At 37.5% G+C, this 288,358-nt stretch overlaps 6 protein-coding genes, 1 long non-coding RNA gene and 1 other non-coding gene across 9 annotated transcripts in view; 6 read left to right on the plus strand and 2 right to left on the minus strand.

The window, feature by feature from the left end:
* Positions 1 to 13,366: 13,366 nt before the first annotated feature.
* On the plus strand, positions 13,367 to 13,945 carry ARL14 (ARF like GTPase 14). The gene has a single exon (XM_070946021.1). It carries the CDS (start codon positions 13,367 to 13,369, stop codon positions 13,943 to 13,945), a length of 579 nt encoding a protein of 192 aa, XP_070802122.1.
* A 21,348-nt stretch (positions 13,946 to 35,293) lies between these two features.
* On the plus strand, positions 35,294 to 65,881 carry KPNA4 (karyopherin subunit alpha 4). Its single transcript, XM_070946199.1, has 17 exons — positions 35,294 to 35,691; positions 45,099 to 45,143; positions 45,881 to 45,970; positions 46,058 to 46,087; positions 46,182 to 46,234; positions 46,831 to 46,926; positions 47,034 to 47,119; positions 49,922 to 50,008; positions 51,467 to 51,636; positions 51,722 to 51,766; positions 52,670 to 52,801; positions 53,105 to 53,233; positions 58,326 to 58,430; positions 60,714 to 60,785; positions 62,054 to 62,216; positions 62,430 to 62,524; positions 63,974 to 65,881. Exons 1-17 carry the CDS (start codon positions 35,623 to 35,625, stop codon positions 64,070 to 64,072), a joined length of 1,566 nt encoding a protein of 521 aa, XP_070802300.1. The 5' UTR covers positions 35,294 to 35,622; the 3' UTR covers positions 64,073 to 65,881.
* LOC139318912 (small Cajal body-specific RNA 7) lies at positions 53,340 to 53,688 on the plus strand. Its single transcript, XR_011600562.1, has one exon. It is a non-coding gene; the product is annotated as a small Cajal body-specific RNA 7 (non-coding RNA).
* Positions 65,882 to 77,474: 11,593 nt separating the features above from the next.
* TRIM59 (tripartite motif containing 59) lies at positions 77,475 to 83,827 on the plus strand. The gene is made up of 2 exons (XM_070945569.1): positions 77,475 to 77,592; positions 81,095 to 83,827. The coding sequence occupies exons 1-2, from the start codon at positions 77,494 to 77,496 to the stop codon at positions 82,274 to 82,276; spliced, it is 1,281 nt and encodes a 426-aa protein (XP_070801670.1). The 5' UTR covers positions 77,475 to 77,493; the 3' UTR covers positions 82,277 to 83,827.
* A 5,047-nt stretch (positions 83,828 to 88,874) lies between these two features.
* Positions 88,875 to 128,623, minus strand: SMC4 (structural maintenance of chromosomes 4). Its single transcript, XM_070946453.1, has 24 exons — positions 128,565 to 128,623; positions 126,837 to 126,975; positions 125,720 to 125,898; positions 125,015 to 125,206; positions 123,322 to 123,498; positions 116,138 to 116,302; positions 115,713 to 115,840; positions 113,601 to 113,741; positions 113,064 to 113,214; positions 110,770 to 110,934; positions 108,940 to 109,173; positions 106,118 to 106,303; positions 103,504 to 103,665; positions 102,094 to 102,319; positions 101,922 to 102,001; positions 101,430 to 101,582; positions 100,544 to 100,670; positions 98,034 to 98,223; positions 95,252 to 95,396; positions 94,622 to 94,795; positions 92,937 to 93,119; positions 90,706 to 90,938; positions 90,159 to 90,342; positions 88,875 to 89,345 (listed from the first exon to the last, which is right to left on the minus strand). Exons 2-24 carry the CDS (start codon positions 126,964 to 126,966, stop codon positions 89,169 to 89,171), a joined length of 3,882 nt encoding a protein of 1,293 aa, XP_070802554.1. The 5' UTR covers positions 126,967 to 126,975; positions 128,565 to 128,623; the 3' UTR covers positions 88,875 to 89,168.
* Positions 128,624 to 129,432: 809 nt separating this feature from the next.
* Positions 129,433 to 196,310, plus strand: IFT80 (intraflagellar transport 80). Of its 2 annotated transcripts, XM_070945021.1 has the most exons (19): positions 129,433 to 129,611; positions 137,335 to 137,551; positions 141,092 to 141,202; positions 142,691 to 142,759; positions 148,047 to 148,156; positions 150,566 to 150,655; positions 152,278 to 152,415; positions 163,179 to 163,358; positions 170,364 to 170,482; positions 171,110 to 171,184; positions 172,379 to 172,542; positions 176,256 to 176,320; positions 177,383 to 177,518; positions 186,735 to 186,882; positions 187,719 to 187,890; positions 190,161 to 190,250; positions 190,429 to 190,601; positions 192,084 to 192,207; positions 195,702 to 196,310. In XM_070945021.1, exons 4-19 carry the CDS (start codon positions 142,732 to 142,734, stop codon positions 195,813 to 195,815), a joined length of 1,926 nt encoding a protein of 641 aa, XP_070801122.1. In that variant the 5' UTR covers positions 129,433 to 129,611; positions 137,335 to 137,551; positions 141,092 to 141,202; positions 142,691 to 142,731; the 3' UTR covers positions 195,816 to 196,310. The 2 variants fall into 2 exon arrangements, with proteins under 2 accessions (XP_070801122.1, XP_070801121.1); XM_070945020.1 differs by lacking the exon at positions 137,335 to 137,551 and having other exon boundaries at positions 129,561 to 129,611.
* Positions 196,311 to 210,417: 14,107 nt separating this feature from the next.
* Positions 210,418 to 211,086, minus strand: CUNH3orf80 (chromosome unknown C3orf80 homolog). Its single transcript, XM_070946126.1, has one exon. It carries the CDS (start codon positions 211,084 to 211,086, stop codon positions 210,418 to 210,420), a length of 669 nt encoding a protein of 222 aa, XP_070802227.1.
* A 73,223-nt stretch (positions 211,087 to 284,309) lies between these two features.
* The window catches only part of LOC139318834 (uncharacterized), a 6,699-nt gene continuing 2,650 nt past the window's right edge, over positions 284,310 to 288,358 (plus strand). The window contains exon 1 of the long non-coding RNA XR_011600535.1: positions 284,310 to 284,338. This is a non-coding gene — a long non-coding RNA (uncharacterized lncRNA). The remainder of the gene's footprint in view (positions 284,339 to 288,358) is intronic.

Below are 288,358 nucleotides of genomic sequence, written 5' to 3' on the forward strand. Positions count from 1 at the left end.
TATCATCCACATAAATTAATACAAATTCAATATGATCATTACTCTTTTTTACAAAGAAACAGTTATCAGCAGTGGTGGCGTTGAAATCCATGGTCTTAAGTACTTTTACCAAACAATCGTACCATCTTTTGCCAGATTGCTTCAATCCGTACAGACTCTTATTTAATAACCAAATTTCGTTCTTATTAGTGTATTGACTGTGTGGTGCTCTTACATATATTTCCTTATCTAATTTTGCGTGTAAGTATGCAGTCTGTATGTCATATTGAAACACGTCCAGATTGAGTGTAGATGCTACTACAAGAGCTGTTTTGACACTCTCTGTTCTCACTGTTGGTGAATAAGTGTCAGTATAGTCTTCTGGATATTTTTGTGCATAACCTTGTGCAACTAGTCTGGCCTTGTATAAGGTATTACCTCCTTCCAAATTCTTAATTTTATAAATCCACCTGGTACCTATAATTGTTTTATCCTTAGGTGCGATCGCAGGTGTGAATACATTTAATCCTTGTAAACTTTCCATCTCTTTTTCCATAGCTAGTTCCCATTTTTCTCTTTCTTCACGGGGAAGTTTCAATACTTCCTCATATGTATTAGGTGTTATTTGTTCTCCATCCATATGCATTATGTAATCTTTGTATTTATTTGGTATTTGGTTTCTATTGTTTCTAATATTTCTTTCAGGTTTGCTATGGTTGTCATGCAAATATCTGGCTTCCTTTTTTGTTAATGTGTCTGTCTTTATTTTATGCTGACTATTTGTCCAAGTTTTGGTTTTGTTCTTACTTTTGTTAATATTTTGATTTTCTGTTGTTCCTTCCTCGCAAGATATATTATCTTTGCTTTTATTAGGAAATATTTCATTAAGGTGCAATTTAGACCAATTGGCCTGCTCATGGAACACAGCTGTTCTGGATACTATAAATTTGTTATTATTATCAATGAATCTGTACCCTTTGGTTCCAGTTTCGTATCCCATGAATCTTAATCTCCTGGATACGTTTTCTCCCTTTCTCCTCAATTGTTTAGGTATGTGTACGTCTGCAGTAACTCCAAATATGTGCATGTGTGCTAATTTGGGTTTTCTATTGTACATCACCTCATATGGTGTCTTATTCACAATACTGGACCATGTTCTATTTTGAGTGTAATTTGAATAATGTAAGGCTTCTGACCAAAATTGTTTGCCTAAACCAGCATCCTCTAATGTGCATCTAATCATGGTTTGTAGTGTGGAATTCTTTCTCTCTGCAATCCCATTTTGAAATGCAGAAAATGGATTGGACGTGAAATGTAGCATCCCTCTATCCTTTAACCATTGGGAGAATTCTTTAGACATGAATTCACATCCCCTATCTGTCATAATTTGTTTTATTCTGATATTATGCTGTGTTTCTATGCGTTTGTAGAATTCCTTAAATTTCTGAAAGGTTTCATCCTTGTGCTTTAATGTGTAAACAAAACCATAGCGACTGTAATCATCCACTATTGTTAGGAAGTAACGTTTTCTATAGGTAATTGATGGAGTTAATGGACCAACTAAGTCCATATGTACCAAATCAAAAATATTGTTAGTTGATCTGTTAGATTTTTTTGGTCTGGGACTGGTTTTTAGTTTGGTGGATTTACATACTGAGCATTCCAAATAATTTTCACAATTTTTTATTTTGACACCTTCTGCGTGTTCAGTCATTTTTTGTACTACGGGAAAGCTTGCATGTCCTAACTTCCTATGTAAGATGTGAGCACACTCATCATGAATTGGTTTACCTATTTTTGGTTTCTTCTCATTGTGTGTATTTTTGTTATCATGAGTTATTTTACATTCATCATTGTCACTGTTACTGACATTTTCATCATCTGCTTCAATACAATCTTCCATATTTGAATCAATGTTATGTAACCATCTTTCTTTGGTTATCAGATAGGGTAGACCCCCTTTTATCATCACAGTACCTACATTTGTTTTGTTCTTTTCTATAGTTGCTTTCCCCTTTGAGAAAACTATATTGATGTCAGATTCTCTGCTTAGTTTTATAGCACTCAGTATGTTGTGAGGTATTTCTGGGATTAATAATACCCCCTCTATTTTCCCTAAACCAGGCAAGGTCACATTTCCTCTGCCTAATACTTGAACCTTTTCTTGATTAGCTACCTTTATCACAAACTTATCTTCTGTAAATGAAGTTAATATACTTTTGTTGTTAGTGGTGTGATTTGTTGCACCAGAATCAATAAGCCAATTATTGTTCTCATCTTGTTGTGTTCTGGTGCTGTCTTGTTTATTTAGCCCATTTAGTGACCCAGATTTTCTCTCTTTTGAATTTTCTCTACCCCCTCTACTTTCTCTGTAATTTGGTGGACTTCTATATTTGTGTCTATCTGTGGAAGATTGTCTGTAATTGTATTTGCTCCTATATTCTGGCCTATGTCTCTCCCTTGGGACTTTGGGACAGTCTCTTCTACTGTGTTCCCTGGATCCACAATTGTGGCATCTAAAGGCCTCATTATATTTATCTTGAAAGACTACTTTCCTAAAAGATTTGTGTTCTGTTTGGTTACTGGAACGATTTTTTCTTGAATTGTCTTCTGCTATCAATTTGTTAGATAGACTTTCTATTGATAAATATCCCAAATTAATGGTATCTAAGTGTGACATAAAGCTATCCCATGATGGATCAAGTGAATTGATAATAACACTTTTCATTGTTTGATCTGAAATCACTTCCCCCCTCAATTGCAGCTCAGCTCTTATTTTGTTTAGATTTATCAAATGCTCACTTATAGAAACCCCTGGTTTCACTCTAGAAGAAAAGAAATCCTTAGACATTCTTGTGGTTGTGGCTACGCTATCGCTGTGAAATAGATTAAACATGCATTGAATTATTTCTGATACAGTTAGGTTTGGTTTGATGCTATGATACATTGCAGGAGACACGCTAGAAATTATTATGAAAAATGCTCTATGATGTAAACAATCTATTTTTAAAGTCCAAGGTCTTCTTGGAGGACTAGTTATAAAGAATAGTAAATTTTCTTTCATGAAAATAACCTGAAGCTGTTGGTACCACTCTTGTAAATTAATGCCATCAACTCTAAGTTTTGGGAAGTCACTGGGTAAGTTCCCCACATTATTTTGTCCATTACTTACAACCTGAGGCAGTCCGTGGTCTCTCAAGTGCAGGAAATTACAGAACGGCATTGGGATGCTTGTAACGAGTCTGCGCGGTTCTCTGGCCAGTTCAAGTCTTTCGGGGCCGTCTACGTAGTTTTGCACATGCGCGTTGCTCATTTCTTCTTTGGCGCCGTTGTGGAAGGTTCTCTCCATTTCAGCTCTCTCGATCCGCTCCTCTTCAGATGAGTCGGTCTCTGGCTCGGTTTTTGGGGCTTTGGTGATGGCGACGGTTCTTCTCTTTCTCTTGTGTGCGCTGGCACTCGATTCTGTCTGCGGTGTAGGACGGAATCGGCATGGCTCTCTGGGCTCGGGTGTCGTCGTTTTCGAAGTCAGGATGGGAGCGTGCAGGTCTTGAGTTGTCGGTTTGATTTCTTGCTTCTTCGTTGATGTCTTGGAGATTTTCAATCTTGGCCCAAAAGCAGCAAAAAGCGTTTTCATTGCTGACTTTACTTGAGACTTTGTTAAATCGTCTTCACTTTCTGATTTTGGTTCATCTGAAGAGTTTGAGACTTCTTTTTCACTTTCTTCGTCTGATAGCGTTTTTCGCGCCAGAAATTTTGAACTGAGCGTTTTGATTGGCTCTGCTTCACTCTCTTTTGAAGTTCGTTGAAACCAAGATGGCTGCCATTCAAAATTTCGCGCGAGGTCACATCTTTTCTTTTTTACAACTATTTTCTCAGTAGTCATTTCACTCACAGTTTTTTGATCTTTGGGTTTTTCTTTAATGACGTTTTTCTCTCTCGCTGCTCCGCTGTTCCTCAGCATCTCCTGGAGGTCCGCGATGAGGCTTTCATCATTCTTTTGGCTTTTTAGTATCTTTAATATCTCTGACCTGAGTTCGTTATTTTCTATCTCAATTTCTTCCTGGTCGTTGTTTTCACTCATCAGTTCTTCTTCTTCAGTGGTGTATTCTTCGGATTCTCTCAAAATCGCATTAGTGGATTTGTTGATCATCTCTTGATCAGTTTCTATTTCTTTGCTGTAGGCCCTGGTGTTGGGCCTATCTTTCTTGGACATTTTTAATTACTTATTGAGTCAATTAACCATCCTCTGCTACCAACTTGTTGCAATATTTTCAGGATCAGACTCAATAAAGATAATAGAAGTTAGAGATTTAAATATATTTCTCTTTAATCATAATAGGCATTCTATATTCGCTGAATATTCAAGATAGAAGCAAGGAAAATGGGGAGGATGGCTCCTTATATATACAAGGGGTGGAGCCAGGAATGGGAGTGGTAAATTATGAATACATTAAAGTCCAAAGAATAAGTTAACCCCTGATGTTCCATATATACATTATTTACACATTAGAGAATAAGGCATTTACATCTGACACACAGAATGTTATTAACTTCCCACCGAAGTGGTACCTATTTACTACTTGCATTTACATGCTTTCGAAATGCTAGGTTGGCAGGAGCTGGGGCAGGCAGCGGGAGCTCACCCCGTCACACAGTACTTGGGTCTCGAACTGCTAATCTTTTAGTTGACAAGCTCAGTGTCTTAACTGCTAGGCCACTGTGTCCTCACAGAGAGTACTAAATAGCAGCAGAGAGATACAAAAAATTTAATGTCTCACGAATTTTGGCAGCCCAAAAGTAGAATCTTTATTTTTTTTTAATCTCCTTTTTCCTTTTCTTTTTCCTCTCGCCAACTGTCAATCCTTTCTCTTCTCTCTTAAAGTAAAGACTCACATGAGCTCAGTTTCTAGTACATGTAAATGTAATAGCAATAGCACATACTTACATACCGCTTCACAGTGCTTTACAGTCCTCTCTAAGCAGTTTACAGAGTCAGCATTTTGCCCCCAACAATCTGAGTCCTCATTTTACCGACCTCAGAAGGATGGAAGGCTGAGTCAACCTTAAGCCTGGTGAGATTCGAACTTCTGAACTGCTGGCAGCAGGGAATCAGCAGAAGTAGCCTGCAGTACTGCATTCTAACCACTGTGCCACCACAGTTCATATGTTCATGGAAACAATTAAAAAGGGTGGGGGCGAGTTGCCAATGTCTTCTTCCAGCATTTCTCAGTTTAAGGTAAAGCCCTGGGATTTTTCCTGTGATTGTACATCCAGGTTCTAACCAAATTTTACTCTTCTTGGCTGAATTCCTTCACTTCACTACAAGACCAGCTACCTCTTTCTGCCATCTGGTGACTTCCCCAAATCCTCTCAGCTTACAGTTGTCCTTCTTCAAAAGAAAAGGCAAATTTACCATTCACTTGCATTCAAACAGAATTATACAATAAGCTTTCATCACATCTGCACCTTTCTGCAGCTGAGATTTCTAAAGTGGCCAGAGAAGAAATAACTGGGAAGATGTCAAAATCTTTGAAATTAAATTTGCAAACTCTTTAAAACTTATTTTTTCTTCCCCTCATTAAAACTTTATCTTCCCCCCTTTAAAACTTATCTTTCTCCCCGTATCCTTTTTGCAACCAGATCCTCTTTACATTCACATCGCCCATCCAATTTAAGCCACATATAAACAATAATTAACAGGGGATTAATGAAATCCCTCTAATTGGTTTAGTTTAAGGAAGTGCTTCATTGAGCACTGATTTCTCCCTTCTCAGATCATTTTGTACTTATATTACTTCAGTATAATGTTTTGCCATTTTTTGTATTTTGTTCATTTCCCAACTAGCTTGAAACAATATGAAACATTTATTTTATAACAATCAACCAATCTCTACATTCCAAACACCAAGAGATCCTTTCATTGTATTGTCTTCTTACAGAAGTATACCAATTCTTCAAATATCAAATTATTCCCTATTAGTTCATATTCTTGTTTTGATACATAGAAATAGTTTCTCTTCTTATGATTAAAATAATATGTCTTGAAAAACAATGTTCATTTCATAACATATTTTGCTTTTAAGTAATTCTTCCTTTAAAGCAGGGGTGTCAATCTGGCCCACAGGGTGCTTAGATCTGGCCTGCAGGGCTGCCCTGGAAACAGTGAAGGACTGGTCCATGGTGCCTCTGCCAGTGAAAACGGCGCGCAGCCCTCCCAGGTCCCGTTTTTTGTCGCAACGACCTCCTGCAGCCCTCTGCTAGCGAAAACAAACCTTCATTTTTGCTGGCAGATGGCTCAGGCCACCACAGGCACCCCTGATACGAGTGATATCAAGCTGGCCATGCCCACCCGTCCCCTGAGGTCAAACATAACCCTGATGCAGCCCGCAATGAAATTGTGTTTGACACCCCTGCTTTAAAGGCTTAAACACTTTTCCTTTTTGAAGCATGACTAATATTTCTGCCTTTTTGAAGCATGACTAGACTAATATTTTGAAAAAAAAAATACTTTATCTCCTTCCTAATTTATATGTTCGCGCCCATCAACATTTTGCAAAATTCTGTCTCTCACCCAAGCATTTTCTTTATTATATCCCTTGGTGTTTGCATCTAATTAAACCTAGATCTGATTGAACCTATGGCCATGTTCCACATCTTTAATCTAAAAGCTTTAAATCAGATAGCTTGTCATTAAGTTTTGAGACGAGCTATCCAAAAGAAGAAGACTTTTTTACATTTTGTCAGATTCCTCTAATTAGCTAATTATTTCTTCTGTTCTGATCCTGTACATCAGCCAGCTCAGGTCCAAAGTCTGCAACATATTTTATCATCAAAAACTTGCTCACTGTGCATTACAGTGTCAGAAACATGCTAGTAGTCAAAGCAACCTCTGAAACCTGAGAGTACAATTCTGTTAGTTGTTTATTAACTTGTTCAACTTTTCCTGCCCACTCCTTTTGGACTATATTAGTTGACTTATCCCATTTTGCCCGTACTTCTGGTTTGCATTGTTTACCTTGATTTTCTATTCAGTCATTTGTCTCAACTGTGCTTGATGTCTACATTCTCCTCTGGAACCTGGTCGTCCTTCGCCCTATCTTCTTCATAACTAGAGTGAGGTGCTCTTCAGCTGAATCATCCATGTAAGCCTTAATTCTTCTACCCTTTTTAGAATTACCTTTCTTATTCATCTACTTAATACTATTCCTGTCTGTTATTTGACTATTCAGACAAACATGAATGGTGAAAATGATCAGACAAGGTGAGCTGGGAAGAAAGCAGTGTTCCAATATCTCAGCGATTACCACAAAGAAGAGGGAGTCAAGCTAGTCTCCAAAGCACCTGAGGACAGGACAAGAAGCAATGGGTGGAAACTAATCAAGGAAAGAAGCAACCTAGAACTAAGGAGAAATTTCCTGACAGTTAGAACAATTAATCAGTGGAACAACTTGCCTCTAGAAGTCGTAAATGCTCCAACACTAGAAGTTTTTAAGAAGAGATTAGACAACGATTTGTCTGAAATGGTGATAGGGTTTCCTGCCTAAGCAGGGGATTGGACTAGAAGACCTTCAAGGTCCCTTCCAATTCTGTTATTGTATTCTAAAGCAATCAATTCAATGTACCATGATTCCCAGTTACTAACCATGCCTTCCCCAATATTTTTTTTAAAAGAAGGATCCTATCCTAGTTGGGAGAGGAGCATTACAGATAGTCCTCGTGTTACGATCACAGTTGGGAAAAATTGTGCTAAGCAAGATGGTTGTTAAGTGAGTCACACCTGCTTTTACAACTTTTTTTTCCCATAGTTGTTAAGCAAATCACTTAAGTTCTTTAGAGAATCACATGGTCAGTTAGCCAATCTGGCTTTCTCCAGACTTTGCTTGTAAGAAGCTGAATGGGAAACTCACAAATGGCAATCACATGACTCCTAGACAAAATCTCGCCAGACTGAGGGCTCTACTATCTGTATCTAAAATATACTCTGTGAACAATTAAGGAGAGGCTATCTTCACTGTCTTTACAAAATTTTTAAAAATGGTAAAAGAGTCCCTGTGGATTTTTGTTATTTATTTATTTATTTATTTATTTATTTATTTATTTATTTATTTATTTATTTATTTTTCATATTTGTATACCGCCCTACTCCCGAAGGACTCAGGGCGGTGAACAGCCATAATAAAGACAAATACATATAGAAGTTAAAAACTATTAAGAAACAGATTAAGTAATTTAGGCTCAAAGATTAAAAAACATCCAAATTTATCTAAAGAGGTTTAAAACCCAATTTAAAAGACAGTTTAAAAGCCAATTAAAAAGGGAGAGTTAGGTCAGACCAGCTTGTTGGAATAGAAATGTTTTCAGGGCTCGGCGGAAAATGCGTAAGTCTTGGATGTTTCGTAACTCCGGGGGAAGCCCGTTCCAGATGGTAGGTGCCCCCACAGAAAAGGCTCTTCCCCTGGGGGCCGTCAGTCGACATTGTTTGGCCGACGGCACCCTGAGGAGTCCCTCTCTATGGGAGCGAACTGGTCGGTGAGAGGCTATTGGTGGCAGGAGGCGGTCTCGTAAGTACCCTGGTCCTGAGCCATGGAGCGCTCTAAAGATAGTAACCAAAACCTTGAAGCGCACCTGGAAGACCACTGGGAGCCAGTGCAGTTCGCGCAGGAGGGGGGTTACATGAGAGCGCCACATTGCTCCCATTACCACCCGCGCGGCCGCATTCTGGACCAGTTGGAGCCTTTGGGTGCTTCTCAAGGGGACCCCCATGTAGAGAGCATTACAATAATCCAGGCGTGAGGTGACAAGGGCGTGAGTGACCGTGCGTAACGAGTCCCGATCCAGAAAGGGATGCAACTGGCGAATCAGGCGAACCTGATAAAAAGTCCTCCTGGCTACGGCCGTCATATGCTCTTCAAAAGACAGCCGTGAGTCCAGGAGGATGCCCAAGTTGCGAACCCCATCTGTGGGGGCCAACGACTCGCCCCCAATAGTCAGAGATGGCGCCAACTGACTATATCGGGACGACGGAAACCACAGCCACTCGGTCTTGGATGGGTTGAGTCTGAGTCTGTTCCTCCCCATCCAGATCCGTATGGCCTCCAGGCACCGGGACATCACCTCGAGGGCATCATTGGGGTGGTCTGGGGTGGAGATGTACAGCTGGGTGTCATCAGCGTACTGATGGTACTTCACCCCAAAACCACGGATGATCTCACCCAGCGGCTTCACATAAATGTTGAATAGAAGGGGCGAGAGGACCGATCCTTGTGGCACCCCACATATAAGGGGCCTCGGGGTCGAACTCTGCCCCCCTGTCAACACAGACTGCGACCGGTCAGAGAGAAAGGAGGAGAACCACTGTAGAACAGTGCTCCCCACCCCCAACCCTTCCAACCGGTGCAGCATGATATCATGATCGATGGTATCAAAAGCCGCTGAGAGGTCTAATAGGACAAGGACTGAGGAGCAACCCCTGTCTCGAGCCCTCCAGAGATCATCAACCAATGCGACCAATGCTGTCTCTGTGCTGTACCCGGGCCTGAATCCCGACTGGAACGGATCTAGATAATTCGATTCATCCAGGTACTGAGGCAGTTGTCGTGCAACCACACTCTCAACAACCTTTGCAACAAAGCGAAGGTTGGAGACAGGACGATAATTTGCTAATACAGCTGGATCCAGGGAGGGCTTCTTGAGGGGGGGCCTCACCACCGCCTCTTTCAAGACGGTGGGAAAGACACCCTCACTCAAAGAAGCATTTATAATCTCCTGGAGCCAGCCTCGTGTCACCTCCCGGGAGGCCAGTACCAACCAGGATGGACACGGGTCCAATAAACATGTGGTCGCCTTTAGTCTGTTCAGTATCCTGTCCACGCTTTCGGGAGTCACAGGATCAAACTCTTCCCAAATAATATTCTCAGGACCTGCCCCTGTCATCTCCTCTGGATCAATCCAGTCAGAGTCTAGCTGTTCACGAATCTGAGCAATTTTGTCATACAGATATTGTACAAAATCCTCAGCTCTACCCTCCAAGGGGTCTTCCCGCGTCTCTTGATGGAGCAGAGAGCGGGTCACCCTAAACAGGGCGGCTGGGCGATTATCTGATGACGCAATAAGAGTAGAAAAGTAGTTACTCTTCTCTACTCTTATCGCCACTAGGTAATTCTTAATATGAGATCTTACCAGTGTTCGGTCAGATTCAGAACGACTAGCCCTACAACTGCTCTTTAGGCGTCTTTTCCGGCGCTTCATCTCCCTCAGCTCCTCAGTATACCAAGGAGCCAGGTGAGACCGGCGCCGGGTCAGAGGCCGCAAAGGCACGACTCGGTCTAAAGCATCAGCCGCCGCCCTATCCCAGGCAGCCACTAAGTCCTCAGCCGAGTCGTGTGCTAGAACCTCAGGAAATGGCCCAAGCTCCATCTGGAATCTCTCAGGATCCATCAGGCACCTGGGGCGGAACAACCTGGTCGGTTCCGCCTCCCTGCGGCGGGGTGTGGCGGTTCGAAGGTCCAGGCGAAGGAGGGAGTGATCTGACCATGACAAGGGTTCAATCACTATATCCCCTATCTCGAGATCACTCAACCACTGTCCAGAGACAAAAACAAGGTCCAGTGTGTGTCCCCCCATGTGAGTAGAGCCATAAATTAAGTGGGTCAGGTTATGCTGTCGTTGCCGACTATAGGGGGCAGTGCTTATCTCCATTTCAAGGCCATTGAGCCAGTGCTGTCCGAAGACATTTCATGTGGCCAGCATGACATTGCAGTGTGATGTTAGCTTCCCATTGAAAGTCACCCAGAAGTGGTACCTATTTATCTACTTGCATTTGCATGCCTTTAAACTGCTAGTGCTGTGGCTTCTTCACCGCCAGCCCCTCCAGCAGCCGAATCAGAGGAGAAGATGGCATGGGAGTCAGGGTCAGATCAAGGCAACCTGAGAGCTCGGAGGGGGAAGAAGGAATGGAGCTGGCAGAGAGAGAGAGACAGAGGCCATCCGGAGATGGGGCGAGGACAGGAACTCAAACCATCATGTGGCACTTGGGTATTGAGCCTGGGCTGTCGGCTTTCCAGCTGACAAAACCAGCATCTTAACACAAAATATCTGAACTAAATTGCCTCTTTACTTTTCTGGAATATACCCTCTCCCACCTGGGAATCCATCTCCTTGCTACATTCCATTATATTGGGTGTGCAATGGAGGGAGCCCATTTCAAGGCTATGCTGAGTATGCTTTTTCTGATTGTCCAGCTGAGTTTGTTTTTTTTATTTCTTGTTTTATTTTAATATTTGCATGTGTTTTCAACTGTTTTTAATGTTGTGAGCCGTCCAGAATCATGTGCTTGAGAAGGGCAGCTATATATGTTTCTGCCCAATTCACATGTTCTAACAGCCTTCCTTCCCTGTAATGCTTTCTTAGGGACAATTAGATTAGAGGTGGTTTTCAGCAGGTTCTAACCAGTTCTGGAGAACCAGTAGCGGAAATTTTGAGTATTTCGGAGAACTGGTAAATGCCACCTCTGACTGGCCCCATCCCCATCCATTCTCTGCCTCCCGAGTCCCAGCTGATCAGGAGGAAATGGGGATTTTGCAGTAACCCCTGCCATGCCCACCAAGCCATGCCCACAGAACCGGTAGTAAAAAATTTGAATCCCACCACTGAATGAGATACAATGGGTCACTTTTATCACTATTATTGCTACATCAAAAGTGAAAAAGTGGGAAGGAATTGTAGCAAAACCAGAACTTCAATTGCATGACTGAGGCAACATCTTGATTTTTGCACTGCCCCCACACAGCCCTCAACCTCAGAGAGAAGTCAGTCTCTGATGAACATCTTTGCTTTGCTAAATGGGTATGATAAGTTATTTCATTCCTATGCAGTCCAGTTACTGAACATCTACTGAGGGAAAAAAAAGCATGACCAATTATAATTTGGCGCCTGTAAAAAAATAAATCAAGAAAGCTTGAAAAATAGGGTCTGACAATGATAGGAGTCTGGGCAGAGAATGTCACAGAATGGGTGCTTCAATAAGGATATTGCACAGGTAGTTCTCGACTTACAACAGAGCTGGGGTGGCACAGTGGTTAGAATGTAGTACTGCAGGCTACTTCTGGTGATCACCAGCTGCCAGCAGTTTGGCAGTTCGGGACTCACCGGCTCAAGGTTTACTCAGTCTTCCGTCCTTCCGAGGTCGGTAAAATGAGGACCCAGAATGTTGGGGGCAATAGGATGACTCTGTAAACTGCTTAGAGAGAGCTGGAAAGCACTGTGAAATGGTATATAAGTTGTGCTGTTTCAGATAGTGAATTATAGTGAATTAGTTACCTTAAGAATTAAGAGCTGTCTCCTTAAGAGATTGCATTGTGGGAGATGTAGAGAGAGATTGCATTATGGGAAATGTAGTCCATGACTACTGTGTGGCTGATTGGCCACTGAGGCTCTCTGCCTGGGTGCAGAACAAAGACCTGGCTATTTTGAACTACCACAGAAGAGAGAAGCATGCTTTCTGAACAGGGGGACAGAACTACTGTCATTTTACACTAGGAAATGGGACAGATTATGAAATAAGGATGAATCTCACCATGACTTACCATGACTCATCACGATTGTAAGTCTGTGATTCTTGAGGATACCCTAATAAACAATATGTATGAAAACCTATTTGCTAGAGTTTATCTGTCTGTTCCCAGTGGAGCCAGATGCCTGGGGAACAGAATATAGGTGCTATTGCTATTGCTAGTGACCGTTCAAAGTTACAACGGCACTGAAAAAAGTGACCTTTTTCACACTTATGACCGTTGCAGCATCCCTATGGTCACATGATCAAAATTCACATGCTTGGCAACTAATTCACATTTATGGTTGCAATGTTTTGGGGGTCATGCGATCACCTTATCCAACCTAATAAGCAAAGTCAATGGAGAAGCCAGATTCACTTAACAACTGTGTGATTCACTTAACAACCCTGGCAAGACAGTTTGTTAAATAGGGCAAAGTTTACTTAACAACTGTCTCACTTAGCAACAGAAATTTTGGGTTTAATTGTGGTTGTAATTTGAGGACTGTGTACTATAATATTGTGAAAAACTATACTTACCCTTATATTAAGAGTAATATGTCTAAAGAGAAATATCACAAGAGCAAAACAATAAAACCTTTGTATGTATTGTACCTTGGCATTAATCAACTTCTGTTTTTTATGTCAATATAAATCCGCCTTTAGATAGCCTGTAAAATTCTGTTTGCAGGTAAAGTCATAAAACAAATACATGCCCAACCTTATTCTTATTACAAAGCAGAAACCTGATATTTCTGTTGCTTCCTCTTTTACCAGCCATTGTTTCTCTGAGCCAGACACCAAACCCATAAGAAGAACAGCAAACACAACTAACAAATGGGGCTTATAAATTCTACACAACTGAAAATCAAAGAAGCCCAGATTATAATGTTTGGACTAGATTCATCTGGGAAATCCACGCTTCTATACAAGCTAAAATGTAATGAAGTCTTCCTAACAGAGCCAACAATTGGTTTTAATGTGGAGATGATTAAAACATCAAAAGATATGACCTTAACAATATGGGATGTTGGAGGTCAGCAGAAAATGAGGACTGCTTGGGACAACTATTTGGAAGACATGGATTGCTTGGTCTACGTTGTTGATAGCTCTAACAAGCGGCACTTGGAAGAATCAAAGAAAGAGCTGGAGCTTATTTTAAAACATGACAATATTAAAAACGTACCTGTGGTTGTACTAGCAAACAAGCAGGATCTTCCTGGAGCTCTGAGTGCTGAAGAAATAACTCAGAGACTCAACATGAAGAAGCACTGCCAAAACCGAAACTGGTATGTACAGCCTTGTTGTGCACTTACGGGACAAGGACTCTCAGAAGCATTCCAAAAAGTGACAAAATTTGCAAAATCTTGCATAAAATCTAAACAAGAGGGCTTTGCAATTTTCAAACAACTTTAAACTATCATTTCATAATCTGGATAATTAATTCATTGCTGGGGTAGAACATTAGCCTGTTCATTAACCGTCAGATTCTGTAATATGTTTTCCTATTTTTTCATGAAAGTGAAACATTTGTGATAGAGTTCGGGCCAATTGCTCATGTCTGTTGGCCTTCAAAAATATTCTGTTGCTGTACGGAAAGAAATATAATTAAATCTGAAGTATGAAACTGCAAAAAGAATAAAGTCAGCCACAGTATAAATGGTTATGTAAGTGTGTGTGTGTTTCTGTACATGTCATCCATTCTGCATCCAACAATTATGCAATAATTAATGTAACAATTTTGAAGCTTCTGCAATAAGTAATTGGAAATGATTAGACAAAACCCAACTTGTCATTAGTATGCTATTACTATAAAATCAAATAAAATATAGATTTGCAGTTCTGCCCTAAAGTTTATGCTAGCATGTCTTCCACACAAAGATAAAATGTTCAATATAATATATAAATTGTAAAAATATGTTTTATTTTAATTAAACCAAGTAAAGTGCACAAAAGGGTAAAGTGTTTACTTTTTTATTTCCTTGTTTTACAGCTGCCTAAAGTAATTATATCATATCCAGGGGTGGGTTCTAAATTTTTTTACTACTGATTCTGTGGGTGTGGCTTATTTTGTGGGTGTGGCTTGGTGAGGGGTAATGTGATTGGGTGGGCATGGCCAACTTTTTTTTTTTTTTTACTTTTAAAAGCATTTTTTCTACAACCTTAAGAGATTGCAGAACAAAATGCTTTTAGAAGCCTCTGACGATCAGGCAACTCAGCTGGGATTGCCAGAGGCTTTTAAAGGCATTTTTTTCCCCTACAACCTCTTCAGCCGAAGATGTTGCAGAAAAAAATGCTTTTAAAAGCCTCTTACGATCCCAGCTGTGCCGCATGATCATTAGAGGCTTTTTTTTTTTAACTTTTAAAAGCATTTTTTCAGCCGAAGAGGTTGTATAAAAAAATGCTTTTAAAAGTAAAAAAAAAGCCTCTGATGAGGTGGGCAGGGTAAGCAAGTGGCAACCGGGCTGGGGACCGGTTCAGGGGTGTGACCAACTAATGTTATTACCGGTTCTCCGAACTACTACAAATTTTTACTAACAGTTCTTGCAAACCGGTGTGAACCAGGAGCAACCCACCACTGATCATATTCTAAAACAAAACAGAAAAGACTTCACATAGAAAATCTTTAATATAATGTTTCTTTAATTTTCATAACTCAATAGTATCCAAATTCTCTTTAAGAATTCATCTAGTATAAAACATTTAATACTACTACTACTAATAATAATAATAATTTTATTTCTATACCGCCCTTCTCCCGATGGACTCAGGGCGGTGTACAGCCTATTAAAAGCACAAAGACAAACAGCAATTAAAATAATTTAAAATTATTAAATAATTTTAATTATTAATACTAATTGATACCGGAGATATTTTGTCCGAATGGACAATAAATTCTCCTGCAAGGTAGGTTCACAAAGAACACAAACCACAGCAGTAAATAAAAGGAGTCTTTTAACAGTTTGAAGTCTTTACTAGGGAACGCATTCAGAAACATACATTCCATTTATTGCATTTTTAGTGATATGTGTATAAAATGTACAGAATCAGAATCTCGGTTTTGCTTAGCCAGGAGAATACATTGTTAATTTGAAACATCTTTTATACTGGAAGAATGTAATGAGTGTTTGATGCATTGCTTTGTTGGAAAATGCTTCATGATGCTTCATATAAGTCATAATAGGTATAATAATCATTTGCATTAGTAATATGAAATTCCCACTTTCACTTGGTTTCTAACTATCATAGAATATCATTGGTAATAAAGCATTTGCACCTATAAAGAGGATACCTGTGAACAGGTATCTTATAGAGAGACATCTATTATGTTTGCATATTTTTAATGTGTTCAAATGTAAAAAGTCTGCCTTGGTTGAATTTTTCTCATTCCAGTCAAAGGACTGCAATGATTATATGGTGATCAATTAATATTCTTGCCATGTCTTTCCTAAATATAAAAGCATCTTCATATCTTCTTTGTTTTTCACCCCTGAGTAATAACAGGGTGATCTGAGCCAACCCCTGTCCATCTCAATTCTTTGATGCCTAAGATGTCAGTGCATAGTCATTTCATTTTATCTTTTATTGTCTTGAACTTTTCCATTTCATGCTTCTTACACTCCATGTTCCCCCTATAATTTGTATAACTTCAGATTTTCTTTTTTTGAATGGCAGTATCAGCAACTCAACATCCCGAAGGCTTTAATCTAGCCACATCGTAAGTGCCATTAGAGTCTGAAAGATCCTCAGCTCTTCTTCAATAGTAGGTTAAGTGCCATCAGACTTTGCTTAATGATTCAGATTTATTTAATGACCATGGCAATTCACTTAACAACCATTGCAAAAAGGACATAAAATTTGGTTGTTCATATGATGAACCACTGTACAACCAACTGAAATAAGTAGGATTGACTAGTGATAGGTTAAGGCCCACCTCAGGGGGGGGGGTTCTACTTACCTTTACTACCAGTTTGCAACGGGCCGCGCATGTGCGCACACTCTTCTGCGCATGCGCAGAAGTGTTCTGATGACGTCAGGGTCAGTGGGTGGAGCCTCCTGTCAGTTTTACCACCGGTTCTATAGAACCGGTGCAAACCGGGGGGCAACCCACCACCAGCCCACCTATATTACTGAAAGTAACTGTTATAGCATGCATTTAAAGTACTTCAAGGTGAAAATTGTTTGGTGCATGTATATCACTTACAGGTTACTTTGCCCCGTAAAGTTACTGTACAAATAACATTTTCTGAGCTTTAACGTGTTGTATTATAATTATGGTGTCATATTAATCAGTTTTGAAAAAGATTTCAAAATTCTGACTAACAATGCTAATCATCATGTCAATATGCCCAACCATCATTTAAGCCAAGGAAATTATATCAGAGGATGTTATGATGGGGAAGAGTTAAGTATGATTAAAGGAAATGTACGATATCCAAAAAGCGATTGCTATGGTGATGAAGCAATGCTATGGCAACATTAAAAAGAGAAATGTCAGTGTATCCATACTCATGATAGAAACCTTAACCCATTGTATAAGCTTTGACAAGGGGTGATGAATCTTTTTTTCTTCCCCCACCCCAGGAGCGGAAAACAATGGATCTCCAAAGGTTGTAGACCTTCAACACTCAGCACACTCTACCACTGGCCAGCAATATGAGCCCCACCCTTTTCTATGTGCATTGTGATGTCACACACATGGGGAGCTTATGGCATGATGCTATAACACTGCAAATGCTGTTGCCACCATAACACTGGAGATTGAAAATAATAGTTGGAGGGTCATAGATGAAAAAAATCAAATCAAAGAGATTATGTTTCCATCTGATCTCCTGAGAAAGGCACCTGTAATGTTTTCTAATATACTGAGATGAAAGTCAGTTCCTTCTGCCCCACAGACTAGGTTAAAAGAGGCATCTTTTCATCCTTTCCATATTCAGATCCCCAGATCAAAGCATCTTGGAAGAAAGGCAAGGAGAACTGGTTCTGACCCATTTTCAAGATTTAAGAAAGGTCACCTAGCAACTTCCAGGGAATAAATATCACCTCTCATTTTCCAAAAGATATTAAAAGGAACTTCACAACAATCTCTCTGACTCTGTCACCCTTCTTGGCTCCAACTGTGAGTGTGATAATAATATTGTCAGATATCTTGGGCCTTTCACAACTGTCTTATTACAAAGCAACATCTTTCTGAATTTTTTTTTTAAAAAACCTGAAACTTTTACATTATGTACATAGACTACACATGCGAGATATGTTGAATTGATGAATAAAAGATTTAATGAATAAATAAAATACAGAAAGAGGCACAAAATGAAACAACAACATGGTTTTGCATTATTGTTTAAAAGAAAAGATAGGAAGCCATTAAATATTTTACCCAGGGGTTGTTCCTGAATCAACACTTGGCTTCAGTTCTTAAAGGCAACAAAGAAGAATTTGGCCAGTGTCAGAGATGTAAGATTGTACTGACCAGCCAGCAAGAGTTAAATATATATATATTTAAAACTCCATATGTCCTGAAAAAGCCATTAAAAAGTAGCAATGTATTCAGGGGTGGGTTCTACTTGCCTTTACTACCGGTTTGCAATGGGGCTGCGCACATGTGCAGAAGCGTCCAGATGATGTCAGGGTCGGTGGGTGGAGCCTCCCACCGGTTTTACTACTGGTTCTATAGAACCGGTCCGAACCAGGGGCAACTCACCACTGAATGTATTAATATATCTATAGAAAAACCAGTATAATAAAACATGGCTTAAGGATTTCACTGCATCCGATTCACATGCTAACTTTAGGTTCCAAATTTTAAATTGACATGAATTTATCTATGCTGTATTTTTAAAACTGAGCTCAAAATATATAACTTCAGTGTTGTTTTCTTTTATACATCTGTGTACTCACATTAGACACATAAACGGAGACTTTTGGGATACCCTGTATAAATAAACTGTCTGTGATTCCACAATTCTGGAAGAAGAAAGAAAAAAAATGTTCTGAATGGATCAATCAATATTGGTTACGTGGAGGTAAATCTCATCTGAACTGACGAGAAAAAGGAATTCAAAAAGATGGGAATGTCATATATAAATCCAAGGAGCACCTGCAAAATAAATAAATAAATAAAAATCCATTACAGACTATTATGATGTTATACAGTAACTGTATATCCGTAGAAATCTTAAATACACAAAACAGTTGTGATTTCATCCTCCACTGGTTTTAATACATTTCTACAATTGAACAATAATTTAATAGACATTGCTCTGTACTCATCTCTTCATTTTTCAATGTAACTTCTGGCATAATTTTTTTTCTGCTGTGTTTTTCCCTCTTATCTTGCCTCAGTTCCCTCCCCTTCTCTTTCTTTTTTGTTCCATGAATCCAAGATCATCTTCTTTTTAGATGAATAAGGTATTTTAATAACAAAACAAAAAAAACCCCACATATAACACCAAACTCTCATTTTATTTTCCACCATTTTCCTACCTATTGGTTGTGCAAGGAGTTCTCTTCCTCTCCAAATCAAATCTGGCTTCAAAAAGGAAAGAAGTCCTTAGAGCAAAAGCTGAGACAAGAATTAATCAAGTCTTCACTGCTGCACTCTAGTTATTTTTTAAAAATCCCACACTCCTATATTTCCTATTATAATAATAATAACTTGTCATTGTACATATATACACAGTATACCCATACAACGAAATTCACTTAATACCCAAAGACCAGGTCCAACACACAAAACAATCCCCAAACACCCCACCTACCCACCACAAATTCCCCGCCCCTAAACCACCCAAACATCCACACAACAGACCAAGTAATGCTATCCAAGAGCTCACTGATGGTGGCCCTTTAGTTCATTGTTGAGTGCAATTATAGCTCTGGGATAAAAACTATTCAGAAAACATGCAGTCCGAGTTTTAATTGTTCTGTACCTTCTGCCACAAGGCAACAGTCCAAAAAGATTGTAAGCAGGATGGGAAGAGTCTTTGAGAATGCTATGCAACTTCCTCAAACAGCGAGATTCGAAGATGTTGTCTTCAATCTTACAACTTGCATATTAAAATATGATTGACATATATGTGGCCTTGTGCTCTGATCACATAGCATATGTTAATTAGGCTGTCCATATAAGCATGCCTGTGTCACGTTTTTATTGTGTGACTAACCATTCATCATCATCATCATAATTTTAGCCGTTGTCTATCCATTGCAGGATGAAGGCCTCTTCTGCATGTTTCCAACCTATATGGTCCTGAACTTTCTTTTGCTAATTGGGCATGCAAGACTTGCTGATGTTGAAAATCCATCTTGTTTTAGGTCTCTTTCATGGACACTTTTTATCAAGTGGGACTAACCAGTGGTTCCAACATTCAGTTTTACTCTCTTATAATCCCTACTACCAACCTAGAATAGGCCCAAGCATTTAAAATCTGCTTTGTTACATAAACCATTACTAAACTAACTAAGCCATGAAACTTGGTTTTCAAATTACAGTGGCTGTAATCACCCAACATACTAACATATATGTTAACTAGGACTTTATCAACTCTCTGGATAGTAATCCATGCATCCAGTGAAGAGAACTGCAATTCATAAAAGCTTTTTTGCCATAAAAAATAGGTTTTTTGCTTTTTGCAGAAAATGTCCGATATCATCTGATAGGCATTTTATAACTTCAACATTATAATATGTGATATGATTAAAGTTAAGAGCTTTGACATTTATGGCTTTATTGCTTAAGACAAATGTTGATCTACTAATTTTGAAAATATTTTCAGATGTTATTCATTATTTATCAGAAATGCTTTTATGTTGTTTCAATTATTTCAACTCTTAGCAATTCACAAGCAATAAAATAGTATATTAATAATATAATACTCAAATAATCAAAATCCAGCATAATAATGTGAGTTTGTCAGCCTGTAAAGCAGAGGTCTTCAAACTTGGCAGCTTTAAGACTTGTGGACTTCAATTCCCAGAATTCTAGGAGTTGAAGTCCACAACTCTTAAAGCTGCCAAGTTTGAAGACCTCTGCTGTAAAGCATAGCAAAGTTTAGCATCAGAATCTATGGCTACATCCTAACTTCTGACTATTCACATCTCAGTTCCTGAAGTCACATTTTCCAAAGCTCCCACCAGAAGCAGGAGCACAAATCTTCTATCTGTTGGAAGGGGATTTTCCATAAAGAGGAGCTCTTGCAGAAAATGTCTGCAGAAAAGCAGCAATTCAGAAATCAAACCAGGTTTTTGGACTAGTCACACTCTGGCCATGATATACCCAACTTAAGAGAGCACCAAGGCTTTTGGACTGATTGAGATTACATGGACACACTGTACAAATTGGCATCTCTGCAGTGATATCATCTCCATCTCTGAAATGGCAATTAAAAGAACATTAAATAGGCACTAAAACCTATGAAGAGAACTTCCAAATATGAATAGTTTTCAATTTCAAGCAAACCTGAATTGTTCTATTGGTTAGAAGATAAAATGTCACATTTTGTGTCACTGCTTTGAGCGAGGAAGTCCCAGGACTGGTTTCATGGTCTTGATTCTCTTTGCCAATTAATTGAGTTAATTTCGTTGGGACTTGGCCATGGTTTACCAAGACACACTCTGCATCCAGTTTCCATTAGAAGGGTTGGAGTTCTACAAAACATGAGGACAAGGAAGCTTCTTGACCGTAGGAAATCTTGCCTCATCTTGGCTTCTGACCAGGGGTGGGTTCTACTTACCTTTACTACCAGTTCACAGCGGGGCCACGCGTACACTCTTCTGCACAAGCGCAGAAACATTTTGATGACATCGGGGTCAGTGGGCGGAGCCTCCCGCCGGTTTTATTACCGGTTCTATAGAACCGGTGCAAACCGGGGGCAACCCATCACTGCTTCTGACTCTTCCCATTCTCAGTAGAGAAAGCATGGTGCCGTCATATCTCTGATGTTTTAAATTAAGCACCCAATTGTGAATGCATAGATGTTTTTATTTATTTATTTTTATCATGCCTTTATTATGATTATAGATAACCCAAGATGGCAAATTTTCCTCCTCTTATTTTCCCCACAACAACTCTGTGTGTTGAGTTAGGCTGAGAGTGACTGGCCCAAAGTCATCAGCCGGCTCTCATGTCTCATGACAAGATTAAAACTCTCAAGCTCCCAGTTTCTAGCCTGATGTCTTAATCACTAGACTAGACCAAACTGGACCTCAATTTTAAAAAGCATCCAATGGTAATCTTGGGAAGTAGGACAGTGATTGGATCCTGTTTTGTTTTATTATTCAGCTGGCCAGTGGTGTATTCTTTGGTGCCCCATTTAAGATACTTTCCATTGTGAAGTTAGAAGTAATGAGAACTACAGCCTGGCTCAAAACTGAAAGAAAATTATATTAATATAGTTGGGATCAAAGCATATCCTGAAGACTCTGATGGAGCATAAGAGATATTTGGAATATAGGGAAAGGATTTAGAAAGCCCAGGGGAGACTTCAATTCCAGCACAATATTCATTCCTGTTTTGGGTTCCAACCAGCTGTGCTCTTTTCCAGCATATACCATTCCATCTCTTAAAACATCATTTGATAGCCTTAATGGGGTGCTTAAAATCCCTTTAATAACAAGAACAACAAAATTACACATTCAAATATCTTCCAATGCCTTCCTCTAGGGCATCATCAATTCTACTTTGTCCACATAAATTTCTATGTCCAGAAAACACATTTACTACAATATTACAATTTAGCATACAAAGATACTTGACAGTTAAAGCCTTTCAAAAGAGCACCATCTGGTGGTCCATTATATTCACTGTTAGAAACAAGCAAAAAAACAAAACAAACCCCAATAAGTTTAAAAAGATGGAATTTTAATTGGTACTTTTTTTAAAAAAAATAATAATTTTAGTGATTATTGAAAATATACTCTGCAAGATACACTGAGAAATTATTTCTATTAATTCAAACATCAGACAAATGAAATGGCGCTGCTTGTTTCAAAATTAATTTGAATTTCAGTGGTTATTTAGAAAAATAATAGGTATATTTAGGTTTTCTCTGATCAGGGATAACCCCTAGTGTCCAAATGATCTTGCTTTTGTTGCAAAAATAGAAAAAGTGCTTTGTTATCATCTTCTTCCAGAAACATTTTAGACTTCCCAGTCCAATTTACAGTCTGTTTATATTAATTTAATGAAAAGAAGGTCTAGGAGTGACATGATACCAATGTTCCAATATCTAAGGAGTTGTCATAAAGATGGAGTCAAGTCTATTCTCCAAAGCACAAGAAGCAATGGATGGGAACTAACTAAGGAGAGAAGCAACCTAGAACTATGGAGAAATTTCCTGACGGTTAGAACAATTAATCAATGGACCAACTTGCCTCCAGAAGTTGTAAATGCTCCAACACTGGAAGTTTTTAAGAGGAGATTAGACAACCATTTGTCTGAAATGATATAGGGCTTCCTTCTGAGCAGGGGGTTGGACTAGAAGACCTCCAAGGTCCCTTCCAACTCTGTTATTCTGTCTGGTGGTTTTTCACTTCAACCACTTTCTATGTCCAACCCCACTGTTTTCCAAGATCAAATTTTGCTAGATGCAGATAGTTCTTGACTTATAACCATTCCTTTATTGACTGTTTGAAGTTACAACAGCACTGAAAAAGTGACTTATGACTGGTTTTCACTCTTACAACCTTTGCAACAACCGCATGGTCATGTGATCAAAATTCAAATACTTAGCAACTGGTTCATATTTATGATGGTTGCGGTGTGCCAGGAATTATGTGATTGCCTTTTACAACCTTCTGACAAGCAAAGACAATTGTGTTACTAATTTAACAACTGCAGTGATTCACTTAGCAACTGGGTCAAGAAAGGTTGTAAAATAGGGCAAAACTCACTTAACAACTGTTTCACTTAGCAGCAGAAATGTTGGGCTCAATTGTGGTCGTAAGTCAAGGACTAACTATATTATCATCTGCTGTTTCTGAAAAACAGTTGCGTCCTCTACAAAATTTGTTGCAGGAGTCCCTGTTCAAATAATTGGAATTTTCTTAGAGATGCTAAATATATGGCTTAAAAGCAGGGGTGAAATGCACCTGGTTCAGACCGATCAGGTGATCCAGTAGCGATTGTGGCAGGTGGTTCAGAGAACCGGTAGCGATGGCGGCGTGAGGCTCCGCCCACCCACCGGGGTGTCATTACTTCCTGCTTTTAAAAGGTAAAAAAAAGGCTCTGACGATCGCACACCACAGCTGTGATCATCAGAGCCTTTCTTTTACCTTTTAAAAGCATTCTTTTACAACCTATTTGCCCGAATAGATTGTAAAAAATGCTTTAAAAAAGTAAAAAAAAAAGGTTGGCCATGCCCACTCAGTCATATTACCCCCCCCATCAAACTACACCCACAGAACCGATAGTAACAAATTTTACATTTCACCACTGCTTAAAAGCCAAACTCAGCCTTCAAAGTATCACTTGATTTTAATCATGCTTAATACCTGCAAAATGATGAGAATACCATTTATTTTTCCAGTCAGGCTTTTAAACATGTACTATTCTTTATTCATTTGCTTTTTTTATATTTTATTTGATTTGCATGCTTGCTAGTTATATTGCTGAAATGATAATATGATAGATCATTTTCTGGAGATAGTAGTACCCTATAGCAGGACAGACAAAAGAATTGATTAAATAAAAAACAATGGTAACAAAACCAGTAAGAATTTTCAAGTACATGAAATCTACTTGTAACTGCAGAATACTAAAGAAAAGTTTTTTTTTTCCTTTCTCTGCAACACCTTTGCATAGAATGCTTTTCTTAAGAAAACAAGAATCACAGAAGTTCAAGAATTGACCACAGTGTAGATCTGAGGTAAGCAGAAGGAGTGGGGAGAACCAGGCTGAGAAACTGCCTCATGTAGGGCTACAGTCAGCATGCCACAGAATTTAGAACGTAAAAATGAAAGGAGATTGGTAAATATTGGAAGTACTCATCAAAGCTGAAGTGTAACAAATAATCATTACAGTCTTTACTAATATGACTCACCAAAGGTGAGTAATCCACTCCTGTAATATTGAGGGAGAGGGAAGGAACAAAACTCAAAACAATCTGTATAGCTTTTTCTCGGTAAAGATATTTATCACTTATATCTTTTATGTACACTGAGAGCTTATGCACCGAAGAAAAAATTGTTGTATGTCCAATCACACTCGGCCAATAAAGAATTCTATGCTATGCTATGCTGTCCTGTCCTGTCCTGTCCTGTCCTGTCCTGTTTTATATAGTGATAGCAACCATTGAGATGCTGATGATCATGGTAACTGAAGCACTCCTCAAACCTATATAAATAATTCAAACAAAAAATAGACATTATTTTCCTGAAATTTGCCTGGACTTGCTTTTCCTGCCAAATAGCAAATTCACAGCCATTGCTTGCTCCCTGATCATTTTTCTGTCTTGATTCACATTTGCAGCAACATAATTTTATCAGTGCCATGATAGCTTGTGACCACTGACTTGAGAAAGAAAATGAAAGTCCACTTCAAAACTTTGTTTACTGCTCACTGCATGCATGCTATGTTTAACCAAACATAGTACATTTTGGCAATTTGGCGATTTCTTTTAATAATAAGTCCTTAAAATAAATGCATACATAAGAAAGTAAGAATAGGCTAATGTTTTGTCCTATGCCACAATGTGGCTTGCTTATTGTTGATTCAGCATGATTCAACAGACCATAGTTAAGCAAACTTTGCTTCAAGACTGTATGAAAATCCAAATACAAATAAGTATTAACCATTTGCATAAAATATATGCTAAATGTATCTCTGGTTTCCATTCCCAACGCAGTTGTCAGAATCTGGTCTTGTAGTTCAACTGTGAAGCTGGTAGGGAAAAATTAAAAAGTTCTTGGTTGGTATTGAGACTGGGTATTATTGCCTAGTATTGACTCCCAATAATATCAGTGAGGCCAATGGCACTTATAAACCAGAGGAGGTCAGATACTTCTTTATGCCTAAAAATTCCCTAAACAAACTTCCTTCCAGGAAGTGCTCACCTTATGAACATTTGCTTAATGACTGCTCAAAGTTACAGTGATGTTGAATAGAGCATAGATAGATGCAGCTGGAAAGGTGGTCAACAGTATTAAGTATCTGGGAGTGCAGATAACTAACTATAATGAGCCTTGGTGGAGCAGCGGACTAAAGCGCTGTTAGATAGCACTTAGCTGCCAGCTGCCTGCAATTACTGCGAGTTCAAATCTCACCAGGCTCAAGATTGACTCAGCCTTCCATCCTTCTGAGATAGGTAAAATGAGGACCCGGATTGTGGGGGCAATAAGCTGACTTTATATAAAAAAGAACACCGCTTAGGGGGGCCCGAAAGCCCTACTAAGCAGGTATATACAAAAGTATGAAGGCTATTGCTTAACGCATTGTAAGCTGCCCTGAGTCTCCGGAGAAGGGCGGCATATAAATTGAACCAATAAATAAATAAGAGCCTTGGTGGTACAGGGGTTTAAAGCACCCTGTTATTAAGCTTATTAAGACCAGCTGCCTGCAATTACTGCAGGGTTCGAATCTCGCCAAGGCTCAAGGTTGACTCAGCCTTCCATCCTTTCTAAGGTAGGTGAAATGAGGACCCAGTTGTGGGGGCAATAAGCTGACTTTGTATAAATATACAAAAGGATGAAGGCTATTGCTGAGCACATTGTAAGCCGCCCTGAGTCTTCGGAGAAGGGCGGCATATAAATCAAATTAAAAAAAAAATAAAAAAAAATAAATAAATCTGAACTGGTCTCTCCACACATCATCCTTAGTGAAGCGTGCAAACCAGCGTCTGCATTTCCTATGTCAGATGAAGAGAGCACATCTTTCTTCTTCTGTCCTGGCCACTTTTTAGAGGCACAATTGAGAGTGTTTTAACAAACAGCATCACTGTTTGGTTTGGTGGCAGCAGTGCCTCAGATAGAAAGTCCATACAGAGAGTGGTAAGGACAGCTGAGATTATTCGGAAGCTCGCTTCCTGTTATAAAAGATATTGCTCATAAGCACTATGTGCTTAAGAGCTCAAAGCATTGTTAGAGACCCCCCCACACCCACTTTACAGTTTATTTCTGTTGCTCCCCTCTGGGAGGAAGTTTCAAAGTATTTCTAGCATGACTGCCAGATTCTGTAACAACTTTGTTTCCTATGTCATCCATCTGGTAAACTTACAAGATTCATTTTTCTCACCATGTATATTTATACATCCGAACTAGACTGTATTGTTTCTCTGGGTCATATATGTGGATATATACATAATTTTCTATTTATTTATTTTATTTTGTCATGTTTATTATTATTATTATTATTTATTAGATTTCTATACCGCCCTACTCCCGAAGGACTCAGGGCGGTGCACAGCCAGACAATAAAAACACATACAATACAAAATTTAAAAAATAGAATAAAATCAAATTAAATAATTTTGGCCCCGACAAATTTAAAACCCCAAACTTTTAAAACCAATTTAAAATTGAATATATAAATACTAAAAGATATTTAAAATTTTAAAAATCTTTTATAAAAGAGGGGGAAAATTAGGCCAGGCCGGCCTGGTGAAATAGTAAGGTCTTTAAGGCGCGGCGGAAGGTGCGCAGATCCGGGATCCTCCGTATCTCTGGGGGGAGCTCGTTCCAGATAGTAGGTGCCCCCACAGAGAAGGCTCTCTCCCTGGGGGCCGCCAGTCGGCATTGTTTGGCTGACGGCACCCGGAGGAGCCCCTCTCTATGGGAGCGTACCGGCCGGTGGGAGGCTATTGGTGGTAGTAGGCGGTCCCGCAAGTACCCGGGTCCTAAGCCATGGAGCGCTTTAAAGGTGGTAACCAAAACCTTGAAGCGCACCCGGAAGACCCCCGGGAGCCAGTGCAGCTCGCGCAGGAGAGGTGTTACATGGGAACGCCATGTCGCTCCCATTACCACCCGCGCGGCCGCACTCTGCGCCAGTTGGAGCCTCCGGGTGCTCCTCAAGGGGAGCCCCATGTAGAGAGCGTTGCAATAGTCCAGGCGGGAGGTGACAAAGGCATGAGTGACCGTGCGTAAAGAGTCCCGATCCAGAAAGGGACGCAACTGGCGAATCAGGCGAACCTGATGAAAAATCCTCCCGGTCACGGCCGTCAAGTGCTCTTCTAAAGACAGCCGTGAATCCAGGAGGACGCCCAAGTTGCGAGCCCTCTCCGTGGGGGCCAATGATTCGCCCCCAATAGTCAGTGATGGCGTCAACTGACTATATCGGGACGTCAGAAACCACAGCCACTCAGTCTTGGATGGGTTGAGCCTGAGCCTGTTCCTCCCCATCCAGATCCGTACGGCCTCCAGGCACCGGGACATCACTTCAAGGGCATCGTTGGGGTGATCCGGGGTGGAGATGTACAGCTGGGTGTCGTCAGCGTACTGATGGTACTCCACCCCGAAACCACGGATGATCTCGCCCAGCGGCTTCACATAAATGTTGAACAGGAGAGGCGAGAGGACCGACCCTTGCGGCACCCCACATATGAGGGGCCTCGGGGTCGACCTCTGTCCCCCTGTCAACACAGACTGCGACCGGTCAGAGAGAAAGGAGGAGAACCACCGCAACACAGTGCCTCCCACCCCCAACTCTTCCAACCGGTGCAGCATGATACCATGGTCGATGGTATCAAAAGCCGCTGAGAGATCTAACAGGACCAGGACAGAGGAGCACCCCCTGTCCCGAGCCCTCCAGAGATCATCAACCAACGCGACCAATGCCGTTTCCGTGCTGTACCCGGGCCTGAAGCCCGACTGGAACGGATCCAGATACGTCGTTTCATCCAGGTGCTGGGGGAGCTGTTGCACGACCACACTCTCAACAACCTTCGCAACAAAGCGAAGATTGGAGACCGGACGATAATTTACCAACATTGCCGGGTCCAGGGAAGGCTTCTTGAGGAGAGGCCTCACCACCGCCTCTTTCAAGGCGGCGGGAAAGTCACCCTCACTCAGCGAAGCGTTTATAATCCCCTGGAGCCAGCCTCGTGTCACTTCCCGGGAAGCCAGTACTAACCAGGAAGGACACGGGTCCAATAAACAAGTGGTCGCGTTCAGTCTACCCAGAATCCTGTCCACGTCCTCAGGGGTCACAGGATCAAACTCATCCCAGATAACATTCTCAAGACCTGCCCCTGTCTCTCCCCCTGAGACTACCCAGTCGGAGTCCAAATCTTCCCGAATCTGAGTGATTTTGTCATACAGATACTGAACAAAATCCTCGGCTCTACCCTCCAAGGGGTCCTCCCGCGCTTCCTGGTGGAGCAGGGAGCGGGTCACCCTAAAGAGGGCGGCCGGGCGATTATCTGATGATGCAATAAGAGCAGCAAAATAACTACATTTCGCTGCTTTTATCGCCACTAAGTAATTCCTAATGTGGGATCTTACTAGTGTCCGGTCAGATTCAAGAAGACTGGCCCTCCAACTACTCTCTAGGCGTCTTTTCCGGCGCTTCAACTCCCTCAGCTCCTCGGTAAACCAAGGAGCCAATTGAGATCGGCGCCGGGTCAGAGGCCGCAAAGGCACGACCCGATCCAGAGCACCAGCAGCCACCCTATCCCAGGCGGCCACCAGGTCTCCAGTCGAGGCGTGTGCCAGAACCTCAGGAAATGGCCCAAGCTCCGTCTGGAATCTGTCAGGTTCCATCAGGCGCCTGGGGCGGAACCATCTGACCGGCTCCGCCTCCCTGCGGCGGGGTGCAGCGGTTCGAAAGTCGAGACGAAGGAGAGAGTGATCTGACCATGACAAGGGTTCAGTAACTATATCCCCTATATCAAGATCCCTCAACCACTGTCCAGAGACAAAAGCTAGATCCAGCGTGTTTCCCCCTGTGTGGGTAGGGCCATGAATTAACTGGGTCAGGTCCATAGCTGTCATGGAAGCCATGAACTCCCGAGCCATCTCTGACGTCTCACCCACGGACGGCAGGTTGAAATCCCCCATGACCATAAGCTTAGGGGTATCAACCGCCACCGCGGCGATGACGTTGAGTAGCTCGGGCAGGGCTGTTGCCACGTGGCAGGGAGCCAGGTACGTGATCAGCAAACCCATCTGAACCCCATGACCCCATTTCACAAAAAGGGATTCACAGCCGGCTGTCTGAGGAACAGTGGCCTCCCTCGGTCTCAGACCTTCTTTAATGATAACCGCTACCCCCCCCGCCCCTCCCCTGTGACCTCGGCTGATGGAATGCTTGGAAACCTGGCGGGCACATTTCAACGAGGGGAACCCCCCCCTCCTGGCCCAACCAGGTCTCCGTAATACCTGCCAGGTCCGCACCCCCCTCCTGCACAAGATCACAGATGAGGGGGGCTTTATTTACTACGGACCTGGCATTGCACAGCATCAGCCGAAGGCCTGGGTCCTGAGGGTCTATGCAACCTGAGGAGCGAGTAGAGCCTTGGGGGCCGGAGCACGCCACCGCTCGTAGACAGCGAGTGCGCACTCCCCTAACACGATATGGCCCCCTGCTCCCGCCATATCTACCCCTCCCACCTACAGTACTGATGTTCAAAAAACTATCCGGACAAGCTCTAACCCCCCCCTCGATCCCGGGTCCCCCATCCCCCATGCCACGCTTCACTGCCAGACCCGACCCTCCCCCTTGTGGGTTATCCCCCATACCCACAGCCCGAATTCCAATCTGACCCTCCCCCTCCCTAGGACCCCTTAAAAATTTGACTAAAAATTTTGTTAGAAAACCCCTCAATCCCCTCGTTTTCACATGCCACCTCTCTGGGTCCCAAAACCCTTCCTTGAGGTGGGCCCTCGATAGTGAGGAGGGCCACATCTGCGAGAAGGGGGAATCTCGCAGCGCAAGAAGATCTGCAGTCGTATACATCTCCAAAATGCAGCGATGGAGGCCCAAAGCTCAGACAGGGGACTTCACAAAAGATGTAACACAGCCAATTGTTCATCGATGTGCTGTTGGTGTCTCAACTGTCCTCCCACAACAGCAGGAGGGTCCTAAATTATCTCCTCCAATGGGGGCGACCTCCGGCCCGCCCTCTCACGGCGGAACCCCACGGGGCCGTAGATTGAAAAAGTTCTCCCACAGACAAGAGTCATGATGTAATAGAGGACCCCTCAACAGTTGCATCAGTTTGGCTGACCATGGTCGGAAAAAAGATTTATCAATCTATCAGTCAGTCTATGAGTCATGCCAGGGGCGAAGATGGAAAATCCTTGGCAAAGTCTTATACTCAAGATCATATTCAAGTAAGTCCCGATGAAAAAGGGAAAGAAGGGAAGGGGAAGAAGGAAGAGGGGAAGAAAAGGGGGGGGGGGGAGAGAGAAGATTCCCTCAATTAGGGCGAATAATAAGCCCATTTAGGCAGACACAGTACCTGGGAGGGGGAGGAGTGTAGTGTATATTGGTGGTGGTGGCCTTTTGAGAGCTGTATGCAACAAAATTTCATTTTAATGTATGTTGATTAGTGTACATTCGAAGTGACAATAAAGTTATTCTGAGTGACTTGCAATTGGTCCTCACAATTATTGCCATCACAAATCCCGTGATTGATATTTGAGTGCCCAGAAACTAGCATATATTTACAATTGCAGCATCCTGTGATCACCATTTGCAATTTTCCCAAAGGCTTTCCAATAAAGTCAATGGGGGAAATCTGGATTCACTTGTCTGTTTTGCTCAACAGCCAGTGATTTACTTAATGACTATGGCAAAACAGTTGTAAAATTAGATATGATATGATATAAAGACCATATCACTTAGTGATGGAAGTTTTCCCTAATTGTGTTTGTAATTGGAGGACTACCAGTATAGGTCCAATAAATTGGTTTAGAAATCTGTCTGATCATTTTGGTTTGCAAGAGCCCCTTTTGAAGATCCCCCTTTGTTAAGAGATTCACCCATCTCACACTGTTCTTTTGTGTTGCTGCTGAGTTAATGAATACATTTCTTCAGGAATCATTTTTGACTGACTCTTCTGGTGTTTAGAAAATTTGTAAAGTCATATATCTTTTAATTGTTAATTTTAGTATTAAGTTTAATTTCTTTTTTATTTTCTTCTTAGAACATTGGTTTTAGTGGTTGCTTTTTATTGGTGAAATGACTTCCAGGTGAGACAAATATTTTTGGATTTTTAATTTTATTGTCTTGAGTACTCAATTGAAAAGGAATATAAATGAAACCATTAAGCCTGCATGCCACAAAAACTCTCAGTAGAACTAGAAAGAGGTGGCCATTAATATATTTCAATGCTTTAATTTCTTCCACAGGCAAATTTTCTATTTCACTGGCAGCTAGGTATGTAACAGCTGCAATATTACCCAAAATTATTAAACTTCTTGGTTCTAAAGATCATTTACACAGTTAAAATGGTAAATGTTTTATACTGAATTGGTAAAGATGTGATACGCTTGGTTGTTTTGCATTCATAGTATAATAGCACTGGCTACAAAATAATAAAATAGTTTGGATTTATTATACATTCTGATTAATACTGTGAAATTCAATTACATTATTTTCTGCATTAGGAGTGTCCATAGACACTCAAGATAGTGTCAAGATAGTGGTCATATCCATGTGATTTTACCCCCATTTTGCATTGTTTGAATTAAGGTGTTCTTTTTAAATCTTTTGCAATCACAATTTACCAACTTATTATATAGTTCTGGAATGACAAGAATACAAGATAGTATTGATATATGTATAATTATGTGCTTATGAGAGGTTTTTTATTTAATCAATCGATTTATATGGCTGCCAATCTTGCAAATATGACTCTGGACAGCTAATAACACATTGAAAATAACAATATTAGCAAAAGGTAATTGTTTGATCATTGGAAATTATTGTCAATTAGATGTTTGTGTACACATACAGAAGGCTATCATTTTATACATGAATGTTCAGAAAGACCAAGATATTTACTTCTATGTATTATTTAAATACTATTTAAATATTAATTAGCATTTAAATTTATATTAATACATATTGTTTATTAAAGATATATATATTATATATTTATTATTTAAATATTGTTACTATTGTTGCTAAAACTGAATTCTAGATTGTTTCTAAATATAACAGTACAAGTATTTTTCAACTAGCTTCTCTATGGATACAGTGATACAAGTTTCTCCCTCCCTCTGTCAAAACTGGAAAAATGTGAGATTAAAAATCTTGCAAAGAAGCCTTTAGTTCTTCCACCTTGCATTGGAATTTCCAGATTTTAATAGATGTTACTTACACCCAAAATTAAGTCAATGATAAAACTGCACAAATAGTAACACAGTGATTTATTAATTCCAGAGATGTAAACATGTTTAATTAGAATGTATATATTAACAGTAAGTTGTAAAGTAATCCTTAATTCAGACACATTATAAATAATGTATGGCTAAATAGAGGAAAACAAAGTTCTTTGTGTTACGGCCGAGGAGGCTGAAGTCAAAGTACTTTTTTTCTTGCATGCCTTCTAGCCGATGCTTGCTATTGGCTCTCTGAAAAAAGCTTTCTACCAAAGAGGCTCTGGATGGATGTTTTACAAAGAGACACATCCTATAGATTGGGTTGGACTGGTCTATATTATTACATTATTTCTATGTGACAAATATATGGCTGACACGCAGAGCTATTCTAAGAATTAGTTTAGAAAACTAAACAGAAAACAAAATGTTCAACAGAAAAAACTATACATGCTTTATTTAAATTTATTTAATAAATTTATTTATTTCCAATGTTATATTGGAAATGCCCCAATATATTTCTATCGTAGAACTAAAACAGGCTCAATTTCTGTTTAATTGTCTAGAATGGTATTTTTCTACGAAGGCTTGGATAAATGCCACAAGAGATTAAAGGGTAAAAATTATTGCAGGCACCCAGCCATTTGCTTCCATTTCAGCACTGTTTATCCCCTTAGAGATGCTAGATAATAGAAAAATATACATCTCCGCTCATTGGGGAAAGGGAAGAAGAATCTGTGGCTTTTGTCTGTCATTAATTTTTATAATTCTTTAGGAGCAACTATGCTGCCAAAGGAATGCGGTGGTTCAGTGATTAAGACGCTGAACTTGTTGATCGAAAGGTCAGAAGTTCAGCGGTTCGAATCCCTAGTGCCGCGTAACGGGGTGAGCTCCCGTTACTTGTCCCAGCTTCTGCCAACCTAGCAGTTCGAAAGCATGTAAAAAATGCAAGTAGAAAAATAGGGACCACCTTTGGTGGGAAGAAAACAGCGTTCCATGCGTCTTTGGGGTTTAGTCATGCCGGCCACATGACCACAGAGATGTCTTCGGGCAGCGCTGGCTCTTCGGCTTGGAAACGGAGATGAGTGCTGTCCCCTAGAGTTGGTAACGACTAGCACATATATGCGAGGGGAACCTTTATCTTTACCTTTATGCTGCCAAGGTAACTAACGATGAAAAAATGGCAAAAGAAAATTTGACAATCAAGGTCTCATTTGTCAAATGGGATGGCAAAACAATAATGTTTAATTACAGGTTGCATTCTTCACATGTTTTGTTTCTGGGTGTTCCTTAAAATTTGGTTGGGACAATGCAAAGGAACCACAGTATCTGTGGCACATTCAAGTTCATTTCACCTCAAAACAAGTGTAGTTTACATGAATATACAGAACACTAATGTTAAAGATAGTTTTTGCTTCAAGTTAAAGTATGAGTTTGTCTTTTAGATGACAAAAAGGCATTTATTCTGAACAGTTGAAATTTCTAGTAGTAAGAGAAACAGGTTCTGAGCATCACAATGGGCCCAAAATATCAATTTTTTTATACTACTACACATAAAGCCACACTGGCCTATTAAAAAGTTTTCAAAATAGCCTCAGAAAATATCACCATTGTAACAATAGTATTAAAACCCCAATATTACCAGTACAATTGCCACTCACGATGATCTTCTGGCTTCCTAAATACAAAAAAACGAGTATCTGTTTTAAGAAATCAATACGGTAGATGATGATGAGGAAAATGTTCAAAACTATTTTTTTAAATTAAAATGTGTTAAGAAGCCTTAATACATTTAAGTCCTAACTCCCTCTTGAGTTGCATCCGACGGTGCACTTTTAACGCTTCAATATTTATTCTGCAAGCCATCCGAAGTCATTTTAGGGTGAATGAAACTGATGCATTTATAAATAAATAAATGCATAAGCTGGTATCAATAAATATCAACTTTCCGTGCGTAAGTGAGAGGCAAAGCCCGCTCGCTGCCTTTACTAAACCGCCACTAGAGTTTTCTGAACGGCCTTTTTCCTCCCCCCCCCACTTCGCCCCTCCCCCCTCCCCGAAGCAGGGAAGGAGAGGCAACAGTTGCAGGCACTCCCGACTCCGCCCAGTTCATTTGCTTCCTATAAGAAGGGGAGGCAGGAATCCATGAGGGAAGCGTGGACGTCACTAAACGTTCTTTCGCCGCGCCTAAACGGCTGAAATCCTTTTTTTGGCCGACGTCAGGAGCCCTGGCGGTCACCCCTGCTCTTGAGATGACTCCCGGGCGGCCGGCTCTCCCTTAACGAAGGGAATGGAAAGCTCCGCCAGCGCGCGCCAAGCCCCTCCACCTTTCCGCCTTCCTTTTCATTTGCGTATGTCTCTCCACCCAAGGGCTCCGGCGTCCCGCCCCGCCGCGGAGGATTAGCCAATCACAGGGTGGCGCTGGAGAGGGGGAAGGCGTGGCCATTGCCCTCTATCCGAGAGAGAGGCTATAACCTCCTCCCCTGCCCCCCCCCGCCCGTCCCCTTCCCTCCCCTCCCCCATCTTTCTCTCGCTCGCTCGCTCTGCCTTCGCTACCGGCACATTCCGCCGCCCTGAGAAAGGCCTAAAAGGCAACGGGAGCGGCTGGATCAGGCAGGGGAGGCCGCAGCCGGCTTCTTAGTTTGTCATCGGGCCAGGCCGGAGCCGAAGGCGGCTCGAGGTAGGGTTAGTCAGCCCGCCGCGGTGCCGAGAGAAGCCGGGGAGGGAGGGGGGACGGACGAAGAAACGACAGTAGAACCGGGAAAGAAGGACCCGGCCGGGTCCCGGGAGGGAGAAAAAAGGACGAAGCGAAGCCGCGCTCCCTGCCTCCCGCCATGGCCGACAACGAGAAGCTGGACAACCAACGGCTGAAGAACTTTAAGAACAAAGGCCGCGACCTGGAGGTAGGCACCCCTTTCGGAGGAGGAGGAGGAGGAGGGTCCGGAGCGGCCCCGCCGATCGCTCCGAAGTGGGTCCCGGCTGGTTTGGAGGTCGGAGATCGGTTGCCCGGTGGCGTCTCTGCTAATCTCCCACGTTAGCGGCTCGGAGGGGGGGGGGCCGACCGGCCCATCGGTGGGCCTGCTTGAAGTGCCTCGAAGCGAGGCCGGAGCCTTCGCCGGGAAGGGAGGAGGGCGGGTGTGGGGAGGGGGGGGAAGGAGAAGGAGGGTGGGGTTCGCTGTGCTTCCCTCGCGAGGGACGCGTCGACACTCAACACCCTGGGCTGGGAAGGGCCGCGGCCTAGTCTGCCGCTCGGCGGCGACGGCATGGAAGGTTCCGTTTTTCTTGCTGGCCGAGACCAGGAAAGGGGATGCTGTCCTCCTTGCCTTTTCTACTTGGGGTAGGCGTGGAAGAATGAGGCCTTATTAGACGCCCAAGACAGGAAGGCGAGGAAAGGAGCAGCCCGAATGCCCGGAGCTGATGGAAGAGCCCCTTCCTCCACTCCCCCACCCCGCCCTCAGCAGCCTGACATGGAAATGGCCTGTCAGATGACTTGTTTTTCTCCTTTCCCCCACCTTTTTTCCTCTTCTCTTTCCCTGTGATCTGCATCTTGCCGTGGAGAGAACCAGATTTGGAGCCACACAGTTGCACAAATGTCCTTCTGCCTACTACATTATTGAAATTATTCTTTTTTTAAAAAAAAACAAACCCAAACTACTTTGTACTATAGTTTTCCCTGTTCTGCAGTGTTAAATGGTAAATCAGGCGATTTTTCATTTAGAATTGGTTCACTTTTGGTTGCGTTTACAGTACCCACAGTGAGTTTTTTAAAGTGAAATCTGAATATTGAACCTTGTTCTGTGAGCCAATGACTTTTACAAGTATTCCCTGTTCCAGCCTAGCCTCAGCCTGGAAACAAATGAAATGAAATTGGCTGGTCATTCTGCATGTAAAGATACCTTGACAAACAAACAAACAAATAAATAGAATGCAGAGTTTCCCGTGATTGCTCAAAAACTGCCATTGGATATGGTCAGTGATGGAAGGTACTACAATGTAAGCAGCTTGGTTATTGTTTCTCATTTGAGTAGAAATTTCTTTTAAATTGTATGAATTTAGTTTGCAGTTTCTCAGATTTCTATCTCAAATTTTGAATTATGTCTTAACAGTGATTTCAAAGGTGAGAATTTATAAAAGATAAATTGTCTCCTAGTGACTTTGAAGACATGTCTATATAGTTAGTAACAACATGGAATTGGTCTTATGCAATATTTTTTCAATTTCTTTGCCTAGGCAACAGCCCTACTGATGTCTCATCCAAGTACTAAGCACATCCTTAGCTTTTTGAGATTGGCCAGAATTATTTAGGTGCTGTATTGTGGGTTCATTAATTTTCATCACAAGATTATTAAAATATGCCTTTAACAAAGTTGGTGGCAGTATTGAATAAAAAGAATAATATGACCAACAATCTGATATAGCATGGTCATAAAATTTTCTCCTTCAGTCTAGGATTTCATGAATTCTTGCTGCCATTTCTACCTCCTTTATAACATAGTATTTATCATGCATCTGAACAGCATATTATTTAGATTATATGCTCTTATGTCTCACAGATGGCTGGCAGGTAAACTACCTTTTGAAAATATGGTCAATGTATATTGTATATTTAACATTCTGTTAGTATACCTGCTTAGCTGGCAAGAAAGTACCTTGATACGGTTTTATTTTCAATACGTATCTAATATTTCACTCCAGCTCTGCTTTAGAGAGGATTATAAGTAATAGCTTATCTCTATTGGAAAATATAATTTCATGAAGTTAACTAATTTGGTTCCATGAGTAGTGCCATACTAATTCCCTCGACTTCTGGGCGCTTTCACAGAAGGTGTATATAATGCTAGGAAATGCTGTGAATTCTGGTATTTTTCATGCATAGTTAATAGCATGTTATGTGAGCATTAATTTTTTTCACAAATGAGATGTGCTGAACATCAGCGAAGTTTATTTTGGAAGGTTTTATTCTAAAATTAGAAAATGGAATTAATCTGTCACCCATTGTTAAGGTTTTGTTTTTTACATAATGTGAAAAATAAAAACATTGGTTTTAATTTTACTAGATGAAAAGGAATCTGTAATAAAAGCAAGCTATCAAATGGGAACTGAATGCATCTGAGTTCTTTGTAAAGTTGAACTGGAGCTCTGAGGTATGGCTCTGTCATTCAGGGGAACGACTGAGATTTTTAAAGTTTTTTTTCTGGTGTTGAGATGAAACTTTTTACATATCTAATATGTTTGTACAGTTCCTAACTAAATGTAAACTTGGTGTAGAATTGTACTTCAATGGTAACCAAATGCTTGAAAATCACAAGCTAACATAAATTGTCCACTGCAGATGTAAGTCCAAAGCTTGTGCAGTCTCATTTAACTTGTGGTATGTTGTTCATTCTAAATTTTATAAGAGACAGCTATGTTCATTCCTAAAGATTAGAGAGAGTAAATTAAGCTGGAATCGACAGAAGGCCGAAAATTAGAAGCACAACAATATTTTCTGATGAAAATGTGCTTTTGCTATTTTCTGCCAGTCTATTTTTTTCATGCAGGAGGTTAATGAAAGGGGTATTTAAGGGCACCTGGGAATTCTGCTTTCCTGCTTCTGTGGAAAACAATCTTCCTTACTCCAGTATTTCAAAATAAAAATCTTCAGTGCGAAGGGGATATCATTCTTGAGTCATCTTTAAGTTTTGTGACATTATCTGGCTTATGAGGTAATAGATGTATTATATATGATAATACATTAGACATGCTAATAAACAACGTGTTACTTTCAGTTATCTCTAATTTGATTGCTATCAAATGATTTTTATGGCTCTATGGTTAAGGATGATAGGAATTGTAATCCAACACAATTGGAGGATATTAGGTTTAGCTATTTAAAACTAATTAGCTGTACAATATAGTTGAATGTACTTTTCATAAACAGTCTTGAAAAGCTGCTTAGTAGCTGTGATTGCAAAATAGATTTTAGAATTGTTGCGGTGCATCTAGTAAAATTTCAAATGAAATTGCTCTACGCCAGTTTATACTGTAATTCTTTAATAAATTGTGTCACAGTTGCATCATGTACCATCATAGAACTTTTACAGATGTTAAAATCATGGTTCAATTCGATGTTGTTACCCCTCATTAGTAGATCTTCATGTGGCAGGGAATTGGAGCATGGACCATCCCCTTTTTTCCTGATTTGCAGATGAATGTGGGCAGATTAAAGGTTTATTTGAGATACTTCTTTGTTCTAAATATCTACTACTTTTCTAGGGGATGCATTATTTTAAAGTTGCAGAAGATACAGACAGAAGATATAGTCACATTAAGCTATTCTGGGAGATTTTTTTAATCATGTGTTCTAATAGAACTAAAAATACTGCCATCTGCAACAATTTCTTGGCTTGCTATACAGATGGTGATCGATTGACTCTTTTACTGTAATCAGATTTCATATTTACATTGTAACTTATTGGTTTGCCTTCTTGAGCAATTACCATCTTGATGTGATTGGAGAGCTCAGTACTTCATTGACCCTGAGAATGATCTTAGTGAGAACCTCAAGTCCCTCTTCCCAGTAAAGGAGAGGTGCAGCTAAAGGTTATCCGCAGGAAGACTTTATCCAACTCAAGATTTTAGCAATATCAGGGAAGTCTATGAGAAGGAAGTATAAAACCGAACTTAGAAGAAACAACAGCAAAATATTTCTGTGTTTAGCCAGGATAACTCTATGGGCCTAGCTAACATTTTTGGACATGATTTTATACCATATGATGAGATTATCTAAATGGAAGGAACTGTTAACTATTCTAGTTAATGGGGAAGAATGTTAAACTTTATAAGTAAATCTAAAAATGAAGATATGGCCAGAATAAACCTTCGTTTTAACAGAATAGGTACAAGTGGAACATAGAATGTCATGCTCCTAAAAGAAAAATTTGGAAGTGTGAACACAGAAATTAAACACATCAGATTGGAAGTTCTAGAAAGAGTCAATTTAAGATAACCTAAATTGGCCCCTTTAAATAGAATTTTACATGCAAGAAATCCTGCAAAGTAATGGAAACGCAGTAATATTTAAATACTTTTAAGTGTGTGCTTGGTTATACCCCTATAAATGGCAGAGTCACACATTAATTAGAATTCTAGTGAAGATCAGTATTGCATAAGCATATACTCCTGTTTCAAACACAGTAGTGGAAGAAACAACAGTTTTATGAAAAATTATGTTATGGTATGTTAAAATTTAAGCAAGAAAAAAGACTTAATATTGCTGAAGGGTGATTGGAATACAAAAGTTGAAGAAATGGGGAACATAAAGCAAGAGGATGATTTGAATTGAGTAAATACACTAAAGCAGGAGACCTTTGCTCTTTCCGCCATGACCTTAAAACATGGTTATTTCGCCTGGCTGGTTTGGACTGAAGGGATTTTAAAGGGGATTTTAATGGTCTTTTAGAATCCTATTGGGTATTTTTAATATTGTTTTTGCTTGTTTTTATTATTGTGAGCCGCCCTGAGTCCTTTCGGAGATAGGGCGGCATACAAGTTAAATAAATAAATAAATAAATAAATAAATAAATAAATAAATAACCCAAAAATCAAAACTTAATTTATGCAACATGCACAGGTGGTCCTCCAGTTGAGCCTGGCACTTACATTTATAATGGTGTAAAAATGGATCACCATGCGACCGTACCAAATTTTATGACATTTTTCAGAGTCATTTTCAAAACTGAAGCAGCTAAAAATATTTTAGCATTTTAACTGGAAAGTATCTAAGCAGCTTTCAGAAAAGCTATTATGGTTGCTAAAGAAAGCTGGAGTATGGAAGCCTTTAGTTACAAGAAATATCTGTGATAGCTGAATGCTACCTATTCAAAAAAATAATAAAAATACTATATCTTGGTCAACAATATCAACAAGTGTGGATATGGTAGAACTGAAGTAAACTGTTTTAAAAGAAAAAGAAGTGAGGAAAAAATATGTCCAAGCTAGTACTGAAGAGTAATGGTGGAATAGATATGATAGAGGCAACTGAGATCAGAGGAAGATGTAAATATATTGAAACCCTTTACAAATTAGATTATAGAATGACAATTATAGTAAAAAGTTGATTTAACAAACCATTCAAAAGAAAAGAGTGTTAAATACAAATTTCCATTAAAACCCAAAGCTACTTATCATTTAACATATCACACACACATACACACGCTGCTTCTTTGGTGTTTCCAAACCGTTTTTCCCTTGGCTCTTATCTTCCCAATACTGCAGTCAAAACTCCTGGTAGTCCACCCATTCCTCAGTCTTCCCAAATAATTCCAGTAATTTCTGAATTGCCTTTTCTCTGGGCAATATTTCCAGTGCTTCCCATGCTTTGCCAAAGTTCTCACTAACTGTCCACTCCCCCAATCTTTGTACTTGTGTTCCAGAAATGTAAAATCAAAATCTCAACAAAATTCACCTTTATTTCAGAAGGGTGTCTGGACTCACCTTTTGCCTGTTGCATCCAATTTTTTTTTAAAATAGAAGTGTTTGTACAAAAGAGAGAGAAAAATATATGTCCAGTCCCCTGTGAGGTATGAATGACAATCAGTTATCTGTCAAATGGACACCAGATATAGATAGCTGTTTAAAGTAATGTAGACAAAACATTTAAAATGATACTAAGCTCTGTATTAAAAAAAATGTAGCAAAACAGCATGTATTTCTTGTCCTAAGACAAGAAATGGAAGGGAATATATGCATTGCCAAATAAAATACCTATATAGTTTTAATATTTTACAAAGAATAATGTTTATATGGGGAAATGAGAAAGGAGCATATAGGTTTCAGAAAAGGCAGAGGGATGAATGAACTGGTGTTTAATATAAAGAGAGAGAGCAAGAGAATTTGAATTTACACTTCTTGCCAGAATTTAAAATATATTAAGACGATTAAATGATTGATTACTCTTTGAAAATACTTTATATTAGTTCTAGAATAAGAACTGCATTTGGAAAAAAATGGCTTGGAATAAAAAAGGGAGTAATTTAAGGATACACGTTGATCCTGTATCTGTTACATAATTACTGAATTAAAAGGCTAAAAGATAACAGCTATAATCAGAATTGAAGATTGAAAAGCTAACAGATTGAAATATGCAGTTGATACCATTCTGTTAGCTGAAACAAAAGTCCATTAAAAAGAATTCATTATGAGACATAGAATATGAAAAATTATGGTTAATAATAAGCATTAAAAAGTCAAACCTAAAACTACATCTAGCCTGCTTAGAGAACTCAGTGAATGCAAACTAATGAAAGGGATAATTTGTACTTCATAGACCTCAAAAATGGTGAAAAATAGATCTGCTTAAAGCATTTTTCCAATCCAGATATCTTTAATATAAATACGCCAATAGCCTATTTCTTCAACAATATTTTTCCCGTCAATTATTGCAGAAAATTCTGATGAGTCAGTGGTTTTATTAAGATTTATAAAATGTGCTTAAAATGTGTGCATGCGCCTGTATCTGTGCACATGTGTATTCTCTTTCGAGTCAAACTGAAAGACTGAACTGGCGGAAAGTTTGTCCAGGGGAAAGTTAATACTGTATGCAGGAAACGTGTGTCCTGTTGTAGCAAACCAATCTAAACTGCATACAGTTTTTGTAAAGTGCAATACTTCAGCTAGATGGCAGCACATAATCATCTATGGTTGATTTAGAAGACCAGAAAGAAGTGGAAACTACTGAAGGTCATTTTTATTTGCTAATTTTCTTTTTTTAAAGATTTATATGATTGCCAACTCATTCTGGGCGGCTTACAAAAAATAAAAACCCAATTTCAAGCATGTTTCAGTATACTGAGTTTCTAAAACTAAAAAAAATGCCACAATAAGTGAGTTTATTAGTAACCCAGTACAAATACACAATGTTACATAAATACAGAACAAAACTATTGCTTCAGCAATATACAATGAATTATTGACTAAACAGCTGTGATAGTTACTTTTATAGGTATTTTTTAACACTGAATAAATAAAGGGGGGGTTATGCATTCACTCTCTTTCTATAAAAGGACAAAACTTACATTTTATCTTTCAGTTAAAAATGTCAGGTTTTTGTTTAAACATAAAATTTTAGTTTTCTAGAGATTAGACTAAGTAATCACTAAATGCTAAACAGTTAAAAAAAGGTTTCCCAGCTTTCTTTGTAGAAAAGAACCTTGTAATGTCTTAACTGTCTGTGGTTCTCACCGTTGTCTCAAATTCTTCCATTTTGAATGGTAATTTCTCCTTAAATAATGAATTTGGTGACAATATCAGACTAAATTCAGAATGTTAATCCAAATAGGTGCATGTGTTTCCTGTAGGAAATTCTTAATAAAACTTCTGTGTGATGACCAGCTTTGGACAAGAAAACATGAATGGACATATCTGAAATACTCAGTTGAATTATTAAGTTATAGTGCTGCTGCCTTGAATGTTTTAAAACAAATTAAATTTAACCATGGAGACACTATCCACAGTAATTAAATACATAGATACATACTCTGAAGTGTCTCTCCTTGTCTAAATAGTTGGTTATTTTGATAATTGATAAATTGAATTATCCATAATATAGATCACAAATTTTATTATTTAGGTGATAATTCCACTATAAAGATACATAATGTAGTGTCAAAATATGTTGACATACCTTCTCCACACTTGTTTCATTGGATGGGGAAATGGGTAAGGATATTATGTCTGCATTCAGCAAAACATGGTTCCAGTTCTTTCTCTGATTAGGAGCCCTGTTGGACTAGGTCAGGGTGTCAAACTCACAGCCTGCGGGGCCGGATGCATCATGCGCTGGCCACCCCCACCCCAGGTTTAGCGAAGGGGAAAAAGTTGTGATCCGTCACGTGATGTCAATGTAACGTCGCGAGTTTGACACCCGTGGGCTATAGGTGGATGGTCTATGACTAATATAGAAGCTTTAATGTCTGTACAAACCAGTAATTCCCCTTCAAAAATTGAGATGTTCAGTTAAAAGCTTTTCTGAAGATAAGTATACGTATATGTATGTATGTATGTATGTATGTATGTATGTATGTATGTATATGTAGTGAAACTTCACTGACTCCACTTTTGTTTTAATTTTTTTATTGAGGCTTGACATAAAAACTCCATGAGATAATTAGCTGACAGTGTAATTCTTTACTCACAACTATGCATGCTCTCAAGTCTAGGGCCTAATCATAGCGGAAGCAGTTTAGTTGGTTTAGTTAATGCTGAAATTTTTAACATATTGTCCATCAGTACTGTATGCTCACAAAAACATTCCTCAGGGCTCGGTGAATTCCCTGATCCATTTGAAATTGGTGGTGTAACAAAAAGTGTGGATCTGTTGGAATTCATGTGATTGAGCTTCATACGGGCCTTGTTTTTGGAATAACTTTTTTTTTGTAGCCTTTTAGCTTAGTTGTATTTCATGATTGAAAATACCTTTCATGAAAACTGTCTTGTATACGGCATGTATTCACAATGTCTTAATTTGTCCCGTCCCATTCCCCACCCTCTCCCCTGGGCTTCGAACGCTGATTTGGAAAATTAGGATTTTCATTCCCTCCTTTAATCTGAAAGAGGAAGTAGAAGGTGCAATTAAGATCAATATGAACTTGGCAAAGAGCTTCAGACATTGCATATTTTTTTTTTCTTTCCATGTCTTGTCAGTAAACCTGATATTATTCCTTCTAACAATAAAATTGAATATATTGGGATAACTTTTAATAAAAGGAACATAAATCTTATTTTTAAAATATGCTCTTGAAACTCTGAAATTGTGGACAGAAAAAGTTTCATGTCTGATAAAAAAAGAAAGCCTGAGGTTCTAGATGGCTGTTTATTCTGGTTGATGTATTAGAAGCTGGCTTGTTTCATTACTTGGTACAGATATTAAAAGGTCTAGTTTCAATTATCTAGATAAGTTTGAAAAAATGTTATAGGAAACTAAGGGAAAGATTTGTTCATCTAAATTGTACTTAATATGTGACTTTAAAGAGAGCTGTTTTTTCTATAATATAGTTTATATATTAGTGTATGCAATTATCAACATACTGAAACAATATTATGTCAACAACTAAGTGCAATTTAATTATCTTAATTGTTTGAGTATCTATTTTCCTTTCATCAATTTTTGGAATATTATTCTTCTTTAAAAAAAGTTTTGGGCCTACTTCATTTATCTATAACAGAATTTCTGTTATAGAACTGACGGTATCTCATAGTCACATTTAGAACTCATATTACTTCAGAAAACATTAGGAGTGGGATATAATTCTATAATCTTTTAATTCTACAGACTATGAGAAGACAGCGAAATGAAGTTGTTGTGGAATTAAGAAAGGTAAGGTTTAACATTTTAATCATACAGTAATTTTAAATTTAACATTAGCTCAGTCCAGTACAACACTGGTGCAACCATTCTCATATATATGAGAAATTTCTCTTCTCCTGTGCTTAATGTTCACCACTTTGATCAAGTTCATAATGTCCATAATTTGTTAAAATGGAGACATTCACAAATAACAAAAACATGCAGTTTTTTTAAAAAAAAAAGCTCAAAAGAGCAAGATCACAATTTAAAACATTGTAAGTATTCACTGTGCAAACAATGGAAGCACTATTGTATACTAGTTGCAACCTGCCCTGCCTGTACAACAGCTTAAAAAATGGGTCTGACAATGAAACAAACGACAGTGAATTAGGTTTGTTGAGCCTATGAACAACAAAAGGGCAGCAAAAAATATAATTGGATTGAGATCTCTTCTTAGTTCACATGGACATTTTTTGCATTTAGTGACCTGAAAATTTAGACAGCAGTGCAGTACTAGTCATGCATGTTTATGCTGCACTTTTCTGCATTTCAGAAAAATGTTATAATTGATAATATGCTGTATATTATTACATGTATGTGTGCTGCACCTGAATTATAAAAACTGTGCATTTTGTTCTTTGCTCTTATTTTATATTGAGAATGTTTTTTTTTATAAATTTACAAATTTTAATATATATTTTTTAAAAAAATGGGAAAGCATTTTCCAAACATTTCCAGAAGGTAATTTTATAATTTGTATTTAAAAGAACAAAAGAGATGAGCATCTTTTAAAAAGAAGAAATGTACCTCATGAAGATATCTGTGAAGATTCTGATATAGATGGTGACTTCAGAGTGGTAAGAATAAGTACAGTATTCAAAAGATCAATTTGTTTTGTTTTTTTAAAGAAACCATTCCTAACACTTTATTATCTCCTATAACAGCAAAATACATCATTGGAGGCAATAGTTCAGGTAAATATCTTCTTCCATTTTTTTAAATCAGTGAAGTTGTTCACATTTTAAGAGTTCTGACTGCAAAATTAATTAATGGGTTTATTTTTTTTAGAATGCCTCAAGTGACAACCAGGGAGTTCAGTTAAGTGCAGTACAGGCTGCAAGGTAAGATGCAAATTTAATCACTTGAATTGTCTGATTGTAATAAAGTTTACTAATGGAAATTGTGATTGTTCTACATCTCTTTAGTAAATTTATTTTTCTAATTAATAGATTTTCTAATAAAAAAAAGGTTTAAAAACTTAAAGCATAATTTTTGAACAAAAATAGATGAAATGATGCCCTGGCATCATGTATATACAGGTAATTTTCGAATACTGGATTGTTACTTAATAAGCATTTGATATTACAATGGGCCTGGAAAGGATCTTTATGCCTGTAAAACACTTCTGGCCGTCACAAAATGTCCTGATACACACACACACACACACATACACACACACACACACACACACGTGTCACATGACTGAATTATGTAATTATTTTACATTTCAAGCATATTAATGAGAAAAATATCAAAATTATTCATATTATTTCATCTTTGTATCATCAATACTAAGATAAGAAATATTTTGAAAAATTGGATAAATAGTATCACTTCTTTTTGATATAATTTTGGATTAAGTATTTATTGAAAGCCCACATAGAAGAAACTAAAGATAGCATGCAAATTTGATCTAATACTGTATGTTTTTAAACAGAAAACTACTCTCCAGTGATCGCAATCCACCGATTGATGATTTAATAAAGTCTGGAATATTACCTATATTAGTGCATTGTCTGGAAAGAGATGATAAGTGAGTATGTACCTTAACAGCACATTTTTAAAAATAGAAGCAAATATTTGAAAATACTAGAATGAAAACTAAATCCTTGTCTCTATGTGTTTAAATATTATCTTTAGTCCATCTTTACAATTTGAAGCAGCATGGGCCCTGACAAATATTGCATCTGGAACCTCTGAACAAACACAGGCTGTAGTTCAATCCAGTAAGTTAATTATTACTAATGCATTTGTGTATACGCATAACTTGTGCAAAACCTCTGTTTAAATAGAACTATGTACAGTCCAGATTTGTTTTGTTTTAAGAATATACTAGTATATACCGATCAGTCAATTCTTTGAACTCCAGAAGTGGGAAACCTGCATCTCATGTGGGTTGAAATTTATCCCGGCCTGTACATGGTTTATATTTTCCATCCTTCGTGTCTCTTGCTCTCTAATTGTGTTGCTTATGAAGGAGTAGAGTGCTTTGATTAAGACATCACCCTGTATTTCTTTGCTGAAGAAATAAAATGTTTCTCATAGCCCCGCAATGGCGAACCTATGGCACGCGTGCCAGAGGTGGCACACAGAGCCCTCTCTGTGGGCACGTGCGCCGTCGCACCAGCTCGTCAGGTTTCTGAGGTGCGCATGCGTGCCAGCCAGCTGGTCATCAGGTTTTCAGTGCTCTGGTGCGTGGGCATGGGTGCATACACACACACCTTCTGGTTTGGGTACTCTGTGCCAAAAAGATTCTCCATCACTGTCATAGCCTGTCTAAAGCCAAAGGGGAGAAGAGAATATTCTAAAAACTTATAAAAGTAATAGAATGTAGACAGATTATTGTTTTTTTTAAAAAAAGGAAGTAAATGCAAGTCCATGCACTGTCAGCATGACATTTCTCTTTCCATTGAAATAATGCATTTTTTGCAGTTTTATACTTATAGCACTTAGACTTATATACTGCTTTACAGTGCTTTACAGCCCTCTCTAAGCAGTTTACAGTGTCAGCATACTGCCCCCAACAATTTGGGTCCTCATTTTACCCACCTCAGAAGGATGGAAGGCTGAGTCAACCTTGAGCTTGGTGAGATTTGAACTGCCAAATTGCAGGCAGCTGACAGTCAGCAGAAGTAGCCTGCAGTACTGCACTCTAACCACTGCGCCACGATGGCTCAAAGACCAAAATATCTGCTTAATATAGACCAAAATATCTGCTTTCCTTCAGTATAATTCAACTAGATTAAGAAGTAATGGAATTCTTGGATTAAATGATTGTGTTATTATATTATAATATACCATTGTGTGATTAAGAACCTTGGATTCATTGGATATGCTCTTTTCCTATAGTATAGCAATAGAAATCAACTTGCAAGCTTTTCCTTCTGTTTTAGACTCAGGTGATACTTGTTATCATGTCTAATCTCAGTGAACTACAGTTCATGAAACTCTTATTTTTATCAAATGTAAATAAAATAAATTATAGTTATGGTTTCAAATATTTTCAGCTAGGTATTCTGATGTAGGGCAATTATTGGAGGAAATGGAAGAGAGGGCAAAGCTGTAGGTCAGCGTTGTTAAATTAGTATGGTTTAGAAAATTGAGTTACATTTAACTTTCAAAATAATATTGAGGGTTTGTGTAATTAATATAATCTTAGTTGAGATTAAATAATTTGATTTCTTAAAATAGGATTCCTCACTTAAATGCTATTTTTGGCCTTAAAATTTCTTTGTAGAAATTTGCAGTCAAATATTTCATTCTGTCTTCATATATTATTTTTAACATATTGAAAATAGTTGCATCAGATATGAAATTTAAATGTAATCTTTAGTTTATATAAGACATTTCATTTTAATCTATAATACTTACAGAGGCTTGATTTTCTTAACATATTTCAGAATTAGAGTCCTGTTTATTATAAATGCCTTGTTTTTAATTTATATAATTGGTTTATATAATTAATGAATAATAATTTGTCTAATGAGGAATATGTCTGGGGTGGAACTTGTTACCTTCTAGTTTTTGCTAAACTAGGATCTCTATTGGCCATGCTGGCTTGCTGCTGAGAGTTTTAATTCTGTTAACATAGAGTAGACCAGAGTTATCCAGCCACTACTTTATATCAGGTTATGATTTTATTTTATTTTTTGCTTTTGAACAAGTTAGTAAAAGCAAACAAAAATATGGTTGTATAAAGACAGTGTATCTTTTTTTTTAACTGAATAATGCATAGCCAAGAACAGGTCTGTGTGCTTTTTAAGTAAAAAGGAGTGATGAAAATATTTTTAATGAAAAAAGTATTGCCAGCTCTAATTAGCTTGATATATGCTGGTGAGTATGATGAATTCTCCCTTCTTCTTACTTTAAGTTTCTGGAGAATTGTATATTGTATAATTGATTTTAGTAAATCTGCATATTCCATAATGTAACTGTCCAGAAACAACTGTTGCTGTACTGAATAGAATTGATTCTTCCAAGTGGGACTGCAGGTAGTCCTTGACTTGCAACAGTTCATTTAGTAACTGTTCAAAGTTACAACGGCACTGAAAAAAGTGACTTCTGACCATTTTTCACACTTACAACTGTTGCAGCATCCATTGTCATGTGATCAAAATTCAGATGTTTGACAACTCACTTATATTTATGATGGTTGCAGTATCCCAGGGTCATGTGAGCACCTTGTGCAATCTTTTAATAAGCAAAGTCAATGCAGGAGCCAGATTCACTTAACATCCCTGTTGCTAACTAAATAACTGCAGCGATTCACTTAAGTGTGGCAAGAAACGTCATAAAATAGGGCAAAATTCACTTAACAACAGTCTTGCTTGGCAACAGAAAGTTTGGGCTCAATTGTCGTAAGTCGAGGGTTGCCTGTATTGTTTCTAATCTTGGCAGCTCTCAGAAATTTTGGCAGCTCTCAGAAATTAAGGCTTTTGGTTTTCATTATCCATCAGCTTAAAGTCATATACTAAGAGTATGTTTTTGTGCTTTGAAACATTTAAGTAATTTATGTCTTTCTTTTGCAGATGCTGTCCCACTCTTTTTGAGGTTGCTGCATTCACCCCATCAAAATGTTTGTGAACAAGCAGTATGGGCTTTAGGCAATATCATAGGTTTGTTATATTTTATATAAAAACATGCTGATTCAGTAATTTAACATTTAATAACTTACCAGGCTTCCACTGCAATATTAATATTAGTTTTTTTCTCAGAAATATTTTGTACATAATCTGTTTTCTCCCATTTCTCCAAAGTATCTTTTAATGATATGCATGGATGTTTTGATAAAATTATATGGAAGAATAGAACATGAATTACTTGGTTCATGGTGTGTCAGACACAAAACAACCAGACCTACATGTGAAGAGTTCAAGCTTGCTCCTTTATTATATTTTGCCTGTTATACAGGAATCTTCCCAGTGTCAGCCTCAAATGGAAAAAGATCTATCTTTATGGAGCTTAAAGAGGGTTATTTCTGGATCTCTTATGGCATCGCAAGGATTTGAGACTAATTCCAAACTTGAGGTCTCCCCCTTGCCCAGCTGGGTATTTCCCAACATGGAGTGCTTTGTTTATTTTAAAATATTCATAGGCTATACACTATCTAGAGCAGTGGACCACAAATCAATCCAGTTATCCCTTTTCCTGGTATGAAATATAGCTAGTCCTCAACTAGCAAGAGTTCATTTAGTGACTGGAGTTCCAACAGCACCTGAAAAATGTGATTTGTGACCATTTTCCACACTTACAATCATTGTAGTATCCCCATGATCATGTGATTCACTTTTGCGATCTTCTGACAAGCAAAGTCAATGGGGAAGCCAGATTCACTTGGCAACCATCTTATTAACTTAACAACTGCAATGATTCACTTAACAACTGGCAAGAAATGTTGCAAAGGGGGCAAAAATTTTGGGCTCAATTGTGGTTGTAGTCGAGGACTACTTACGTTTCTTTCTCTCTCTCTTCCTCTCTCTCCCTCTCCACTCTCTCCTCTCCCCCCCTCACGCACACACAGACACAGAGAATTTCTTGTTTTATGCAAGCATTTTAGTAGCAGCAGTCCCAAGCTGGATCCTCAACTCACAAACAAGCAATTACAAATTCTTCCATTATACCCAGGACGTGCCAGAATTATCCTTTGGGTTACTTACCCCAGGTTAACAATTACTGATCAAAAGGATCATGTGGTAGATATAGAAATAGAAAAGGGCCATGTAGTAATTAAGGAGACTGAGTGGTAGACCTCCCTTAGACATGAAAGCTGTATGGGCCAGTCCATCAGCCCAATACGTCTCATAGCATTGTGGGGAAAATTGGAGGCAGGACTGTTCGTTGCCATGAATATTAAGAAATATATAATAACAAGCAATTTCTCAGTGGAATAGATTTATGGGATTAGGCTTTCCTTTCCTGCAGGAGATATCATACAGGGAAATGGCAGTCTTTAGATTGCTAGCCTAAAAGACAAACATTTTTAATAGCAGTCTATTAGAATTATTCTCCCTTGCATTGGAAATATGTACATATATTTTTACTAATATATTACAAATGTTTAAATATTTATACAGGTGATGGGCCACAATGTAGAGATTATGTCATTAGTCTTGGAGTGGTGAAGCCATTGCTGTCATTCATCAGCCCATCTATTCCAATAACTTTCTTAAGAAATGTAACTTGGGTAATGGTCAACCTATGCCGTCACAAAGACCCACCTCCACCAATGGAAACCATTCAAGAGGTAAATCTACTTGCTTGTTGGAAATTAACCAGTTTGGGTCTCACTGCACAATTTTGAATTTTGAACCTTTTTTTGTTTCTTCTAGATCCTCCCAGCATTGTGTGTCTTAATTCATCACACAGATGTAAATGTGAGTAATAAAATATTTTGTAAGGTATCTTTAAAGGCAAAATACACAACCCTATCAGAATTGGTACCTGCTTAAGTATATATTAATCTATTAGATTTACCTATCAGGAAATCACTGCTATCTCAAATAAGTAAATATGTTTGCGTTGCAACATAACAAGGAATTTTGCACATAATCCCTTAACCATGGCTTCCTGGTATTATTACCCTTTCTCCAAATTTAATCATTGAAAAGTTACATAGTTCCATCATTACTTACATATTATCCACATCATAGCTCTCATTTTAACTACATTGCCTTGCTTTGCTTTCATTTTAACTTTACTTTAACTTTAAAACTTTAACTTTAACTTTAACTTAACTTAACTTAACTTAACTTAACTTAACTTAAAACTTTACTTTACTTTACTTTACTTTACTTTACTTTACTTTACTTTACTTTACTTTACTTTACTTTGAGATGGGTGGTGCAAAAATGTGTCTGTGTTACACACAAACACACATGTACATTTGTACATATATTCATAAACAAGATTTAATACAGACACATGCAGTATAACTACACAATTTTTTGAGAATAGCAAGAAGTTGTTTGATACATATTTTATAATTAATTCATGGTTAGTGTTAGAACATGGTTAGAAATGAAGGTTAAAATGAATCTTAGCGAAGGAGGATTCTAACAGGATTCCAAATAAGCAAGTGTAGCAGACAGTCAAGTAAAATGGGCAGAGCCATGACAGAGGGCAAGAGAACTAATGATGAATTTGAATGATTAGCAATTATAGCATAATACTCGATTGATGGTCCACACTAGGCCAATGGGTCACTTTATGGTCTGGAAGCATATCTCATTGTTTTCTTGCTTGTGAAGTTGTGATGCATTTTTTTTTCTTCTAATTAGATATTGGTAGATACAGTCTGGGCCCTCTCGTACCTAACAGATTCAGGCAATGAACAGATTCAGATGGTGATAGATTCTGGGATAGTTCCTCATTTGGTTCCTCTTCTCAGCCATCAGGAAGTTAAAGTACAAGTAAGTATTCTGTAAGCTTCCTTTTTTAAATTGGGTTTTTAGAGAAAACACATTATAAATTAATATATTAAATCTTTTGAGTTGTCATTTTCTTAAAATGAGAGTTGTAAAGTATTTTGATATGAATAGACTTCATTTTTAGTATGAAAAGGCATTTCAAATAAATGAACAAAATTTTAGATTCTGTCTAGGAGTACCAAATTATCTATTTCCCTGGATAATACTTGGCCCTTTAAAATTTTTATTTCTGGAATCTTTTCACATATTATTTGACCATCAGGTTTGATTTTTTTTCCCCCCTAGACTGCAGCACTCAGAGCTGTAGGCAATATTGTTACTGGCACTGATGAACAAACCCAGGTAGTTCTGAATTGTGAAGCTCTTTCACATTTTCCTGCTCTGTTGACACACCCCAAAGAAAAAATTAATAAGGTATGTAAATATGTACAACACTATATGTTATTGATAAGAAATTAATATAATTAACTGATCCGTAGACTCCACGTGAACACAGCTATGTTCAAATCTTACTGACTCTTGGAAATGATGAAATGGAGGTTAAAATGTAGAGGGATGAATGTGAATCAAAGAGCATGATTGTTTTATTCAATATGGACAAGGAAAAAGTATATGTGTGTGTGTGTGTGAGTGAAAGAATATGTGCGGTGCATGTGTGCAATTAGGGTCAAATAATGATGCAAACTGTGGACACTGAAAAGAATTGCTGATATTGGAGTGCATCTGAGGCACAGTTGCTAAAACATAGGGCCTTCCCTGCAACATTGCCTGTGATTAAAGCCCAAAATATGTTCATAGTTTGTATCTAGAAATTGTAGACCTCTGACATGTTCTTTTAGTCATATAAATGAATATGTAATCTGATCCAAGAGTCCAGTTTAATTATTTTTAAAATGCCCAAGCATGGTTTTTATTCATAAAGAATAAGCATTTTTTAAAGTATTAAAAACACACAGAAATTTCAATTGATTATATTTATAAATTGCTATTTTTTAAAAAGCTTTGACAAAACAGTTTTATTTATATACACATTTCATTTCATTTAAAAATGGCCTTTCTAGGGCAGCAAAAAAGAGTAAATACAATTATAGTCTTTAAAAGTTAAAATTCAAAAAGTGAAATATTACTTAAATAAAAGGACTATATTGTACATATTTGTTATTTTGATTTCAATTATTTAATGTATTATACTTATTTTAATATCTCTAAACGCTCCAAAGCCCACTGAGATTTGAGACAGAAAAATAAATAGATTGAACAGAAAAATAAATCTGTCAAGGCTACCAAACTTATTGAATTTGAAATGGGTCATTGGACTAGAGCTTTTTCATTGATCTTAAAGCCTAGATGGATTCATATGGGCACAGTTTTTAAATATCTGGCTTAAAATGTTCAGGTCTTAAAAGACCAATATAAGTACTATGAATTGGTTTGGAAAATGTCAGTAATATATGGCTATCATAGAATTAATGCAGTATACGTCCATTAATCTACCAAATCCCAAGCAATTGTATTGTCAACGTTCCAGAAAACCCCCCAACTCCAAGTAAAAACTCTGAAGCATGTATTTTGCATCAGTTGAACTGTCCTAATGGTCTAATAGGCCCAGATTGATTACATTTAATAGCTTAATCTGCATGTAATCGATGCACATATGATCAAAGTAAAATCCATATCCATTATTGAATAAAGTTAGCGTATCAATCTAAGAGGTGAATGTTGCCATCCCAGTTTGCAAAGATAGTGCAAGAAAATCATAATTTCAGAAGACTCTCCAAGTTCAAACTTAGACTTTCAGTGAGAGGTGTAATGTACCACAGCATGCACCTCATTAGCTAGATCAATTTATTCCCACAGCACCTCTAGCTTTCTGTAGATTAGTGTTCAGTTCATCTATATCCATTCAAAAATTCCTGGCTTCAGAACATGAGTTGGTATTTGCCATTAAATTTACAAGGCCAGCTCCCAGCTCACTGTAATATTAATTGGTCACAATAACTCACCAAACCTGTATTCAGTAGGCTTTCTTAACTACCATCACAGAGTAGTCAGGGGAATAACCCAGAATATATATTCTTTAAATATATTCGTTTAAAGATCTTTTCTGATCATGGGCTCAAGTGTTTAATCCAGTGAACTTTTAATCCAGTTCAGCATTGCACTATGTCATTATAACAAATAACTAAGCCTGGTGGCTTAGTTTGCTCAATATTAACTGTAGTTAATCGTCATGCTGAACCAATCATCATGCTGAACCAATCAAGCTACTTCATAATTTTAACATATTATATGAAGCCAACCCATTATTTTATTGTCCTGAAGTCCTATGGAGATTTGTACTTTGGTCAAGAATTTGGAAACTATCATTATAGTGGCTTGATAATTCTTGTAAATCATTCTCTAAACACAGTGCAACAGCTGGATGCTACCATACTTCAGATAATATATTTCATTTTTAATAACTGATCCAGTGGCTTTAAAGCCCATTTTAAAAAATGTGCCTTTGATATTTGCATATAGCTTTTAGTCTATATATGTAACATGTTCGAAATCACTACTATAGTCACCAAATGAGAAAGGAATCCAACCCCTTTAAATTTTAGCTAACCTTAGGCTCATTGGATCATATCTGCGCATGCCCAAGATGGCAGTCTGGCTCTGAATCGCTGTGGAGAGATGGGGGTGATTTTTGGCTGATGTGGGGTGTCTCGGGCCGTTTTTGACCAACTGCGGTCCTTACCCAGTAAGTTGAGCACGATTGCCTGCCGATGGAGAGCTTTCTGCCCTTCTGCTCTCCGGAACACGCTATTTCTGGCAGAAATCGGAGGGGTCGGAGTCCATGGTGTTGCGGGAAGGGTGGCATCGGCGGCTTGTGGGCGGCGGCGAACCTTGATCGTCCTGCTTCCTGGGCTTGATGGCCTGCCAGTCACTGGTGGTTGCGGCGTTGGCGTTGGCGACGACAGCGGCATTTTTGTCGGAGCCCGGACACCCGGATGGAGATGGCGGCAACGGGAGAAGATCGGCGGCCACGGTTGGCATTGCCTGTTGGCGGCGACAGGGTGGTCGTTGAGGCCTGCGATGGTGCCGTCGACGGGGCCGATGCCACGTCTGGTCGGTAGGATGGCTGGGAGTTAGGCGGGAACAGCGGTTGAAAATTATTACAGCGATGGGGCCTTTCCATCGCAATATTAAAACTTTGGAACTTTCTAGACCACTGCAGACCTTTGGGTGTAATGCCGAAGGGTTGTTCCTGTGGTGAGGCCTCTCTTACTGAGACTGATGGAGGCTATGATGGGGCAGGTAGGGTCTGCTGGAAGAACTGGAGAGCTTGAGGGGGTCGAGAAGTTGGCGGAATGGTGATCATCCGGCCACCTCGTATGACCCCACTCTCCCCCCCCCCGGCCGGTTTATAGGCCTTGTGACGGTCACTCTTGCCTTGCTGGTTCCTGGCGGATGGAAACAGCCCCTGTCCGTATCCAACCTTCGCTTCTTGGCGAAGGTTGTTGAGAGAGTGGTAGCGCGACAACTTCCCCAGTATCTGGATGAAGCTGATTATCTAGATCCGTTCCAGTCGGGCTTCAGGCCGGGGCACAGCACAGAAACGGCATTGGTGGCATTGGTTGATGATCTCTGGAGGGCTCGGGACAGGGGTTGTTCCTCTGTCCTGGTCCTATTAGATCTCTCAGCGGCTTTTGATACCATCAACCATGGTATCATGCTGCGACGATTGAAGGGATTGGGAGTGGGGGGCACAGTGTTGCGTTGGTTCTCCTCCTTCCTCTCCGACCATACGCAGTTTGTGTTGGCAGGGGGGCAGAGGTCGACCTCGAGGCACCTTGTTTGTGGGGTGCCGCAAGGGTCAGTCCTCTCGCCCCTTCTGTTCAACATTTATGTGAAGCCGCTGGGCGAGATCATCCGTGGTTTCGGAGTAAGATTCAGCTGTACATCTCCACTCCGAACCACTCCAATGATGCCCTTGACGTGATGTCCCAGTGTCTGGAGGCCGTGTGGATCTGGATGGGGAGGAACAAGCTCAAACTCAACCCCTCCAAGACCGAGTGGCTGTGGTTTCCGGCATCCCAGTTTAGTCAACTGGGTCCATCGTTGACTATGGGGGCGAGATCTTGGCCCTCTCAGAGAGGGCTCGCAACTTGGGTGTTCTCCTGGATGCACGGCTGTCCTTGGAAGAGCATATGACGGCCATGGCCAGGGGAGCTTTTTATCAGGTTCTCCTGATACACCAGTTCCGTCCCTTTCTGGACCGGGATGCCCTGCGCACAGTCACTCACGCCCTCGTCATGTCCCGTCTGGACTACTGCAACACTCTCTACATGGGGCTCTCCTTGAAGAGCACTCGGAGGCTCCAGCTGGTCCAGAATGCGGCCGCGTGGGTGGTTATGGGGCGACTCGGCACTCCCATGTAACACCCCTCCTGCGCCAGCTGCACTGGCTCCGGGTGGTCTTCCGAGTGTGATTCAAGGTGTTGGTGACCACCTTTAAAGCGCTCCATGGCTTAGGACCGGGGTATATACGAGACCGCCTTCTGCCACCAACAGCCTCCCACCGCCCAATACGCTCCCACAGAGAGGGGCTCCTCAGGGTGCCGTCGGCCAAACAATGTCAACTGGCGACACCCAGGGGGAGATCCTTCTCTGTGGCAGCACCATCCCTCTGGAATGAGTTCCCCTTAGAGCTTTGTCTTAGCCCCGACCTGTGTACCTTTCGCCGCGCCCTGAAGACCCTACTGTTACAGCAAGTCGGATTGGCCTAATACGGATTTTATAAGGGGTGTATGTATGTCTTAATTTTTGAGCCAAATTTTATATATCTGATTTTAATTGGTTTTAAATTTTGTAAATCTATGTGTTTTAATATGGCTGTACACTGCCCTGAGTCCTTCGGGAGAAGCGCAGTATAGAAGTCTAATTAATAAATAAATAAATATTTCATTATTTCATTAAATAAAATTTCATTATTAAACAGTATCAACTAAAGATTGTAAAATTCTACAACTTCATAAATGTTTTTGTAAATTTATTTATTTTATGAATTATATGGCTGCCATTTCAGGTGCCTCTGGAGGATATACAAGGATTAAAAACAAAAATCCATGATTTATACCCCTAGTGCCCAAGGGTAAACAATAACTCATAATCCCCCAAATACTTAATAAAACGCTTAATACAAATTTTATATTTTATTATTTCATATTTATACTTTATCTTAAAATCAGTGGGATAATCCAGCATAGTTGTTGTTTATAGGTATAGGTATATCCTATAACTTAGTTCTTATCTTATTTAAATAGAACTCATCTTGGAAGCAGATGTATGCTGAACAATTTCAACCGAAATAGGTTAGCATGCAACTTAAATGGTACCTAATACCTAGAATTTTTTTACCATGTTCATACTGAAAACCATGTAGCTCTACAGGAGTCAAGCCATACTTTCAGAATTTGTAATAGTTCTTTTAAGTATTGTTCAACTTTACTTTTTTGTTGCAGGAAGCTGTATGGTTCCTATCTAACATCACTGCAGGAAATCAGCAGCAAGTCCAGGCGGTGATAGATGCTAACCTTGTACCAATGATAATACATCTTTTAGATAAGGTTAGTCAAACATTTGCTTAAATTATTTAGGTGGATGGACATATGTCTGTCTGATAGCTCACTTAACTCAGTAAACTTTGCTTTTTTTCTAGCAAGGTAAGCACCAATCCTCAAGCAACCTGCTAACTAATTATAATTCAAGATTCATTCTTGAATTATTCATTTTCATTCATTTGCAACTTTGAGAATGAAGTTATGTCAGAGACAAAGATACTAAAATATTTTAAATCCATAGTAAATTATGTAATGAACAATCTTATCAGTAGATTTCTCAGTTGTCTACTATTGCTATATGCCTTGCACAGCAATGAAACATTACAAGTACCAAATTTTACAATGAAAATCAGGTATTAATCACCAGATGCTTTCAAAGACAGTCATATGTCCACAAAATGCTGTAGGACAGTCTGGACTAAATGCAGTGTTTCTTTTGGAGAAAAAGTGACGATCTTTCTTTTCATGTTCAGAAATTCTGTAAGCAGAATAAATATAAGCTGCCTAACTAAATAGCTCAAAATTTATTTTAGCCATCTTTCTACATTGTACAGTGAATGCCACAGAAATCTTGGTTTTCCAAATTTGGACGAGATACCATTTCATATTTTAGAACAAGTAAATTGTCATACAGAGCAGATAGTATATTTGCTCCTCAAATTGAAGGCTAAATTGTATCAGGCTATATTTTGGGATATTTTCAGTTTTGATAGCATGATATGGACACTGTCAGAGATTGTGAGAAGTCTATCAACTCATAAAATGGCATTCATAATATAGTAATTATAATACCAAACTCCATGTATCAAAAGTAATAAACAGGATACCTTCCAGTAAAAAATGAATGCAGCTGTGGCATTAAAACTACTACATATAAATACCTGCAGGCAGTAATATTACTCCACTCCTTTAGGAGTGGAGTAATTAGGTTAGTATTCTAATCTCTTTCCTGCCATTTTTTTTTGCCTTACATGTCAACTCCAAGCAGAAATATACATAACTACTTGGCCCAATTGCTTTATGAATCAAGGGATTAAAAGGATTTGAGGAGATAAACAGATTACCCTGTGCCTCCCAAATCATTGTAGCTACCTTCTGCTGTGAGTAGTACAATAATAGTTAATAATAGTTATAAATTTTTATGCAGCCCAACTCTCAACCACTCTAGACAGCTCACATCAATCAAATTGCACTAAAATCAGTAAACCATTAAAATTAGAAGATGGCAAGTGCAGTGAAGCAGCAGTTTCTTTTTTTACCAAAGTTCTGGGTGAAGAACCAGATCTTCACAGCACTTTTAGCCCTCTGGTAGGAATGAGTCGGAGACAGTTTCTCCCCACCAAACTCATATAACCTCCAGACTCTGGGACAGAACCTTGACAGCTTTACTTGGTTGCCCAGGGTTGAAAGATACTGATGATACTGAACCCCAAATTGGCAGATGACCTTACCCAGCAGTTTCATGTAGATATTGAAAAGAAGGGGAGAAAGAGTGAAACTCTGGACTTAGGAGTCCAGTCAATTCAAATGAATATAGATTTATTGTATGCTAATGCTCTCTACAAGAATGTGAACTAATAATCAAAGCAAATTCGTGGCAGATAAAGAGTCAACAGAATTCATGGTGGGCTAGACTTAAATCTCATGCGGGCATGAAGGGACTCAAGGCTGATGACATATTTGATCCCTCCCTTAAGCCCAGCCTGATCATCTCCTACAGTTAATAGTTTAAGGTACAGCTAGTCCTTGACTTAGTACCAGTCACTTAGCAATATTTCAGAGTTACAACAAATTCCGCAAAAGGAACTTACTACCCGGATTTGAAGTTTCAATGTCCATGTGTCGGCGTCGGCATCCCCCCCCAGTCACATGACTACATTTTTGACACACCAATGTACAATGTTTTTCCAGAAACTGGCATTTACTTTCCGTTTCTGGGTAAAAATCCCCATAGAGAACAATGGATTTGTTTAATTACTATAATGTTCGCTTTACCAGTGCAAAAATGTTATAAAATTTGCCATGGTGATGTGATGCCCCTCTTTATTATCACCACAACTCAACAACGAAATTGCATGCTCAGTTAACGGTTCATAATTCAAGTACTAACTATACCAATTTTGGTCCTCATGCTGGGGAAGAATCAACCTTTGGAAGACAGGATAATGGGCTTTAATAAATTTAATGAATGCTAAACTCATTTTTAAGTTTGCCCCCTAAAAATTTTCCATTTACCCTATTAAGGAAAGCTGGGCTGAAAATAATGTATCAACTTTTTCATGTTTTTAGGGTGACTTTGGTACACAAAAGGAAGCTGCTTGGGCTATAAGTAACCTGACAATCAGTGGAAGAAAAGATCAAGTAAGTAATACCTCAAATATATTTGAGGTAAGGGAATATGATGGGATTAAAATGGAAATACAAATGGGAGGCACAGTCCAATTAGGTATTTAGAAGATCCAGTTTGTGTTTTCTTCAGGTGTCTCACATTGGAGTATACAAGTCCTTCATTATTGTTTTCCAGTGCAAACCTGCTGAGAACTGAATTACATAACTCTTATTAGATTTGCTTTGGAGACTTTAAAGTTTATACTCAAGAAAGTTTTTAGAATAGCTTTTCTTCTGGTTAACTGAAACAAAAATGTCTCAGAACAGTTTCCAGTCTCACATTCCTTAAATTTATATCTCAGTTACAGTCTGGTATAGAAATAGATAATAGAACTTTAAGGATACTGTCAGAATAAACAATATTAAGGTAAATTATCTCATTACAGATCAGTTTATAATGTCTCAGCTTTCTGTAAAGTAATTAAAATATGTGTATTTTCAATTATTTAAAACCAAAGGATTATAAACAGTATTCAATGCACAGAATATTTATTTATAATTTATTGATGCACAGAATGTTTTAGTATGTTCCCTTCTTACTGCAATGGCCTTCATTCATAGGTCAACATATAGGTTGTGATGAGGCATAATAGAATTACAGGTAGATCTCGCTTAATTACTGTCTTGTTTAGTGAATGTTCAGTTAGATAACACTGAAAAATTAACTATATGACCAGTCCTCACACTTACGACCATTGCAGCATCCAGTAGTCACAAGATCACTTTTTGTGTGCCTTATAGCTAGCTTCTGACAAGCAAGGTAGAGACCAGCATTAAAATTACGTTGTGATCATGTGGTGTCTCCTACTGACAGAATTGCTGGTGCCAATTGTCATTAAGCAGGGTTTACCTAGAGTGGAAATTGCATGGATACACTTGTACAGAAAAGTACCTTTCTATTTATGCAAAGAACTTTAGATCAAAAAATTGGATTATTTTGCATTAAATTAAATTACCATCCTTAAACTTTAGATCAGTAGGAACATGCAGTATCTTAGAAATTGCAAATTACTAAATTCATTAAATATGTGATCGGTCTGGTAAAAAACAATACTTGATTTTTAACAAATCTACGCAGATTTATCATTAAGATCTATGTAATCCCTAGTCTGCAGATAATACCTTTCAGGTTTAAGAAATGGTGAAAATCTATTCATTTATTGTTTTAAATATACATGCAGTTTATTGTTTTTAACATTGTCTTAATTTATGGTCCTGATATCATTTATTTTTGTTTTTAGGTGGCATATCTAATTCAACAAAACGTAATTCCTCCATTTTGCAAATTGTTAACAGTAAAAGATGCTCAGGTCGTGCAAGTAGTGCTGGATGGGCTAAGTAATATATTAAAAATGGCTGATGATGAGGCAGAAACCATAGCCAACCTTATTGAAGAATGTGGAGGTATAATTTATACTACAATGTTTGATTTAGTAAAAGATTTGAATTCATTACATTTCTATCAGTTTAAATTATTTGATATTTTGTCAGATTCAGATATGTTGATATTCTAAAAGTATGTGTATTTATTTCTTGAAATATGGTGACAGAAATAGTTATGTCCTGAAAAATTTTATTTATAGTTGATTATGAACTTTTTCTTTGCTTTGCCCATAGGTTTGGAGAAAATTGAACAACTACAAAATCATGAAAATGAAGACATCTACAAACTGGCTTATGAGATCATTGATCAATTCTTCTCTTCAGATGATGTAAGTAAATTCTGTTTATGAATATTGAATATGTGTACCAAGCTCTGTGTTACGTTTGAAGGGTTGTAATTGGAACCTTTATTTTTTAACCATTTTATTTTTATTTTTTGTTTCTCCATCTCAATGCATGAAAAGTTATGCAGCTGTTACAGAGAAAGGAGGAAGAGAGTTCCCTTGATCAAAACTAATCCTGAAAAATTCACAGAATGCTCTTTTAAACTACAGATAGTTTTCGTTTAGCAACTGCAGTTGGAATTGGCAAGCCAGTTTTTAAGCGAATCAGTTGCTAAGCGAAAAAGCACATCACTATGCTTCGGATTTTACTTAGGTTTCTCTTTGCTTTATAGCATCAGAATGATATGGTCCCAAATGGCAGGGAAGGTTTCTGGAATGACTCATGAGGAAGTCAGATAAAAGAGCAAATCTTATAGTAGCCCTTTTCCCCATTCAGCCATTCTTTGGGATGTTCACCCCAGTGCTGGCATAATTAGGAGGAAGAGAATTGCTGTTTTACATTCATTAGAGAGGAAGAGATTACAGGAAAGTCAACAGCCAGATAGTTGGGAATACACATTGAAAGGAATGCTGCAAGCCAGAGTGACTTGGGAAGCAAACAGACTCGAGGATGAAATTGATTAAAGTCTTATCAGTGTCAGGCAGGAAGACCAGTGGTAGGATCAACTAATTAAGGTCACAGTACTGAGTTTGTTAATTTATAGTTAACATACTTTAGGGATAAGATGAGCTGCGGATAAAAGCAACTTGGAAAGAGATCACTAGTTCAGGCAATCTCTCTGTGCTGCAGGTGCGGGGGGGGGGCAGGATATGTCAGTCACAGAACAACATATACCAGATCTGGGCATTTTACTACCTCCAGGCCACATCCGACCCTTTGGCTGTCCCAGTCCCACCAGTATGAGTCAACTGGAAATTAGAAATCAAATGTTAATGAGTGCGCCACAGGAGGCAGGAGAAGAAGTCAAGTCAAATCTGGCTCACCTTGTGTTCCTTCAGTTAGCTGGCAGAGAGAAAGCACTTTTCTGCGCTTGGGCAGCACTTGTCTCTCGCCTGGAGCAGCCTGGGATGATGGAGTTTGAAGCCATCAAATTGGGTTACATAGGTTCCGCCCTTTAGCACAGTCTGTTTCTCAAGTGCCCCATTGACATATACTGACTGTAAAGGCAAATATATGACAGATAGAGACACTGTGGTTGTCATTGCAGACATTGATCACAAAGTTATTTTTTTCATCACTATGCAAATTTTTCCTGTCCAAGGCAGGCATTAAACAAAAACTTATCTGTAATATTGCCAGCAATGAATGTACACCCTCAAGCCAAAAGAGGAGCTAACAGGACCAAGTCTTTGTTCCTGCTGCAAATGCAGCATAGTGCCTCCTAACTATACAGTATCTAATTCCAGATCTTTCTGTTATTGTTTTTTTAACAGATAGATGAAGATCCAAGCCTTGTTCCTGAAACAATACAAGGTGGAACATTTGGTTTCAATTCATCTGCCAATGTACCTGCAGAAGGGTTCCAGTTCTAGAGTGGTATTTTGGAATTTAGGTACAATGCAGCACTGAATAAAAAAAGGTTTGATCCATCAAGCTTGGCTCATGGGATCCGCTGCTGCATTAAATCGGGAAAGAAAATGTGAAGATTTCATTTGGAATCACAGAAAAGCCCGAATGAAGTCAAGATGGCGAGTGGGTGCGAGTGAGAGTGAGTGGCAAAATGTAATGAAAAACTTCACACTGAATGCTTATATAGGTTGTTCAAAGGAAAAGGGCTACAGGTCAAAGAAATTCAGTGCCTGAGGAGAGACATTGATTTAATTAGCGCAATTGTGGGGAAAATGCAGTACTATTCTATCATCAAGCCATGTAAGCATAAAGGAGAATAGGATTCCCATATAAGTCCAAGGAGAATGAGCCCACGCCTTGCTAATGAAGCACCGTGTGAATGGACAACATTGAGTGAATGTCTGGACTCAGTGCTGTGGGGCCACGTGTGTTTTTCAAATCTAGGGCTCTTTTGCTCATAAAGCAGACTCCTAGTCTTGGAGTGGGGTGTGTACGAGAGTATGGTTGTGATGCTGTATGTGAATGCATGCAAGCTTGATTTGCCTTCAGGGGGCTGAGAATAACCCTAGTCAATCATCAAAAGGAGTGCATAAGTGTTATAACACTGGACACACATACAAAAAAAGAGACCGGTTTAGCAGCAGACTATGGTTTTACTCCTGCAGCCTGTGGTTTTATTTTATTTTATCCCTTTTAATTTTAGTTATTTTATTTCCTGTATGGCTTATTACTAGTTGCTTGTAAAGTCAGAAAACATTGAGGAAGGCTTCCCTGTGCATTTGCACCAGATGATTGTTCATTATTACAAAAAAAAAAAGTTTTCCATATCATCAAAAATATTTTGTGTAGATTTTTGCATGGAATCCATACATTTCCCTCTTCTAACTATTGTGTTGCAGTACACAAAATTATCATAATACTAGAAAACAATGTTTATCACCTTTTCATTTTCAGAGATGACATAAAGCTATTTTTGCATGCGGTAATCTACAGCATAGCTCATTTTTAGATTTTGTTGAGTCCTGTAACCAGCTGTTTCTGTTGTGGTAGAATACCGTGCTGTGTTTCAATGTTAATTGTTTTCAACTTTGTTTTCTATGAAAATGATATGGAAACCTCAAAATAAAATTTGGTGCATATGTACTGCTGAAAAGATTGGAGATGTGAATAGATGTACAAATCAAGTCATGGTTTGAACACTGTTGATACCACCTAATCTGTCCAATTGTTCTAGACTTTTATCTTTAGATGTAGACAGCCATGAACAATCTATTTTGAGCCACTTTAGAGAGAACTTTGTATTCTTAACTTGCATGAAAATGCAAGTGGTTTTTGTAATTGGAATAATACCTCAATTTGAGGTTCTGCACACTAAATTAAAGATAACATTACAAATATGTACAAAAAGAAAACTCTTTATAAGGTGGCTCATTGTAGGAAATGCTGTGCCTTCCCCTTTGAGCACAAGTGTTGCATGATCAACAGTTTGCTGTAAGAAAACGTACCAGATTAGCCACCATTAGCATCTATATCTCTACTTTGTGTTTTTTTTAAATCAGCTGGTAATTCTGAAATGCAGTAGAATGGATACAAATTATTTTGTGATCATAACTCTTTGTTGGACTAGAGTATTTTTGCAGCATTCCTTGTCATCAGAAACATGGTTAAAAGTTTAAAACTAGATGCAGCAGAAAACTAGCTTGTGAAATTATCCAAGTAGAATGCAGGCTAGGCTGTCTTGGGGAAAATAAACATTAAAACTTAAAACAAGATTATGTTGGTATATGTATTTTTGTCTAAAGAAATGGTGTAGTAATTTCTTATTTTCTCTTCTAATCCTGAACTTCACTTTCCATGTTCTATTTGTACCATTTTAAGCAAGGGTAAAATATTTCAGTATTATATTTCTGCATTCATCAACTAGAATGAACTCATTCAGTCATATCAAAACTTTATCCAAATCATTAATTACTATAATCAATATGCACAAAATAAGTTTTAGAAACATTTTGGGATTGTTCTTGCCAAATCTCAAACCCAACTTCAAGTTTGTGCATGGCAACTTAGTTGCTCCTTTTTTTCTGGCTAGAGATAAATCATATACTGCCAGTGGGGAAGGGAGATGTATAGTTTACATCCAACCAGAGAATTAATATACTAAAGTGTCAAAAAGAAAGCCAGTTTGGTATAGGGGTTAAAGCATCAGGCTAGAAATCTGGAGATCTTGAGTTCTAGTTTCACCTTCTCAAAAAGCCTGCTGTGTGACCTTGGACTAGTCATTTTTCTCATCCCTAGAAAGGAAGCAGTGGCAAACAACTTCTGAAAAATCTTGCCAGGAAAATAGGATTTCTCCAGGCAGTCTCTTAGAATCCAATATGATTGAACTGGGGGGGAAAGGGGTTAAAACGGGATAGGTAAAATTGTAGCTCAAGAGTATAACTGCATTTTTACATTGAAACTAAATAATTTATTGCTTAAAACTGAATATTCTTAATACATGGCTGAACTTGGTCCACTCATTTTATCCCCAAATAGAATGTTTACAATAATATTTAAAAGAAAAAGGGGAAACATTTGAGGTTACAAACGCTTGCTTTTCCTTTCCAATGTGGTGTAGAGGAAGATGACAAATTTAATTGAAAATGTTTTTTTACAAGAAAAAATATCTTACTGATGCCCATTTTAAATATTTTTAAAGTGATCTTGCCTATTTGTGTTTGCACAGTGCATATTTAAATCCAAGATTCAAAATTAGCTTTTGAATCCACTAATAAAACTTTTGGATCTTAAGCTTCTTGAAGGCCAAGCATCTGTCAAAGGCAGCTATGTATGTAATTGGTTCATCCTTTTCACCTTAGAGATAGTACTTAAAAACAACGAACTATAATAAATCTCTCACAAGATACAAGGTGGTCTAAGAACAAATATCAACAAATGGGGGAGGGGAGGAAACAGGACTGAAGAATCAAATAAACTTTCAGAACATACAACATCCAGAAAATATATCAATTAAAGGTAAACTGCTGAATAAAATGTGATACAAATCTAAAGCTGGAGTTAGCTTATCTGGTGTTTAGGCATGCTGGATAGCTGGCTTGCCTCAGGATATTTCCTAACAAATGGCTCAGTTATGATACTGTGATTTCTGGAAATGATAGTTCTGTGTTAATTTTAGAATTGTAGACTAAGTTCTTGTTCCGATCCGAATTTTAACATTAATTCACACAGAATACTTGAAATAACCTTAGAAAAGTAGCTGGTCTGATTTGAACAAAATTGCTTATAGTGTAGAAATACATTCTTAAAGGTGAAAAATTGTGCAAATCTGAACGCTTAAAGTGAAATTGTACACATTTGGGTTTACTCAGTTGAAGTAATTATTAATTGCTGGTTAATATATTATAAAATGCCTGCATTCAGTTTCAGAGGACGTTTATCTTTCATTTTCCATTAATGAATGCCCAGTGAAATTATTTCTCCAATCCAAAGTAAAATATCCCTAAGAATAAATACGGGAAAGAGCTACAGTGCATGAGTCTTGCTTTCCTAATACATTCAGATTGTTGAGGTTTGTCCAAAAGTGTGTGCCCTTTTGGCCTCCAGATTGCGGATCAGAAATTTAGGTCTCAGAACTGCAACTTTCTCTTCGTTTTCGCTCGCCTTTACTTCAACTAAATATCTACTTTCCCTCTGCAAGAGCCGCCGCTGCTACCCTCGGTCAGGCTGTTCTTTTGCTTCCTGCTGTCGCCTTCGTTTTTCTAGGGGACATTCATGGGAAGCAGACACGTGCAGTTTTCTGCAGTTTTCGCACTCGTAGAGCTCCCCTCTCTCCGATGCCGAGTCGTCGTCCATCGAGCTCCCGCATCCAAATTTATTCCTCAGAGAAAACGACACGGCGGAGGTGTCGGTAAATTCTCCCGTTCCAACGCGGCTCGGGAAGAATCTCAAATCCTCGAGCTTTTCCAAATCCCGGGTGCGGCGTGGCGGTTCCATCAGAACCGGAGTTTTGAAGCTTATGTAAGTGGCGACGGCTGCCAAGATGCAGGCCAGGAAGGCCAAGAAAAGGCTCTGCCCGGGGCTGATGGATAAATCGTACCCGTGAAACTCCTTCTTGGTGCGGATCCGTCTGGTGATCACCTCCAAGAGGCAGAAGCCGAGCGCCGTCGCGGAGATGATCAGCAGCGTGGCGAAGCCGTGGAACAGCGGCGCCCACGAGCGCCACCGCCGCCATCCCAAGAAGTCCAGCGTCAGGGCCAACGTGCCAATCAACACGCTGAAGAAGCAGCAGAAAGCGATGGCCAACATGAGGGGACCCCCTTTCGGGCCCAGCAGCAGCGACCCGGAAGCGGGACCGGCCTTGTTGATGACCCAAGACGCTCCCAGCACGATCTGTACGTCTCCGCCGCTCACCAGCACCCAGCTGGGATAAGCCCCCGCCGTGCCCACCACGGCCAGCGCCATGCTTTGCGTCAGCGCCGCTGCCAAGTTTCCCTCCCGCTGGTGTCTCCTTCTCCTCAGCAGAATCACGCGGTGTCTTCGGGACCCCGGGAGGTTGCCGGCGTCCTCGGTTCTCTTGCCCGTCTCCACCATGATCGGCCGAGGGCGCAGGTTCGCCCGGTTCTGCTTTACCCGGCGACTTGGTCAGAACCTGACAGGGACAGTTAAAGCCCGGGAGGGGGAGGGGAGGAGGGAAATTGTGGGGAAAAGTCCCGCTTTTCCCGCCGGGCGACTGAGGTTTGGTTTTGCGGAGTGAGAAGTTCGGAGCTACTACCGGCAATCTCGATGGAGAAAGATCTCCCCGATTGATGGTTACCAGTTACCTGCAAAAATTAACTGTTGGCTTTAAAACGTGACGAACGGAAGCTGCGGATAGGCCACATTCTCACTAAATTTAAATTCAGAACGGTTGTTTGCCAACCTTTCCTTACTTAAGAAGATTTCAAGAACAGTATCGGCAAAACCGTGCAGAATGCCATCGCTCATTGACTAATCCCCGTTCTGTGTTTGGGACTAGTACAAACACTCAGAATTTTTCTCGAGGAGGCGGGGTTCTGAACGCTGGCAAACAAATTACTATTTTAAAAACCGTTAAACCCAGAGAGTTGTGACAAATTACAAACAAAGGCAAAGGAATTGACCACTGTAAATAGATGGGGTGTATCCTTTACTTTGGGGTTCGGGGGGGGGGCAAACCAAACATTGCATTGAGATTGTCAAAAGCAGATGTACTGAATAACACATTTATTACACATATTAACACTTTTAATAGCTTGGGAGTCTTTTGTAAATTGGGGAAGAATTGTTAAATTTTGCATTTTATTTTTCGATAAAAAAATAAAAAAGATAATATAAAATCTTAGTGGTCTAACTGGTTCCTAGAGCCTTGATTTCTGACTAGTTTGTTCCAGATAGAAGTGTATTTTGGGATCAAGTAACAAACTGCCTCAAGTCTCAAAGTTTCAAATATAATTTCAATCAAGTGCTTTCCAACAGAACGGGACACAGTTTAATTACTTTTATTCTATCCTGGCCAATGATGGTATTTCCTAAAGCCATCAACAGCTGGCGAGCAGTTACTTGAAGAACCACTTTATTCCATAGTTACTTGAACATGCATTATTACATTATTTCTTTAAGTCTCCTTATCCAAAAGATCTTTTCAGTGCTTGTGTCCTGATCATGCAATATTTCATAATGGTAAAAATTTCCATATTGAGTAAAAGCTTTCTAATTTTTGTTTAGAATGTAAGCCATTTGTGTAGCCATTTTACAGCACAATTTTTATTTTCATTTTTGCCGTCAGCTGTTGCAAATGTGTAAAAACATATTTTAAATGATGAAACATGTCCATTATAACATTAAAATAAAATAATGGGAAGAGATGTTATTTGAAACATTTTCCTTTGATATAATCTGGATTCTTCTGAACTTAATTGTCCTGAACTAGTGTTAATATGTGTTTTCTGAATTTATTATAGCCCTAGAGGTTTGTGGTATAATTAATTTCACTATTGCAATTTAATCAGGTTTACCTTGCCACAAAATCAATTAATGTGCAAACACAGCCTATGTCAGCCTTCCTCAATCTGAGCATCTCAACATAATAGCCTCCCACCGACCAGTTCATTCTCACAGGGAGGGACTACTCAGGGTACCGTCAGTCAAATTATGCCGACTGGCGACTCCCAGGGGGAGGGCCTTCTCTGTGAGGGCTCCAACCCTTTGGAATGAACTGCCCCCTGAGATACGAAATATCCCTGATCTCCGTGCTTTCCGCCGTGCCCTCAAAACCCTGATGTTCCAACAAGCGGGGCTAAACATATGAACATGTGAATGTTTTTAAAATGTTATCTAATTTTAGGTTCTATTTAATTGGGTCATACTATGTTATAATAATAATTTTAATTAGCAATTTTATGATGTTTGTGTATCTATATTTTTCTTGACTGTACACTGCCTTGAGTCCTACGGGAGAAAGGCGGTATAGAAATATAATAAATAAATAAATAAATAAAATAATATGGAATAACTCATGAAATTGCTGAGGCTTCTGGGACATGAAAGTCCACCTGAAGAGTATTCAAGAGACTCACCCATATGTAGGGTTGCTCATGTGTCTGATATTAAATATAACTTTCCAAATTTTCTGAGTTTGTAAAAACTTTCACACTGTCAGCTTCTAACTAAATTTAAGTGCTTGATATAACAATGGCATTTAGAGTTATGCTGCTTCATAGTGCTTTACAGCTCTCTCTAAGCGGCTGTACAGAGTCATCCTATTGCCCCCAATAATCTGGGTCCTCATTTTACCGACCTCGGAAGGATGGAAGACTAAGTCAACCTTGAGCCAGTCAGGATTGAATTCCTGGCAGTGGGCAGAGTCATACTGCAATACTGCATTCTAACCATTGCACCACCACAAAAATATTTTACAATATTTTGGTACCATATATATTAAACAAATGTGTACAATCTGATACCCATTTTTGACTTAATTTTATTCTAGGTAATATTTGGATCCTTGAGTTATACCAACAATTTATTTAGTTTTTGCTTTTGGTCTTCTAAGGAATAGTTTTAAAAATCATTATAAAATATTAAAATTCCTTTAGTTCAGGAAAAGGACAGTTTGAATATTTAATGGAGCTGTGCAGAATATTGGCTTATGTTCACAATATGTTTAAAATGGAAGCTTGTTTTTTATTAGAGCACGAAAAGAAACACAGCAGATAACATATTGAGTAGAGAAAAACAGATTTGTATTATCATAAGATTCATTGTGAAACTAGGGGAGTATAAAAAAGGATTTTAACTTTAACTTTCCAGACATAATTCCAGACATTTCTCAGATATTTTTATGGCAGGCTATAAAATATGCATTTAATATTATCAGTAAAGGCAGATGTTCATATATTCTGAAAAGATAAACATTATTTATGACACTATGGCAAAAATATATCATTATTTGCTTTTTCAATTTTACTATAGCAAATATTTCTCTATATGTCAGTTTGTACTTTAGGACATCTCAAAATATGTTATAAATATTTTATTTATGAAATCTTGTGGATTATGTATATAATAAATGGGAGATCAGGCAATGCCACATTAAATATCCACTGGTGTTGCTGATGTCTGTTTTCCTACAGAATCAAAGGTGGAAATATTCTGCATTGTTACATCTTCTAGTCAGAGTGATTTAAAAATTCTAAGCATATTATATTGCCTTAAGTTTATTTTTGATACCTAATTTGTTTATTTCAGTCACAGCCACCAACTCTACCCAGTTAGAAATGGTTTATTTATTTATTTATTGGTTCGATTTATATGCCGCCCTTCTCCGGAGACTCAGGGCGGCTTACAATGCGTTAAGCAATAGCCTTCATACTTTTGTATATACCTGCTTAGTAGGGCTTTTGCCCACCCACCCCAAGCGGTGTTCTTTTTTACACAAAGTCAGCTTATTGCCCCCACAATCCGGGTCCTCATTTTATCTACCTCGAAAGGATGGAAGGCTGAGTCAACCTTGGTTATCAAAGATGGGTAAATATTTCCTTTATTTTTCTTAACATTCTGAAAATACATGAATAGTACCCGCTAATTATTCAGCAGCAATATATTCTATATGAAAGATTTATCAGATTGATCACATCTTTCTTCAAGATAGTATGCCCCAAATTTAAAATGCTTGTAGTCCTTGTGAACTGTTCAAGCATATTGCCTCAGGGACTAAAATGTGATCTCATCTACTGTTGAATATTCTAGATCTTTTGCTTGAAAAATGGCAATGAAATTCAACACTGAAAAAGAAAAACCGAAGAGTTCAGGTAGTCCTCAATTTAAGACCAGTAGTTCAATTTACTACCTATATCCTAAGTTACAATTGCTGCAAACCCCTTCCCCACCCCCAGTAATGTGATCACAGTTTGGGCATTTGGTAATTTGGCTGCTCAGGAATACTGAAATTGCCTCCACCCCCACCCCCCAGCTGGGGTCCTTGGGCCTTCTTTCATTCAACTGGGTTCCCACAGTTCCCTGCTTCCTGCCCAGCTGGGTCCCACATATTTTCCCCGCCATGCCTTGCTCCATTTACCTCTTCCAAATATCACCTTTCCAAGAGTGCCCAGCCAATGCACCTCACAGCCTTATACAAAGCCACCTCATGCCATTCTAGAATCAGCCATAATTCACAGACCGCAAGAATTGTGGCCTCTTCCAAAATGGCATCAGCTTTTAGAATGGCAGCTACTATATAGGAAGGCTGCACGGTGTATCAGCTGGGTATGCTTTCTAAAAGGTGATTTTCAGAAATCACCTTTCCAAAACAGAATCAGCCGAAGTACCGCCTTGTGCCCTCCCAGAAGCAGGTGCCATTTTGGAAGCATCTACAGTTCTGAACATACAATATAAAGTATCAGTGTAGTATATGTGCAGATCCAAGAGAAATTTTGTCAATGTACAGATGTTCAAAGTGCCATCTAAGATTTTCTGAGATGGCATCCATTGTGTCAATAACCACTGGGACCACAAGTGGTTTATGTTAATCTTTCAAGTTCAGTTTTCAGATCTTGATACTTTCTGATCTTCTCCAATTCTGTCTTCTATTCTACTAAACCCAAGTATTACATCAATTATCCACTTTTTTTCTTTCCAGTCAGTTAAACCTGGTGTGTTATATGATAGTTTGCTTTTGAGCAGGCCAAGTCAAGGCTTCAATTTTTTTTAAATGTTCCAGTTGTAAGGTATTGCCAGGTTTTATCTTCTTCTCCTTCATTTTTTGTAGAAATAAACCATATAATGCTTTTCTTTGCCAACATTCTGTTCATGTTATTTATTTTGATATTCATGTTTTGTGTCCTGTTCATTCAGTAAGTTCTAGTTTTTAACTTGTATCAACGCTTATGCTTGGCTGTATTTTACATAATCAATTTTACAATGCATGCTTTTCTTCTTCAACAGTCTATTTGACTTATCATTTCTGTAGTTCAAACAGCTGTTTCCTCTAAATTTCCAATTGTTATCTGAGTTTTTTTCTACCATCTTGGCAGAACGGTGTGGTAGCCAAGAAGTGAAGACGCTTGCCTCCCACTCAGAAGGTTGAGGAGAGTTCAATCCTAGGCAGCAACAAAATCTCAGGGTGCAAAGAGAAAGTATCTGCTGTGAACTCTACTTAGGCATCAGAAAGGGCATCCAGCCAGTAAATGCCCAGCTCTATTCAGTTGCCCTGACTCCAAAGCAAAGGATTACAGGGTCGTAAAAAGAAATAAGTTTTTTCTACTGTCTTATTGTTGTTTCTGAGTCTTCTGTTTTCACATCTTTTCTGAATCTGAATTTCCCCCCTGAAAATTAAGGAACTAAATTGCTGTGCGACTTTAGAATTCAAACAGACAGGTAACTACTACATACATACTTCAGACTTAACGGTGGATAAGAAAGACAAACAACTCTGGATAGTGGACAGGCAGTACCTAAAGACAGTATAGAAGAGGAAGAATTGGAGAAGATAAACTACAAAGACCTGCAAATAGAAATGGAATGAGTGTGGGAAAAGAAAACAAAGATGGTACCAATAGTGATAGGTGCTTTGGGTGCAATCCCAAAAGAACTGGAGCACCACTTAAACATCATTGGCATTGACAAAATCATTCTTGGTCAATTGCAAAAAGCAGCTATACTAGGAATAGCTTACATCAGTGATGGCGAACCTTTTAGACACCGAGTGCTCAAACTGCGTGCGCACATGCCCAAACTGAAAGGTGCACGTGTGCAAACACGAACATGCGTGAACATGTGCATGCACAGACATGCACGTGAGCGTGCACAGACATGAATACATGTGCAGCAAAGACTGAAGACCAGCTGGCTGGTGAGAGGTAGGTCATCTCAACACCAGCAGCGCGGCAAGAGGTAAGATATTTTTCTTTCGTGAGCTTCTTTTCATCTTTTGCAGGGAAACAGAAGCTCACGAAAGAAACACCACGGAGATCTGACCTGGGGTGATGGCACATGTGCCAGCAGAGGACTCTGCGTGCCACCTCTGGCATGCGTGCCATAGGTTCGCCATCATGGGTTTACAACCTGCAAGGATACCTTCAACACCATCAAACATCCATGTCTGCCTATCTCCCAGGTCCTTGGGAAGGACTTGATAGGTGGATAAAAATGCAAAATCGTCTGAACATCTGGCTGACTGTGCAACAAACCATAACACACCACCATATTTGATGTTTAATCGCTACTTTGAATAGTTTTCACTTTCGAAATGTTTAATTGGGTATAATAGGTTAGTCTGTAGTATCTGTTAGTACTTTCAATATAAAGAGTTGTGATAATGTTTAATATTTTTTGTAATATTTGTTGAGATTGGTTTATTATTATAGATCAGTGGTCACCAACCGGTGGTCCGCAGACCACTGGTGGTCCGCAAGAAAGTTTTGGTGGTCCGTGGTGCACTCGGGTGGAGGAGCTGTTCCGGGATGAGCAATGGCCAGTTCTGTGATTAGAGCTCTGGAATATGGGACTGGCCAGGCAGCTCATAGTGGGGTTGTAAATCTCCACTGTAGAGGGAGGTTCGTGCAACTTGCAACTTTGCAGCGTAGCCCTCGCCGACCTGAATGAGGTAATGGTGCAAGGAGGGGTGGCGGTGCAGGCGGGCCGAAGTAACGGGTGGTGGCAACCCCAGGCTGTTTCTTCCCCCTGCTGTAGCTTCCTGTCGGCTGAACCCACCAGTGGCTGTCCCCGCCCCTCGCTCTCCCTTTCCAGTCACTCCTCGCCTGGCCTGAGAAGGGAAGGGTGGGGGATGGAGATTCGCTCCATAGTCCAGAGCGGGAGCGAAGCTTCGTCTCTTGCAGGATCTCGCGGCCGTTTCTTTCGGCTCTTGTTGGTGCTCTGCGCACCTCGGTCTCTCGGGGAGATGCTTGACTTCCTCTCAGCCCCAAGACACTGGCTGGCCCATGAGATGAGAGAAAGAGAATGAGAAAGAGTGGGAGAGAGAAAGAGAGAGAAAGGGGAAGAGAGATGAGAGAAAGAGGGGGAGAGAGAATGTGAGAATGAAAAAGAATGAGAGAAAGTGGGAGAGAGAGAATGAGGGAGAATCATGAGACAGCGAGAGAGACAGAATGAGAGAAAGAAAGACAGAATGAAAGAAAATGAGAAAGACAGAATCAGAGAGAATGAGAGTGAGAGAATCAGAATGAGAGAGAAAGAGACAGAATGAAAGAGAGAGAATCAGAGAGAATGAGTGGGAAAGAAAAAGAGATGAGAGAGAAAGGGTGAGAGAGAAAGAGAGAATGAAAGAGAATTAGAATGAGAAAGACAGAATGAAAGAGAATCAGAGAGAGACAGAATGAAAGAGAATCAGAGAGAGAGAATCAAAATGAGAGAATGAGCTGGGGAGAGAAAGAGATGAGAGAGAGAGAATGATAGAGAATGAGTGGGAGAGAAAGAGGGGGGAGAGAGAAAGAGAATGAGAAAGAGTGGGAGAGAGAGGGAAAGAGGGAAGAGAGAGAGAAAGAGAGAGGAGGAAGAATGCCTAAAGGACCCCAGCGGGAGTCCAGGTGCTTCAGCAAGCGGAACGCTGGATTTGTATTAGTGGTCCGCGGGATTTAAAATTATGAATTTGGTGGTCCCTGAGGTCCAAAAGGTTGGGGACCCCTGTTATAGACAGTCATTAGAGTGATTAGATTTTAAACAGAAGTAGGAAAATATATTTATGTTGATAAGTGGTGTTGGTAAGTGTTTTTGTTAGCACACTGAGCCTTTGCTGATTAATAAGACAAACAGGATTTAGAGACTAAGTTTATATATAATGGAGTGGCATATGGAATGAAGATGTAGCTGATTGTACTTTAGGAGACAGTGCTAAATTGTTAATGTTAAATAATGTTGCTGAGGATAAAGCGGAACCTTTATTTTCCTTAATTTGTTTTCCTTCTTTTTTGGGGGGGGGGGGCGAGGGTTCTGCACTTTCTATTTTTTTCCCTTTAATGTATTGTTTTGTTATGAAATTTTTTTTGCATCTGTTTTATCTATTTCATATCATCCTCAATAAAATTATTGCAAAAGGTGAAATTAATTTATCAATTGAATATACTTGGAAAAAAATATCAAGGATGCCAATCAAGTCAAGAGGCTTTGTTTTTTTAGGTTGTCATCCTTTAGTATATGGGTTACCTTGCATTCCCCTCTTCCTCGGTTTTTCCCCGTAAACACCCCCGTGGGATAGTTGGGCTCAGAGAGCATGACTGGCCCAAAGCAACCCAGTGAAGTGACACTGTACTTGAACCCGGGTCTCTCGCTGCTTCTAGTGCATCACCTGAGCTCTTACTGGGGCAGTCCAGGTTCTTCATGAGGAAGGTGTCAGATCCAGCCAAGATCTGGCACCTGGCAGCAAGAGGCGGGCCTGGCAAACGGTTTCGTTGCACTGCTACCGATCATCACCATACCATACTTCACTAGACAAACTTTGTAGCATCTCGACGTGCTTTCGGGGGCGCGTGTAATTTCCCCCTCGTTTTAAAATCTCGAGCGTTTGAAAGACAGATCCGAGCGTTTTGTTTCTTAGTCTTCCAGACAATCCTCAGTAGAAAAACAACCTCGGGCGGTTAAGCGAGGCCAAACAACAAAAGAGATGCAAATTACGTTCCAGCACCGCCCACCCGGGCAAACCGTTAACGGCCATCTCGCGGTGAAATGCCTCGCAGCCCACCCTCCCGCCTCGATTTCTTCCCTTTTTGAATGAAACCTTCCGAAAGCTCTGATTGGCTTGAAGCCGCTCGGCTTCTTTCAGCGCGTGCGCAGGAGCGAAGCGGCCGGCCGTTTCCTTTCTCCTTTCCTGTTGCTTCTGATTGGAGGCGGCTGGAGGACCATCATTGGGAGGCCGTCGATGCCGTCTCCGGTGGGGGAGCGCCTTCGCCGAGGCAAGAGAAGTTTGGGGGAACCGGCGGCCTGCTTGGCGCTTCGGGAATCCGGCGGGAAGGCTGAGGTGAACTCCGACGGCCGGGAGGGTGTGTGTGGAATCGGCGCCGTGCCTGTCTGCTCAAGAACGAAAGCGAGGGACGGTTTCCTGCTTCTTCGGCCCCTCAGTGGCCTGTGAGTGGAGAGGGACGGAGGTGATTTTGAAAGAATTGGAGCCACACTAGCAACGTTTGCGAAGGGGAGGTTTTATCGGAAGATGACAGTTCGTCTCTATGGGTCAACGGAGATTCCCAGTCATCCAGGTTAGGGTTATCCCAAAGGTGCTTTTTTTTTTCCAAGAGGCAACTGGACTTTCTTTGGTTTTCCTTGAAGACGTTTCGCTTCTCATCCAAGAAGCTGACTGGCAGAGCTGAAGAAGCTTCTTGGATGAGAAGCGAAACGTCTTCAAAGAAAAACCAGAAAGTCCAGTTGCCTCTTGGAAAGAAGCACCTTTGGGATGGTTCGTCTCTATTTGTCAGAGGTCCTCAAACTTGGCAGCTTTAAGACTTGTGGACTTCCAATTCCCAGAATTCTCCAGCCAGCTGTGCTGGAGTTGAAGTCCACAAGTCTTAAAGCTGCCAAGTTTGAGGACCTCTGCTATATGTATTCAATTGCAGTTAAAGTATTCTTTGTTTTCTGGAGCTGACAGGTTACTTAAAGGCAGGGATCCTCAGCATCCTTGCTAATCTCTCGCCCTGTGTGAGTTTTTCTTCTGGTGACTGTCACGATCACCTGTCTCTTTAGACAAGATGCTCTGGGGTTGGAGGGGGTGGAGGCTTTGCCTCACACCTAACTGACTGGAGAAGAGGCGATCCCAGCAGGTGTAACTCATAAGGATACTTTTCCTTACTCCCGTTTTCTTTCCTCCACTTCTTTGAATTTGGGAGTAGTATCGGTTCAGCTTTCTCTGGCTGGTCATGGCCAACTAGATGTATTCAGAAAATTTGCAAGCGGTACAGGTCATCCTTGCCTTACGATAACAATTGAGTCCAAAATTTCCGTTGCTAAGCAAGGCAGTTAAGTGTGTTTTGCCCCATTTTATGTCAAAGTTTTTAAGGGAATTGTGATCATTAAGCAAATCTGTCAGGGTGGCAATTAATCCCATTCTGCTTTTGAGTAATTGCACCTTGATTAGAGAATGGATCGTGGCCTTTCCTTGCAAGTATACCTTAAGAAAATAAACCCGAGATATATTCTAATAAACACATTTTATTATAAAGAAAGTAAAAACATCTTACTAGCCTTCCCCCATTGCTTGTTTGAAGCCAGCTGGGAAGGTTACAAATGGGGATCACATGACCCCAGGACAGTGCAACTCTTATATACATGCCATATATAAAATGACTTATATACATGCCGGTTGCCAAGCATCCGAATTTTGATCATGTGATCATGGAGATGCTGCAATGATAATAAGTGAGAAAAATGGTTCACTTTTTTCAGTCATTGTAACTTTAAATAGTTATTAAAAAAATGGTAAATTGAGGACTGCCTGTAATTCTTTTCTACCATTTTCTATCTGTGAATCTTCAAAACCTAAAGCTGTTCCAGTTGGATCTTCCATTAATCAGGGGTGTCAAACTGGTGAGCCAGATGCATCACACACAAGCCACGTGCATCCCAGTTCCACGAAGGCAAAAAAGGTCACAATACGTCACATGACATCAACATGACGCGGCGAGTTTGACACCCATGCATTAATTTGTCCTTTTAAACCTATCTGCATTGTTGGCCATCACCAATTAACGGTGATTATACGCTGATAAAACTGTTAATAAATCAGATGAAGCTTAATTAGGAATATGAAAACAGCTTTCCTTAGTCTTCTGTTCTTTACAACATATGATTGTTTATAAGTTTATTTGGTCACTGTGATTTGGAATTTTGGGAGTTGTAGTCAAACGTTTGGATGCTTGGGGATTGAATCTGAGGACTACTGATAAAGGTGCTGGCCTAGAAACCACGAGATTGAGTTGGCTAGGTGACTTTGGGTTAGTCACTCGCCCTCAGCTGAATCCACCTCACAGGGTTAGGAGGGAGATAAGCAAAGACTAAAGTATGTTTTCTGAGAAGGCTCTATGCTATAGACCAGCCTGTATGAGTTAACCATTAGGTCAGAACATCCCTCCACCCCAGTTTGTTTAGACCTTCCATCAAATGTTTTGGATCTGTTGCCTCCTCAAGAAGTATTACTCCAGTAATACTGAGATCTTAGCCATGGCTGATGCTATAAGCTCATGCACATATCTTAGTCCTTCATTGGTTCGCCAGCCACTTGCATGTGTGGTCGGTGTTCCCCCTCTTCTTGGGCACCATTGACTTAGTTATTATGGATATGTTAGACATCACATAGATAAGGTTCTTAACCACTATGTTCTGTGGAAGCAAATGGAACTTAGAGCCAGAAGTGGGAGGAAGAGTGGAATAGCAAGATTTATTTTTTATTTTTCTGCTTTATGAAAAGTAAAGAAAAATTGTGGGAAAGCCGCTATAGGTTTCAGTGCTGACTTGTGGGAAGTGAAGACACTTGAGATATGCCTGCAGGGTTGAGAATGTTGTGAAATCTGTTTACCTCTATTTGAAAATCCTTGTTGTCTTGCTTAAGAGTACTGTATATAGTTCTACCTGTAGTAGACAGAATAACTTTTCCACTAAAAAGTTATATGACACTTGAAACCGCTACTACAATTGTCCCAATATAGCTGCCTTTCTATAAAATATGCTACAGTTCTTGAAACAATCAAGTTTTTGCTCCATAGATAAGTGAACAAAGATAAGTGAATTACAAAAATCAATCTATAAGAATAGTAGTTAGATCAATTTTTTCCAGCATTCTGGACCCTCTGCTGCCAAAAAACCAACCTCAAATTGAACCTTGATTGCTCCTGCGTAATTACTTGAACAATTGGATTTCAGAGGCATTCACCTCTATTGGTGGAAGTTAAAAAATAGCCCTTGATTTTGTGATATTAATATACTTCGGCTTTGTAGATTTTTATCTGTTTTTATAGTGACAATTTTATCTATTGTTTTTGTTCTCTGAAGCCTTGGGCTATGCCCACAAATATTAAGCTTGACTTAAAACATGGTAACTAAAGCAAAATTATGTTATGTTATTGAATTATTCCATGATTTTATTTTGTCTGTTAACTTAAAAAGCTTAGTATTTAACTTTTAAAAAAAATAATAATGGGATGATGAAATGTGTGTAAGATGCAAAGTTGATAGCATTTCCTGTTAATATCTATTGCTTGTTCATTTTTGGATTATTTGTTTGCTTGTCTAGTTACTACAAAAATAGATATTAGAGATAAATAGTAATTAAGATACTATCCTACACTAAATAGATGAAGTGGGAATTAAGCATGTATTATTTATTGTTTTGGCTAATTCTGCTTGTATTTTAAAAAAAGATTTATTTGCATTTAAATCATGTAATAACTAATTTCCTTGAACTATCAGTATTTTAAAATTTCTTAACTATATTTTGTGTATCTGTATCTCACTTTTATTCTTTTTTTAAATTTTAGGAAATGCATTATTTTGAAGAGGAATTAACTTGTTCTATTTGCTACAGTATATTTGATGATCCTCGTGTACTGCCATGTTCGCATACATTTTGTAGAAATTGTTTGGAAAGTATTCTTCAGATATCAAGCAATTTTTCCATATGGCGCCCCCTAAGGCTTCCTCTGAAGTGTCCCAACTGTAGAAGTATTGTTGAAATTCCTCCATCTGGTACAGACTCTTTGCCTGTAAACTTTGCATTAAAGGCTATTATTGAAAAATATCAACAAGAGGATCATCCTGAAGTTGCTACCTGCAGTGAGCATTATAGACAACCACTAAATATTTACTGTCTACTAGACAGAAAACTTGTGTGTGGCCATTGTCTTACAATAGGAAAACATCATGGTCATCCCATAGATGACCTACAAAGTGCCTACATGAAAGAAAAAGAAACTCCTGGAAGACTCCTTGAGCAGTTGACAGATAAACATTGGAGTGAAGTTTGTTTGCTTATTCAGAGTCTGGAGGAACAGAAAGCGCAGTGTGGGAACATTGTTCAGGAGGATAAAAAAACAGTCTTGCAATATTTTAAGAGACTCGGAGATGCCCTTGATCAGAAAAAACAAGCTTTGCTTACAGCTCTGGATGATGTAAATATGCAAATTGAGACTGAATATGAACCTCTCATAGAAATGTTGAAAGGAATACGAGAAGAACAACTTGAACTAATGTCACTGAATACATCGTTTCAAGAGGAGGAGTCTCCTCTTCATTTTCTGGAGAAAGTTGAGGAAATACGTCAGCGTGTTAAAATTTTAAGGGAAAAACCATTACCAATGATTAAGCCGGTTGAAATCCATCCTCGAATAGGACAGGTGTTAAAAGATGTGTGGAGCAAAAGTGAAATTAATCAGATTAACAAAATTCTCATTCCCAAAATAAAGCTTATTTCAAAGCAAAAATTACATACCCAGGATTGTGACAATGAGACTAAACCAGCTAAAAAATCCTTCTGGTCCTTCAGTCCTTTGGCAATTATATTACTTTCTTTGATTTTTCTTACTGTTACCTTTAGCCAACATATATTAACATTCATAAATGAAATAGTTTTTCCATATATTTTTGATACTTTGCAGATAATTTATCAAGACTTAAGTAAAAGATTGCACATAGCAGTGGAAAACACTATGATATACCCCTGATTTAACTAAATAATATTTTTGCTTTTGATAACAACTTTTTGCCTGTTAAGAAAAATATCTGAATTCTAATGGATTTAATTTTAACTTGATGTTCAATTAAGGTTTAGTTTATATCAACATCTTTTGTCAAGAGTGTCAGAAATTATCTAGCATTGCAAATAGGCCAGTAACAGCCTGTATTATTTGGACAAATGTTCAATTCTCAATATGCATGCAGGAGTAATCTCTTGCCAACAGAAGATCATGTAAAGATTGTGTGAGAATTGAGGTATACTGTGAGATCCTTAGAGCTATCTGAGCTTGTTTGATTTTTTGCAGACATTTCATTACCCAAGGTAATGAACCCTAGGTAACATCATCAATCACTAAGAACACCCCGACCAACATTGATAGAGCAAGATACTTGTACATAAACAGAGAACAAACCTCACTCACTTCTACCAATGTGTTACCTAGTTGGGTAATGAAATGTCTGCAAGAAAGCAAGTTTTGATGGCACCCTACAGTTCAACCCTAAACTACAAATATCAAGGTTGAGTTTGGCTTGACTTGATGGTTTACTCTGGTCACATCTTCGTTGTCTTCACATCCATAATTTTTATACACAATTAATATAATACAATGCTAATTATCCAAAAATTATTTTAAATTCTTTTCTTGTTAGGAACAAATATTGGAGACTAAATATTTTTAAATGTTTCCTTATGAAAAAGAAAATTAGATGAAACATCTAACAATTTCTACTCAGTTCTAATATTTCAAATAGCATGACTAGGAAAGATAAAACATATTTTTATTAACTCCTTTAATTAGAGAGATTATCTTGACGGATAGGGAAGCATATATTTCTAGTCTTACCATTTAAAATTTATATTACATCTCAGTTTTCATAAAGCTAAACAATTTTTTAACAATCAGCATTTGCAATAAATCTCCCAGGGGTTCTGGTTTTAGTTCCACAAAGATTTGAGCCTGTCACTTCAAACAAGAGAACAATGATGTTATAACTAGTTGCTATTTTACATACATATTTCACTGAGGCCTTTGTTTTTCTTGGAAGACATAATAGTATTAAATAGTAGTAAGAGAGAACTTTACAGTAAATAACCTGGCATTATCTGACAAAATTATCATAAAGGAGAGTTTTAAAATGAAATTATGCTCGATAATGAACTAATCTGGCAGTTTTTAGTTCATGCAAACGGCACTGAAAATGATTAAATGACCAAAAGCAGCAGGACCTATCAGCTTCTTCAGAATAGAGTTTAACGAGTTTGCTATAAAGATTAATGGACTTGTTTAACATGCTTTCATGTTGCGAAAAGAGATGTTTAGCTGTTACCACATAAAATGAGATTACTAAAAAGAAATACATATAAACTATAAATGTGGTTTCCAAGTAAATATTGTCATCATCCTTAACTGTAGTTGGTTCAACATAAACATACAGCATAAGAGCCTGGTAGAAGATATATTTTAAATAATGTACATTAGTAGCCTCTTTTCTGTTAGTCATACCATATATGGTGTATAGCAGCTGCGTGATGATCAGGGAGTAGGTTTTTTTAAAATTTGTTATTTCCATCAGTATTGATTCTCTCATTCATGCTTTTAAATTTTAAAATTTGTAATGGGTTTTTCAGGTTTCGGAATTTGTACTTTTAATTAATAAAAAAATTTCCTTTAGCTATAATTGTATTAATAGTTATATTTCTGATATTTTAAATAAGTGTAGAAAAATAAACTGTTCTTGGGTAAGACTGAGATTGTAACTAATGAGAAACACCATATCTTCAATATGCATGTTTGTTCCTCCACATGTTAGATTTAAGTGCAAATATCACTTGTGATTTGCTTTAATACGGGGTCACAATTCATGAAGTTTTGGGACAGATGGATTTTATTTATTTTACTGAATGTGGATGCTGCCCAACCTCAGGGAAATGGATCCTTTTCAAAGAAAAATAAATACAACTTGTTAAATTTTAAATAACAAGGGGCACAAGGAACCTATCAATGTGCTCAGTATTAAACTTTGACAGTTGCAAACACTATAAATGAGAAAAGTTTTAGTGATCTAGAAGAAAATCCCAGTGTTTCATTTATCCTATAGCACAGTATGAACCTCTTAAGTTAAGCTATGTTTTGTCTTTACAGTGGATGCTATATAGAAAGCAGGAATGTTCACTTTTTAAAAATATATATATTTAAAATTGACCTTAGAAAATAGTCCAATCATATCTGAAATGGAGCTAAACTATTTTAGTAATCTGCTTTCAATGCTGAAATATAAATGTAACGAGAGGACTTATTAATTTGAATATATATGAGATTAAATTTCTTACATAATATCAAAGGCATGTTACCTAGCAGCCTTAGAAATACAGCATCTCATTTTAGGACCAACTGCACAGAGATGCAGTTCCCAATGCTGAGGAGACCAAGGCAATTTTAATGTAAAAAAATGTGGTTTACAACCTGATTGAAGTAGGTGCAGAGAATTGTTGTCCTGCAAGAAAGTGTGAAGCTGATCTTCCATTTCCCTATTAAGCAATTGGCCACAAAGCATGATAGTTGTGACACAATGGTGATTCTCAAATATTTCTACATCTAGTATGCCTTTAAAAGGGATTGTAACACTTGCAAAGGAGGAGAGCACTACCGGACATATTTACCATTTCCAACATCATTAACATCCAGACCTTAATAGACAAATTGGCAGGGATCAAGTATAAGGGACTGGATAGAAACAGGCATCATACTTGTGCCTAAGATTCAGAAACTATTTCTCCAAACACCAGTGGTGCTTTGGACATCTTTCCAAGCATTGTTAGACATAAAATTTTACAAATGTCTGCAATGCCCTCCTTAGCAAATTTTTTAAAATGAACAAAGTTTCATCTGGGTTAAATTTACAGAATAGTTCTTTAAGGATGTATTAGTAATAGGAAAGTAAGTGGGTTTTGGCTGTACTTTTTCTTTCTTTGGCTGTGATAGAGCAGACAAAATAATAATCGCCTTATGGCGAGATGGGCAGCAAACAAATTTAATAAATGTAAATAAATAATACATTCATATTTACTCACATTCATAGGCTTTTAGATTTTCATAACCCACTTTCTAGCAGTCTAGCTGCTTATTTCATTTTTTTTGAGAGTCAAAACTTTTCAGCTTCTACATCCTCAGTAGACATTTAAGATGCCTATTTTCTCTCTGTTCTACAGCATGACACGACCATGAGAGGATCACTAACCCTGCCAGCAAAAAATTTTCAAGAATACAGGAATCCCTAGAATGTCTTAAAAGTTTCAAGTAGGGAATTAATGTAATAGGTCCTTTAATCCTACAGAAGAGATCAATTATTGCCAAACCAAAATTTACATAGTAAAGGAGTTGCTACTGCACAATAATAGTCTCTGAATTTTAGCTTGCACACACATAATCCTCTTTCCAATTGCAAATCAAACAAACTGCAAAAGGCAGATTTAAAAGTTGTCTTCTGTAATAGAAGTTTAAAACTGGTACAAGCCCAAAGGTGGGGAAGAAGGGTTTCATCTGACACTGCCAGGAAAACATTCAGAGGTTCAATTTCTTGTGAGAGCACCACGGTTGTCAAAACAATTTCATCCTAGGAACCCTGGCTGTGAGCCAACAGAAGTCTGCCCCAGCAAGACGGACTACTGTTTACATTCAGAACTCTGAAAGGGCCATGGGTTCAGTGTGGAAAGAGAACAAGTAACTCATCCATCTGCCAATCATACTCTACTCCGTGTCCAATGCTTAATTTGATGCCCAGGTCTGGTGGTTCCCATTCCCACTTATTGAAATAGATCTGTGTATGAGGTTACCATTATGTCAGGGTAGGGCTCTATTTAAATTTTGTTAGCTATCTTTGTTGCTTAGAAATTGTTTCTGCCTTTCACTGTAGAGCATGACTAATTTTTAAAGATATTTTTTTATCATCCTGCCTTTATTATTTTTTATAAATAACTCGAGGCATACCTTATATTCCTTTCTCTTATTTTCCTCACAACCCTGTAAGTTGAACTAAGAGAGTGACTGACCCGAAGTCACCTAACCAGTTTTCATGCCTAAGGCAGGACTCAAAACAGTTTCTGAGTTTCTAGCCTGGTGCCTTAACCACTAGACCAAACTGTTCCTGCCCCTTCCCTCCCCATGCTAAGAATAATCTGTGATTCTGGGGATTTGGATAGCAAGGGGAATAGTGTGATACACATTCCTTATAGTAGAGAAGCATAATTGTTGATAAGGAAAGTCTGAATGTCTAAGTATATGACACTGCTCTGCTCTGAAGCAGTGAACTATGAAGTACTGGTAGCACTAACAGAACTGTTGGAATAATAAGTAGAAATTGTGAATAAAACCTTTTTAATTTTTTTATAGAAACAGTCATGTTAGCTGGGAAATCTATAAAAGAAATAGGCTGGACAGCCTGCTTGTAATATCTCCCACTTTTCAGTATCTAAGACCTTTTGTTGCTTCTAAATGCATATATAGAAATAAGGGGTTGTCAGCACCCCAAATGATTAAAATTGGTAGCTTTCTGCAGCATAAAAATACATGTATTGAGGTAATGCAATATCAACACGGAAGAAAATAGAAAAGGGGAAACTGAATACCGTCCTTGTCACATTCAGTGTTTAGAATTACTCGGCAAGTCCCATGACTTTTGTTTCAGGCAAAACCCAGAACACCACCCACAATCCAAGTTTTATTTCTACAAAGCTGCAGCTCATCTGAAATGGTTTGTGAAAAGTTTGAGGTGGCGATGTTTGTTTTAGGTTTGAAATAAAGCCGGTTTTCCATTTTGGGAACACCCTTAATTTGTTCGAGAAACATGGAATATGACTAAGCAATTTAAAGATTACTATGGATGAACATTCATAATTTCAATTCAAAAACATGGAGTTAAAGGAAAACGTGCAAAAATCATATTCTTTATCCTCCTTTTCTATGGACGATGCTTTCTTGCTGTAAAAGATAAATCCCAATTGAAGAGGTTGTTCCAGGACATTCTCTTCCTTAAAACCCAGATAAGATCAGACTAGGGCTTCCTGTCTCAGAAAGAATGAACTCCAGAAATAAAACTTAAAACTATTTTGTAAAAGCTTCAGTATAATCCATACAAGTGATTTAATGATGGGAAATGGGATTGGAATTTCCATCACTAAGCACATCATGATTATATTGCTTTAGCAATGGCAATCCAGTCTGTTGCTTTCTTTAAGTGAGGACCTCCCAAATAGCAACTTCTTGCCAGCTTCCCACAAGCAAAGGGGAAGCTGGGAGGATGTTGAAAGTCCCAAGAGGCTTGCAAGCAGGCCAGTGGGTGAGTGAGTGCTAGAGTGAGTCGGGAGGGTGGAGGGGTTACAGTACTAGTGTATATGGATGGAAAAGGATGCTGTGGCACTAGTGTGCATAATAGACTACAAGATCCTCGAGATCTTACAGTAATGGGGCTCAAGAGCAGTGGGAATGACTTAAAGGAACAATTTGCAACTTTCCCTGTCCCCTTCCACATTGACTTCACTTGGGACAAGCCAGCGGTCACAAATGGCTGTCATGTGATCCAGTCGCCAAGCACCTAGATCATAATCACATGACTGTAGAGAAGTTGCAACAGCTGGAATTTTGAAGACTGGTCTAAAGACCAACTTGTTCAGTGCTATCACAACTGCTTGAGCTGGTGGGAGGAATAGGACCAGCAACGGTGGCAACAGCTATCACAGCAGAGACAACTGGCCCAATGGTAAATGAAGTGACTGGACCCTGGCGCAGTGCTTCCCTACATGGTTGCCAAATTGGACTGCATCAGGTTGAGCCCATTGCAGAGGCTCCCTGGTAAGCAGGCAGCACAGCTCAGCAGTGCTGCAGATCAGCTATCTTTCAGCTAGCAAGTGGCATAGAATGGATTATGGATGTAGTCTATGCCCTAATTCTTGGGACTGGTACCATAGAGATTATAAAGACAATCTCATCTCAGGATGAGGCCCTAGAAATTGTATGTATCTATGTATGTGTACATATGTATGTATAAATAAATACATACATACATCTTTCGGACTGGTGGAACATACTGAATCAAGCCATCATTCATAAAACTTAACATTGTCTTGTTAACATTAGCTATTAGTTTTCTAGGGTGAGTAAAGAACTTTTTGGGGAGCTGCCAAATTGGGGATATTCAGACAAAAAGTTTTCTACCACAGCTTTTTAAGGGAAGCAATTTATTTAAGCATCACCTGTTTGATGGATATTAAGTCTGGTTAAGAACCATGGGATTTTTCTGGCATCATAGCCATTTGTCCATTATTAGAGTGTCTTATTCTGCAATTCATGTATGTGAACATGTCTCAGCAATAATTTTTAATTATTGATGAAAATTTTTAGATAATGGGCTTACAAAATGGTCCGTTTAAGCATTACTTATTGTAGCTGGATTTTAATTGTCAAATGAATCGCAAACCCAGGATGCCAAACCAAATCAAAGAACCATACTGAAGCTAGCACAATATCAGACTCTGCTCGCTATTCTTTTTTTTTTATTATGGTTTATCAACTTATTTATTTACTAGAATATTTTTGTAATATACAGAGAAATTCATCAAAATTTTATTTTCAAATTCAAATAAAAATAGGCTGTATTTTTTTTAAAAACCCACCATTTTAATCACTAGGTACTTCTACCAAAAGTCACATTTGAATTATTTGTCTGCTTTAAGCAGTCACTTAAGAGTTGTAGAGATTTATATTGTTTAAGATAATGGACACTCAGTAACAAGTTAAATTCAAAAAGCACTTATAGAAAATAGATATTAAATTTTTGGCAAATCTTCCTTAGGAAAAAGAATGTTGAAAGAAAATTCCATATTCAGAAGCATTCTGTGGAACCAGATTCAGCAAGTCCCTTTGATGCAATAATTTTGGGATTTGTTGCAACACTTTTTGTTGTGTTATAAGTCTTGTAAATACCAATGAGTCTGTCTGCTATTTCAAACATGTTGTTTCGCAGAGAAATAATGATGAACTGTGCGTTTTTTGTTTGCTCCTGGAAATTGGAATAAATTTTGCGTTAATATTTGCTACAGTGATTTTTCAGAAAATGCTTTTATAATCCTTCCCAATTACAATAATATAACCAGCACTTCTCAGTATTGGCCTGAGCATCAACATTAATAACCCTCTTCAACTGTCTTAAGAGAAAAGAAATTTCAGGTTATTAATTAGGCTTTCTTACACAGAAGGTGGCAGGCTGTACTGAATCTCTAAAATTAGATCACTTCATTCCCTGCAGATAAGTTGAAAAAAGACTACTGAATTTTTAAAATAAGGCACGCAATAAGTAATTCTGAAGAAAGTGTGAATGTATCAAAAGAAAGGGGAAGAATGGGAACGTTATGGTTGGCTGGAATAGATGAAATTCTCAAGAAGATTAAGAACAAAAGATATGTAGTAGAACCAATTATAGTTTGCAAAGAGAGAAATATGAGATAGATACTGAAGAATGTTGGTATAAACTAGTTTTAATTATATTTTCTTTTCTTATCTCATACCTTAATGTTTGCCTCATTTATTTATTTACTTTATTTTTTATTTATTGCTGTCCTGCCTTTATTAGTTTTACAAATAACTCAAGGCAACGGACATATCCAACACACCTTCCTCCATTTTCCCACAACCACCACCCTGTGAGGTGATTTGGGTTTAGAGAATGACTGGCCCAAGGTCACCCAGATTTCATTTTCTTAATTTGTGGGAGTGTACATTTCCAAAAAGTTCAAAATACTTTTATGTACAACTACTGTTACCTTGATAATAACATATATAAAGTTTGAATGATGTTGACTTCTGTAATACTTACATATATGTAAAATGCTACAATGGAAACATTTTTAAAATCAAGGGCAGCATCAATTTCATCCATGAAATAGAGAGGGGTTGGCTTGTAATGATGCAAAGCAAAAACCAAAGCTAATGAGCTCAATGTCTTCTCTCCACCTGACAAGTTAAATATCTTCTTCCAACTTTTCTTTGGTGGTCGAACACTAAAAGATGAAATTCACAAATGTATGCCTTACTTAATTTCACATTAACATCAAGATACTTTAAGCAAACCAAAAGCACATTATATCTATCATCTCAATAATTTTCCATTAATCCTTCAGACACATTAGAACCATCATTATTTTTGTAGTACAAATTAGGATTAGATTTAGACTAAGCTAAAGACAATTGTTACTCTGTGGCTAAACAAGTTTGATGAGCTGTGAAACCAAGCTTTTTTGGTCCATATTCTTAGCCCTTATTTTATCCTGGTCCATCATGTAGTGCTAATTGATCTTGTAACAGGTGCACCTTGCTTTTAAAATGGCCTAATTTAAATTAGGAAAATTACATGCAATACTAACCTGAACATAATTCCTTCAGAGAAAGGATCTAGACTGTCAACAAGCTCAAGTTCTGCATCGCCTCCTAGTGTAAGCATCTGATAGTTTTCCTTTAGTTTATTTGTTATGACATTAAATCCTGCCATAAATTCATTAAGCCGTTTTTTTCGAAGGCCTTCAAAAGCTTCTCTGAATTTATCTCTCTCATTGGTAATTTCATCCAACTCTGCCACACGTTTTAGATACAGCTCTTCCTAAAACAAATGTTAAAAATCAACTAAATGAAATTAAGCGATATATTTAACAATTCAATGAAGCTTAATAGTGCTGAAATACTGGAACAGTGGTGTCAGCCTTAACTACAGTATAGATTGTCTTTGCTTACCGACTGTTCAGCAATAGGAGTTGCCATGGTGCTGAACAAATGGTACTTAATGACTGATTCTTGAAAAGCTGACTGCCCCAGACGTCAAGGGTCATGTGATTGCGATTTGAACATTTGGCAACCAACTTGCACTTAGATTGTCACTCACTCGTGCATTCATGTGATTGTCATTCGCAATCTTCCCTGCCGGCTTCCAAAAGGAAAGGCAATGGGAACCTGGCAGGGAAGGTCACAAGTCTCTATGATAATCTCCACCTTCGATCTCCCAGCAGTCAGGTTGCATCACATCACCTTCCCTCAGCCTCCCAGCACTCGTCTTGTGTCATGCCTCCTTCCCTCAACCTCCCTGCACTAACACACCCACATTCTCTTTCCCTTAGCAACTATCCCAACTATCTCCTCTCCAACTTGGCCAGGCCTCTCCTGCTACCCTACAGAACCCACACTCTTTACCTGGGATTCCCACCACTTTCTACTTAATGACCCTTATGCCTTGGGGTAAATTGGAACTACCCAGACTGCCATTGCTAAGCAATGTGGTCATGTGATGTCTTGCTTTACATGTCCCTGTCCAAGTTACTGTCTGAATCTAAGGATTATCTGTACTATTTATTAATTTAAATCCCATTTAGTAATTTAGAGATGTACCCTCGTAAAATTCTGCAATCTGAAAATTGAACTTATCACTTCCATTTTCTCTTAGATCTAACAAATATTTGGTATACAAATACCTGGATATGTCAGTATGACTTCATACATCTCTTGTTTTTTCTAACCCACTCTTATTACCTCACCTGTCATTTCCTTCTTCCTGGACTCCCACCCCTATTCAATGTTTATTTTACACAAGAAAAGGCATTAATCATTGTAATCTATCTAAAAAAGGTAAATAGTTTTTAAATAGAATATATCATTCCATAAATGGCTCTTAATTTCAACGAATGCTATCACTCTTCCCTATAAGGTACCAAAAGTGAATACAGTGAGTACAAAAACTGTACAGGTAGTCCTGGTGTTACAAGAGTAATTGAGACTAGAATTTCTGTTGTTAAGTTATGCAGTTGGAAAACACTAGATTACATTATTGCAATCATTTAATGACCGCAATTCTGGCAATCCAAATAGTTGCTAAAAGAGCCCCACAGGTTATTAGGCTAGGACCTAGCCCAATCCAAACCATTCCCAGCTTAGTCCCTCCCAGCCCCAGGCTTCAGAATGGTTAAGACACTGCCTCCTCTTTAACTTTCCCCAGCCGCCTAGCTCCCCACCTCTCTGCCATTTTTGTCTCCCTGCACAATGGCACTCCTTGACAATATTACTGGGACTAAAGTACAGGCTTCTAAGATCTTTTAATAAGGTTGTACCCGTCGTTCTCAAAATCACATGTACCATTCTCATAATGCTTTGGAGAGTCTTGGGGAAATTATATGGGCCACACTTGTAATATTTTGGAAAATGTTTCTTCCGAAGCATTGTGCACATGCAATTTAGAGAATAGTCTGAATGGCCCTTGGAACAAGGCCTCGTGTGGCCAACAGCTGTTTCACATAGGAACCAGGCCAGGCACGCCACAGCAGCAGTGGGAGAAAGATGGTGAAAATCAACTGGACATGGCAGGGTCCGTGGAGCATAGGAGATGGCTGGGTTTTGCTTTGTGGCCAGGGTTAATGCTGCTACAACTGAGTGCTGCTATTCAAGGCAGTCAAAAGGGAAGAGATGGGGAAGAGCTAGGTGGATAGATTGAGATGAAGTTTGGGTGGATTGTCAAATGCTTGAATTTTGATCACATGCCCACATGGGCTATAATCTTGAGACTAATCTATATTAGCTTGTAACAATTCTACAACAATATTGGAAAAATTCTTACCTTTTTATTATACTCCGCAATGGCACTCAAGTTTGGTTTCATTTCATGACACTGAGCTTCCAAAATAGCTATTTGATTTGTTATAATATCTGGATCTTTAATATTTTCTAGTTCATCTTGAGTTAGTACTGGAAGGTTTTCTGTTTGTTCAGCTTCCACAGAATGCAGTGATATCTTTGATATCTAAAATATATTTAATCAAGCAATTACTATCCATACCAGTAGCAATTATTTTAGAGAAGGAATTATAGGAGAGCTAGTTGAATAAGTTTTATTACTGATTTTTTCAGACAGATATTGATTAGATATTTACTATAGTGTTTATTTTTGCCAAGATTCTCAAATTGTGTTTAATGGAGTTTTTAAAGTGCTGTATGTCATTTTGAAAATCTTACTGTTAAAAAGTTCACCTAGAAAATGTGACTATAAAAAACTAATTACTGAATTATATTTCAGGAAAATGTAACAAATTGGAGTTTAATTGTAACAAATAAGGAATTCAGTAATGCAAAAGATAGAAGAAAAATCTAATAAAAATAGTGTACTTTTCCAAATAATTTTTCATTTTGTTCCTGAATTTCAAGAATGCCCTACCCAGAGAAAGACATTATACTATGTTTTAGAAAACTGAAAATCATTTTTTTCTTTGGCAAGCCTTACAGATGTTTTATATAAACAAAAAATACCATATTTTTTGGACTATTAAGACGCTCCTAACTTTTGGGGAGGAAAACAAGAAAAAAAAATCTGCCTCTTCCTCCAAGCAATTTGCCTCCTTGCAGAAAACAGCCTGGTCAGCTTCAGCACAGCCGGATTTAGCACAAGCAGTTGATTAGTGGTTGGATCTGCCTCCCAGAATCGCCATCGTCCATCGCCACTGTTGCCTATCACTACCTCCGCGTGCTACATTTTCAGCCTCCATGCACCCCATTTTCAGCCCGTTCTGGGCGTGAGCTGAAAATGGAGCACGTGGAGGCAGAAAATGGGGCGTGCAGAGGCGGTGATAGGCGGCAGCAGCAACGATCCCCGCAGCCTGGAACAGCTGATAGCCAGTATTCCAGGAGGCAGATCCAACCACCAATCAGCTGCTCAAGTTAAATCAGGCTGTGCTGAAGCTGACCAGGCTGTTTGCTGGAAGGAAGGTGGGCGAGGCTTCAGCAACATTCGCTGTATAAGACGCAGACATTTCCACCTACTTTTTTTGGGGGGGGGGAAGTGTGTCTTATATATCGAAAAATACAGTAATTAAAGTATTGATGGCATTAAGACAAAATCATATAAACACACACTTCTTAATTCTAAGCCACTCTAAATTCCAGTGGTTTCCACTGGACTGCAATATTAATCCACTTATTCAGTCCCCATAACTTTCAAAGAAAACAAATTTATCCAAATGGGCTTCTACAGGTTGTAGTGAATAAAGGATTTCATTTATCCCTACAGAGGTCTCTTCCTTGTATAATACATGCAGGCTATAAATGCACATGCTTTACCACATCTCCACTCATGATACCAAGCCCAGCACAAAAACCATTGACTGCTTCAATATTAGATCTTTACAAATTTCAGCATATGACATGTGTGATAATTTAATGCCTGTTATATGAAATAAGCAACCATATGTAGAACCTTTTGTAAATGTGTAATTTGTCTTATTTTTAAAAAGTATTATCGGTATTTATTACCTCCTTTTGCCAATACTTAATTTTTAATTGATGCTCAGCAATGTGACTGTCTAGTTGTTCAATTTTAAGCCTAATATTGAGAGCCTCTTTTTGTAGCAAATGTTCTTCTTCCTGTATAGCTTTTATTTTTTGAAGCACCAAACGACGTTCCTCTTGAATCTCTGGTAGGGATTCCTAAAAAAAAGTTAAACTTAAATCTTTATTATTTGGTTACCATAAAATTTGTATTTCTAATTATCTATTTCAAAATACCTTTTAATGCATCTTTAATTCAAATATGCACACATGGTTACCATGCAAAATTAAAAAATAAAATTTATAAAAATTAAAATATTTGCAAAGCATCAAAACTAGTCAAATTTCAAAGAAAAGTGATTGGAAAAGTGATACAAGTTTTCACTGTGCTTTCAAAAGTTAAAGTAAAGATTATAAAACAGCAACTCAGTTTACACAGAAGTACTTTAACAGAATATACCTTAAGCAGAGTGAATTTTTGGTAGTGTCGAGAGCTTATCAGAGAATTCAGTAGAAAATACTATTGTTTTTTACTCAATGAGCACATTTTGTGTTCATGTATCACTATGACCATTTTAAGTGTAATCTGAAAAATAAAGCAAATATAATACATACTTCAGCTTTTTTGCTGTTATCTATAACTTCAGCAGCTCTTTCATCTAATGCAGTCAGTTGTTCTTTTAAGATTTGTATATGATTTTTATTTTCTTCAATTTCTTTCTCAGTGCGAACAATTGCATCCTCCGTTTTCTTCAAGTTTCTATAAAGTATAAATATATATATATATTATAAAATTCCGTTTTAACATATATTAAATATATAAATACAATAAAGACCACATTTTCTGTAGAAAAACTAGCTATATTTCTGTTAAAACATGTGCTCGTTTTAAATTTTTGTCTTGTATTCATTCTGTTTAAAACTCCTAACAAGATCTATATCAAAACCTTTTTCTGCATCTGAAAATATTGTCACTTTTGAATTGTTGATCTACTCTAGTTCATTTATTATAAATCTATTGTTCCTCATTTTCCTTTTGATCTATTTGATAAGTTTTAATTAAATTTATTATCACCTGTGCGGCTACTCTGAGTAGAATTATAAAAACTGTAAATATAACAATGGTAAGACAATGAAACACTAAAAATAAACAAAGAAAGTAAAGCAATATGTTTAAGGGTAGGGAGGAGGATGCATGGGGTGGGGGTGGGGAAATAGCAATATACAGTGCATTCAGAAAGTATTCAGACCCCCTTCACTTTTGTCAATTTTTTTTCTCATTAATCTACAATCAGTTCCCCATAATGATAAAGTGAATACAGAATTTTAGAAATGTCTGTAAATTTATTACCAAGAAAACTTTGAAATATCACATTGGCATTGTATTCAGATCCTTTGCAAGAATACTTGAAAGTTAGCTCAGGTGCTTCCCAGTTCTCTTGATTGTTGCTGACATCTTTCTACGCCTTGATTGGAGTCCACTTGTGTTAAATTAAATTGACTGGACGTGATTTGGAAAGGTACACACTTCTCTATAGAAGGCCTCACAACGCACACTGTAGCAAAGCAAAAGCCATGAAGTCAAAGGAACTTCCTGCAGAGCTCAGAGACAGGATTATTGCAAGGCACAAACCTGCAGAAGGCTGCAATAATATTTCTGCTGCACTTAATTTTCCTAAAGAGCACAGTGGCCTCTATAATTCTCAAATGAAAGAAGCTTGGTACAAACCAGGACTCTTCAAAGAGCTGGTTGCCTGGTCAGACTGAGCAATCAGGGGAGAAGAGACTTAGTAAGAGAGGTAACCAAGAACCCAATGGACACTCTGACTGAGCTCCAAAGATCCTGTGTGGAGATGGGACAGAAGGACACCCATCACTGCAGCTCTCCACCAATCTGGGCTTTATGCAAGAGTGGCTAGACGGATGCCTCTCCTAAGTGTAAAACACATGAAAGCCCGCTTGAAGTTTGCAAAAAAAGTACCTGAAGGACTGTCAGACTATGAGAAACAAGATTTTCTGGTCTGATGTAACCAAGATTGAACTGTTTGGTCTCAATTTTAAAAGTTATGCCTAGAGGAAACCAGGCACCACTCGTCAACTGCCCAATATCATCCCAACAGTGAAGCATGGTGGTGGCAGCATCATGCTATGGGGATGTTTTTCAGCAGCAGGGACTAGAAGACTGGTCAGGAAAGGAAAGCTGAATGGAGCAAAGTACAAGGATATCCTCAATGAAAACCTGTTCCACAGCACCCAGGAGCTCAAGCTGGGCCGAAGGTTCAATTTCTAACACGACAATGATCCTTAGCAGTCAGCCAAGACAATAAAGGAGTGGTTTAGGGACAATTCTGTGAATGTCCTAGAATGGCCCAGCTAGAGCCCTGACTTGAACCCTATTGAACCTCTCTGAAAGGACCTGAAAATGGCTGTCCACGACAGTCACCATCTAACCTGAGTTTGAGATGATTTTCAAAGAATAGCAGAAAATCCCCCAATCCAAGTGTGCAAAGCTTGTCTCATCATACCCCAAAAGACTTAAGGTTATAATTGCTTCAACAAAATACTAAGTGAAGGGTCTGAAAATTTATGCCAATGTGATATTTCAGTTTTTTTCTTTTTAATAAATTTGCATACATTTCTAAAATTCTGTTTTCCCCTTCGCTAAACCAGGGGTGGGTGTGGCCAACAAGTGATGTATCTGGCCCATAGGCCCCCGAGTTTAACACCCCTGGCCTAGTGCTTTGTAAATTTTAACTTTTTAAATCGCTTCCTTAGTCTCTTGAATAGTTACCAGTTTGCTCAATATTTGTCTATGCAATACATTAAATAAGTCACCAATATATGTGTTGAACAAATGTACTACACAATAGCAAAATTCAGACTATTAAGACCTTAAAATTTAGTTATAAAAAAAGTTATAAAAAACAATTAGCAATAATAAATGGATTACTTAACAGATGTGTTAAATTAAATTCTTTAATTACCATATTTTTCGCTCCGTAAGACATACTTTTTTTCCTCCCAAATGTGGGTAGAAATGTCTGTGTGTCTGATGGAGCGAATATGGACGACAGGCAGCGGCTGCAAATGGCGGCAGCAATCCCGTTGCCTGGAACAGCTGATCGGCGGTATTCCAGTAGGCTGATCCAACCACCGATCAGCTGCTCGAAGGTGAAGGCTCCAGGATTCCCCGGCGGAGGCAGGCTGTTCGCTGCAAGGATCCTAGCCAGATGAATACCGAATGAACGCTGGGAGGCAGAGGCAGAATTTTTTTTCTTGTTTTCCTTCTCTTATGATCAGGAGCGTCTTATGGAGTGAAAAATATGGTAAATGTGATAATTGCAATAAATATCATGATTCTACCTCTAGGATGTTGGTTCATAATAGAAAATCATACCTTTCTGATGTCTTGATTGCTACCTGTGCTTTTGTAATGGCAAAAGTGCACTGATCTATTTCTTTGTTTATCTTATCAAGACTGTCTTGCTGAGCTTTAAGTTTATTATTATTTATCTCAATAATGAGATTATGTAGTCTCTTAACTTCTTTTTCCAGTTTGTCAGCTTTTGCAGCCACTTTGTCATAATCTGTCAAAAAGAATATCTTTATTAATATTTCACTGCATATTTAAAGATGGAATTTTAAAGAACTATTATTTTGAATTTACCAATACTATTATGGCACTTGTGGATGACCTATAATTAACCGATAATTAAGTGGCACATCCATCCTAGCTCTTCTTGATCTTTTGATGGCCTTTGAACAATGGTATCTCTCTGGACCACTATGGGTGTCAGGGGCACCTTTTTGCAGTGGTTTTCCGAGGCCAGTACTAGTTAGTAGAAGGGGATCAGTTGAACCCTAGGTCCATGCTTTGAAGGATGCCTCAAGGCTCTTTCCAATTCCCTCTCCTTTCTAATATCATGAAGATGCTGGGAGAGATCATCGGTCAGTTCAGGGTAGCTATCACCCAGGGTGGCATCAATATGCCAATGATTCATAGTGTAGATTTCTGTCCCTATGTAAATGAAGCTGTCAAGATTTTCCCAGTGTCTGGACTGTGTGGCTTTGGATGGGAAAAAACAGGTTGTGGCTCAATTCTACCAAGATTGATTGTCTGTAGATTTTGGGTCTCCCAGATCTGGAAGTTGCCAAATTTCTGTCTCTGGTTTTGGTTGGGTGGCACTACACCATTCAAGACTTGTATTGAATTTATATTTTAAAATAATAATAGTTTGTCGCGAAAGTGATGGAGGTAACAAAAGTCTCTTTAGGCTGACTGAATTAAAGAAACTGGAGCCCAGCCAAGAGGAAGAAGTGTGGCCAAACAAATTTCAACTCAGTCTCTGGCCAATCAGGCGAAGTTAACATCCATTGCTTGGACTCGCACGCAGCACACAGGAGAAGCAGTATCCTCCATCCCATATTTGGGTAGACCAGATTGCCCTGATAGACCGGTCTCACTGAAAAACACTCATTCAAGACTTGGTGCACAATCTGGACGTTCTATAGGATTTACAGCATCTGCTTGAAGAGTAGGCAACAGCTGTGACCAGGAGAGCCTTTGCACAACTATGTCTTGTATGCCACTTGCACTCATCCCCAAACCAGGAATCCCTGCTCATAGTCACTCACACTTGATCACTCTAAATGAAACATGTGGTTGTATGGATGACCTTGGGGAACGAGGGGAAGAGATGTACCTAGGAAACAATCAGACAAGAGAGGCATGAGCCCCAGTGGCTTAAGAGAAAGAAATTTAGGAAGGGCATGCCCTAATGGATAAAGCAATGAAAAGTGGTGGCTGGAAGTTTGCATTTTCAGACTTGCAAGATTCTATTAATGTAGCCTTACATTAGTTCATCTTAGTCATGTTTCCCATCTACTTTACCTGGGAAGGCTGACAAGCAAATCTCATTATACTCATGTAACTCTGCAAGCTGTATTGGCTCCTAATTGGGTTCTGGGTATGATCCAAGCTGCTGGTTATTACCTTTAAAGCCCTACATAGCAAAGGACTGGATTACTTGAAGGATCCCACCTTGTTCCAAGAATATCTACATCTCCACAGGGAGGACATGCTCTGGCTTCTAAATTTTGTCATCTTATCAGATCCAGGAAGTCGGCCTTTTTTCACTGATCTCTGGAACAATCAACTTCTCCAATATATAACAGACCCAACAACTTGCCTTACCTTAAGGAATGCCATTAAGACCTGGCTCTTCCCAGACATTAATGGCCAGTTAAGTCGGACTTCCCCTAGATTTCTTTTCTTGTATACTTGTATACTTGTTTACTGTTTTACATTTTATATTTATATGTTGTCTGTTTATATGGTTTTCTTTGTTTATTCTTTTTTTTTTAATATATTGTATGTTTATGCTGTATGCTGCTCACAGCAAACTGTTTGGGTTGGGCAGTTTTATAAAGCTTGAAAATAAATTATTATGAGAGCTAATAAAAGTAATTAAACATTCTGGCTTGTTTTCTGACAACAAAATCAATGAAAAGAAAACAACATAATAGCAGGCACTTAACTTCTGAGGGGAAAAAATGTGAAAAAGGAGACTTGACTGAAATAACAAAAAATCCACTGAAATATTTAGGACTTTACTTGGCATGGTGCAATGGGGATATATTTTGAAACCATTGCAATAAATTATGGAAAGAAATAAAACAAGGCCTTGAAATATAGAAAAGATTAAAACATTCCTAGTTATGACTTAGGGCAAAAAAAATCACTATGCAAGATGAACTGATTTCAAATGACACCAATTCAAATCCAGGATTTTAAAAATGGCAAAAACATTTAATGGATTTATATAGAATAGGGGGAAAAACAAGAGTAAAATTCAAAATTTTGAACAACATAAAAAAGACACCACCACCCCAAAAAAAATTATTTACCTTCTTTGAAGTTATTACATTTTTTCTCCATTTTTATTTGCTTGACTTTATCGGGAGCAGAAGCAATTACATTTGCTTCTAGTTCTTTAACCTGGACTTTTAAGTGAGCTTCTTGATCCATCAAACTCTAACAGATAAAAATAAGCATGTTAGCAGTTCACCCAAAATATTCAAGTCCCTCAGTGCAATTACCATTCAGAAAAAAAGGAACAAAGAACATGAGTACTGCATAATCCTCATGAAAGAAAACTCTCAATTTACTTCAGACCAACACTCCTCACAAGCTACTATTCTTAAATACGATTTTATGATTACTTGTCAATAAATGAAAATATCCCTTTTGTCCACTTGCTACTTAGGCGTATTAAAATGAATTCATAATTCCTAATCCACATACCTGCTCTGAAATTCTAATTTATTTTATATATTCATTTATTAAATTTCTACATACCCTAGGTCAAAGGTGGGCAAATGTGACCCTTTTACAACCTGTGAACTTCAACTCCCAGAATTCCTGAGACAGCTGTGGACAGCAGGTCCACAGGTTGTAAAAGGGCCACATTTGCCCACCCCTGCCCTAGGCGACTTCATTCCCAAATGAAGAATTTAAACTTGTAAAGCTCCACATTATGACTTAATCTGAAGATAGTTGTCTTTTACTAGTTCCATTAAATAACAAAAATACCACTGTAGAAAGGCAATCTCTAGAACCATCTGTAAAGTACAGGTTCAAAAGAACAGTTTTATTTTCTGACGTTCAGAATCTTGCATTTATTTCCTTGAGTGGTATTTTTTAAATAGGACTGTGTCAAAATCTCAAAAGATCATCAAGTTTAGTTTCCTCTAAAAAAGACTGTAGCTATGCAACCTAAACAATTATTATTACCTTTATGCTGGCAGTGTATTTTTCTAAAGTGTTTTTCATTTCTCTAATATTTTTATGTAATTTTGCTATTATTTCCTCCAGTTGTGCTTTCTGTTCCTGACATAGCATGGCTTCTTGACATTTTTTTTTCAATTGTGATTCCATTTTACAGACCTGCAAAAATAAAATGTAGGTTAAAAAAAAGTTAAATGTTAAGTAAGTTAAGCAAAGTGTTGTCAGGAAGTTATTTGTAGATGTCATCTTATTCATAAATGCTCCGCTTTCTAAAATTTGTGATGCACTTAAATGTTCAATATTACTTTTCCAGGGCTTTGTATATGATAGCTATAGATATTCATTTGTTTGCTTTCCCTTACACTTTAAATTGAATTAGTTATTTGTATTAGTTAAGTGGGTATTTTAGTTCTTGATTATAACGGGTTTTTGAGATTTGATATAATAGAAAAGGTAATACAAATAAATATGTATTCAGCATCTATCCAGTCTACTAACCTCTTCTTCAGATGTTTCAATTATAACAGAGGATCCCATTCTACCCTTCATTACTCTCCCTCCACCACCAGTCATTGTTCCTATGGAAATATTAAAAACAAATTAGAAATGCTAGCCTTCTATATACACTCAATTTCTTTGTTTTTGTTTTTTATTGTACTTTTAAAAGTACCTGATTGTTCTATAAGTTGTCCTTGCAATGTTATGACTCTCCATCTATTGCCTTTTCCAAATGCTACTCTGGTGGCCTGATCCAAGTTATTGGCTACCAGAGTATCACGCAATGCGAAATAAAAGGCTTGGCGAACCTTCTCATCTTTCACTTTCACCATGTCAAATAGACGAGGAATATTTTCAGGAGTCTGAATTTTGCCCATGCTTTTCTCCCATACTGCCATCTGGAGGAGAATGAAAACCATCACAAAAGCAATCGATTAATAATTTTAAAAATTATATAAGCATTTCATATATACACATCTACAGCTTCAGTTATATGGATTTTATTAGCATCGTAATTATACTACAAAACATTTTTAGTGCTTTCTTCAATTCAATCTTAATATTTTTTTTCAAAAGAATGGGCAACCTGTAATGCCCCAGCATCCAGACAGCATACCATTAAAAATTTTTTAAAAAATAATATTTTGCTATAGGTTTTGTCCCACTTTTCTGGGTGCTGGGCATTTTAATGTGTAGGATATGAGCAAAGAACAACTAAAATTACAGGTAGCAGTGAACTTCCAACTGGTTGTTTAACAACATTCAGTTATGCTGCCCTTGGAAAGAGTGATTTACAATCTTGGAAAGCACTTACGGTTGTCATAAAACCTTGCATCACCACGCCCATGATCACATGGCTGCATTTCAGATGATTGGCAACCGGCTCACATTCACAAGTGATTACAGCAACCCAAGATCACGACTGCAATTTATGAATTTGCCAGTTTCCGGCGTTAGTGCTTATTCTGGCTGAAAGCAACCATTTGGGAGAACAGATCTGGGATTATGACGATCTGATTTGCTTAACTGTGAGATTTGTACTTGCAAGCACTTCATTTGCTTAGTAACTTCCATAAAAAATGGTCATAAAATCGGATCCATTCACAGAGTGCCTTGACTTATGATTGCCACGACTTATGACTGAAATTCCAGTCCCAGTTGCAGTTATAAGTCGAAGACTAGCTATGGTTGACATAGACCTAAAGCTGCTTTTATTAAAATAGTAATGGTAACGCAATTTTGCATAGTTCAAATCCGCTTATTTAAAAAAAAAATATTCTGACCAACTGGTAAAGTATATGGGAGGCTCTACCGGTATTAAAGGATCACATAAAATTATTCAAAACATGGATATTTTTAATGGATACATAAATGAAAGTATCGGTGTTAATTATTTGTTTAAAGGCAAGAAAATTCCTGTATCAAGATAATAAAAATGACATTAAAATTATAGTTCCAATTTTATTTTAAATATCAGTCACTGGAAAATATTTATTGACGAGCTATAATATAAAATCATTTTTCCAAATTTAAAAAACCCACCAATTACAAGAAAATTAGAACAAATTAAAACCATACAAACCTTATCAAGAGCTATAAATGTTGCTACTCCTATGTTTTGCTTCTTTAAGAAATTAACACATTTTTGAGCTGTATCAATAGTATCAACAACTATGTGATCTAATGCTCCGCATGATGATGATATTGCAACATCATATTTTTCAACTATAGCTCCCAAGTCACCCTGTTGGCAAAATATCAAAGTATTTAGTATCCAGGTAAGAAACTGAAATTACTAACATCTGATACTAAGCATATTTATTAGCATACAAATACCATATCTTTCAATAAAACACACATTTCATTTTCATTAAGAAAAATTCTGTTCTAAACTCCATTATTAAAATTTAGAGTGTGTAAATAGTAGTCCAAAGAATAATGTGCATTTAATTTAAATAAATTAAATGCTAAAAAGGCATTAAGAGTTGTCAACCTTATTTTACGAAGTTTTCTCTCTGGCAACGCTATACTTCTAACTAGGGCATACAAAACCTTTGCTAGACCTATCCTTGAATACTGCTCACCTGCCTGGGTCCCACACCATATTTCGGACATTAATATACTAGAGAGAGTCCAGAGGTATTTTACAAGAAACATAGTCAACTCCTCTGCTCACAATAAAATTCCTTATACTATCAGGTTTGAAATTTTAGGCCTGGATAACCTTGAACTATGCCGTCTACGTTCCGACCTAAGCTTAGTACACAAGATTATCTACCTTAACATCCTACCTATTAATGACTTAACTTCAACCGCAATAACACAAGGCCAATAGATACAAACTAAATGTAATTCGCTCTAATCTTGATTGCAGAAAATATAACTTCAGCAATAGAGTAATAAAAGTCTGGAACACTCTACCTGATCCTGTTGTTAGTTTCTCTAATTGCCATACCTTTTACCTCAAATTGTCTACCGTGGACCTTACACGTTTCTTAAGAGGTCCCTAAGGGGGCGTGCACAAGTGCACCAGCGTGCCTACCATCCCTGTCCTACTGTTCCCATTTATATGTAATCATTTTATGTGTTTATGGCTATGTTTTGCCTATTTATATCCATTTACTTGTGTCATTTTTTCATGTGTCCATGTCTATGTCTATAATGATACTTGTTTCCTTGTACTTGTTAACAAACAAATAAATTGAAGTTGTGTAAGCACTGTCAATCAAAGCAAATGGCAGCACTTTGTTGTCTGAAGTAAATCTTGAAAAAGCTGAACAGGATTGCACTTGAAGGCAAATATACGGTACCTATCCCAGGATAATGTTGCAGATCCAATCTGGGTCAGTCACTGGGACCAGAGGTTTAGTTTTCCAAGCTTTTGGACTTGTGCTGGAGTGCACTCTCACCAAAAGGTATACAAATTTCCTGAGGATGGGTTCCAGGAGAATCTGAAAACTCGGAAGACTAAACCTCTGGTCCCTGGATCCTGCAGGATTGGACTTAGTACTTGGATGAGAGACTGCCAGGAAAAATCAAGACAGTAAGCTAGAATGAGAAGTTAAAATATATAATAAATGCAGAAGATGGCAATAGCATAGCTCTTCCCTATTGCTCTCAGGAAAACACTGAGATTCCATATAACAGCAGTAATAGAACTCACTCAAGGGAAACTTTATCTTATGCACAATTAATTCTGCAGCAGATAAAATCCTCTGAAGCTTAAAGATGTTTGAGTCAACATTTGAATCCTTTTCAGTATTGAAGGAACACACCACTTTGTGTACATGCAAGGATGTGTGTATAAGAATGTAGATAAATGCAGCCTGATTTCAAATAAAAACGCAGGGTAAATTGCTGCCGAGTACAATAATATGATTTACAACTGAGTTTTATGAGATATCAATAATGGATAAATCACAGGATACCTCTCAGGAATGCCGTGCGAGACGCAATCAAAACACAGCTACAGCCTTATTCAGCTCTTTTGGCACGCTGGTTTATTCGCATCCGCATCCGGCTACACACTGTGATTCGTAAACACGATTGAAATCGGCGCTACGTTACACCAAGAATGGGGCGTCATAGACTCCGTGTAAATTACAATTTAAATGTTTTCAAAACTCTTAATAAAATCAATTTATTAATTAATTAATTGATTTTATTATTGATTTTATTAATAAAATTAATAGTACAATACTAGTTTACAAAGCATATCAACAAAAATCTTTGAGGTATATGACTAAAGAATTGGATATCTAGCAGATGCTTAAAAATGAAAGCAAATGTTGAGCTTGTTTGTTCTGCAGAAAATGCTTAGAAACTACTTAACTTTGAAGAATTTACTTATAAGATTTGTATATATACGTTTAGCTTTTAACAAACTTTTTGTTTTACGTTTTCTAGCTTTTTCTAGTTCTTTTTAGATTTTCATTTTCACTAAATCAAGATATTTTAGATCCATTATATTTTTTAATGACTCTAGCCCACTTTATGCTGATATATATCACTAATAAGGACAGCAATTCCTTAGCAAGAAGGTACTTTAATCTCCTGGCAATGTTCACAAATTAAACTTCATCAAGACCAGCCATTCCCTGCTAACACATTTTCTTAATGAATACAGTTCTTCTCTAAATTAGTGTTCAAAAAAGGAGGGGAAAATTACAAAATCATAATTTTAAAAAACAGCTTACAAGTCTTCCATATATTCCAGAAATATTTCCAGATTTCTTCTGCTGAATCAAAGCTTCAAGAACTTTTCCTCGACTTTTATTTATTGCCAATGAACTTTTTGCTTCTTCTACTTTCTGACGTAGATCTCCAATGTAATATTTCAGGTCCGCCTCCTCCTTTATAAGTTTATCCAATTCATTTTCTTTCTTAAAAGAAAGAAATCTATGTTTTTTTAATACTACAAGTAGCGTAACAAACTTAACATAACGAGTTACTTGAGTGGAAACTTATAAGTAACTTATATTACAGTACCAGAAAATATTTTTATAATAAAACTTTCTTATACAACCAATCCACCTAAACAATTGTACTTACAACTACTTTAAAAAGTTGGAATTCTACCAAAAACTAATTGTATAGCTTCTTGAATAAGAAATGGAAAGTATAAGTCTCCACAAGGGGGAGGCAAATGATGATATATATGTCACATCACACAAATGCCGTAACATATATTTGCTTTGGGAATCAATATGGCAGTATGTAAGGTAGTATTTATGTTATAACATCACTGTATACATATCATTTTGGGATCATCATGAATTGCTGCAGATATATTCATAACTTTTCATTTATGATTCTACAAATAAGTTGGGTAAAGGACATACCGGTCAAGTAATACATAATAATATATCTGAACTTTGAAACATATGACACATATCTTTCATTACAATGCTAATAAAATCATTTTTCTGTTGTTCCTCTTATTTATTTAGTCAAATAAGTATTCCAAATTTATAATATATGAGTTTATAAATCAAATATACATCTGCCCATATCATCAAAAGTGACTGGACAGAGTACAGAAAATCCCAGGAATTAAAACATTTTTGCAAATCCATTTAAATAGTAACAATAGATAAAACAAAACTATGAGAGGGAAGATGTTACATATAATAGAACTAAATTGTAGGCTCCCTATTGCTAGGGCAGGCTTCCTGAAAAAAAAACCCAGACTCTGAGGGGTTTTTTTTTCCTTACACTTTAATTTAGTTTACACTTTCTTAATGTATTTATAGGAATCCTCTGGAAATTTTTCAACTGGAGCATTTTGCAATTATCTTAATGGATTGATGAATCTATTGCAACATATTTAGATTATGTTCATACATGTAAAACTACAAATTAGAACCCAAGAATTACCATTACCAAAGAAGATCCTCCTTTTACATGAAAACAGGATAACCAACATCAGCGAGGTCAATACTTAATCCACCTTTCTATGAGAGAAAAAGCCCATGCCAAATTTTGGGATAATGAATTTAGCATTACTTTATAGAAAAGTGAGGAAAAGAAACCCATAAAAAGAAACAGTGGTTAAAAGAAGGGAAAATATCTACTGTTGTAATTTAACCATTTTTTGTGCAAGAATAGAAGGAAATGTCTTTGTCTACCATGGAAAAAAGACATTAATGATAAGAATGATATACAAGAATGAGAAGTATCAGAGAAGTCCCATTAGTAGGCTGGTAACAGTTCTTAATATTTGAAAGAAAAAACATTGTGTAATACCCATGGAAGAAATTTCTAGTGTTTAAAGCAGATCAAGAAAGCTTTAAGCATAAGTGATAAATTGCTTAACAAAATATGTTACTTTTCAAGAGTGCTACTGGGAGTTACTGTCAGAGAGAATTTCACTTCAGGAGTAATAAATACTTCTGGGATCTTCTTGCTATTATGCCCTGAAGGAAGCCCAGAATCTTTAAAAGTCCTATGTGCATCCTCATCCATACACACTAGGTTTTGTGTGCTGTGTTAAGGATAGCATTTCAAAAACAGTTGTGGCCAGGACCATTTCAGGGGGAGGGAAGAATCAAGAGTTTTTAAGGGATGAAATGGATGCCCTTAAACTCTTGAAAAATTAGCAGCCTCATTTTGTTCCTTAAATCCCTCCATCCTAAATGTCCAGTCATTCTGGAAAGGCTCCTAGAGCTACAAAACAAATACTGAAGTTTTTGTATTACTAGTCTATGGGCTGCAGAACAGCTAGTTTCCCTTCTGGATGGGTTCTGGGGAGATGACATGACATGGCTATAATGCCATCTGAAACTTATTCTACAGTTTTGGTCAGTACTTATAAAAGTCACATGCCTGAGTCCACAGATTTAGTAGCATTCCATCCACTACAGAGGGAATTGAAATTGTCATTGCTATTTGCATCAGTCCAGTTGGGTATTAAGAAAGGGTGTCTTTGCATTAGGATTTATGTTATTAATCCATGTTCACAATTTTTTTTTTTTTGCAGTGGATGCTAAATTAAATAACCAAATAAGTTAAAGGAAGAAGTATAAAACATTGGCCAATGCCTCCCCCAAAGAATGGTCTCAATTGTTATTGGTGAAAAGTTACTGCTGAGATACCTGGGTCAAGATTCACAATCAGGTATGTATGTTGAGGTATATTTCTGGACATTTAACTTTAATTCACAATAATATAAACTTATTCCTAAGCGAATCAGCAAAGTAAACTAACACATGACACTTTAAATGTTTGTTTAGAGTACATCTGAATTCAGTACATCCCCTGATAATAAGCCCAACTGGGCTTTTGAGCGCATGGCAATAAGGCCAAGCGCTTATTTCAGGGTTCAAAAAAATATAAGACAGGGTCTTATTTTTGGGGAAACATGGTACATTCTAAACGTTAAAAGAGAACATTTGTTTGAAGGAATTTATTTTTAAAGCATAGTTCTTAATGTCAAAAAATTACCCATCCCCAATTTCTAGAACACCACAAATGAAGGTAAATATTTCAAAAATATAAAGATGTTTTAATAAAATCTGACCTTCTTTAGCTCATTTTCTGTTTGAGGTAATTTTGGTTCCAATTCTTTGATAGCAGTTAATCTTTCTTTAAGTGTTCCTGAAGCAGTCTGAAGAGCATCTTCTGTTGCTTTTAGTTGAGATACTGCAGTATTATGACGACTAAGATACAGATCAAGTTCTGACTTGGCCATGTCAAAATTTGAACGTGCTTCATTAACTGTTTTGCTGAATTCCATTAGTTCTTTTTCTTTATCCTGAAGAGAGGGGCGGGGGGGGGGGGAGGGAAGGGTTTTCTTATTATAGAAATTAATGTATCTGTGCATTCCAACTTTCAATAACAATTTCTGCCAAATGTCATTCTATTACAATAGAATATAAAAATAAATAAAATTAAATAAAAACAGATGCTTTTTTCAGGAGTTGCCTTTTTTTTTTCCTTCTTTGCCGATCAAATCATGACCAGAGGAGCTAGGGGACAATGGTTATGATAGTCCAGTTAACAGATGGAGGACCACTGTGGGATGAGAATTTCCCAACATAAGAAATGAGAATCCTGATTGGCTCTGTTTGTTCACTTTCCCAAAGAACAACTAAACAACTAAAGATCAAGAGGAAAAGCCTACAAGATGGAAGGCTCTTATGTTTATGCTATATATCTATATATATTGGGATGCAGTGGCTCAATGGCTAAGACGATGAGCTTGTCAATTGAAAGGTTGGCAGTTCAACGGTTCAAATCCCTAGTGCCGCGTAACTGGGTGAGCTCCCGTTATTTGTCCCAGCTTCTGCCAACCTAGCAGTTCGAAAGCATATAAAAAATGCAAATAGAAAAATAGGGACCACCTTTGGTGGGAAGGTAACAGTGTTCCGTGCGTCTTTGGCATTTAGTCATGCCGGCCACATGACGACGGAGACGACTTCAGACAGCGCTGGCTCTTCAGCTTTGTAACGGAGATGAGCACTGCCCATCTATATATATAGTCTGCACTACTATTAATCTTGTCATCGTTCCTATCACCCATCTCTTCCCACTTATGACTGTAACCTTGTGGCTGGTATACTTACGATTTATATTGACCATTTCCTAATATGATTTGATTGCTTATTTGTACCCTATGACTATCATTAAGTGTTGTACCTTATGATTCTTGACGAATGTATCTTTTCTTTTATGTACACTGAAAGCATATGCACCAAGACAAATTCCTTGTGTGTCCAATCACACTTGGCCAATAAAGAATTCTATTCTGTTCTATTCTCTTATGCATTTATTGCAAGAAATGACAAGTAAAAAAAGCCCAGATAAACACACACATTATTTTAGCTGCCTGCACAGAGCTTCATCACAAAATTATGTCTCAGTAGAAGCTTAATGCCTTCATATCCCTTATCATCTTTGTTGCTCTTCTCTACACACTTTCTAAGATCTCAACATCTTTTTTGTATATGATGACCAACTGGACAGGTATTGGAAGTGTGGTCTCACCAGTGGAATATAAATAATAAGTATAATTTATGGGCTTGATATTCTTTTTAAGTCCAGCTTTTTTCAAAACTTCCATGTCTGTATATGTATCTACATAGAGAAGTATCATCTCATAATCATTCAATCTGTCCTAAAAAAAACAACCAGAATGTTTTTTTTAAAAGAACGATGTATTGATTACATTAGTGCTGCAACATATTTCATAAATAAAATATAGTGCCATAGTAATCAAAACAATATGGTATATAGTAATCAAAAGAATATTTCATCACATGATGAATTTACTGCTACATGAATGGTACTTGAAAACCAAACACTATTTTATTTTTTTAAGAGATAGGTAAGTAGATGCGTTAATACAAACCTCTTTCTCTTTCTGCAGTCCTTGAGTTTCCTTTTTAAGACTGTCCATAACTTCTTTTAGTTTTTCTTCTGCTTTTTCTTTTTCTTTTTCTAGATTTTCTCTCTTAGCTGTTGCTTCAGTAATTGCAGATTCACTGCTAGCAGGTACAGTTCTGAAGTCTTCTATCTATGAGAAGTCTAACATTACTTTTGCAATGGAACAATTCCCCACTTTAAAAAAGTTTTATGAAAATTTACAGTCAGATTCTACAGAATCACCCAAACCTATTCTGGAAGATTAGGAGACACTTTTAAAATGTAAAGCATTATTAGGAGAATAAGTCCCTACAAGCAAGTAGAAGCGTACTTATGTAAGCTTTGGATATTGCTCATTAGTTGTCTTTATCAAAAGACATATGTAGTATCTAAATATAAGATCAATTTGTACACATTATAATTTATGCAACAAGATTAGCATATCCTATTCATGAATAAGAATATATACCATAATTTTTGCACAATGCATCCTAAAACAGACAGGCATTCTATGCTGGTGTACTTCTTTCCGCAAGACATTTTATCTATATACTTACAGTACGAAAACTTTAAAATCAGCTAACTTAAAGAATGCATAAAAAGTCCACTGGAGTTGAAAATTCCAGAGTTTAGACATTTGATTCACAAATTTGTGTCTGTTCAGTGTCCCCAGTCACTTGTTCACTATGCCCTGCCAGTTTCCTACAAGCAAAATCAAATGGGGAAGCCTGCCCGTGATCATTTATATGTTGATTCATTATTAAAGTTTGTTTGCCACTACAATTATCTTTGATACATACTCTTCTTAGATTATCACAGACTGGCCAGCATTGGGTAAAGCACATATGATCAGCTTAAAATTTAATATTTTAATCATATCAGACAACGTTATCATTCTTTCAAAGGCTAACCCAATGGGTAACAGGATTATCTAGTTCATAATACTTTACTCATTCAGAATCACATCACATCATTAATAATTGGTTTTCCAGAAATAGTAACTAGTCTGAACATTTTACAGTCACTTTGCTTTAATTCAGATGTATACCCATGTTTTTGAAGCAAAACGTATATATGCATGCTATATAAATATTTATATAAATGTAAATATAAAACCTAACCAAAACAATGAACTATACAGAAACCATAAGTGAAACCTATTTTCAATGAACTATCCCATGGAAGAAATGTCTGCTAGTTAAGAATTCCTCTTAAACACAAATGACATCAAAGTAATTGTTTCATTTGCATAATGACATCACACAAATGCTTACAAATGTCAACTAATGATTCATTTGAATGATGTCATTGTGCAAATGATCCATGCCATTTCACAAATCACTTTAGATATTTGGTTCCAGTTCATGTAATCCAGTGCAGTGAGATTAGGCTAATAGAGATTTCATAGTAATTACTGTATGTTGATATGTTTCCCAAAGGAAATAAACTGAATCAAGTATGAACACAGACAGCCTAAAAAAATTAAATTGTTCTTGCCTATGATAAGAAGGAATCTTCTCAGTGGAATAATCCAACTTCTTATTGCAGGAAAGTTGTTTGGTTTGGAGTTGGGGTTTTTTGGTCACTTTAATATACTTATGCTAAAATAGCTGTTTAATTTGGCAACCTGGTCAATCTATCATATCCATCTGAATTGATACTTGGCTATAGATTCATTATTTAATATCTTTCTTAACTATTGTCAGTGATTTGGAATACTATAAGGCACATATAAACTGTGAATTAAAAATGTGACTGTCGCAAATTTCATTATGTATGTATGTATGTATGTATGTATGTATGTATGTATGTATGTATTCTCCACATAGATACAACTTAGTAATGTTTACTCAGTTTATATTATTTAGAGTTTGGATATAATCCTAAAATGTTATTAAATACTAATGCTAACTTTATTATTAACAAATATGTATAGAATCTGCCTAAAATCACATGCCTACAGATAAAGAAATAAAGACTGTCTAAAGTTGAGAGTGGGCTAGAGTAGCAAACTTTTAAATAGAGATCTATCTTTTATAGTCATAATTGCACTAGGATATGAGAATAAGATTTCCTGATTGAAGAAACTGGGACAAAACTGAACAAAGAGACCAAAGTTATAGAAAGGAATTCAGCTATGATCACAAAGCTCTTTCACTCTGGGATTTCACTGCAGCAGTAGGATTCGTCTTTCTGGTCATATTTTTACATTACACAATCTAGAGGCAACTAAATAGATTTTTCCCCCCTTGAAAAGCCATAATGAAGTTGCAGTTATACCTTTTCTTTATCCTTCTGAAGCTGCTTCTCTAATTTCTTTGATTTGCTTTTTGCATGTTTTAGATTTTCCCTTATTTGAACATCCTCCAAATCCAGCTGGTTAAATTTATTTTTATTTTCTTCAATAAATGCTGTGATTTCATTGAGTTTCCTAAAAAGGGTAAATATAACAACAACCATTGTATTAGAATAAGAGCATAATCCTTTTTGTGTACACACCTTTTATTGTAATCTTATTGTATATACCTCCTGTTAAAAATATAAACATCAAAATGAACATAATACAATGAAACTTTTGAGAAAGATCTAACTAACTTCTTTATGCCTCTCCTGAACTTTATCTGCACCTCCCCAAGGGTTAGGGTTAGGGAGGTACACCTCAGTTTGGGAAACCCTCAAATGAACCAATAAATTTTATTTTCATCATTTTTACAAAAGATAAAAAAGTCATACTTGTTACCCATAATGCATCAGTGGTGAACACAGCACTCCTTCAAATATTGCTAAGTTTTGCCAAATAATAGAATTAATGTTTACTTTTCTACTTCTTTCAGAGCCTCATTCTTATCTCTCATTTCATCTGCCAGTTTGCTGCTCTTCTCATTAACTTCTTTAGTGTCTTCCTGTATTTTTCCTTTCTGTGCTTCCAGGTCATATATCCGCTTCTGTAATTCATAACTAAAAAAGAAAGACATCCGATATTGGATAAAATTGATTTTATCTAAAGTTACCTGACTGCTTTGACATATTCAGAGTTAAAGCAAACTAATGTCTATATTGGATTTCATTGTCCAGTTTAAGGAGATTAATTAGAAACAATTCTAATTAAGCAACATAGATGAACCAACACTACCTGAAACTTTAGGACCTTTCAGATGCCACCCATCTTATAATCAACAACTCCAATCCAATGAGTAATTTACTAATGTTTTCCACACTGCTTAACAAAGTGAAAGTAAGCCCAAACACTGATCCAACCCAATGTATTTGCTATGTTTTGGTGAAGTGGATTAAACAGAACACATATTTTAACATTTCAAAAGAATCAGTAACACTGAGCTAAGGGTGTAGTCTAACATTATTTTTTGAAGTTTTTATTTAATCAATTAGTGCCAAAATAATACACAATAAAATATACACAAATTGTAATAATTACAGAAGCCAAACCAACCAAATGTATCAATATTACACTAAAATACAACATGATCACTAGTAGCTTGGTAGAATAAAAAAGTAATACAATTTGTATCAGAAGTGTGCAAAGCTTTCCCATCTTGAAACAGCTGTTCGAAATGTTCCAAGCTTGTTCTGAGCTCAGAATATTACAGGATGTTTCATTCCACATTCTTTCTAATGACCTAATAACCCACAGGGTTTTTTTAAAAATACTTTCAAGCTATGGCAACTTGAAGAGATCAGCCAATAAAAAGCAAAGTTTTCATTTCATACCTGTCACCAATGGTTATACTTGTCAGAGTTCCAAGTAACACCCCCACAATACTTCTGACAATCTGACAATACTTAGATAATGACAGGTGAAGAAAAGTCATTTCAGCACATACTATTGCCTGCTTCATTGATAACTTTACTGTTTTTAAATTTGCTACTATAAAATTCATTAGTTGTAATATGTCATATGTGCTATATCAATGTATTCTATGTGCATTATGCTTTTTAAGCAGTTTATCAAATGCAAATTTGAACATTGTGCATTTCATTGCAAAACTGTTGTAATTTCAGACTAATGAACTGAAATTTGTCATTTACATTCAGCTTTGCAGGAAAGTTCAGAAATCAGAAAGCTACACAAAGTCTAAATATATACATTAGGAAAAGCCACATACAACCAAAGAAATGTGCTTCTATTGTTGACATTGTTGAAATAAATTCAACAATTAAATTCTTTGCTGAGTTCATTTCTGATTATCTGTGTAGGCAGGCCAAGCAGTAAAAAGATTATTTTTTCTTTCCAGTACTTGTTACTGGGAATTTATTTATTTATTGCTTGGATTTCAAAAAGGGTTTTATAATATATTTTATAAATAACCCCTCTAACCAGTATTTTCTTTAGATTGGAAGGTTAGGTAGCATATAACACACAGTAGACTCTTACATCAACTTTTGTGACTCAATGATGAAAAACAAAGAAACAAGAGGCTTGTTTCAAGTTTCCCTGTTATATGTGATTGAAGATTCAACACACCGAGTTTTGTTATGTTGGAATACAATCAACTCAGAACATTCCACTGAAATATTTCTAATAAAGCTGTCCTGTTCTGGGCTCAGAACAATATTTGTGGAACAATTTGCCTCCAGAAGTTGTGAATGCTCCAACACTGAAAGTTTTAAAGAAGTGATTGGACAACCATTTGCCTGAAATAGTATAGGGTTTCCTACCTTAGCAGGAGGTTGGACTACAAGATCTCCAAGGTCCCTTCCAACTCTGTTTTCTATTCTATTCTATTCCTTTTCTCTGATATATTGTAGTAAGTAAGACGGCTAGTAAAGTAAGAAACTACTGTAGAATACATTTTCCACATTTAATCTTTCCATAAATATAAATTAAACACATATTTGAATAGATATGATGTCCATATAATGCTCATTTGATCCATCCCATTCTATGTTTTCCAAAATGATGCTACTTACATGTAGTATTGACAGATTTTATTTTTTTCTTTAAACATTTTGTTTTCCAAAGAAAGAAATTCAACTGCTTTATTCCGTTCTCCTTCCAAGGCATCTTTTTCCTTTTCCACCATTTTAACTCTGTTTAACTAGACAAAACATACAGATTTAAGCTATTTTGCAATAGCTACATCTACTTAATGAGTTTTCACAAATTCACTGTATAAAAATCATGAAGGGTTTAGCTTGAGTTTGCATGCAGTAATTTCACATGAAAGCAAGAACATTCCAGATACTTCACTTTTATAGCATTTAGATTGTTGCAACTCAGAAAAAGTATCTGCATTGCATAATATGACAAGCATATTAGATTTATAATTTAAATTTACATTTATAATTTAAAATTAAAACTAATTTTAGAATAATCTGTTAATTTATAGTCTCACCTTCTCACCTCTTTGTTCATTTAATATCTCCACCCTTCGACATAATGTTTGAATAGGCTCTTTCAATCGTCCTGATCCTATTATATCTTCTAAATATTCAAGCATGCCTTCATCATGCTCATTCTGCCCTTTTGGTTTCATCATTGCTATTTGTTCCACTTCTCCCTAAAAGGTATTAAATAAAAAGAATCTGCAAGAGCTTTAACCAAAATTGCAAATATAACTAACAAAAAATACTGGTATACCTGCACAAAGGAATCTTAATTGAAAAGATACATAACAGGAGGCTAGTACTTATGTTTGCACAAAACATTATGTAATATCTTTTCTTCAAGTCATGTGCTTTCCCTAGTTTCTTACACATTTCTGTCAAGGATTCTCAGTTGGTGTGTCTGCATGTGCATTTCAAACCTCAAATATATTTAGTTTGTTGTCTATCAGTGTTAAGCATATGACAACACCTGCAAAAGGAGCTCCGCTGAAGACCTAATAATACAAGTGTAAAGAAAAGACTTTTAAAAAACATTACATTGAACCCAAAGAGCACCAGTATAGGTATTTCAGCAAAGGGAGAAGTGACACCTCCAGTTTGCAAGCTATTATCAAGGCCACAAATTCTCTTAGGCAGTGTAGAAAATAGTTTTAAAGGTTAAGACTACATATTTTTAATAAAAAATTAGCAGCTAGCCGTTACTGAAAGCAAGTTATGATACAATTATACTGGTGACTGCAATTCAGCCAGGAATGGAACATATTAATTTCATTTAAGAATTGTAGCTTCTGTTCTATTATCTTTAAATATAATTGATCTATCAATCTGCAAATTATACTGTTCAGAAATTGTATCTTTCTACTGTACCTCCATTAAAATCACTATTACAGAATGAATAAATCAATTTTAAGAAATTTTGATATTCAAATAATATAGTAAGAATATTCTTAGTAGATCATTTTGGTTTAACAGGTAAATTCAAGAATAGAGAAGCATCTATCTGTGCACCCATCATTCAAGTAGTCCTTGATTTACGACCACAATTAAGGTTGGGATTTTGGTTATAAATCAGGATGAAACATGACCTGACTTGATAACTGGTTTTATAAGATAAGTGATATGCAACAGTTTCTTGCCTTCAATAAATATTATTCCTGAAATAATATTGATCTGAGTTACATCCTAGTTTTCATAATAACCATACATAATGGATTATTTTTCAACTAGTAAAGATTATTTAAAAATTACTATAACAAATAATTCCTTTTGAATTTAAGTAATACTTCCTTAGTTGTACGCATCTATAAAAATACAGATCTGAGAAATAACCTTACAGTACAATAACAGTTGTTGTATAGGACTACTGGCAGGTGTCTGTCTATAACTGAGAATAGCAACCCAAGAATTTGCAGATACAAGACCCACCAGCATATTTTGAATAATAACATCTTCCCAGGATGATAAAAAATATATATTGGGGAGGTGTTACTATATCCTAAACCATAAAATATATATCATAAGTTCATAACTGGCAACAAAAATGGCAAATATTTGATTTTTTTTTACATTTATACTAAGAGAAACAGAAACAAACTTTCAAATCAGCTGAATTTGAATGATTCAGACTAATATACTTCATATCTTATTTGCACCTAGAAGAAAATGGATGATGAAATTCTTGGAATTTTTTTTCTTTTATTTGGATGTCAACAATAGCTATATTTCTCAAGATTCTAGTATATAATACTGCAGATACTAAAAAACAATTTTTCCATAGTTATCTTTTAAGATTTGTACAGTCCTATTTCTGACATAAATACACATACACACAGAGAGGAAATATTTTACTGGTATCACATGGAAGTGTAATGAGTTTCCAGAGAATTTTTTAAAAAATTCTAAATATAGTTGAATGTACATATTGGAGCTGAGAAAATTCTGATTTTAGTACAGTTCTCATTCAATAAACTTTTTGTGTCTATTTAAATCTATAGATTCTGTATTTTAGTTTGAAGCAAAAATATTAATTTTACAGAAACAGTAATTGTTGTTTTTAAAATAGGAAAAGAGTATGTTTAAAGTAGTATATTCATATTATAAAGAAAAACAATTATCAAAACATTTACACAACTTGACAAAATATTATTTCCTATTCTTTTTTATAGAAATATTTCTTATTTTTTATTTCTTATAATCATATTATAAAAGAAAAGAAAATGAGGTAATCTGATCACAATCCAGCATTTTAAAGTAATTTTACTCTATGGAAAAAAGTTAAGAATGTGCTTATCAAGTTTAATGAAATTGTGAGCAATTTATGGCTACTTAGTCATGTTTAAACTGAATAAAGCTTCAGCATGACTTGCAATCTTTGCAGGTAAATTATAAATTATCCTAAATTTGATACGGATCCTTTATTGCTCATGGTTAAAAAGACCTGCATATGAGCAGCATATGAGTGCATATTAGATGGTCCATACTAAAACTAGAATTTTGGGTATTTTTTCTGTATACAAATTGAAACTGGGTTATTTTGTTTTTGAAATGGAACAGTTGTTCCAGGCAGAAATTGTTGAGGGGATAAAAACAGGAAAAAAGCTGAGCAATCAGTGGCCATGAGAAGGAGAAGTGAGAAGGAGATTAGGAAGGTCAGGGGCAAATGGACTAGTAGGATATTTCTGCTCTCATTAATATTCCTACTGCTTGGATCTTTGCAGGAATTGGGTGCACTAACAGAGATGAGCAGGGAGGAAGACAGTGAGAAGGAAGGAAACAGACAGGCTGCTACACGAACTATTCAGAATATACAGTAGTGGGAGAATGCTCAAAGTTTGTTTTAGATTTAAAACAAAACATATTTTCCATTTCATGGATACCCTTAATATTCCACTGTAGATATATCACATATACCCATATTTTAAGAATTAGGAAGCCTGCAGAGATATACATCTGGAAACAAAAGTTAACTAGCAAAAAGCTTTCATTTAACAGGTGGGCTCTGTGTAACTGACTTAATGAAGCTATACCACATCCTTCGAAATAGTGCTTTTCAAAAACAATTTTACTGTGGAAAGCTACATTTGATCACATTACATCTTATTTAGAAGTGGTGAATATAAAAATGTTGAATAAAAAAAATATACAGTTATACATCCAGTTCTGGAACTGCAGTTTAGGAAAAACACAACAACCAAGATGGTAAAGAGCCAGGATAGCAAAATTTAGCAAATTAATCTTTAAAAAAACAAGACCATAGAGAAACGTATCTACATATCTGTTTCTTACTATGAGAGGTTACCATGTAGAAGCCAGGACAGAACGGTTCAGTTTTCCAGAAGGCAGGATAAAAAATAATGAATTAAAATTACAAAAAGATACATTTAGATTGGACATCATGAAAAACATCTAAGACCTGTTCAAAAACAGAACAGAATGCCTCAGGGGGTAATAGATTTTCTCATGTTGGAGGGTTTTAAATAGAGCTCATCCAATGGGAATGCTGTTACAGGGCTACTTGCAGAGAGCTGGAATATATTATCTCAAAGGCCCTTCTGATAGTTATATGATTCTGTGTAATATCTTATAACTAAGTCTAGATGAATTCACTAACACACACTCTGAAGTATTTTTATATAATTATGGCTTAAATACATCTTTGCAAATATAAACAGTTAATAAAAGTTTTGTACTGAACATATACATTGGACAACAGGAATTATCAAAATGCCCTGAGCATAATCTAGTCAAAGGTTTTGCATTTGAGGGACCACCAATTTCAATAAATTATTTATGTTCTGGCTGGTTTTAATTGAGAAAACACATGCCTAATTTGGCTCGAACATACAATAATATATTATTATACAATATAATATAATCTACAATATAATCTTACTTCCCCATTTAGTAAATACCATTTTAAAGTATTTTTAAGTTTTATCAAAATAGCTTACTCTCAAAAAAACAACACTTTAACATATTATATTTATGTCATTGTAAATTATTTAGCAGAACAGGAACACTGAAACCTGCCAACTAAATTTATTGGAATTTTTTTTAGATTTTTAAAGGTTTTATAAAATATTTAAAATATAGTATTTTTTAAGTCTGGAATGCATTAAACCTAATGTAATCTTATAAATGTAACATTAAATTTCATTAAAAAGCAAAGCAAAATATATAGTAACTTTAGCAGAAAAATATTAATTCAAAGCCTCCAATTAATTAAAACTGAATCATCACTCTCTCCATAAATCATATGACCTAGTACTAAGTAGATAGTACAGTGCCAGATCCTGTTGATCAGCATAAAGGAAGAATAACTGGAAAAAACCTGATTTCTAATCAGGCATACTATAGGATATTTACTATAGTACATTTTGTGGGGATCCAAGAGGTTTTAGATATTAGATAATTTTTTGACCTTCTCTTCTTGTTCCTCAGTAATCACTAAGTGGACATTCAACAATGTAAATTGCAACCTAAAGAAAAATCTGGACATCCTTCCCTCAGGGAAATCTTTTCCTTTTATGTATGGTTATTTTGGATTCTAGCCAAAACCTGTTATGATCCTAATTCTATTAGCCAAAGGCCACCAAATCATAATTAATTCCAGCTCCAAAATACATCCTATGGTTCACCTATATAATTCTACAAACCCACCAAGATGGCTTTCTATAAATGTTATGTATCCTACCTGAGAATGTGATTTTAAACTGCCATGCTTGATTTATTATTACCATGTGCAATTCTAGTCAACTAAAGCAATTCCTGACATATTTTATCATCAGCCAGAAGGACTTAAGCAGTTGATAATTCTATTTCAGAAACTCCTTAGGTCCATCCCTAAGCAAAAACATTACATGGCACTTCATTCCATTTCTCACTATTATTCCAATCTCCTCTGCATCTGCCAAAACTTGAAGCACATTCTGAGGGCACTCTAAATTACAATATTAAACTTACAAGATTGTAATAGAGTGGTAAAAAGCAACTTATCCCTGTCATATTCTAAAAGTATGGATTTATCATAGAAAAAGTATGTAGCAACAGTGTACATATACAATACCAACTTTTATAACATAAAGCAGTTAAAATGCAATTTCTTATATAGCATTATTAGCACAAATAGAAACTTCTTACATTTTTGCCCATTTTCCTTAGTGGTTTATACTGCAGTCCTACATGCTATTTTTTTTTCCATTTTCATCAATGTTAGCCCATTTTCTATTAAAAGTAATCCCAAAGAACACTGCAAGAGGACTATAGCCTTAGATAATTTGATTTAAAATAAAGCCTCCTGCCTTTAAGTGTTCTCTGATTAGGGCACAGTGTTTCAGAGAATCAACCAAATTCAGACTTAGATATGCAATATCTTTGAGCCTGGATGCTCATATTTTGCTAAAAGACTTGAAAATCTAAAACTATAGATTATAGTTTGACTTTCAAATCAAGCATAAGCATCAAAAATAATTTCTTATTGCTTATTAGAAATTATTTAAGTTATCAATAGTCACAAAGGTATGTTGGCTGTACTCCAACTCTACACACTGTATTCATATAAGAGCAGTATACAACTTAACTTGGAGTTATTTCATTTTTAAAATTGTACTTTACAATTTTTATCTCTCTCATAGGGAAAATATTATGTGCTCAATCAAGAATAAAATATTTTCTTTCAAAATTAATCCTCTAAATTATGGAGATTAAGTTATACCCATTTTTTATTTCAGAATAAATTAGGAACCAGCTATTACTAACTCATAGTACAGAATATATGCTATTTAGCAATATATTTCACATATTACAAAACATATTTTGTAAAGTAAAATTGTAGAGAATTGTGTATGTGTATTTATCTTAATGAGTAGGCCTCTATATAAGATATACAAATCTTGATATTATTACTCTTCTTTTTAGCAATAAAAGCAGTGTGATTTACGTTTATTAGATTTAGAATATAATTTAGATGCTATGCTTACATTTGGTAAAAAGAAAAGGGAAAGTATTAGTAAAAAAAGAAAACTTAAACCAAATATTGTATGCATACCTGCATGATCCCATTCCTTAAGAATTAAAGGATGGCATTGTACAACTAAGTAATATAACTTAAAGTAGCTGTAAAACAAATATGACATCACCTGGGTCACCTATGACATATAAGTGCCTCTGTACATGGACAAAGACTTTTTAGCTAAACCTTACTAACTCCTAATGTTAGAACTGCTCAAAGTTCTGAGTCTAGGGACAGACTTGACTTGAGCATTTGAAACTCATATAACTTTCTCTGTACTGCAAAACCTTACAAATATTTCTATTTGCTTCTGTATAAAAAAACTCAAAATCTTCTAAATACAATTTTAGTTATTTTAAAATTATTCCATAAGGTTTTAATAAAATACCATTTGTAGTTTTAAGGAAATGCTCTTTGTCATTATTTATTCAATTAATCCCTGCTTATTAATTTAAAATTTATAATGTAGAAAAAACTAGGTTTGACACAATTCATTCCTGGGTGATTACTGCAGGGATTTAGCCATCGTCATGAAACAGAAAGTAGAAATTAGTAAATATCAAGTTACATTAACTTTTTTCTAAGAAAGAAAATTTAAGCAATATGACTGTTTACATTTGCTATTAAATCCTGTGTCCTCAATTAATATTTTAGGCTTTACACTCTTCTGTCCAAAAGCATGTTTAACTATTTGTGTAAGATTACAGAATGGGATGAAAATTTCATATTTCTAATCTAATAATACAAAAAAAGGCACAAAGAATAGTAAAACGTATTTCATTCATTTGTAATAAATTCTGTACTAAAAATTACAGACATTATCATGACATATTAACAGAACCCAAACAATGTTGGTTAATCCCTGTCACACTTAAGCAGCACAATAATATTGGCGTTATCTTTACTACACCAATATTTACGTGCTGCTACAGCGGAACAAGTATAACTATTATTCTACCCAGGTGCCTATTTAACACATGAAATCAATCTAATGTCAGAAAATTTTTCAATTGGTTTTCTTCCTTAAAATTCTAAAGCAGCAAATAATGACTTGCATATTTATTATGAAACACAAATCATGATGTGCTGCTATAGTACTCTGAGGCTTCCAGAACAAAATTGCCATAATCACTAATAAAATGTATCAAGTTATATGAAGTAATAAATTATTTTAGAGAGTACCTGTAAAATCAGAAACCTATTATGGTCTAGGTCAATACCATGACTTCGGAGCAAAAGCCCAACATCTTTAAAAGTTGCTTTCTTCCCACTGATATGGTATATTGAAGAATTATCTTTATAGGCTGTTCTGGAAACATAGAAACTGCTGTTGGGAATGACTTCGTAATCATCCCCTTCCTGTTTTGAAGGAAAACAAAACCAGAAAAACAAATCTTAGTATTAAGTCATTTCTCTACTTCCAGCTTTCAAAATTATTTCATTTCACAAATCTTTTATATTCCAGTTCAAAGTATAACTGAAGCTAGAATAAATTTTGCAATGCATGTACTGTATTAGTCATACCAGTATTTTTGTTATCACAATGTCTTAGAAAACAAAAGATCCACTTTCAATTGCCAAAACAGTATCAAAAGATTTGAACAATTTAATTTGTAACACACCTTTCTTTCTGAGTAAACAGGTAATATTATTTGAGTTCAGTGGAAGTTTTTAAAATAATTGTATGCAGGATTCCACCTTTTACTTCATCTGTTGCCATCTTATGAAAAAGATGCTTTTCTTCTATATTTTGGACCACTTGCATAGTCTTGTCACTTTAGAATGCTTGTAATATGTAATAATGAAAACCTTAGTACATTTGTGATTACTTTATAATCATTACTATGAGGAAACTTGAAAAAATGGATTATGTGTAGTTTCAAAAATTACACATTTACCCATGCTCCTGCTTCAGAAGCATTTTCACAGAGATTTTGATAAAAATCCAAAATTATTTTATTTTCATTTTTGTGTTACTAATTTTAGGTAACAGTTTCCTTTCCCAATTTAATTCCTTAAGAATTTATTTTAATAAAAATATGGTAGATAATGCATTTTAGAAAGCTAGTATTAATATAAATAGAAAATTAGCTATGATCTAATTATGTCTAATATCTAAATAGCCATATATCATGGTTTAAATTATAAGAAAAATATTTTAAGTTATATTTAAATTATTACATTAAAATTATTGCATTTTATATATTCCATTCTTTTTTTTTGTCAGAAAAATACCAATTTTAATATCACTTTTATACAAAATTTAGATTTTTAAGTCAGTAATTTGTTATTGGCATGATGTGAGGGGTTTTTTTAGGTTTAGGTAAGGTGGGTATTTTTTTTAGTATTTTTTTGTAACACTGAAACATTGATATAAAACCCAAAATTAACTTCAAACTAATCCTCGCAAAAGTAAATCTCATTAAATGTATAATTTGTAAATTCAAGTAAATTATATCATTTTTTAAAAAAAGTTAATACTGAAAGAATTATACATGTATGTGTGTATATACACATATATATATTTTGGATTTTGATCAAAATCCGAAAACACACACACACCACACCCTTGAATTACCTAGAATTTTTTTAAAAAAAAATATTCAACAATATTTATACCACACATTTGTAGCTGATATGTTTTATACAAACCAAATGTCTGGAATGTTGCAAATTGTGTTTACAATAAACACTTAATACATTTACACAGAAGAAAATGAATATTAAATATGTCAGTGTTTTATAGACAATAATTTGAATAAGAAAAATTCAATATTCCCCCACAGTGCTTTTTTCTACATAAATTAAATCACCTGCATAATTAAAAATTCATAGGGCATTAGGTGATTAGGTTCTTCAGGTTTAAAAAACATACCTTGTCAATTATCTTTTGAAAATGAACTTCTACAGTGCAGCTCTGGATGTCACTATGTTCATCAGAATTGTGTATCAGTACCGAAATTTTTTTGGATCTTATTTTTTGTGCTCGATAGCCAAAAACAAAGAGCATGGAATCAATCACATTAGATTTTCCACTGCCATTTGGTCCAATAATGCATGAAAAACGCTGCACAACACACAAAAAATACATTGCAGCTTAATGGTTACTAGCAATTGACCTCTCTGTCTTTCACAATGGTTTAAAATACAGTTAAACATGGTGCAGGAAAATATGTAGTACAGTACTGGAAAGCTTAGTTTTTATAGCTAAGCATAAAGCATACAAACTACACCCCCTATTAGTTCGCATTTCTAAAGTTTTACCAAAAAACATACAGTAAACAAAATGCTACAAACAAGTATGTTCATAATTAGCATCATTAAAATGCTTCAAACTGTAAAAGATTATTTTAATTACCAATTGTTATTCATACGTACTAGGAAAATACTTTGTATACTTTTAGCTTCTTGAACTCCACAACAAGCAACTTTTTGAAAAGTACAAACAATAGCAATTGAGACTTTCATCTGCTCTACCCCCCCTTCACCTCGGTGTTAGTTGCCAATATTTAACTATTAAGTAGAAAAGTCACAATAAATCTTTACTTCAGCATAAAAGTTACATAACCTAGAAAGATACCTTATGAAACGGTCCTAGAATTTGCTCCCCAGCATAAGATTTGAAGTTCTGGTTTACAATGTGAGTTATCATGAGACGAGGAGCTCCAGCTTCATTGGTCATAGCTGGAGGTGGGGGAGGAGAGATGCTACTCAAAATTTCTTCTAAACTTTGATCATCAACTACTCCATTTGTTACTGCTACAGATAACCAAAAATAAGAAAATGGATATACTTAATAACTACAGTAGACACACACATACACATATGTCAATGGAAGAAAAAGCTTCATCTTTAAAGCTATGCTACTGTAACAGAATCAACATATTTGTACAGTAGACTGAATTACTAAGAACTGATCTATAATGCATCTCTCTCAAATACTGAAGGACTAATTCAATAATCAATTCTATTCTCAGAGCAACCATTTTTTTAATGTAGTAGTACCTTGCTATATTAGAAAATACTTTTATATATATTCATCAAAGAAAACAGAGAATCTTCCCATATTCCTGCATTTTCAGGCACACCCAGAGCAACAGCACACTGTGATTGCTAACTATACATTGCCTTGCAAGTTCTAATGACAGCAACAGCACTACTTCTCAAGGACAGGAAGTTTGTCTTTCTCAAATATACAAACACACACACACAAAACCTGGCCATTTCAGTAAGACTTAGACCTTTTCTAACTCCTTGAGAAAATCTTTTCTCTGAATAATTGGTATCAATTTTCAATATCAATCCTCTTACTAATATTTGATAAGTAAATTACACTGGCAGTTATTTACTTTTAATGGAGAAAACACACACACACACGCACAAACACAAAGTTAAAGCATGATCAGTAATTGTCTACCAGTACATAAGGTACAAATACTACTCTCCAAATGTTTCCAAAATTTTTATCTACTTCAATTATCGATGTCATGGTATCACAAGATATCAGGAATAAAATAATTAACTTTTCCTGAAGTTCTAAATTGGCTTTTCAGCACAACTTTTACCTGAACAGTGTATAATCACTGCAGAAGTCAGCACATAATAATAAACAAAATCAAACTATAGTGAGGGTAATTTAAATTAGGACACCTATATGCTAAGTTAATAAAGCAACATCAGGTCAATAAGAGACTGACCTTGCTGAAGTACTTCAGGGGGGTGCATACTCGCTTCTTTTTCAGGTTTCCCATCATTAGAGGACTCCTCCAAGGAATCATTGCCTTTTTGATGGGCTGCCGTAGATACTTTAGTTCTTTTGCTTGGCATGATTTCTGTCTGCTGTTTCAATTCCAAATAATCATACTATAAAAACTGTGAGGTTTGTTTTCCTTTGTGCTGAAGTACTAAAAGAGAAAAGAAAAACCCTATACCTAGACTATAAAAACTTGCATCCAGTCCCAAATATTAATTGATCAAAGCAAAGATTTCAAATTGGCAAGCTATTTGTGACAGCGGCATGTGTTTTCCTAATCTTTACACAGCAGGTATCTTCCATACTGAGGCAGATTGCATATTATAAATTACAATTTACACCTCTCATACTATCCCAACAAATAAGTCAAACTGATAAAGAACCAAAAATGAATTACTAATACATACTCTGCAGTACAGAAATGGACTATCTACCATTTAAATTCTTAAAAGTATATTAATACGAACTTAAATGAATATAATGGGATCCAGATATGTTGGTTTTATTCTAAAGTCAAAAGCTACAAAATTGAAATAATTAAAACTCTTTTATAAAGAACAGATCTTAAAATTTAATTTGAATTATACACGACCATAACAAGATGAAAAGCATGTTTTATGCCTCATGAATTTTTTTAGATATTAGTATTACAGAAATGCCTAAAAACCACTAATCTAGATTAAAGTGTTGGTTTGACTTGGTGTACATAGTATTTTGGAGCAATTATCTTTCTGATTTTTAGCAGAAAAAAACGTACTATTAAGGCAATAGGAAACTTGAGACTGAAGAAAATTGCATATTTCATTACTTCAGAATCCAAAGAAACCCAATTGACAGGAATGAAATTTTGCGTTTATTTTAAAAGAAGTTCCAAAAAACTATCTTATGCAGAGCATTTCATAAAAAGTAGAAGATTAAGTATCCTTAGGGGGTGTGGGGGAAATCAGATTTCTAACCTTCATAAATCCATCACCTCTTCCTCGCCCCTCTTAACTTTTGCATCCATAAGGGGTCGAAGTAGCGGTGTTTCCTAATAAGCTTACGAACCTAATGCAAAATATCACTCAGCGGATCCCAGCCGCAAAATCAAAACTCTGCTGCGATTTGAACGTACAAGTTTTAAAAATTAGCGTCTTGCCAATTTCTGAAAGAATGTATTGGAAGAAACTTTCCCTCCTCTACACTTCGAAGGCAATGCATGCTTTTTCGAAGTTGCTAGAATAATCGTCTTTTTTTAAAAAAAAAACAACAACAACAGGCTGAGCGTTATCATTTAAACGACTAATTATTTTTTCCACACCCCCTCCCCCCAAAAAACTCCCACGAAGATCACTTTTTACAGAAATAATACGAACTGAGCGGGATAGGCACTATGACAGCCTACTTCAAATAAAAAAAATGGCTGTGCGAGAATAAAAGTTAGGGAGTCAACTTGGCGTTTATTAGAGGCAACGGAAAAAAAGCCAACCAATGCCTTCTGTCCCCTTCCCCCACGCGGTGGCGGGGAGTGGGAAAAGCGGGGGAGAAGAAAAAGTGTCCGCCGGTTGGGGGAAGGGGGGGGAAATGAAGCAAGTGCTTTTTCCGTACAAGAGACAAATTTGCGCGGAATTTCCGTTCTCTCAATCAGGCGGAATGAAATACTTTTCCTCATACAGAACAAATAATTATTTACCGTATCGAAGCTTTAACCTCCGGTCTAATCCCAGCGAGTTCCTCAAAAATATTATCTCCTGAAGCAAAGCGCAGGAATATTATATCCACTGATGAGCTTACCAGGCAGCTACTAAGTATTCCGTCCTCACCCACGAGCGGAGTTGGTAACTAGAAGCGCGGGCCAGCAAGTTTCCGACTAGCAGCCCCTGCAGTACCAGCCACCTTCGTTTCCTGCCTGCAGCCTTGGCGGCTTCTACACTCGAAAATGGCGCCCAAACGGCAAACTCGTAACGAAATTCGTTAGAAAAGCGCAAAGCATGCTGGGGTATGAAAGGGGCAGGCTTCCCGTAGGTTTGAAAGGAGGAAAAAAAAAATAATGAAACGCTCCCCCGCGCCGCCATCTTGTTTTCCGTTATTTAGCGAAAAGGTGGCGGATTGTTTTCACGTCATGTTTTCTCAACAGTTGTTTTTTTTGAAGCTTTACGGGGGAGGAGGCAAGAGGCATACTTCCCAGTTTTTTTGAAGACTATGTTTGAAAATTATCCCCAGATAACAAAAGGAGAGGGAGGGACCCGAACAATCCTCCCGTTGTGTAGTAGGCGGGTTACTTAGCAACAGCCTAGAGATAATGGAATAATAGTGGTTGTTTTTTTTTTAAAAAAAAAAGACTGATTGCAGCCTTTACTTTTTTTAAAAAAAAAAAAGAAAGAAACATATTTAATTTTGTGTGTATTGATTAAACTTGACAGGTTGGGTTGCTGACGTCAGGGCTGGCGTCATGCACTCGGGGATACCCGAGTTTGGGGAGAGAAAAAAAAGGAGTCAAACCTCGTGGGGGTGGGTGAAGATTGCTACGGATTAGGCATAGGAACTCTCGCGGGAAGTAGCTATAGAAACCGAGCCGCTTCCTCTCAGGGTGCAAAACGGCAGAGAAGCTCCTCTTTTTCTTGGGGCAGGTATTTCGGAAGGTGCGGTTGGGAGACTGGCGCCTTTAGCTTCACCGAGGTTCAGAACACCTGTCGTAGGAGAGACCTACTTCGTTTCTCCTGGCTCCGAGTTCTCTCAGGTAAGTTCTTCCCATAGAAGTTCTTCACTTTGGACAGGTAAGGAGGGGAAAAAAGGTGAGCCGGAGGTAAAGAGACCGCAGAGGCGAGTGATGAGAGACTGCAACGCGGGGTCGCTTATTGACAAACCCAGGTCGGTGGGACTAGTTTCGTTGAGTCGCCTTTGCCTTCGGAGACTTATTGGCAAAGGACAGGATTATTACCATTCCTGGTCATTGCCCGTCAGAGAAGGGGTTAACCACCACCAGACTTTCCCTCCGCCAGATCTATCTACAGTACCAGAAACTGGATAAGTGTAAGTATGCAAAAGCCCCAGTGATACCTGTCACTTGCACAGTAAGAGTTATTTGGGAAGCGAATTTGAGGCTTTGTTTTGTTTTCCTTTGCTGTACATGACTGCAAGGAGAAACTCCCCTTCTTGATCCTTTTCCTTATTTATTTTTCTTTATTTTATTTGTCAAGCATGTATTAGATAACAGATATAAGTATAAACATGATTATAAATACATGAAATGGATGCGAATAAAAGGGGACATTAGGACAGGGATGGTAGGCACGTTGGTGTGCTTATGCATGCCCCTTACAGACCTCTTAACAATTCGTCAAAATATCTGAAAAGATTTCAGAACTTAAAACTAGTGGAGTTATGGAAGATAACAAGCTGATCCTGGTGGTTCCTGTTAAAATTCAATAGATTTTGAAATGAAGTCATATTTGCTACTGCCTACCTTCAGTGAAATGCTAACACTTTATTACATTATGTCATTTAGTATATGCTCTGAGGCTTTGAAACAGGAAAGAAACTTAAGAACTTCTCATCATCATCTTATTAGAGAGGGGGGAAAAGAATGCTTCATTATTAAACAGGCAAATTGCATATTTTACTCTATTTTCATTTTTTTTTTTTTTTTGCCAAATTAAACTGCATGTAAAGATGGATTCAGGAGTCCATAATCTCACTGAATACCAGAGCCTTGCAATGTAGAATGCCAATTGAAGGTTAAAGTACATTGCATGTTAGTAGTCTGTTTCAGTTATAATGTGACAGAGAAAATTTTCAGTTCTTTTAGTACATATTTCCCTAGGAATTTGAATTAAAGTTCACATTTATGGAAATTTGCAACAAGAAAGGAAAGGAAGGAGCCCCTACGGATTTTATTCTGCTAGGATTTTACTCTGCTAGTTGTTGATGAATATAGGGGGTGGCCACCCATCTCTGTTTCAAGGCCGTTGAGCCAGTACTGTCCAAGGATATTTCTGCAGTCATGTGGCCAGCATAACATCATAGAATGCTGTTTCCTCTTACCAAAGTAGTACCTATTTATCTTCTTGCATTTGCATGCTTTTGAATTGCTAGGTAGAAAGACAGGTTCTCACCCCCATTGTACAGTGCTAGGTCTTGAATCCCGACTGTTGGCTATCTAGCCTACAAGCCCAGCATCTTAATGGCCAAGCCATCACATCAACCTGAAAGAAAATATTTCCGAAAAGTGTAAGTTTGTTAAGAGTTAGCAGCTATGGTTCAGAGGTAAAACTTCATTCTCAATTTGTCTCGTGTAATAAATTTACTGAAAGAGAAAATTATAGTGTAGTTATAATAGAGAACAAAATTGAAGATCTACTGATAAATCAGGCACAGTCTCATAGAAGCTAACAGGCATATAACCTGAAGTAGTATAGGCCAGCTCGCCTATACATATAGCATGCTGTAGTTGTGGTTACAGGCTCTCTGATTTTCTAAGAAAAGCATAGTGTGTAATGAGCTCCCTCTGAAATTCAGGTAGCTTTTACCAAAAGCTTGCTAACAACTGAATAAATAATAATACAAATATTTCTAGTACTGTAGAATTTCTCCCTTACTTTGCACTCTTGGAGTTTTCCTATGATAATCTCTTACAGTAGAAAATACAACTCTGAGGGGCCTTAAAAACCAATACTTTTATTAAGCAATATGTTTCATAGATTCTGGCATATTTCAGGTAAGGGAATTTCTACTGCTAAGACTAACATGTTGACTGTCATTAAGCCATGGTGTAATTTATTTGGCTTTGATTTAGCTTCTTGTGTAAACATAGCCATTGTGTCTTCTGAATGATTAAGTGTAACATAGGAATCTAGCAATTTATATCGAACTAAAATTAAACTATACTTTATTATTGGTGATCGCAGCTAATTGCTCTTCAAAACAAGTAGGTAGAAAGTAGGTGGAATTTGATTTGTGACCAGTGTGGTCCTTGCTTTAATCATTTTTTAAAATTCAAAATTAAGATTCTTAAATAGAGAAAATCAAGAGTTCACACTATTTCAGTGCTCAAAGGGTGACTAAGTTAATGTTTTATCTGGATATTACTTAAAGTTTTTACTGCCATGAAAAGGTCTGCTTTCTGTTGTTTCAACTTTTTGTTGTTTCCAGAGAGAAGAATTCTACATGCATATTTCAGTAAAATGACAAATCAACTCTGTTTTACAGAGCAAACCGTTTCCATATATTATTTAGATGTTGTAATGTTATGCACATCTACATGAAAGCCCAAGTTAAAACTTTACATCTTGCTTCTAAGAAAATAATCAGGTGCCACATATCTAGAGAGTCGGTTAAACAGCTCTATTCAGTTTTAATATATTTACTTTTATGGATAGTAATTGTAACATTCTTTGGAAGTTCATCTTAGCTAAAAAATGGGGAATAATACATTGTTACACTAATAAAAGTATACTTTCAGTGTCATTTATACTAAAATGACTATCAAGGATAGTCTAAATCCTTGATTTATCCTGATAATATAAAAAATTACAAACAAGTTGTGAAAACTTAGACAGGTTTATTTATTTATTCATTGAAAACAATAGACTAAAGAGTAATAAAATGTACTGAAATTTTGATGTGAAATATCTGTAGAGGAAGGTTATGTGACTAAGTTCAAAGTTAACATGATTTTTTGTAAACTGTCTTATATAATTTTTTATATAAATATGTGTTAAAAATTGCACTGAAAAGTGGAAGATCTCTGCATCTTCTCTAGTGCAAGGGAAAAGATTGAATCAGCAGTTGAGAGAGTAAGAGAGCCATAATCAGAAACAGAATCTGAAGATGTATATTCATTCACTCATAGATATGAGATTGTGAGCCATGTGATGTATTGAAACTTCTTTCATTTTAAAAGTACTGTATGAAAAACTTTATTTTTAAAATGCAATAACAAAGTTATATGCTGTACTCTCATATTACATCATTCTCATATTTAGTTAATAAATGACAAGTTTCAGCTATATTGTAACTGGATGAAACAAATTATTTTAAGAACATATAAAGATTGCCTTTTAAATTAACCAGCTCTTAAGCCTGATCTTGCTTATTCTATGTTATTAAAATGTGCATTTATGCCTAATTGTAGCATTCTCAAAAAGTTCAACCTTTAAACCTTTTAGAAATTAAATTTATAAGAAATATCTTTTTTTCTTTTCAAATTAAGTTGTTAAATATTCTGGAGCAAACTGATATATCCTGTAGTTGTATCTATTTTAGGCCTTATAAAAACTTTTATGTAGTAATTCTTCAGTGGGTTGTGGTCCATTTATCATAGGAGTCCCAAGAGATTAGAAAGCCTGTGTTCTAATTAATAGGATATGCTCTTCTGAATAAGCAAGAGCCTTTTAGTTAATTTTAATGCAAGTACCTTTCATTGTAGAAGTTACATGAGAACTATTGTTTTGCAGAGCATTTTGTATTATTTTCTGTTTTTTTGTAGATATATATTGTTTCTTACTCTTCAGTTTATACCAGGAAATAGACCCAAGACTTTTAATACTAATATATAATAAATTACGGTACCAATATGGTCAATATTTTACCATTCTTATGCATATAATTATATTGCATTTTATTACCTTTGATCAGAGGACATATTAGCTTACAATTGATTAATACTTAATTTTCATGCAAGTGTGTATTGTTACATTTTAGGGCAAAATCCTAAAGAATAGGTAAAATGTAATATGGTTACATTACAATAAAATAATTTAAAAATAGGTCCTTTAAAATATGCTTATGTGCCATAAACATTCCAAAGATATCAGCAATACTTTAGGATTTTTGTTTTATGTTTAAAATTTCAAACAACAGCTTGAAATAATTGACATGAACCTTTGGACTGTGCCAAAATTGTTCACAGACACATCTTTGGGAGATAGAATATTTCCTACTGTTACCATTTCAAAAGTTTCCCCCCCCCCCTTATACCTGCCAATCAAATTGATCTTAAAGAAGAACTTTCAAACAGGATCCTTATCACAAATATTACTTAGGGTTAGTTAGATGCAGCTGGTTTTCTGCCAAAGACTGATATGAATGTTGCTAGGACAGACAGAGCACATTGAGTTGGTCTTGGAAATACTTGGGCAATCTATGCAACTGATAAAGAATATTCTTCCACATTTTGGGCACTTGTATTTCTAGACTTCTTCAAAAGAAGCTCCTTATGGAACACAGTGAAATAGTCTAACCCAGGTGTGAATAATGTATAAAATGGCCAAAGTCTAATTAAAGATGATGGCTAAGATAGCAAAATATTTGCAGGCCATCAGTAGAGTTGGAACCTGATTGTACAGGGGAATTCTGCTTATTCCAAGAAAAAGCTCATTGTTATCTCCAGGTAGATTATATTTGAAGTAATTACCTGCCAATTTAGATACATTTCAGCTTCTTACCATTTAATGGTTCCAAAACCTCTTTATACTTGTTTGGACTCCACTATCTTTCTGGAGCTTATAAATAGAAAAAAGAAGTAAATTTGGATTTTATATTACATTGGCAAAATTATAACAGGAGGTTTTAGAAGACTTACCAGCTGATTCATATAGATGTTGATCTTCATAAACCAACAATTATAAAGTAGAGTTGAAAATTCAGGAAAATTGAAAAATATCTCTGTATTGCTATTTTGGACAAAACAGTCCTTAAAATATGTTTGCATTTATTAAAGTGTTTGTCTATTATGTAGTCTTGGAGGATACTGTATTAATGATTTTTAAAATATTTACAGTTGTAACGTGTGCAATCAAGACAACATTTCTTCGTCCATGAATCTGCTGGCTTATTAGCACAAAACATATAGTCCAAATGAGGTTAAAGATATCACTGCTAAAAGAACCAAAACATATCCTTTGTTTATGTCTGAAATATTGTTGTCAATGTAGTGGACATTATGTTTCTCAATGTTTGTAGTAATTTATATTTTAAAAAAGATGCATTATAAGATAATAAAATGTGTGGTATCCTGCAGTGAAACAAGTAAACTCATTTTGTACAAATCAAAATCCCCCTGCCATTTAAGAATTATTTTTTACCCATCTTCAATAAAATATTACAGTGGTATAAAGAAAAAAAAATTGAATGAAAACACATTATTTATGAAATAATAACTGCATGATCCAAGTATGTAAGATATCTCGGTTGAAGATGTCAGCCTAAAGTTTGGAGAAAATCTCTGTATTATGTTTGTAGCCAAATTTTGACACACGTGGGTGTTAAAAGTTCCCAACGTTAGAATCTGTTTCCCATGTATTCTGGAATAATTTAATTCATTGTAAGAGAAATCTTGATTGTTGTAGATGGTTTTATAATTGTTTGGTTGTTTCTTCAGAATAAGAACTTGGAGGAAACACTAGGAAGAAAAAACAAGCATTGATTTTAATTTATTAATCAAATTTGTGTGTTGATTACCTCTCAACTACTAAGGCAGCTCACAAGTAAAATGAGAAATATTATTAATAAGAAAGGAAAATAAAAGATGGCGAGAACAGCAAACTAGATAAGAATGAAACAAAGGACTTCACTCTCCCTCACCAAAGGTTTCGCCAAAGAACCAAATCTTCAAGATCCTTCTAGATAACAGCAAGGAGCAACGGCCAGGAGATCTGTGGGACAACTTCATTCTAGAGGATCAGTATTGCTACAGAAAAGTTACACTTCTGGAGTGCCAATAGAAGCACTGTTTAATTGAAGAACTCAGAATGTGCAAACCCTATAAGATTTAATCAATGGAATAGATGCTTTTGGGGGGAAAATATGTCATGTTGGCTTTATAGGTAACCACCAAAACCTTGAGTCATACCCAATTGCAAACTGATAACCAGTACTGCATCAAAAGCAGACATATTACATGGACATAGGGTACCTGAGGAACCACCTCACCTGATTGGACTAATCTACGCCACTCATTTCAGTGGAAAGGGCCTACTTTGGATCCCATTAGCCAAAGAATTTCAGCTGGTGGAATCCAGGAGAAAAGCCTTTTCTGCTATGGCCTCTACCTCTGCAATATTCTCCTGTCAGAGATGAGGTCTGTTCCCACATTCCTGGCCTTCAGGAAGAGCCTAAAAACGTGACTATGCCACTTGGCCTGGGACTCCAGCAAGGGCCCTGCTACATTGGAGTTGGCTGACGGGATAGGAAAAGTTCTCACCTCCTAGACACCCATCACCGTTTGTTTTTAACTTTTAACTTCTCTCTTCAATTTTTTCTAATTGTAATTGTTTTTAGCACTTTAAAACTTTTTATTATATTGTAAGCTGTCCAGAGTTTTCATATCAGTGAGATGGGTGGCATATAAATTTAATAAATAAAGTGCTTACATTTGCCTACACTGCTGCATTCTGGAGCAGTTGAAGCTTCCTGATGGTCTTCAAAGGCAGTTCAGTGTAGACTGAATTGCAGTAGTTAGGTTGTGAGGTGACCAGGGCATGAGAGACTGTCTGAAGGGCCCCCCCCCGATCTAAGAAAGGGTACAACTGTCACACCAGATAAAGTTGTGCAAGTCTTCCTTGCCACATCTGCCACCTCTTTGAGCAGGATCTGCGAATCCAGAAATACTCCCCATGTGGTGCACCTGAATAGGGAAAACAATCCTTGCCAAATAGAAACAAGGTATCCCCAGATCTGGACAACCCAAACACCCACAACTACTTGATCTTGATAGGACTGAGTTGGAGACAGCTTCTCCCCAAACAAAAATATGATTAAAGGTTTTGAAGAGAAATAAACGGGGCTTGTAAAAAAAATGTTGATCTGCTAAAGGTTTTGAGAATATGGAAAGCATGTGAAATAGAGACGATTTGAAACCTCATCTAAACTGTTCATTGTTAAACACTTCAACAATAAGGAGCAAAAAAAAAAAAAAGGAATTTCCTATTGCTTGGTGATGGATTAAAAACATGATTAGGAATAAATAGCCTGTTCTCAAAATAGAAGGATATAAACAAGCTTTTTAACTGTTAAACTTCTACAGTTTGCAATATTGTATTGCTGTTCTCTAGGAAAAGTTTGAATTGTGAAAGTTCTGTTTAAATTAAATAGATCAGTCAGTAATTATCAAGTCTTAATGATTTCACTGGATTTACAGATGGATTTGGATTCAAGGCAACATTTTTACTATGTGCTAATCTTTATTCACATTCTCTGAAGAGGAGATGTTATAGTACTTTCATTTGAGCAAAGCAGCTCTCATACAAACAAAACTGTACAAATATTTGTTGTAAATTCTAGGATTAAGCATACCAATCCATGTATTTTTTGTGCTGAAAAATTCAGATGCTGAGATTTTAAAATAAAATGTACTATAATATTTATTGTATCAATTTTTAAAACAAATTTAAATTCTTTTTCAATAATGCATGAGTCAAATGTGTTACAAATAATTTTATTCCTTAATTCTTTTAAAACATAAGGAATTAGTTAGCTGCGTAGGCTGGACAACAGCAGATGAACTGTATTCATGCAGCGATGATCACCAGATTATAAAATGGAACTTGTTAAATGGAGAAACAGCACAAGTTGTCAAACTTCCTGATGATATCTATCCTTTAGATCTTCACTGGTTTCCTAAAAGTTTAGGTGGAAAGAGACAAACCCATGCTGAAAATTTTGTACTTACAAGTTCTGATGGTAAGTTGCCTTGAAAACGTATGTTATTCATTTTGGGGTACTATCAAATATGATTTACCATCCTAAATCACTACTTTTGATTCATTGACACTTTGATTATATTTGCACATAACACTAGCAGGATTTATTTTGTCCAGTGTTGTTCAGATAACGTAAAGTTGATCTTTTAGACAAGCAAATTAATAATGTTTTGGCCAATTTCTTATTTGTTTTTCCCTTCGATTATTTTTCTAACCAAGTGGCATCTCCAAGTTGCACTCTGCTTATTTTTTTTTCTTTTATTATACAATGTTTGTGATGATTTACTGGGTAAGTACTTTTACATTATGTTATCGCTTCATAAGGCCTTGGTAAGACCACACTTGGAATACTGAATCCAGTTTTGATCATCACAATATAAAAAACATTTTGAGACCCTGGAAAAAGTGCAGAGAAGAGCAACAAAGATGATTAGGGGGCTGGAGGCTAGAATATATGAAGAATTGGGTTTGTCTAGTCTATTAAAAAGAAGGACTAGAGGCGACATGATAGCAGTTTTCCAATATTTGAGAGGTTGCCACAAAGAATGGGGGTGGGGTGGGGGTGTCAATCTATTTTCCAAAGCACTAGAAGGTGAGACAAGAAGCAATGGTTGAAAACTAACCAAGGAGAACCTAGAACTAAGAAATTTCCTGAGAGTGCAAACAATAAATCAGTGGAACAGTTTGCCTTCAGAAGTACTCCATTACTGGAGGCTTTTAAAAAGAGACTGGAGAGCCATTCGTCTGACATAGTATAAGGTCTCCGGCTTGAGCAGGGGTTGAACTAGAAGACCTCCAAGGTCCCTTCCAACTTTGTATTCTGTTATGGAAATAAATGTCAATAGTGTTGATTTGATGCATTATCTATGTAGCTGAAATGTTTTTCATTTTTTTTTAAATGGAATGTGTGTATTAGCTTTTCAATATATTTTTGCAAGGTATATATTAGTAATGATTTTTGGTGGCATGTACAGTATATTATCCATATGTATGTGTGAAGGGCAAGAAAGAATTTGTCCAAAGACAATTGAACTTAGACACAGTTTTGGTTGTCCTGGATATGGTCTGTATAATTTATCATTATAGTGTTGTGTTGATGTGTGGCAGTGGACTGGAAAATGGAACTGGGTTTTGAAGGTAAAAATTATACAGGTAGTCCTCGAGTTATATGACATTTTTCTTAAGCATTAGCTTTATTCTTGAAAAGACTGGCTTGAATAAAAGTCCTACTGAACTGAATAATTCTTAAATCACTTTAATATTAATTCCTTTGTTCTTTGATAGATTTGAAAATCAATTTCTATCTGGAAAAGTGGAATTAAAATTATCAATTTTTTTTACAAATACTTACACATACACTTTTTATTCATTCTGCTTTTCATCTTTACTGGTTCTTTAAAAGTGTTTCTCCCCCCCCCCCCCCGCCGCCTCCACTAGTTTTTGTTTCACTGATGACTAATTGTTAAAACTGAAACAGAATATTTAAAGCGTTTGTGGTAGCAAATGAATATAACAGACATAGTTTTGTGCATGCAGTACATGAAAAGCCTGCTAATATCTTATTTGAATGATTTCCAGAACAGCAAAAATGCTTCAATATTGAAAATCTTCATGGCTTCATTAATTAATAAAAACGGGGGAAAGGAGTAGATATGAAATTGAAATTTGAAGTTGAAACTGAGTATTTTCAGGTTTTTTTGTTCCAACTATATTATCAAAAAAGTTTCTTACTAAAAGTTTTAATTTTTGAAGTCTGATTTACAGCAGTAATCAAAAGAGTTAATATGTCAAAATTATTCTATTAAAATATTAATAGAAAATACAGAATTAATAAAAGGGACGCAGTAGCTCAGTGGCTAAAATGCTGAGCTTATCGATCAAAAGGTCAGCAGTTCAGTTCGAATTCCAAGTGCCGCGTAACGGGGTGAGCTCCCATTACTTGTCCCAGCTTCTGCCAACCTAGCAGTTCGAAAACACGTAAAAAATGCAAGTAGAAAAATAGGGACCACCTTTGGTGGGAAGGTAACAGTGTTCCGTGCGCCTTTAGCATTGAGTCATGCCGGCCACATGACCACGGAGACGTCTTCAGACAGCGCTGGTTCTTCGGCTTTGAAACGGAGATGAGCACCGCCCCCTAGAGTCGGGAACGACTTGCACATATGTGCGAGGGGAACCTTTACTTTTACCTTTACAGGATTAATCCTTGTTCAATCTCAATAACTCTGTTTGATAAGATCCTGCAGTTGACATTCTTTGAAAATAGTTTTTAAGCCACATAAGTATTGATATAATTAAGACACTATCCAGTCCATTCTTGGTTAGCTTCTTAAATGTTTTGGGGTACTTTCCCCCTGAAAATAAGACTCAATCAGAAAATAAGCCCTAACATTTTTCAGGATGCTTGTAATTTAAGCCCTACCCCCAAAATAAGCCCCAGTTAAGATAATCAACCAGACACATTTAGTACCGCATTTCCCCGAAAATAAGATCTAACTAGAAAATAAGTCCTAATGCATCTTTTGAGGCAAAAATTAATGTAAGACTCAGTCTTATTTTCGGGAAAACACAGGTAGTATGCCAAAATCTATCAAAGACAAATTCATACTGAGTTTTGCTCATTTTATGAATAGGCATTCAGAATAAATGTGTTTTAACTATGCTCCTAAACATCTTCAAGGAGATCACAATTTGGGTCTCATATGGGAAGGCTGTTCTGTGAGAGTTGAGTACATACAGAAAAACACCTTTTCTAAACCCCTTAAATATATCACAGGGGGATGCTAATCATCCCAATTTTAGATGTATGCCCTAGATGGGTCAGTTTTATGTGACGGTCTATAAGGCTTCTGTATAAACCATTATAACTGTGTTCCTGCCTTGCAAAGAACTGGATTGCTAATAATCCTCATCTGGATAAGAAATTTATCTATTTATGGTGAAGAACCATAATATTCTTCTGTTTCAAAAGATACATTAAGGCTCTAAAGTGAAGATCAGGTTTAATATCTGATCACCTGAGTGAACTTGATTTTATTGCTTATTACATGATCTTATTTGCAAATAGAACTACTTATCAACAGTAGCCCAAACCTAAATACAGTAATATGGCCACTTGGGACCAATAAAGTTCCAGAGTTACCAGAATCAAATTCTGCATCTCCCTTCCTCTGAAACAGCATGGCAAGAACTTTCCACCATATTTTCCCAGGCTTTTTAGCACCAAACCATGTTTCTTCTTTAGAAGTCCTGTAACTACACATACTGTCCCTGAGCTGATACTTTCAATGAGATAAATTAGTTTATCTAATTTGTCCTATTGATTTCAATGTCATACATGTGTGAATAATTTCAGTTGTACTGAAATCAATTACTCATATCAGTGAGAAATATTTACAAACTGAAAATAGTAAATTGACTAATAAATTAGAAAAAGAGAAGAATGAAATGCTGTTTTTCAGAAATCATATTTGTATGTAATTTAGGTTTATAATGCAATATAATAATTATAATATTCCTATAGGTAAGTTTCATTTGATTTCCAAAACTGGAAGAGTTGAAAAAAGTGTAGAAGCCCACTGCGGAGCTGTACTTGCAGGAAGATGGAATTATGAAGGTACCGCACTTGTTACAGGTAACAGGATTAATCTCTAAGTGTGTCCTGAAGGAATATGGTTAACCCAAAATGCAGAAGGAGAATTGCCCCTTTTTTAAAATGCAGAAATTGAAAGAAAGATGGAATAAAATTTGTGTAATTGCTTAATTTTTTCAATTACATGATGGAAAAGAAGTAACATGACTACTATATAAAATATATAGCGCATGGAAATTATATAAAGATAAATAGCCACTTATATAGAAAGCATTCATATTTATTTCATTACTGTGCTTGTAGAATATGTTGCTTTAAACTCTAATAGTACATTACCATTTGTGTATTCCAAAAGTAGCTAAACCAGAGGCAACATTGGATATGAAAAACTTCTATTTATTGTATAGTTCAACCAGTAGTAAACTGACTGAAAGGCAACATCATGTAATAAAAACTAGTTGTTCGTCACTTATATTGATTTATACAACAGTGAAAATAGTTGCAATATACTGTTTTATGTAAAATACCCTATCAGATTAGATATTTCAGTGAATCCCTGAGTAAATAGAAGTTGACACATATTGTACATGGTACAAGGTGACAAATGCATACTATTTATGTGCAGTGTATAGATTAAAAAGTAGGAAAATAATGAATATAATTGTATTGACTATAGTAATAAAACAGCCCTCATTATCAATTCACAGAAATAAGTCAAATTCAAAATCCAATTGTTAATTGAATACAGGACTTTAGTGAGCTTCAGATATTTAGTGCAGGCAATACGATAAGAAGTATGCAGACATATTTTCCATTTGTATAAAATAGCAAAAGACTGGACGAGCCTTTATTAAATATATGATCACTATTGCTCTTTTGCATGTGATAATAATAGATTCATTCAACATTCTGTTGAATGTGTATACATTACATGCAGAAGAAATAAAAACTTTAAAAAACAGGAAAATGCAATACATATTTAGGAAATTATATTTTCCCCTTTCTTAATGTTTCCTTTTAAAAAATAGAAGAATTGAAACTAGAGGTTATCATTTCTTTATATTTTCTTCTGAAATTATTCATAAGATGGTTAAGAAAATTATTCAAACAGGATTATGGTAAAATGTCCTCAAGCCAACCTTGATTTCTGACAACTACACAGTTGAAGTTTTCTTCCCAATAGTTTGCCATTGCTATCTTTCAGCATAAACGGAAGGCCTGTTAATTTCATTGTATGCCTTCTTATTTAGGTGATTTAAGAATATTTAGAGAAAGAGGAAGAAAACATTTACATTGATTATAATAATCATATCATATTGATTATTATGCTAGCATATTACTGTAGGAAATCTTTAAACTTTGAAGTAGTCAAAGAGAACGATAGTTCTTTTTACCATACGATTCTTCAGAAAGCAATGAGAAACACTTCAAGACTGTTAGTACTGCTTTTTAGGGGTAAAGTCACAATATTCAAAGTTTTAAAGGATTTTAATGCTAAAAACTTATTTAAGCAAAGATATTTATTTCTAGTTGGTGAAGATGGACAAATAAAAATTTGGTCCAAGAGTGGAATGCTAAGATCCACATTAGTACAACAAGGTAAGTTGTTATTTCTTTACTGTTTTTGAAATTCCACCTAAGAATAAATTCTGAATTCTGAATTTTTCAGAATACACATTCTCCAGAATACACATTCTGAATTCAGAATTCTCCAGAATGCACGTTCTGGAAAAAGAGAAGTTCCCTGAGTCTGAAAGCTTGGAAGAGTAAATATCTGGTCCTGATGACTGTCTCAGACTGGACCCTGCAACATTATCCTGGGACACATATATTTGCCTTCATTTACCTATTTTTTCTTTATTGGATGTCTTACTGACATCTTAAATGGAATATAGAGAAAAGGAATCCCCAGTTTTCAAACTCTTCCCTGCAAACACCTTGTATTTTCAGCTTCCATTTTGTTCTCTGTACTGCCACATTATTTCCTGTTCCAGAATTTCTACTTCTTTTAATTCTCGTTTAAAGAAGCACTTTTTCCAATTGTCATTTATTTGATAACCAACTATATTTTTATTGATTTTGTTTCTCTTATTCAAATCTCTGATAATTGTTTTATCCTGAGTTTTTCTTAGTTTTAAATAAGCCATAAAATACTTAAAGAGGTATTTTCCCCTCTTTATATCTAAAGAGGTATTTTATCCTATTTATCCTTTTAGGTTTTGTTTTTAAACTGCTTCCTAATTTTATCATCTTGACTGATAAGGTTATTTTCCAGCAAAGAGCAAATACAAAAGGAGTAATTTATATTAAAGGGACTGTTTTTCTATATTTTCCTTCTAGTTACCAAACATAAATACGGACTTTCCCTAGGTATGGAGTCAGCCATGAATGGAAATACCTTTTTGAAAGTAACTTTTCAAAAACTGGAACCAAAAGATCTAATCCAGTTTATCAGTGGATTAGGTGATTCAATTTCAGATGAAGTCAATTGAGAAGAAAGAATAGCTAATGTCAGAGAATGAACTTAGAAATGGATCAGTCTAGTACGTTTTGTTGTTGAATTAGAAATGAAACCATCCCTAGGGAAACAATCCAATTACAATTCAGTTGAGTTTCTCAAATCACTTAATATGGTATGCAAATCGTTAGTCGAATTTACAGTGGTGTTACCATGAAAATAGGAGGAGTGTATCTGACAATTTTAAGAGCTGCGGTGGTGCAATGGTTAGAATGCAGTACTGCAGGCTACTTCTGTTGACTGCTGGCTGCCTGCAATTTGGCAGATTGAATCTCACCAGGCTCAAGGTTGACTCAGCCTTCCATCCTTCTGAGGTGGGTAAAATGAGGGCCCAGATTATTGAGGACAATATGCTAACTCTGTAAACTGCTTAGAGAGGGCTGTAAAGCATTGTAAGTGGTATATAAGTCTAAGTGCTATTGCTAGTGCTAGATCAAATAAAGTTAGCAATGGATAAACATCATTACTAAAATTGGTAAGAATGCCAAGATAGTAAAATCCTCATGCTTTCCATTGTTAATTTATTCCAATATTTAATTTTATTCAATTTTAAATTCATTAATATTGTTTGACTTTATAATCTTTTTCTCTATATGTTGTTTTGATGATTGCTGAGATTCTCCACTGCTGTTTTTTCAACCAGATAAATAAATTGAGTTCAACTAAGAATAATGTATTGTTGCAATCGAATGTACATTATTTTTAATTTATTGATTGAGAATGTTAGTTTAGTATTTTATAATGCAGTTATACAGTTATATAACAATGTTTGTATAGCTGAAATCATACAAATCATACAGTTGGAATGTAGATAAGACACAGTTCTGTACCCAGAGATGAATCCTGACTGAAAAATATCAGATAATTTGCTTTATGGCCATTCCTGCATTCACACAAATTTCATCCCCATTTAAGTTCTCCTGCTCTGGTTCTTTGAACCACTTTGAACCACTAGGAAATAGCTTGTCTGTGTTTCTTTAGCTTTTTCTGCTTTTTTTCTGTTGACAAACCCATATCAGACCTTAATTTATTACCTTTGAGTTTCAGTAAGCTATTTGGGCTGAGGAGCTTGATTAATAAGTGATTTAAAAAGCCTGAATACAATAGAAAATAAATGCTAAAATATAATATTAAAGATTTCATCACATCCTCCAAAAGTCAATCCAGATAAAAATTCTTGCAATCTTGCCAGTAGTAGCTCATAATTTGGAGATTCTCGGTGGGAAGGGAATTCTTTTGTTGCAGATTAGCCAAGAAGAATGCTTCCCAGTATCTGCTTGTTTTTTCAGTTTGCTCTTTACATACTTCCATGCTGAAAGAAGACAGCAAGATAGAAAGCAATGCCATCATCTTGACCTTTTCCCCTCCCTGCTAACTTTCTTTATCTTGTTGTTAGTTGCGAAGTTGTGTCCGACCCATCGCAACCCCATGGACAACGTTCCTCCAGGCCTTCCTGTCCTCTACCATCCTCTGGAGTCCATTTAAGCTCACGCCAACTGCTTCAGTGACTCCATCCAGCCACCTCGTTCTCTGTCGTCCCTTTCTTCTTTTGCCCTCAATCTTTTCCAGCATTAGATTCTTCTCCAGTGAGTTCTTCCTTCTCATTAGGTGGCCAAAATATTTGAGTTTCATCTTCAGGATCCGGCCTTCTAAAGAGCAGTCAGGGTTGATCTTCTCTAGGACTGACCAGTTTGATCACCTTGCAGTCCAAGGGACTCGCAGGAGTCTTCTCCAGCACCATAGTTCAAAGGCCTCAATTTTTTTGGCGCTCAGCCTTTCTTATGGTCCAACTTTCACAGCCATACATTGCAACTGGGAAAACTATAGCCTTGACTATATGCACTTTTGTTGGCAGGGTGATGTCTCTGCTTTTTAGTATGCTTAGATTTTCTTTATCTTAGTATCCTTTATTTCCACCTCTCTACCTCTCTTTTTGTCTAAGAAACCCTTTATTTCATTTTTCTTTTAACGATAACATACTTAATACTGAATATCTTTCAAGAGCTTATTCCTTTAAAAATATTTTGATTGTGTTCTATATTACCTTTGTCATCTTTGCTGATTTGGGTTGTAGAGCCCCAAACAGACATTGTGTGCAATCTGGGGCTCCTCCTTGATTCGTGACTCCTGCTGTAAGAGCAGGTGGCAGTCATGACTAGGAGGACTTTTGCACAACTTTGGGTTGTATGCCTGTTATGCCCACTTATATTGTTCCTGGACTGTGGGGCTGTGCTCTCAGTTACTTATGCCCTAGTCACCTTCCAATTGGATTACTGTAATGCACTGTACATGGTGCTGCCTTTAAAGAAAATCCAGAAGCTTCAGCTGATGCAAAATGCAGAAGTGCAGATAGTTACATATGCTTCTAAAATTACACATGTTATGCTTCTGCTCCACGAGCTACATTGATTGCCATATCCAATTAGAGGTTTTGTGTCAATTGCAGGAAATCAGGAAATCAGGTCTTGTGATGTCTTGTTTAGTGATCACAGTGATTCAGTTAACAGTGGAAGTGGAAGTGAGTTTGTAAATCTGTCACAGTCATGTATTTCACCTTAGTAGCCACAGTGCTTAGTGAAGGTGCTTAATGACACTATCCATTATTTTAACTAGACTCCAAATAGAATGTCAGTCTTTAACCTTGAGTGATTTCAAAAGCTTATCCATATTTCAGACTTGTCATTATTAAATCGCAATCCACCTTTGTGAAGATCATTTTGTTGTCCATATAAAGTCTGAGAAATAGCTTAGAAATAGGAGATTTGGAGTTTTTCAACAGTATTTCTGCTATTCTAGCAGCTCAAACAAACTTTCACCAACAATATAAACCAAAAGATTTGGCTATCATCCACTTATGCTAAACCAAATAATTGTACCATGCTACCTTTATCCACTGCTGTTCTTGAGTTGATTGTTTTTGATGTATAAATATGTATAGAGTAAGATTTGACATATTGTACAGGCAGATGATGATACAGGTTCTTTTTTAACAACCACAAATGGAATCTTCCTTGGGTTTCAAGTGTATATTTTTTTTAATTTTATTTTATATCAAATTTATATACCACCCTTCTCCCTGAGGACTCAGGGCAGTGTACAGCCCAATAAAAACATAGACTACAAACATTAAAATACTAAAAATTTGGCCCCGTAATTAAAAAACAATGACAAACCAATTAAAAACATTTAAAAGTGTTAAGCCAACCCGGCTTGCTGAAAAAAGAGAGTTTTAAGGGCATGGCAGAAGGCACCGAGGTCTTGGATTCTCCTTATCTCTGGGGGCAGTTGGTTCCAGAGGGTAGGTGCCCCCACAGAGAAGGCCCTCCCCCTGGGGGTCATCAGCCTACATTGTTTGGCTGATGGCACCCCGAGGAGGCCCTCTCTGTGGGAGCGCACAGGTCGATGGGAGGCCGTCGGTAGCAGCAGGCAGTCTCGAAGATATCTAGGTCCTATGCCATGGAGTGCTTTAAAGGTGATAACAAACATCTTGAAGCGCACCCGGAAGACCACTGGGAGCCAGTGCAGCTCACACAGGAGAGGTGTTGTATGGGAGCGCCATGCAGCTCCCGTAACTACCCGCGCGGCCGCATTCTGGACAGTTGGAGCCTCCGGGTGCCCCTCAAGGGGAGCCCCATGTAGAGAGCGTTGCAGTAGTCCAGGCGAGAGGTGACGAGGGCATGAGTGACTGTGCGCAGGGAATCCCGATCAAGAAATTAAGAATACAACAAGCTGCCCTCCTTGCAACTGAATAGAATGTGTCAGGTGTTAACAAATTCTTACTTAAGCAATGGATGTACTTGTTTTCTCACCATTGGCATGTTTTGTATAATGATAATTTCTCTTGTTCTTGGGCTGTCAGAACAGCAACATTAAATGTTAATCCATCTTTCTATTGATAAGAGTGATATTGTCTTTTATTCTGAAATTGAATTCACCATTCCTTTGATCAAACCCTTGACATTCCAAACAAGAATAATGCAATTGTCAAGACCTTGACCAGGCAATCTTGTACTCTCTAGACTTTTTACTCTATGACACCATAATACTTTGCTATTAGCATTCTAGATTGAGTTTTAACCTGTTTCTCCCCATCCAGACTTGGATAGTCTCCTGATGAATTCCAATCCTATACTGATAGATGATCTCCCTATCACTTTTACATAAATGTTATATAAGAATGGAGAGAGCATAAACTTGCAAAATCCTGTATGAATAAAAGTTTATCTTTGTTCTTAATTCTATCATTTTTAAACACGTGATATAAAACTGAAATAGATTAGAACAGTATTAAACTTTTTTGGAATGTAAATAATAGTAGCATTTCTCACCAATGTGTATCACTGTGTTTTTCTTCCCTTATCTCAATAGGAACACCTATATATTCAGTAGCATGGGGTCCAGATTCTGAAAAGATTCTTTACACATCAGGAAAACAATTAATTATCAAACCACTTCAGCCAAATGCTAAAGTTTTACAGGTATCATTAATATAGAGTATTTAATAATTATGATTGCAAAATGTTGAGTGAACAGTATCCAAAACAGTAATCTTCATCTTGCCTTTGTTGTGTGAAGGATGGTGATGTATAGCATTCAGAGAATATGTTGTGTTGATAGAATTGTCACCATTTATTTCAGAATTGGTATTCAGAAGTATCTGCTATACAAAAGCTTAGATTCTAAACCTAAGCTAGACGAATTGAATCAAGTTAACTATTACTTTACTACTTAATGCATGTCATCATGCTAACTTAAAAAAGTAACATTACAGCTAAGATGAGTGGACTTCAAGCCGCAGAATTCCCCCAGCCAGCAAAAATCTTAAAGTTGCTGAGGTTGAAAAACAGTGCCTTAACCACCGCACCAGAACAAGGGGCCAGGGCTCTGCAACCTTAAATACTCAAAGTGCCATTTGGACCCACAGAAAAAAAAATTCCCGCAGAAAAAAAAACCACCAGGAGCCACAAAACCTGGGTGGGCATGGCCAACTCGCTGTCACTCACTCCCAGTCACATGACCCCCCCCCTCCTAGCCATGCCTACCCAGCCGATTATTAGGGCAGAGAACCACAAAACCCTTTTCTCTCTCCCTCCCCCCCTCTCTGTAACTCTCTCTCCCCCTCTCCCTGTATCTCTCTCTGTAACTCTCTCTCCCCCCTCCCTATCTTCCCCTCTCTCTCCCCCTCTCTCTGTATCACTCTCCCTCTCTATTTCTTCCCCTTTCCCCCCCTCTGTATCTCCCTCTTTTGTATTTCTCTGTATCTTCCCCCCTCTCTCCCCCCCGTCTCCCTCTCCCTGTATCTCTCTCTGTGTGTGTCTGTCTCTCTATGTCTGTGTGTGTGTATCTCTATATCTCTCTTTCTGTATCTGTGTCTGTGTCTGTATCTCTTCTCACTCTCTCGGAAAGCCCAGTAGGCTCTTCGCTACTGCTTTTCTTTTTTCTTTTTGGAAATCCGGGCTGGCTGAGGAACAAGCGTGAAGTGCAACGGAGGCTTCCCTTTGGGCAACCCCCTTGCCCAGCTGTGGTGGGGCTGGGAGCGTGCACATAAGCAGGGAGACCCTCTTCGGCCTCAGCCAAAGCGCAGCAAAGCATGCATGGGATGGTTGGCCGCTCACTTGGGGAGGATCTCCCCGCTCATGCACACACTCCTTGCCCTGCCACAGCCAGCCAGGGGGCCGTAAGATGAGAAGCAGGAGGAGAGTTACCCAAAGAGAAGCCTCTGCTGCTCTTCATGCTTGTTCCTCCGCCAGCTCAGATTTCGAAAAAGTAGAAAGAAAAGCAATAGCGAAGAGCCACAAGGAATGCTCCCCAGCTTGGTCCAGCCTTGGCTTTCCAGACCCTTGTGGTGGGTGTGTGAGGTTCAGCAGGGCCAGCCCCTTTTTCCTGCTGCCTTGAGCTTCTTAAAGCAGTGGCTGGGCATTGCAGGCCCATCCCCCTTTCCATCGTCCCATCGTCCTGGATCCCATTCCCATCCCGCCAGCTCTCGTGTTAGCGAGGCCGGTGTCGGCCAGGGCAGGGCAGTGTCTCGGGGCGGAGAGCAGGTTGCACATCTCCCCAAGTAACCGAGGCATGCCCAGCACTAACAAGGGCCGGAAGAAGCTCCAGCAAGAGTGAGGCGCTGGAGAATCAGCCCCGGCTGCTTCTCCACCACCCGCCATCATCCTTACCATCTCAGGCCAGGCGAGGAATGACTGGGAGGGGAGGGTGAGGGGCGGGGCTAGCCAGTGATGAGACAAGGAGCCGCAGCAGAAGGCCCAAAGAGCCACAAGCAGCTCTTTGGGGTTGCCGACACCTGGGCCAACATTAAGTTAATCTGGAATTAGATTACAAATTGTAATTTAATATGAAAGTTCTATAATATTTAATTCTGGAAAATGTGCGGGAGAAGAGGATTAACACCTGTTCAGGGAAGAACAGTAAAAAATAGTGCAAAGTATTAAACAAAGTGAAACAATTCTGGAAATTGTATTTAAAGTAATTCAATGTCTTAATAAAATTAGCATGTAGAAGTTGAGCTACCTGGAAATATGCTAATTGAAATGATTGCTAAATAATGGCATCAAGGGTCCATTCTACATTATTTTGTGAGTTTATTGTTTCAATTATATGTAACAGAGCTGTACGAAATGTATTTTAAGTTTCAATTAATCAAATCCATAAACATGTTTTATACAATCAAAGTTAAAGCAATCTTTTTGCAAACTGAAGTTCAATCACTTTTCGTGTCTACACATCAAATATTTTGACTAAAGCGTTACTTATTTAAAAATGGTAAAACTAACTTCCTTAATATTATACCTTGTTAATATTTAGAGCTCTTAGGACTTGATTGTTGCATTATTATAAACTTTATTTTAAATATATTTCTTCTTCCTGTTTGTTCCCAGTGGAAAGCTCATGATGGAATTATTCTAAAAGTTGATTGGAATTCTGTCAATGATCTTATTTTGTCAGCTGGGGAAGACTGTAAATATAAGGTATGCATTCTTTCCAAAAATGTCTTAAAATATGCAATTAACTATCGTAAGAAGTGCAATTAAATAAAAGAAGCAATATTCACTACACATTCCTTGAAACAATGTGTGTGTGTGTGTGTGTGTGTGTGTAACAAGTACAAGTAATCCTTGTTTAGTAACTGCCTCATTTAGCGACTGTTCACGGTTATGATCTACCTTTGCCTTTTTCCTTAGTGACCGCTTCACTTAATGACTGAATTACTGATTCCAATTGTGGAACCTATATGATTATCTGTACCAAGAATGTCTTAAACTTACCACATACTTATAATTAATTACAGTCATAATTAATTACTATTTTAATGTTGACAGCTAGTTTTGCAGTGGTTAAAATGTTAGCCTAGAAACCAGAAGACTGCGAGTTCTAGGCTTCCTTTAAACAGGAAAGCTGGCTGAGCAACTTTGGCCCTGTCACTCTTTCTCAGCCCCAATCATCCCAGAGTTGTGGGGAAAAATAGGAGACAGGAGCATTATTTATTATATTTCACATTTCTAAAAAGCCCATCATTCTCAAAGATGGGCTCTGGGTGTCCAATAAAACAGGGGTCCCTAACCCCTGGGCTGCAGCCCATTCAGAACTTGACCATGTAAGTGGCGGGCGGGCGCACATGTAGCTCCAGTTGCACGAGTGGTGGGTACATGCACCCACCTTTTGTATAAATGAACCTGCGCACATGAGTGCCCGCGCCTGCTGCTCGCACAGCCTTGTTCCAAATGGGCTCACACCATGTGGTCCTCCGCCAATACTTTAGCCGGAAAGGTTAGGGACCGCTGCAATAAAACATCAAAATATATAACTATATAAAAATTAGAATGTTAGAGTTAAAATGTTGAATTAAAAATTGTAAAAATTGTAAAAAATCATAAGCCAGTTCATTATATTAATAAATACCGTATTTTTCAGAGTAAAGACGCTCCGGACTATAAGACGCATCTATCTTTTTTGGTGAGGAAAACAAGAAAAAGAAATCTGCCTGTGCCTCTGCCTCTCAGCAATTTTGCCTCATTGTAGCAAACAGCCTGCTTTACTTTCATTTTCGTTTTCAGCATAGCTTGATTAGCACAAGAAAAAAAAATCTGCTCCAGCAATTTACCTCCTTGCAGCAAGCAGCAGAGGCCCCCGCAAAACAGCTGAGAGCAAAACAACTGAGATTCAGGAGGCCGATCCAATCAACTTGTGCTAATTAGGCTGTGCTGAAGCTGAAAGGAGCTGTTTCTTTTGTTGCAAGGAGGTAAACTGCTGGGAGGCAGAGGCCAAAGGGTGGGGGCCAGTGGGTGGGTGAGGCTACATTTGGTGTATAAGACGCACCTAAATTTTCACCCTCTTAGGAGGGGAAAAGTGTATCTTATACTCCTAAAAATACGGTACATTATTTTTTTGGAAAATATTCAGTTTAAATGTACTAACATAATCAGGAATAGATACTTTGATTGGGAATTTTAAATTTATTAAGTTTTGAATAAAGATTACATTAATCTTACTTTACATGGGTGCGAAAACAAACCACACAGTCTCACTGAAATGAAATCACACGATACACATCATGATACAAATCTTTGGTTTTTGTTCTTTAATAAAATAGGTATGGGATAGCTATGGTCGTTTGCTGTATAGCTCACTGTCCCATGAATATCCTATCACTTCTGTTGCTTGGGCTTTGGATGGGGAATTATTTGCTGTTGGATCCTTTCACACATTACGACTTTGTGATAAAACAGGGGTAAGTAATAGTTCAGATGGTATATATTTATTTAAAAGTATTAAGTGTATTATACAACTCAAGAAAATGGGTTCAAAGATTAAGATTTTAATTATACATTTCTCTTGAATTATAAATAAAATTTTTAAATTTATAGATGAATATAAGACATGTCTTAAATTCAAAGTTTTTTTAATCAATGGATATACAGTATTTAGCAACTTTTACTTGTTAAATTTGTAACAGCATATCCTTCAGTTAATTTGATCTCAGATGATGTCAGTTTCTATGTATTTTATTATTTTTCATTTCCAGAATTCTGTGGGTCAGCTTAATGAAACTGATTATGTAATTTATAATTATTAGGTCCTCAAATAAAATCCATCTTGTCTTTTTATACAAGAATCTGTTGTGTTGGACTGTGTCATTTCATAGTTTTTAATTTTGGTTGCTCATTCTAGTGACCCTTTTGAATATGCTTCAGAGAAAGATATTTTTTTCAAATAACCATAAGATAAATTATCGAAAGACTTTGCAGTGTGTGTTTGTGGAAGAAATATATCCAAGAATTATTCTGAGATGCACTGATTGGGCGTAATAAAGTCATATAAAGCTGATGTAAAGTTAAGAATGATTGGCCAATCAGCATTGTTTGAGTTGAGCAGCTTTGAAAATACTTGCAATGACATGGAATGAAAATCAAAATTACTGCTCAGTTGTCCATCTTCTATTCTAAATTACTTCTATCTTTTCATTGTTCCCTACAACATACCCTGATAATACAATTTATTTATTTATATTTCATGTTTCTATACCACCCAGCTCCTTCAAAGAGGGTGATATATTTCGGCATATAAACAGTAAATAAGATTAAATTCAAATATCAAAGTTGATTTAAGATTTAAAAATTTAAAATTTAAAATTATAAGATTATAAAATGATTACTGTGAAGTATAACTTCCTGGCCTGAGTTGCTCCACTCTATGAACACAAATGGCATAGGGATGAGGCATAAATGTGCAAATGAGCTCCTTGCTTCTACACAATAGTGTTGAATCTTTGGTATAGTCAAGAGTGTGTGTGTGTGTGTGTGTGTGTGTGTGTGTATGTGTGTTTGTGTTCCTCATGTGTCATTTTATTTGTATTTGTGTACTGCTCCTATTCATCTTGCTACTTGCACATTCCAAGATATGTCAACAGTTACTCATTTAACAACAGCAGTTGGGAACAGAATTCCTTTTGTTAAGTAATGTGGTTGTAAAGTGTGGTGTCAAGGTACCATGCTGTATAGTTCACAAATTCTGCACTTCTGGTTGCTGCTGTTGAATGCATCCTGGTATTAAATTAGGAGATCGCTATTTCTGATCTCCTCCTGGCTTCCTGATTGTAGGAAGCTTTTGCTTGTAGGAAGTTGACAAAGGAGGCTGCAAATGGCGATTACATAATCACAGGATGCTCCAACTTTTGTAAGGGTGAGGAGTGGACCAATTGTAGTTACCATTTTTCCAGTCCTGTTAGAGGCTCAGTTGTTAAGCAAGGACCACATGTTTGAGAAAACAGTAAATAATAAACAATTGCTGACATTTGTTTTATTTATTAAATTTGTTTGTCACCCATCTCACCAATATTTGCCTGCACTTAGAAAATTGAAAGTGACTTCTTGAATTGTAATCTATTGTAGTGTATTGTAAATCTCTTTACCCAGGTCTTTTGCATTCTGCCCCTTTTAAACCATCTGTCTATATTTAACTACTCTCATGGGTGTTCTGCCTTTTTGGACTGTTTATGTGTTCATTTTTCTCACACATTATCTTCAGGCTTGTTCCTTCACTCTCCTGCCCTACGCAAACTTTCTTTCATGGAAAGTTTTTTCATAGAAAAAACAATAGCCAATCTTTAGATGATACAAGTTATTCCCAAACTAATATGGAATAGCTAGAGTAAATCATGAGTAATTTTACATCTTCACAAAATAAGCATTTAAGAATATGGACATTAATTTTTGTTTCAGAATAATCCATATCTTTAGTCCTTTGTCCAGTGAGTTGTATGGCAGTTGCAACCATTACAAAGAATACCTTAACAAAAGATTGTTTAATTTAATCCATCATAGTTTTTTTTTTAATAATTGGAAGTTAAAGGAGTAAGCCCTTTACCTCAGATGTATATTTGTCTGAGATATGTCTCAAAATACCATGTAAACTACATTTACAGAGCTCTTCCTTCAATTTGAAAAAAAGCAAACTGGGATGGTATAGAAAAGGAAAGCTGGTTTAAGAAAATTACAGAGTTAAGTAGAAGCAGTTGCATAATATTTGTCCTAAGCATTCCTGAATATTAACATTTTTAATACTCCTCCATTTTTAATACTGTGGGGAAAGTGAAGATTTTAACTACATTTTTATTTATTGCTAATTTAAAGATAATAAATCTTAAGTCGATTACAAAATGACAATGTTCTTAATTGATTAAATGGCATAAGCAAATGAATTTACAAAATACATTTCTTAAAATGGGCTTCCTAGAAAGCTTTCTTTTTTTCTTTTGCTCTGGGAGAGGAGTGGATTTTAACAGTAGCTAAAGCCAGATGCTATCTATTCCTTTACAGCTGGCTGTAATAATTTATTAGACGTGCCTCTATACATTTCTGCTGCTTCATGCAAGTTTTTTCTTTGACTTAAATATAAATAGCTGCTAAAGAATTAGCTGTGCTAGTGCTGAGAAAGAAGAGAGAATGATTCACTGGTTATTTGTGTGATAGTGTTTGAAGAGAACCAGGCCTGGCTTTTTGGTCAACAGACATTTTTATTGTGTCTGATGTAATGGAGCTGAATCAGCAAATTGCTCCCTGGAGAACCATCAGGAGATATACATATCATTAACCCTTCTGCAGCATATGTGACTAGTTATAAAGCATAATTTAATTAAATACACTAACATACATTTTTTTTGCATAGGACTTTTTTGTGTGTAGCACTAATAATACTAAGGAGTGCTAATACTAAAAGTATATAGTTTGCCATTTCTATAAGTATACTCTTTGAAAGTGCACTTAAAAAAAAATATTTTTCTTTTATCCTGTCTTTTTTTCATATACAATTCAAGGTGGCAAAAACATCAATTTCTTTTATTTTTCCCACAACAACAACAATCCTGTGAGGTTAGATTGGGCCAAGAGAAAGTGACCCAAAGTCACCCAGCCAGTTTTTCATGGCTAAAGTGTGACTAGAACTCAAAGTCACTGGATTTCTGGGCCAACATCTTCAATTAACTCTCATTTTAGGTGTTAAGCACACCTTTAAAAGTATTGTTAAAGTATGAAACGGGAAAAATCCTGGGTCCATGCTTTTCAACATTTTCAAACTTACAGGGTTTAAAGGGTTCAAAGCCTGTGACTATTCACATATACCTTGTGGATGACTTCCTGTAGATGCATGCATGCTTTAACAATGTTGCAAATACAATACTCAAATAGAAATGAAGAGGAAGGACAGAAAAGTCTTCTAATATTCGTCCTTCCCTATAATTATAGAAAATGAATAATAAGAAAGGACCTTTTTCAGTATCTTAGAGAATTAGTTAATGTGTGGTTAACACGTTTTTCATATTGGAGAATGGTTGGGTTTTTTGTTTGTTTGCTTTTTGCTGAAATCTTCATTTTTAATAATGTTTTTGATTTTCCTAATGGATATAGCATCACAGTTTAAGCCTGTTCCATTGTACTAGTTCATGGATACATCTATATTCTAAGGCAATGTAACAGCATTATAGTACATTTTTCTCTGCTATTGTTATGCACATGATTTCTAATTTAAATTTTAAAATGATATTTATGGTAAAAATAATTTTAAATTTGATTTCAAAGGGGATATATATATAATAAGAGTTGATGAGGAGATTATTAGAATGTTTCTGCACTCTCAGATTTCTGGCAGTGGAACGTGGGCCAACTTTGATTGGATAAATAGAAGAAAGTAATGAGATATACCTGCGGTGATATTTAAGCCTGTTTTTAGTCTTCTGTTAGGTTATAGATCAGTGCTTTTCAAACTTGGCAACTTTAAAGTGTGCTGAATGCTGGCTGAGGAATTCCAGGCGTTAAAGTCTATACATCTTAAAGTTGCCAAGCTTGAAAAATTAGCAGTCTCTTAATGTGTTTTTCGTTCTCTGTAATAATGAGAGCTTTTTTTAAAATAGACAATAATGTTTTTTGGAAGCAATTTAGTGTGTCTTTAACAAAGTATTAGAGCTCATTTTATAGGACTGTTTCTTTTTATAGGACTGTGTCTTTCTTTGATTGTATAAGACTTAACAGGTAGAAGTGTCATTGTGACACAGTAAAAGAACTACCTGATATTAGGTATTTGATATTACTAAAAATGATATTACCATTCTTTAAAATGGTAATTTTGGTAAGATTTTATAAAATAAGTATAAGAATACTTATAAAATAATACATTCAAACAAAAGATCTGACCTAGTTCTAAACATTCACTTGTAGCACCAATATTCCTGATTGCTAGCCTTAGATATTCAGATCATTTGGAGGGGGAAGGACTGCTTACTGTAAGTTAAGATCCATAAAAAGTCTATCCACTGATTCTGGTCAGAACCATTGAGTTTCTTTATTGAATATTAGTTACTGGGAATAGAAGAAATGTGAAATGAAGTCATCATTGAGTTCAGCATAGCATTGATAAAAACTGAATAAATGGATAGTGTTGGATTACTCTTCTTGAATTACACATTATGTGTTTAGTGTATGGATTAGTTATGATTGTCTTTAGTATCCCATGGATTTTTAATATCCCTTTTGGGGTTTGGTGTGTGTGTGTAGAAAGTGGACTATTCCTGGAGTAGGAAAGATGGAGAAGATGAGGTTATTCCCATTCAAGTGTCAGTGTTTTAAGAGTCAGAGATATTGAAACTATAGGAGAAGACATTTAAATGCCAGCGAATTCAGGTGAAAGTGTAGTTCCAATTCACACCAATTCCTGCTCTCTACACTGTGGCTTGATTTTTGACTATCACTCCTTGATGGTTTTTGCTGCTAAATTGAAGTTGGTTCATAATAAGAGCTTATTCAGCCACCACTTAGTTTTGTGGATAAAGAAATGGCTTGGTGTGTATTACTAAGTCCTCAGCTGTGCAGTGCTAATTTGACTCTATTACACCTACCTGGTTTCTAAGTGTCTCATCAACCAGGCAGGAGGATTTGGTGGGAGGATTTAAAGAACAAAACCGAAAGTGCATGTATGTATGTGTATGATTATATTTATAAAACCAGTAAAATTAAACCCACCACTGAACCTTATGGAACTTCAATTAACCAAGCCAATTTAATGAACAAATTTACATTACCAGTAGCCTTTTGAATAGAAACAAATTCCTAATGTGTTAAACTTGAAGCTACATCTCTCAGTAGGTTTTATCTTTAAAAAGTTATTCTGTGTTCCCTTCCATTAAGCTAAATTAAATGGTTTGCCTCACTGATACATAGATTGAATATGTCACAAATAAATATTCAGATACACTAGTGATTTGTTGAGCAAGTTCACATTCTACTGTTGTTACACTGCTTCTTTCTTTTTCATATATAGGTAGTCCTCAATTTATGATCACAATTGAGCCCAAAATTTATGTTGCTAAATGAAACATTTCTTAAGTAAGTTTTCTTCCATTTTACGACCTTTCTTGCCATAGTTGTTAAGTGAATCGCTGCAGTTGCTAAGTTAGTAACATGGTTTTTAAGTGAATCTGGCTTTCCCATTGACTTTGCTTGTCAGAAGGTTACAAAAGGTGATCACATGACACTGCAATCGTCATAAATATGAACTAGGTGCCAAGAGTTTTGATCATGTGACCATGGGAATGCTAAAATGGTTGCAAGTGTGAAAAATTGTCATAAATAACTTTTTTCCTTGCTGTTCAAACAGTCACGAATGAACTGTTGTAAGTTGAGGACTACTTGTAAAGAATACATCTTCCCTAATTTTGGACACTATGAACTAGAACAATGATGGCTAACCTTTTTGCCGTCGCGTGCAAAAACTGGGAGGAGTGTGGGGGGTCCACACCCATAATTCAATGTGCCCCGACCCCCCCCCCTGCATGCGCACACGACCCCCTCATACCCCATTTTGGGCCTAGCAGGCCTCCCTGAAGCTTCCGGAGGCCGGAAATGGCCCATTTCCTGACTTCCAGTGGGCCAGGAAGGCCTGTTTTTCACCATTCCAAGGCTCCAGATGCTTTCTTGGAGCCTGGGGAGGATGAAAACGGCCTCCCCACCCTCCTCCGAGGCCCTTCAGAAGCTGGAAATGGCTCATTTCCCAACTTCTGATGGGCCCGGAAGGCCCATTTTTCGCCCTCCCAAGGCTCCAGAGGTTTTCTTGGAGTCTGGGGAGGACGAAAATAGCCTTCTCCGTCCCCCCCTCCAAGGCCCTCTGGAGGTCGGAACCGGCCCATTTCCCGACTTCTGGTGGGCCTGGAACCCCCCATTTTTCGCCCTCCCCAGGCTCCAGAAGCTTTCTTGGAGCTTGGGAAGAGCAAAAACAGCCTCTACCACCATCACCCTGAAGGCCCTCCGGAGGCTGAAAAAGACCTCCCAGAGCCTCTGCGTGAGCCCTGTACTTACCTGGCATCCAAAACGGGCCACGTAGAGACTCCTGGGAGGGGAGGAGCGGCATGGGTGAGGCCAACCGAAAATCAGCGCTGGAGCTGAGCTAGGGCAATGGCTCACGTGCCTGCAGATATGGCTCCACGTGCTAGCTGTGGCATGCATGCCATAGGTTCGCCATCACGGAACTAGAAGCATGGTTGCTTATAATTTGCAACAATTTTTTTTGTAGGAAAAGTTATTTTAGTCACCATACATTGTTTTTATATATTGAATTACAGTTTTTAAATAATACCATAATCTCTTAGGAAACAAAATAAATAATTGGACATTGGTAAAGTACACAAAAATCAAAATATTCAAAGATTACTTTTGCAGAAATCAACAAATATTTTTTTATAAACTCATATAGAACAATGATTAAAATGCAATTGTAAAGGTCCCAAAATAAATGCAACCAATATAATTTACAAATAAAGAAGCAATCATATATCTGAATAAGAGTCTATATAATATGAGAGTTTAGAAATTAATAATTACAGAAGTCAGGCTCGGCTGGATTTATCATCAACAGTCTAGTGATAGCTAAAAAAAGTTTTAATTAAATTGTGATATGAGATATAATAGATTGTAGGGAAAGTGAGAAATATGTTCTAACCAATACATAGTAGATAACTGGAGGTGCCATATAGTCTTACCCTCTAATTAATTTGTATTAACTAATTTTTATTTTTATTCATCCATACTTGTTTAATTGAAAACCACTTCCTTGAATGCCATACAAAACCAAATAACAGTTCTTGATATGAAGAAATGTCCTTCATTTCTTGAATGCCTGTGTAGGAAAATAAAGCCAGCATAGCAGAGAATTAATTACTGAAGAACTTGCACATATCCTTGCCACTTATTTCCAAGGCAAAATTACGTTGTCTTATTTACATCTAAAGCAGAAGAATAAAATACAAAGGTGCCGTGGTAGTTGGGTTTAAGACACAAATGGAAAGAGGAAAATCTCTTGGAAAATAATAAAGAACATAAAAATATTCAGGATCTTCCTGGTATGCCTAAACAGCAAATGACTGGCAATAATTCCAAGCAGAAATTTAGGCCAATTAAGGCTATTTTATGTAGGTTAACTGAGGAACTTCATAAAAAAAAGAACTTACTAGTAAATGATTGTATACTTTATAATTGAAAGACTTTTTCCTCACTTTGATGTGTTTGTATCTCACCACTCAGTACTGTACATTTGTGAAGGAACTTCATCGCCAGGCAATATGCTACAAATTTGAGGGCTGGTTTGCCAAGCCTAAGTGCCTAGCAGTTTGGTAATAGCTGCTTTATTTGTTTCTCTCTTGCATACCATGTGAGTCCTCAGAATTATCTTAGACAAGTCAAGAAAGTACAGCAAATATAAGCACATTTTTTTTTAAAAAAACCTTGCACTTGCATCTGTTTTATATTAAGTTCTCTATCTGGTATAGCAGGAAATCTGTTTCTGGAATAGTAGACTCTGGTTTTAACTGAGATAGTTATCTCTGGTTCTCTGGGAGAGCTTTTGGCACTTCACGTCAACCTTTAGAAGTAATCTAAAAGAAGGCCTTTCCATTATGAATTTAGCAACTTTATGAAGTTCATCTTCAATTCAATTGAACAAAACTGAATCAACCATGCTGTTGTTACCTGATACATTTGCCAATCACCTAAAATACTTAAGAAAGAGACAGATTTATATTTTCACTGCACAGGAATATGGCAGGAGAAAAAAAGGGATGGACCCCACTAATATTCTACAACTGCTATCTTTTTGGAACAAAAATGAGGTTTCTTATGTGATTAAACAAAGTGAATTTTCTGCAAAAAAAACCACCCTTCATATTTCTCTCTTATATACTGAAGGATTGTAATTTAGAAGATAGCAAACTGGTTTTCTGCTATTATATATCAGGGATCAATACAGAATACAGAATACAATACAGAATATTGAACAATGAAATAAATTTTTTAACAGTAAGATATAACCACAATAACTTATTTCACTCAGTTTTGTTTGCCAGTTTGTACTTGAGAGAGGCAGCTTTGACTGTTTTTGTAACAATAACACCTTTTGGACCTTGGTCCTGGAAAATAGGTTTTGTTATATTGCTGTCATGCACAAAATAAACAGTAGTTACATAATTCTTCTAGTTAATTTAAGAGAGGACATTGTCATATGATTTACATGAGTTATTAAATGAAATACAAAGTGTGTGATTGTATTTAATGCTATATATGTAAATTATATAATGCATTCTTTTTTTAATTGGTCCAAAAAAAGAATAAACCATGGTTTCCCAGTGCAATTTTTAGCTTCTTATGTTAGAAACATTTTATGTAACGCTATTTGATTATTATCTCTGTTTACTCTGTGCTTGAGGGTCCTTTTAGACAACAGAGAATCATACTTGTGGGGAAAACAGAATAGTAGCTCTTTTTAAAATATTGTTTTACTGTATACCCAATTATCATCCATTGATATATCTTTGAAGTACCCTGCTTGCTCTATGTGCCCCACTTCATGTATGATAATATCTCTGTGTTTAATAGCATTTCCTTACAATAAAACACCTGCTTGGAAACCACAAAGAAAACTCTTCCCCTATGAACTTTCTCTCCCCACATATTTACAGAAATGTTTCACAACAGTACTCTGTGTTTCATTGACTAAACAGTTTTGAAATGGACTTTTATTTTTCATTTTTTGCTTTAAATCTTGCTTTAATTATGTATTATTCTAATAACATTAAAAGTTCACATTCATTCAATATTGTTACACTATAGTAATAGTGTATAAGCATATATATATCAACTGTTAATTTTTAAAAAATGTTTCCACTGTTGACCTATAGGTTTGGCAACTAAGAATAAGAATATACATTTTTATTAATAGAAATAAATTAGTATTCTCTCAAACATATTTTGAATTGATATCAGGCTCCACCTTCCTTATTCTCTGCACTCTACCTATTCATCATTCTTTTTTTGTAATTACACAGTTGTATTTCTCATTTTATTCTTTTTGTTTATTTTATTACTCTATTATCTTACTTCTGTTCTGCTCTGAAATTGTTCTTTTTGGTTATGAATGATAATTATTAATTTCTCAAAATTGTTTAAAGGCTGAATTAGCTGTTTCACTTCATCATTCAAAAAAGTTTTAAGTTTCTGATGTGAAATCAAATCAAGATATCTGATAGTCTGCCTTAGATTTTTATCTCTTCCTTACTGTGTAACATGTTGTTATAGAAATCTCTTATTTTATATTAATTACATTGTCTTCATAACCAGAATGGAATTGTCCTAGATGTATTATAAAAATCAGGATGCTCTTTAAAGTAAATTAATGGGGAAACATTATTTCTTACTTCTAAACTTTTCATCCTTCAAACTGAAACATAGCTTTATTAAATGTATTCTTTATATTGCTTACTTTTATAAGAACCTAATTACAAGACTCTTGTAACTCTTTTATCTGAATCCATGGTTTTGCTATCTTCCAGTATGAATGGAATTACATATTCCAAATGAACTGCTTCATTATATAGTTTTAAAGAAGTTATCTCCCATTCTCCCTGCCTCTCTGACCATAAAATTTTTTTCTATTGATTCTCAACCTTTTAGCATTAAAATAAAATGTTTCTATTTTTCTCTGGCATTATTGGTATTTTTCCCCCTGAAATTTCAATTGACAAGACTTGGAAAGTGCCATCATTTTAACAATTACTATTCAAGTATTTCTAGTGCCATCTTTTTCATTTATTTTTTTAAAATAGGAATATTCTTAAATGGAAACTTTTACAATAATGTACTGCATTTAAAGTACGTTTGTCATTAAAAGCAATATTATTATGTCATGTTAAATAAAAAATTGCTATTGTGTGAAATGGTAGCAATGTTGTAGTTTTGTTTTTATTGTGCACCTAGTTTATCTTATAAAAAGATTATTTGCCTTTCTTGTCTATGATTATCTTGTTGTAATTCATGTCTTTGCTTTTTAAAAAATGAAAATGGATATATGTACAGTGCTATTAATCATGTGCAATATGTATAATAAACATATAATGTTTATTATATGTTTTATATATTACACTATAGGAATTTTAAATTATTTTTAAAAAATATTTTACAGTGGTCCTATGCTTTAGAGAAACCAAACACTGGCAGCATATTCAATATTGCTTGGTCTACTGATGGTACACAATTAGCTGGGGCTTGTGGAAACGGACACGTGATTTTTGCTCATGTTGTGGAACAGCGCTGGGTATGGAAAAACTTTGGAATAACATTAACTAAGAGAAGAACCATGGAGGTATGTGTTGGCTATCTAAAGCTTGGTGAACAGTGGATTATTTTTTAAACACAACTTTTCCCTCCAAAATGATACAGTTAGATATGATTTTTGGAGTTAACAGGCTTGAATCAGAGACTTTTTTTTAGAATTTACTTGTGTTAAGTCAATAATATCATGTTGTTCATGAGGTTAACATATTACCATTTAGCTAGGTAATAAAACACCCTTCAGTGTGTCCCCAGTGAAATGTGCATGTTGGTTCATGCACTTATGAACATAGTCAAATGTTTAAACCTAGAGTGAGCCTGCTACGGTCTTTTATACTCTAGAGTTAGTGGTGGGTTGCTCCCGGTTCGCAAGAAAAATTTGTAAAAATTTGTAGTAGTTCGGAGAACCGGTAATAACATTGGCTGGCCACGCCCCCGAACCGGTCCCCAGCCCGGTCACCGCTCACTTACCCCGCTCACCTCATCAGAGGCTTTTTTTTTTTACTTTTAAAAGTATTTTTTCTACAACCTCTTTGGCCAAAAAAAATGCTTTTAAAAGTAAAAAAAAAGCCTCTGATGATCACGTGGCTCAGCTGGGATCGTCAGAGACTTCCAAAAGCATTTTTTCTACAACCTCTTCGGCCGAAGAGATTGCAGAAAAAACAAATGCCTTTAAAAGCCTCTGGCGATCCCAGCTGAATTGCCTGATCGTCCGAGACTTCTAAAAGCATTTTTTTCTGCAACCTCTTAAGGTTGTAGAAAAAATGCTTTTAAAATTTTTTTTTTTTTAAAAAAAAGTTGGCCACGCCCACCCAGTCACATTACCCCCACCAAACCACACCCACAAAATAAGCCATGCCCATAGAACCGGTAGTAAAAAAAAATTAGAACCCATCCCTGTCTAGAGTACATAAAATGTGTATTCCAGCCTGGCTAGAAAGTCAGAATCAAAATACTGGAAATAGTTTTGTAATATCTGAAAACAAAATCACTACTTTGGAAGCAATAACATATACTCCATGTTTGAAAACTTTGTTGCCTTTAAAAAAAAAAGGCTTATTTATATGTAGTACAGCTGTGGTTTACTATTATAGCAGCTGCAGTATTATTGGCTATTACTGAAATGTTGGGTTTTCTTTTGTACTGTTTTTTGCCAAGGGCAGGTGTAAAAGATACGTATTTTTTTTATTTAAAAATCATGGTAAAGTAAATTGCCATCCCTTCTCCCAAACCATAATTAAACTGATTAATATATATTTCTATAGAATGTTGGTGGATATTATAATTGCTTTCAACATAATACTGATCACTTGTTTTATTACTGGATATTACTGCAGATTCAATAAGCTTGACTGGGGAACAGTTTCATATTGTGTATTGCTAAAATCAGCCTATAGATAGCTATAGCAAAAATTAAAGAGACCCTTTATTAAAACATTTTAATAAAATATTTTGGGGCAACAGCATTTTTTTTTTTTTGAAGTTACATTTATAAGTCCCAAATACATAGCTTTACTTAAAAATGGGTTTTTATCAAAATTATCCTACAGTAAAAACTGAGCCAGTTGAATCTAGAAGTATAAAATAGTATTTCATCTGGAAAATGTGCTAGATTCCCTGGAAAGTCAGTGACTTATATTATCACACCAGAAAACTGAAAGATAATACACAATTTCTGAATTTCACATTTAGAATAGGAAGTTTTTTAGTCTTGGTTCCCAACGTTAGACTGTCCAAATCTCTAATTAAGAACTTAAAAATCATTTGGCATTTTTGATGCTGGTTATATACCGGTAATAGGAATATTCACTGGATGGAATGTTATGAGTCATTGTCTGGAAATACAGAAAACAAATTTGTTAGATAAAAATCATATTTTATACTCACTTCCAGCCATAAAATTGTAATGAATGTGATAAACCCTGTATTTAGAGTTGTGTTTTACTTATAAAAATATCTGAGCAACCTGTACAATGAAATCTTTATTACTAAAGTGTACTTTTGCACATGAATGTTAGGTATACAGGATATTGGATGTTGGATTGCTTTAGTTTTTAGTTGGCAAGTAGTGCTTCTCTCTCTAGTTTATATTATTATTATAATTAATTTTGTTACATATTTCTGTAAATAGAATGCCATTACTAAATAAAAAGTGGCTCATTTTTGTATTTATTAAATAACTTATCAACATTTCACCTATTCTTATTATCATTGTTTTTTCTAAGGAATACTGACCATTTTTATTTTTCAAATGTTAACTTTCTGTGAAAGTTTTGTTGAAGCTATTTATTTATTGATTTGATTTGATTTGATTTGATTTGATTTGATTTGATTTGATTTGATTTGATTTGATTGCCGCCCATCTCACCTGAAGGCGATTGATCCTGGGCTGCATAGAACATTTTAAATGTACCAGCCTCTAATACATGTCTATCAGAAGTAAATCCAGTTGAATATCCTTTGAAAATGGAAATATGTGGGATGGATGATCCCACTAGATAGATTCATAGTTGGTTTAAGAACAGGGCTCAATTTGTGGTCTTTAATAGTTCCAAGTCAAATGGAATGAGGTATCCAGTGGGTACCTCAGATTTCTATCCTGGGCCTAGTGCTCTCTTTTTCATAAAGATGTAGGTGATGGGATAAATAGGATGCTCATCCAGTTGGCAGATAACACAAAATCGATAGGGGAAGTACTGTTAACACTTCATAAGGATCTTGATAAGCTTGAACAATGAGCTCCAGCCAACAACATGCAATTTATCAACAAGAATATAAGATTTTGTACTGAGGTAAGAAAAATAAAATGTACCAGTACAATATAGGTGGTATCTGGCTTGTAAATAGTACTGTGAGAAAGATGTAAGTGTCCTTGTAGGCCACAGATTAAGCATGAGCCAGCAATGTGCTGCATCTGCCAAAAATTGCTAATGAGATCATAGGAAGTTCTGCACTGCACTGGTCAGATCACACTTGAAATACCATATTTGGTTCTTCTCATGATAATTCAAGTAGGACCCTGGGGAACTGGAACAGTACAGAGAAGAGCAAAAAAGATGATGAGGTGCTTGGAGGCTAATCACTTTGAAAAATAGTTAAAGGACATTGGTTTGCTTAGCCTAAAGACACCAAGATCCAGGGGAGACATGATATCAGTCTTCCAATATTAAAAGGATTGTCATAGAGAATAGGATGGGAATTTATTCTCCATAGCTCCCAAAGGTAGAACAAGAACCAGCAGGTTAAGGCTTTACCGAAGGAGATTCAAAAGTTAATAGGGAGGAATTTCCTGATCATGAGGGCTATTAAGCGGTGGCACCTCCTAAAGTCGTGGGAGCTTATTGGAGGTTTTTAAGCAAAGGTTGGACAGCCATTTGTCTGGGAGATTGGACTATAAAGCTGCTAAACTCCCTCCAGCTATGATATTATGATACAGTGGAACTAACTTCCCAGTAAATACTTAAGGAAGATAGTTTGTAAGTTCCAGTTGTCTGTGAGTTCGTTGCAACTATGTAAAAATGAGCTATTCTTTCTGCAGAAATGGGCCAATTGTCTTTTAAGAATTTCCCAAGATTTTTCTGATGTATTAGTTAAATCCTTAATGCCAAGTATACAAAGCCAAATATAGTAACTATTTACAATACGATTTGATTATTTTTTAACATTTTGAAAATTTGTATTGTGACAAATAGTTGTTTTAGATAGATCCAACGGCTTTGTGCATAGTCATATGCACTGGAGTCCCTTTGGAGAGCCAGTGTGTAGTAGTGCTTAACAATATGGACTATGGCCAGGGAGACTCAGCTTCAAGTCCGTTCTTAGCCATGGAAGTTCAGTGAGTGATTTTGAGTCAGTCTAAACTATCCAGTAGTTCAGCGACCTCCAACATTCATCCCATGAAGTGGGGGAGGGATGAAATAAAATAATACACATTCCTTCATTCTTTTGCACAAAAGTTAATTTATTAACGTTAGTCTGGTAGTTTAGAAAAAAATGCTTCCAAGTGCTGAGAGGTGATAAGGAAACATTGATTATAAATTCTGCAGGCAGAAACATGGATGTACAAAATGAGGCTGTCCAGCAGTGGAATGTTACATTGTTTTCCTCTAGAATGCTCTAAGCTAGGTATTCAGGGGTGATGTTATTCTGAAAGTACACTGAGTAGAAAGTGGTTTGTGATGATCTAGATGTATTAAACATTAGAGAATGTCCTGAATACTGTGAACTTTTCCAGAATATCCAGATTGGTCCATTCAAGGGGATAAACAGATTGTCCTAGAGAAATCAGCAATACTCTGTTGTCAGTGCATCTCATTGCATATCCTATGCAAAGCTCTTCAAAGTGGTTTAATTATTTAATTATTACCGGACTTAATTATTACCAGAGTGTTTCAAGTGGCAGCAAATTTGTTGATCAGTTGTTAATAATGTTTCTGTAAACTCCAGAACATTATCAGTTCTATCAACCAGATTTTAAATCTCTGTGATGTGCAGAGGAAGAACATTGATTATATATGGATAGAATTCACTGGGGTTTTTTGATAAAAATGAAAGTTGAATGTAGATACAGGAAGAGATACAAGAAGAGTGTCTATATGAGCATAATGTGGAGTCCCATTCATGAAAAATTGATAATTCCCATGAGCCAAAGAAGTGTGGCAGAGTGTCCCAATATAATGATAGATAGATGAAGCAAGCTATCTGGACCCGTACCAGTCGGGCTTCAGGCAGGGGTACAGTACAGAAACGGCATTGGTCGCGTTGGATGATCGGATGATCTCTGGAGGGCTCGGGACACGGGTTGCTCCTCTGTCCTGGTCCTATTAGATCTCTCAGCGGCTTTTGATACCATCGACCATGGTATCATGCTGCAGCGGTGGAGAGGATTAGGAATAGGGGGCACCGTTCTGCGGTGGTTCTCCTCCTTCCTCTCCGACCATTTGCAGTTTGTGTTGGCAGGGGGGCAGAGGTCGACTTCAAGGCACCTCGCTTGGGGAGTGCCGCAAGGATCGGTCCTCTCGCCCCTTCTGTTCAACATTTATGTGAAGCCGCTGGGTGAGATCATCCGTGGTTTTGGGGTGAGAGTCCATCAGTACGCTGATGACACTCAGCTGTACATCTCCACCCCAGACCAGCCCAACGATGCCCTTGATGTGATGTCTCGCTGCCTGGAGGCCGTGTGGGTCTGGATGGGGAGAAATAGGCTCAGACTCAACCCTTCCAAGACCAAGTGGTTGTGGCTTCCGGCGTCCCGATATAGTCAGCTGGTGCCATCGCTGACTATTGGGGGTGAATCTCTGCCCCCCACAGAGAGGGCTCGCAATCTGGGCGTCCTCCTGGACACATGGCTGTCTTTAGAAGAGCATATGACGGCCATGGCCAGGTGGGCTTTTTATCAGGTTTGCCTGATTCGCCAGTTGCAGCCCTTTCTGGACCGGAACGCCTTGCACACGGTCACTCACGCCCTTGTCACCTCCCGGCTGGACTATTGTAATGCTCTCTACATGGGGCTCCCCTTGAAGAGCACTCGGAGGCTCCAGCTGGTCCAGAACACGGCCGCGTGGGTGGTTATGGGCACAACCCGTTGTGCCCACGTGACACCCCTCCTGCACGAGCTGCACTGGCAGCTCGTGGTCACCACCTTTAAAGCGCTCCATGGCATAGGACCCGGGTATCTTTGAGACCAACTTCTGCCATCAACAGCCTCCCACCGGCCAGTTCGCTCCCACAGAGAGGGTCTCCTCAGGGTACCATCAGCCAAGTTATGTCAGCTGGCGACGCCCAGGGGGAGGGCCTTCTCTGTGGGAGCCCCTGCCCTGTGGAATGAACTGCCCCCGGAAATGCGTAAGATCTCCGACCTCCGTGTATTTCGCTGCTCAAGATCCTGCTGTTCCGCCAAGCCGGGCTATCAATGTAATGATTTTTAAATAGGGTTTTAAATTTTTGGGGTTTTAAATCTGAGACGAAACTATGTAATAATTTTAATTAATTTTAACTGATGTCTGACTTTGTGTTTTTAATAGGCTGTACACCGCCCTGAGTCCTTTGGGAGAAGGGCAGTATAGAAATAAAATTATTTATTTATTTATTTATTTTATAATAACAATAACAGGAACATTGCAAATTTCAAAGGAAAAATTGATATTATTTGGGAAAATGCCAAGGAAGGGAGATGTTTTAGGTTAGGTTTAGCAAGGCTTCTGTGTCATAGAAACTTCCAGTAGGTGGTGCATTTTTTTGTGTGTGTGAACTAAAAAAAGTCAACTGAAATGCCTCAATAGGATTGAGAGTGAAGAGAGGTTCACAGCCTACTTCTACTGACATTTACACCTTAGCTTCCTTAAAATGTAATCCTTTGCCATTTAAACTTTTAGAAATTATCTGAGAGTCAGACAGGTGGTGCTTAAATTTGATAAATAAACATAAAAATATCCTGTCATACGTACGGAAAATATTTTTGTCAGGACCTAACCTGGTGGTTTGAACATTAGAGTATTACAAGACTTTTGGAAGCGGTCCTTTAGAATTCATAAGAGTATACAAAGCATCTATTTTTGAATTCTCAATTTAAGTGATCAAGTCCCAATTGAAGTGAGTACTTCAGAAGCTCCTCACATGCACAATATACCCATTGCACAAGAAGAGAAAAGTATGCATATGTGGAATAGCTGGGAGAGCTTCTGAAGTAGCTGCACAGACTTAGAAAATATATGATTGCCTCAGTGATATGATATTTTGCAAACACTCACTCAAAGGATATGCCCAGCTCTGTTCTGGCCATCTTTAAGCTAGATGTTATATAAAAGGATTGGGTCCTTTTAGTTTGGTTTGGCTTGGTTCATTCTCTCTCAATATACTATGTGGTCTTATTTTTAAACAATTGCTTGTAAAGTTTTTTTGAAAAGTATTTGAATTGCTAAATACAATGATGAAGAAATGATATATTTGTTTATATTTATTATATTTGACATTAAAATTGAAATGCTCTACTTATGTATTTAAGTGATTTAACTATGGGCTTTTAAAAAATTATTAGGTTCGTAATGTACTTAATGATGCAGTGGATTTGCTGGAATTTCGTGACAGAGTCATTAAAGCATCTTTGAATTTTGGTCATTTAGTAGTTTCAACATCTCTTCAGTGTTACATATTCTCGTAAGTAATTAGAATTGAAGAGATATCATCTGATAAATTATAATATGTAATAACTTTGATGTGGTTTGATTTAGAGAAGCAGCCAGAATTTAACAAACTACAGTATAAACTCTTCACAATTACTTGTGGAATTGACTGGGTATACTTAGTTACCTATGAAAAAAGCCTTTGTGGTGAACCCATATGGTTTCCTTAACAGAACTATGTCTTTTAATGCAATTATGAATTCTTTAGAACTCGTAATTGATCTGCTTAGCAAATTACTTCTGCCAAATCACTGACCTTTTTTTTAATGTAAAGATCTTTTTAAATGGGTGTATGTGCAGCTTTAAAGGAATATGCAGGGTTCTTGTAGGATACAACTCACACGTGTATATGTACATTTTTTGAATCACAGCAGCTGTAACTAAACAGTGTTGTATAATGATAACTAAAGGCAAAATACAGAAAAGACAATTAAATAATCTGTTTTTAAATCAAGTAAAAGTGTTTACATATTTTACATATTTTTGGCAATCTAAGGATATGTAGCCTTCTTAGGGTTGTATATTCTGTATAAATGAAGACATTCGTTAAATGCTTTGTATAAACAATTTTTAAATGTGTACTGCCTTCCCTTTATTTTAGAGTTAAAAACTGGAATACACCTTTAATCTTTGACCTCAAAGAAGGAACTGTCAGTTTAATTTTACAAGCAGAAAGGTATATATTTTAAATGACTATTTAGACCATTTATTTTTATTAAAGTAAAATTTATTCAAATACCATAAGGCATTTCCATTTGCGTTGATTTCAATAGGGATTGACAACCCCACATTCCCTTTTTTTCTGTGGAGTAACAGATCAACACTGCTAAATGAACCTGACCATTTCTCCTCTAGTTGGAACTACAGAATAGAAACAATAATTTGTGTCTTCCATTTCTCTCCCCACCCCCCCCAGTCATAAATTAGGTAGTAGCCTCTATTTATTTTAGGTCTGTCGCTTGCTGGTTGTAACTCGAGAGCTAAAAAAAATGTCAGCTATATCTTCCTAAGCAGGAGAAGGATGGCAGTGGCTTGTGCAAAAGATATATTGGCATTAACATTTGCCTAATTGCCTGTTGGAGATAGTCGGAGCTCTAACTTATTGTGACAGGCTTTCATCCTTACCTATTTGAAGTTGGAGAGGAGCATTATTGGGGGGATGGGACATTTGCTTCTTTCTGGAAAGGCTTGTCTCAAAATAGTGTTTAGCTAAGTCCAGTCCAGCATTGCCCACTGAATGTTTATTTTACCAAGCCTTCTTCCAAAGCTAGTTTACATCCAGTTTTAATCTATAGTTGGAATAGATTATTGATGTTATTGTTGTTGTTATTATTGTCTCATTTTATAAACTTCCTTTTTTACACATTGAGAACCTGTTTGGTTGCTGAGAAACAGATCCAAAATTATTTTTGAGAAGAGAGCAGGCAAGAGAAAAGAAATTTAATAGTTATTTGCTTATCATTTAACTGCAATCAAGTAATTGGAGCATTAATCTGTATTGGCCTGAATGTAAATTGGTCAGTTGATATTCCACTCCTTTATACAAATAAACTAATTAAAAATGTATGATATTCTGACAGTTCAAAAATGGTAAAGATATCCGTATGCTAATATATGTTGGATAAATGAAACAGGATGTATTCAAAATAATATTAGACAGCCTATTTTGACAGAATAAAAAACTCTAAAAACAAATGCTAGCATAATATTTTATAAGTTAAAAATTATAAGTTTATAAGTTATTTTATAGGTTAAAATAATGGAATAAACTTGTCAAACAATGCAAGCAATTTACAAAACAATTAGAGTAATTGTTACTGTACTATTAATTCAAGTTATTGATGGCTATAATCTCACCCCCAACTCTTAGGCATTTTGTTCTTGTTGATGGTGGAGGAATTTACTTATATTCCTATGAGGGACGTTTAATTTCCTCTCCAAAGTTTCCAGGCATGAGAACTGACATATTGAATGGCCAAACTGTATCCTTGAGTAGTGATACTTTAGCTATAAGGGACAAATCTGATGAAAAAGGTATGTGTATACATATGTTTAATGTAATGTTTAAAATATATTTTATATGTTAATTAAAATATGTGGAAAAATGTCTATATAAAGTTAAAACATAACTCTGAAAAGATTATTCATTCTCAGATATGAGGATATGGTAACACAATCTCCTACTTGGAAAATTTCTATCCATGATAATCTAATGCCCATATGTATCTCTTGTATTTTTTTAAAAAAAGACACGAATCATTTATAAAAGATAGTTTAGATTGAAAAGCAATTCTGTTTGTTTTAAAAAGCAAACAGTAAAATATTTGTGAAACAATATTAATTGCATAATACGTTTGGAATCACGCACTATATCACATGATAGTACAGAATAGTGTTCTTTGTTCTTTTTTTTTGTAACACTTTTTGCCATTTTGTCTGTTTTAATAATCACCAAATTTTAAAAAAAAACTATAAGCTTTTACTCTTTTTTATTCTTCTTTGAGAAACAGTAGAGTTTTTCATGTATTCAGTTTTCCTAATTTTATTTTTCAAGTTATTATCACAAGTGTTTAAATAAAAGCTTTTGTAAAAGCATGAGCCATGAATCTGAGAAGGAAAAACTTGCATCAAAAAAAAATCCCAATTTTTCTGAAGTCAGAAGTTACTTTCTTGTGTTTACACAGCTGGCTCAAACTAGCAATGGACTTAACTCTTTTTTTCATATGTAACCAATAAGATCAGAACAACACCTGTTCTTATAACAGCACTTTTTCCTGCCAATACAACCAGTGACCGCAAACCAATATCCTGTATCTTCTGAAGAAAGTCATGATATTCAAATGGAAGAATCTTTGAAAGTTCAATATGTTTGCTGCATTGAATTTAAATGAGATTATCAGTTAGATTTGGCATGCAATATCAAATTGTTTAGATTGTGTTTAGAATTAATAATTCCTGTAAATGCCTTTGCATTCTGAAATGTTTTCTGTACATTATTAGTATAATAGTGCAGAAACCTCACATGCCGAAATATTGAAGTTATTTAATCTTAAAGTATAAATTAAATTAAATAAAATAAACAAAAAACTTTTTATTGGCTTTAATGAGAATCATGCAGCAAAATATTTTCCTCAAATGTTTTCATTTTGCTGCTTCAGCACCAAGTCCACATTTACCAAGAGCAAATCGAAGTTTGAAAGAGATTCCAACTAAGTTTGTGATGACAAAATCAGCCTTCCAAGAAAATATTTCAAAGTAGAACATCTTAAAGTAGTTCAAAATATATTATTTAAAAAGTGTATTGATACTTATTATTTTTATTTATAACATTTATTTACTACAAATGTTCACTTCACCCTACTATTCAATTAAAAAGACCACATTACAATATGATTAGTTTTAAAAATCCATTCCATTCCATTCACTGGCTTATACTGCAGAGACACGGTGCAAAGCAAAAAATGATGGGAGGAAAGAAGGAAAATAATAAAGTTTGCAGGCTACTCATCCATCAAGTTATCAGACCTGGGATAAAAACATTTATACAACCATCCAAGGGCAACAACAGATTTTTGAAAACTCTTTTCTGCCATTGATTGGTCATAGGGATTTTTGTAGCCCAGATTTCGAAACTCCAGTACTATAGTAATTCTAAAATAATATTCCTAAACTGTAGTCCCATGTATTCTGACAAATAGTTTCCACATAGAGCATACATCTGAATAAATATGTATGGAATTGCTTGACTGCTGAAAATTAATATTTTTTAAAAAAATATATACATAAAAATTAACAATATGGAAAGAGACAACTTTAATGGGTTTTATTTTAAACTTCAAGTTAATTAATGTGAACCAAATCAAAACTTCAGTACAAATTACAAACAATAAACAAAAAACTGACAACACTGTCATTTGAAATCACATCAAGTCAGAACAAGTGCACATTCTGTTTTCCCTGATTTTTATCTTTCAACCAAATGGCAAGGCAGAGCCTTGGTGGCGCAGCAGACTAAAGTGCTGTTAAGTAGCACCAGCTGCCTGCAATTACTGCAAGTTCAAATTTCACCAGGCTCAAGGTTGACTCAGCCTTCCATCCTTTCGAGGTAGGTAAATGAGGATCCGGATTGTGGGGGCAATAGGCTGAATTTGTATAAAAAAGAACACCGCTTGGGGGGTGGGGGGCGAAAGCCCTACTAAGCAGGTATATACAAAAGTATGAAGGCTATTACTTAACACATTGTAAGCTGCCCTGAGTCTCCGGAGAAAGGGCGGCACATAAATTGAACCAATAAATAAATAAATAAACAATAAAATAAATAAGGATATCAGTTTTAAATTTTCCATCTGTAACTATTTTTTCTTGAATGTGTATAATAATTGTGGGCAGTTTAATAACAGTAGTGCGGACAGGCAATTGATTGTTCTTGTTGGAAGAAGGCCCTTGGATTAGTTTTTAAGGGATGCTACTGATATCAATATCACCTACTGTGATCCTCAAAACAAAAAAATGTCCTTTAAAAACCCTGCAATTCATTTTTTTCTATCATACCCAGTCTAACGGGGATTTACAACTGGGATTGTAAAAGGAATATTGTGTATTGCATGGAGACTTCCCACCCTATTATAGAATGATTGAAGTAAACACCACTAAAATTATTTAAAATTGTAGGCTTGCATATATGAAAATTCATATTCAAATCCCTGCTATACTGTGGGTCTTTATTTTACTTGATTTTTCCCCTACTCCTTCTGAGTAAAGCTAGTTATCTAGTAATTCAAGTTACAGATTAATCATGCAAAGTTTTAACTGTAAAATGCAATCCAAATTCTAAAGGAATTTAAATTCTCACCAGTTGCTAAACTTCAAGGGACATAGAGATTGCAACATCAGGGTCAAGTGAAGATGAGATTTCCAATAGTCCATGACTTGGAATTTTCTACAAACTATACATGATTGTATATACATTTTTCTAATGCAATATTTCCTAAATAAGGGTTTATTTAATGACAGAGACATTCACTTAACAACTACCATGTTTATTTTATGACCACTTGTTCACTTAATGTCTGCTGTAATATTGGGTGCAATCATATGATGATCCACATGAAGCCATCATGACTTATGGCCTTAATTTCAAATTCAATTAGTCTTCATCTGAGGTCTACCCATAGTTGTACTATCGGTTCCAGCTCTTTGTACTATAACTTTGTTATATAGTACATAACTTTGTATTATAACTTCCAGCTTGAAGGAGATGGTGGTCTTATAGTTAGAATATATGAGGCCAGTCTATGAGACCTGATACTCAACTATTATTTGGACCTGGGCTTACCTATGTGCCTCAGCATTATTCTGTTCCTCATCAGAGGATTACATCTCAGCCAGGAGAATGGTAGTTATGAAAATACTAAATTGAATCAAAGTTATACAGCATTTTATGCCTTGAAAAGAAGAATAGAAGAATAGAAATTACTGTTTGCTAAATTGAGGTAAAAAGAGATAAATTGCTAGATTACTAGCAATAATCTGTCAAAAGAATATGACTTAAGTTATGCACCAATTACACAGTAAAGGTTATCAGTGTCCTTATTTGAACTATTAAATGCATTTATTAAATTAACCTGGTAGGATCTACAGTTGATACTTTTTTTGTATGTGTACCATCGTTACAGTAAGAGACTTCTGAAAATATGATATCTATATATTTATCAGTAATCAGTTTTTTATCTTTTCTAAAAAAACAGTTATTGATCTGTTTGAACCTTTATCTGGCAAACCATTAGGAGATGGAAAACCCCTTAGTCATAAGGTAAATAATGTTTAATTTTTCTGTAGTTTATATTGGGAAAAAAGTATAATCTGATGAACAACATATCAAGAAGTTACTTGCACTGAGTAAATGTTTACCCGGATTCCATCTTCTATTACCATGGCATGTTTCAGTTTGAAATCTGATCAGTCTGAGCAGATTCCTGTAGAAAGTGTTATATGGTTACTGAGAAGTCAGTTGTGTTCATTGATGATCCTTACCTATTGAGACTGAGACTGAGTTGCAGAAAGACTTTTTTTAAAAAAATAATCAGTAAGAATCAGAAGCAAGGTGATTGAAACTGATATTGCTCAAGCCAATAATACATTCATTAAGAATTTGTGTCCCTTGTCTTGGCATTTTTTTCACAGTTCTTGTTCTTATAAAATAACATTAAAATACTAAGTTTTATTTGAATGAAACCTTGTTACTGTAGTCATGCCACAACTGTTCAAATGGAACATGTCATGTCATTTTAATGTCTTTTTTTATGGTAATAACAAAAGAATTTTCTTTCCTGAAATGAAGAAAATCATTTAATTATGCATGAAGTTCTCTGAATCAATCTGAAATATTTAAATAGTAGCTTTGACTTAAGGGGGACCACACAGTAATCTTAAATTTGTGGATTAATAATTATTTATCTATTTTCTAAAATAGTTTCTTTCCATTCCCATTTTATGTGACTCTGAGATACTATGCTCCATTGGGGAGAGAGATTGAGAAATAAAATATAGATGTGTTATATGGAAAATCTGTACTTCCCACTTTAGATCATCTGCTACCAATGCCATTTACATTACCTCTTCCATCGTATTATAAGAACACGTTTTCTAAATTATCTGTTATTTCAGTTATTACACTAATTTATATGGCTGCCCAACTCTCACACAATTATACTTACTGTGTTATAGCAGTAAGTATAATATAAGTAAATTTTTAATTGATAATATTGTACTATATTGTTGACAGTAGCAATATTAACAGACTTGAAAATGAAAATATTACTGTAAAAAAAATCTTGCTTTAATACAAGGGGTTTTGATTCAAATATTGTTACAGACAGAAATTGTGGAAATTGCCTTAGATCAGAAGGGTCTTACAAATGAAAGGAAAATTGCTTTTATTGACAAAAATAGAGATCTTTATATAACTTCTGTGAAGAGATTTGGAAAAGAACAGAAAATTATCAAAATAGGTAAGAACTGACTTACCCCCAACCCCCATACCGCAATTTAACAAAGTGTTCTAAAATTGTGTGTTATTATTGAGTATGTGTAATTTGTAGAATATAATTTGTTCTTGCTGTATGTACCGTGAGGAGAGAATGGCATTGAGAGTATAATACAAAAACACCTAAATGTGTTTTGTTTCTTGTTTAGAATTTGTTTGCAGCAAGTTAATCTCTGGATCACCTCAATAAATTAGAAATCTCAAGATCAAATCTGTAGTGTCAGTGAAGTCAGTGAATGCATAATCCTATGTGGTTTCATCATTCTAGAAGGAGAATGATAATGGAAAGATACATTTTTTTAATTAAAGTGATAGCTCTTTATTTAAAAAAACAGGTTGTTTTAAGAACAAAACTAATTTAAATTAAATCAATATCACAGGTGTCCCTTGAATAAAAATGTGATGGTATATTAAGCGCTATAAAGCTGTGATTTTCATTGTGGTCCACGGAGGTTCACTACGTGTTCAGCTGCAGACTCTACAGTTATTACCAACTATCCAGGTGCAACACCTGCTCACTACTGAGACCATTGCTGCCAGTTACTTGATTCATAAAAAAGGATTAGTGATTGAAAGCTCATTTATAGCACAGTCATTTAGGTGAGATGGACAGGGTAGGTGTGTGTGTGTGTGTGTGTGTGTGTGTGTGTGTGTGTGTGTGTGTGAAAGAGAGAGAGAGAGAGAGAGAGAGAGAGAGAGAGAGAGCTGCTGCCTGCCGATGCAGACCCCCCCCCGTGCCTTCACGGAGGGCCTGAGGAGGAATAGTGAAAGTCGTAATTCAGAAATAGGTTCTGAATGCAATTATTAAATGTGAGTTCTTATGGGTAGTACTAATGATCTCACTTAAACATCCTGAACCAAAAGGAGGAATAGGTCTAAATGAATATCTAAAGTTGGAATTTAATTGGTTTGCAAATTCATTTCATCTTAGTAGGAAGATAATAAATAAGCCTACTTTGTGAATTTAATATTTTAGAAGGAATTTAGTCATGATGAAAAACATTGTTAGTACAATCTTAAATGTTATGTAGAACCCCAAGTTAATTGTCTGTCGCAACTGAAAAAATCCAACACTTCCTCAAACTCTTATTATGGAAGCAATCATTGATCAGAATTGAATTACTACATATTTAAGAATACTCAAAATCTTAGTAGTAGCAAGTTTTTGATGATTCCAGTGTATGATTATAATGTAAATCTGGTTTATCTAGCACAGAGGAAAAATGGCTTATGAGAATAAATAATACAATAAAATCCAAACTTGAAAAAAAGAAAATGAACTTGGTTTAACATAATTTATACAACATCTGTGTAGTTGTAAATACTTGTCATTCTGTGAAGATGGAGTGTAAAGATATTTAAAGAGGGAGGATAAGCAGATCTTGCAGGTTTGTCCAAGTACTACCTCTTCTAAAAGTCATACAGTAAATCAAAAAATAGGTTAAAAGAAACAACTGGAACAGCAAGCAGACATTTAGAGGAAAAAGAAGGGCACATGTATATAAAATCATTGAAAAGTTTCAGTAGCCTCTTGATGGCGAACCTATGGCACATGTGCCAGGGGTGGCACACAGAGCCCTCTCTGTGGACACTCGCGCCATCACTCTTCTGGTTTCCGGTGTGCATATGCGCGCCAGCCAGCTGACCTTCGCGCATGCCAGAAACCTGAAGACATGCTGGTGTGCATGTGCGCTCCGACCACCTGGTCTTCAGGTTTCCAGCACTCCAGCACACGCAAAGACCAGCTGGCCGGCGCACATGCACACACTGGAAACCAGAAGACCAGCTGGTGTTTGAGTTTCTGGGGCTCCGGTGCGTGCGCACACACATATGCATTCCGGTTTGGGCACTCAGTGCCAAAAAGGTTCACCATCACTGCTCTAGATCAGCGGACCACCAACTGGTGGTCTGCGAGAAAATTTTGGTGGTCCACACAAAAATTATTTGCATTTTTTAACATTGCACTAAATTAGGGATCCTCAAACTACGGCCTCTGGGCTGGATACATGCAATGAACGTTTGTGTTGCTGCAGAGAGTCTCCCCCTTCAGGGTCTTTTTGTGCGGGTCGGATGGGGGCAGAAATTCCTCCTGGTGTGAGGCTTTGGGCAAAGACTGGAGGGAAGTACTGCTGGTGGCAAAGAGTCGGAGGGCCTTGTTACATTGGGATTGCATCATGGCAAGGAACTGGCTGACCTTCTCAGCCCACTGAGCCTCCAGGCGCCGGTACCTGGCCTTGCACTCCCACAGGTCTTCCCTCTGCTTGGAAACCCTATGCTCGTAGTCCTCAGTGAGGTGCTTCTGCTGAGCCTCCTTCTTGGCCAGATCCAATTTGAACTGAGACAGTTGTTTTACCAACTCTTCCTCATGGTGGCTGCTTAGCTCCAACAACTGCTTCCTGTTGGGGCCCTAAGGAGCCTGGGCGGGTAGGTGAGGAGTGGCTGGAAGGGGAGGGGCGAGTAGAGGCCAGCAAGGTGCCCCTTGATGTGAGTGACATTGAGTTGGCCATCAAGTTGAGCACGCCCACCCAGCCGGTTATTAGGCAGATCATATTTGTGGTCTGTGGAATTTAAAATTATGAATTTAGTGGTCCCTGAGGTTGGAATGGTTGGGGACCCCTGCTCTAGATCATGGGTCCCCAACCTCTGGTCCGTAGACCGGCACTAGTCCGCAGCACACCAGCAATTGGGCCTTGCAAACAAGTGAAGCCCCATTCGCAGGATGCAGACAGCATGCGAAATCACACTTCTTCCGGTCCACGGAAAAACCTTTCTCCATGGAATCGGTCCTTGGTGCCCAAAAGGTTGGGGACTGCCACTCTAGATAGTTCTGAAACCATATGCATCATAAATTATAATCTAATGGTTAGAGGGACCATATAAAGAGACACTGTGTATAATATACACACAAGAATTCTAAAGCATTAAACCCCAAAGGCTAACTGGTATAGCTGTACAAATGAAAGCAATGGACAAGGAGAAGCTGGTCACTCATTAGTGGCACTTTTATTAATATGAAGCTTGAGAGCACTCCTATTGGATATCATGAAGGAGATTTTAAAACCTGTACATGGAATCAACTTCAGCTTGCTTATATTTTTTTTTTCAAACATAAACATAAAATATATCTTTTAAGAACGAATTCTTGATCAGGTCGTAAATAGGTACAATCGCTTACATTTTTTAACAAACTCCATTCAAAATTTCCTCATTGCATCTTTTAAAATTACAAATCAAAACAAAATTTTTTAATATAAATTCTAACATCTTAATTTAGGCCATACTATTATATCACCACAAATCTTAATTCCCAAATAAACTCCACTCACTCTTATATCCAGATATAAATCAAAGTTCATTCTAACTCTTTCCTAAATTTTCTCCATTACTTCTTTTAACATCAATTTCAAAACACAAATTTAAGAAATATTAAAACCTATTGATCTAAGTATTTACCTTACTATTTTATCACCACAAATCTTAATTTCCAATATATACAACTCTATTTTTATTTCAATTTATAAATCAAAATTCTAGCTGTATTTCTTAATGTCTGGACCCATTTCATCCAATCTTTAGATGTTAAACTTTGTCAATTTACACTTAATTTTCTTGAGTTTATCATCACAGAATAATGTCAAAATCATTTCACTTCATTTTAATTGTCTTCCAACATTTTCTTTTTCACCCCATATTAATTTGACTATTTTCCAGTATATTCTCCTCTATATCTCCAACTATTGTTTGGCTGATTTCCAGCAAATTTTATTTTAGCTGAATTTCAGCATATTCTCCTCCATAACTCCAACTATTGTTTGACTGATTTCCAGCATATTTATTTTGGCTGATTTCCAACATATTGTCCTCCATATCTCCAACTATCGTTTGGCTGATTTTCAGCATATTTTATTTTGGCTGATTTCCAGCATATTCTCCTCCACATCTCCACCTCTTGTTTGGCTGATACCCAGCATATCTTGTTTTGAGTGTTTTCTTTTCAGTATATTTATCTATTATTTAATTATTTCCAAATATACTCTTCCAGGGTGTTTCCCAACCTATTTCTTAATGTTGATCATTTCCAACATACATTAAATTCAATCACAATTTGTTACTTAAGTCTGTGTTTCTTATTTTATCATCCAATAGTTCATTAATCATTCACATTTAATCATATTTACCATTCTCAACTTTGTTTACCGTTTAAAATTAAAACATGTCACATCAAACATATTCTCCACTTGTTTTTTTAAGTTTTCAAATACAAATTTTTCCCCTTTTTTCCTTCCCCCCCTCCTCCCTAACCCCCCCTCGCCACCCATCCCCCCCGTGACTTCTTCACACCAAAAACCTAATTCATAACAGATTACATAATATTTTACCATCGCCTTACTCTCTCCTCTATATACTGACCCTTACTTACTAAAAATATTATTAATATTGTTACTTTCCCCTTTTACCATACATTTCAAAAAAAAAAAAAAGCAGTCTGCTATAACATTGTATGATAACTTCTAGTTTAGCATAATATTATTATAACTCCCAATTTAGCAATAATCTACCCTTTTTGTCCTCCCCAAAACTTATATCTATGTATTGTTACAACATTTCAAAGCAACCTTCCACTTTAAGACTGTATAATAAATCCTACTTTAACATTTATTCTTTGTGTATATTAATATAACATTTCAAAGCAGCCTTCCACATAAGTCCTAATTTAACATTTATTCAACTCTGTCCATTTCCTCCACTACCCTAAATATATCACTTAAACATCCCTTTTCTTAAGCTAATCCATCAGTAGACTAACATATTTCCACCCACTTTCCTACAAAATTACCATACACAACAATTCTTAATATCTTCAATCCACTGCCCACTCTGCTAATATGTATATATATATACATATATTCCGTTATTTAAAAAAAAAAGACAATAACTTTAAATTTATAATCCATATAATCTTCTTTGATGTCTTTCACTAGATTGTTGAGTCCCCCATCCATAATTGGGTAACGTAGCATCCTGGTGCAACAGTTTGTTCAAAGTCTTCAGTCTTCATCTGCCCCCATCAGTAATGAGTATCCTCATATATATATAAAAATAAAAACAACCACCCGAGTGACATTATAATTGTATTCCATATAGTTGTAATTGTGGCTTTCATCAGGATTATTAATTCCCATCATCGTAATGGGTAACAACCAGATCTTCTGCATGCCCCAACGTAACTCTCTTGCCTTGTAGCTCAGAATAATTATAATATATTTATCAGTACAAGAAAAGAAATCCAAAATAGATAATTCAAATCCAACAGATTAAGGCTCTTTTCACATCCCAAAATTACGGCATTGCAGAGGTCTGTCACTGTCCTCAGGATGATATTAACCAATACTTCGCCTCCACTATCTTTTCACATATTCATTCATTTTTTTAAAATCACTGGCTTCACCGTTGCTTAGTTTAGAAATTTCTGTTTTTATGAGACCTATTTCTTTTTTTCTTTTCTTTTTGTGGGTTTAATTTCCATCCTGTTTTCCTTTCTACAAGTTGTATATCAACTGATCGGTTTTCATTCTGCTTTATAAACTGATCTTGTTGGATCATCACGTTGAAATCAGATGCCGCTTCTCTCATATTTGTAGATAATCCAGCTGGAGTATCAAGAGAATCCAAAGACAGTTTGTCTACCGCAACCTCTGTAATTCGATGTTTTCCCTTTATTTCCAACTCCTTCTGCTTATCCTGTATTGTGCCTATAGATGTTAAGTTCATTTTCAAAAATTTTTGATAAAATTCTTCCGCTTTTTCAACAGTATCTAATTGGTATCTTTCTCCTTGATATCTCAATATTATGCCAACTGGGGCATTCCACCTAAATGGAATATTTCTGTATTTTAACTCAGTCACCAGAAAACCAAATTTCTTCCTTTCCATTAACATCTTGGGGGGAAGCTCTTTGTAGATCCATATCTTTCTTCCATACAATTGCAAAGTAGAATTGAAGGAATTTTGCACAATTTTATTCCTAATTTCCTTATCTGTAAAATAAATCACCACATCTCTAGGCAATTGCCTTTGCTTTGCAATCCAGGAGTTTATTCTGTACACTCTATCAATCCTACAAAACACTTCCTCAGGTTGAACCTTTAAAATCCCAGCCAGAATTTCAGAAGATATTTTCCTTAAATCATCTCTGTTATTTTCCTGTAAACCTCTGAGTCTGATCGCATATTCTGTAAAATTATAATGCATCATTAAGACCTCTCTTTCAATCCGTTGTTGTAAATTTTCTGCATTACAAGACTTTTGTTCAACCTCCATTTTAGATTTTTCTTCTGAGCTATTGTCTTGAGTGTTTGTCAAATCATTTTCAATTTTTTGTATTTTATTATCCAAATTGTCCTCAATTTCTTCCACTTTAGACTCTAATAAGTTAGTATTTTCATCCAACTTAGTCATAAATCCTACAAGATCATTAGCCATTTTTATAATCTTTCGATTCAAAATATCAAACTTTAATTGCACTAATTCTTTAATTTCCTGCTTAAATTTTTCAAAGTTCTGATTCACAATCTCATCCCTTCTTACAATCTCCTCCAAAAGAAATTCAATTATATTAAAATCGGTTTTCTGAGACTGGAGCTTTAAAACTTGGTCACGTAATTTGTTAATGGGGGAATCCCCCCCCATTACTTGTTTGTCCGACTTTAATGCCATGTTTCAACACAGACAAACTATTTTTTTTTTTAAAAAAAAAAAAAGAAAAGAAAAGAGAGGCAGCAGAGAAAAAAAAAAAAAAACCTCTTTCCAACCAAGATCAATATCAAATCTCCAGGAAGAGAAAAAACACAAAAGTAGAGCTTTATTTTAAAGTGTAGCCAAAAATATTTATTCAGCTACTTTGTATCTCAATAAGAAACGGAAGGACTCTCCCTTTCAGCCCCTTCTCAAGCCTCGGCAGTCGCCCTTTTTAAAGATTCTTTTTTCCTTTTCCTTTTCCTTCTTCAATAATTGTTATAAAATAAGTGAGATACTTGCAATTCGAGGTCACAGGTCCAGCTCAAATCCCTTCAAATGTAACCAGGAGCATTTATTCTGCTATTTTGTAACTTAATAAGAAACGGAAGGACTTTCTCTTTTCAGCTTCCCTGCTCCAGTTTCGGCAATCGCCATTTTAAAAGGTCTTTTTTACTTTGTTGAATATCCTTTGTAAAATAAGTATTAATACTTGCAATTTAGGGTCACAGGTCCAGATCCAGATCTCATCATCTTTAGTTAATCTGTTAAATATCTTAAGAAGCTTGTCTTCGTAGCCTTGTTCTGCAAAAAGGCAGAAGTCTCCCAACGCCCGGAGCGGGCGGCGAGTGCTATAGGGAGCTTCCTCCGCCCGCCCCCAAGAGTAAAAAAAAAAACCCCTGGGGGCTACGGAGAGCTCTACCTACACTCACCTGCTCTATCCCACATTTCCTCCTGGAAATGGGGTTTTTCGAGCCGCATATTCAGCATATTCTCCTCCATAACTCCAACTGTTGTTTGACTGGTTTCCAGCATTATTTTTTTTTGGGGGGGGGGCTGATTTCCAGCATATTTTCCTCCCTACCTCCAACTATTGTTTGACTGATTTCCAGCATATTTATTTTGGCTGATTTCCAACATATTGTCCTCCATATCTCCAACTATCGTTTGGCTGATTTTCAGCATATTTTATTTTGGCTGATTTCCAGCATATTCTCCTCCACATCTCCACCTCTTGTTTGGCTGATACCCAGCATATCTTGTTTTGAGTGTTTTCTTTTCAGTATATTTATCTATTATTTAATTATTTCCAAATATACTCTTCCAGGGTGTTTCCCAACCTATTTCTTAATGTTGATCATTTCCAACATACATTAAATTCAATCACAATTTGTTACTTAAGTCTGTGTTTCTTATTTTATCATCCAATAGTTCATTAATCATTCACATTTAATCATATTTACCATTCTCAACTTTGTTTACCGTTTAAAATTAAAACATGTCACATCAAACATATTCTCCACTTGTTGTCCCATAGTCTAATAAATTTTACAATTTAAAATTACAACATATTGCATCAGACATATTCTCCACTTATTCTCCCATAGTCTAATAAATTTTCTTAAGTTTGTCTCATATTAATATATACTCTTATGCTTTTGTAAAAATATCATTTTTAACCACCTTAACATCAAATTTCTATTTTAGTTACCTTCTTTTATTTTCCATCTTTATTTCTCCATAGACACCTCCTGCTTATATTTAAAACACATTTAAACATTTAAACATAACATTTTAAGTTTATTTTATTTCTTCATTTCCCTATCTATCCATAAGTATTCCACTTCAAAATCAGTATATCCATGTTTGAAACTCTATATATCATTTTAATTCTATTGTAAAGTCTGTTCCATGTAGAATCCATCAGTTTCCTTATTTTGTTCCTGCACCTCTTCTTTTGTCCCTGCATCAGTTAGTTTCGATCTTATTAGTTCCATTATATTTCTTCTTTCTTTATAAAACCACCCATAGCCAGAATAGGAATCTCCAAAATCCAAAAATCCATAGTTGTTTTCTAAGTAATCCAGGGTAAATAGCCAGTCAACATAGTTCTTTTTCAAGCAGAAGGCGAGTCTCGGCAATTTACACTTTCGCTTAGTCACAGCAATCTCCATTTTGTAGCAATTATGTAACCATCCGTTTGCCTTGCTTCATCTAACTTTTAAAGGTGTTAAGTCCTTATTTGTCGCTTTTCTCTTTTTTCCAAAGATCGAATTCCAATTTGAAGGAAAACTCAGTTTTCTGATTTGTTAATAGCCAATTCGTCCAAAATGATCAGTACTAAAGTAAATTCCTTAATGGGTCGTTATCCCCTATTGTTACTTTACAAAATCTTCAAGCCCTGCAAATCTACAGCCGCTGTTTAAGGCTGGGGGTCTTATTAGTAAAAGTCCATAGTCTAAGCTTGCTTATATTGTTTTAATCTTTCAAGACAAGTAATAATGTAAGCATTTTATTTTGAATACAGAAATATATTATTTAGAATCATATACAAGTAGAGAAGAGTTGATCATACTATTTGCAGTTTTGAACAGTATGTTAGAATAGATTATTCATCCAGTTTAGTTGACAGATGTTTAGTTTATTTAATTTCTTTTTTGTAAAGGAACAATGGTGCATACTCTGGCATGGAATGACACATGCAACATATTATGTGGTCTGCAGGATACACGTTTCACAGTCTGGTACTACCCCAATGTAGTGTATGTAGACAAGGATCTCTTGCCAAAAACTCTCTATGAAAAGGATGCAAGGTATTTCTTATTTGTTTTATACTCCATTAATAGCTTTCTCTAATAAAATATTTTTTAATCTAATCTTTGAGACTGAGACTCTATGGCACAGGCAAACAATAATTTCCAATCTGATATTTCAAATTATTTGAGGAGCCAGGAGACCCTAAAAGATCTTCAGGTTTTGGTCAAAGAAATTCAGCCTGACTGTTCTCTATTTTGGATGTTTCTTGGGGGTGGAAATACATGCATTTTGCCTTACAGAAGTTTAGACATTTCCAGCCTTATTTTGGCACTTTGACACCAAAAATTAGGCCACTGAATGCCAGCAAATTTTAGCTGTGTTTAACTTTGTTTCTAGGGTTTAGACAAGGTGTGCAATTGAAATCCATTTTGTTTTGCAGAATTTCAATACTTTTTTTAAAAAAAATTACATATATACACAAAATCATATAACCAAAATTGGCCATTTTGTTTGAAGGCTGTAAATAGAGTTCAGGGCAGGGGCATTAATATGAATCATTGATTATACATACTTAATAGAGAAATACCTAACTTGTCAATTGCTAAATTTACTAAATATGACGTTTCAGAATACAAACTTCCAGATTCTTTTGGGATGAACAATTTTTTAAAAAGTATATAAAAATTGTATATTAATTCTTAATCTGTAAATTCTCGATTAACAGAACAGGAGTGCCCAACCTTATTTCCACCATGATCAGTGCATATTCAGAAAGAGATCGTAGTTGTTATTTTAAATGGAATGTCTGTCTGTTTCATCAGTATTCTATCTAAGCTACATTAATTCCAAAATACTGTTTCTGAACTGTGTTCTTTTTTTTTTTTTTCAATAGTGAATTTAGTAAAAGTCCCCAGATCTTAAGTTTTGTTGGCAATCAGGTAACAATCAGAAGAGCCGATGGTTCACTTATTCACATTAGTGTTTCACCATATCCAGCTATTCTTCATGAATATGTGAACAATTTGAAATGGGAAGATGCCATCAGATTGTGTCGCTTTGTCAAGGTAAATATAATGTTAACTTTTAGAAAAAGGTTAATGGGGGAGAGACATGTGACTTCTTTAATTTTAAAAAACAGATTATAGTAATGCAATAATCCCTTCAGACCGCCATCATAAAATGTTTTCCAAGGTAATCTTATTTGCCTGACTTATTTGCCACTGAAAAGGACCTGCTATTTAGAAAAGCTATACATACTGTATCTTCTACAGGTAGTCCTCCACTTACAGCAGTTCATTTAGTGACCGTTCAAAGTTACAACGATACTGAAAAAATGACTTATGGCCATTTTTCACACTTACGAACATTGCAGCATCCCCGTGGTCACAAGATCAAAATTCAGATGCTTGGGAACTGACTCATATTTATGACAGTTGCAGTGTCCCAGCATCATGTGATCAAGTTTTGCAATCTATTGACAAGCAAAGTCAATGGGGAATCCAGGTTCATTTTACAACTGTGTTATTAACTTAACAACTGCAGTGATTCACTTAACAACTGTGGCAAAGGTCATAAGATGGGACAAAGCTCACTTAATAAATGTCTCACTTAGCAAGAGAAATATTGGGCTCAATTGTGGTTATAAGTTGAGGACTATCTGCTTTCCTCCTCCTCAAACTATTAACAGAACTCAACTTCAAATATATTTCAAAATATGTTTGTCTGTTCTTTGCTAATAAACTGGAGACATTTTCTTATGCTTTAATGTTTGGCTGCCTTTCTGATTATACTTGCCACCAGAGAGTTATGTATGCATTTCTGAGCAGTTTAACTGTAGGTTTGGCTATTATCATAACACTATTTACATTTTGATTTCTGTACATAAGAACAGTCATTTAAGGATAGAGGGGAAAAAGGAACATACAATAGCCTCTTGCTTGCTTATCATAACTTCCTTCTTTCTTCCTTCAAGAATAGCCTTTTTATCACAGTGCACTAGTGCATTGCATCTCCTAGCAACACGTACAGTAGTTTTGTAGCAGGTGCAAAACGAACACAAAAGAGAAAGCAAACTGAGCAGGTTGTTCGATCCTCTGTGGTTACCGATACGGCAGGAATATTTATTTGGTTCCTTTTTTAAAAAAAATATTTTCTTCATTACCTTTCCAGTATCCTAGATAATTGTCAGATATGATGGTTCTGTTAATCTCTTATTTTAAAGCAAAAATGCAGGGACAGGCAGGGACTCTTTTCTCCTGATATGACATTCCATCAGGTAATGAATGATGCTGTGCAAAGCTTTCTCAAGAAAGCGTCCCCTTCGAAATGATTAAAGCATCTAACTGATTTGCATGTACAGTAAAGACAATTGGGAGCAGTTTCCTTCTCTCTTTCATGCCTTTTTCATTCTTCTTCCCCCGTCCTCTTAGAGAACTGCAAGGAACAAATTGGGCCAATTGTCAAGTAATCTGAGAATATTATATATTTACATTTCCTCTGTTTACTGAAAGAGAATGAACTATAGATATCTGCCACAAGTACCCAGTTGCTCTGGAAAAGTGCTAGTTAAATAAATAGAAATATTGTGTATCTCAATTAATTTTGATTCACTTATGTTTATTAAATCATGTATTTGCTATAATGAGAGCAAATAAATGATGAATGTAGTTCCTTGCTAGTTTCCAACAGCCTGATAATCGGGGATTAATTTCAGAATTAACACCAGACAATCAGTGAAGCAGTAAATCATTCCCTAATTAAGAAACTACCAACTCAGAAAAACAAGCAAGCATTAAACACCAGCTTAATCAAGAAACTACCACAAACAACATCCCCACAAACACTGATAGAGCAAACTATGATATATAAACAGAGAGCAAAACTCATTCCTTTCTAATACTGAAGATGTTCTCTAGTCAGGTAATGAAATGTCTGCAAGCAAATAACCAATCTCAGAGAGTAACAAGAATTCTACAGTTCAACCCTAAGCTACATATATTCTCTTTTATAATGCTAGCTACATGTTATGTTATGTTATGTTTGTTATGTTATGTTATGTTATGTTATGTTATGTTATGTTATGTTATGTTATGTTATGTTATGTTATGTTATGTTATGTTATGTTATGTTATGAGTGGAGACTCTGTATTTCTATTATCACACACTCATACCATTGGTATTTAAACATTGGGAATACACTGCACTATAAATGTATTAGAACATGGATAGCCCATTGATTCTTAGGTAGTGGTTAAATTATATTCACATCAATTTGGCATAAGATTAATGTTTATATTCTGTAAGAAGAACAGTTATTTTAATATTCTCTTTTCAGGATCAAACATTATGGGCTTGTTTAGCTGCTATGGCAATAGCCAATAAAGATATGAACACAGCAGAAATAGCCTATGCATCAGTTGGTGAGGTAAGTAGAACAGTTCACTACTTAATAACTTTCACTGATTGATTGATAATATTTCATGCTAACCTGTTGCAATTTAAAGAACTCTTGGCATTTGTTGCATTATTTAACTTATTGCAAAAATAGACTTTAACTGATTTTATTGTGCCTATCACATTTATTTTTTTAAAAAAACCAACAGATTGATAAAGTTCAGTATATCAGTTCCATCAAAGATCTTCCATCAAAAGAATCAAGAATGGCTCATATTCTGCTTTTTAGTGGAAATGTCCAGGATGCTGAAACTTTGCTTCTGCAAACTGGGCTTATTTACCAGGCGATTCAAGTTAATATTAATCTATACAACTGGGAAAGGTAATACGGTTCTTATATAATGTATTACAGTATATATTTTTGTCTTGGTTCAGATTTGGATTTAACAGTTTAAATCAGTTTCTCAACCTAGGCAGCTTGAAGATATGTGGACTTCAACTCCCAGAATTCCCCAGCCAGCTATGCTTACATAACTTACATAATTTTATCCCATTCCAATTCCTATTTTTTTTCTTTCAGAATTAGTGTTGATATAATGTATACCAAAGTTTGTGACATGGCATGTGGAATTGTTGATAAAGAAGCACAGGCCCCAGCCCTATTCTGTTACATAGACTTTTTTTTTAAAGCTTTTGTACCTAATTATAACATCATTATAACATCAGTACCTCTTTAGCTCCATGTATTCCTGATTATGTAAGCTGCTCACATGGCTAAAGCCCAGATAAGGAAAACACCTCAAATGTATTTTTTGAAGGGGAGGGGGTAGTTCTTTGGCTCACTGCTTCCCTCCTTCAGGTTGGTTCCCTTAAAAAGAAATTATCCCAAGTTTAGAATGATTTTGATTTTCATTATTTTCTAACATAAACCTCCATGCTAAAAATGCCACCTGTGAAATCTCTGAAATACCACAAGGTAGCCTTAGCTATTCTTCTTTAAAAGTTCAGATTTTGTGTATAAATCTATAAATATGGAGCAGTGGTGTTCTCACCTACTTTATAATGAATGTGACATATGTTAGCAATGGAAAGTAATATGCTATTTATTAATTGATAACATGCATACCAACGCCCAACATACTTAGATTTTCTTAGCAGTGTCTCATTTTGACACTGCCTAAGCTTATACGTGTTCAGCTTCAACAAGACTAATATATTACAAGGTTTTTGTTTCTGGTCCTTTAAAGAAAAAAAAAATTACTGACAGCTATACTAATCTCAGGTCTTCTCGATGCAAAGCAGTAATTGTTATATTGGTAATAGGAAGCTGTTACTGTTTTAGAAAGTTAAGAGACAAATTTGAAAGTTTCCAATCTAAAGTTTCATAGATAAGAAATTTATGTGATGTGTATAATGTTCTGATTTGCATATTCTTATTGTACATGTAGAGCCTTATACGTAATCATAAAAGATTATGGGAATAATTTTTAATTGAACTACTGTCCATTAGTAAGATACCAAGAAAGGGGGTCAGAAAAGCAAGAAGGTTCACCAGAATTGTTCATTGGTATAAAGGTGGTTACTTTTCTTTAGAACATCCAACAATCACAAAGACCACTACTTGCAGGAAAATATAGCTTAAAATGATTAGAAAGCATAAATAAACTTATTTAATGGGGAAAGTAATTTTCAATTAAAGCAATTGTTGTTGGCCTTAATGCTTGGTTTCTTCTTGCTTTATGATAAGATAATTCCTTAGTGCAGTTGCTATACAGTGTGCATATTTATAAAACCAAGGCATTTGTGATCATTTTAGTTTCTGAATTCGGCCTGATGAGCTTATTACTGTTTTGCTTTCTTCTAGAGCACTAGAACTTGCTGTGAAACACAAGACGCACGTTGACACAGTGCTGGCTTACCGACAAAAGTTCTTGGATGACTTCAATAAAAAAGAAACGAATCAGCGATTTTTGCAATATGCAGAAGGGGCAAGTATTCTGTGGAAGTTGAGTTATATTTTTTGAAACTCTGCCTGATAGCTATGAAACAATTTCAGACTGTAACCCAATGTGTATTTAATAACACTGTGTGCTTATACTTTAATTCACAGTATGAAACAAAATCAACAACTTGATTTTTTTTCAGGATTTCCACTTTGAGGCTCAGTTATTAGCACTGATGGAATAGGGCCAAAGTATGTTAGGGGATATCTCTTTACAGTTATGAAAATCATACTGTGGAAATACTGTAGAGTTAGATAATATAGGTATAGAATTTTTATTTTATAGGAAAAGTTAAATATTAAGAGGGGGGTTGCTGCTAAAGCTTTCAGGTTTATGATTTCACCAATACAGGCTAATCCAGTGAAAGATGCTGTCTTAGCTTATTCTGATGTGACATTCTGAGGAAACATTACAACAATAGACATGCTGCTTAGCTTATTAAAACTTCTCTAAGGGAAACTGAGTTTTATTTGAAAATCATATGCTGCTTTTGGCAAACTGCATCATAATGTTCACACTTCTTTGCATAACAAGATAGAAACTTAGAATACTGTCATATGGGACTCAACTGAGCCAGTAGTATCTGGCAATTTTTGAATATACCATAATACATCACTGAAACAGCCCCCTGAAACAAGATAAAATAGTTGTGGAAAAGAAAGGCTTCATATGGCTTTGAAATCACAGCAACTATTATGCCATGTTTGATGGAATTAGAGCCATAATACATAGTTGGCAAGGAAGACAGCTGCAATCCAAATAATTTTATTTCAGAATCTAATTCTCATGTGATTGCAAGTTTATCACGGAGGAGGAAAATATAACACATTCTTGGAGCCAAAGAACTTGATTAATGGTTTAGGCAGTTTTTGGGATTTGCTCATTTAGTAATTTTTTTAAAAAAATAACTAATTCATCAAACTAAGATCATTATAAAAGAAAATGGACTACAATATTCTGTTTTTCCTTCTGTTCTACAAAATATATGTATTTTGTAAAATCAGAATACATGACTTAGATAAAACCATATACCGTATTATTCAATTGGTCTCCCAGAATACTGCTGATCAGCTGTTATAGGCGGGAATTGCTGCCGCTGTTCGCTGCCATGGTGATAGGCGGCAGCAGCAATAGACAGTGATAGGCGGCGATAGGTAGCGATGGCGATAGGCGGCAGCAATCTCCGCCACCTAGAACAGCTGATCGGCTGTATTCCGGGAGGCCGATCCTACTGCCAATCAGCTGTTCGGCAGTGAAGGCTCCAGCGTTCCCTGGTGGCGGCGAACGGTGGCAGTGGTGACAGCCACTGTACCAACCCCTCTCTCCCCACCACAATATTCATTTTATAAGACGCACAGACATTTCCATCCACATTTTTTGGAGGGAAAGTGCGTCTTATAGTGTGAAAAATACGGTAGATCAGCGCAGGAACTCTCTAACCCATCTCTGGAAGGGTGCTATCCAACCCGTGTTTTAAAACCTTCAGTATGGGGAACTAAAGGACCCCACCATTATTATAGGCAGTCTGTTCCTCTACTTTACTGTTCTTACCATCTGAAAATTCCTCATAGTATTCAAGCTGAATATCCTTTATTTTCTTTTAATTGCTTTCTACTGGTCATTTTTCTGTTCTCGGTTTCAAGAGAAAATAGGCATCACCATTTTTGCATGTGATTACTTTTTAGATATTTGTTAGATCATATTGATTGACTGACTGACTTATTCAATTTCTGTAACTGCCAAATTTCAACCAAGTGACTCTCAGCAGCTTACAATTCTAAAATGATAAAACAATTAAAAACATTAAAACAATAAAAAACTTCCACAAAATAAATAAATACAAAGGGCAGCGTGATTATTTTAGTCTTCTCTTTTGAAAAGGTATGCAGTCAGCTCCTTGATTTCTACCCTTATCACCTTAGTAGCTCTCTTCTGAATCCATTTCATGTCCTTTTAAAAGTGTGATTCCTTGAAGATAATACTCCCTAGTCCTGTGATGGCAAACCTATGGCACACATGCCCGAAATGGCACACAAATCATCTCTCCGGGCATGCCAGCTGTCACCCGTTGCTCTTCTGGGTTCCAGCGCGCACATATGCGCCAGCCAGCTGGTCTTCACGCGCTGGGGAGCTGCTCTTCTGGGTTCTGGTGCTCCCCTGTGCGTGCGTCCACCCATTTCGGGTTCGCCAACACTACTCTAGTCCATTCTCACCAGCAGAATTTATCTGAAATTGACATTTGTATTGTTAAAATTAGCATCCTACTGTTGGAGCAATTTCTTGTTAAACTAATTAATTTAATAAATTTTGCGCAGTTTTATTTGTAAACAGAATGTACATTGTTACAGGATATATAGAAGATGAGAAAAAAGCCTATTACAATGCATAAATACTACAGTACTGTACTTGAGGAAAAAATACATTACTAATGGCGATTTTATTTCACTCATCTGTTGTAACTACTGTATTTTTACGTCTATAAGATGCACTTTTTCCTTCCCAGAAGTGGGTGGAAATGTCTGTGCGTCTTATAGAGCGAATGTTGTCAGAGCCCAGCCTACCCAATGGCCCCCACCCTTTGGTCTCTGCCTCCCGGGCTGTGCTGAAGCTGACCAGGCTGTTTGCTGTTTGCTGCAAGGAGGCAAATTGCTGGGAGACAGAGGCAGATTTTTTTTCTTGTTTTCCTCCCCAAAAGCTAGGTGGAAAGTTGCAAGTTACTTTGATAACCTACAGTTGCTGTCACCTATAGCAGTCCCACCACTGGTACACAACCTCCACCGCCCTCTAAGTCTTCCCTCAACATGTACAATTTGTGCTGGGATGCCAAAGCCCTCTTCTAGCCTCTCTCAATTCACATGCTACCCGCCCTGGGCAAGCTCTTCCTTGATTTGCACATGGCATGCACTGGGCCTCCCAAACCCACCCCAGCTTCCCTTGTGCAGCTGATGCCAAGCCTTTCAGGTAACATCTGGCTCTTTCAGCTCACATGTGTTTTATAAAAGTCCTCCCCCCCACCCCTGGATCTCTCCTGGCCTTTTTCATACCTTACAGCATCATCTACTTCTTACCTGGGACTCCTGCAGCTGCCCGCTTAATGATCCACATGTCTTGAGATTACAACAGCTACCAAGACTGCCAGGATTGCTTGTATGGTCATGTAAAATTGCATTTTACAATTGCATCGTTTAGTGACAGCAATCCCAGTCCCAATTGTTATCATAACCTGAGGATTGTTTGTATTTACCTAATTTAGTCTTTTCTATCATACTACTAGTATTTTCCCCCTAACTTAAAATTAAGAAGAATTTTGAACCAAAAGTAAAATGCAGAACCAGAGCAAGCCTAAACAATCTTCTTAGGCTAAGCTAAGGAAATCCCAGATACATGTATGCACACACAAAAGCACACTCATAATTTTTTTCTCTGCCCAGATAAAAATATTTTTCTTTTTTTTCCCACTCTCCCTTTTGATTTTGCAGCTTGATGTTAACTGGGATAAAATCAAAGCTAAAATTGAGTTGGAAATTGCAAAAGAACGAGAACGAGCTACTGCTACTCCAACAGTCAGAGGAAGCATGATCATTCAGCGCTGAGAGTTTCATTGATTTTATGAAATATGAACTTTGTATATGTAATTCAGTATACTAAGTTACTGATAATATTTATATACATGTTTAGTTTTTATAGTTACTTTAGAAAATGAATTTGTATGTATGTAACCTGCTGGAATGATAAATACATTTTCATTATAATGTTCATATGAGTACTCTAAATGAACAGATTTCTAATATTATATGAATTGTTTACTACTAATGATGCATGTTAAATCTGTCACATAAACAAATTATCAGCTATTCTGATCATCAACAGGCTATTCTTCAGCATGAAATCTGAGAATACATTTGCTTATTATATGTAGAAGTTCTACAATTAGTTTTTTTTTAATGAAACATGGTAAGATATTTTCAGAAAATATTCTCAATTTAATTTAGCATATCCAATCTTCTTTTGTTAAGATTTCCTTGTTTATTTGTTTATTTATATTTACTCTTGTACAATATTTAAATAAACTATCATTTGGAATGAAATCTCTTTGGGATTGGTGAATCATGTTAAATGTGTAAATATATAATTTTTTAACATTTTATGAGGTTTAATTTCTTGTAAATGTATTTATTTATTTATTTGTAATAGTTATATAACTGCTTAACTTATTATCAATTCTGTGAGGCTTTCAGTCAAAAGTTAAGACACCATTAAAGCCATATTTGGTCTAGTGGTTAAGGTTAGAAAGGGCTAGAAAGCAGGAGACCGTGAGTTCAAGTCCCACCTTAGCTATGAAAGCCAGCTGGGTGACTTTGGGTCTGTCACTCCCTCTCAACCCAACCTACCACACAGGGTTATTGTTTTATGCAAAATAGGAGGAGGAAGGTGTGTTGGATATGTTCACCACCTTGTATTATTTGTAAAAATAATAAAGACAAGATACAAATAAATAAAATGAAAAAAATATATTAAAACTATAAAAGTAAAGTAAAAAATTAAAACCTGGCACCAAGTCAAACTTCTGATGTGCACTCACTTCATTTTATCCCACCACTTGGGAGGGAAAGCTAGTCTTAAAGCTAAGAGGGTAGAGGCCTGCTGAACTTCAGGGGCCAAAGTGGGAGGGACTGTCATGGAAAAGACACACTTCTAGCTCCCATAAGATGATGATATTTAAGGGAAGGGATTGAAACATGCCCACCCTATCTCACCTGGTAGGACAGGTATGATGTCTTTAGGGGAAGATAGTCCTGCAGATAACCTTGCCCTGTGCCATAAAGAGCTTTAAAAGAGATGATCAGCACCTTGAATTGCATCCAGAAAGAAACAAAACAGTGTTGTTACATGGGCAAACATAGGGACACCCATTATTGTGCATGCTGCTGCATTCTAACCAGTTGAAGCTTCTGGGTAGTTTGCAAGAGCAGCCCTACGTAGACCGTGTTGTAGTAATCCAACTAGGAGGTGACCAAGACATGAATGGCTATGAGTAAGGCCTCTTGGTTCAAGAAAGGCTGCAACAGGCACACTAGATGGATTTTTGCAAAGGCCCATTTAGCCACAGCTGCTACCTGCTCCTCAAAATGCACATCAGCTCAGTCTGTAAAAGTGCCACCCCATCAAGAGTCAATGATAATGTATAATTTGGACCTGGGGAGGCAAAAGCCCATCTTGCCACTCCATCTTGCTAGGGTTGAGTTGAAGCCGTTTCCTCCCAATCCAGACCTTTACAACCTCCAAAGATTCAACCAGCATCACCACAGCATCATCTTTCTGGCTAGGGTTGTAGATGTATAAGTCAGAGATGAGTATCATCTGTATATTGATGATATCGGATCCTATGCCAGCATAGGGCCTCCACTAGCAGTTGAATGTAGATGTTAAAAAAGAGCGGTAAAATACTTGAGCTCTGGGATAGTCCACATTGTTGGAAACACCCCTCCACTTCCCTCCCCTATCAGCACCAACTGGAACTGGTCATGGAGGAAGGAGTATAACCAGGGGTGAAATCCAGCAGGTTCTCACAGGTTATGGAGAACCGGTAGCAGAAATTTTGAGCAGTTCAGAGAACTGGCAAATACCACCTCTGGTTGGTCCCAGAGTGCGGAGGGAATGGAGATTTTGCAATATCCTTCCCCTGGAGTAGGGTGGGAATGGTGATTTTGCAGTATCCTTCCCCTGCCACGCCCATCAAGTCACACCCACCAAATCACACCATGCCCACCAAGCCACACCCACAGAACTGGTAGTAAAAAAATTTGGATTTCACCACTGAGTATAACGCACAGTAACACTGAAACTGGCTCAGAAAGATACCATGGTTGATGATATTGAAAGCCACTGAGAGGTCCAAGGTTGTACTATCTCCATCCTGAGCCTTCCAAAGGTCACTGACAAGTGTGATCAGTTTAATTTCATTAGCCTGAACCCAGACTGAAATTCTTATTAAGAATTTATAAAAGTTCAACATACTATAAGGTCACTCAAGATTTTATTTTTCAGCCAAAATAATCAGCTTTTGAGAGCTCTGAGAACTAAATTTTGCATACATCAGAACCAAAGGACAAGAAACTGGTAATTTTTTTCCATAATGCCCAAGTAAGATGATTGAGCATATAAAAATAAATGTATTATGTGAAAGGTATGTACAGTTATTTCATGCTTTGGATATGATTCGTCATTCATTTCAAAGGAATCCTGGCATATTTGAAAGTGCATCCATAGAACTGTATCCTTAGATGGAAAGTGGATAACCAGGACACATCAAGACTATAGACTCTACTTACCTTAAGGCAGCCTATTAACCATAACTAAATAAATACATATTCAAATTAGTGTGTACACAAGTTCTAAAAAAATATTCGACTCTTTTCTCCAGATTTACACAGAATTTGCTGTTCATTATCTTTTCTGCATTTTGGATACAGTAAGAACTAGTTTGAGAATTGTTTTTATTTTATTTATTTTTATTTATTTATTTTTGTCAAGAACATATTTGGTAATAAGTATAAGCATAGATTGGATACATAAAATAGATATAAATAGAAGAAACATTAGAACAGGGGCAGTAGGCACGCTGGTGCTCTTATGCACGCCCCTTACAGACCTCTTAGGAATGGGGTGAGGTCAACAGTACACAGTGTTAGATTAAAATTTTGGGGGTTTTGGGATGAAACTACAGAGTCAGGTAGTGTATTCCAGGCATTGACCGCTCTGTTGCTGAAGTCATATTTTCTGCAATCAAGTTTGGTGCGGTTTACCTTTCTAGTCTTGCCTTAGGCACAAAACCAGCTGGGTGACCATGAGCCTTCTCTCAACCCTAAGAAGGAGGCAATGGCAAATCATTTCTGAAAAACCTTGGCAAGAAAACATCAGGGACTTGTCCCAGTAGGTTCCAAGAATCAGTTATGACTGAACAGAAGGAGGGGAAAAAAATAAACTACTTCTCGCTATCACATTTTTATTTTTCTTATCACAGCTAGTATTCACATGTTTAACAACTTCTTCAAGACTTTCTATCCATTATATTTTTGGAAAAAGTAAAGTTGGCTAAGTTATAACTGAAAAGAAATATTAGATTAAAATATGTAATAGAATGTAGCCCTTGCATTTGTTTAAAATCCAAAAGCAGCAAACTTACACAAAAACATTAGGAAAATACCAAGCTATTACACATCCCAGTAGGATCTTTATGGGCACTAAAACACAGCAGGCCCGGCTTCAAATGGGAATAATGCCAAAGTAAAAATGTTTCAAACTATGAGGAAATTTGAAAAGTAACAGGTTTCATGAATATTTGTTTTGGCCTATAGTACAAAAGCATTAAATAAGTAATTTAAAATAATTTACAGCACTGAAATAATTTCAGTTCTGTATCTTTCATTCATATTTAATGAATATGCCATTGTAATAAAAAATTGAGACATGAGAGAAGGAGAAATGTTTTGTGGAGAAAGAAAATGCACTTAGAGCTTCCTCATAATCCTTCTCAGTCAGAAGATAAGGGAAAAAAGGGAAGAAGGTAAGACAGGCCCTGTTATGTTAGACGGTCTACTCTTGTCTTTTTTGTGGTGGAATGTGCACCTGCAGAAACAGAGGGACATGGTTTTGCCAAATCAGAGCCCTCCCAAAAAGATGCCTGAATTAAGAGACTGCTTACTCCTGAAATGGATGGAGGAGAGGAGGAGAGATTCCCAGTAACCATATCCTAGAACAATGATGGCTAACCTTTTTGTCCTTGTATGCCGAAAGCACGCACGTGCGTGCCCGCCCCCATAATACAATGCATGCACAACACCCCCTGCGCATGCATGCGCCACACACACCCCACGCATGCTCCCCCGCCACGCGTGCATGGGTGCGCGACACCCCACCCTCAGTGCCTCATTTTGGGCTTAGCAGGCCAAAAGGCCTCCCTAAAGCCTTCTGGGACCAAAAAAGGGACAGGGGTGCAAGGGCACACCATTCCCCCCCCCAGTCCACGTATGATATGTCATACACTAAATAAATAAATAAATAAATAAATTGAATTGGATACAATTGATCTAATATAAATCGATGTGTTATGCAGAAAAAGTCAGCCATGGCTATTTTAGAATGGCTTACTGCATTCCAGATAAATAACATGCTGGAAAAATAGCATCATTGATGTCCCCTTCTCATTGTTGTGGCCTATTTAGAATTTCTAAATAAAATATATATTTTAATAGCAATAGCAATAGCTCTTAGACTTATAAACCACTTCATAGTGCTTTACAGCCCTCTTTAAGAGGTTTACAGAGTCAGCATATTTCCCTCAACAATCTGGGTCTTCATTTTACTGACCTTGGAAGGATGGAAGGCTGAGTCAACCTTGAACCGCTGCAGTACTGCATTCTAACTACTGCGCCACCAAGGCTGTTTTAAGGCTAATTGTTATAAGTTCTTTCTTATATTTTGGACCCAATGTCTGGGGAAAAAAGATTGAAATCACTATTCCTTTGTGGTTTGTAGACAATGTACAACCGGTAATTGTACAAGGGAGTTTGGTGATCATATGTCTCTTGGATTCTTGAAAAAAGTAAAGCTGAAAATCTTTGCATAAGAACATTGGGGGAAGTGGGTATAATCATAAAAGGTAGAAAGAATTGAAATATTAAGTTCAGTCCCTCTGCTGCAAACAATGTTTAATACAAGAATTTTGTAAGCATTTGTTCGTCCCAGATAATAAAACCCAAGTAGGTTTAATCTTATATGTAGAGAAATACTATTTAGAGCAGACTGCATTCTTTTTCATGCTCGTGTTGTATGCTTATTTTTCTATAATTGTGAGGTATAAAAATAACCACAGAAAATGGCTTAAAAGGTTTTGCCTTTGCTATTATTTTTATTCTTCTTGGCTTTTAATGAAAAAAATCATGAATAATTAAAATTAAAGATAATCAGGGAACAAAAAAAAAAGAAAAAAGAGAGGAACAAATATAAACATTTATTCAATAGGTAAAATTTGAATTGCACTTTTTGTAATCGAAAGGTTCAAGACATTTTCTTGTTGTTAGTTTTTCAGTTAGAACTTTTTTCCAAACTTGCGAATAATAAGTTACCCTCCTGCAAGTATCTGTTATACTATGCAACATTGAATTAATTATTTTATAGTTTTATGATTAATTTGTTTCATAGTTGATATGCCTGGAATAAATGAATGATAAAGTAGGCTAGAAGTGATTACAGGTAGTCCTTGATTTACGACAGTTCGCTTAGTGACCATTTGAAGTTACAACGGCACTGAAAAAAGTCATTTAAAAGACCATTTTTCACACTTATGACTGGCAGCAGCCCCACAGTCACATGATTTACATTTGGATGCTTGACAACTGGCTATGACATTTGCAGTGTCCTGGGATCATGTGATCACTTTTTGCAACCTTCTGACAAGGAACGACAATGGGGAAGCCAGATTCACTTAACAACCGTGTTGCTAGTTTAACAACTTCAGTGATTCACTTAACAAATGTGGCAGGAAAAATCATAAAATGAGGCCAAACTCATTTAACAAATTTCTCACTTAATAACATAAATTTTGGGATCAATTGTGATCGTAAGTCTAGGACTACCTGCACCAGATTGTTAAGTAATTTTGTGAAAAATTTAAAAAATTGGCCTGAGTCAGTAACTGAGGAGATACCCTGTTTTCCCCAAAATAAGACATCCCCTAATAATAAGCCCAATCGGGCTTTTGAGCGCATGGCAATAAGGCCAAGCACTTATTTCAGGGTTCAAAAAAATATAAGACAGAGTCTTATTTTCGGGGAAACACAGTAGTTCTCTAGCAATGGTAATAATTTGATTACAGCCCTTCAACATCTTCTAGATCGGGGTCCCCAGCCCCGGACCTCAGACAAGTGAGAACCGGCCAGCACCAGCCCATAAAGCTTAATTTGTACATGTAGCAGGCCACATACGAATCCTTCCCCTTCCCCCCCCCCACTCCTGCCGTCATCACTGCTGCCAGTCCATGGAGCCTGGAAAGATTGAGGACCACTCTTCTAGATGTTTCCCCCCTTTCTTCAGTTCTTTTAAGTCAGCCTTGGCTCTTTCCAAATATATGGAAGTGCAAGTTTCTCGGAAAGATTTTCAGAAGTTATTCGCTCTTGCTGTCTCCTTTGTGGAATGGGAAAGAGTGATTGGAGCAAAGACACCCAGCCGGCTGTTATGCCCAAGGCAGAATTAGAAGTCCTGTTTTCACAGTTTCCAGCCAATGTCTTTAATCACATCAGTAAACTTGATTTCAAGATTTGATTTGTATAAGGTAGTTTTAGAATGTTTTCATGCCATCTATAAATTATTTTTATGATAAATTTTTGATGAGTAACTAAAATAGATTTGAAGAGAATTTTGTGCTCTTGAGAATTTCAAGCTTGTTTTTCTCCTGTTGCTGGATGCATATTAATATTTTAACTTGTTATGCCTTTAGTTCTTTATTTCCTTGTCTATACTTAAGTATAATTAATGGCTTCTGTTGGACAGTAAATAAAGATTAACTAGCTCAACACATTTTTCTACAGCCAATTACTGTAAAGGCAAAGGAAATCTGATGGTAAAAATGTTAACAACCTGAAGAAATTGCCTTACACATTTGGGGTTTCTGGCTAGCAATTTTCCTTGCATTCAGGTCCTTGGAAGTTTATTATTTACTTGAGCGGTGGCCAAAAATAAAATAGATTTATGAATGAAACTAACTAGCTTTGGTAAAGTTCTAGGGCTTTACCATGAGGTGCAAATGCTAAATGTGTTATTAAAGGCTTTTTAATGCAGTCTAAACCAGTGGTAAGTTGTCCCCAGTTCAGACCAGTAGTAAAACTGGCAGGAGGCTCCGCCCACTGACCTGGACGTCATTATAGGTGATCTGTGCATGTGCAAGAAGTGCGAGTGCGGGCACGATGCAAACTGGTAGTAAAGGTAAGTAGGGCCTGGTGGCTCAGCAGACTGATAGCATTGTGATTAACACCAGCTGTCTGTAATTACTGTAAGTTCGACTCTCACCAGGCTCAAGGTTGACTCAGCCTTCCATCCTTTCTAAGGTAGGTAAATTGAGGACCCAGTTTGTGGGGGCAATAAGATGACTTTGTATAAATATACAAAAGTATGAAGGCTATTGCTTAACACATTGTAAGCCGCCCTGAGTCTCCGGAGAAGGGCGGCATATAAATCAAATTAAAAAAAAAACAAAACAAAAAAACCCCACCCTTGGTCTAAACCTATGGACACAGTACAGGTTAGTCATCAACTTACAACAGTTCATTTAGTGGTCATTCGAACTGCACTGAAAAAAGTGACTTATGACGGTTTTCCACACTTACGATTGTTGTAGCATCCCGATGGTCACATGTTCAAAATTCAGATGCCTGGCAACTAATTCATATTGATGACAGTTGCAGTGTCCCAGGCTTATGTGATCACCTTTTGCAAGCTTCTGACAAGCAAAGTCAGTGAGGGAGCCAGATTCACTTAACCTGAGTTACAAACTTCACCACCGTGCTGATTCATTTAACAACTGCGGCAGGAAAGGTCATAAAATGGGGCAAAATTCACTTAACGGTCTCCGATTTGAGAAGCAAAACCACTCAGAGAGAACAATGGGGAAGAAATTGGCAAGCAGTGAAAAGGATAAAGGCTTGTCTTTTGGCTTTCTTCATTGCTCTCTGAAACCTCATGTTAGCAAGAAATAAGAGCCAAGGTTTTCATCTTTCACTTCCATCTTCCTATCTGACACTAAGAGGATGTTCAAGAAGACAAGGACATCAACACTTTCACAATCTAAAGTATTGTTTAGGGCAGGGGCAGAGGTGGGTTTCAGCAGGTTCTGACTAGTTCTGGAGAACCGGTAGCGGAAATTTTGAGTAGTTCGGAGAACTGGTAGTAAAAATTCTGACTGGCCCCACTCCAGGGGTGGGTTCTAAATTTTTTTACTACTGGTTCTGTGGGCGTGGCTTATTTTGTGGGTGTGGCTTGGAGGTCATGTGACTAGGTGGGCATGGCTAGCTGGTCAGAGTCATTTCCGGAAGGTCCTCACACTTACGACCAGTCCTTGCACTTATGACTCGACTCATTTGTTTGCTTTTAACACTGATCAGCTGTAGGACGGCCCTTTGAAACCCCGCGGCAAGAGTTTAAACAGGTTTTTCCCTCTAGTCATCAGCTGGGACTCAGGAGGCAGCAATAGATTGCGGGTGGGACCAAATAAAAGGTAAAAATAACGTGGGAGGGTGGGGGGGGAGAACCGGTTCGGTGACATCATATCGTCACCACTACTGGCTCGGCCAAACTGGACCGAACCGGGAGGAACCCACCACTGCCCCACCCCCATCTATTCTCTGCCTCCCAAGTCCCAGCTGATCGGGAGGAAATGGGGATTTTGCAGTATCCTTCCTCTGGATTGGGGAGGAAATGGAGATTTTACAGTATCCTTCCCCTGGAGTGGGGTGGGAATGAAGATTTTACAGTATCCTTCCCCTGCCACACCCACCAAGCCATGCCAAGTCCACCAAGCCACACCCACAGAACCGGTAGTAAAAATTTTTGAAACCCACCACTGGGCAGGGGTCTTCAACCTTGTCCACTTTAAGCAAAGCTGGCTGGGGAAGCTGGCTGGGGAATCCTGGGAGTTGTAGTCCACCAGGCTTAAAGTGGCCAAGGTTGGAGACCCCTGGTTTAGGGTGCTTCTATAAACAATTAGAATAGAAAAGGCCAAGGCAGACTTTTTTTTTTTTTTTTAAAGACATCCTTCTCTTTCTGTGTATGATTGGAAGAATATGTTTTCCTTTCCAAAGGGGAAAAAAGTAACAAGGACACCATTTCAACTTTCTTCTGTATGCATTTTTACAGCCAGTAATGAATATATGTTCAAATGCCAGCATATCCTGCATTTTTTAAAAAAGGACATAGCCTTCTAAAATGGTTTCATCTAATAAGTGCAGCATGAGGAAAATGGTACTCAGGCTATAGAAACAATAATGTATTGCTCTATCTAACCACAACCACGGAAGTACCTGCTAAGACTGCAGTGAAGAAAAAAGGCAACTGAATGGCAGCGAACGGCCATTTATAATCTTCCAGAAAACACTCATCAACTATTCAGTGGGCTCACCGTGAGGAAAAGTTACGGAGAATATTTTCAGCATTAAAGACAAAGCAGTTACGACTCCAAAGAACACCCAGTTTACCACTTCTTAAGAGATGCTAAATCAGAATGGTTGGTGTTTTTTTTAGTACAAAGGAGATGTTTTAATCATAAATTTCATATTTGTTCATACTATTATTTTTACCTTTAGACAGATAAAAGTGGTTCTGAAGCCACAGTAAAGGCTTTAATTCTGTCATCCTCAACTTTTCACATATTAATCATGGCTTCAAGTTGAAAGTCAAGCCCCAAAGCTCACATCGATAGAGCAGGACACTGTCAAAGTAAGCAAGCTGGTTATTGGGCAATGCATCTATCTGATTTGGGGCAGCTGAAATGAGTAGTTTTTGTGAGGCCATGAAGAGTTTTTTTATTTGTCATGAAAAATCTGAAAATTCATTAGCGGCAGATTTTTCATCCTCATTTAATTAAATAGGCACCAGTTTCCTCCTGTATTTCTTAACACAAAAACATATCAAATTCAGCACCTCCCCAGAGTCATCCACTCTTTTGTTATTAAATGATCTTAAGTATGAAATTGTACATAAACTACCTTAAGTGGGACTAGAAAATATCGCTATATTTTGTTGGGACATCAGCTTCTCTAGCTTCTGGATTTCGAAGGCTTTATCCTAATAGCATATGAAGCTTTAGTTAACTCTGATTTTTTTTTTCCAATCCAGTTTTCCAGTTTTAGCATGAATCATTGAAACTTTAGCTAGCAACCTTGGTTGGGTTTAAACATGTAAGAGTAAAGTATGGTTAACTAGTTATGATTCAGCATGCCATGTAAGCATGTTTTTCAGATATTAGATCTTTAATTTAAAAAAAAACACTGAGATAGCGATCCCTTAAAATGTTTAAGATTTCAATGGCTGGGCTATGACTAATTTAAAGCATGAATGCCCTTGATGAAAACCACTATCATAACAAAGATTACTGTACATACTTGTGGATAAACCAAGGATTTTAGGTGCCAAAAATTGAATTTGGCTAATCCACAGATGGGTTTGTCCGCAGAGATATACGGTAGATTTTTCCCTCAGCTTTTTAAAAAATATTCACAAACTTTTTAACCTAAATACCATAAAAATGTGCCGTGCACGGATAAACCAATTGCAAACATTAAAACAGGACAAAAAAATTCAAGGGTTGACTTCCCTGCGGATGGGTGAGTATATACAGTATTACTTTTTGAAAATAACAACGCTATTTACAGAGGATGGGATCATGACATCACAACTGAGACTTAATAAATGTTACATGTAGATAGCTCCTGTTTTTGAACTGTATCAGTTTTTTTTCCTGACTTTAGGAATTGGTACACAGTTATAGATATGTACTAAATAAAATAATAATGATAATGATAATAATAATAATATTCTAAGAAGCTGCAGTCTCCTTAGAAGTCTTCTAAGAAATCAGGAACGATCTCCTGCGGCAATTCTGTCCTGTTTTTTCATCTTCTATCTGGCTGCAGCCCTGTTAAGTCCAAATCGCACTTGTAAAAGTTTGTATTTTCAATGCTACTCTAAGTTTATACTATGGTATGTAACATGAGCCCCAACGTGTGAACTGTAGTGAGTAATCTACACAAACTGAAAACACTTGGAATGTGACCCTTTCGAGCTTTCTCTGATGCAGTTTTGTTTGTATTTCCAACCCTGCTGAAGCAATGGGCCAAATAATACTGGAACCACATATATTCTATATGTAATTTGAATCCCCATCTTATGGATACAAAATGTGTTGTAACATTATTGAAATGCAAAGCAACAACAGATTGTAGGTTTATCTGCCATGGAGAAGACCATAATCAGGACTTCTTTTGCTCTGTGGGATATCCCATTTAAATAAGTCGAATCAAAGTATTATTAACTAGGTTGTTTGTGAAGCACATCCTATTCCTACAAGCCTCAAATTATCTTTTGGAATTCTCGGTGAAATATTTATTTTTCTTCTCATTAATGCTAGTTTTTGCAAATATTTGTCAGTTTGTATTTTGCCTTTTCTGTAATATGAAGCTAATGTTTAACGTGTTCAAAGATAGAAGGAAGAATCAAAGAATCAAACCAGAGGTGGTTTTCAGCAGGTTCTGACCAGTTCTGGAGAACCGGTAGTGAAAATTTTGAATAGTTTGGAGAACCGGTAAATACCACCTCTAACTGGCTCCACCCCCATCTATTCTCTGCCTCCCGAGTCCCAGCTGATCGGGAGAAAATGGGGATTTTGCAGTATCCTTCCCCTGAAGTGAGGAGGGAATGGAGATTTTACAGTATCCTTCCCCTGGAGTGGGGTGGGAATGGAGATTTTACAGTATCCTTCCCCTGCCACGCCCACAGAACCAGTAGTAAAAAAATTTGAATCCCACCACTGGTCCAAACACATACTACTTGCAGATGCTTAGACATAAAAGCCCAGCTAAGAGAGAACAATTTGAAGTGCAGAATTGGTAAGGACAGAAAGCACTAAGTACTGTTATTTTCTCCATAACAGTTGCGATGTTCCTTGAAATGCTAAGCATTTCAAGCAGCATTTAAGCACTTAGTAGAAAACAATTTTGTAATACTGTGTAGCAAAATCAATTCCATATATTAATGGCAAAAATTCATAATTACAAACAAGCCAATTGAGACGCTTATAGCCACACTAGCTGCACTGTTATCTTCCTCCACCACTTTTTAAGTGTGCAGAAACTAGAACTTCCACTTACCTGAATATCCAGATTTATTTATTTATTAATTTTTTTATTTATTAATTTATTTATTAATTTTATTTCCAGACCGCCCTTCTCCCGAAGGACTCAGGGCAGTGTACAGCCTGATTAAAAGCACAAAGACAGACAAAATTTTAAAATAATTAAGATAAGTAGTTTCTTCTGTAATTCTGATACTTCAAGGAAGTCATCTTCAAAATACATTAGATTAATATTCTGATTTAGGTGTGATGTAAGTTTTTGTTATTGTTTTAAGCATAACTATTAATCCTCTCTTGTGATGCTACCAACAGCTTGGTCTTCAGCAACAGCTGGTTTTTACAGATGTTTAGCCAATCCTCCGTAACTTTACTTAAAAGTAAGGCATATCGAGATAACTAAATGAGGTGGCTCTTAAACTAAAGTGCACAGTTCTAAATTCAACCAATGTAAATAGGATTGTGTTTAGAAGACAATTTTCATAGTAGAACTACTTGGAACTGTGGCTTATGCTTGGTTGCTCTTTCTTACATACACTCTCTCCCCTATTACAGGCCGCCAACACCACCAAGATTTTCTATTTTGCATGACATTATCCAGAATTATGGTTACCATTTCCAGCATTATAAAATGTGCCTAATGCTAGGAAGTACCATCACTGCTGTTCCAAGTGGCCATCATAAGCCTGATGAATCAGGTATAGACCAGAAGTGTGTGTGTGGGGGGGAGGGGCAAGCAAATGGTTTATTAACCAAGGTCACTTCTCTAATCTTAGTCCTTTTCAATAATTTAGTGCACATCAGGTGGTCAAAGTACTTCTCAAATGTTATCTCAGCAATGCTTGCAATTGCCCAGTAGTCCATATTTTCCTTTGGTGGCCAAGGATAAAATGACAACTGAAGTATCCTCATGAGCTGGAGTTGGGTAACTGCCAAATAACTAGTTCTATATAGCAAAGAAATATACAAATAACTTTGGGAACAGAAATGTTAGGATATACTTAAACATCTCAATGAGATGGGAAGGGGGGGTTTATACAGAGATATTAACCTGCACAAAATATTTAAAAGGTGATGTACTATATATAATCTGCAACCTATCTGTAGTATCAGTATAAAAAGTTGCAGTGGCCAAAAAGGCAACTAAATGAAAAAAAGGGAACTATGGCTCTCCCTCAAATAAAACTTGCATTCTTATTGTTCTAGTGTTATATTAGGATGGCTTAGTATATCATTGTCTATAAAGATTCTCAGTCATCCATGTCATGGTTGTCCCAAAGGTGCTTTTTCAAGAGGCAACTGGACTTTCTGGTTTTTCTTCAAAGACGTTTCTTCAAAGCTTCAGAAGCTTCTTGGATGAGAAGTGAAACATCTTCAAAGGAAAATCAGAAAGCCTAGTTGCCGCTTGAAAAAGCACCTTCAGAATTAATGTATCATTGTAATCAGCGGTCATGAATATTTGCACACTGTAAAATGAACTTTTAATAATGCTTTTAATAATCTACATAAAAAAGACAATGACTGCTTTTTTGTTATTAAAAAAAGCTTTTTAATGAATATCCAGCCCTCACTCTCTCCAAAGTCCCCAAATCTTTCTGAACTTAATGTCAAAGTGCATTTTTTTTAAAAAAAAAGTCCAACCACCAGAAGAGATCCTGTGTCTTTGTCTGGATGCGCTCATCTCACATCCAGCAATGTTGATGGTTTTGCGTAAGCAAATTTCTCCCAGTTACTTCTTGATGGGCATATGCAAAATTCAGGAAAAGAGAAATTTAAAACCAGCATGACCTGGATTTACCGCAAGTAAAAGAATCACTCTCTTCCCTTCCTGGAATTTTATTTTGCATTAGGAAGGTACATAGCGCACCCACACCATACAGGGAAGGACTATTTAAAAAAAACAAAAAACCAATGTAGCTCGTACTTGTGAACGTCTCCCATTTGAACGCATATTTAGACTGGCACTTAAAAGATGCCTGTATTACCATCAGGCATCTCAAATGTGAAAAGGCTGGCGGTGTTTTCACAGGCAGAGGCAGAATCCGACTTTGCTACAAAGGAGCTTCTCTCAGGAGTGCAACTTCGCAAAAACGGGGGAGGGGAGGATCAAGGAAGACCCTCCAGTCCCCCTCCCTTTCCCTTCTTTGCTATTTCCACCGCCCCTCCCTAAATTATCTCCCCACAGAAAGCGGGGCTCCGGCGGAAGATCTTTGGCCACGCCGACGGCGCGGCTCCTTCGATTTTGGCGGCAACCCACCAGCTGCGGGGCGCTGGGGAAAAGGCGGGGAAGGGTCTCTTCAGCTGCCTCTGGTCCAGGGATCCGGCTCCGCGAGGCCTCTGCCCGTCCCGGCGGCCAGGCTGGTGACGGGCAGGACCAGAGGTTGCTGGGGCCGCATGGATTCCTCGTAAGTGGGCAAATATTTCACCTCTTCGTAGCTAGGCAGCTGCAAAAAGACGGGCGAGACGACGTGGAGAAGAGGGGGCGGCAGGGACGCCTCCCGGCCCCGGCTGTCCAGCAGCGAGTCCTGCGAGGTGGCGGCCGTCCCGTTCAGCGGGGTGACGCGGGAAAAGGAATCCCGGTCTTCCGCGTCGTCATCGTCGTAATCCTCCTCTTCCTCCTCCTCTTCTTCCTCGTCGTCCTCCTCGCCTCGTTGTCCCGGGCGCCGGCGTCGCCTCCCGTGCCTGCGGGGGCTGGGGCAGATGATCCGCTGCAAAAAATACCCGATGGCGAAGAGCACCAGCAAGATGAGCAGCCCGGAGAGCTTCCGCACGAACCAACCCACGTTGTCCAGGAACGTGTGGAAAGGCAGCTTGCAGCATTTGGTCTCCGCGTAGGTGGCGTTGCCGTAGCTGCAGCAGCTCTCCTGCGCGCCGCATTTCTGCGCGCCGCAGCTGCCTTGGCAAGGCTGCCACAGCAAAACGGCGCCCAGCGCCAGCAGCCCCGGGGGGAGCCTGCCGCCCGTCATCTCCCCCCTCCTCAGGGAAGAGGAGGAGGAGGAGGGCTGCTGCCCTCGCTCCGGCCCGCCACCATGGCCCGCCGCCTCCGCGCTCGCTTCCTCTCCGGCTTTCTTTGCAAACTCGCTTTTCCCGGGCGCGCAAGTCCCAAGCCCGGGAACAGCAGCGGGTGGGGTGCCTTCTTGGCAGCTGCACAAGGACCCCCCCCCTCCCCTCCCGCGCGCCTCGCCTCGCCTTTCAGGCGGGATCGCCTTCACTCCCTCAGCCGAGATCTCGGACGCGGCGAGGCTGAGCGGGTCTTGCTGGCGAAGGCGGGCGGCGAGGCGGGAAACGCGGACATGTTGCACGCGGGTGGTGTCTGCGCAGCCGGGCAAAGGGTTAACGGGGCCGATCCTCTCGGCCTTTTCGCAGCGTTTTAATCTTTATTAATACAGCTGTCGTCTTCTCCTCTCGTCAACACTGGCTCCCCTTCGCTCGGCTGGAGTGCCTCTGCTTAAGTGATTGGATTTCCCTCAGAGCGTTATTTAAATTTACTTGCTCCCGAAGCTGCCTTTCCATATTTCTGATTAAAAATTGATGATCGTCATTTGGCTGATGCTAATAGGCTTAATGCAACTCTTTTTCCATTAGAAAGGTTGTGTTTCTCTGCACCCCCCCCCCCCCTCTTTTCTGGCTGCTTGCCTTTGCTTGCCAAAGTGACTTTTCTTTCCTAGAGAATGTGTAGGACCCACCTTCACATCCACCATGGAGAAACAAATAAGCCAGAAAGAGATTCGGTGAACGAAGTTTGGAAATCCAGCAGATGGAAAAAAGGCAAGACAGCTTTTCCCAACCTTATATCTCCAGATCTAGCTCTAGATCAGGGGTGTCAAACTCGATTTCATTGAGAGCCGCATCAGGGTTGTGTTTGACCTCAGGGGGCTGGGGTGGGCATGGCCAGGGTGGCCAGCTCAACATCACTCGTGTTGGGGGCACCTATGGCGGCCTGAGTGCTCTTTCAGCAAAAACGAGGTCCCAAGCTCCATTTTGCTGGCAGAGGCACTGCGGGCCAATCCTTCGCTATTTCCAGGGGGGGCCTTGCTGGCCACATCTAAACACCTCGCTCGCTGGATTTGGCCCCCAGGCCCTGGTCTAGATGTTGAGTTAAGGAGCTGGTTGGAGATAACAAAAGAGTAAGTGATGATCTCACAACAGGGCAACCTGAATAAAGTTAACTGAATCACAGTTCATTGAATTAGCTGGATTTGCAGAAAATGCTGAGCCGCCAGCAAGCCCATCACATTTCTACTTGCCGTAACTGAATTCACCAGGGTTCATAGAGCATCAAAAACTGAAGTGTTTTTGGGTTCACACACTTAACAAATTTGATGTTCCCAGATAATTGTGGCTGATTGATCAACATGGAGTTAAAGCACATTTTGATGTTTGATTACCCAAACTTTGTAACATTATGATGTTACCTAGTTTGGGTAATGAAATGTCTGCAAGAGATCAACCAATCTCAAGAGACCACCAAGGATTCTTCATTTCAATCCTGAGCTACAAATATTCTCCACTGTTAGAAAGCACATTTTAGTGTGCAAACTTGCTGGACAAAGACTAGGAGAATCTTGCAAACTTATTGGAAGAAGATTGGGAAGGAGTAATGAGGTAACAGTAATGAAAGTAATTTATTACTACAGTAATGAAAAAAAATTAAGCATTATTTCTAGTTATGACTTGGAGTCTAAAGCTTCTACAGATCCCGGGATAGGGAAAACTCTTCTGGGCTCATCATATCATTTTATTAGGATAAAGTCTATTTAGAGAAGTAATATAATTTGATGGAAATTAAAAAAAAAAGAACATTGTATGGTTTGCAGTAGGATAGGGCTCATGAAGGTGATTAAAACCTAAGGGTTTTTTTCCCCCTAACAACAATGGCCCGTCTTTTCACGTGAAAATCAATCTCCAGGAAGTTACAAATTAAAAGCCTGATTTAAAGTAAGAGTGTAGAAAGGGGGCTGAAAAAAAGGCAAAGGTATAGGACAAACAACTTTCAAATGTTTGCTTTCCTTTGTTAACTTGCTTAGGCCTTACAATTATTTCTTAGCAAAACATGATGGTAAAACAATAATAAATGCAACATATTCTAAAAATGCTTGGTTTTCTGCCTTATTTTCTACCTAAATCTCCCTCTCCTGCATAGTACTAATTTAAAAGGCGCTTACGGCCAAAACAGATGTAAAGTGATATTTTTAAGAAAAATCAGTTTTTGCCAGTTGTTTGTTGCATCACGGGCAAAAGTGAAATTGAAATAAGCCCAAATGTATGGCAGTTTCAAAAGACTGAACAGAAATAAAATAGATTATTTTAAAGAAAGTTTTTCTTTAATCAATGCACAAACCCAGTTACTAGCAATGGAGACAAGCTAGATGACTTGTAGGCCATTCAGAGGAGCTCTTATTCGCTTGCTTTCTGGAACCTATTTGCAAAATTCTCCCTGTTAGTCCCATGGTCTCTCTGTCAATTCTACTCATTTTCTGGGCCTTATCTACGGATTTGTCTTTCCTCAGAATTGGGAAATCTTGCTAACTATGTTGAGGACAAATCTCCACAACAAGGTCTTCCTCTCGGTGGCAGTGATAATTTTCCGTTGAAAATGCAATGTAGTTTCCCATGCAGACGTTCTGATCCACAAGGAAGAACCTGATTGAAGTTGGTCATCTACATAGCTCCATTTGGCCTACTCCAGGGTTGTTTCCATCCATCTGGCCACAAGGCTCTGTGCTTTCAGGCCAATTTTGCTTTGGCTCCCGCAGGGAACAGGAAATCTCTAGCAACCAAGTCATATTTTCTTTCTTTTGAGGTTCAAGTAGGAATAGTAAATTCTGGAAAATCTTCCAGTAGGTTGCTATTCCTACCTGTAACCTCCACTACTTGGCATCCCTCTTTTCTTGGCATCTTTTCTGCAGAAAAGGAAGAAAATGGCAAGTTGAAAGAAAAAGAGGCAGGGTCCTTTGTTCTTCCTGGTTCTTTACAGCTACTCCAAGCTCTCATCAAAGCCGTCTCAATTGCTTTGAGGGCACCAAATTTGGTGATCTGTTTTGGAAGCATTAGCAAGACATGAGGGTGGGTAGCAGAGGTGGTAGTCAGCAGGTTCTGACCAGTTCTGGAGAACCAGTAGCGGAAATTTTGAGTAGTTCGGAGAACCAGTAAATACCACCTCTGACTGGCCCCGTCCAGTGGTGGGTTCCTCCTGGTTCCGCTGAGCCAGTAGCGGTGATGATATGTCACCAAACCGGTTCTCCCCTCCCACCCCCCTGCATTATTCTTACCTTTTATTTGGCCCTACCCCCAATCTATTGCTGCCTCCTGAGTCCCAGCTGATTGGCTAGAAGGAAAAAACCTGTTTAAACTCTTGCTGCAGGGCTTCAAAGGGCCGCTCTACAGCTGATCAGTGTTAAAAGTCAGTGTGGTGGTAGACCGGTGCCTCCAAAAACAAATGAGTAGACCGGTGCCTGCAAAAATAAATGGGTAGACCAGTGCCTCCAAAAACAGCTCTGTAAGCAGTTAAAAGCCTGGTAGACCAGTACCTCTGCTAAATCCTAAAGACTTGTCACATGACCATCAAGCCACGCCCACAATAAGCCACGCCCACAGAACCGGTAGTAAAACATTTTAGAACCCACCCCTGGCTCCATTCCCATCTATTCTATGCCTCCCGAGTCCCAGCTGATCAAGAGGAAATGGAAATTTTGCAGTAACCTTCCCTTGGAGTGGGGAGGGAATGGATATTTTACAGTATCCTACACCTGCCACACCCACCAAGCCAGGCCACGCCCATCAGGCCACACCCACAGAACTGGTAGTAAAAAAATTTGAATCCCAGCACTGGTGGGTAGGCAGTGGTTTCATAAAGTGATAATGAAAACACATCATTGGGCTTGGGGGGAAAAGATCTCTGAAAACTGCAAAAAAAGCATTTTGATATTTTAGATTAGATTAGAATTCATTTATGTTTGCCTATCTGCCAAATTGAAAGAAACAAGGGATATTGTATTCCAAAACATCTGGGGACTGCCAGGTTACCTGTATCTGTTTGCTAATGTCTGTAATAGTTTTTTTTTTTTGAAGTTTTTTTATTTTATAGACAAACATACAATACATAATCAATCATACAGTGTATCATGAGTACATCTTTTGTTTCTTCTTCTTACTCCTCCAATCTTTATCATATCTTGACATTATCATTTCATTTATTATAACATTTCTCCCCCATTTAATATATTTATCTATCCTCCCTCCCTCCCTCCCTCCCTCCCTCCCTCTCTCTCTCTCTCTCTCTCTCTCTCTATATATATATATATGTTTTTCTTCTAGCCAGGTTTTCCCTACGTAGCCAAGGTTTTTTTGTAGCTCCAGCTCAGTAAAAAAAGCTCACAAAAAAACCTTGGCTACGTAGGGAAAACCTGGCTAGAAGAAAAACACACATAGACCCTACGAAGAAGTAAGAAAATTGATATATATATATATATATATATATTCAATGGTAAAATTGCCCCCATATCTTAAAGTATTCCGATTCCTTTCTTTCTTTAATTGTCAAAGTCAATCTATTCATATCTGCACAATCCAATATTTTCTTAATTACTTCTCCTTCTATAGGGATTTTCTCTGCTTTCCATCTCTGCGCAAATACTATCCTCACTGCAGTTATAACATGTATAATCAAATATATATTTTCTTTACTAAATTTCTCTGGTAAGATACCCAATAGGAACAGTTCAGGTTTTAAATTTATATGTTGTTGTATCATTTCTTCTAACCATGTTTTAATTTTAATCCAATAATTTCTCGCATCTGGACACATCCACCACATATGGTAATACGATCCTGGTGTCTGATGGCATTTCCAACATTTAGCTGATTTATCTTGAAACATGTCTGTAATAGGTTAAGTTAAAGTATACAATTTGGTTCAGGAACTTCATTGTAAATTGGGAGTTACCAATAGCATATTCTACATTTTCTCACTTGTTCTGCTTAACGTCCAGTATGAAAAAGCTTCTGAAGAACTCAAAAATATGCCCATGACATTTTGATTAGTCTTTAAAATGATTTTTCAAGGGATTAATAAAACTACATTTTATTTTGGATTAGAGCGAATTGGCTGTCATGTCTAAGTTTTGACCACTTAAATGACTGTTCCCTTAAAACAGACAAAGATAAATTGGGGATAAACAGCAACTAGGATTAACCCCTAATTTGCTTTAGATTATCTGGCATTTTGCAACTAGTCACAACCATTGTAGCTACCCGGTTTTCCCCAAAGTAAGACATCCCCTGATAATAAGCCCAATCGGGCTTTTGAGGGCGTGGCAATAAGGACAAGCACTTATTTCAGGGTTCAAAAAAATATAAGACAGAGTCTTATTTTTGGGGAAACACGGTATTTTGTGAACTTCTAGTGGCAGACTTTTTTTGTGTATGTGCGTTCAAAACATACTTTCAAACCCCAAATATTCAGGACCGTTCTTTTATTGTAAATGTTTTAATTTATTGTGTCCCATTATGGAATTGTGTTAGCAGTGAAATGTTAGTTTAGGAAAGTTCATAAATAAAAACAACTATTGAAAATCCCACTGAGAAAAGAGAAAGGTTGGTATAAGGCTTGCAGTCTTGAATGAACTTTTTGCTACAAATCTTGATTTGTTCTTTAACAACATAAGAGTCATACCCTCTCTTCCATAAACTTAACCATAAAATTAACTTTGCAAGTTAATTTAGAGTTTATGGTAGCTGCAGAGAACCGTAGAGATAAATAATTTCCATCTGAAATGAACTAATAGGGTTAAATATATCTAGTTTTTGTACTGTGCATTCTAATGGATGGGAGAATACTTTTGTTGATGACTAAACCCAAACAATCCAAATTTCTTTGTTATTAAGGGAAGAAAACCCTTTGAAGATGGAGTTATGTTTTCAAAGTCCTTCACTAACCACAGAAACTTACACTTTGAAGTTATCTAATGCAGATTTAAAAATCCAATGGTAAGAATATCTCCAGTTAATAGAATCCACCACTCATATTTCTGTTCATGTGCTTGTTTCCAAATATCATTGCAAAGCAGAAAGGACACAGGACTAAAAACAACTTTTCAGTCATGCTGAGTCCCATAAATCAGGCTATCATTTTGACTTTGCATGTTGTGCAATTCAACCATTGCAATTTGCAAACTGTAGTGCATAATGTATGTTGCACGAAGCCAGGCACTTGTGAGTAGATAATTCCATAAAATTATAGTTGAACAAGGCATGGCTTAGCTAGTGTGGCATAAAAATTTTATAAATTGTACAAGAGTAGAGCAAATTCAACAAAAGCATAACTTCGGGTTAAGTAAGTTTTCTTGAAGTTAAAACTCATTACACCACATGGAATTCCTTTTTAAGGACAAAAAATATAAGTTTGAGTTGAAAAGCAATGGAACTTGTTTTCTGGGATGAACAAGCTTTTGCTCAATTGTACTCAAGATGTTTAACTAATTAATATGTGACTTCCGGTTGATGTCACGGCAAGAATGGCTGGAAAATAGCGTAGCTCTGCCTGGCTCCATGAAATTTATTTATTTATTTATTATTTATTTATTAATCAAATTTCTATACCGCCCTACTCCCAAAGGACTCAGGGCGGTGAACAGCCAAGATAAAATACAGACAATACAAATATTAAAAATCCCTTAAAATTATTAAATATTTCGGCCGAAACACAGATTAAAACACCCAATTTATAAAATCACGAATTCAAAAATTTAAAATTTAAGAATTTAAAAGAGGGGAGTTAGGCCAGGCCAGCTTGCTGAAATAGAAAAGTTTTGAGAGCATGGCGAAACGTGCGCAGGTCCGGGATCTTCCGTATCTCTGGGGGGAGCTCGTTCCAGATGGTAGGTGCCCCCACAGAGAAGGCTCTCCCCCTGGGGGCCGCCAGTCGACACTGTTTGGCCGACGGCACCCTGAGGAGCCCCTCTCTATGGGAGCGTACTGGTCGGTGAGAGGCTATTGGTAGCAGAAGGCGGTCTCGTAGATACCCCGGTCCGATGCCATGGAGCGCTCTAAAGGTGGTAACCAAAACCTTGAAGCGCACCCAGAAGACCACCGGGAGCCAGTGCAGCTCGCGCAGGAGGGGGGTCACATGGGAGCGCCACGTCGCTCCCATAACCACCCGCGCGGCCGCATTCTGGACCAGCTGGAGCCTCCGGGTGCTCCTCAAGGGGAGCCCCATGTAGAGAGCATTGCAGTAGTCCAAGCGGGAAGTAACAAGAGCATGAGTGACCGTATTTAACGAGTCCCGATCCAGAAAGGGACGCAACTGGCGAATCAGGCGGACCTGATAAAAAGTCCCCCTGGCCACGGCCGTCATATGATCTTCTAAAGACAGCCGTGAGTCCAGGAGGACACCCAAGTTGCGAGCCCTCTCCGTGGGGGGCAATGACTCGCCCCCAATAGTCAGTGATGGCGCCAACTGACTATATCGGGATGTCGGAAACCACAGCCACTCGGTCTTGGATGGGTTGAGCCTGAGCCTGTTCCTCCCCATCCAGATCCGCACGGCCTCCAGGCACCGGGACATCACTTCAAGGGCATCATTGGGGTGGTCCGGGGTGGAGATGTACAGCTGAGTATCGTCAGCGTACTGGTGGTACTTCACCCCGAAACCACGGATGATCTCACCCAGCGGCTTCACATAAATGTTGAACAGAAGGGGCGAGAGGACCGACCCTTGTGGCACCCCACATACAAGGGGCCTCGGGGTCGACCTCTGCCCCCCTGTCAACACAGACTGCGACCGGTCAGAGAGAAAGGAGGAGAACCACCGTAGGACGGTGCCCCCCACCCCTAACTCCTCTAGCCGGTGCAGCATGATACCATGGTCGATGGTATCAAAAGCCGCTGAGAGGTCTAATAGGACCAGGACAGAGGAACAACCCCTGTCCCGAGCCCTCCAGAGATCATCAACCAACGCGACCAATGCCGTTTCCGTGCTGTACCCAGGCCTGAAGCCCGACTGGAACGGATCCAGATACGACGATTCATCCAGGTACTGGGGGAGCTGTTGCGCTACCACACTCTCAACAACCTTCGCAATGAAGCGAAGGTTGGAGACTGGACGATAATTTGCCAACACTGCCGGGTCCAGGGAAGGTTTCTTGAGGAGAGGCCTCACCACCGCCTCTTTCAAGGCGGCAGGGAAGACACCCTCACTCAAGGAAGCATTTATAATCCCCTGGAGCCAGCCTCGTGTAACCTCCCGAGAGGCCAGCACCAACCAGGAGGGACACGGGTCCAGTAAACATGTGGCTGTGCTCAGTCTGCCCAGTATCCTGTCCACGTCTTCGGGCGTCACAGAATCAAACTCTTCCCAGATAATACTCACAAGACCTGCCTCTGTCCTCCCCGCTGAATCTACCCAGTCAGAGTCCAGATGTTCCCGAATCTGAGCGATTTTGTCATACAGATACTGTACAAATCCTCGGCTCTACCCTCCAAAAATGCAGCTGGCTACTGCTTGCTGGGATACCTATGGGGTTAAGGCATCCTGGAGGGGTGGTGAAAAAAGGAGAGGCACTTCATCAATCACAAGGAAACAGCAATTTCCTTGTTGATCTGAAGAAAGCTCTCCTGAATGGCAGCATGACAACCGCCATTTTTGGTCAGTCACAAGCTGGAACACTAAGATCTTGTGCTGGAGTGGTGTGTGGACAGAGCAGTGAAATTGGGTGAGAAAATTTCCAACTGTTACTTTAGAGATTTAACCTAAGTTAAAAGTTCCAAAAAATGATCTCCAAACATTAAAAAAGCGGCGATTGGATTTATGGAGAAAGATTAAAGACTAAAAACTAAAGAGGAAGATTAAAGATTTAGAAGTAAAAGAAAAACCTAAAGGATGATTTAAAACAGAAAGCCTGGAAAAGCCAAACAACATTGTGAAAAGTGATTATTGGGAGAAATTGCTTTTCTAAACTCTAACTCGCCTGTGACTGGATGACAATCCGCTGTTTTTGGCTTTTACACTGTGGTTGGAATTGTGAGCAGGGGAGCCATCTACTGGAGGAAGAAGATTACTGCAACATGTAAAATTCAAAGGAAGGTGATGAGAGAAAGTAAACATCTGGAAAGCTACCTGACCTTGACTTTATTTTAGTAGGCGATTTGGATGCTGGGAAATATTTACTGAGCTTTTTGAAGATTCATAAGGCAAATTAAATTAAACACTAAAACTTTATTGGAACTGTACAGTGAAAAACGGATTTGAAAAATTTGAAAAAACTTTGTGGGCTAAATTGGATTTGGGTTAACATCACCGGGGGGGGGGGGGGAAGATAAATAAGACTTTAAAATCTGGACAATTGGGAAGGTGTAAATTGGAAATTATAAAGACTGAAAAGCACAAATTTATGCATCTAAGGATTAGAAATTTAGGGGACTAGGAGGAGTAATTTGGGGATTGACCAAATCTTATTAACAATTGATTTTTTTCTGGAGTTTTCAGATATTGGGATACTGAGATATTAGAGGTATATTAACTTGTTACAAAATGACCCAGCAGGAGACAATAACATTCTATGAAGAAATGTTAGAAATAGCGACAAAGAATTATAAGAAGTTGATGGGAATATTTAAAGATAAAGATGTGAACGTAGAAGGCTCTCAACAAATGGTGGGAAAAGATGAATATAGCACACAGAAGACAGCTGAGAAATTAGAAGGAGTGGTGGAGGGGACAAAGCAAAATAAATTAGAAAAAGATAAAAATAAATTAAAAGCAGATAAAAAATATTGAAAAGACAGCAATAATAAATACTAAAAATCAAATAGACAATCCCTTAAGAGCTTAGAATAGAGAAAAAAAGATCTCTCAAAAATAATGAAAGGATTATGGATGGATATTCAAAAGATGCAGCAGAAGGAGATAAAGGGTAAGGCAGAGGGAACAATCAGTCTGTGTAAAAATGCTAGAAAGATATATAGGATTCCAAGAGAGAAACATAAAAGAATCACCAAAAAACCAATACATGATGAAATTCTGAAAAGGCTGAGAGATGATGGATAGAGATATAACATTTTGCAATATAGTAACAATATTGAAAACCAATAGAAATAAGTGGAAAGTTAAAATTGAGAAAATAGTAGCACATATATACATATATATTAGAATTTATTATAAACAAATATATTAAGATTAGGAGGTGGAAGACTAGGACTAGGTATATCTAAAGGTATGATTAACAGGATGTAAAAATATATTGGAAAATATAGTTTTCAAGGACTATAAAATCAGGGGACTTAGAGGTATAATCTTGGGACAGATTACATCTTATTGACAACTGGTTTTATTGGTGTTTATAGAAAATTAAGATATTGAAAATGTGGAACACAGTGATATTTATAATATTAAAATATTAGGGGTTAATAAGTATATTGCATAAAGAAATGTTATTGGTGTTTACATCTACTTTTGGAGAAAGTGATAAAAAATAAAGAGAGAATTAGCCTGACTAGGTGGCTCAGTGGCTAAGACACTGAGCTTATCAATCAGAAAGGTTGGTAGTTCGGCAGTTCGAATCCCTAGTATTGGTCTCTTGCATGAGCAGGAGGTTGGACTAGATGACCTCCAAGGTCCCTTCCAACTCTGTTACTGTTACTTAATAGTATTGTTTAAAGATAATGAGGTAAGAACCCCAACAAATGGGAAAAATAAATAAGTATAAATTGAGAAAATAGTATAATATAGATTGATACATAAAAGAATATATTGAGTTGGAAGATAAAAATTCTGTATATGTAATTGTATTATTACTGTGAGCATTGTGTGAAAAATATGTTAACCCAGTCATTACACCATTACATAATAACCAACAAAAAAATGTTGATTGTTAAAGAAAAACTGCAAATAAAGCATATACAAAAAAGAAGAAGAAAAGAAACTAATATGTTATGTGAAATATGTGTATTGACATTTTATTTTTGCACTGAAAGGTTAAAATCCAATACAGTTGGATTTATTCCCCTTATTTTCAATATCTCATGGCTCTAGGCATGTCTACTTTACAATGGCTATGGAAAAATTAAGAATGATTTAAAAATACTACTAATACCAGTAAAACCATATCATGAAAAACACAAAGATTCAAATTAAAATCATAAACTACAAAGGTAGACACTTATGTCAACCATTTCATTATAACCACCTGACAACTATTACTAAGCATAAATTACAGAAAATCAATTGGTTTTGATTTATTTATATTTTGAAGAGTTGCTCTTTTCCCAGATCCAATGGAACACTTGACCTTGTTCAGAGAAATAAGGATCATACCTATAGACAGAAACTGAAATGTTCCATATATCAGATCTAGCCTGTGTCACAATGTCAATAACAATTTTCCTGGTGAAATACCTTCTTGTGCAGCCAACAAAAATATATACATTTTTATAAGGCATAAGAATTAAACATTCATTCCTTTTTAAAAGAATGAAACAAGATGCAAGCTTATGAGTGTTCCTTCAATAGACGTTGAAGCTATTCTAAAATTATCTGGTGTTGAAATTTGTGCTAGACCTACAGGTGCAATGCCTCCTTTAAATCTGTCAGAACAATTCGCAATGCCAAAGGGTTGGTTTTGGAATAACTGTTTGGCATAACTGGCATAACCATTATAGACTCTGTTGAACTTCCAGAAGGTTTTACAGATTATTTGGGACTCTTGCTTTAGGTAACATACAATTTCTACTTTCAGAAATAGGATCAGTAACTTATCTTTTTCTGTGGAATAAACATGATGCTCGGCCCAAAGTTAGTCACGTTATGTATTTGGACATCTATAGCAGTGATGGGTTGCTCCCGGTTTGGTCTGATTCTATAGAACCAGTAGTAAAACCGGCGGGAGGCTCCGCCCACCCTCCACAAGGTCATCATGGGTGATCTGCGCATACCGCTGCGAATCAGTAGTAAAGGTAAGTAGAACCCACCCCTGATCTATAGGCAATAATTAAAGGCACAGATCTACACAGAATCCTGCATCACAGATAGGATGGCACATAGTGAACCCATACACAATAACATGATTGCTTGATTCTCTGCCATTAATGTCCCAAAGATGCTTTTTCAGGAGGCAGGAAAGAGGAAAAATTGCAGACTACAGGAACCAGGAGCACTACTCAGGTGACCCTGAAGACACAGATTAACCTCTAAGTGCTTCAACGACCTTCTAAAAGGATGCAGATGACCAGCTGTCTGCAAGAAGTATAAATCCTTCCATTCCCCACAGTCCTGTCAGAGCTGAAGAAGCTTCTTGGATCAGAAGCGAAACACCTTCAAAAGAAAAAACAAGACAGTCCAGTTGCGTCCTGAAAAAGCACCTTTGGGACAACCAAGACCTGGATGACTGAGAATCTCTACAGACTCTACCATTAATGATAGCAAGAACTAGCACAAATCTATTGTTGATCAGCTAACCAATGAAAATGGTAGGTAGGACTTCTTATATCTACCAGGGCTGCATTGTTTGGTGTTGAACACTGCATGTTATTGCCCATGTACTAGATAAATTTTGTGAAAATCATGAACTAATGCCAAGGAAAATTAGGGTAGATAGCTTCAAAAGGAGACTAAGCAAAGGAACAGAAAAAAGCCTCTTTTTAGAGATAGCGTGCTACTAAGAATGAAGAAGCAACTCATAGATTCACTTACAAGTTGCCATCTGCTAAGGCACATGTTACCTACATCAAAAATCACAGTGTATAGTCATGACTGGGTTCCCACAATGTGTTAAACCAAAATCAAATCATCAACTCTTTCCTATCTGTTGATTTTTAAATTTATCAAAGTTGATTTTTCAACTTTCCCTGCCATTAATCTTTAAACCTCAAGATCTACCTGTCTCCTTTTGTACACATTTTCTTCCACTCTCCTACAAATGGACTCATCGGCTGGAAGAAGAAACTAAAAACTGCTTCTGTTTAGGCTTCCTCCATCCCTTTATCTAGGGGTGGGCTTCAAAAATTTTAGCAAGGGGTTCTCTGCCGTGTTGCTGGGTGGGCATGGCCATGGTGGGTGTGGCCTAGTCGGCCTCCTGTACCATGGTGGGGGGGGCGTTTTTGCCCTCCCCAGGCTCTGGCGGTTTTCCTCAAGCCTCCGGGAGGGTGAAAATAATCTCCACAGGCTCTGGAGTCTGGAGGCCCTCTGGAGGCCGGAAACGGGCCCGTTTCTGGCCTTCCCAAACTTCCGGTAGGTCCGCTTTTTGCCTTCCCCAAGCCTCAGTGCATGCCCTGCACTTACCTGCATCCAAAATGGGCCATGTGGGGACTCCTGGGAGGGGCAGGCAGGGTGGGTGGGGCAGAGCCAGCGAGGAGTGGGATTTGGGAGTTCTCCGAACTGCACAGAATCTTAGCTAGAGGTTCTACTGAACCCCTGTGAACCCCAGCAGCCCACCCCTGTCTTTATGTTTGGTTGTATCTTATGTCCTCCTTTTGATCTATGAGTTAAGACAGTCAATTTAAACAGTGTACTCAAATCCTTTCGTAGGCAGGTATTTTGTTTTTGAGAGCTTGTTTGCCGCAGTGGTTAAGGCATCAAGCTAGAAATCGAGAGACCTTGAGTTCTAGTCCTGCCTTGGACATGAAGCTAGCTGGGTGATCTTGGGCCAATCAGTTTCTCTCAGCACTTAGGAAGGAGGGCTTTTCAACTTTAGTAAGCCAGCAAGTATAGGGAAGCACACCTAATGGTGCAGAGAGAATCCAGCCACATAAATGAGTATATCCAGCCTGATCTTTTAATATTTCATATTTTCCAAACCAATTTTTATAGAACCAATCACCAAGTTAATACAGAATAATTTATTGTGTCATTAATGCAATATAGCGTAACACCAAAGTGACCACTTATCTACATCTACATTACATAAGTAAGAGCCGAGGTGGCGCAGAGTGCAGTACTGCAGGCTACTTCAGCTGACTGCTACCTGCAGTTCGGCAGTTCAAATCTCACCGGCTCAAGGTTGACTCAGCTTTCCATCCTTCTGAGGTCGGTAAAATGAGGACCCAGATTGTTGGGGGCAAGATGCTGACTCTGGAAACCACTTAGAGAGGGCTGAAAAGCTCTGTGAAGTGATATATAAGTCTAAGTGCTATTGCTATTGCTATTAACTATTTATAGTTTGGGGATCAAACCCATCTCTGTAGCAAAACGTAGACAAGTATTTGAACCACATCAGAGTTGTTTACAGGCACAGAACCAATGTTGTAGGACATTCTTTGTTTAAGGATCTAATTGGGCAAATAATAGGGGAGTAGGATATTAACCAAGCGGTCCACAGATTGCCAGGGAACACATTCAACCAAAATAAATTAGTTTTAACAACTAATTAGTGTTTAAGGGTACCATGAAATCTATTCCGGGTTCTATTGCTTAATAAGTGATTTTTTGATGACCTGAAAGTTTATTCATTGATAAACTTTAAAGCCTTAAAGAAAATATATTTTAGCAGTTCAGACTTCTATATGCAATGCAAATCCAACCAGAATGTTGCAGAAATAAATTAGTTTTAACAACTAATTACTAATTAAGGGTACCATGAAATCTATTTGGGGTTCTGTTCCTTAGTAAGTGATTTTTGTGATGATTTGAAAGTTTATTCATTGATAAACTTTAAGGCCTTGATTAAGGCTTTACGGGAATATATTTTAGCAGTTTAGACTTCCATAGGCAATGCACAATAATCAATACTGAAAGCAAACTGAACAGAAATTGATTATTTTGAAGGATGAAAATCATTAGATATTGACCTTCAGACTTTTTGCTATGATTTGCTATATTTATGTATATTTGCATTATCTTAAATTGTACCATTTTCCATTATTTTATTGCAGAACTCAAAGGAGGCCTATAAAAAAAAAATGGCCAAAATGTCTAGAATGATCCAGGAAATGCTAAGCATATTCAAATCTCAAGAAGCCAATGTCCTGTTTATCATATGAAAGGATCTCACTTATTGAATGGAGAAACTGACAATGACTTTATCATTCATGCATTTAAACCAGTGGTAAAATCCAAATTTTTTTATTACTGATTCTGTGGGCGTGGCTTGGCGGGGATAGTGTGGCTTGGTGGGTGTGGCAGGGGAAGGATACTGCAAAATCTTCATTCCCTCCCCACTCCAGGGGAAGGATACTGCAAAATCCCCATTCCCTTCCCATTCCTGGGGGAAGGATATTGCAAAATCTCCATTCTCACCCCACTCTGGGGCCAGCCACAGGTGATATTTGCCGGTTCTCCGAACTACTCAAAATTTCTGCTACCGGTTCTCCAGAACCTGTCAGAACCTGCTGGATTTCACCCCTGATTTAAACACAGAATTCCGAAGAGTAATGTTCTATTATAATATTTCTCAACCTTCGCAATTTTAAGTTACGTGGACTTAACTAGCAGAATTCTCCAGCCAGCATGCTTAAATGATCAGAATTCATTTTAAAAACTTTCTAATTTTCAGATATATTGACTTAACATGTATAGCTTACAGCTGCCAGTCTTTACTTTTATATCTGTGACTTTCTTCTATTCATGATATACTGACCAGAAATTGTCTGATTACTTCATTGTTGAAAAATTAGAATACAAACAGGTTTAGTTGTGGCTGAATAAACAAATACTAAAACCAAATATTTCTATGGTATAGGATTTCAGAGATGTACACCTTCATTTTTGCATCCTCATATATGTTGCATCCCATTTTAAAACTGAAATTAGTGTGTAGGCCTGGTGTCCACTCCATTAAAATGATGAAATGAAATCATAAGGATGCTTGTTAAACAAAATATATTTCATGGAAAGCCAAAGTGAGTTTATATTTAAGCCATATAAAAATGCATTTATTAGAAATATATAGAGCAAGAATGAGATGGAAAATTCATGACTTACAGGCTATGCAGATTTCAGGTTGCACCTAAAAATAGTGAAATTTAAAAAATGCATAGTGGCTAGTTGCTATTATTGGAAATACCTATTTGGTGTCTTAAAAATATTATGAATTTTTAATTTGCTAATAGTTAACTTATACTACACATATTATGTTTGTTAAGTCAGATCGCATTTAAATTTGAACCCTGTAGTTTAATTTCAGTTTGAACCGCTCATCTTTTGAACATGAATCATTCTCTCTCATTGAACTATGAACATCCTTTTTTCTCAAAGTCTATTCTGTTTGTTATGTGCTGGTAGACCAATTCAAGGAGATGTTTTGAAGTGGCAGCAAACCACAACATGAATATTAATCTCAACAAAGTTGATTCATTGCCAGGAAGATTAAACTTTCCCTCCCTTGCTATGCAAAACAGAGAAAATTAGTATGCTATTTTCTGTAAAGAGACTTGAAAGAGAGTTACAAAAAGACTAACATGCAAACATGGCAAGGGTTAATGGATTATAATGAAAATCATATAGAAATTATACTGAAATATGATTAGCAATAATAATAGCAATAACAACAGCACTTAGACATATACCACTTCATAGTGCTTTACAGAATTCTCTAAGCAGTTTACAGTGTCAGCATATTGCTGCCAACAATCTGGGTCCTCATTTTACCAATCTTGGAAGGATAGAAGGCTTGAGCTAGTGAGAATCAAACTGCTGGCAGTCAGCAGAATTAGTCTGCAATACTACATTCTAAACACTGCAGCATTGCAGGGTAACTCAAGATTATCAGCATATATCAAAATGGCCTCTATTTATTGTTTTAAAATCATAAGATGATTTTCAGTTTAAGACATACAGACAGCTCTTGACTTATGACTGAAATAGAGTTCAGTATTTCCATCATAAGTCATGAGGGTGGTAAGTCAAGGCAGCCACATGATTGGACTCAATCATTCAACATTTTTGGTGGTCGTTATTACTTAAAGAGCCGTGGTGGCGCAGTGGTAGAATACAGTACAGCAGGCTACTTCTGCTGACTGCTGACAGTTCGATTCTCACCAGCTCAAGGTTGACTCAGCCTTCCATCCAAGGTTGGTAAAATGAGGACCCAGATTGTTGGTAGCAATATGCTGACACTGTAAACTACTTAGAGAGGGCTGTAAAAGCACTGTGAAGTGGTATATAAATCTAAATGGTATTGCTATTGCTCTTAATGCCCTAGTCATTAAGTAAATGCAATGGTCATTAAATTAATCCACATATCCCTATGGGCATTGTTTCTGGAAACTGGCCAAAATAGCTAGAAACAGGCAAAAAAAATCATAATTTTGCAGTCAAATGGTGGCTGAATTCTGCAATCTGCCATAAAGGTGAGCCAGTTGCCAAGCAACTGAAATGTGATCATATGGTCATGTGCAGATACAAGTAGATTGTGTGTGTGTGTGTCATAACTTTGAATGGTTGCTAAGCAAGAACTACCTGTAGATGTACTGTTTGAAATTGCTAATGTATTAGTTGTTTCTCATTTAGGTAAATGAACATTGGCCATTGAGCATGGATGTTTCCAGATAGCAGCTCCTAGTGTTGCCAATCAAATCTGTTTAGTTATGCCTGATGCCAGGACTTGTACATTTTGAGCAACAACTCATGTTGAATCTGTTCACCCAGGCTTGTTAAATTCCAACTACTGCATGTTTTCTTTTGCTATTGCTGTTCTGTGCCATGTGGCTTCCATAACATCTAATAAGGCTTTAAGATATTTTATGGTTAATTATGGCTTTAACCACCTTAATTATTTTTTGTCTTTTTTTCCTTCTGTTTTAATTTCTTTAAACTACTTTATTTATTTTTTAAAAAATAATTTTTATTAAACAGTTTGTCTTAAAAAACAACACAAAAAACAACCATATACATTAAAAAAAGCCACATCAAAACATAATATATTGAACATTACACACCGTCAATGGTAATTTTACAGATTTTAATTTGCCTTTGATTTAAAGCTGATTTCTTTAATTTCTCCTTTTTAATTGTGGCATTATTTTATCAGACAAAAAAGGGATAGGATTATCATTATTATAGAGTAAAATGTAGTTATTCTACCACTGTTCCCTGTGGAGGGATGGAGTGTTCAAAATGAAAGACTTCTCATCCTTATGTCTTGTAAAAAGTTTTTGAATAATTGGAAGAAATTGCATCATAAAAAAAATCATCTGAAAGTGCCTAGACTATTTTGCTCTCAATGGATAAACTTCAACTGTAACTTGAAAATAAATGAGAAAGCAAGATGATCACTCTGCAGTTTTTTTTTATAAAAAAAAAACACCATTACTTCATTGTTCAAAAATTTACATTTGAAGCCAATATATTCACAAGGATTTGAAATATTCATAGATGGAAATGATTTCTTCCCAGAGTAAATTGTTCATTTTGCTTTCTCATTCTCTAAAGAGCACCATATTTAGGTGCTCTTTAGAATTGTGATGCTCTTTTATTAAAATAAATATATGTAGAAATGATTCTACAAATGTTTGTGAAGACTGCCAAACACTTTGTCAGAGCTCCCAGTTGCTTTTATTCACTAAGGATAGTCCAATTCCAAATCCTAATAATAAAAATACAAGAAACTGAATTGTAACTCAATTTGCACAGAGAGAAACCTAAGGTGATTCTAAAGTCAATACTTCATCTACTATTTTGTCCCACCTGAAAGCTATCATGTAAATCTCTCCAAACACCATAATATTCTAGCTCTGATCCTCATAGACTTAGATTAGAAAAACGTCAAAGGATGCCTTTTGCTTTAACCCAACTTGGACATTCCCTCCCGCTTAGGAAGCTGTGAAAATCAGGATGGAATGTGCATGTTGCCTATCCAACTTGTATAAACTCAGCAGAAGAAGTTAAACCTTTATGTCAGGGGTGGGTTCTACTTACCTTTACTACCAGTTTGCATCGCGCCCGCGCCCACTCTTCTGCGCATGCACAGATCACCTATGATGACGTCCGGGTCGGTGGGCGAAGCCTCCCGCTGGTTTTACTACCAGTTCGCAAGAACCGGTCCGAACCGGGGGTAACCCACCACTGCTTTATGTCCATATAAATGTGAGTCCAAGACTCAGTTTTGTTACAAATGGAGAGTGCGGCTATGAATAGTGAAGATTAGAGTTAATAAGGGACTGAGTTCCTTAAGCAAACTGTTATCTACCCACTTCCATGTCCTCATGAATTCCAAGTGAATGACTGAAGAGGGTTTTTGTGTCATTTGAGAAATGGAGTACATTTATTATGAAAATTTAGCACTGATGGCATGGTGAATTGAAATGAATCTATATATGTTAGCAACCAATAAAACATGGATAAAACAGATGTCATAAATGTTAGGAGAACATTAAAAAAAAAGGAATGCAAGTGTAGACAGTGAACTGGAGAACTGTTGAAATGCAATTGTGATTTGCTTATGGACTGACTGCAACCAGGTTAATAAGTCTGTGAAGATTGCATCTGTACATGATGATTGAATGCTATTATTTTTTTCTTTAACAAAATGAAAGTATCAAGGATGAATAATGAAAAAATGTGGTGTAATTTGTTAAGGAGCTTTGTGGAATTATGATTGAAAGACAGTTGTATTGGGTAAGGAGCTTCGTTTTAGGCATACAAGCATACAGCCTAGGATGGGGTCTCCAACCTTGGCAACTTTAAGCCTGGCAGACTTCAACTCCCAGAATTCTGGAAGTTGAAATCCACCAAGGTTTAAAGTTGCCAAGGTTGGAAACCCCTGGTCTAAGATACAGGCCAGATTTTTGCTCTTCAAATACTTATGAATGTACAAAAGAAAGCCAGTTCATATTTATTGATTCTAAGGAAGTAAATAATAAAGTGAAGATGTGTCCACCGTGGAATATTTTGCATGAAAAGTCGAACGCTGAATTTGATAAGAGTGGAGTATAATGGAAGTAAAGCATTTGTGTGAGAGAAATGGAACTGTTCTGACCTAGGCTTCCTGAGAAAGCATAAATCACAATTTTAGTCCCAAAAAATCTCTTTTATTGAGACAGCTGTGAATTATGGTCATACTCAACCTGTAATGATTCACAAACAGTCTGTGAAGATTCCGACAGATGTCTGCTCGAGTTGACACAGTCTTTCAGGGTAATGTTGATAAGCATCCACCTTTATCTCCCTTGAAAAGCTGTCAGAGACCTAATTGTCAATTAGTTTTGCAAGGCCAAACAGAGCATAGAGTCAAACGGACTTCTCAAAGCTTGAATTGACTATATGAACTAATTGCTTCCTGCAAAGGCTCAGTTTGCTTCTCTTTTATGTCTTATGGGAGGGGCCAATCAACTGCAAGCCTTACTCCCGAGTCACCCTTTTTTTCCTTAATTGTTCTTGCCTTCTGGCAGCTCTGTGCATGTGCACACTAGGAATAGGCTCACACTGTTCTTCTGCCTCGCTGATGTCAGATTCCGGAGGGTCCAGAGGCAGCACATAACTGCCAAATGGCCCCGGCCCCCTCTCTGCCTCCAACGCAGAACCCTCATCTGAGCCTTTCCCAGACTCCAGGACTGGCCCACGTTCCTCCCCAACCTCCTCACTGTCCGACTCTGCTGCCAGCTCTGCAGGCCGCCGGTGGATCACAACAGGAACACTGTTCAACACTGAGTAGAGAACAAAATTAGGGTATGAGATACATTCTTGGTTGTTTATGTATTGATGGATAAATGCATAAGGAATGCTTGTCGTGATTTAGAGATATGTAGATTGGGGTTATGACTGTACATGTACTTTTGAATGCAGAAAATGCTTTGTTGGTTAAAAAATTGAATCATTTACAGAAATGTTAAATAAATGTGTGTGAACATGAGGAATATGATTATTATAATTAATATATCAAAGAACAAGGCAAGTGTATTTGACAGGGAAAACAGAGTGCCTAACTGAATTTATACATACATGGTGAGAAAACTAGAACAAACAGAGTAACTGTGTACATTGGCAGAATGTTTACTAAAGAAGAATTAGTGAGACTTGCAGATGCTGATAAAAATGTATGTGATCTGTTGCAAGGAATGTATGTTTGTTGAAAGAAGTGGAAATGCCTGTTCTGTATATAAGAATGAACAGAAAAGTGAGTGGCCACTGGCAAATAAACACTTTAGGGGAGTTGGCCATATATTTTGCTTAACGCATTGTAAGCCGCCCTGAGTCTCAGGAGAAGGGCGGCATATAAATCGAACCAATAAATAAATAAATACATAAATAAATAAATAAATAAATAAAATTAATAGATATTGAATTATAAAAGGAAGAAGAGTAAATGGGTAGAGAGGAAGACGGAGAAAGTTTTTTTTTTATGGATGGTGTTGATGAGAACTTCAAAAAGAGAAAGATGAGAAGATTAAAGAACAAAAGGCTATACATGGAGCAGTACTGGAAGATAGGAAAGCAGAGATTATTTGCATGGTTAGAAAGATATAGTAAGTAATAGTGAATCAAGTTTGTGTAAATTTTTTAGCTTTGTTTCCTTTTTATTCTTCTCCTTGTCAGGATTCCAAGTAACACCCCCAACGAAAGAAGACTCCGAGGTTAGAAATTCCTCAAAGTTCCATTTTATTAGAAATGTCATATCTGGGAAAACCCGAATCTGAAAGCTTCCAGGTTTTCCCCACCCAAAAGAAAGCCCAAGTCCCTTCCCCTGCACCCACATGTCCATCACATGGTCCAATCAATGCACCGTCCCAACTGAAGATGCCTCCCAGTCACGCCACTCCAGGTGCAGGGCAGATTGTCCTTGACTCTCAGAGAAAAGAATGTTATTATGGCTAGATATCTTCCCAACTTTATACCATCCCCCCTCCCAGTTTCTCACAGCACTAAATGTGGCAGTCCTGAAGATCCAAAGAAAAGATAGCTTCCAGGGCTGACACTCCTCTTGTACCTTTAATTTCTTTGGCTCCTATTTCTTTCTTTTTCTGCACTGTGCTTTGTATTATTGATCCTGAAACACAATGAAGACTATATAAATATGTATAAGGTACAGTGAATATCCTATCAGTCACTTGCAAGTTAGTTAAAAATCCATTGCATGAAAACTTTAGCAGACAGCATAGTTCATTTATCAAGGGCTAACCCCCTGGGAGATTTTCTTTTGTCTATTCATTAATGTAATTTATATTGATCTATACCCTTTATTTTCTTTTCCTTTGGCCCTATCTATCTCCTCATTTTCATAATTATTCAGTTGGAAGAGCTGCTAAGGCCATCAAAGTCAACCCTTTTTCAGCACAGGAAGAAATTCAAATTAATTTCCATTCTTTCTTTTCCCCTGGCTACAAATACTGTTTCAGACTGAGTTCAGATGCATGTGAATACAACACCTGAATTTAATTTCACTGGTTTCTATAGAAAATAATCCTGTATTCTACCATTATTAGCATGGTTCTCCTATATCAGGGGTCAGCAACCTGTGGTTCTGGAGCCGCATGCAGCTCTTTGGGCCCTCTGCTGTGGCTCCCTGTCAGGTGATCCCACCACTGGCTGGTCCTGCCCCTCAGCCTCCCCTCCCAGTCTCTCCTGCCTGGCCTGAGAAGGTAAGGGTGGCGGCGGGGGATGGAGAAGCGACCAGGGCAGAGACAGTGAGATACAGAGAGAGGGGTAGAGAGAGAGAGACACATAGAGAGATACAGAGAGAGGGGGGGAGGGAGGAAGGGAAGAGAGAGATATGTCAAAAGGATTTTGTGGTTCCTGGTGTTTTTCAACAACTGGTTCTCTGCCCTAATGACTAGCTGGGTAGGCATGGCTAGGGGTCATGTGACTGGTGGAAGTGAGTGACATCCAGTTGGCCATGCCCACCCAGGTTTTGTGGTTCCTGGTGTTTTCTTTTCTATGGGAAATGGGTCCAAATGGCTTTTTGAGTATTTAAGGTTGCAGACCCCTGTCCTATATCAACTACTGAAAGCTCATCACTATACCTATTTTACACCTATGCAATAATTCATTGTTGTAACATTATGTACATATTTGTTTAATCAACAAACAGTACATGAAGCTAAAAAATTTCAATTACTTTTCATACAGCAGCTGGAAAGCAAGAAAACTCAGTGTGTACAACAGCATGAGCAAACCACAATATTGGCCTGTAATATTATCAAATGATAGTATTGCTGCAGAATTACATATAAAAAGAAGGAAAAAGTCTATGGAGTTTCTCAATCATCCAGGTCATGGTTGTCCCAAAGGTGCTTTTTCAAAAGGCAATGGACTTTTATTTTTCCTTGAAGACATTTCGCTTCTCATCCAAGAAGCTTCTTCAGTTCTGACTGAACAACTGAAGAAGAATAGAAGAACTTCAGAACTAAAGATGTTTCTTGGATGAGAAATAGATAAAGAATAACAGAGTTGGAAGGGATCTTGTAGATCATCTAGTCTGGGGGTATCAAACTCAAGGCCCGGGGCCCAGATCCAGCCCGCGGAGTACTTAGATCTGGTCCGCAGAGCTTCCCTGGAAACAGAGAAGGTCCGGCCTGCAGCGCCCCTGCCAGCAAAATCGGAGCTTGGGAGGGCCGCAGGCGGCTCTCCCAGAGCCCATTTTTGCTGGCAGAGCACTCGGGCCACCACCTGCATCCCCAACCTGAGTAATGTCAAGCTGGCCACGCCCACGCGCCCCCCCGAGGTCAAACACAACCCTGATCCGGCCCTCAATGAAATCGAATTTGACGCGCCTCATCTAGTTCAACCCCCTGCTCAAGCAGGAGACCCCAGACCATTTCTGACAAGAGATTGTCCAATCTCTTCTTGAAAGCCTCCAGTGATGAAGCACCCACAGCTTCTGAAGGCAAGCTGTTCCATTGGTTGGTTGATCTCATTATCAGAAAATTTATCCTTATTTCTAGGTTGAATCTCTCCTTGATCAGTTTCCATCCATTGTTCCTTGTCTGACTTTCAGTTGCCTTGGAAAATAGCATGACCCCCTCCTCTCTGTGACAGCCCCTCAAATATTGGAACACTGCTATTATGTCACCCTGGTCTTTCTCTTCACTAGACTAACTAGCATGCCCAGTTCCTGCAACAATTCATTGTATGTTTTAGCATCCAGTCCCCTAATCATCTTTGTTGCTCTTCTCTGCACTTTTTCTAGAATCTCAACATCTTTTTTATAGTGTGGTGACCAACACTGGATGCAGTATTCTAGGTGTGGTCTTACTAAGGCTTTATAGAGTAGTAGTAGTACCTCAAGTGATCTTGATTCATTCCCTCTGTTAATGCAACTTAGTATTGCATTGGCTTTTTTGACTGTTACTGCACATTGCTGGCTCATATTTAATTGATTGTCCACTAAGTCTCCAAACTCCCTCTCACAGTTTGTCTTCAAGGGAAATGTCTTCAAGGGAAAAGCACTTTTGGGAAAAAGAAGGAAAATATATTGATATTCAGAAAGAGCAGTACTATAACCTGGAGTAATTTAGAAGCTTTGCCTTCCTTCTTACTTTCTTTTAGGGGTCCCATTGTTCCCAAAACCACAACCTTCATTTCTCATCCACTTTCTCAGCAGGCCATAATGATGGAGTCATGAATGACTAAAGGGTGATTTCATTTCACTGTTATTTACAATTTAACTCAATAGCAGAACCTCTTCCTATTCTTCATGGTTAAATATAGCAACAGATTCTTTCCCATTCCCTTTTCTCTATTTTTTTTTTACCACCCACACAAAGTACATGAGTCAGAGGAGCTGTTAAGAATGAGTGGTTCCCATCTGGCCAAGCTGTTCCTTGGCAGCTTTGTTGACTTTGCTGATTGTATTCACACTCCTCAAGGTCACCTCAAACATAAGGAGGTGAAATAATGTCTGTCTGCAAAAGTTGTTTTCATGCCAGAATCTTAGTGTGTAATATAGATAGATACATTTTTCAGGCAACCCTTTTTCCAGCCTTCTAAGACTAAAATATTCCTTTAAAAAGAATATTATTAGAATATAAAGAATATTAGATCCCAAGAAAGAATTCCACTCCTTCTACTCCAATTTGATGTTGTTCACTGATTCAGTTGCATGACAATTCAGAATACAAATCTTGATTTGTATTCTGAAGCATGAATCACAGAAAGACTGTTTCATCCATAGTATCTGCTCCAACATTTAAAATCTATGACAAGCTGAATCAGATCAAAGGTGAGCTTTGTTTCAAGAATTTACCTGAACATTAGACATATGCTATCCAGAGTCGCTTGGTAGAGAGATGGGTAGCATACAAATTTAATAAATAAGGCAAATATATATATATATGATGAGGGACACTGTGGCTCAGTGGCTAAGACGCTGAGCTTGTAGATCGAAAGGTCAGCAGTTCAGTGGTTCAAATCCCTAGTGCCATGTAATGGGGTGAGCTCCTGTTAAGCTTGTTAAGCTCCTGTTAAGCTATTGTCCCAGCTTCTGCCAACCTAGCAGTTCAAAAGCACATAAAAAATGCAAGTAGAAAAATAGGGACCATTTTTGGTGGGAAGGTAACAGCGTTCCGTGCGCCTTTGGCATTTAGTTATGCCGGCCACATGACCACAGAGGCATCTTTGGACAGCGCTGGCTCTTTGGCTTTGAAATGGAGATGAGCACCGCCCCCTAGAGTCGGAAACGACTAGCATATATGTGTGAGGGAAACCTTTACCTTATATATATGATGGCCTCTATTTAATCAACTGTGGCAGTGCATAGGTTTTAAAGATAATGTGGGCACATCTTAGAGACATCTATTGTCTGCAAATGGGTATGATAGGACCACCATTATGATACTGAAACGAGTCTTCTGAGAAGTTATGTTGCATCAACTATTTATTAACATAGTAATTTTTAGTAGATGCAAGCAAATTGTGAGATCACTTGTAGTTCCTTAAGCACCTGAGATATGCAAGCATAAAATAGAACATTTAATAACATCTAACATTTAATAGTATACAAATCATTAACGTTCACTTGAAGGAAAATTTCATTTTATACACATAAGGTTGATCTGTCAATCTATCACTGCCTGCTCGTTCTGCAACTATTTAGGAAAAAAAAAAGGATCGGACCAGGGATGGGTTCCACTTACCTTAACTACCGGTTCGCAACGGGAGCGCACCCATGCTTCTGCGCATGCACAGATCACCCATGATGACGTTGTGGCGGGTGGGCAGAGCCTCCCACAGGTTTTACTATCAGTTCTATAGAACTGGACCGAACCGGGAGCAACCCACCACTGGATGAGACACAATTCAGTTATGCACTTGGAACTGCATTAATTTTAGCAGCAAAGCTAGCACTCCCTTGGGTCTTTCTTACTGAAATCAGGGATGCGGAAAAAGGCTGATTATCCAATTAAATTACAACTCTTATTTTATTATTGTGTGTCCCCAGTCCATCTCTCTATTTTTTACTCACTTTTCTTTAGCTAAGGGATGCATGCGTTGCCTATTATATATGAAGTGCACTGGGAATTTTCTCTGTAGATGTTATTAATCATGAGATACTGGTAAATGAGTGGAGAGGAAGCTGGACATTTATATTATAATCCACAGTGGAAATGCAATCTTGGTAATGTAGGAGAGATTATTTGGCATGTCAAGACTGATTTATCAGACCGCTGCATTTAGTGTATTTGTGTGTCAACTTTAGTTTTGGGTTCTTTTTAAAGAAAATGATATTTTAAAGAAAAACAAACTAGGTGACTTACTAGTTTCAATTTGAAACAGTATAGAACTCGAAACAAAAAGAAATATATTTATGCTGCTTTTGCCAATGAAAATGTTAGCTTACAAGCAAAAGCACTGTTGAATATAAAATAATAAAATTTAATGTAACTTTTTGTGTGTGTGTATCAGCGCACACACATGTATGCCTTCAAGTTAATCTTGATTCCCGGCAATTGCTTGGAAATTGCTGCAAGTGTTTTGGGCAAGATTTTTGAAAGTCATCTGTCATTGCCTTCTTCCTGGGGCAGGGAGGAAGTGATGGATTCAAAGTCACCCAGCTGGCTTCATGCGTAAGATAGGACTAGAACTCACAGACTCCCACTTTCTAGCTCGGTGCCTTTAACCACTACACTAACTGACTCTCCTAAATTCATAAAATCCTGGAAATGAAAAAGGGCCATTTGGGCACTAAACTGACAGTTTAGTGCTCAGATAGAGCTTAAAAACTCAAAAATAAAACTTCCACAATGGAAGGTTGTTCGGTGGAGAGTACTTGAAATTTATCTTTCCAATCAGGAAATAGAGTGAAGTGGATTTTTGTGGATCCATAAGTGCTTAGATTGCAGAGTAATAATCATTTGTCAAAAAGCCATGCCAGCTTCGGAAATAAAATAGGCTCCAGGATAGATTCTATCCTGATGAAACCAATGCAGTTTCCAAAGTAGCCATACATACTTCTGTGTGGGAAGTAAAAACTCAATTAGAAACATACTGCAGTGATATTAAGAGAAAAGGAATTTTAGGCAAGAAAAAATTGGGAGGCCAGAGAAAGAGTGAGTGGGCTTCAAACGTTCTATTTTAAGTCTCAAAGTCTATGTGCTCAAAATAGCTGCAGCCCCCAACCATGCAAATATTCAGGCCCCACTTTAGTCATAAACAGGAAGCACTCTTTAATTATTCTCACAATAACAAGCGTCTTGTCTTTTGTCTTATTGCTTAAGTTGTTTTAACCGATCAAAACAAATTACTCGCCATTGTCTGTATTTGATTAAGCATTCCCAGGATTAGTCACACCTGTGCAAATACGTGCACCTAAATCAAACAAGTGGCACAGCCACCACCTTCCTTTTCATAGACGGGTGCCAATCAGTACCAGAGGAAAACGTTGTTGTGGTTTGGCTATTGGCACTGATGAGTTTTCACAACCCCTGCATGAAAAGACATGCAAATAGGAGTCTGCTGTAAAGATGTAAAGTTCTGGCTTAACTTGTAGAGATAACAGGGCTGAAGCAATTCTGTGGCCTGTGTATGGCTAGTCCTCCTTAATTTGTGAAGGCTGCTGCCATGTTCACAAAACCTGCTTTGCCAAGTTGACAAAGATGTAGCAGGAGCATTTTGATTAGGCTTCGAGCAAACTCAGCTTGAGGCCATTTTATCTTTATCTTAGGTCTGCATACTGAAGCTCTCTGGTTAGCTTACAGTTCAGGGTATTGTGTAATACATTGAAAAGGGCTGATGCAGTAAGAAAAGTAAATGTGGTCTGTGAATAAAACCACTGAGTTATTCAGGGCTAGATATTTTTATGCAACTTCTCCATTAAGGCACACACACCCATGCCCACACTCTGCTAATAAAAGTGAGAGAAAAAAAAATGAAACTCAATGTAAAACAATGGGCTTTCGGCACAGTAACAGTAAAAAGCTTGATCGCCGTAGGTAATATGAAGCTAGCTTAAAAAATCACTTTTTGGGGTTCAAGTTCTTCCAGTATTTGCTGATGCTTACAATAGTACCTAACTGGTGGATTCTTTTTCCATCTGTGCCGGGAAAACAAGCAATCTTCTTTTCTTTGAAAAGAAGCTTCGAAAAATCATCTTAATTAAAATACAATCATGAACACAAAATAGAATTAAAATAATGGCCCTTAACTCAGTCTCCAATAGTTGCTTAAATAGGAAAGTTTAAACCTGTGTTTCTGAACCTGGTCTCTAGTTTGAGATGTGTGGAGTTCAAATCCCCAGCCAGAGAGATCTTAATTGTCACTCATTGCCATACATTTATAGAGGGATGTTAAGGAAAAGAAATGGTGGTTTTGCATCAGGTAGAATAAATTTACTATTATTAGACATAACACTCATCTGAACAACTAATCTTTAAAATATTATAGTATTTTAATGGCTTATACATAGTGCTTATCCTATTATTCTATTCACTAGCTGGAGGCCCATGCTTCACTAAGAAACTATGTGCTCAGGCTTGATAAATTGACACAGCCTGAAACCTAATGTAGAATGTGTAACTCCGTAGCATCAGAGTGTGTTAATATAATGCAACTGGCAGTTGGAATAGAGAGGGAGTGGGAGTAGAATGTGCCAGCCCACAGCATCCATCAGTATTCATCTGGCTAGCATCCTGTCAGTGTGTGAGAGAGTTGAGGGGTGTTTGGAAACTCAAACAGTATTTGCTGTGTGAGCAAGAAGGAGACAGGAAGGAGGCTGGTGTAACTTGTGCTCAACTGTTCTGTAGTAAAGCTGCTTGCTGCTGTGAAAGTAAAACTGAAAGTGAAACTCCTCTCCTCTGTTTGTGTTTTGCATTTGGAACAAATTTCTTTTCAGATGGAGAGGGGGAGTAGAACTCCTTAGCATCAGAGCATGTTAATAATAATACTAGTGCTCTGATGGTCATTTCGAAAAATCCTTTCTTAGTGAGCACCTGGAAGCCAAGAGGAACATACATGGCAAATTTCAAGTTTGTAGGCTTTACAGTTCTGGAGATTTCGTGATTACGGCGTGAGTGGTTTTCGCTTTTATATATATAGATTACATAATTAACTCACTGCATTTTAAGCCCACTGCTTAATTACTTTATAATTGATTTACAATTATATTGCCCAGATAATCCATTCAGGATCTATTTTCATTGTCTCTTTTTCTGTTCCACATAGATATATAATGTGCTATGCTTTAATATCTCTGAATATCAAAGCCACTGCATCCAAAAAGATCCCAACTCTCTGGTCTAAGGTGATGAAATGTAATAGTTTATAGTCTAAATATTAATATCGGTATATTTAGGTGCAGGACAGTAATATGGATTAGGATGCATTGTATTCAGTCCTTGCAATTTATACACAGAAGTACAGAAGTAACCCTGATCAAAATCATGGGATTTACTCCCTGACAAATGGTATGATTATATTTTAAAACTGCAGACAGATGCAGTTTCATTTAATGGGACTTAATTAGGAAGAAATGTTCATAGACATAGAATGTAATAACCTCAGCATATAATTCTAATAGATAAGCTGCATCATATGTTAAATATAGATAGTCCTCAACTTACAACAGTTTACTTAATGACTTCAAAGTTACAACGGCACTGAAAAAGTGACTTATGACCATTTTTCACACTTATGACTGGGTGTTGCAGCATTCCTATGGTCATGTGATTTACATGTCAGATGCTTGAAAACTGACTCACATTTATGACACTCCCAGGATCATGTGATCACCTTTTGCAACCTTCCGACAAGCAAAATCATTGGGGAAACCAGATTCACTTAACAACCGTGTTGCTAATTTAACAACTGTAATGATTCACTTAAGAAGTGTGGCAAGAAAAGTTGTAAAATGGGGCAAAACTCACTTAACAAATTTCTCACTTAGTAACATAAATTTTGGCCTCAACTGTGGTTATAAGTTGTATAGAAGCATATAAATGCCTCTGCAATTTTCTCTACCCTGCTGTATCTATAAATGCATTTATTTCAAAAACAGATCTTCACGAACTAGATTTATTTCATTTTTTAGGCATGTCATTTTCTCAGTACATTGTGGAGTGCATTGTATATAGATTATCTAGATTTTAAGGAAGTATTTGACAAAGTAATACACGACATTCTGATTAATTAAATGTGGACAATGTAAAAAGATACATGGCTAGCTAAAAAAAATATTCTGAGATTGCTCTTGGAAATGGAATAGGATATTAAATGGGCTGCCATGTAGTTCAATAAAATATGGCTTGGTAATGGGACTTGTGAAAAGTTCTTGGAATAATAGTTCATCGTAAAGTGAATGTCTGACTTCACACCAGAGCCTGTCAGTACATCATAGATCTCTGGACTCTTATTTCATCTCAAAGCTAGACTTGGCAAAAGACTTCCAGCTGCAACTTGGCTAGGTTAGAATTTTACTGCCGACAAGAAGCATCAAACCCAATCCTTTATTGCCTTTGCAATGAAATCAGGGACTCATAGCCTGAGCATATGTATTTAGTTATTAAATTTATATGTCACCCATCTCACTATCCGAACTTGACTCTGGATAATTGCTGACTGGTTCCTGCTACATCTGATTTAGTACTTAAAGTAAACTCCAGTCAGCAGTGTGATGGGTTAAATCAACACAAATATAGCTTTAAAAATCATTGGAGATAATCATTCTCCTTCATTCTGCTTTGGTCAGGCTCCCAAGTACTTTGAGTACTCTGTTGAATTCTGGATAAAACAGTTTAAGAAGGCTTCAGAAATGGTGGAACAGTTTCAGGAAAAAGTAAGAAAGATCATCAAATGACCAGATGAAGAAAGATGGAAGTAATTGGAGGGACTTTGAGGAAGACATGGTGGACTGAAGATGGCTCCATGAAAAGCAGAACTTATGATTGTGGCAAAATCTTTTCAGCCATTAGGAATCTTTGGATGGACAAAGTTTTACAGCACCAGGTAAGTATCTTTCAATCCTTAGTGAAAGACGTTTTAACTATTAGTTGAAGCATTTTTTTGGAGGGGAGAATAGACAACAAAAGGGTGGTTGGCTTGAAAAAAATTACAGACTGAAGATCTTCTCTCTTCACCTGATATTCAAGGTCAAGGGTATCCACTGGCCAAAAACATTGAAAAATCTCAGGCTGACTTGCTGCTGCTGTGGATGTGATGGATCTAATTTCTTTTTGAAAATGCTGACAATGTTATTTCAGTTTCAGCTTTCCAGCCCATTGAAGACTTTAGCAGATGTAGATCTTGAAGAGAAGCGAAAGTGGTGGGTGGATAAGGGGGTGGGAGGGTGGAGGACATATTTTTAGGTATTCCAATCCACAGCTGCTTAAATTAATATGTGGTGTGTGTGTGTATGTGTATATCATGTACACAGCAATAGATTTTATAGGAGGGGTGAGTCATACAGAACACATCTAGACTACTTGGAAATATTTGGCTCAGATTTATATATGTGGGAGTTTACTGGAAGCAATTAAGCCAAAAATAATGAACTCACCAACTTCTAATAAATATTTCATCTGTGAGAAAAAAAATTCTTAACAAAGGGTTGGGTTTTTTATTTTTTTTTTATTTTTTTAAAATCACATATTCCTTCTATATGCTCTAAAAATGGCCTTCCTACCATTGTGACCACCTTCTCTATAAGTCTACTGTGGGCGAACATTGCAATGTTTTGGATGGGTCATTTATATATATTCTGCCAATCTCTGTTTAAGACTAGAGGCAAGGTATTTTCAGTGATCCAGATTTTGGAATGTCTCTAGTACATTGCTTCTTTGTCAATCCCATTTTCTGCTATCAAATGTCAGTCTCTGAAATTGTTGAGCGTGTCCTTTCTGGTACTGATTTGTTCTGAAATAAGTTGCATTTTTCATTTAGTTGCTTTGATTTCATTTGATACTGACTAAATTGTAACCTTTGTTATGGTTGAACTACGTTTTATTTTTGCTAGTGGCTTTTGGCTACCCTTGGTGGGAGGTCAGTTTAAAAATACCTTAAATGAAACAAAAATAGTAGTGTGGAAAAACTTTTTTCGACAAAGCGCCAAGTTACGATGAAGATATTTGGACCATCTGAGAATTAGTCATATATAATTATGAAGATGTCTAAGGTGAATTAGCGTCATCTTGAGACTTCAGGACTGCCTTGGGGACTACAGAAGATAGAGTTGTTTTGTTTTCCTAACTTTTTATGGTCAATAGAGCATAGTTTCAAATCATTTCCAAAATACCAAAAAAAGGTGAGGGGGAGGGGGGAACAGGAGAAATTGCAATTGTATGACTAACAGTTACAGACGTCAATAAGATAAAATTCACAGAGATCTTCAGTTTTATTTCAAATCACAGGAACATAGAAGGAATTTACATGACTTTGTTTTGTGGACTAATTACAACAGCAGTGCTTGGGCTGCCAAGATCAATAAATGTGATACCCCTAACATGAGTGGGTATCTAGCATGACTTCCTAATCAGAGATGTAGGGCTTCACCAAATCCCTACCATCTAAGCTTGTACAGGTAGTCCTTAACTTACAACCACAACAAGAAGGATTGTTGTAAAATGAGGGAGATGGAATGGTAAAAGAGCAATCCTGAGTATACTTAATTTTTTTAGGATGAAGAATGAACTAATATGAAAGTTAAAAGAGAATATGTATGATTAACAATGGATAAGAGACTGTACATTTAAGACATGTTTATGAGAAATAAAAATTAAAAAAAAAAAACTTACAACCACAATTGAGCCCAAAACTTACGTTGTTAAGTGAGTCTTTCCCCATTTTATGACTTTTTTGCTACATTTGATAAGTGAATCACTGCAGTCGTAACATTAGTAATTTCATTGTTAAGTGAATCTGGTTTCCCCATTGACTTTGCTTGTTGGAAGGTCTTAAAAGAGGATCACATGTCTCTGAGATGCTGCAGCCATCATAAATAGGAGTCCGTTGCCAAGTGGCTGGATTTTGATCACGTGACCACAGGGATGCTGCAATGGTCGTAGGAGTGAAAAATGGTTATAAATAACTTTTTTTTAGTGCTGTTGTAACTTCGAACGATTATCAAATGAACTGCTGTAAGTCAAGGACCACTGCACTGTTTAATTATCTTTCCTAAGAATGGCATATAAACCAATAATCTCTATCAGAGATTGAATTGTGTGTGTGTGTGTGTGTGTGTGTGTGTGTGTGTGTGTCAGGGGTGGGTTCTACTTACCTTTACTACCGGTTTGCAATGGGGCCACGCACGCGCTCTTGCTTTACTCACATGCTCTTCTGTGCATGCACAGAAGCATTTTGATGACGTCAGGGTCAGTGGGCGGAGCATCCCGCCGGTTTTACTACCGGTTCTATAGAACTGGTGCGAACCGGGGGCAACCCACCACTGCTCTGTGTGTGTGTGTGTGTGTGTGTGTGTGTGTGTGTGTACATGCATCTTCAAGTTGGTTTTTGACTCCTGATGTCTGCCTAGACTAGCCTCTAGAGTTTTCTTGGCAAGATTTTTCAGAAGTGGTTTTATCACAACCTGCTTCCTGGGGCTAAGAGAGAGTGAGTGGCCCAAGTTCACGTATATGGCTTTAACCTTAAAGCAGGACTAGACCTTATGGTGTCCTGGTTTCTAGCCTGTGTCTTAACTGCTACACCAAAGTGGCTCTCAAACCATTTCAGTTATTTTGTCATACACTAGTGTAGGAAGGCCACCCCCTCTCCAGATTAAAATATTCTTTATGTTTAATATTAAAAAGAGGCAGGATAGAATATTTCCCCTAAAGGAGAAATGGAGAAAAATCTTAATAAAAGCAGAAAGCAGCCCCAGTTTTCCTGTTATAGGAAAACAGCCTCAAGCAGAAGCTTGAAGAGGCTGGTCTTTAGGAATGGAGATTTTGTATCCATTCAGAAAGACTGGGCCAATCTATTCAAAAGCAAAGAGACTCCAAACAAGCAACACAATAAGCAAGCTAAAGCTGACAAGATTAGCTCAGACAAACACCTAGGATTTGCATTTTCCCTTTTGCCTGTAGAGCCAGCCATAACCCCCCATGACCTCATAGGAATCTGGCAACAGCCATTAAAATATTGAAGGACATATTCTTGCCCAGGAACAGGCATCTCAATCACAAAGCCCCAAAGAATGTATAAAAGCCCACCTACTCTCAACCCCATTTTGTCAGTCACCCCAGAAACATGCTGCTGTCCCTGAAGTTTCTGGCTACCAAATAAACAGAGACCTGCTTTCCTGCAGCCTGCCTCCATTTTATTTCCAGTCTCTTTCTCCTGGATTGGAACCAGAACGGATTTTTCTTCCAACACTAGCAAATGAGAATGGACTCACTGATCAGCTCTTGTAGCAGAAACAGCAGAAATGTTTGATCATTTCTCTTCAGAACTGCCAATTCAAAGAGAAGAAGCATAATTATTCCATTACTGGTGACTTGAACCAATGCCAGTTGCAGCATTACAGATGGAAGTACTTTATAGAAGTACATGTTCTGGCTGGTGAGTTCAGGCATGGTTATATGCACTCATCTGTGCTGTACCTTATACACAAGAAGATGCTTAATCCCATATGTTTAAACATTCAGAATGAAGTCACTGTAAAATAAGATGGGCAATCTGAGGCTCACATCTATACCCATGCACTGAGGATCAGTGATTGCATTCAAGCCCTGCCTGAGTCATACGATAGTCATACGATAACCCATTTAATCTGTGACAAATTTCCAATGAGCTGTATATGGTTTGATTTCTAGTTTTAAAGGGGAATTGGATAATCATGAGGGCCAGCTGTATCAAGAGCTATTAGTATTCAAAGTTCAAGGTTCCCTTTGGATGGGTGGTGTTTAGAGTTGCACCATTTACAGATTTCTCTCTCCATATCATTTAGAACCACACAAACTCAGGCAGGGAACAGAGGCAAAGGACATTAAAAAAAAGCACACCATTGTTTTCAATGGGTGCTAAGAAACCAACACATTTCAGTATTTGCAGCGGTGGGATTTTGCTGTTGTTTTACAATCAGAAATGTGCCATAGATGGGAAGGTTTCAGATTGCCAATGTTCACCATTTCCAAAGAGATACATTGAGTCTTCAGGATCTGGTTGCAAACATTTGAATGAGTTAATAGCAAAGAATGTGAGTTTTCTGCATTTCTTTGCTACCATCTAACAATTATCTGGATTTTTGCAGCCCAGATCTAGTGGACCTATGATACTTCTCATTTTACCCTTTGCTGGTAGGTGAGGATTTCTCCTTCTAAAAAAAGATTCTCCTGTTGGTTAGCACATTAATCCTATGGCTGGCAATCTACCTAGTACCATTGTGAGGGACACTGAACTAATGGTTGCCCAACTATAATGTAGGGATTATAATTACTGCATTTGCAGATAACTATCCAGAAGCCTGTTTAGAGTGATCTGGTTCCTTCTGGAGAACAAGAATCAATTTCTTCAATTTACAGCACTTTTGTGAAGAATGTGCTAGGCATCTGTGGAATAAAGTTGTTTGGATTCATTCCAAAGTGGCATCTACCTTTCAGGCAGGTCCCATAAAGCTGACAGAAGTGCAGTCTTGCTCAATTATCTGGGATGAATTTCATCCTGTTGGCCGGAGGAAATGGGCAGAATTATAGGAACTATAAACTCAGCTACTGCTGTGCTAGATCCATGTCCCTCTTAATTAGCTAAAGCTAGCCAAAAAGAAATGTGTGATTATGTCCAAGTGATTGTTAATTCATCGTTAAGGGAAGGGATGGTCTTGTTATTATGGAAGGAAGCAGTACTCTGCCCTTCTTCAAGAAACCATCACTGAACCCAACCATTTTGGACATTTGTCCTCCCCAATTTTCCCTTTCAATCAAATTTCAGACTCAAGTATGGGGCAAGGAAAACATTGATCACACTTCTGGTAGGAGTAGGTTGAGGTGTACATCCATCCTTGCTCTTCTTTATCTCTTGCTGACATTCAAAACCAGTGGTCATAATATCCTTCTCATTTACGTCAGGTGGTTGAGAGTGCAGGAACAATATGATGGTTCTTCTTCCAGGGTCAGTTCTACTTGGTGTTTATTTATTTATTAATTCAATTTATATGCTACCCATCTTGGTCACCTCCAGGTGACTTACAACAAGGCAATTAGGGAAGAGGTCTAATCCAAGTCTTTTTTTTTTTATGGTCTCCCTACTTCTGTTTAACATCTATTTGAAGCTTCTGGATGAGGTTATCTCAGGGGTGAAATTCAGCAGATTCTGACAGGTTCTGAAGAAGACATTTTGAGTAGTTCAGAGAACCGGCAAATACCACATGTGGCTGGCCCCAGAGTGGGGTGGGAATGGAGATTATGCAATATCCTTCCCCCAGGAGTGGGGAGGGAATGGGGATTTTGCAGTATCCTTCTCCTGGAGTGGGGTGGGAATGGAGATTTTGCAGTATCTTCCCATGCCATACCCACCAAGCCATGCCCATTAAGCTACACCACGCCGACAGAACTGGTAGTAAAAAAAAATGAATTTCACCACTGGGTCATCTGCTAAGCCTGGGCCAACCAAGTGATGCTCTTTACATCCTTTTTCAGTGTTTGGAGGCTAAAGATTGTAGGGCAAGCATCACTGTTTTTCTGATGATTGAAGGCAACACTTCCTGATTGTGGTTAGTTAATGCTGCCAGTTTTCTTAGGCAGTAGTGGGATTCAGCCAGTTCTCACCACTTCGGGAGAACCGGTTGTTAACTTTCTGAGCAGTTTGGTGAACTGGTTGTTGGAAGAAATCATTAGGGCAGAGAACCGGTTGTTAAATTATTTGAATCCCACCACTGTTCTTAGGTCAGTGTTTTGCCCCTTATTTGTTTTCTCTGTGTGCATGTTTGTGTGCATTTGTGTTTTGTTATACCTATTACAGCTATTAATCACTTGTAGCTCCCTCTTTGCAACAGCCTCTAGTTTCTACTTTCAATCTGTTCCCTCTTCCTTAAATTTAATTGTGCTATTTGAGCTCAATGATCCAAGCAGATATAGCCAGGAATCATTTGCTAATTTTTATTTTAAAAACAAACAAGCATGAAACTTTCAAGCAACTGTTTAATTCTTACTGGAGGGAGGGATGTGTAAATACTATCAGTTCCCATGAAATCTGTCTGATTTTATTGCCTCTCTGCAATGAAACAACACACACTGGGTTTCTGAGCTAGCTCATTGGGAATTAAGCACCTACATTATTATTTAAACTCAATGGCTATAAAAATCAAACCCATATGTATTCTAAGCTCTTTTTTATTTCACTGGGGCTTAAGCATGTGCATAAACTGTGCATGGGATGGTAGCCAATATTCTTAGCACATAAATGGGAAATGAAATAGCATTAGAACTGCCTAGGATTGAAGATAGAATCTAGCTTTCAGTTAAATATGACCAGGAGAGTGCTAAAACAAATCTGCTGAGGAGGAATGTTGGTGGCCAAATATGCACATTGACTCACTTTGGGGGGATTTAAGGGGCTGCCACAAAGAAGAGGAGGGGGTCAACCTATCCTCCAAAGCACCTGAAGGTAGGACAAGAAGCAAGGGATGGAAACTAATCAAGGAGAGAAGCAACCTGGAATTAAGGAGAAACTTCCTAACAGTGGGAACAATTAACTAGTGTGAGTGCTCCATCACTTCAGGTTTTAAAGAAGAGATTGGGCAGCCATTTGTCCGGAATGGTATAGGGTGTCCTGCCTGAACAGGGGGTTGGACTAGAAGACCTCCAAGGTCCCCTCCAACTCTGTTATTCTGTTATTATGGGGCAAACTTTGGGTAGAATCTGAAGTTTCAAAACGGAATCTGATGATGTTCCCAAATCTGTCTGCAAGGACAGATACACGAGCATCCAGATACAGGAAAACCAATGTTTTACCATACTAATTGGCATAGTTTAGCTCTATTTTGTAATATTGAAAGCTCCAAGGCACTGTAAATATGTTCTCATAACCAGATAGCACTACATTTTCTGAGGCACTTGATGCACGTAAAACAAGAAATGATGAATTGCTGTAGTTCTCAGCGTGCCAAACATGATGCAGGCATCACAGCACATGCCAGCATTTCAATAACAGTTTGGAAATGCATCTTTCTCAGGTTCCGAGAATCTCTGAATACAGTTCTCCCTTGTCACCATATCCCTGGGCTACCAAAACAAGACTTTCATTACAGCTGTGGTTTCTTGTACCAAAAACCAAACCGAGCTGAAAGCTTTCTGCATGGAACATGCATGCACTCTTGCTTTTGAATCAAAATACTTGTCGTAAATTCAATGCATATTCCAAAAAGTATTCACAGTTTGGAATTCTTCTGACTTACTTTTTCATTTATTTTCCTCATCTTGCTTCATATCTCACTGTTATTATATATTTGCAATTTGGCTTGCCAATGCTGCTGTTATTTTAAGATATTGCCAGCACCATGTTTTACTGCCGTGATACAGCAAAACAATTTAAAACTTCCATTATCTTATCAAACTGCTGATAAATAGCACAGCAGTTGCTGTGCTTAATGTCCTTGTCTCTGTGTTCAGAAGATGTTTCAGGTAAGTGAGATGAAAACTGGACATCAGACCAGTTGTTCGGTGCCCCTTGTAAACCAAAGGCAGCACAAATAATAAGAGGTTGTTCAATGCACCGAACCACAAACTACCCAACCATCTTTTCCTAGACCTATCCTATGGGGCTGATAGATTTCTGGGATAAAGCCATTCATTCAATAAACTGTCGTCACACATTCTAGTTTAGTGTGCTTTATAAACTAAGACTTTGAGCTTATATCTTAATATATTGTGACTTCAGCAAATTGGATTAAGCATGAATTAGCATGTTTTATGAATACAGCTATAATATGGAGAACGGGGATTAGCAAATAGACCAAGCAACAATAGCTAGCTTGGTACATCTGTACTCATTGTAAGTTATGTGGTTTGCCACTGTATTCTTTTTACTCACTTTAAAGAAATATTGTATACAAGAGGGTGCTTAGCTTGCCATGTTGATACTTACAAATGTTCATTTTTGTACTTACGTTTGAAATCCAAGCAAAATTGTGTTTTTCTTAAAGCACTACTGTTCTCAGATCATTACATCTATAGTCTAAATTGTGTAAGTCAAAACTAATACTTTCTGGATAATTCTGGTGGAATTATACAAATGATCAAACACTTCAACAAAGTTTCCAACCAGGTACTTCTGAGGTGTGTAAGTAGAATTCTGCATGTAACTAGTAGTGATGAAACAGGAATGTAAAAGAACATTTTTCTTTGTATTTTGCTTGTGTGTGTGCAAAACCTCCAACCAGATTTTCCCAATATCATGTTGGCACTATCAAAAGTGAGAACTTGGAAAGGATAAACCCCATCCTAGCAGTCAAATGCTAAACTTGTGACATGGCCATTAAGGTATTCGATAGCTTTGTGTTCCCTTTTTGCCAATCTTGACTATACTCTGAATGACTGCACTGTAAAAGCTACATCAACTTTCAGATAATAGAAATTCGTTTCACTGTTTCCAATCTTTTCAATATCTCTTCTGCTAGAACTGAGGAAAGTGCAAAATGCAATTGGCAGGGATACTTTCAATTATACATTCTGTATCCTGGGCCTTGCTCTATCATGCAAGAGAAACGTTAATAAAGAGAAATTCACTATCTCTGCCAGCTTCTTGAAGCTGAGCCAGAAGTCATGGAATAAAAGATAGCTCAGTACTGAGACGGTTATTTGAATGATAAGACATTATGGTTTCTGAATCTTCTCACCAACTGATGGAGTGGGTCTCTACCACACTGGTAATCTTTGTCTCTGTTCTTCTCATACAGATACCACAATAACAGAATGTTTGCATTAATTATTACAGTAATAAAAAGGATATTTTTGCTTTTTCAGAGTAGTCTTTCAGGGCTTGACAGATCATAAAAAGGAGTTCACAATTTTTCTTCCTTCCTTCTTTGCAGTGGTAAAATCCTATTTTTTTTTTACTACTGATTCCGTGGGCGTGACTTGGTGGGCATGGCAGGGGAAGGATACTGCAAAATCTCCATTTCCATCCCACTCCAGGGGAAGGATACTGCAAAATCCCCATTCCCATCCCACTCCTGGGGGAAGGATATTGCAAAATCTCCATTCCCACCCAACTCTAGGCCAGCCATATGCTGGTTCTCCCAACTGCTCAAAATTTCTGCTACCATTTCTCCAGAATCTGTCAGAACCTGCTGAATTTCACCCCTGCTTCTTGTATATATTCAGAAAAGAAAAAAAAAATCTTCTCATTAAAATATTGCAAACAGAAATAGCCATTGAACCATATCCAATATTATTAAAGCATCACTGTCAATCTTCTGTATAATGGTGAATGTGAAATTATGCAGTCTGTGTATTACCTAGGTTGTTTTTTAAACTCCGTATCTGGTCTGTGGAACGGCTGCTCGGAGAAACATAGCACAGAAATCCAATCTTCCTTAAAAATTGTCCAGTGTAAAAAATCAAGAGGAAACTTGTAATTTAAAGTTTTTGAGGATTTTGGTTTTTTAAAAAAAACTGCATGGTTTTCATAACGGGAGTGATTCACATGTTCATGTATTGTGATCTTGTAACTTATCTGTGTCTTTCTTTTCTTTGTCCATCAACAGATTCAATATCCTAGATATATATTATTTTAATTTATTTCCTTGTTCCAGGAATCGGCTTCAGTCCAGTGCCTTCAAATCTATGATTACTGTATATGTAGGTCACATGATCTGTCATATGTTTCTAAGCTGAAATTTGAAAAAATGCATAGTCATCAATTCTATATTATTACTAGCATATGTTCTTCAAAATAAAGATCTGTTGGAAAAATATTGAGATTGAAAAACCAGACTTTCTGATGCTGGAGAAAGTAATTTCATATACATGTGGGTCTAAGTGCATTTTTTTGCAGTTTTTCATTGTAACTTTTTTTACAGATGCCAAGAAAGTTAAACAGCTTGTGTGTCCTACTCTGCCTCCACTTTTGTCCTTCTTTCCAATCATCCATGTCCTCCTTTGCTTGTTCAGGTATCTGGTAACCTAGTCATGGGTGACCCTTCTAGGAATGTGCGTCCTCAGTGGTATTGCTCATAGCATCACTGGGTTATACAAGTCTCTTTTGCCATTACAAGATAATGGTCCGTGAAGGGGATTTCCATGAATAATAATAAAATCCTTCAGAGGCAGTAGGAAACTTGAGTGTTGTTAAAGACCAGATCTTAATTATATTCAGGTATTCATCTCAAAAACCAGGAGCACATTTTAAATGCATTGTTTATGATTAAACCAAAGAAAAATAGAAAAACTTGTCTCTTCCCAAAAGGAACTTTTACCTTTGAAACGTTTTTCATTTCAGAATGAAAAGACAAGCTTGCATTTTTTACATGGAATATGTGACAGATCTAAACTTTAAATTAACACATTGTTATTAGTTTGAGTAGCATATTGATTTGTTACAGAAGAAAAAACATTGATTTTGACATTAAAATATGCTGAGGCATCACTGCACTGTGTTTCTTGTTAAAAGCCACCCTGCTTAAATAAAAGTCATTTTTTCCTCTCAAACGAACATAACATATTCATTATTAATGTTGTACCTACAAAAAAGAGGTGTTTACTTCCAATTTTTCTTCTCTTTTTGGCTCTGAGTTGTTTAGTGCCAGCCAAAGCTCACTAAATGTTTTTGAGAGTCACTTAAGTAGCTATGGCAGGAACTCACAATGATAATGAAGAAGTGTGTATAATAAAAGCACTGATCTTGTTTCCAGTTACTTTTAAAGCAAGATTAATTATTACCTTGTTGATTCGTATTGCTCACATGATATGCTTTTCCTCAAGCAAGGTGCTGTAATTTATACTTTAATAAGCCCAAGCTATCTGCTGATTACCTTATCCTGTTTTTTTTCCTTGAGTGAAATGTTTGATAACTTGCAAACGTTTTTTTGCGTGAAACCCGTATTAATTATCACTTTGTCTTTTTGTGTAAATTGTATCTTGAATGCTTCTTCACCTTCAATGTAAAGGACAAAGCTAGCACAATGGCCTTATTCAAAATCCTAAAGAAAAACTGTGTTAAGAGGTTGGTTAGCTGTTGCTGGCTATCTTTGCTTAATGACGTGCTCAGAGGTAATCAACAAACCCTGTGGTGTGGTATAGTGTTAACAGTGCTGGACTAGGATTGTACTCCACTCTTAGCCATAGGAACTTCTTGAGTTATTTTGGGCTGGTCACTCTCTGTCTCTCAGCCTAACCTACTTCACAGGGTTGTTTGTGGAAAAAGTAGGAAGAAAACATGCTATGTTTTGAACTCTTCAACAAAGACAGGATATAAATCTAATAATTAATAAAAGAGAAGTGATTTGAAGAATGAAGCATGTTAGCAAGTTCCTTAAATTTGGCTTGTGTGAATTAATTTAGGCCTAGGGTATTTATCTTTTGATTACCTGGCTAATGAGAAAAAAGGAATCCAAAAAGCAGATGAAGCTAGGATAAAAACAAAAAATATTTACAGTTCTGTGCCTATGAAATCTGGTTCAGTTGCAAAAAGATTAGTGGGAATTGACAAACAATACATTCAGGATAACTTACTCTTCCTTACTGATTTTCTATTTGTGAAACATTTGATGTGTTTCCAAAGAATTTGAAAGGGATTCTCTAGAATACGATATGGAAATTAATTCTGCATTGCAGACTTTGGTGTTTCTCTGTCTTACAGTTTTAAGTATCAATTTTTTATCAGCTGAAATAGTCTGAAACACTTGATGCAAATAACCAAACATCTTCTAGCAAGCAGACTCTCACTAGACAATTAATTTGTTGGACTAGAGAGAAATTGTCAATCCACATAATAGAAATAAGAATTTTTAAGAATCAACTCTAGTGGCTTTTTACTGCCTTCCTTTAAAAGAAATTGAGTGAATGCTAGATCCCCTTTGTTTTGATTAATGAGAGAAGTGGAGTGATGTATATATTGTGTTATGTATTTAGTTGCATATCCATGTCTATATTTGTGGCTGCTTTAACTGCCTGTGAGGCCTATGAGCAGGTGTTAGATAAAGAAATGAGTAAGTCAGTTGTTTGGAGAGCATCCAGGAATAATGGATTAACCTAAATCCCAACATCCTCTCCTTTGATTTAACTGTTTCACTTTATTAAACAAATATTGCTAACTTCTCTTTAAGAACTATTACCAAAACACCTTCAGAGGAACTAGGAATGATTGCCATCTGCTGGGCAGAGTATGAAATTAAATTGTGGCTTTTCAGCTAAAAATATTTAGCTTATAAAAACCATGTTCTGCCTCCCTTCCTCAATCATGGAGTTGGTGGCTAGAAATCCGTAAATGGAGTAGCAAGTAAGTTACATAATACATTATGCAAAGAATTAGTGCAGCTAACAAATCTAATTTTTCGTCCATCCAACAAATTCCAATTTGTTGTTGTTCAGTCGCTAAGTTGTGCCCAATTCTTTGTAACCCCATGGATTTATTTATTTATTTATTTGATTTGTATACCACCCTACTCCCGAAGGACTCAGGGCGGTGAACAGCCAAACAATAAAATACATAAATACAAAAAATTTAAAAACCAGATAAAATCGAATTAAACAATTTTGGCCCAGACAAATTAAAACACCCCAATTATTTAAAAACTGATTAAAATTTAAAATTTGCCTTATTAAAAAGAGGGAAAAGATTAGGCCAAGCCCGCCTGGTGGAATAAAAAGGTCATCACAGCACGGCGGAAGGTGCGCAGATCCGGGATCCTCCGTATCTCCGGGGGAGCTCATTCCAGACCGTAGGTGCCCCCACAGAGAAGGCTCTCCCCCTAGGGGCCGCCAGCCGACATTGTTTGGCTGACGACACCTGGAGGAGTCCTTCTCTATGAGAGCGTACCGGTCGGTGGGAGGCTATTGGTGGTAATAGGTGGTCCCGTAGGTAACCAGGTCCTAAGCCATGGAGCGCTCTAAAGGTGGTAACCAAAACCTTGAAGTGCACCCAGAAGACCACCGGGAGCCAGTGCAGCTCGCGCAGGAGGGGTGTTACATGGGAACGCCATGTCGTTCCCATTACGGGTGGTAATGGGAGCGACATGGCGTTCCCATGTAACACCCCTCCTGCGCGGCCGCACTCTGCACCAGTTCCTCAAGGGGAGCCCCATGTAGAGAGTATTACAATAGTCCAGGCGGGAGGTGACGAGGACATGAGTGACCGTGCGTAAGGAGTCCCGATCCAGAAAGGGACGCAACTGGCGAATCAGGCGAACCTGATGAAAAATCCTCCTGGTCACAGCCATCAAATGCTCTTCTAAAGACAGCCGTGAATCCAGGAGGATGCCCAAGTTGCGAGCCCTCTCCATGGGGGCCAATGATTCTCCCCCAATAGTCAGTGATGGCACCAACTGACTATATCGGGATGTCGGAAACCACAGCCACTCGGTCTTGGATGGGTTGAGCCTGAGCCTGTTCCTCCCCATTCAGATCTGTACAGCCTCCAGGCATCGGGACATCAATTCAAGGGCATCATTGGGGTGATCCGGGGTGGAGATGTACAGCTGGGTATCATCAGCGTACTGGTGGTACTTCACCCCGAAATCACAGATGATCTCGCCCAGCGGCTTCACATAAATGTTGAACAGGAGAGGTGAGAGGACCGACCCTTGTGGCACCCCGCATATAAGGGGCCTTGGGGTCGACCTCTGCCCCCCTGTCAACACAGACTGTGACCGGTCAGAGAGAAAGGAGGAGAACCACCGCAGCACAGTGCCTCCCACCCCTAACTCTTCCAACCGGTGCAGGATGATACCATGGTCGATGGTATCAAAAGCCGCTGAGAGGTCTAACAGGACCAGGACAGAGGAGCATCCCCTGTCCCAAGCCCTCCAGAGATCATCTACCAAGCGACCAATGCCGTTTCCGTGCTGTACCCGGGCCTGAAGCCTGACTGGAACGGATCTAGATACATCGTTTCATCCAGGTGCTGGGGAAACTGTTGCGCAACCACACTCTCAACAACCTTCGCCACAAAACGAAGGTTGGAGACCGGACGATAATTAACCAACATTGCCGGGTCCAGGGAAGGCTTCTTGAGGAGAGGCCTCACCACCGCCTCTTTCAAGGCGGTGGGAAAGTCACCCTCACAGAGGGTGCCCTCACAGAGGGCATGCCAGGCCCTCCTGTCCACTGTCTCCCAGAGTTTGCCTAAATTCATGTTCATTGCATTGATGACACATCTATCTATCTATCTATCTATCTATCTATCTATCTATCTATCCATCCATCCTCTATTTCACCTGCTTCTGTCCCCTTCTTCTTTTGCCTTCAATCTTTCCCAACATCAGGGTCTTTTCCAATGAGTCCTTTTTTCTCATTAGGTGGCCAAAGTATTTGAGCTTCATCTTATGAACAAATGTCAATAGGCTATTTCTAATACTGGTACAATGTAGGTCAGAAATTTTAAATTCCTCAGGCATTAGTAAAAAAAACCTTGGGGGTAATTTCTAAGAAATGGGGAAAATTTTGGTTACAATCATACCCTATTAATTCTGAAATATTCTCCTTTTCATTCATCTTTTCATTTAAAAAAAAAAAGATGTTGAGACTCTAGAAAGAGTGCAGAGAAGAGCAACAAAGATGATTAGGGGACTGGAGGCTAAAACATATGAAGAACAGTTGCCGGAACTGGGTATGTCTAGTTTAATGAAGAGAAGGACGAGGGGAGACATGATAGTAGTGTTCCAATATCTCAGGGGCTGCCACAAACAAGAGGGAGTGAAGCTATTCTCCAAAGCATCTGAGGGTAGAATACAAAGCAATGGGTAGAAACTAATCAAGGAGAGAAGCAACTTAGAATTAAGGAGAAATTTCCTGACAGTTAGAACAATTAATCAGTGGAACAACTTGCTTCCAGAAATTGTGAATGCTCCAACACTGGAAGTTTTTAAGAAGATGTTGGATAACCATTTGTCTGAAGTGATGTAGGGTTTCCTGCCTAAGCAGGGGGTTGGACTAGAAGACCTCCAAGGTCCTTTACAACTCTGTTATTCTCTTCTATCCAGCTTTGAAGAGTTAATAGCTCTATGGAGAACGTGAAGAAAGAGGACAATGAAACCGTATGTTCCACTAGCCCAGTGTTTCTCAACCTTGGTAGCTTGAAGATGTGTGGACTTCAACTCCCAGAATCCCCCAGCCAGCAGCGCTGCTGGGACAGCCATCTTCAAGCTACCAAGGTTGAGAAACAGTGCACTAGCCCATCCTCCAGTGTTTCCTCTAATGGTTCCTCCTGCTTAATCAAGTGGGGAAATGCACACAGGCAGGCAGTCTTATAGTGGAAGTCAGTCGTTCTGCCGTTCAGTATTCAGTCTCATAACTGCAACTTGTTCTTGAAATGTACACAGATAGCCCTTGACCTACGACCACAACTGAGACTGGAACTTTTGTTGCTAAATGGTTGTTAAGTGAGTTATGCCCAATATTATTATCTCTCTTTTTTTGCCATGGTCATTAAGTGAATCCAGCTTCCCCCAGTGACTTGCTCGTAGGAAGTTCCATGGGAAAGTCACAAATGGTGATCCCATGACTTTGGAACGCTGCAACCATCATTAACACATGTCAGCTGCCGAGCATCTGAATTTTGATCACATGTCTGCTGGGATACTGCAATGGTTGTAAATGCAAGGACTGGTCGTCACTTTTTTTAAAATCACTGTTCTATTTTTGAATGGTCACTAAACAAATAGTTACAAGTAGAGGACAATTTAGATCTTCAGGAAGGTTCCCCTGATCTTAAGCTTCAGCATTTATCTATTCTGTTCCATTTATTCATACGTGGACAGTCCTTCCAGAAGAGGGCTTCCTGCAGCATTGGAAAAACTGGTTGATGCAAATTTTACAGAAGAGCCTCATAACAGCATTTGAAATGATATACAGCTCAAAAGTGATGTGCTTTTCTCCCCTTCTGTCTCCTTGGTGAAGAAAATTTGGTTTATTAGAATTAGAATTCTTTATTGGCCAAGTGTGATTGGACACAAGGAATTTATCTTTGGTGCATATGCTCACAGTGTACATAAAAAGAAAAGATACATTCATCAAGAATTATAAGGTACAACACTTAATGATCGCCATAGAGTATAAATAAGCAATCAAATCATACAATATAAATATAAATACAAGCAACAAAGTTACAGTCATACAGTCATAAGTGGGAGGAGATGGGTGATAGGAACGATGAGAAGATTAATAGTAATGCAGACTTTTATAGTAATAGTAATGCAACACTGCATAGTTTGACAGTGTTGAGGCAATTATTTGTTTATCAGGGTGATGGCGTTTGAGAAAAAACTGTTCTTGTGTCTAGTTGTTCTGGTGTGCAGAGGGTAGGAGTTGAACCAATTTATGTCCAGGATGCGGGGGGTCTGTAAATATTTTCACAGCCCTCTTTTTGACTCATGCAGTATACAGGTCCTCAATGGAAGGCAGGTTGGTAGTAATTGTTTTTTCCGCAGTTCTAATTATCCTCTGAAGTCTGTGTCTGCCTTGTTGGGTTGCAGAACCAAACCAGACGGTTATAGAGGTGCAGATGACAGACTCAATAATTCCTCCATAGAACTGTATCAGCAGCTCCTTGGGCAGTTTGAGCTTTCTGAGTTGGCGCAGAAAGAACATTCCTTGTTGTGCTTTTTTGATGACATTTTTGATGTTAGGTGTCCATTTTAGATCTTGAGATATGGTAGAACATAGAAATTTGAAGGTCTCTACAGTTGATACTGTGTTGTCTAGTATTTATGGCAATTACCGTGTTTCCCCGAAAATAAGACCCTGTCTTATATTTTTTTGAACCCTGAAATAAGCGCTTGGCCTTATTTTCAGGGAGGTCTTATTATTTTGGGGTGCATGGAGCAAGACGGGGCTCCTCTTACCTAATTTCCAGCTCTGTCTCCCTAATCTTAACCAGACGAAATGGCAGGGACCGGCTTTGCATGCAACCCATTGTGCCCATGTGATACCCCTCCTGCGCGAGCTGCACTGGCTCCCAGTGGTCTTCCGGGTGCGATTCAAGGTGTTGGTCACCACTTTAAAGCGCTCCATGGCATAGGACCCGGGTATATTCGAGACCAACTTCTGCCACCAACAGCCTCCCACCGGCCAGTTCGCTCCCACAGAGAGGGTCTCCTCAGGGTGCCACAGCCAAGTTATGTCGGCTGGCGATGCCCAGGGGGAGGGCCTTCTCTGTGGGAGCCTCTGCCCTGTGGAATGAACTGCCCCCAGAAATGCGTAAGATCTCTGACCTCCATGTATTTCGCTGTGCCCTCAAGACCCTGCTGTTCCGCCAAGCCGGGCTATCAATATAATGATTTTTAAATTGGGTTTTAAATTTTTGGGGTTTTAAATCTGAGACGAAACTATGTAATAATTTTAATTAATTTTAACTGATGTCTGTCTTTGTGTTTTTAATAGGCTGTACACCGCCCTGAGTCCTTCCGGAGAAGGGCGGTATAGAAATAAAATTATTTATTTATTTATTTATTTATTTATTATTTATTTAAATATTTTTGGGGAGGGCTTATTTTCAGGGAGGGCTTATTTTTTGGGGGGGGTTATTTTAGCGCATGCACTCAAAAGCCTGATTGGGCTTATTATCAGGGGATGTCTTATTTTGGGGGAAACAGGGTACCTCACTATAAAGCAGAATGGTTTGAAACAGTGCCAAGATGGATAGCCAGTGACGAAGCTGAATGCATTTTGCACCATGACATGGGGCAGGTATCACTTGGAATCAGCGGTGAAATTCAAAATTTTTTACTACCGGTTCTGTGGGTGTGGCTTGGTGGGCATGGCAGGGGAAGGATACTGCAAAATCCCCATTCCTTCCCCACTCTGGGACCAGCCAGAGGTGGCATTTGCCAGTTCTCCGAACTACTCAAAATTTCCGCTTCTGTTGTGGCCCACCAGGGGACTGTGCGGATCGTGGCTGATCTCGACGATGAGGAGGCTGGTGTGGTGTCGTGCCAGCAGCCTGCGCAGCGGCGCTTGCGTCAGACAGTGAGGAGGCTGAAGAGGATGTGGTGCCAGAGGCAGAGACTCAGTCAGGGCCTTCAGAACCTCCAGAGGCTCCTTCAAGTGGAGAGAGCGAAGTGGAGGAGCCTCTTCTCAATGCTCGAGCATGCAGGGCTGCCAAAAGGCAGGAGTGGCTACTCAGAAGGAGGAGGTCTCCTCGAGAGTAAGGCTTGAGGATAATTGACCACTCCCTTAGCCTATTTAAGTCACACGCCCTTAGTAAGTTTCTTGCTGGAAACAACTTGTAATTATCATCAGAGCATTTTTGGAAAAGTCTTATCGTATCTTGTTTTCTGGGCTGGTTGCCAACCTTTGCTGGACTTTGGTAGATTCTTGCTATTTAATAAATTTGATAAGGACCGTTGGTGTGTGTCAATATCCTCGGGAATCCGGAGCTGGGGCAGAACAGCTTCTGGTTCTCCAGAACCCGTCAGAACCTGCTGGATTTCACCCCTGCTTGGAATGATCCTCTGAATTGCACAGCAAAGGAGTATTGGTGAGAAAATAATGTCCAGTCGTCTTGTCTATTTCACTGTAGCTTCTTCCATTTCTTGGGACATCTTAATGTTTTGATTTCTCCAGGTTATTATTTAAGTGGTACACATTTTTACCTTAAAATGCCTTATTCAAAGAGAGACATCTTTCTGCCATTGCGTGGTATTCAGCCTGCTGCTTAATATAATATAAAATAAAGGAAAACATTGCCTTGGCCTGGCAGTAATGTTAGCTCAGCTCTCTTTGACCTTCCCATTGCCTATAGCACTTTCAGTCAAACATACTCAGCAGTTTTTGCTGTTACGTGATAGTCTCAAAGGGAGAAGAGATTACAGCTTTCCTAAGAATTTGCACTGTATGGCAAAAAAGATCAAGAAACTTTGAAGACAGAAAAGATGGATAGACAGCCTGTAAGCCAAAAAGGAATGAAGAATTTAAAATGCTTAAAATAAATAATAGAAAAAGAGTAAAGTTACAAAGGTCACTTTTAATTTAAATAAGATTTCTCCAGCTTGGTGCTATCCAGAAGTGTTAAACTATAGTTGATAGTATTCTGAGCCAGAAAATTGGGCTGCTTCTTCAACATCCTCATCCAAAATGGCAGAATGATTGAGGCCATTTGGAGGTTTATCTGTGTCCTCAGGATCCTCTGACTCTCAGAAAGAATGCTAATGACCAGATGGTTGCAAGGAATATAAAACCCTTTGGTTCTCCATTATTCAGTCAGAACTGAAGAAGCTTCTTGGTTGAGAAGTGAAACGTCTTCTAGCAAAACAAGAAAGTCCAGTTACCTTTTGAAAGAAAGCACCTTTGGGACAACCATGACCTGGTTCAGGGGTGAAATCCAGCAGGTTCTGATAGGTTCTGCAGAACCGGTAGCAGAAATTTTGAGCAGTTCGGAGAACCGGCAGCGGAAATTTTGAATAGTTTAGAGAACTGGCAAATACAACCTCTGGCTGGCCCCAGAGTGGGGAGGGAATGGAGATTTTGCACTATCCTTCCCCTGGAGTAGGGAAGGAATGGAGATTTTGCAGTATCCTTCCCCTGCCATGCCCACCAAGCCATGCCCACCAAGCCACACCACGCCTACCAAGCCACGCCCACAGAACTGGTAGTAAAAAAAATTTGGATTTCACCACTGACCTGGATGACATTCTATCCTGATAGCACAATATTGTCACCTTTACCTACTACTTGTCACCTTTAAGCCCGTCATGGCTTCGGATCGAGTTAACTGAGGGAATGTCTTTTCCCTGCTGTTTTTAACCATCCGATCTGGTCATTCTTTGGATCTTCTCAGTTAAAGAATATCAGTTGGTGGGGTCTAGAAGACATGCCTTTTTTTGCTGTGCCTTTTCTGTCCTTTTGTTCTGTGGGTGTGGCTTGGTGGGGGGTAATGTGACTGGGTGGGTATGGCCAACTTTTTTTTTTTTTTTACTTTTAAAAGCATTTTTTCTACTACCTTTTCGGCAGAAGAGGTTGTAAAAAAAATGCTTTTAAAAGGCTCTGTCAATCCCAGCTGAATTGCCTGATCGTAGAGGCTTTTGTTTTCTTTTAAAAGCGTTTTTTCTACAACCTCTTCAGCAGAAGAGGTTGTAAAAAACTGCTTTTAAAAGGTTCTGACGATCCCAGCTGAGCCGCGCAATCATCAGAGGCTTTTTTTTTACTTTTAAAAGCATTTTTTCGGCCGAAGAAAAAATGCTTTTAAAAGTAAAAAAAAAAAAAAGCCTCTGATGATTGCGTGGCTCAGCTGGGCATTGGGGGTGGGCAGGGATTTTTGCTACTGGTTCTCCGATCCAAACCGGGAGCATTTCACCCCTGGGCCTGCAGTGCATCTGGTAGCCAAAATAGGGCATGAGGGGGTCACATGTGGCCCCCGTGCCCCATTTTCAGCCTTGACAGCCTCCTGCAGCACTCTGCTGGCCAAAACCAAGAACCTTGGTAGTACAATGGTTTAAAGCACCCTGTTATTAACACAGCTGCCTGCAATTACTGCAGGTTCAAATCTTACCAGGCTCAAGGTTGACTTAGCCTTCCATCCTTTCTAAGGTAGGTTAAATGAGGACCCAGTTTGTGGGAGCAATAAGCTGACTTTGTATAAATATACAAAAGTATGAAGGCTATTGCTTAACGCATTGTAAGCCGCCCTGAGTCTCCGGAGAAGGGCGGCATATAAATCAAAATTAAAAAAAAAAACAAAAAAACAGGGCACAGAGAGTCAGTGTGCACCCCCTGGGCTCCATTTTGGCTGGCAGGATGCTCTCCTGTCTCTCCCCGCTCCCTGGCCGGCCTACAGAGGAGAACTACAGTGCTGATTCGGCCCTCGAAGATATCTAGTTTGATACCCCTGCCCTAGATTGTTATGCTTAGTATTTGGATAGTTTGCTCCAAGGTACTTCAGAACACGATACAATCTATTCATTCTGACTTCATCAGGGCTAAAGATATTGATATGAGTAAAAGGTAAGCTCTCTATTTTCCATCCACAGTCTTAATATGTTGGGCACAATCTGGGACAATTCTTCTTCCTTTCTGGACAACCTACACCATCAAATAAAGAAGCACGGGGTTGGACTCGAAGACTTCCAAGGTCTCTTCCAACTCTATTATTCTGCTCTGTTCTGAATCTTTCTAAGTAGAAGATGAGTGATTTGCAGACAGGAGAAAGGGTGACAAATTTCCTTTTGTGAAATTTCCACAGGAAATTTCAAAACTGGATGGTTGCCAGCAACTGTGCAACAACATACAGTTAAAAAAATGGTTGTGGTTTGGAAATCACTACTGTGAAATTAATCACTTTATAATTACAGATATGCATTGAGAATAATTTGTCATTCTGTAAACAGGACTATAGTTAGGGACTATCATAGAGAGTAATCTTGAGATAAATTTGGCATTAAAATAAACTGTCCAGAGGGGCTTGGAGAAGTAATTATACAATCAGACTGTAAATGTGAGAAACAAATGCAGTGTAACTCCAACTTGATTTTAATTCTTGAAGAGGGGACAGAGAGAAGCTGGAACAGGTTTTCAAGATTTTATATCCTACTTTAATGTAGCAATACTGCAACATCCTTGCAATGACTTTCTTGTGACATGCCCTACCTTGAACAGTTGATAGATCAAATTGGGCCCAATTTCTGATAATTATGTAGCCTAATGCCAGGCATCTTGATCTCTCTCCAGTGATCATCTGCAGCTCTTCCAAGGTCATTTTAGTAATCCTCAATCCATCCATCTACCAAATCTACTCCTCAATCTTGCAAAGTCTAGTGTTTTCCATCATCCATTATATCACATGTTCAAAAATGAGTTCCATTCATTATTGGCACATTTAGCATATCATTTTCAGTAGAAGTAATTGCATTGAATTAAGTAAATAAAATTATATTCACAGCTAAACTTTTAATGATGATTGCAAACAAAATATTGATTGCTTTCAGTGTTGTTGTCACAATTGCTTGGTGTTCATAATTTAGTTATATCTTTTAGTTTTTAAGCTTAAAATTGATTTACAGACTGATACCGTCAGCTGTTTCAGTCAATAATTATGTCATGAGAAAAGGAAGCGTGACGGAAGATACTTTTACATCATTTTTACTCCTTCAGCTTGAAAACGAATTTTGAAGCCAACTAGTGTTCATTTTTACTTCTGGTTTTCAAGAATTTCAGCTTTGCAGAAATAAAATGTATTAGATGTAAAGCATTATCACAATTTATTAAGGAAATGACTCAATATAAAAATGAGAGTAGTTTGGCAAGATTTGTTCTTGACAAGCCGTTCTTTTATTTATTATTTTGTTATCCTGTCTTTATAAGTAACTCAAGACAGTGAACACACACAATACTCCTTCGTCCTTTTTTCTCCACAATAATAACTCTCTGAATGGTTGGGCTGAGAGAGAGTGATTGGTCCAAAGTCACCTGGCCAGGTTTCATGCCTAAGGTGGGGCTCGAAAGATAGTCTCCTGGTTTCTAGGCCAACACCTTCACCAGATATTCCCAGTTAACAGTCAAGCTAAGCAATCTTTAGTTCTTCAAACTCTTTTTGAACATATGGACATTTGCTTTCCAATAAGCTGCCTTACCTCAAAAATAAATGGTAAAGGTTGGAGTGGACTATCAGCAAGTTCTTTTGGTGTCTTAAAATGCAGTTCAACTGATTTAAATACATTCAAATTTCCACGATCCTGTTTCTACCAATTATAAACTGTAACTCTTGCTCTATCTTTGATGAGATAATTGGTTTTGGGTTGCCAGGCTCTACCAGTTCTGGAGAACTGGTAGCGGAAATTCTGAGTAGTTCAGAGAACCGGTAAATACCACCTCTGACTGGCTCCGCCTCCATCTATTCTCTGCCACCTGAGTCCCAGCTGATCAGGAGGAAATGGGGATTTTGCAATAACCTTCCCCTGAAGTGGGGTGGGAATGGAGATTTTACAGTATCCTTCCCCTGCCACGCCCACCAAGTCATGCCACACCCACCAAGCCACACCCACAGAACCTGTAGTAAAAAATTTTGAAACCCATCACTGGTTCAAATATATCTTTTCAATTTGGTACTGAGCAGGTCACAATCACAGTTGTTACTTCAGAAATGTTGATTGCTTTCTGCAGTGCCCTTTTGCTTTGTCTGAAAAGAAGATGTGGTTGTGAAAAAGATTATTGCAGGCATGCCTCTGCTCAAAATAGAGGAGCAACTATTGTGCTTAAACAACCTACAAACAAGTTTGGGATAATAAAGCATATTAAAATAGAACTTTTGTTTATTCTGGTAATAAAAATGTAATCCAGGTAAGTTAAATCATGAATAATTTACTGCTCATCCATGACAGCCCAAATGTGTTGTCAGAAGTGACCATTTCAGTTTGCTTAATTGTAGTGATGGCCACTACCATTTTTAATAGATTTCTCAATCTGTTTATTATACTATTGTAAATAAAACCCTCTTAAGCAGGCAGCCAGTTTAATTTAAACAAAAGGCAAAAAGAATAACATGGAAGCTAGGACAGGAAGCAAGATAATTATTATTTTTGTTATAGCTTCCTACAATTAAAAATGGCATACTCACAGGAACAACGGGAAAGCCAATACTAAAGATTAAAACAGAAAAAGCAGTGATCAAACATTTAAACAAATATGCAATATTTGCTTATAGTTATATTAACCACAGCTAACATTATCCAGCTGATGCTGTTACCTGGAATTTTATGCTTCATTGTTAGCATTCTAATAATGGCAATATTAGCATTTTAGCACTTTTTACCGTTGCACTGAAAAGAGCTTTAGGCAGGAATTTCTCCCCCAAATGTTTAAATCTATTGATTAAAGATGAATCTCTTTTCAGATAGAATTTTATCAATTGAATGCCAGTACAGAAAAAAATTGTACAGTGCTGTATGAGAATGGTTGTACCCTGAGCAAGGGTATGTTTGTTCACAGAAATAACTTCATCATCTTGTCTTCTGGAGTACAAATTATCTTTGAAGATGTATATTCCTGTAATGAACTTTATCCAAATACCTATTTAGGTGTATATGCCCATTGGAATGTAGGCTTATTTTTCTTCTTTTTGTTGCTTTCCATTAAAAAAATGGTTTTGAAGCTCACAACACATTCAAGAATCAGAGGCCTTTTGGCATAGCCAAAGATATTAATATTCAACCAATGGGCAAGAAAACAGCCCACTCTTGGGGCTCATGGACCTTCTGAGTCATTGTTTGGATCTCATAGATCTTCACACAACTTAATTCTTGGGACTTTGCCAAGTTCACTGAACTCTGTTTGTGTCTTGGGTTTTAAAAATAACTAAAAAAGAAGAATAATTTCTGGGAAGACAGCCAACTATCCATCTGCAGTAATGTTTTGAAATAGAATAGCTTGCAATCACATTTGAGACCATACCTGTAGCAAACAAACAAGAGATAAAACATCGATAAAGAATCAAGCTAGAACTTTTAGTCTCTGAATAACAATTTCCAAATGTTTAGCCTTTGAAGAACATGTCCAGTGTTAATCTGATAGCTGAGCAAAACCTTATTTAGCCCAAGAGCTTAAAATCCTGTATATTTCTCAGGGATCTCTCAAACAAATTTCAGGGATCTTCTCAAACAAGAACCCCTTTGGGAAGCTTGCTTACCTTTGTGATTTTGTGGGAATCTTGCTCTATTCTCAAACAAACTCTGTGCTTTATCTGCCCATTGTTTTAATTTTGTAAACAAAACTTAGAAAACCTATTTAGAGCCCAAAGACAGTATCTCAGCAAAGGGCAGTAAATTCTAATGTTATCACTTATAGAAAGCCAGGGCTCTAGAAAACAGATTCTACAGTATATTAAGCCTTCAAAGATACATGGCAGCAGTACAGGTTTTTCATGCTTGATGTGAATTTACTTTTAGGTGATTGATCATTTTCATCCAAGAATTTGGTTTATAAGGGGAAAAATGCTATTATGCAATTTGTGCCAGCATAGTCAGTTTATGGAAACATGCCAAGACTTCTTCCTTCCAAAATCCCTTTCTGCCCTCACTCACATATTTGTCATCATATGGTGTGGTTCTTCCAATTGTGCATGTTGCCTTCCAGTTATTTTTGTATCTGCAACAGGTATTATTGTTAATATGGTATCAGAATGGCCATCTTGTTCAACCCCATTAACCAAAAAGAGAAGGAAAAAGACCTCTCTAACACCAGAAACAAAATTGGGCATCTTGCATCAAGCCAAAGATGTTGAAGGATCTTTCACTATAGAACTGTTTGCATAATGCACTGGTGCATTATGTTGCACCAAGTGGGTGAATATATCTACTTGGTGCAACATAATGAAGAATGCTAATAAAATGTGTAGAGACAGCTCTTTGTCTGCAGTGATAACTATAGTGCATTAATCCAGCTATAGAAAATAGGGAGGTATTTGCTGTATGTGGAACTTAAGACAAGAAGAAAACATGTTAGAGTAATCTAGTGCTTAAGAATTAAGACTCTAAATAATTATAAGCATATTTGGCTTGCAACATTAGACACAATACCCAGCAATCCCTTTTTTTCCTGATTATTTCAAGTGTATCATTTTTTGCAATTCATTTGGGGAATGTAAAAGGGCCTGGTGGCTCAGCAGACTAAAAGCATTGTGTTTAACACCAGCTGTCTGCAATTACTGTAAGTTTGAATCTCACCAGGCTCAAGGTTGACTCAGCCTTCCATCCTTTCGAGGTAGGTAAAATGAGGACCCAGTTTGTGGGGGCAATAGGCTGACTTTGTATAAATATACAAAAGTATGAAGGCTATTGCTTAATGCATTGTAAACCGCCCTGAATCTCCGGAGAAGGGCGGCATATAAATCAAATTAAAAAATAAATAAATAAATAAAATGAAAAAATTATATGCTGAGACTAGAATACAAGAGTTAGAGTCATCTCATGTAGGCCAGTTCCCTCCCTTTTCTTTTGTTCTGGGTCAATTTTCTCAAATACAGGTAGTTTTCAACTTTCAACAGTCCATTTAGTGACCGAAGTTACAACAGCACTGAAAAAAGTGACTTACGACCATTTTTCACACTTATGACCATTGCAGCATCCCCATGGTCATGTGGTTTACATTTGGATGCTTGACAACTGACTCACATTTATGACAGTTGCAGTGTCCTGGAGTCATGTGATCCCCCCTTTTGCAACTTTCTGACAAGCAAAGTCAATAGGGAAACCAGATTCACTTAACAACCATGTTACTAACTTAACAACTACAATGATTCACTTAACAAATGTGATGAGAAAAGTCATAAAATGGGGCAAAACTCACTTAATAAATTTCTCATTTAACAGCATTAATTTTGGGCTCAATTGTGGTCATAAGTTGAGGACTATACCTGTATTAGTTTCACTCCTAGATCATGGAGTTTTCAAAGCAGTTTTAGCGTATTTGTCTGCAAGCAATTTACTCAGATATTAATTTCTTTTCACTGTTCAGTGTTTGCGCTGTGACTCACTCATATAATAGCAAACAATTAGCACCAGGGCACTGGGCATTTCCTTTAAAATGTAAACAAGCCATTTTCCCTATATTGAATAAATGGAAGTATACTTCATACAATATACTGAATAAGTATACCAATAATATTTTTATTAGGGCCATACAATTATTTTATCCACAAAATGAAATTTTAAGGAAAGTAACAAAACTTTATTAAGGTTTATTCTTTTATACCAGTACCTACATGTTACCAAATAAACAAAAAAGAGAGACAATGTTATTACATGTCAATTTCTTAATCTTTATTCAATTATTAACTTGCCGTCTGAATCAAGTGCCAACAAACCAGGAGAGTCTGACCAAGTCTTTCCATGCAGTATGGGAAGAGAGTCACTAATCTTTTTACTCCAGATTTCTTAGACAAATAGTCAGAGGCATAACATTTGTAGAATGGTAGGGATTAATCAGTTGTATCTAAAGATAACTTTACTTGATTAAAACAATATCTCTTCCTGTACAAGTTGAGATAACTCATTTTCATTTATAATCTTAGGTCTTTATAATTCCATCCCCCACAGTGCCACCCTTAAATCATTGTCTTTCATAATATAGAATAACAGAGTTGGAAGGTCTTTTAGTCCAATCCCCTGTTCAAGCAGGAAACTCTATACCATTCCAGCAGTGGTGAAATCTGAACCGGTTTGCTACCGGTTTGCTGGCTGCGCATGTGCACTGAGCGCCAAGTGTGCATTATGTGTGCATTCACAGTATGCACCAAAAGGAGGCTTGGGAAGGTACGTAGAACAGCTGGGGGTGGGAACCCGCTGTGACTCGTGATCTTGGGAACTTTTAAAAAAACTTTTTAAAGCATTTTTTACTACCAGTTCAGGCGAATAGGTAGTTAAAAATTGCTTTAAAAAAGTAAAAAAAGGCTCGGACAATCACAGCTGTGCCGCGTGATCGTTTGAGACTTTTTTTTTTTTTACTTTTTTAAAAGCATTTTTTACTACCTATTCACCCGAACGGTAGTAAAAAAATGCTTAAAAAGTTAAAAAAAATGTTCTGATGATCAGCTGAGTGATGCATGATCATCGGAACTTTTTTTAAAAAAACTTTTTAAAGCATTTTTAACTACTGGTTCCAGAGAACGAGTAGTAAAAAAGTGCTTAAAAAGTTTTTTAAAAAAAGTTCCAATGATCATGCATCATTCAGCTGATTGTCGGAACTTTTTTTTACATTTTTTTACTACCAGTTCGGCAAACCAGTAGCATTTTTTTACTATCGGTTCGGGTGAACCGGCCCGAACTGGTAGCATTTCACCCCTGCATTCCAGACAAATGACTGCCCAATATCTTAGATTGGATCTCTCCTTGAAAGACTTGATAGAAGGGACTTGATTATAGCAATACTTTCTACACAGAGCTACTCTTAAAGGAAGTTCTTTAACCTAGTAACATAAGTCTGCAATAGGCAGTAATGTAGATTCTGTTGAGATGAATTACCCTTGGTGATTATATGAATTGGCAGCAATAACAATATGATTTACCTTTGCCTTTTTCCAAGACTTTTTGTTTTTATTACCCACTCTTGCCAGAGTTCTGGTAATTTTTGATGTTGTCTCATCCAAAACCCAGTGGGGCACATGGGGGTTACTTGACTTACTAATTCCATTAGGGGTCTCCTGATCTTTAGCCAGAACATCCTTCATTGTATTTTGAATACATTTGTTCTTGTCTTGCCCTCTAGAACAATAGAGAATAGGTCTATTCCTGTGCATAAAGAATACAGGCAGTTGTTGCATGACCATTTGTTCAATGACCATTCTAGGTTATGAACAAGGGGACTTATAACTTGTCCTTGGAGACTAGTCCCTGGACCATTGCAGGCCTCAGTGGTCATGTGATTGGACATTCCCTGCCACTTCATGCAAGTAAAATAAATAGGGAAGCTAGCAGGAAGTTATAAATTGTGGTCACGTGAGGTCCTTTCTTAAAAATGGCAAGTGGGATTGCCAGAACTGCTATTGCTAAGTGGCACAGTCATGTGACATTGGACTTGACAATCATGGTGCTTTCCTATGGAAATTCTGGTCCTAACTGCTGCCAAAAGCTGAGGACTACCTGAAACCCCTTCTCTTTAATTTAGAACTTTAATCTAAAAATAATTCATTGCACCCCAACCAAACTAAATGTTTGCTTCACTTGGATCAAATGGAATATTTAAATGCAAAACCTTATGGTGACAATGTATTCAGAACCTTTTGTGGGTTTACTGTCAACAAAACCTTCAACTGTTTTCTGGAATAGCATCAATTATTAATTAGTAGATTACACAATGTCTTCATATATATTGCCATCTTCCATCCTTATCAAGACATTGTTTTGAATTTTATTCTTGTTGATAAAACATTATATGCATGTATGTATGTATGTATGTATGTATGTATGTATGTATGTATGTATGCATGCTTGCATGCATGCATGTAAAGTTTTGGCAAGGTCCAGCTGATATTTTCATCTTCTGGAACTAAGTTTGATAAATATAGAATAGATAGACTTTTTTTTTGTTGAGACATTCAAAATTATGTAGGGAATAAAACCAAAATATTTGTTTGTAAATGTTAATTACTGAAGAAGTCAAACAGCAAATAAGAGAAAATATTTGTGGAGAGCTATCCTCAATTAATTCAGGCAGCCGAAGAGAAAAACACAACTTACTATGTGGGAGAGCTTTATGCTTGGGGCAAAGTCGATCCAAATAAGTACCCTGAGTAAAATTTAGCTCTGACATTTATACAAAAAGTTTCTTTGTTATTTATAACATGTCACTCTATCTATTTCTTTCACAAAGTTAGTGTTTACACTAGGTTAGTATTTACATTTCTCAATTTTGATACAAGATTACATTTATCATGTTTGGTACAAGATAGCAAAACCTTCCTAATCGAATGTCATTTTCAGGAGTTTCCTGCTACATGTCTGTTTTGTTTGTTAGTTTTGCAAAGAGAGGATAAGTCGTGGCTGTCCAACCTTTTTGGCTTTCCTGGGCTGCATGGAGTGAAGAGGAATTGTCGTAGGCCTCATATAAAATATATAATATAGTTAATGCATATAAATTACAAACTTCCTTTATTTTTTTATTATACTGCTTCTTGTGGGGCTGCATTGCTAGCTGTTCAGGACAGCATATGGCTCATGGGTTTAAAAAGCCTGATTTAGACAATCCAGTGGATAATTTAATCAGTTTTTGGTGGCTGGTTTGTAAATAGTTTAATTCCTGGCTGACTTTGTCTAAAATATTATTTGAGACCTTTTTTTATGAATGGGATTCCTTTAAGGTAGAAGTTGTTGCTTTTGCTGTTGCTCCCCCTAGGATTTGAAGGAATCTATTTTATATTGTTTAGCAATCCAGTTATCAGGGTGATAAGGCCACAATGTTTTATGATGACCAGAAATGCTTTATGCCATAAAACACCCTTTCTGAGTGACTTTGAACAGTAGATAAATAACTGGTATGTACAGGTGAGGATATATATATATATATATATATTTAGCAATTATAATGCAACCATTGAGGCCCCAGATACAAACCATCATTCTAAGAAGAGTCCTGAGAATAGTCTGAACAGTCCTGAGAATAGCTAACTGAACTTTTCAAATGTGGGTCTGGTTCAGTGGTGGGTTTCAAATTTTTTTACTAACGGTTCTGTGGGTGTGGCTTGGTGGGTGTGGCATGGCTTGTGGGCATGGCAGGGGAAGGATACTGTAAAATGTCCATTCCCACTCCAATCCAAGGGAAGGTTACTGCAAAATCCCCATTTCCTCCTGATCAGCTGGGACTGGGAGGCAGAGAATAAATGGGGGCAGGGCCAGTCTCTGAACTACTCAAAATTTCCGCTACTGGTTCTCCAGAACTGGTCAGAACCTGCTGAAACCCACCTCTGGTCTGGTTGTTTGTGCCTGACAGATTGCTCTAATAAAATGTCAATAAGGTATTGCCTTTACTTCCTTCTTTTCTAAAGTCTTTGACAATAGTTATTCAACACTGAAATATAATTCAAGCCATATATTTCAGAGAGTTATCCAGCCTACCAGTTAAAAGACTATGTATTTACTTTTCTTCCTGGAATAAGACAAATATTTTGTAGTAACATATAATTGAGACTAAAAAAAAAGCTTGGTTAAAATCTGAATCCACCCCAAGAAAGAATTGCTATGATTTGATTTGCTTTTGGCTAAATATTTGGCCAGTTGAAGCTTCAGAGCAGAAGAAGCTTCTTGAATGAGAAGCGAAAAGTCTTCAAAGAAAAAACAAAGTCCAGTTGCCTCTTGAAAAAGCACCGTTGGGACAACCATGATCTGGATGACTGAGAATCTCCATAGATATTTGGCCAGTGTTTTCATGGTTTAACTTCAGTATAATTTGGATAAGCAAGGATGATATATTTATTTTATAGGAAGATTTCCTTTGAGCTTTTAAAATATTATAAAATAAATAATATGTTGTGATGGAAGCCTGTTGTTTAAAACTGTTATTTACAACAATTAGTTAACATGTTCTTGACAAGGGGCCACTGGTAAGTTCTGGACCAATAAAGCCTGACTGCTCCTTTGTGGATCAGTATGTAAGTGTGAACTCTTCATCTGAAATAAGCATGCATTTTTCCTTTGTTTTGGTGCTATATGGGATGGACGGTTAAAACCCTGAGTTGAAGAGGTACAGAAGGTACCTCTCACCCTGCTGGGGTGAAATCCAGCAGGTTCTGGAGAACCAGTAGCAGAAATTTTGAGTAGTTCAGAGAACCGGCAAATACCACCTCTGGCTGGCCCCAGAGTGGGGTGGGAATGGAGATTTTGCAATATCCTTTCCCCCAGGAGTGGGGAGGGAATGGGGATTTTGCAGTATCCTTCCCCTAGAGTGGGGTGGGAATGGATATTTTACAGTATCCTTCCCCTGCCACGCCCACCGAGCCATGCCCATAGAACCGGTAGTAAAAACAAGTGGATTTCACAACTGAATGAAAGTGTGAGCTCACATATTTTGGTCATGGTGGTCTTTTTTTTTAAATTTACCTTCTCAGTTTTCTATAGCCTATGGCATTTCTATGGGATTCCTTGGAGGTGTGCCATTCAAGTTCTAAGAGGCCCAGTTCAGACAAATGTTGGTCAGGGGTTGCCCCGGCCTTATTCTTCCAGTAGCTTCCCCCCCCCCAAGGAATTCCCCTGAATCTTCAGGTACTGTTACAAACGCAACGTGCTCCACTGTTGCACTCCAACTCGGCAGAAAACGGACCGCTCATTTTAAAAAACCACAAGTTTTAAGTCGCTGTTTTGTTTTTTGTTCTTTTGCGGTCCGTGCGAACTAAAAAGCAACCAACCGGTCCGCCGGCATCCGGTTTCCCACAGCGCTACCTTCAGAAAAAATCTCTACAAGGGACTAGAGGACGATGAGAGCATTTCCCCCGATAACCCGAGAACGGGCTTCAGGGGTTCAGCCCATTAACCGGGCTTTTTAGCCACGGAGCCCTGCGCTGCTCTCTTTCAGCACCTTCGGGAGGCTTTGGCGCCTTTTTTTTTTTCTCTCTCCTTAATTGCTTCTCTGGCTGGTCTCGCTCAGCGCTGCCGCGGCACGTTCTGGGAAGGGCTTTCAGCCTCTTCTCCCTCCGCCCCCCTCCCCAAAGCCGCTCATCCGCCAATCAGCGCCCGCTCTCGGGAGGCTTCTTTCTGTTCAGTGCGCTTCTGCTCTGCGTCCAAGGATGGCCAGCAAGCAGGAGCGCGGGCAGGTGCAGGGCAGGTGAGTCTCTCGTGGGTCGAGCAAGAACGAACGGACGCGGCCGGGGGCAAACCTGGAAACGCCGCGAGGGGAAACCGAGTTGCCCGCCCTCCCTGCGCTTTCAAAAGCGTCGCCCGCGAGGCGAAGATGTGCAAGGGCGCGCGCCGCTCTCTTTCCTGCTGGCATCCGTTCCCAGCGCCCTGGAGCCGCAGGCAACCCTGCTCCGCTCGGCGCTGCAACAAAGGAAGGGCGCCATTGCATAAGGGCAGGAGGGCGGGGAGGGGGGGGGAGCGAGAGAAGGCAGGTATTGGAGACAAAAAACAAAAACAAAAAAACCAACAGGCGGGAAACTTTGGTGGCAGCCGGCCAGTCCCCGCGGCGCAAGAATGACGGTCACTAATAAAGAAATGCAAGCCGGGGAAGAGGAAGGCGATGCTCGCAGAAATAATAAAAGACAGTCAGCGGCCCTCCATCCGAGAGAGGGTGCGCGTGCGTGCATGCGTGTTTTTGTGTGTGTGTTGACGGGCGGAGCGGAGGAAACGCCTCTTTCCATCTTGGAGTCCCTTTTCTCGACACGTGGAAAAGCTCCCTGCCGTTCCCGACCCCGCTTCTTTGGGGCGGGGGCATTGGGGCGAAAAAGGCGCGCATTGGGGTTCATTTTGGTTCTGTGCGGGCGAGAGGACGGATCGTTCGATCGTTCATTTTAATTTGTTTTGCCGCCCATCTCTGGCTGTGTGTGAGGCATTCTGGGCGGTTTCCAACTTATTTACACTATTGTTTTTTCCAACGACGAGTGTTGAACGTAAATTCTCCTTCGCTTCTTCGAAGATTCACGACCCCGCCCGCATCCGTGTAATTTTCCTGGACGGCAAAATTGTAATTGTGCCATTGCTTTCTTCCTGGATCTATCCCCCCCCCTTTCCTATTTTTCTGCTTTAATCTGCTTACTCGCTCGGTGGTTTCCCAGAGATCTTCCGTGCAGATTCGACTCTTGGTTTTGGACAGCAGCCAGATATTCCCTTAATCGACACCTTTCCTTATTACTATTATTGTTTTTTTTCCTGCGTGAGTGAAAGCCTGAGATGCAGTTTCCCGACTGACATAAAGGCAGGATTTTTAACATGGGTTATTTCATCCACTTTTTAAAAAGCTTGGATGACATTTGTAAGGGTTGCGAACAGAGTTTATAGCGAGCATTTAAATAACTTGAATGGTCCAGCTATGTTCATTTAACTTTAACATTGGGAACCTTGTTTCAAGATTAATTTTAATATATTGTAGTAACTTCCTTTAGGAAAATTGTTTGCAAATATCAAATGCCTCACTTAAGATGCACAGATTATAGCAACAGTTTTTTGCTTTTCAACTTCTACAACAACATCTGAAGTCAAATTGGTCTTCCTGAACATCATTGTCCTGTTTTTATAGTCATTCAAACCGATATTGGAGATCAGAAAGAAACCAGATCAAATCTTAGTGCAACCATTTCCCATTTTCCACTTCAACTTCCATCTTAAAGCACATACATACACACAATAAATAAATCCTGAGAGAGAGAAAGAAAATTTAATAAAATTGTAGTCTTAGCAAAATGCATTTATAAAATAGGAAAAGAACCTTCAAGCTAATACTGTATACTAATTCATGAAAAACCTAATGTATTTTGAAAAAAATTACATGTAGCAGGAAAACCTATATACAAAGCTAGAAATTTACATTATCTAAATTTCTAGCTTTATACAAATGCAACAAATTTCCTCTTTTCTTTAAAGTGTCTTTGAAAGCTAGTCAGTTTCCTCTTCTCCCTGCCTTCTCATCTCAGTTATTTTGAAACTATTTGACATTCTGTACTGTTGACAAGTATAGCAAAACACAACATATCTTAAAAGATGCCCAAGACTTAAAATTATAATTATGAGGAAGATGAAAGGATGCCTGGTCTGTTTGTGCTACCAATGCTCATTAACAGTCAAGACTGGCTGAATTTCTCCACCTCTATGCTTTCTCTTGCCACATTTCTCTCCCACAGTGAAGTGTATGTAGGTGCTCCAGTCCTACCTATGAAAAGAGCCAAAAATCTCAGTAATACTTAAATGTTGAACTGGCACAAGGGAGTCCCAGATTCAAATTTGTCCTTGCCCACAGAAGCTCACCAAAGGACTTTATGTAGTTACTCAACCCAAACTACCCGATAGAGCTGATGTTGAGAAAATGAAATTTTGAGGGAAGGGATACTGTAGCACTCCTAAAGGAAGGACAGGATAGAAATTTTTAAAATTGCAGAAAAATTCTTGTGGAATTAGATTTAATTCATTAAAAATTTGATAGAAGATTCTTTCAGACACCCCAAGAGGATTAGGCTTCAGTAGATTTTATGCAGTGTAAAGATGATGAATAATAAACTGGGCTGAAAAATAATGTCTAGAATGATTGAATGAATTGTGGTTGGGCTCCTTGAACAGGCCATGATTACAAACCACAATGGTAGACTTATCAGATGATGCTACATCAAAATCAAACACCCCCCTTATAGCTTAGGCCTTAGGGCAATACTGTGCTGTATTCTATATTCCATGAACATGATTGTAGTTCTTCAGTCAAAGTTAGGAATATGCTAGTGAAAACAAATATGAACACAGATCTTTGTGATGGCTTCATTTACACTTGTATTTATCCATCTCTCAAGGCCAGTTCATATGTTCACAGATGGACTTTAGGTTTGATCAGTTATCCATAAATATGTGATGGAGCACTGTAAGCCCGCTTTCCATTGGCCATAGCCATGTGCACATCCAATACATATGCTCTTTTTTTTCCTCAAAGAAAGGAGACAAAAGATGAGATCAATACGCAAGCAATCTTCAACTTACAATCACTACAGGGACCAGAATTCCTGTTGCTAAGCAAGGCAGTTGTTAAATGAATCATACCTGATTTTACAATCTTTTTTGATGGTTGTTACTGGATTACTGGAGTTGTTAAGTGAATCACACGGCCGTTAAGCGAATTTGGCTTCCCCCAGGAAGGTCACCAATGACACTCAGATGACCCTGGAATGCTGCAACCATTATAAATATATTACAGTTGCCAAGCATGCAAATTGAATGGTTACTTAAATGAATGATTGTATGTCAAGAAACACCTGTTATGCATACATATATTAATTGCATCATTCATTGGTATGCCACAGCACAAATTTTGTGCTAGCTCAGGGGAATCTACAATGGATAGTCAAAATCAGTAAGATGGCAGAAGTAGCACTATAGTATCTCTTGCTTCCCTCCCCCCCCAGCTTAATATACAAATTAAGGCCTTTATTTTGCAACTTGCTCAACCCATTTTGTGCACTGTAAGGCACTGTCTGTGCTATTCTAGATATTGGTGTATCTAGACAATGGCATAATTTGATTTGTTGTTAATTGTGAAGTCATGTCTGACCCATCGCGACCCCATGGACAACGTTCCCCCAGGCCTTCCTGTCCTCTACCATCTGGAGTCCATTTAAGCTCATGCCTACTGCTTAAGTGACTCCATCTAGCCACCGCGCTCTCTGTCATCCTCTTCTTCTTTTGCCCTCAATCTTTCCCTAAGAAGAGCATTAGGCTCGCCTCCAATGAGTCCTTCCTTCTCATTAGGTGGCCAAAGTATTTGAGTTTCATCTTCAGGATCTGACCTTCTAAAGAGCAGTCAGGGTTGATCTCTAGGACTGACCGGTTTGATCACCTTGCAGTCTAAGGGACTTTCCCTGAAGGGGTAATTTGATATTAGTACTCAAATACTGATATCCCATGATAGGCCTGCTTTCTAATTTCTTTTGATATAAATACTTAACATAATGAAATCCTTTGCTTTTTCTGCAGAAATTCATTTATATGTATGTTTTTGTTTATTTGCTACAGTTTTGGCAAAAATGTATTTTTTAAAAAAATACAAGTAGTTTCCTTATTCTTTTGGCACATAAATGAATAGTTTTATGCCTTATCCCGTGATCTCATTAGAAGGTCATAATTCACAGCTCTATCCTGTGTGGCTGTACATTTGTGTAGGCTTTAACATGGAATTAAATTTCTGACTAAACTTGAGTAAGAACATAGTGTAAATTGAGGAGGTACTGGTACAGTATGGAACATTGCATTGGTTGTTTATTTGTTTGTATTCCATCTTTATTATTTTTAAACATAACTCAAGGTAGCAACAATATCCTTCCTCTTTCTATTTTCCTCACGACAATCTTGTGAGGTGAGTTGGGCTAAAAGAGAGTGATTCACCCAAGATCACTCAGCTGGCTTTCATGGCGAAGGCACGAAACAGTAAAAATAACAACCCAAATAATTAAATCTAGATATACAATAATCAAAACAGAATAAATAAGATTATAAAAATGCTTTAGAAAATGAAGTTATAAACTGTAGTATATATTGTGCAAAGTTTTAGTATGTTTCTTAAAATTAATTCCATTAATATAATTCAGACAATATCAACACTGAATTTATATAACAGTATTATTGAATATTTTATTCTCTGCAGCTTGTTTAGTTATTATCTCATAGAAACAGTCAGACAGTTAACGGAATGCAAAGGAAAATAAAGTGTATGAGTCTCTTATCTTTCTAGACTTTGAATAATTTGCACTGTCTTACTCACACAACATACGTGTGGATTCTGACCATCTGGTCAACATAGTTGATAGTCAAGTTTTTATAAGCCTACTGTATTTACTTCCTTCTAAAAACATACTGAGACCTAATATGATACCATTATTGAGTTGTTTGCTGAAATAGAAAGTATAAATGCTGCATTTCAAGTATTTTTTTTTAATTCTTGGGTCAGATAATCTAAAGTTTATATCTGTTTTGATATTTTTTTTCCTTGTTAAATGGAAATATACAACTGGCTAGAAGGATATGTAAAGTAGGAACTGAACCGGAAGATGGAATTGCCATTCCAATGTGGCCTGGATAAAGGTATTCATGGCTAAATGTATATATTTATTATCTCCTCAAAAGAGGAATGTGTAATAAAAAAGAGGACACACTGGCATTTAGTTTGCATACATATTGGACATTTTTAAAACAATTATATAATTTTATAGCAATATCACATCAGACAAGGTTTTCTATGTTTCTAAGGTAAGTTTATGACGAGATGCCCTGTGTATTTGCTTTGCTTGGTTTTTTTTGTTTTTTGTTTTTTGAGATGCGAAGTGTTGATGGTCCTTGTGGCACATTCTTAGGATTTTTTAATAGGAAAAGTCTTCAAATGGAACACTTTGCAAAAAGAAGAATCTAACGTAGGATAACTTGACATAATCTCTACTACAGTAATAATCCTGCTATGAATTATTCCAGATGGTATATAAAGCTATGTGCTGTGTAACATTTGAGATGTATGCAAATTGAAGTTGCACATTCATGTATTAATCAATCAGCTTTAGAGAGAGCTTTCTATTGAATCCTTGGTCTAGTAATTCTGGCACAGAGCTTGGATTGTTGATTAAAGAACCTATAGAAATTTTACTAAACAAATGTCTCATTCATAGGTTTATAAAGCAAATCTGTCTACAATGGTATGGTTTTATATGATAGCCAACAAAGAAATGATTCAAATATATGAATGAATACACTCATTTTTCTTATTAAGATATTTAATGCTACAAAGGATCTCATCTATTTAAATATTAATTGATTTGATTTTTTTCAGCGAATCTGATGGTACCTCTGAGGATGACAAAGGTAATTAATTTTTCAAAAATATATAATTCTGTTCATTAGTAAGGGTAAATTAATCAATTAAATATCATTATTTATTTTCCGGAAAGCTGAGGATGAAGAAAAAAGGAAAGAGAGTGTCAGAAAAAGAGACATATCCAAACAAAATAGATTATGGAAAACAAAGAGAATGTAGGGTTTCAGGAAGAAAGAAAATAGTGCCTCTACTGATCTTTGCTTGTTGCTTTGTTCATGCTTACTCCACTGGTATAGAATGCAGCGGATTATTCCTGTACAAGAGGCACCTTGCTAGGGTAGCCATTTTGATAATTTCTGGATAATTTCCTCATGATTTAATGAGGCTATGGAGAGGTAGAATTTTGTACCATCTTTCATAAGGCATCGGTGCTGTTGCTATGCTAGTCCAGAATTTGATTAAATTTATTTTAAGAACTCCCTTTGACTGCAGGATCCAACCTGAGTCAGTCATCAGATCAGAGGTTTAGTCTTCTGAGATTTCAGACTCATGCTGGAGCCCATCCTCAGGGAACTTCTCTCTACCAGAATGTGTGCTTTGGGCTATACTATGTGTAGTATTTACATGGTGCCTGGTTGTGTGTGGCTTTTTATTTGTTGACTGGAGTGTTGGTGGTTGGCTTATTAAGTTATTGGCTTAATAGGCACCACATAAATACTATGCTCAAAGTAGCCCAAAGCACAGATTCTGGTAGAGAGATGTTCCCTGAGGATGGGCTCCAGCTGAGTCCAAAAGCTTAGAAGACTAAACCTCTTGTCCCAGTGACCAACCCAGATTGGATCCTGCAACATTATCCTGGGATGTGTATATTTGCCTTCATTTCCTTTGACTGGTCTAGACCAGTGATGACTAACCTTTTTGCTTTCGTGTGGCAAAAGCATGGGGAGCGTGGGGTGTGTGTGTCATGTGTGCACGTACCCACACCCATAATTCAATGCTGCCCAGTCCCCCCGTGCATGTGTGCGCAACACCCCTGCACTCCTCCCCCCGCTTTTGGCCCAGAGGGCCCAATAGGCCTGTTTTTCGCTCTCCCCAGGCTCCAGAAGCTTTCTAGGAGCCTGGGGATGGCGAAAACAGCCTTTCCCACCCCCTGGAGGCCATCCAGAGGCCAGAGGCCAGAAATTTGTAGTATAAGACACACCCAGATTTTCACCCTCTTTTTTTGGGGAAAAGGTGCGTCTTATACTCCGAAAAATATGGTTTCTTGTACTATTCCTCCTTTCTCAATTATGATTGTTATCTTATGTAAAATTTACCATTCTGTTTCAATTTCTCTTGATTCAGATGACTCTATTACTTTTTTTTTTTTAAAATCCAATATGACAATCAAATTCTGTGGGTCTTGTTTTTGCATTTGTAACACTTACAGTCTGTTTGCCATATAATTTTCCCTGAGGTTCTCATTCTTTCCCATAATGCCTTGGGAAATTATTTCAAATTATCTCTGCCACCTTGTGATGTTGTTGATTAAGGTGAAGTTCTGGTCAGTTCTGCATTAAAGGCTGATGAACAAATATACAAATGAAGTATAAAAATGACCAGTAGATTTTTCCTTTTTTGTGAATGGGATCACAAATTATAATCTAGAAATAACTTTTTAAAAATTGGTTTATATAGTAGCCAATAGATAGTAGCAAATGGGCTTTAGTGTATTTTACTACATTTTGGCAGTGGTATTCTTTGTTCTTTAAACTTGCTAATGCAATTTTAGGCATATGCAACAGTTCCTATATGCTCCCACTTCAAAATTATGAAAAAATCTTAGCTCCATCTGCATTTTTTCATAGCTGGGAAGAATCCATAGACAAATAGAACAAAACAAAAAACAAAGGGAATTTGTGACCCCTTGTGCCTTTTTTTAAAAGAGACAATGGATATTTAATTTTGCATTATTTCCCACCTAATTAGATAGTTACACCTGTAACAAAAAAAGATGAAGATTTTGCACAAGAAAATAAATTGAGAAAATAGCATAGGAAAATAAATTATAATCTTCCTGATAATAATGGCTGTTGAAAATGCCTTCCAGATGATAAATGATTTAGTTTTAGTATGTTATGTCTTTGTTTCTAGTTTTCAGTTACTGTTACTTTTTGAAATTGATTATGTCCTCATAGGAGGACATAAAACCTCATTTGGATTTCATCCAAACAAATTGAAGTGAAGAGTGAGGGGGGAAAAAGGAGTGATTAATTTTGAACAGAATCCCATATAAATTTTTTTCCATAGCATAATTATATCATAGGGCAAAAATCTTAACTAAAAGTGACGCTGTTAACATTTTTAAAGTAATAGAACCTATGTGCAACATTGATACATAGATATTTTTGTATCATGTAATTGTAGTTCTTGAAATCTTCCTTTCCCCACGTGGTGTAATCCCAATCAAAAGTTGATCTTTAGGTGCAGTTTTCTTTAACAATATCTATATTTAGCCTATGATGCAGTTTACCTTAAAACTAATGAGTAAGTAAAATATAGGTTGCAGTGTCGAAATTATAGTGGTTCATTAAGGAGTCTTTAAAATGATCTCATAAGAGTTTGTACAAATAGGAAAACCCATCAGTTTTCCTATATACAGTACCAATTTCTTCTAAATTCAGAACTAGATTGAGCAAATGTTAAATATTCAGTGGTATCAGTTTAATCTACAGAATTGTTTAACTGTTACTAAGATAAATACATTTTCATTTTATGAAGGTAACGACAGTTCCAGCAGTGACTCAGAGAGCTCTGAAAGCGAAACTGGTCAGTAATTATGCAGCTACATTTCATGTATATAAATAATTATTTGGTAATTTTATTGGGGGAGGGGAATCTTAAAGGGGAAATTCTCCTTTCAAACGATTCCTAAAGAACTGAATATGTTAAATGAACATAGAATTCTTCCTCCTGCCCATTTGGGAGGACAGCTGAAAAACAGAGGAAGGCAAGGAGAAGGAAATGAATAGAATTTGTCCTATTTTCGTATTTTAAATGTTATTGAACTGCAGCCAGAAGCTATGTACAAGTAGTCCTCGACTTATGACCATTATTGAGCCCAAAATTTCCATTGCTAAGCAAGATAACTTTTAAGTGAGTTTTGCCCCATTTATGACCTTGCTTGCCATGTTTGTTGACTGAATCACTGCAGTAACACGGCTGTTTAGTGAATCTGAATTCCCCATTGACTTTGCTTGTCAGGAGGTCACAAAAGGGGATTACATGACCCAGGACCCTGCAGTCATCGTAAACAAATGTCAGCTGCCAAGTATCTAAATTTTGATCACGTGACCATGGGGATGCTGCAATGGTTGCAGTGTGAAAAATGCTCATAAGTCTCTTTTTTCAATGCCGTTACAACTTTGAATGATCACTAAATGAATGGCTGTCAGTCAAGGGCTCCCTGTATGTAAGTCAGTGTTTGGCTTTTACTATGTTTATTACTATTTTACTACTATTTTTATTACTATTATTTACTATTTTTATTACTTTCCTGCTTTCCTTGGGATATGTTGTTGCCATGGCGAGTGATATTTTATCTCAGCAAACAGTTTTCTGTCTCAAACATAATATATGTTCACATGAGACTCCATGTCAGGGTGCCATAAGAGCAGGTCCTTTGGGATTGGCAGGAAAAGTGGCAAAACAGGATAGTCAGGAAAAGAATTGAAGGAAATGGAGGCTGTCACTGAGTGACAAATATAGCCTTATGCACATGTTTTAATATTTATGCCTATTTATACTTTAAACAAACAAGTTAACCAGTTAACAAATCTTTCTGTCTCACTATGTTAACCTTTTTATTTACAGAGACAAATGGGACAAATGAAAATGAACCACGTGGGTATCCTTTATTTATTATTAATTGTAGTTTCTGTATGGGAAAGCTCTAACAGAATTGCTCTGCAAGATGGCAAGAAGATACTTAGAAATGAAAGCAAATTATTTGACTGTTTATGTTAAGAAGGGCATAAGATAATTTGAAAACAGTTAACGAATACCAAGGAATGGCACTTGCTCATTATAGTTAAAGCTTCAAAAAGTATCCTTTTACTACCGCAAATAATGTTATTTTTCCTCAGATTAAGAATTGAGGAAATTATGCTTAAATTGATTCAAGAGTAATAAATATAATAGTTAGGTGAAGCTCTCATACTCAGATTGCCAGAGAGTGAGGAAGATATGTCTCATTCAGGTAATCCTCAACTTATTGTAATACAGTCTATCCATTACAGTCATAAGTCGTGATCGTCATAAAGTGAGTCATCACGAGATCGACACGATTTTACAACCTCTTTTTGCGGCAGTTGTTAAGTGAATACATTAGTCATAAAACAACCACAGTGATTGTTGAGTGAACCAATTGTTCACTATGGGCGTTTTTGCCAAAAACTGGAAGTAAATGTCATTTATCGGCAAAAATGTTGTAAAATGTGGTCAAATGGCCGAAAATGTGGACTGGTTGCCTAGTGCCAGAAATGCAATAATGTGACCACAGCAGAAGAAGCGGCTGCCAGAACTTCAGAACCAGATTAGTATCCCTGCTGAGGTCCATTGTAACTTTGAATGGTTGCTAAGCAACCAGTTGTAACTTGAGGATTACCTGTATGTCAAATCTGTTGTGCCTCTACTCAGAATGGCATCAGGTGAAGGAAAGCTGAGGGAACTACTTTTGGAAGTAGCACTCTGAATTTCAAAAGACTTGGTTCTAATCAGGTGGGCTCTTGTTCTTTAATCATACAAACAAAAGCAATTATCTATTGTAAATGTGTAATATAAATTTTAGGATCAAATATGTTTTGTGTGTGGTATTCTTGAGAACTAAAAAAAAAAAGTCCAGACTAAATATGTGAAAAAATTACAGGAAATGACTTAACATGCAAAAGTTTAGGCACTTGTGGTTTGTGTATCTTTAAGTGAACAGAAGCTGACCCAATATCTGTTAAAGAGGAGATATTTTGGCAAATTTGAATGCATGCTTGCTTGCATAGTATGTGTGATTGTTTATTTATGGATTCAGTTTTTATTTAAAGTGGCTATAGCAAATGCAAATATATATATATATATATATATATATATATATATATATATATATATATATATATATATATTCGGATTGAGGGGTATATATATATATATATATATATATATATATATATATATATATATATATCTATATATATATATATATATATATATATATATATATATATATATATATATTCCTCAATCCAGTACTTTGTAACATCTCCTTTGACAGAAAGAATAATTTTCAAATGTTTTCCTATTCTTCCCTTTCCTCTTATTTTGATTTTTTTCAAGAAACAATTCCTTGCAACAGGCTTGCTACCATTCTGCTAGTATTTGCATGCTTAAAAATCACCCCATCCATTTCCCCATCTGTAATAAACAAGGTTTCCAAATGAATCATATTACTTTTTTTAACCACTTATGTACAACTTGCAATTGCAATAAATATAGCAAAGATATTAAATATAATAAAGGGGACATCACACATCCTTGTCTGGTTAGTTTTAAACCATTTGTAAAACATTCCATTTATTCTTATGTATGTTTTACTTCCATATGTAGCATTTCCTATAAATGGTGGACATTGTCATTTTTTGCACATTTGGAGCAACCAAAGCCTAATTTTACTCCAAATACGTTCAAATTTTCCTTCAAACTAGGATATCTAATATAGAGCCTACATTGAAAGTCACTATGCTGTTGGTTGCATCCCACCAATTATGAGGTGTATATGCAGTGTTTTGACATACACTGGTAGCCCTCGACTTACAATCATTCACTTAGTGACCATTCAAAGTTACAATGACAATGGAAAGTTACTTATGACCAATTTGAGCTGCGGTGGCGCAGTGGTTACAGTGCAGTATTGCAGGCTACTTCTGCTGACTGCCGGCTGCCAGCAGTTTGGCAGATCGAATCTCACCAGGCTCAAGGTTGACTCAGCCTTCCATCCTTCCGGGGTCGGTAAAATGAGGACCCAGATTGTTGGGGGCAATATGGTGACTCTGTAAACCGCTTAGAGAGGGCTGTAAAAGCACTATGAAGCGGTATATAAGTCTAAGTGCTATTGCTATTTCACACTTGTAACTGTTTCAGCATCCCCATGGTCATGTGATCAAAATTCAAACACTTGGCAACTGGCATGTATTTATGACAGTTGCAGTGACCCAGAGTGACACGATTTGTAACCTTCCAAGCTGGCTTCTAACAAGCCAAGTCAATGGGGAAAGCCAGATTTGCTTTAACAACTGCATGATTCAATTAATAATTGTAGTGATTCGCTTAACAACTATGGCAAAAAGGGATATAAAATGGGGCACAACTCACTTAACATCTGTCTTGCTTAGCAATAGAAATTTTGGGCTTAATTGTGGTCATAACTCGAGGATTGCATGCATTGCTCACTTTATTTACCTTGTTTATGTAAATATTATTTTCTATTTTTCTCCACTATTGACCAATGTTCAATAGACTCCTTAGGTCTTTGCTGTTCCATTGTTTCACATTTTTCCATTTCTCTTTAATTTGCATTCCCTTCAGTAGTACTTTACAATTTATTTATTTATTTATTTTTAATTTGATTTATATGCCGCCCTTCTCCGGAGACTCAGGGTGGCTTACAACGCGTTAAGCAATAGCCTTCATACTTTTGTATATTTATAGAAAGTCAGCTTATTGCCCCCACAAACTGGGTTCTCAATTTACCCACCTTAGAAAGGATGAAAGGCTGAGTCAACCTTGAGCCTGGTGAGAATTGAACTCGCAGTAATTGCAGGCAGCTGGATGTTAAATGCTGCCTTAGGAGGCATTAGCCTCCTATGCCACTCAGGCTCCTATTCTTCTGAACATGTTATTTAAAACCCTAATTGATTATTTTTTTCTGGTATTTTCATGGTGAGAATCTGGTAATAATGAAACGATATTCAGTGTATGATCTGAATCATTTTGGGAAAGATTTTTGGGGATTTTAGCCTTTCTCTAATAACAGAAGTCATATGTGGATTAGAATTCTAAATTGTTATCAGCTGTAATATGGGGAATGGAATGGCAAAAACTATAATTGGTAATAAGAGTATGGTTGTCATTATAATCTCTCATTTTTATAACAACCTGGAAAATTGATTGTATAGGAACATAAAATCTCTGTTGGGTCAGGTCAAAGATTCTCATAGTTCAATATCCTGTTTCTATTAACGGTCTTATGCCTCTGGGAAACTTACAAGTAAGTTACTAAATAGTAACTTTGCTGATGAGTAAGGAACATTTAACAAGCTGTCATTACTAATAGCTGTTTATAAGTTTATAAAAGTTTATAAGTTTTATTTGTCAAGCATATATAAGATAACAGGTAAAGTATTGTTCTGCCCCAGCTCCGGATTCCCGAGGATATTGACACACACCAACGATCCTTATCAAATTTATTAAGTAGCAAGAATCAACCAAAGTCTGGCAAAGGTTGGCAACCAGCCCAGAAAACAAGATACGATAAGACTTTTCCAAAAATGTTCTGATGATAATTACAAGTTGTTTCCAGCAAGAAACTTACTAACGGCGTGTGACTTATATAGGCTAAGGGAGTGGCCAATTATCCTCAAGCCTTACTCTCGAGGAGACCTCCTCCTCCTGAGTAGCCACTCCTGCCTTTTGGCAGCCCTGCATGCTCGAGCATTGAGAAGAGGCTCCTCCACTTCGCTCTTTCCACTTGAAGGAGTCTCTGGAGGTTCTGAAGGCCCTGGCTGAGTCTCTGCCTCTGGCACCACATCCTCTTCAGCCTCCTCGCTGTCCAACGTGAGCGCTGGCTGTGCAGGCTGCTGGCACGACACCACACCA

This window comes from Pituophis catenifer, unplaced genomic scaffold (genome assembly GCF_029215685.1).
Source record: "Pituophis catenifer annectens isolate HBS135680 unplaced genomic scaffold, rPitCat1.0.hap2 SCAF_6, whole genome shotgun sequence".
Lineage (NCBI taxonomy): Eukaryota > Metazoa > Chordata > Lepidosauria > Squamata > Colubridae > Pituophis > Pituophis catenifer.

What these genes read in the sequence shown, in the direction of transcription:
- SMC4 (XM_070946453.1), bottom strand. Translation starts at nt 126,966, where the DNA reads ATGCCAAGCAAAAGAACTAAAGTATCTACGGCAGCCCATCAAAAAGGC. An exon ending in CTGGAATATATGGAAGACTT is followed by an intron (nt 103,666 to 106,117) that starts GTAAGCTGTTTT and finishes TTTTGCCAACAG; the next exon opens with GGTGACTTGGGAGCTATAGT. An exon ending in ACAACTTATAGAACAATCAG is followed by an intron (nt 102,002 to 102,093) that starts GTACTTTTAAAA and finishes ATATTTCCATAG; the next exon opens with GAACAATGACTGGTGGTGGA.
- KPNA4 (XM_070946199.1), top strand. Translation starts at nt 35,623, where the DNA reads ATGGCCGACAACGAGAAGCTGGACAACCAACGGCTGAAGAACTTTAAG. An exon ending in AGTGCAGTACAGGCTGCAAG is followed by an intron (nt 46,235 to 46,830) that starts GTAAGATGCAAA and finishes GTTTTTAAACAG; the next exon opens with AAAACTACTCTCCAGTGATC. An exon ending in CAATGGAAACCATTCAAGAG is followed by an intron (nt 51,637 to 51,721) that starts GTAAATCTACTT and finishes TGTTTCTTCTAG; the next exon opens with ATCCTCCCAGCATTGTGTGT.
- TRIM59 (XM_070945569.1), top strand. Translation starts at nt 77,494, where the DNA reads ATGCCGTCTCCGGTGGGGGAGCGCCTTCGCCGAGGCAAGAGAAGTTTG. An exon ending in AATCCGGCGGGAAGGCTGAG is followed by an intron (nt 77,593 to 81,094) that starts GTGAACTCCGAC and finishes TTTAAATTTTAG; the next exon opens with GAAATGCATTATTTTGAAGA.
- ARL14 (XM_070946021.1), top strand. Translation starts at nt 13,367, where the DNA reads ATGGGGCTTATAAATTCTACACAACTGAAAATCAAAGAAGCCCAGATT.
- CUNH3orf80 (XM_070946126.1), bottom strand. Translation starts at nt 211,086, where the DNA reads ATGACGGGCGGCAGGCTCCCCCCGGGGCTGCTGGCGCTGGGCGCCGTT.
- IFT80 (XM_070945021.1), top strand. Translation starts at nt 142,732, where the DNA reads ATGCTAAGATCCACATTAGTACAACAAG. An exon ending in CCTATGCATCAGTTGGTGAG is followed by an intron (nt 190,251 to 190,428) that starts GTAAGTAGAACA and finishes AAAAACCAACAG; the next exon opens with ATTGATAAAGTTCAGTATAT. An exon ending in TTTTGCAATATGCAGAAGGG is followed by an intron (nt 192,208 to 195,701) that starts GCAAGTATTCTG and finishes TTGATTTTGCAG; the next exon opens with CTTGATGTTAACTGGGATAA.